Here is a 246,746-nt window from a genome sequence, read left to right as displayed (position 1 = left end):
ATACATGTATAATGAATGAATGAAGAGGAGATCTTTTGTGAACTAAGCCGTCTTCTGCATCCTTGAACATGAGCATATTCCACACAGTGCAGCTAACCATTCCGTAACAAACCTCATTAGCACTAAATAGTGCGTCCGTGCACATTAATCCGGTTAGTGCACTGGGCGCAGCTATCATGATATAGAGACTGGCTTGCGCTGGCCACTTGGCCAAGGCTCATCAATATTTAGGAGACAGTGGTGACAATTCCACGAACCACACTCACAGTAACTGCTGTATTAAAAAAGAATTGAATCTATGTTTCAAGGCACTTTAAGTGTCCTCAAAATTTCCTTTTACTTCAACATTTTGAAAATGACCAAAACTGCTGCAAACTGCTGACTGATTGACTGATTGACATGAAATATACAAATAAAAAAATAAAAACATAAAAAACGGGGTCTTAATTTCGGTCCTGGTAGGACCTTTCTTAAAGGCAAAACAGCTGGACAGTTCTAACATAATTTTATAGGAAAGTCCTTTTAAAGAAAATAGAGCAACAATCTAGATAACAAGTGCTGAAAAGTAAAACGAATTGACTCTATGTTTCAAGGCACTTTAAGTGTCCTTAAAATTTCCTTTGACTTCAACATTTTAAAAATGACTAAAACTGTATACAAATAAAAAAAACAAATACAAAAACGGGTCTAAATTTCGGTCCTGGTATTACCTTTTTTGAAGGCAAAACAGCTGGACAGTTTGAACATAATTTTATGGGAAAGTCCTTTTAAAGAAAAAAGAGCAACAATCTAGATAACAAGTGCTGAAAAGTTCTCAAAGGAGGCCACAGTATTATTTCTGTATCGTAATGTCTGCTGCTATGTGAAAAGAAACGATTCTGTGAAACAAAACAAAAAACATTTTGAAGAAGTTAATTTTTACACAATTCTAGACATAGCACTTGATAATGTCAGACCTGCTTCTTTTACCATTAAATGGAAGAAACTGGTATTTTTGTCATTGACATTGAAGACGCGATTTCCATGTTGTCTTGATACAGTGTATTATTATGAACCATAGTCGTTTCTTTTGAGTTATGGTAGAGCAAATAACTAAAGTTACTTAATTATGCATGATGTTATTTCAAGGTCTGGGATGTTTAACACTGACATAAAAAAATTAACGGCTGCACTTTGGGGGGTTAGATCGCACATGTGCCATCCATGGAGAGAAATTTGACATTAGAATTGTCAGAATCTTTGCTTTAAAATGATCAGAGGAGTGAACAATCGAAAACCCTGAAATTTGAGGCAAATCTTTCATTTTGATATAGCATAGTTCACAATGGGTTGGATGAATCTTGTACATAAATTTCATGTAATTTTTTTGGTGCGTGTGGATGATATGGGACCCTTAAGTTTGTTGAATACTGAAAATGCTGTATCCTGCTTTGTACTGCTGTAATAGTTATGATGGCTCTGTAATTACATTACATTATTATAAAGTTTTATTCTCATATTCATTTCTGCTGAAGTTTTATGACATTGCAAACAAGTGAAGGCCAATTTTTTTTTTTTTTAGAAAAGTGCCGCAAGAAAAAGAAGTTATATGATATTTAGATGAATGTTTCGTATGGCAAGATAGTTGTTCACATTGTATAAAGAAATCTTTAACATGATTAAAAGAAATTAGCAGTTTTTCAAGAGAAACCCATCAAGATGTTTCCTCTTGTCCACCATGCTGTTCATAATCACTCCTTAACTACAAAATTAACCAGCCTAGTTCACATATTGTTTGTCATCGGATGCTATAGTGCCATTAACAAATAACAGTTTCACACAACGTCACTCAAATAAACTTTTTGGTGACTATGGCCCTTTTTTATCACAAAAGGTTAAACAGTCTTCAAGCTGGTTGATTGCTAGTTAATTTTTATCAAATTTGTCAGTCCAGTTCTTGAAAAATGTATACTGAAATGAGCCTGTTATTGACAGAAACACATGAATATTCATAGTTCCATAGAGGTGTTTTCGGTTCTCCGATGTTGATGTTGTTTACTAGCATGACAGAAACAAATTTATATTCATTGGTCATAAATAGCCAAAATAAGACAAGCATAGAGTTTTCTATAAGCTTTATATTTCAAGTCTTTGTCATATTTACGTCAAATATGAAAGTGATGGATGGCCTGGTCGCTTGGCTTTTAGTTATTTATCTCCAAACTTTGTGGCGCCTCTCCTTGATCGTTGGTGAGTTTGGTAGTTAATTTCAAAACTTAATTTGGTCTACTCCACAAAAGTATTCTATGACTGTTGTTTGCTCATTCTTAATGTTGCTGCAAAATTCACCTTGAAGTGTTAAGTACAATAAAACAATGTTAAAATCAAAGAAGTTAGTGCTTAGTATAGTGGGACAGTGGAAAATACGAGAGAAGGTTTGACTTTTCATTTTCATTTTGACAGAAATTAATGTTGCCAGATTTGTTCTTTGGGGTTGTTTCTTTCATTGTTTGTGTAAAAGGGCATTAGTATTAAAAGCAGAAAAGTACTGGTGGTCATCATTCTTCATCAGTGAGTTTGAAATGAGAGTAAAGTACAATTTTATGCGCGGACAATAATCGAAAAAAGAAAAAAATCTATAAGATCTTAGCAAATATTTGATTTCTCGTTGCTTCTTGTCAAACGAAGCAAGGAACCACTTAGTGATCACTCTTGGTCAATTAAGGAGGCTTCTATCCACCAGAATGGTCACAGGCCTTTTACAGATCTTGATTTATCTTTCACATTTTAAACATGTCATTTCTATCCTGCCTTTTTTCAGGAGGGTTATAAAGAATGAATCAAGGAGGGCGTTTAGGGGACTGGTCCTCCCAGAGGAACATCCAGAACTTGGTCAGGAAATTGAAAACCCAGAGAGGTTTTGAGATTCACGAGTCCATTGTGGCGATCACTGGAGCCAAGGGCGGATCCAGGGGGGGCCAAAGGGGGCCATGGCCCCCCCCAAAACGAAACCAATTTTTTTTTTTTTTTATGTGACATCGCAATAAAGGCATTCAATGAGTACACCACCATCTTTTCCTCAAAAAACATTGGTTAAAGTGGTCAGAAATTGCCTCAGATCGCACCACAGAGCATCTAGAATCCAAAAATTTTTCGGGGCCCTTACGGGCCCCGAACCCCACGCCGTAATTTTTTTGACCCACTTTTTTGGGGGACCAAAAAATTTTTTGGCCCCCCCCAAAATTGTGTTCTGGATCCGCCCTTGACTGGAGCAAGAATTAATGTATCTTTTTATGCTCACTTGTGCACAAATGGGTCTGCTTCATGCAAGATTTGTTTCTTCTTTATCAGAAAAAAGGGCTGCAAACTGCACTTGGTCACTGAAAGGGTTTCAAGTCTGAGATCTGAAATACTAAATCTAGCTCTCTTGGTTTGTGAAAAATATTACCATATACAATGCCAAAGTACTAATGTCTAGAATTGAATTCCTGTGTTTCCAGAGGAGGCAACAAGAGTGACTGCTTTACCCCCATGGTTCTTATCCTAGGAAAACTTCCGTCCCTCCTGCTTTGATTAACTTGAATTTCCTGCGCACGATGTGTTCAGCTGGGAGCTTTTTATCCCCGCGTGTGTTTAGAACGGCATTCTGACTTGGTGGGTTGGGCAAGATATTGACTCTTCTATTAACTCTGTATACACTGCCTGACTGTCTCTTTGTGCCCTCGTAGAAACTGCACCAACTCTGAAATTGTTTAAAACACATGCATCACGGGGAGATTTCTTATTGCCCGGACGGGTTGAGCAAACAAGTGTAAACAATACCATGAAAGGGAATGAATGAAACCCGCGGGGCTGACTTGTTCTTCGCCCAGCCATGCCAGCCAAATGCATTGATGTATCTTTAGGGATTTTTTTTTTAATTCCTCCGAGACACTGTGAACGGGCTCCGTTGGGAAAGAGATGCCAGAAGGGTTTTAAGACAAAAAGAGGCCTATTGATTGTGTCGCGGGGAGCTGGAACACGAATCTAGCTGGGAAAATTGGCAAAGGCTTTCTACGAATGTCATTCACTCGTTGTTGGGGGAGGGGGGTGGGCAGCTGGGTAGAGAAAGCTTGGCGGTTGTTTGCAGAGCGTGGTGCGGACCATTTCAGTTGCTTTTCAGCCCCGTAGCCCTTAAAAAGACCAATATTTACCCAGGAAATCAGTTGGCAAAAGGCTGGGGGATTTTCCGTCACTGGTGTATATTTTGGCCAGTGTTAGGACGTGTGTGGCATTTTCATTTCCTGTCTTCCAATGGAACTTCTAGAAATCTAAATCTCATACATTTTCAAAAATAAGCATAAAACAATATACGTTATGCAAGCAAATAGTCAGTTGAGAAGAGGGTGAATTACATGTAGATGTTAAATGTTTGATTTGGCCTGACTATAACATGGCTGCCCACCACGTTTATGCAAGGGCGGATCCAGGGGGGGCCAAAGGGGGCCATGGCCCCCCCCAAAACGAAACCAAATTTTTATATTTTTATGTGACATCGCAAAAAAGGCAGGCAATGAGTACACCACCATCTTTTCCTCAAAAAAACATTGATTAAAGTGGTCAGAAATTGCCTCAGATCGCACCAGAGAGCATCTAGAATCCAAAAATTTTTTGGACCCACTTTTTTGGAGGACCAAAATTTTTTTTGGCCCCCCCCAAAATTGTGTTCTGGATCCACCCTTGCGTTTATGTAGATGTTAAAAATGAGAAAATGAAATGCATAATTAACTACAAGCTGTGTGAAAGATTGAACTATTTTTTCTAACTTAGCATGAACTTCAATTTTAACAAACCATGAATGAGGACTTTTATTTCTGTGGAAAAAATGAGCTTGAAGTTGGAAATCGCCATTGTGCAGTACAGTGGGGAAAAGCCAAATTTGAAGTGGAGGTCAATTTTTGTTTCCAGGTGAACCTTGATCTGTAAGTTCTCTATTAGCTTTTGCCATTTTTGTTGTTTTGTCAAACATCTTTAAAACCTACTTTCATCTCGTTTTATTAGTTGACTGTTCATTCACTGTAACACAATGCTCGATTATTAAATTCCATTTTGTCAAGAATCAGTTTTACAACTTCAAGTAATTGGTAAGCAATATTTCCGTTACAGAACTCAGTACCCCTAAACGTTATATACCATTGGAAAGCTCTTGTTCTGCAGAATCCAAATAAATAAATATCTCAATTCTTAAAAAGTCAGACTTTAAGCTCATTTTGTGATGATAGGTCACAAATGGTTAATAGTCGCAAAATGGCCGATGTCTGCTATTGCCGAGTCTAAAATTGCTTTGGGACTCTAGGCTCTAGTTGTTCGTGAAAATCAGAGGAGATTTGGACTCGGTTGTGGAAACCACTGGGGGGGGAGTGTGTGGCCTAGTGGTTAGGGTTCATGACTCATGATCAGAGGGTCCGGGTTCAAATCCAGCTGCTGGTCATATATTGTGTCGTCGGGCAAGCCACTTCACCCCCACTTGCCCCTCTCCACCCAGGAGTATAAATGGGTACCGGCATTAGCAGGGGAGTAACCTGGGATGGACTAGCATGCCATCCAGAGGAAGTAGAAATATTCTCAGTCATTTCATGCGGGCCTGATGAGCCACATTGGCTCGTGACAGACTTTACTTTTTTTTTACTGTGGAAACCACTAGAGCGATACTTTAATCTCTGGACGCAGTCCAGAGGTCCTGTGGGTATTTTGAGTGCTTGTCACGTAAAAGTATTGGTTTTTTCGTCACTGTTTTCCAAAACCCAATCCAGTACATGTTTAGTCTGGTGTGAAAAAAACACTTCGTCGCTCAAGCCTAACCAGAAATCTATAATTAATCAGTCTGAAATTTTTTATAAACGCTGTTAATGATGTTTGGTGCAAGAACAAGCGGTGAAAACAAAGTGAGAAAATCTTGAGCAGAAAGTCTGAGATGGAAACTAGTCACGTCTGCCAACAGGAAAGTCGATTACTTTCCGTCCGTCTCGTAAATTATGGAACGGAATCCTTGTTCCTTTTAAAAAGACGATAGCTTGGCACTTCACTATAATCAGCCCCCAGAATGTCAGACGATAAATTTTGGTCGTACCTTCAAAAGCTATGAAAGCGGCAAGTATTTTTGCATTTTCTTTGTAGAATGAGTGATAATGGAACCAGGGTGATTATCTTTCGGGGGGGCGGTTGTGGAAAATCTCTGCAAAATGCGGTGAAGGTTATTGGGAACAATCAATCACAATGTGCGGGATGCAGTAGACTATAAAGAAATATCCGTGAAATATGTTATAGGGGTGTGCATTTACACACTAATGAATTCGGCAAATGAATAGCAGATTTGGCTCTATAAATTAATATTTTATGGTTTAATTTTTTTTCGTTTAATTTTATCCTTATCCCCGATGAGAAAAAGTGAACAGAAGTTTTCAATTTACATTTTTCTATTTGTTTTTAATATGCAGAAATTTAATATTTTTGCAAATATTTGAGAGCACACATTTCTAGAAATCAAAACTAACTTTGAAAATTGGCTGCTCACAATTTTTTCCATTTGCCAATTCAAACTTGGGGGGGGGGGAGGGGAAATTAGGTGGATATTGTCTGACTTCATCATCAAGCGGATCTCAATAATCATAGCCAAGACAAATCACAAAAATGTGTATGCTCATGTGAATAATGTCCCAGCAATTGAAGTACCCAGTGAAGTGTCGGGCCATATCATTGGCCGATACTTGCCCGAGACAGGTGTGTTTGGAGTGGCTTATCACATGTATCATTTATAACCACGGCTTGGTACATATGTCACACGGATCCCCCTTGATAATTTCCAAAGTGGTTTTAGCGGAGTGCCATATCGCCTTTGACAAGTTTTTAGATGTAACAAATTATTGGCACTCCTAACTGGCTGGTATTCAAAGTAGAGGGGGGAAAAAGGACTCTGGAGAAATTGACCTTTGGATGCAGACCTCCTGAAATCATAAAACCAACACTTTTCAGGAAATAAATTCATATAGGAGGTCTGGTGATTGTGAAATATGAAGCAGGCTCTGAAGCAGTCGCTCATTTCATTGTTGAAGTTAAACATATGGTTCGACAGCATCAATCATTTTTAAAACTCTGTCTGTCTGAACTGCATGTGTCTAGATTTTTGTTCTAATTTAGAGAAACTATCTGCAGCACTACTTTTCCTCCAAGCTTTGGTGTTTTTTCCATTAAGTTTGGACATTAAATGTGATGCGATCAAGCTACATGGGTCGTTTGTCGGGAATTTTCATGTGGAGACACAGGCCAAAATAGGGCCACTTCATCACATCACTTCATCACAACTCTTGGTGTTCCGACTTACATAATTTTTGAACTAAAGATGGTATCAGCATGCAGTTTTCACAGCAGTAATGCTGAGATTGTGCTCTTTTCAAATCTGTAATAATTTTTTTCGACCGGGGTTGACAAACGACTTATTTAGCTTGATCGCACCACAAATGCTTCTCAAGCCAGAAATGAAGCTGAAACTGGAAGTGACACCGAGTTTTCCCAAATTCCTCTGTCCGAAAACCTGTTCAGCGAAGGGCTGTACTTTTTATCCAATATTTTCCTCCCCGCGTGTTCCTCCGCAATTGGCCTTGCACAAAAGACAGGTGTTAACCCGTAATTGGTTTATATTACCCACCCCTGTGACCGCTTCACTGCAAAGTGAAGTCCTTTTCATGTTTACACCGACACCGGGGAGGTGTCATCGCGATATGCTGCGTTCTTTTTCCACTTTTTATGTCTCTCTCTCTCCAATTTCCCATTCCGAATCAATTAAGTCAACAGAGCGGCAGGGTAATTGGTTGTGTTAACGTGATATAACGGCCTGCCGCTGTCCGCTTGGGCGGGCCCTTATATTGACTTGCCAATTTGATTTGTAGCGATATGCACAAAACAAATTTATTCCGTTACTGAAATGTATACACCGGCATCTGTCCGAGTCAAGGTTTTGAGACCTTCTCTGGCTTGTTTGCCAAGTAACGAGAATGCAACACTTCTTACTTTTATAACGTGCCTTCCAGGAGATGGGAAGTTATTCAGTATTTTCATTGGTGGTAAGAATTTTTACTTGTCAAATAAATTTTGTTCAGTGAATGATTATTGATCTGTTTAGTCACACACAAGTGCATCCTTTGAGTTCCAATTGAATTTGTTCACAAAAATGACAAAATGACATATTATTTTGATAAAGAGTTTACTTTCGTCAATTAATAATCAAAAGCTATAACGGTATATTTATTTGCAGAAGGCCCAACACAAGATTTTTGGGTAAAAAAAGGCCACTCTTTCTTTTCTGCTATTATACAAAAGGCTTTGCTCATAATGGAAAACATTCCTGACCAAAAAACATGAACAAAATTGGTTCACTGAAATGCAATTTTTTTTGCATATTGTACTTTTCTTCCAAAACAGTATTCTACAGTGGTTGCTACGATTTGGTTGTAAGCCTGCAAATACATGTAGTCTATTCTTTTCTTAGTTGGGGAGTTTAACAATTTTTGATCCCCCCTCCCTGAATCTTGCAAAAATCCTTCAAAGACTCCTGGTCAAATTCCAAGGGTCAAGAAGGGTTTTCTTTTTTTACCAAATGATTCAGATCATTACATCTGGTCATGATTGGTTAAAAGGTGGCAGCCAGCATTTACATACCAGCATTGTGATTGGCTGCCCTCTTTTGTTAGGTGCCATGCTATTGGTCCACAGTTGACCTACTGTACATGTATATGACCTGTTTTCCTCGTGTTGCTTTGCACAATATTCAATTGGTTCGTCTGCAATCTTCCCCTGGGCAATTCCGCAAAATGTAAATTTTTGTGCACTCTGCTTCCAAAAGTGGCCGAAATCTGATATCGCATATGTATCGGAGGAAATCACCATCCGATATGGGACTTGCAAAGCTATTTTTGAGTTGGACAAAACTAAAATTAGATTCCATAGGTGTTTCTTCATGTAGAAATGCATGGCATTACCATCTTATTTACAGCCCCATATTTGGCTAGAAAATTGATATTTAGCACTTAGTGAAATTGCCTACGTCATAACTTGTGTAGGCTGGAGTATTTCCTTGAAATCTTGTGTTTTCCAATTACAGCAGCAAAACTGGCGTATTTGCTGGCCACATGTTACGTCCAAGTTTTATTTATGGAAAGTTATCACTTGGTGATGCAGGTTTCCTGTGAAAGCACCTTAATGTATCCATTTTACACAACACGTTTTACACAACACGTCAAATTGCAAGAGCAATTTGTACATTATTTTCACGTTTTACACAACACGTCAAATTGCAAGAGCAATTTGCACATTATTTTCGTTTACCTGTAAGGGTACTGAGACTTGTTTCGGCAATCAACAATATTATTTGGTTTGAAAACGACTACTATTGTGAAAGATTGTCCTGGTTTGAACAACAGCAGATACTTCTTTTGTCTTTCTTTCCTTCTGGTTCGGGTTCAAGTCCATCCAGAGCCACCTTGTGGATTGATTTTCAGTCCCGACTTCTTCTCTTTGGTTTGTGCACGAGATTCATTTGGTTTCAGACGTTGAACATTGATGTTTAAAGCATTTAAGAAAAAGAGTCGAAATTTTGGGAGTTCAAAAAGTCATAGACCTGCTACTCAGAACTGAGCCCTCTAGTGAGTAGTGTTAATATCAATATGCATGTCTCCATTGTGCTTAAGACCCAAGAAACTATTTGGAATGACTGCCATATGTTGTCTATGTGAGATGTTGGAGAGGCTATTGCCTCAGAAAAAGACTTACAGAATTTCCTATCAGCTTAGTTAGTGGGAGTTCTCCATCTATTGGCAGATGTTCTCCAACAAGAACCGTTAAATAACAACGGAGTTTATATCGCACTGTGGCCCTTGTGACCTTTCTGTGGCTATGATTTAATGGGAATTTGAAGCGCTTTAACATGAATGTAAGGAATACGCATACCTCATTTCCCTTAGCCCGAGTAGTCATGAAATGGAAAGTGGGATGCGTTCCCACGTCTGTTCGCGCTAAATGGAATGAAAACACAGCCGAGAAAACCGGTAACGTGCTGTTCTAACTGGAGCGTATAATCACGAACAATAGAATGGCACGCAAACGTGCAACGCTGATATGGATTTTTTTCCGCACCACAAAGGCGGATCAATCTGCAACCTGGTTGTATATATAGCCTCAGGTTTGGGCCACTTCTGTCCTAGTTCCCGAGGCGCAAGCTTTTTAAAAGCGTACCTCGCTGTGTAGAATTTGAAAAAGGGATTACGCCTTTCTGAGCGAGTGTTTGGGGGCATGATTACCAACAGATAAGACATCAAAAGTGTCAAGCAAGACATGTTGTTCATCACAAGTGTAGCGTAGGCAGCAAAGCACTATCACAACTCAGCAAGTGTTTTTTTAAAGACTAGTTGCAGTCTTGCCCAATATCTTTATTGGACAAGCAAGTTCTAGATTCCAAAATGACCTTGCAAACTTGCCTCTTCACAAAAAACAAGCCTTGTGATCGGCCAGTTCAAAATGAAAAGAATTTCAACCGCGGCATGATAGTTAATAGTTCACCATGTTGTTGACTCACTGGATGCTCTCCTTGGCTGCTTGATGGACAGTTTTTATGTTTTCTGCAGGAACTAAATTGTTTCCTGTCAAATCACAGTGGGCAAACTCAGGGGAACATGCTTCCGTCTGATGGGAAAACTGTGAAAATAGGGTCATTTCAATCAGATCTTTGTTTCTTCTGGTAAGCACAGCAAGCGGGCAAGATGGACTTGCGATAGAATACAACTCTCCAACTCCCTTTCATTAATTGATTTTTCTGCAAAGCTGCAGGGATTACTGTTCAACCCGGAGGGAAAATTACCACCGAGTAGCCTCTGAATTGCCTGAATTTCAATTAAATACAAGCAACAAGATTGCCCGATGGATGACGCTTTCAAACAGTCTGCTGCCAGCTGTGTCTGTTAATTTCTCTCAAATTCTATAAATTAATCTGTTACATGCTGTGAGCATGACAGCCATGCTATTTTGTTGTAGATATTTCCTTTTGACGGAATCAAGTTTTGTTCTGCCCAAACTGTAATTGGAATTTCCAAACCAGCAACATCAATTTTAAAGCAATTGATGTTGTGTCACAGTAGATAACGAAACAGATTTTGGTTTCAGAACTCCCTTTGAGTTCCAACACTTCTAAGTAAGAGCCTTTAAGGGAGGGGGGGGGGGGGGGGGGAGGGGGACACACACACACACAATCTTGTTATAGCACCCCCTGCAGTTATTTTGACAAATTGCCTGTCCCTCCCCATTGCTAATATGACAGCATCCTGATGACACTGCTAATGATGTAGATTTCATTGCCCAGGTGGAGTTTTCAGTTTTGGAAGCCTTTTCTCCCACACATTTTACAGAGGTTAAGTATAGAGATGAACACGGGCATACAAAAGAGTTGATGATGCGGAGATGATGTTGGAAAAATTCTGAAATGTTTTGGCTGCTGCAAATGAGAAAGGGAAGGAGGGAAACATGCAAATATTTAAAAGGTTTGGGTGTTGTTTTCTGTGACTTTCAGCTATTTTCCCTTCATCTGATTTTTTTTCCCAGGAGTAAACATGTTGCATTTAGTTGTAATGCAGCCATTTATAAAGCTGGGTTTAGATTCAGACTTTAGATTTGAGGCCTCAAATTAAAAGCATTGGAAATAAAAAAAAAAAATTTACACGAAATTTACCTATACACTTCTCACGATGCCGATGCGATAAATCACCCTTTCACACCTATCCCAGAAGTCATTGCTGCTCTTACTCTCCTCATTACAGGAAGCAGGACACGTCCCCAACACTCGGTCAAGTTCTCTAACCATGCCGGCGGCGTATAATGAGACGATTCCTTAATTAGGCACTCAAGCAGCCAAGTGTTTGTCCACGGACACCAACACCGGACTAAATCGGATAATGCTTAGGATCCGCACAACGACCTCATATGTATAGCGGCTACTGACACATATTGATCTGGGCATAAACGTGTTGTCTTGTTCCCCACCCCCTTTAGCTGTTTTTTCCTGGTTTTAGTCTTTGTCAACAGAAACATCCTGGCAGTACATCCGTACTTTGTTTTTCTCGCTCATGGGATTAAGGACGTGCAGTTTTTCTAACGTCTGTTTTAAGGACATTCGTTGATTGATCGACGCGACCATGATCTATGTGTATTCTCTATTTGTCCCTCGGACACTCCAAATGCAATATGCTGATGTTACGTTGTGTTTGTGTTTGTTATACTCATCGATCTGAAAATGCTGTTAATTGTGTTTATTCAATCAATCTGTTTAATGCTATCTACGTACATGTACGTACAAGTGGCTGTCATACGTTAGGTCTCTAAGTCAGTTTTTGCCTGTTCTGGTACTGCTACTAAGAAAACTTTATGGTAAGTGCATTGCAGTCATCACGTCTTCAAGTATTATAACGGCACACTTGGAATCTTTATAGAATGGTTAACATATTAAATTCTCTGGACTGCAGCTTGGTAACTCATTGTAAAAGAAGTTGTATAATACCCAGATTATCAGAAGATTTCTAATCAACCAACTCTGTAATGTAGCACCATTTGTCAAGAGATTGTTCATATCAAAATACAAAATTGTGTTATTAATATCGCCGTGATGAAAACATCTGGCTCGTTATGCAAATTGCTTTTCGTCACCTGCTGCGTGATTAAACTTACCAAGTAATTATGAACACAATTGATATCATTTTTCTTTACTCAGTCTCTTAAATGGTCTTGCATTTTCACGAAATTGGTCATTAAAAATGTTTTTTGGACAAAAATTCATAGAAAATTCTTTCATTTATCCGAGACTCGGGATCCATGCAACACTTATCCTTGATTTTGTCACTTTTGTCACTTAGAAAAAGAATTCTTGGAAAATTTAAGAGAAAAACTGACATGCATAAGTCCCTTTTAAAAAATTGTTTTTTCAACCATGCCAGAATTTCAGAATCCTCAAGTCTGGAATGAAAAAATGAATTTGGTTAGTTCAGAGTCCAAGCAGTAGCCACATTCACATCAGATTTCATGCATTAGCCACGAGGATCAGATTCCTGGGGGGCTTTGCTGGCGCAGGCACCGAGGGATAATTGCATCAGACCGAAATTAAAACCACGGTAATCCACGGCATATTCCATGTTGTGCAAGTCCGAAGGTCTGTATCAAAAATCCGCGGAAATTCCGTTTTGTGAGAGCTAATCAAAAACCAATTGCTTACGGGTCACAAGAAGAAAGTTACATCAGGCAGTGAGTGAACTTGTGCCGCGAATGCGGCTTTAAGTTTCCTCTGCGTGCCGAACGGCCCCTTCGCATTGCGAAACCAAATTACGTCTCGTGAATTTCCGGCAAGTTTAAACCCCCCCAATTTGGCAGGTAAATTTGCCGATTGGATTACAGTAAACTGAGATTTGGGAGGGGGAATGGAGTGTTGACTGGATGTCTGGATGTTGGGATTTTCTGTCGATTACTGAGCTCAAATGCCAATTGCCATGTAGAAAGTGTGATTGCTTGGCAGTGTTGGAACAGCACGCGCAAACCCAACAGCGAAAGGAGGTGAAATTTACAATTTTGATTTGATGCGCTTGAAGTGATGGCGTTCACAACAGATTACCACCAATAACTGACTACCGGTATCATCAGGCCCAAAAGCTGGGGGATTAGAATGTTTGAACAAAATACCTACCCCCAACCCCCAACCCCCACTGTTTGCTGATGAGGCCTAGTTGTTTTTTAAACTTGTGTAGCCTTGTGATGTCAGTATTGTGACAATCCAAATTCTGACAATTTGAAAACTGGGCCCCTGTTTCTCCATGTATACTTCGCAGGAAACAGTGCTAACTAAAAACAAAAGTCTTAACAGATTTTTACACAGTGTCTTAACACATTTTCACACCATTTTTAAATCCTTGTCATTGTGCCTTTTATTAGTAAAAATTCCAGTACATGTCTGACAATCAGAAGTCAATTCCCCAAAGGAGGTGAGGCGTGCTGCAGAAAATATCTCCCCTCTTAAATCACAAAGCCGACAGGAAAATATGCTATCATGAAGCAGAAAGGAGGATTAGTCTATTTTCCTCAGGGACAGATGGGGTGTTTCAATCAGTACTTAAAGTATCGTCTACAAGATCCATCTCTATCAGGTCAAAAATCTATTCGTTTTTTTTACGAGGTGCTGTCTGTTCGCTTCATCGCAGTCATTTGATCTGCAGTCATTTTAGATAATTTTAGTAGAGAAGTTTTGTGACTGCAGTGCACGTGTGATGAGCAATTTCTTCCTTCGAATGGTGCATTATTGCATTCCAGAGAACATATGAATGTACTAATCACATTCATCATAGATGCTGTTTGTGATTATGTGTGAGAAAAAAGTATGCAGTATTTATTGAAATGAGTCATTTTTTTCCAGTAGTTTTAATGGCAAACACCAGTGTGTGCTGAGAACTGAGAACAGGTTGAATAGAGATGAAATGGTGTAATGACTACAGGCTAAAGTTTGCTCAAGCATTAGTAGCAAGCACAGGACAGTGTCAAGTCTGACTATGTTCCCAAACCAAACGTTACGTATATGTCCCACTTAAATTGACTAAGTTAAGTGATGAGCAAACATGGAAGGTACTTTTTAAATTATTGACTAACTTTTTGAACTTAGTTTATAATTTCATCAAAAGCACTTTCACATACATGTATTCACTGCAAATGGGAAATTCGCTGTAGATTCTTTGCATGTTCATAATATTTTGGCTCAAAAGCACTTCTCTTTCTGGGCAAGTCTTTGTTTTTAATAGGAACAACATACTTAAATGCATTACATTAAGCCTCCTGCTCTTTGAACAGTCACAGACAGTAAAAAAATCAATCCTCTTTCCCTGCCATGCCTTTTACACAGGCTAGTCACCAAGAGTCAGATCATATTTCAAGCAAGCACTGTGACTAGTCAAATTCAGTCAACAGACAAAAGCAGGGAAGAAGTAGGCACAGCTGGCTTATCAATCACCTACAGTAAAATCATAGCCGTATCAAGTTACATAAACAGTCACAGCCAGTCAGTCCTGCTTTATGTGGACTGGGAGCTCTTTAACCGTTGAAAACAGTCACTTGATTTTGACTGAAAGGACAATTTTGCACAGAATGTATGTTTGCATAGGAGGGTTGAGGGCAAGATAAACCCCTCCCCATCCCCCGCCAAAAAACAGTTAATAAAGAATATTATTGCCAGCATACACAAATACAAGTCTTCAAATATCCCAAAATACAAAACTCCCTTAAGAAAGATCTGACAGTGATCCAGACACAGTTCTTCATATCAACTGATGATCTTTTTCTCATGTTCTCCGTTCCCTCTTATATCAACCCCTCCAAACCACTCCCATAAAGCACTTGACCAAACCGCAGTAAGTTGACCGGTTCCCCCGGGACGAAACTCATCAGTGAGGCCCTCATCAAATGTCATGGGTATGGTTACTGCCCAAGCCTAGTGGCATGAAATTGTGGAATCTGGATTGTGTTTCCTCTCCCCCCCCCCCCCCAAAAAAAGAGGAAAATCAGTGTGACATTAGAATATATAGCCAGGATTATTTTTTTTTTGCCAATGCTGTTTTTGTTTGCTTAAGAAATTGGCAAAGTTAATGAGTGAAGTTGTGATGTATATGATTTGGAAGAGAGATGCTGGAAGAGAGATATGGAAGAGAGATGCTGTTAAGTTGATGGTATTGGGTTCAGAATTGGGTACATAAGTATACCGTACATACCAGTACTGACAACATTTCAGAAGATTCTGTCATTTCAGGAGTTCCTTCCCCCCCCCCCTTTTTTTGGTAAGAGGATGGAGGAAGAATATTGGTACTACAATTTGAATGCAGTTTCATCAATTATCGGTTGCTTTGCAGAAGTCAAGAATACTTATGACATCTTAGCCCATGTCAGTAGGTTTTGATATATCTATTTTAGAGGCAATTTGATCTGGTATCAATCATGATGATTTACACGCTAAATTTATTAGATAATTGCCCCCCGCACGTTTTGAACGTTGTCACCTTTAGTACTCATGTAATTACCTGAACTACAAATATGTATGGCAGTGAATGCCATAATGTCTTGTGTACTGAATATAAATACCTGAATAAAAAATGCACAGAGTAAACCCAAGACCACTTATCCATTATGCACTTTACACATGCATGATGTAAACTGAATACGGATTTCTGGCAGCACGCGCTTATACAGCCGCTTGACGAATTAATATTTTGTCGTGGCGCTGCCCTCTCGCAGAGATAGCTAACGTAGCACTGGACAGGTTTTGCCCGGAGAGCCAGGCACGACTTGACAGTCATTGAGCGTGACTGTTGGCGACTACACCAATACACCTACAATCAATACGCCGTGAAGGGGTTTTTGAACCGGCACCCCTTGACCGATATTTTTTTTTTCGTCGGCTATCAAGTCTACCAGCTTCTTGCATCATGAGATACGGGCAATCTGGTTTGGTGATGTCTCAGGGAATGATGTATCTTGGGAAAGACATGTGGATGTCTGTGCCAAACAGCTTCAGCAGTGATTTTGATTGATATTTTACTGCATAATGAAAAGTTTTGGACATTTGCTCATCACAACACTGCGTGTACACGCTCAGTATATGTGCGCGTGCGTTGTTGAGACACCAAAACAGGCATATCTTTAAAACCGGGCAACGTACAAATCTGTGGTGATCAGAACATGAAAGAAGACATCTTCAGCTTTCTATAGGAATGAAATTTGTCAATGACAGTGCTCAGCACATAACGACCATTTTAGTTTGAAAAAAACACATCCACGCTTTGTGCTCCTATTCAATAGTGCACATCCACGAAGCGTAAACTAGTTTTTAGCACGCATGTACGTTTTTTTACCACAGCGTCAAAACGAAAAGATCAACAACCTTGGGGTGACGACATTCATAAAGTTGATAAAATTCTCTAAATGCTGATATAAGAAACATGCTAATTGGACAATAAATTCTGACGACCATTTTGGCTTGAAAAAAATATAGCCCGTCAGTGTTTTGATTAGTTAGCCCATGGTTAGCCCACAGTTATCCACCCACACACGCGCGCGCGCGTTTTATGTACATTGTATATATATAAATGCGCCTGCCTATTGTGTAACGTGTGTTCTGTAGTGTGTGTATGCAGCGCCCCGCGTATTTGAGCTCATGTCCGCTTGCCTATATCAACTTTTCATTATGTAGAACACCAATATTCCATCCTTTGCAGTACGAGGTAACATAAATCATTTGGAAACCAGACTTGATGACTTATGATTGTCTTGCGAGGATTTTCACTACAGCATTGTTCGAAAATATGAATAATTTTGCTTAGCGTAAAATATGTGTTTTTGTGCTCAGTATGCGAAGAATATTTATCCATATGTAAATGTTATGGTTCCAACTGAACAATAACTGCGAGCCTACTTTTATGTGGGTAATTTAAATTGATTACATATTTAAAACTCTGTTACGGTCAATTTAAATTTAAAGGTTTTGAATAATACCAATTCAGTTCTGTTAAAACCTCTGGACAGAATTTCTGACACAAAAATCTTGCTTATTGTGCATCCCAAGCCAAAGTGATGTTTCAAAAAAGTGGCCTTCAGTGAGGCTTACATTTTTCCATTTGATAAAAACGTTGTAAAGTTATAAAGTTATAAACTAAATTTTCACTCGTTTAAAAGACAGTAATTATATTCTGTGAATTTATTATGTTTCACTGGCTGTCATTTTGAAGAAACACAGGAAATTACAGCTAACATTAGAACATTCTGTGCTTCAGTACAAGAATTTTTGCGATTGATATCTTCAAAATGAAACAACTACATGTTTGCATGTAAATGTCAGCCAGGATAATTTCATTGGTTGTATCAACAGCACCACACCATGCAAAAAGCAGGTGCAAGCCTTCCACATTCTCCAACCATTATCTTTCTCGGTCAGACAAGCGCTCTCCAAACACAACTGATAGTTAGAATCAGCATCATCCACTTTCCTGGCCAATTTAGCTGGTATCTGTGACAGATCAGGGTTGCCGTATCAGATTGTCTCGGGGCACCATTGAACTATATCGGCATTTCCGAGATCCACTTGTAACATTGTTTTTGAAGCGTGACTGAGGCAACAGATGTTGCAGCATGCGCAGCCATTTCGCTGTTTTCAGAGACCACAAAGATTGGAACGGATACTTCTGTCTGGATATGACCGATATACGAATTCGTGACTTGCGCGTAACGTGCCAGATAATTTGTGGTTGGTTATCTGAGGAACATTATCTGTCGCATTAGTGCATGTTGCGAAAACATTATACCTCCGGTAGTGAGTTAATTCACTGGCATGCCCAAGGATGATTTTTACAGCCTATCAAATCACCACGGTTTAGATGAGATCTTCACAGGGAGTTAGTGTCTTATTCTATGTGATTCATTTTGCATTTGATTTCTGTTTCTAAACTTCCAGTTTTAAAGTTTTCCAAACAGCATAGAGCCCGTTATCAAACTGAAATCATTTAAAAATACAAACAAACAATAAACGTACAAACAAACAGTACCTCTGCAGCAATGGCGTACTAAAGCCTGACATATATTATTTCCAACATTTTAGTTATCTGTCAGAAGGATTTGATTCCCGCCCTGGTAGGTTTTGTACGGGAGTGTGGCCTAGTGGTTGGGGTTTGTGACTCATGATCAGAGGGTCAGGGGTTCGAATCCAGCTGCTGGCCATATGTTGTGTCCTTGGGCAAGCCACTTGATCCCCACTTGCCTCTCTCCACCCAGGAGTATAAATGGGTACCAGCATTAGCTGGGGAGTAACCTGCGATGGGCTGGCATCCCATCCAGGGGGAATAGAAATATTCTCAGTCGGTTCATGCTACTGAAACTGGATACAAACGCCGGTTTTCAAAGAAAATTATAAGCTGTCTGAATGCATGACTATGCAATGCTTAGTGAAAGGCAAACCCAAATATAAAAAGAATAAAAACTACATGAAGTTTTTTTCCCTCCAAATGCAGGTTGCCCTGTGTTTTCTGGTCCATACCAACTTAAAGTCCTTTTTTATTGCAAAAAAACTTCTTAATATCATCCAATTCAGCCGAGTACTCTTCAGGGAAGTTGATCGGCAGGCAAAGTTGAATGCTGTGATCAGTCCAACCAATCCCATGGGCTGTGTATGGAGTTACTTTGGCTTTCACATGGGACACGTAAAGATGTGCAGCATGCCCCATGCATCAATTACCTTCACAACACATGCCCCGAGGCATCATGAACCACTGATTTCCAATTAATGTGAAATAGTATAGTTCCCAGTAGACTCTACCTGATGATGATCTTACCAGGCTTAGCCTTATATGCGGAATGTTGTAAAATGCCAGGTGAATTGAAAATCATGGGTTTTAAGGGGAGCTGCGAGCATTTCCCAAGCTGTAACCAAAATAAAGAATTCCTTTCAACCCAAAGTCCTTCACGAGTCAAATCACAAGTCTTTTACGAACTGACTTCATTTAACAATTGTTGACAGCTGTGACGTGGGATATGACGTTTTGAACACCCGAGGGGCGCATAGCCCCCCAGGCGATTTTAAACAAACAGCAGTAACTGTCACAACAATCATGACAATCAAACGCCAACTCACATGCATGCCGGGTGCTCGAAACAGCTGATCGCCTGCATGTGTGAAAACATAGTGAAAATAGCATGGGTACCAACGATATTTAGCGTTTCACACCGCACCGGTACGTACCGTACATACGTACAAAGTCATAGCACACTCCCTGTGGGATATGTGCCATGACTTTATATAAACTTAACACGTGATCGTTCTAGGCCAATGAAAATACAGTATTCAAGACAGAGGTACAATGTATAACAATAAAGCATATATGCAACAGACATGTACGACTCCATTATAAGTCAGTCATATGTCAAATCACAAAGGTTGGGAGTGAACATCGACACTTGATTGTCCTTGTCAGTGTTCATTTTAATTGCTCGTCACTTTGAATTGGGAATGTACCTCTTACCCAAGCCTTCAAGAGGGAATAAGGACAAATCAAAGAGGAACAAATGGATGGAACTGAGAACACTGTGTTCCTTTAAACTGAGCTGTAGTTGCCAAGTTAGTCCAACTATCAAATTGATTGTGTGATCTTGTTTTAGAAAACCTCAGTTCAATGTAAGTCTTTGGAAATCTGAATAATTTTAATTGATTAATCAGTAGGTAAAATCTTGGCATACATTTCTTTCTTTTAAAGGTGTACATGAAGATCAAACGTTCTGTGCTGGCTTGTTATAAAAAATCCTTTGCGAACGTGCTCAATTTTGGGAGTGCCATGAATTATACGGCATCTCAAAAGACGCAGGGCACGTGCTGCTCGCTATGTAATATGGAAATGACATTGATTGCGGTTGTTATATCAAGGTTGTGCATTTTAGTTTGTCATTTGATCCTTGTGGCCCGGCCGGAAATGGGATTGTTTTACAATTAGGCAGGAGCCATCGGTGATGGCAAAACAGCAACGGATAGGTCATTCACTTTCATGTTTTGTGATACCGCGAGGAACGGTGGTGGCACATTTCTTAAAAGTGAGGGCGTCTACATCTAATGTCTGCGAGTTAAAAAAGGGAAAGAGGTTTATTGCAAAAAAATGTCTTCAGAAGCAGAAATCATCAGTGTCGTGTTCGAGTAGTTTTTGGAGTGCCAAGTATGCTTTAGTACCTAGAGTGTTAACTACATGAGTACTTCTGAGTAGAAATTGTGTGTTCCTGGACTTCGACATTTTGTGGGAGGTTTTTTAATTTCAAGGAGAACCATGTCAACCATAAAGTCTGAGTCATATTGTACTTTTAGAGTACTGAACACCATCAAGAACTCTGAATGTCAAGTATGAGTACTGAATCCAAGTTTTGTAATTCAATATTTTTTAAAGTGTTTTTGATTTCAGGCAGGAGTGTTTCTGCGTAGCAGTTTGAATAAGTGAACTAACATAACTTTTTTGAGTAGTAATGGTACTCATGTCCATCTCCATACAACTAGACTTGTAATTCAAATGGTTGAAATCATATCAGGCTGTTGTTTGAAATGTTTTTTAGTGTCACTCGAATTGTCTTCAATAAATAGTCATGACCTCATTTCCATAGGGTAATGAGAAAAACAAAACACATTGTGTCTTGGAGGGACGTAATTCGTAATTCTAACGATCTTGTCTTGATAAAAGCTATCTTCCCCTTGATACATGACGGAGAATTGACGTGGATCTGCAACTCATTCCACAGCAAGCCTTAGGCCCTTCATAGCACAAATATCAAGTCTGTCGAAGAGCGGAGAAAGAATTTCTTATACAAATAAAGCTGTGAATGCTCATCGCCAATGCATATCCCTTGAAGTAAGGCGCAAATTGATGTGCCTAAGTAGTGATGCTTTGGCTGTTGCCTCGTCAATTCCTGAGAAACCACTTCTTGTCCTCATTCTAACCATCAAGATGTTGTTGTCTACTTCGTCCCCCTAGCCACTGCAAGGTGTAAGTTGGCCTTAAGTGCACATTACGTTTAATGTTAACCTAAATCATTCCATTTGTGAAAATACCCCGACCCGCAAGGCTTCTTCCGCGGATTACGTTTCCTCCAGTTGCTCCAACTGCGTAAACATTTTGTTCCATGTATTGATTTCTACGTCCAAAATTCTGTCGCCTTCAGGATCAGCTGTGCCGCGTGTTTTTCTTCAATTTTCTCGTATCATACAGTCAATTTTTTTTTTTTTAAGTCAAGGCGTATGACAATGAAAGGAGATCACAGGAAATCAAAACAATTTTGTCAGAGATGGGGTTTGCATTGCACGTATTGATCCCCGTGTATTTAGTTTACATATCTAATAACCCGCACTTAGTGTTTTGTATAAATATTTGTCCGCAGTTGGACATTTAAGTCATCAGCCAGTCACAAAGAATTGAACAATTAGGAAAAAATGTGTATTTTGAAAAAAAAAAAAAAAACGGCAAAGGGCTCTTTATAAATCTTTGTCTTGCCTACTTTCTGAAAAAGAAGAAATTTGTTATGGAACAAGTTTCTGACTTTTGAAAACAAGAAAAATTAATTTCTATTTTTAGATTGGTTATTTTTCTTAGCCTGGGAAAAGTTCATTCATTCTGAATAGGGACGGACGTTTATGGGCCAAGATACGCAAATTTGATCCCGTTTTTCCCAAGTCCCCAATAATTCATTCCCCGATGATGATGCTGAAATTGTAGAAGTCTTAATCATCCTGGGTGTGTTTTTATACACTCCCTTGTTGGGCCCAATTTCATACCTTGGAATTCTGTGCTAATAATATCACCATTGTGTGAAATTACGCCCAGCGGTCAGTTTGACAGATGTACTAATTAAAGCACAGGAATATATTTTAAGCACCGAAAGCATCTGCTTAGCTTAAAACAGGGTACCAGGCAAAATGGCATTCGCTGTACACTTCTTATGACTGGTTCCAGCAGATTTTGGCCTAGCATATGAACTTGCTTTGCAAAATGCTTAGCAACTTTTTAAATGTTGTCATGGTTTTAAGCTGAACGGACTGCCGTTTCCTCTCTGACAAACAATATCTTATGCCCATTCCTAAATCCAAACTGTACAAAGTCATAATAACTTTCTTGCGTACCCGTGACCTTCCGCCCATCCACCTCGACATGCTCGATGGGTACCCAGAATGACCGCCCATCCACCTCGACATGCTCGATGGGTACCCAGAATGACCGCCCATCCACCTCGACATGCTCGATGGGTACCCAGAATGACCGCCCATCCACCTCGACATGCTCGATGGGTACCCAGAATGACCGCCCATCCACCTCGACATGCTCGATGGGTACCCAGAATGACCGCCCATCCACCTCGACATGCTCGATGGGTACCCAGAATGACCACCCATCCACCTCGACATGCTCGATGGGTACCCAGAATGACCGCCCATCCACCTCGACATGCTCGATGGGTACCCAGAATGACCACCCATCCACCTCGACATGCTCCAAGGGTCTTCAAGATTCTCATAATGTGAAGGCATTTTATGGAGTGAAATCTAAGGTGTTTTCCTTAATGAAGAGAAAGAAAATTAAGAAAGGATGACCCAACGATTTCATATAAAGCTGCTGCAAAGATACTCATGAATGTGGAACAGTGCTTAAGTGGGCATGAACCAAAACAGGTGGCAGACAAAATCAGACACACTTTAAAAGACTTGAATGAGCAAGAATTAGCAAGTGCAAAGCCATCAGCAACAGAAGAAAGGAATATCACAGAAATTCCAGTTGCAGAGACAAAGGCAATTTGAATAATTTGTTTTGCTCAAAATTCTAGCCCATGCCATGTTTACACTGACGTTATTGACTGATTTGATTTTCCAAACATACCTTCTTTTTTGGCAACACTTGCAATTGGGGTAGAGAGGGGATGTGAAATAGAGGACATTCACTGGTTATGTCCCCTGCAGTCAATACAGGCCACCCTGCTAGGCCTGTATTCAGACGGAATCCCAAACTAAGCCAAGACTGCCAACTTCCTAGCTATCGCTGCACAATTAGCAGTCACTGGGGACATTCTCACCCCAGGGGGTAGCCAATTCCCTCCCATCAGAAAGCTTGACAGGACCGGCCACCGAACATCACAAATCAGGAATTATCCAAGCTCCTTCCCTAGCTCCCCCACGCCTTTCAGCAATGAGTATGACAGAGTTGCTTCTGATCCCTGGATTGGCACAAACCTCTTCAGAAACAGGACAAATTAATATCTTCTTTAGCCGCACACTGACAGAAGTGGAACTCGGTATGAAGTTATTATTGACGTTTTTGACGGTTCAACATCCTTATCCGAGTTTTTTTCTTCTTCTTTGTTTGATGACGTGAGGTTTTTTTTTACCATCGGGAGGAAGGGCAAGCAAGCATGTTCAGGTAATGAAGATCAATAACTGAATCCACTCAAAATGTCGGTGGTTTCTGAAAAGATTTTGTTCGGAGGTCCACTTTGAATTTTAAAATTTGTTTTGGGTTCCAAATTTTGGTCAAATCTTTCGTTTTGAGGGACAGATCTTTTTATTTACAATATGCTGTTTTGGAGTTTGAGGTACAGCAATTATTTTGCAGAGGGGCATCTGTTCACAGTGTAAAGCATATTTGAATCATATAGTGGAATTAATCATATAGTGGAATACTACTATTCTAATATACGGTGCCGAGACATGGACTATGAAAGAGCAGCTCAAACAGAGACTAGATAGTACATACACTCGCCTCCCCATGAGAGCGCAAAATATTTCCTGGAAGGAACATAAGACAGAGGCGGAAATATACGGCAGCATCCCACCTATCTCCACTACAGTAGCACAACGCAGAGCCCGCTTCGCCGGCCATTGCTATAGAGCCAAAGAGCAAGTTGTCTCCGACCTCATCTGCTGGAGATTGCCTTGCCCACAGAGAGGGAGCAGACCCCTCAACTACATTGACACTATGCAATGATGTGAGCCATTACATTGATGACATCACTATGGCCATGGTGGACAAGAGAGTCTGGAAGAGTTTGGTTGCATCCATCTCGGCTAAGGCCGCCCAATGAATGATGATGATGATATTTTAATCAATTTCTGTAACTGCCTTCGGTAAGCTTTTTCACCAAACCTTCTAATTCCCTTCAAGCAGGCATCATCTCCTATCAAATTACTGTCCTCAACATCATGTACTTGGAGGCTATTAATCTTAAAGGCGTTCTAATTCTTTTCAAGGGATAGTCTGATCCAACCAGTTTAAGATAACAAGGGGTGTGTAATCGATCTTCCTTTAATATTGTACCAGTAATATTATCTAGCTCACCGAAATACGATGTGGTGATAATCCCCAAAGCGACCAGTGGACCAATCAAATTCAGGCATCTTGTTACCAGTCACAACACACTGATATTTACTGGAGCAGTGAAGTGATACACAAAGTCGTAAATGGAGACGAGGTCCTGTCTTCCCCTACTTATTGTCTTGGGAAATCTCGCATTTTCCCAGACCACTTCTCCAATATTCAATTTAGTGCCCCACATTCGGGCAAACATCGATGGTGTTATTTTTACATTCCATGACTAAAAGGAAATTAACTAAAAGAAAGGAAAACAAATAGATGCGGGGGAGTTTTTTTTATGTATGAGCAATTCAAGAAAAACAATGCTGAAATCTCAAAAGCCACTTTTAGGTTACTAGGGAAGGACTCTATGTTAGACAAAGTTTTTGGGGCAACAACAAAATACAACTGGAACTTTTTCATGGACTTCATTTTTGGTCGTCGGCTACATTTTTTTTCACTCAGCTTTTTTTCCTGAATCTGAATAATTTTAGAACTAAAATATGAATGCTGAGATTAAAGGGACGGAGTTTGTAACATGCTTCATGGGTATAACGAGTTTCCTTTCGTGGTTTGTTGTTATCTGGATTAAATAATGTAGAATTCTTAAGAATGGAAGGCGATGTGAACTATTTTATCAGCCTCATAACTACAGATATTAGACCCATTTAGTTAAAGCGAAAATACAACATTTGCAAACATCAAAAAATAAAACTACCAAATCATTTTGAAATACCTTGCTGGACTGTTAGTGAATGACAGTGTAAAGCATCCTGTAAAATCGTGGCACCTGGTATACTGTCATTTTCAAGAAAAGTGGTATTTTTGTATCAATTTCAATCTTTTTTTCAAATACTGGCCCCAATTGACCATCGCACTTGTTTGCAATCGATTACACACCTATGAACGGGTACAAGCAAGCTAGACTGGTTCCCTGACCTTACAATTCCCCAATGTATGTAAACTGCTCTGTTTCTTCTTATATGGAGTCAGGGAGCCGGACTACAGGAAAATGATTGTTTTTCTTGGTTTTTATAGCATTTTCGAACCCAAAACCTCAAAAAAGGCATTGTAATTATATTTGCTATATATTTCCAACCCCCCAATTCCATCCATTTCTGAAAATTACAGCAAAAGCAAATGATGTATATTCCCTTTAATTAGGACAATGCTAATGGAAGCTTGTTTTGTGGTGAAATGCCTTTCACTGCAAAATTCTTTAATATACAGATATCTATTTATTTGCCTTTCTGTTAAAGATAGAGTATATCATTTGCAGCTGTCCAAGAAGTAACTGACAAAATTATTGTTGAAAAGCTGTCATTTTGAAGAAAACAAAAACGGTCATTTCCAAAGATGCATCAAGTGACACATTTTTGTAAATTTCCGTTAGCAGATGGTTTGTAATTCGTCGAATCCGTGCATGGGTGCACGCAAGCGTTGACACGATGCACATTTATGTGGTTGCTCTTATTTGTCAGTTTAGTGCGTGACATCGCGCAGCTGCAATTGACTGAATGAGAACGTGACTCGGACGCTGATTTCGGGCGCAATTTACAACATGACACTGCAACTTTTGAATTGAAACCAAGATCTTAGGATATTGTTTTCTCAGAATGTTCAGGATTCATAGAGATTTTTAGCACTTTTGTTGCTTTAAACGAAAAAAAACAACTGCACAAATGACAAATGATATACATTTCCAAACATGACACTGCAACTTTTAATTTGAAACCGAGATCTTAAGAATATTGTTTTCTCAAAATGTACAGGTTTCACAGAGATTTTTAAAAGCACTTTTGTTGCTTCAAACGAAAAAAACACTGCACAAATGACAAATGATATGCCCTACAGAAACTTTGAAAAGGGAAAAAACCTAAGCCTGTATTTTAATGAGATTAAACTATTTTGAGAACGGCAAGCTTTGTAAGAATATTGCACGTGAGGTTTGTGATGAATTGCAAGTGGACTTTCCCTTGTGAGTTGGGTGGAGCAAAAAGCGCTTGACCGAAAAAGCAGATACAACATCCTACACTGCTTGACCTGATTCTGCTTATTAGGCTGATCAGTCATTTCACTTAATTTTGAATTCTATTACTGGGTACCAAGGTAGTTTAATTCAAGCAAAGCAGTGAATTTGTTCTCTCTCCGGGAAGTCTTTTGTGATGTGTTTTGCAAAATTGATGGCTCAGGCCTCAGCTGCAGAACTGCAAAACCCATTGGAGTGGTCTTTGTTTAGTTTTCTCTATAAATCAAACGCAATCTTTATCATGTTCGAAAAAACAAGGCAGAAATTAAAGAACGACTTTGAAAATCAGATATTTTACTGTTGCAAGAAATGTTACAGTAAACAGCTCTTTTTAATCATTGAAGTGCCTGTCTGTTCATAACTTCACGATGGTATTTTCATAGCAATAGGCCTAAAAGAGATTGTTTATAAAAAAATTAATTGTGTCCATTTCAGTGTCTGCTAATAACCCATGTTGAACCCACCAGTTCCGCCTGATTTTTGCAAGGAAAACATCCCTTTCATGCTGCAGTAAGCAGTCAGTTGCGAGTTATCTGATGAAAGGGTTTGACATTGAAAAAACCTAAGACTGAATTGTCTTTTTTTTTTCTTTTTTCTTTTTACAAATCCCATGTCCATAAGTTGCCTGTATCAGTTCAAAATTCTACAAGGATGCCTTTGGCATCCTAAGAAGCTTATAAAGTAGATAAAAGCCCTCATGTAAGATGCTGAAAAAGACGAATTTATCACCCTGATATTGATGGTTTTCGAGGGACAAACGGATGTTACGCATTTCATCCGAAGAATTTCATGTTAGCAGAAAGAAAAAAACGGACAAGTCCGTATAGCGTTCACTGACCCCAACTGAATATTTGACAACATGAGTGAAGGCTCTTTTCCGGCTCAAAAAACATGATATAGACGTGACATTTGATGTAATTTTGCATGTTTGGCTTGATCTTGACTATTGTAATGTCACCAGCAATGTATGCCGAGTGCTTTCTGAGAGCACGCAAGGGGAAAATACTTCAAACACTGGGCTGTGAACCCGTGACCTCCTGCTTTCAAGAGCAGAGGATCTTGAAGTTATAAGCAGGCCATATTTTTGAAATCTATGTTTGCACTGCATATTTGTCTCTTTTGGGTAAAACTTAATGATGGAGCTCATGTTCTGGTGTACTTCCACCCTGTGACATGACTCATCTTATCTTGTGGTAATTGCAATGCATTATTCACTTACAAGTAGTGTGAAAATCGACCTGTTATGATAAACAATATCTTTGGCGCCTGAGGTCTCAACAGGATACTTGAAGTGCCCTGTTGAGTTTCAATACTGCCCACTTCATCACCTTCCATTCAGCGGCTGTCTCACTTGAAATTCCTAAAGTCAAAAGAATCCTAGTGTGAACAGAGGTAAGATTCCATACTTGTCAATTTCCCCGAAATAAAGTCCAGTGTGAACACAGTCTTAACAGGTGTCGTCACATTGATGATTAACCTCAGGTAAATGATAAATCATCTTATGTATCTGTGAAAAATGAACATGCACGAAGGTGAGAACCATTCATTTCATTTTCAGGCACAGGCCGGCAGGGTTAGGAATAGATGAATTTTCAGACATCTCAGACATGTACAAACATAAAACGATGCCTGTGGATTGCACACTTACTTGGACACCCAAGTTTTCCAACGATCCAAATATGTTTTGAGCAAGATTCATATACATGTCTTGCTGCTTGTCACTTTCAATTATTTCTGATTCATCAACCTTTTTTTGTGTGTGGCAGCATGAAATCTAGGCCACCATTCTGGCAAACTTTCAACCTCAATATTGACAGCGTGTGTTCCCGTTTTCCATGCGAACAGGTTCCCCTTAATTTCCCCGGCAGCTCTTATTAAATAACAAGGAAAATAGCTTTTGGCAAAACGATCTCCCGCCGCCCGCGCGTAATTTTTATTATACAAACTTTGCTGTAGGCTGATGTTTCCATAACGTCAAATTTCGGAATATCTATCTGGACGTTTCCTCCCTCCAGCCAACACCTCCAAACTCCATCAAAGGCAAAACAAAATATTTCGCAGTCCCGTAAAAAAAAAATTTGGGATGGGAGGAGGGAACAAAATCAATGTTGGTTTGAGGAGCTATTGATGAAATATCATGGCCTGAGCTCGGACTTTGCGTTTTCAATTCACTTAGCTGGCCATGATATGTGCATTTAGGAACGTGGGCCAAAGGGTGTGTGAGCTCTCGTTACCACTTCCTCAAGCAAAAAGAAATGCTCTCAGTATGTGAAATGTTATAAATACTAGGTCGTCATTAAGAGAATGTGTATCAAGCATGCCTTGGGTTATCTTGGATTGCATACAAGAGCAGTATCTAGATCACAATCGTTAATGCGTACACCCGGTGGCTAACAAAGAAGCGAGACGCTAGTCCACACTGCACAAAAAATGCGTCATCATCATCATGCCCTCATTTTATGCGCACATGTCGTTTCCGGCTCTCTATACCACGCCCCTGCAGCCAGCCCACAGAAGCACCGGAACAACTTCCGGCAGAAAACTGTCAAGCAACCTGATGCTGTTTTTGTTGTAGAACGCAGTTCGGTTAATTATTCATGTTTAAAAGGGTTGCTGCAGCCGATTTTGAAATATTGCCTATACATGAAAAGTCTATCACATTTACTACGAAAACAATTTTGTCACTCGTAAATAACGAAGTCAATTGAAGTATTATTGACAGAAAAAGGTAATCAATGTGCATTTACTCCTGTGGTAGCTTTGACAGTGATTTACCTTCTAACGTAAATTTCAATACAACTTTTTATTGACAGGAACCAAAGTGCAGTGTAAGTGAACTGCAACGGAAAAAAAAGAAAGAAATTGACAGATAAGGATTGTTTAGATTGCAGCCATCCTTACCCGCCTTTGATTTAGTGCTTTGTTTTTGCGAGCATCTCAATCATACTTCACTTAGGGATGCTATATAAATACCAAAGGTGGACCGTGCAGCCCAAGAATAACTCCCACACCGATCGGAACAGATATAAAGAGCAGAGTTAAAAAAAAAAAAAAAACACATGCAAAGATCAAGCAGCAACGCTTAGCAAATCCTGATATAAATCTCAATTTCGTTACAAATTTACGACCCGGGCCGGCCACCTAATTTTTCAGTGCACTTTGTACTTGAACCCGAAGATACAAATCACCTCTCTGTGGAAGAACACAAAAGACGAATTTTTTTGCGTCAGCCAATTTGTTCCCGCCAAACTTAATATCACCGGTTGGACATTCTTCAAGAGTGGTCACGCGGGACTGTGGGCTCCTCGCTGTCTGTGGAGAACCTGCGTTAATTTCACTTGTCGTCTGTTCCCTTGAGTGTGTGCTGTGTGCCACTCCGACGGTGCTAAGTTTCTGCCGGAGCTCGATTTCAGGTACTGACAAGATGAGAAATGCAAAATGCAGTGCCATGGTTTGTTGCACACCACTCCACACCTGTTTATATGACACCTGTTTTTGTTTTGCCTAGTGGAAACTGATTCCATCGAATTTCTTGAAGAGTTTCTCCCCCCTCAAAAAAAAAAACCCAAACAAGCAAACACAAAAATACTTATTGCATTATTTTGACTGATTTCATTGAGACCTGGCTGTGAAGTGCAAGGTGTGAAAGCTGGAAGGTTCACAGAAATTCCACTCATTCAGACACATGATTTGAGTTTATCATGCATCAATCTTAATATGTGCTGGAGCTAATTTTTAATCAAGGTGGGGTCTGCCTAAGATGTTGGTTTCTTGTCATTTGAATTCATTAAGCTATACGCAAGTATACATGCAAACAACAGTCACCAAGTCTTTAATTGTGTATAAACTAGGCCTATATACAGAAAACATTTTGAACTATAAAAAAGAAGAGAAAAACAAAGGAAGAAAACATCTTTAAAGTAAAGGAAATTGAGTTGATGTTTTTGTAACGGGAACCGTTTCCTTACTTGATGTTTGTATAGTGTAGTTACCAGAAATGAGCTCAAGACAGGTCAGTCCCTCTAGAAGTGAACAACCATACAGTTCCTCGCTATTGTCAGCGAACAGACAAGAACTTGGCCTAAACAACTGGACAGAATAGCTTGACTTTCTGCTGCCTCATATGAACGAAGAAGAAGAAGACCCCCAGCCAATGACTTATGCTTCTGCTAACCATAACCAGCGCAAACACTCGTCCAGCAAATTGGCTCTGATTCCCACCGCTATACAGCAACCGACATCAGCTAAAGATCATAACAGCCGATCAAACAGACCATCTAATGTATGAGCACACACCATCAATCCTAACCAGAAGCTGCCCCGATTGCTCATGGCCCCACTGTGTCTGCTGCAGACTCTCTCTTTCCTTTGACCATCTTCACCGAGATGTTTGAATTTTCCTCCCACGCCCGCAGACAGATCAAGAACTGAACCAAAAGAAAAAAAAATACATGGAACGATCAAAAAGTGGCCGATCGTATTAGTCGCCAGATTATACGGCGCATTGACACTAATTCCTGTTGGCATTTATGATTTTCGCAGTGCGAATTTAATTGTGGGGGAAATAGATTTAGCTTCCCCCCGGGGATATTTGTGAAATTCAATTCACGGATTAATTTTGATTTGCAGCAATATGCTGCGCCCGATAAGTGGACAAGCATTAATTTAGCAGCTCTAGTCTATGATATTATCCAGTAATGGGTCGGAGGGCTGAAGTAATCTAGGATCTTTCAAAAACCCATTCATTTCCATGAATATCAAGCACATTTCCTTGTCGGCTTCAGAGCAGGAAATTCCTAATTCCAATTTAGTGGGGCAGTTGCTTGCTTTCGTGGAATAATCAAGAAAATAATCCACTGTCTAGTTTCACTGCCAGCAAAGTGATATCTTGTAAACAGCGGAAAACATCAAACAGCAAAAACCAAAATAGAACCTTCAAATTGAACCATTATTGGATTAGAAGCATTGAACATTCAGCCAGCATATACGAGATTGATAATCTTAAAACACAGATTTCTTTTCCCTCGCCATCAACACTGAGCAAATCACCAATCACAATGCATGCTCCCTTCTGTCAATCGTTATTCCAATCTAGTACCGAGATGTTGAGTTAGGCCCCGGACAATATCCTGTCTGTGGGATTCACGTCACCCCAAGCGCCCGCCCAGCCCAATAATTGGCCCAGTTAAAAGTTTGCCTTCGAGCGGACAAATGTTTGTTATTAAGGTGAGATCTCGATAAATTAAGTTATGCCAGTACATTATTGCCACCGGTGGCACATTGATTCAGTTTTCCCATCAACCTTCAGGTGGTAATACAGAATCCCTATCTACATGCAGAGAACTTTTGGCTTGTCACCAAGATAAATTACCTCGGTTGTCTTACAGAAAGCGTCTGTTTTTAGTTTGGTCACAATCGGCAGAGCGAGACATTTTGTTCTCGTCTTGCATGGAAAGCTTAACAAATAGTGTAGTTTCCATGACGCCGAAATCATTCTCTAGAAGTCGGGCCTTTGACTCAGTTCCAAACCGCCCACAAAAAGGCCAAAGTCTTCCGTCATTTCACGGAGTTGTACACGTGTAGATATCACACCTGGAAGTTGCCACGGTAACGGAAGATAAACGACCAACCAAAATGTGACAACGGCATGTTGAAGTCGGTATTTGGCTATCAATGTCATCCGTTATCCTTATTACCCAAATACAGGTGCACAAAATGCCAACAGGTTGTTTAAAGCTCATGACACCGTTCTGACGACATTCATTTAGTTTTTGCTACATTTAGTTTGGAATTGAAGACTCGGTTGTGAAAACGATCTCTATTGTTTTTAACCAATTTCTCAGTCAAAATGAAGTCAGACAAAATTGAGTTACAGCTTATCATGAATACTAACATCGTAAACGTGTATATAAAATGACTCTGTGTGTGATAGTACCTCCCTGGTTTTTGCGCGTCAGGCGCATGTACGAAGACGCGGGGAAATAGTAAAAACTTTTACACGGTTGAGTTGCTAGAATAGACCAATGAAATGCCGCGGCTGCCTGATGAATATGTATGAGGTATAGTAATACCATTCTACTACTGAGTCATAGTCCTCTTAAAATGCCATATCTGCTTGCCATTGCGCTGCAAGCTGAGTACTGTAATAATAATGCATTTGTGTGCTGCGGGACATTTTAATATCATTTTCCAATGTTTATACGCACCATTTTCAGTATTTTCTTCCAGCAGAGAAAAACGTCGATTTCTGTTGTTAAAAAAGTACAGGGAATGCTCTGTTGTACTTTTTCCCCCGGTCAAGAAAGGGGGAGGTGGTTGTTAACCTGCTCTCCCCTCCCCCACCCAAGGGATTTACTCCCCTAGGGACAACATGCAATATTGGATAAATATCAGAATACCTCGCAACCATGCTTACCCTATTGTTACTGCTGCTTCAATATTTGAGGTGTGCGGCCAAAAAAGAATTTTTGTATACGGAGTAAATATTTAGGCAAAAAAGATCGGCGGGTGAACTGCACGTCATGGAGACAAAAAGACTAGAATGCTTTCCTGCTGGTCTGCCAAATTTGCCCTAAATCCCCTGTTACTTAGTAAACAAATCCGGCAAAACTCTGTAAAAAATGTGCGGGAATGTAGGATTTACGGAAGGCCTGATGTGATGCTTCTGCATCAGATCAGATGTTCAGCCCGCTAGTGAACGGCGTGGAGCACATGTTCTCTGAAACCCTAAATGTGCATCGCGCTCCCCCCTGAGCAACCTGAATGTGTACGTAATCTTGTTTCAGAAGACACTCCGGGCATTTGTGGCCTAGTTCCCTGGATATTTTTAATAACGGTTCCACCACCTAAGTCTGAGTGGTTAAAAAGGTTTTTGATGAAAGTACCCGATATAAACGCTCTATGCTCGCACGGAGTTCATTCAAATAGTTGAATATATTTTAATGTTTTGACTCTCAGTTGATTGAATATTGAAAAATTCCTCTGAAGGGGAAAGTTGGATCTTCATAGAAATATTCAGAGAAGTTACAAAGCACTGCTTGATTTTTGCAGAGAACGATTCAACAAAGGCATCATCAAATAAGAAGAACATGAAAAATCATTCAGTTATTTTAACACTTGATTCAGTCTTACTCACATCTGTGCCTTGCTGTATAGTAATTGTAACGATTTTATCATAGGGTATTGATAAATGATTGATATAAACAAGTTTGCCAAAAGCGTAAAAGTTTGAAATTTGATGCCAAGAAATTTGGCTAAATTTCTATTCAGTGCTACCTAAATTTGCACACAGATCATATCAACTGGTAATCTTGTGCTGTATATCCATCTAACATGTGCTATCTCAGTAAACCGCTTCCAACCAAATTGCTTTTCTCATTCGGAGTTGACACCAAATTGACCTAGTTCATCATCCGCCCGCTGGCGACCACGCTCTAATTGGCTTGACTTCTTGAATAAAATATGTACCAAGAAGATCTCCTTAAGCTCAAAGTAACAAAAGCGGTTCCTGTAATTTTTCAAAGCGAACAGACCCCAGGCCAAGTCAAATAAATGTTTCATTAATATTGTGCAAATCTGTCATAGCAACTCGGTTCTTTTATTTTTCAAATGCAAGTTGGTGTGATTCATTGGCGAGTTTAATGTTCAATTACGCGAGCTCGTGCTTCTGGGTAAAATGCCCCACTGAGTCGAAGTCTTTGGATTGGGTTTAGCTACTGATTAACGAACGCAGAGTTCAGCGTTATGTTTCTCTCGTCCTCAAATTCACAAAGATAGACCCGCGGGTGTTAATTGCCACCTGTAAATTGAACAATTACTCATCATCAAGTCACAGGATTATCATTGTGCTTGTCTTATTTCCTTTTTGTTTATAATGTTGGAATGAAATGGTGAAGGGCCTTCTCAGAGCTATCCGACTGGTTCGACTGTGCAGTGTCCAAATGCTGGAGTTTCTCATGATTTAAAAAAAAGGTGTACATGTATAAAAATGTTAAAGGGATTACACAAAATGTACTTCCAAACAATTTAATAAGCAGAATTAGGTTGAAATATCAAACAAAGTTCTGTTCAGATGATCAACCAGTCTTGAAAACATTTTATCACATATAAGGTTCTTATGTATGCTAGAGGGGTCTTGTTATTTGCTCACACACATAAAAAAGGGTAAATTGTAAAATGAGTCACAAAAAATGCTTGGAGAGAATGAATTAGCTCAATCAGTTTTGAGCTGTGGTATCAAATTCTATCATATTTCGCAGGCATTCCTATAAAATTTGACCGAGCACTCGGTTTTGTGTGGACAGTATCGTAAATGGTCATAAACTTATGTCTAATATGATGGTAAGTTATCTTCTTACCATTCCACAACACAGATTTTTATAAGCAGTTAACAGTTTACATCATTTTTCCCCTCAGGACTAATGGAATCCATAACTTCCCATCTCCTTAAATCCAAATTTAGTGTACATAACACCTGGCTATTTATCAAAGTTTCGTAACAGTGTTTTGTTTTATAATGTACCCAGAGGCGCACCCAATTTAGTTGCCCTCTGCCAGATAACAAGATCCAAATTGACTTACCTTGACTCTTTTCCACTCAAAGTATAAGGTCCCACTTACTTCGTCATACCAAAGAAGAGAATCACCGCCATCCCCTGTCTCTTCCCAAACACCTGGACAAACTGATCTCCTCTCTGCCCCCACCACAAAAAAGAGACTCCTCAAGACGTCAAACTGCGTTTTCTTGAGCACATCATTGGCCGAGTCCCGTCACGTAGCAGATTGCATTAAGTTGGCTCGTGTTAGCTCTGTGCTCCAGTCACTCCGGTCTTGTGTCTGGATCCCCAGTCGGCTGTACCATTTCAAGAGGCGGGGTGGAATCGCTCTCTCTCTCTCTCTCATTTTCTCTCGTCGTCCACCTGTATAGTTCAAGACTGCATCTTCAGATGGGTTTCTTCCTGTTAAAGGATGCCTCCCGTCACATTAAACACCCACCGGCCTGCATTTGTGTCCTTGTCTTTTGGGGCACTTTCCCAAATTGGTGTCTTGTGGAAGATGATATATATAGCAATCTTGGAAATGACTTCCTGTGCCGGCTGATCAAATTTTGGTGTTTTGTTTTCTGAAGGCGGCAGGCGCATAATGCACTATCTCTCTGCATTTCAAATCTGTCTCTGCGTTGGCATTGAAAATGGATTACAATTGTTGCAGACGTATCTTAGAATGGAATTATAGTCTTAGTTCATTGTCCATTTCTGACTTCAGAGTCATAAAAGTAGAAGTAATCACAAATTCACAATACTGCAATGCAGTCCAGGGCTGTGCTAGCCAAGCAAAGGTATTTTTAAATGGCGGAAAATGTTACTTTCTAAACACAGTGCGAGCAAGTGGGTAATTACATGTCACTGGTTTTGCTGTGCTACCTCTCCCTGCCACTTGTTTTCCTGGAGATTCACAGAAAGCAAACATCTATGCCCCTCCTTGAGGAAGAAATATCCAAGATATTCTGTGAAGCTAGAGGTTTGTGAGAAGTTCTTGTGATGCTCTTGACGGGTTGTGAACCTGGTACATCACAGATGGAAGGCCAAAAAACAAAAAAACAATGTCTCATAATTTTTTGTTAACCTTATCACAATTTAGAAAATAACCATCTCACCTCCAAAAACTAGAAAAGTAGAAAGTTGGAAGTTAACGGAGGTGACCGTGTTGAAAGCTGAGCATCCGTTATTTTTTTGGAACCAACGTTCATCAAAAATAATATCGTGCTGGGTTTCAAGTACGTCATGTTTTTGTGTTTACAAGTGGAGTGATGTGGAAGCGAAAGCCTTTTCTCAAATTCACAGAGTATGGGTAAATGCCAACGTGATCAGAATGCAGTGTGGTTTGTGAGAAAACTGGCATTGTGCTGCAAAACTACAGCCCGCAAAATGTCTATGGTCTCTTTAGTCATAGTGATATTTATTGTGGCTCCAGCAAAGTGGAACTTATTGTCAGTTTTTGGGCACATCAGAGGTGTGTTTTTGTACAGCGTTCGCGATTGTCAGTGGAATAGGGCCAAAATTAACCAAAACAACATAAAATACTGAATACCAAATACTAGGGTAGAATCAGAGAGGAAAACAAATCAGGAAAATTGTTTCAAAATTATTGCTTCCCGTCGTATAATGAAAATTTGGATGATTTGGATGCTGCCGTAAAGATTATGTCTGTAAAAAGTACAAGACAATCAGAAAATAAGTTGTAAACAATTGCCAATGTACCTCACTATGTATGAAATGATGTGTGGTACATTATTAGCACATGCATTGCAATTGGCCATTACAGGCAAAAAATCAATCAACTGTGTGAGACAGAGTATGAATAATTCAAGTTGTTTTCCCTCCTAATGAAAGAAATCAGTGGTGCAAAACGAAGATAAAGTTCAGACGTGCTTATCTGCCTACTCTGCAGAAGTGCTTTCACTCTCATATGTTATTTACAATCAACGTTTATCTTTTGACTCAGCCTTAATTACTGAAAAGTCTAGACAGCTTTTTATCCTGTGTTATTTGAATGTAGTGTGGGAAAAACAGGATAAAGTTATTATGATAGTAACTTGTGAAATTGGATTTAATAAAATTTTGCTCGAAAATTTAATAGTGAGTAATCATTGCTCAATTTCAGAAAATTCCCATTCAGCTAATGAAATTATTGGAAAAAAAATCTATTATAATTTTGTTTGGTGCAGAAATGAGCAAGGCAACATTATCGTTAGTATCAAAAGGGATGGGTGGCGCCAAATTACATATAATCAAATTGCAGGCATTTTCTTTAATTGACCATTTCCATTAAGTTTTATGGCACCAGTGGTTTTAGTGCTTTTTTATGATTGGCAATTGTCTGGGCTAGTTAAATTGTCTATAGAGTCTGAACATTAAGAACTGCAAGTTGAAATTGTTTGAAGGTCAAAATTGTCTTTAAGTTTAATAGTCAAATTTATAGCTTATTGGAGCCTTGCCATTATCTTGTTCCTTCCTAAAAATCCCATTGAAAATCTGCATCAGTGGATTTTTCAGACAGACATTAGCTTTCACTAAAAGCAATGCTGATTTGTAATTACACATTTAGTTTTCAAAACTTTATCAAGTAATAAATTCCCCAATGTACAATTAGGTAGAGTTACTTACTTGTCATCAGTATTGCACATTATTTTGCAAAACGTCATGGGATGTTAAGAAGTTGTTGGTGTTTACCAAGATGCCAAATTGAATGATAATGTTGAACCTTGCAAGTAAAAACTCCTCCAGTTTTTTTCATTAATTTGGTGAAGATCTCGGTTCCCAGCAGCAAAACTGAGATTCCTGAAATGCGGTTGTTATTTGCAAATGGATTCACGACACTACAGCATTGTCATCATGCAGTCAAGGGCCACTGCGAAATTTTTTTGTAAGGAGTTACTTGAGTTTGGACGCAATCTTGTACTGTCGGTCAACCGTGGCAGCCTGTCAGTGTTTAAGGATGCAGTCCAACACGTCCGTGACATCACTTTGGTTCCTGTGGGGATTTGCTGGTGCTCCTTAATGCGCCGAGTGTCGCTGAAGTCTGACGTTCAACGTGTGCTTGTGTCATGCGCTTATAATGTCCCTCTGATGATCTCTTCAGTCATGCAGCAACGTCGATCTCAAACGAGTTGAGAAGAAATTGAAGAAAAATCTAACTGAGTGTCTCTGAAATTATTTATTACTCAAAAACCAAAGATACATATTCTGAGGAAAATCCGCTGACTTAGGTTGGGACTGAAAACCATTGATTTTTTTCAATGACCAAAAAGTTTCAATTCTTATTCAAGAAGTCATCTGCTTAATTTGGTTGTCACGCTTGTGCGTAACTTGTTTCAGTTCAGTTGTTGTAGGTCAATTTCAAACGAGATTTAGAGCCTAGTTCTGCCAGTTACACCTAGTTTACTTTCATGTTTTTATAAATGGCATGTAATATTTTAACATGTAAATTGATTATTCATGATTCTGCCAGTTTTACACAGATTTTAATTCGATATGCTATTGACGTATCACGAGCCGGTATTTTCGGTGACTTTAAGAAGGTCGCGGACTGGAGAGATTGAAGGAGTGCTCTTAGGTGGATTGATGGCAGGGAATAAGGTCTCGCTTCCTGAAATCAATTACTCGCGTCTGTCTCTCTGTGCCCGAAGTCCACATTCATGATACATGCGATAATCTGCTCAACGCGGCATCATTAAGATCCACGTACATTTTTGTCCGAGACTAGGAATTTCGGGCACGCAAGGGTATAGCTCGGCACCAATTCTGGAAAGACATTAATATACCTGTGGATGGCATGCACCCAGTGTACTTTCCGAGTGCATGATGTCGGTCGAGATGAGGGATTTAGCAGAAGTCGCATGCAATCGATACGATATTGAATTACGGCAGTAGTTTGCGTCGATGCGTGCCTAAACTTCTTTGTTGTGAAATTGTTTCCATCCAAGCGTCCCCCATCCCTACTCTCGGTTGGGGGGGGGGGGGGGGGACACGACTAAAATGGGACCCTTGATAATTTTCCATCGATGCTGTGTCAAGGACCATTATTGACTGACCAACCCTCACCGTCATGCTTGGCCTGCTGAAGAGCAGATCATATTTGGATATTTGAAACTCCTTGCGATACAGCGATTCCTTGCTAATAAATGTTAATGTGGGTGCTTTTACAGAAGTCAGAGCTCTGAAAATGCATGTATTTAAAATCGGGAAGACGTTATTTGGGGGGGAGGGCTGATTTTCAGTGCCCGGCCATGCAATCTTGTTAGGAAAGATTTCAAACTTGTTTTTTTCACATAGCAAACCACCAACAATTTGGTTTTATGCCATTCTGATACACTGGAAAAACAATTAAGTACTTTTCACCAATGAAAGACTGGTAGGTTCAACAGACAAACAAATCATTGAATATGCCATTCCTGATTTTTAAAAAAAAAATCCATGACACTTATCCGTAACATCTATGATTGATTGAGAATTTGATTTTGAAACAGTTGTAACATAATAAAACAAAATCCTTTGTCTGCCTACCCAGCTGTACTAGTTGAGACATGGCTCAGTAACTTTCATTGTGAAAAAAAAAATGAGCTGTTCATTAGCTCAAATGATTTTCATTTATTTGGTAGTTGAAAGAACTGCATGGAAACACAGAGCACTCCAAATCATCTCTATTTAGACATTCGTGTTTTCTAATACGAATAAAGATCCTCCATCGATTTGCCCTGTTGACCTGGTTTAAATGCTTAGAGTGCATTAGCACTTGTATGCAACTCGGGTAAAATGCTGAGCACTCGATAATTGCATCTGTGAGTGGATTTAATCATGGATGATAACTGATGAATGGGCTGGCCCTGGCATAGAAGTGTTCGGGAATACGGAAATGCACTTAATTAGATTAAAATTTGTAGAAAGTGAACGCTTCATATATGTTATTACCCTTCTTAACACATTATTTATGGCAAGGTGCAATCATTCGGATCAGTATAACCATGCTTGACCTGTTTTCCTTTATGTGGACAAAATTTAAAGAGATTTACTTGGTAATGTTTGGTGCATCCCTTTTGTGGTATATGATCAATGGTTTTGTATGCTGTGCCAGCATGAAGTGAGTCCAATGCATGACCTGATGAGAGTGCGTTGCGCTTGTTCGTTCTCGGAATGCGTGCTTTCTGCTTTGTGCCCCCCCAAAAAGCCTAGAAAGCCGTACTTGTTTTGCTACACCGTTCACTGGCTGTAGAGTATGTGACGTGAATGTTTCACGGAGGCAACATTTCTAGTCAGATGCTTTTACTTTCTCTGCTCTTTCTCAGTTCAACCTCTTCACCCGGTTGCTAGGCAGAACTAAGATGGAGGGTCTTATTGGTTGAAGGCCCTGCCATCCCAGTAGACCTAATGTCCATTTCATCTAGCAGTATTAGTCTTCCCAACTCAAAAGATTTTGTCTCAGTTGAAAATTTCAACCAATCCCCCTCAAAAAAAGATGAAAGATTCCATATAAATGTAACCAACTCAATCAAATATTTCTGAAGGATAGTTTCTTACATGCACATGTTTGCAAAAATGTTGTGGTTATATATTTCCCTATGGAACGTCAAGGATAGGGCTACATTAAATTGTATTGTGATTTTTTGTTTTGTTGCATGCTTCTCACAAAAATCCCACCGGCAAAAATGTCAAACCTCTTTGCAAAAGATGTCTAGATGCAGATTAAATACATTTCCTCCGAGGGCCATTTCAGAAAAAAAACAACTTTTTTTTACGGAAACTGCTTTTTTGATTTGGCCCCAGGACATTTCTTACTTGTATGTACATGTTTATAAAAATGTTCAGGATTTTCTAATTCCCTTTGGCACCTCAAGGATACATTTAATTGAAATGCAATTTTTTTCTTCTTTTTTCCTTATTTTTTTCATTTGTCCTCTCAAATCATGTTTGTAAGCTGTGAGGTTCTCAACCCTGTCTCCCTGGGCATTTCACGAGAAACTTTCCAAAAGTCACCACTGTGCAGGATACTGATGAATCTATTATTAGAGTTACATCCAAAATAAAGATAAAACATGTCTTTTCCCTTCCTCTAATTTTTTGTGGTAAACAATAAATATTGTCAAATTTTGGATCTCCAAAACTGTTCCTTCCCATAAAACCTTCCTTATGTTCTGCATCTTCTGATGCGCCCCTCCTTTTCCCATTTATCAACCCCTACAGTATAAATACAACCAATTTCTTCTGAGGCCGCACTGCACGCAGAACTATCATTGTAGCCACAATCACGATTGCGCGTTGTTTGTGAAACATCCAGTTTAGAGCGAGAGCCCTAAGACACTCATTTATCTTCCAAACTCAATCAGCAATCCGACATCTCTCCAATTAGCCTGGAATTGTGACCCTAAACACTGGGAAAAAAATAATAAAATAGAAATTACGGGTTGCTCTTGTCTGCAGTTGATATATCTTTTGCTCTCTGCTCACAGGGTTTGCCTTGCCTTCAGGTGTAGTTTAATTAGATGTATCAGGCAGGAATCAATCAGTGAAATAGTGGTAGTTTGCATTACATTTTTTCAGGGAAAATGCCACTTTTTTTCCATGGCTGATGCAAAGTCTAGGTGAATGTTCAAGTGCCGAAACGCTGGCCTGCATCCCGCCAACAAAAACTAAAAGCAAATTAATATTAGGTTGTCAGTCTTCACTTGCAGATGAGTAATATTATTTGTTTCAGAAAGTACGTGCCTCTGTTAGTGTGTATAAAGCTGTTAGGTTAAACATTTTAATTTTTCGTAATGTGTGGCTCTGCACACTTTAGGCATGGATATGGACATGCGTTGATAGTCACCGAGTGTCCAAACTGAAGTCTCCTAGCCACATTATTTTTTTTTTTAGTTCGGGTCCAATAAAGGGTGGAATCAGAAGCCTGACGGAAAATCTGTGGGGAGAGGAGGATGAAAAAATAAAGGGGAAACCCACAAAATGAGGTAGAAACAGAAAAAAACCAGTCTACCGAATCACTCAGTGTTAAGTAAGATTTGAGGTAAGATTTGAGGCTTTGCATGGTGGACATACTAAATAATAAAAGTCTCCAGGACTAACACTCAGTGTTAGTCCTAGAGACTTATTGAAACTTATAATGAACAACTTCAAACTGATGTAAGATGCAACCCCTAATAAGGACATATATGTCTTACTATGTTAACCAAACAATTGTAGCAATTCCTTTAAAATTACTTGTCAGTATCGCCATGGTCGATACAAAATCCAGGGATGTTCAGTGGTAACTATGGTGATACGGAAATGCAAGCTTACAGCCATGCGGATCCGTTACTCACTGAAACAGCCAGGTGTTTTCAGAGCATCTGTGGTTCCACCAAAAGGGCCGGACACAAAATCGAATCAAACTAAACTGCAATTAAACTTGAGCCTGGCAACACTATCTGCGAAATTCCAAGGCCTGGCATTCAATCTTGGGATTAGAACCACCTTCTAGGGTATTTTTCTGGCCTAGAAAAACTTTGTAGGGAACTCTTTCATAAGTTGCAGTAATTATAGTGTTACCAGTTGCAAAGTTGCAACTCATTTGCTTCGAACAGGCACTACAAAAACTTGAAAGATGTTGGAAACCAATTGGCGTCATGTAAGATTTCATTTGCAAGATGATATCTCAACGCTAAGAAGTCAAAGGAAATCGTCGTGAGATTTTTCACTTTGGAAGTAATTTTGACAGAAAATGGCTGAACATGAAATGCCCTGTGGCGTTTGTGGACATTCTAAGCATTGCATTAATGACATCGATTAAGACAAGTAGACATGCAAATAGACATCCCACTAACAGACAGACAGGAGACAGCACTTGAAGTAGGCAAACACTATCATCCGATGATGGGGGACATTCAATACCGAGCAGCAAACAAGCTCAAGTTGCTTCTCAAGAATCCCTTCCCATCATGCTTCATCCTGGCTCGTCTCCACCATCGCTCCCAGTCCCAGTTTGTCCTTGTTGTTTTACAATTGGGTCAGGATTTACTCCCTTGACCCCTAAACTTTAGCATCCTAGTTTAATGCCTATTATTTACACTGGATTTATCATTCTTTTTGATTTTGCTTGAATTGTTTTACTTTTTTTTTCTTTAACCGTGCATCCAATAAAGCCCTTTTCCGAGCACACAAGCGTCTCAAAAGCTCCTCAAAATTTCCTCAATTTGGCCCCAAATTTCCAAAAATCGACACTTCATTAAATTATGACTTTAATCAAAAGCCTAGAGCCATGGTGCACGTACATCTGAACAGCTAATAAAACTGAGCAACCATAAAGTAGATGTGGTCAATCAGGCAGTCAGTAATTCCAATGTTAGAAAACTCATTTGGCTGGCAGGATTCCACTGGAAATTCCCTGGAGCATAATTCCGTCTGTTCATTTCTAACGTTATTTTACATTGAATAAAAAGAGTAATTTTTTTTAGAGATTGCCTCATCGTTTCGTAATTTAGCCTGATGGCTTTCTCGGACCCTCTATAATGTTGGACGGTATACTGTTTAATCAAGTTTTCTTTCTTGTCCAATCTGGAAATATGAAGCGTGTGTTGGTCATTTGGACTGAAGTAACCATACATGTAATGAGAGAGGCAGTTCTCATCAATGTAATGACGTTATTGCTTCCATAGGAAACAACATCAAGGCTACACGGTGGCAAAACTTAGAGTAGAGGGTAATTTGATACTGCTGTATCTTGACAAGATCCATCACGACCGTCATATATTACCTATCTCCTCAGTCTGGTATGATTTGTGTAAATGGCTTCACATTAACTGGTACTCCTTAACCTGTACTGGCATGCAGGGAATGATCGAGCTTGTAAGCTGTACGGCTTCATAAGTCCAGCCTATGCTCAGTTGAAAAGTTCTGCCTTTTAAGCATGGATGATGTGCTTTTTCTGACTGTATCTGGGCCCAAGGTCCCGACTCCGCTTACAGTAAGCAGAGAATCATTGCAATTATGGCAGAAAGGGTACGAGTGGTCAAGTGTATTTTAGAATTCTGCGAGGAATATCTTGGCCTGTTTGGATGTAATCACATCCCTGGAGGATTCTGTGTTTAGGCGGTAGTGGCGCAGAATATTTATACCGAACAGTAATGCTGTGAAAACAGAATGGTGATAGCAAGTGCAGCATTATGTGGTTATAAAAGAGCCATGGACTCAGGAAGGGAGGTAAATCACATTTGTATGTACTGATGGGAAAAAAATTCTAAAGTTTCTGGCATGTTTTCAGCAAATTCTCATTGAATCTATTTCTTAGTTTATCTCTCAAATACTATAGATAAGTCAGAAGAACATTTTTTGGTATGAATTTCACTTTGAGCATCAATCTTGAAACATTCTTGCCATGTACCATATGAAACGCACCATCATTCAAAGTGAATTCTCCGGCTGGGATTGCTACAAGATCTGAGAATGGCGATTTTTTTTCGCCCTGCGGACATTCTGCAAGCAGGAAACAGGTGCCCAGAGTCTGGTAACGCATTCCACTCTGAAACCCTGTTACGTGTCCGGCAATTTCTTAGAAGATTGAATGCTTTGGAAAGGAGAGATGAGGGGGGGGGGGGGATGGACTGGATATACAAGACGAGGGAGGTTGATAACGATGATAATGATGAAGATGATGATGAAATGAGCCCGCCTCAAATATAAGAGCCTTAGGGCTATTCACACCAGTGACTTAATTGGGAAGGATACGCCGGCCACACTACTTGTCCAGGAAAATGAACCTATTCAAGTTTTATCAGAATGTATACATGTATTTGTCAGAGATGCTGAAGACAGTTCTTATTCTTTTCTCCTATGTTAGCTAATGAAAGTTTGTGGAACCATTTTGAGGGAAAGGAGGTGTATTTATTTAGAGTAAAATTGAAGGAAATGATTTCCAGCATCTATAGGGCTAGATTGGTCATTAGGACTTGTAGGTGTCCCAGATGACCCAAATTCAAATCCTGCTTGAGTCAATATCATTCTTCCACCATATATTAACATTTGCTGTTGGAGAATCATTCCCTAGCTCCCACATCAAAAAATGCATTTCTCATTCCTTATATTGAGTGTGTTTTAACTTCTTTGGAATCGTACATTAATGTGGATTGTGAAAAGTTGTTATTTTTTCCAACTTGTGTTTGCTTTCTGTCACATGTGTGCTAAACAAATTATATTGTTTACAGTGCAACTTTCACATGGGACAACGGAATCTGACATGAAATCACATCCTCCCTAAACCTTCTTGATCATTATGGCTGCTGCAAAAACATGTGTATATCTGCCATCGATGTCCTTAAATCTGCCAGTTATATTGTTTAAGTTGCCAGCAGTGTTTGTTTAAGGATCCGTGGAATAAACAGACCGGTCCAATTTGCTCATTCCATGGATGCGGACCGAGTCTTCGGTTGGACAAATTGGCTTTTCGCATTGAGTGTAAATGTACTTTCCTTCGGTGTCTGGTTACCATCTCACGCAATTTCTTGCCTCCTCTCCGGTCGTGTTTGTTGTTAGCTTTCGGTGCCACTGAGAGATTTAATCCATTCTCTCGGTAGGCATTTTTTTTAGGCTATGAGGTTTTTCACAAATATGAGTCTGTTATCTCTTTGTCATCTTGTAGTATTGTGACATGGAACATCTTGTGACCTGAAAGTCGTACAAACAGCTCTGGGGATGAGTTCCTGTTTTTTGGATCCAAACATGGTTCTCTGCGTTGTTCTGATACAAACATTTTGTTGATCAATACAAGTGGAAAGTGATTTGATCACTTATAATGACAACAACACTGAACAAAGAATATAAAAAAAGACAATGACGAGTGGAAAACCGCTAATGTAAACTGTAGATGGGTCAGTTCTATTGGAGTGTCTTGGAGGTCACCAATTCAAACTTAATTCAGTATTTTACCAAATGATGCCTGTTTGTTATTCTGGTGGGTTTTTTTGAGAGGTATTTTTTTTATCTGAGATGATCAAGATCTTTGTCAAAAGTCAATGCAAAAGAGGAATTTTCCCACATTTTATAGCATCCCTCCCCTTTCGTGGCCCACTCTAACCCCACCTCACCCCACGTTTTCCTGCTGCAATAACTCTACCAAGCTCTGAATAATATTTTGTTTAGGGGCCTCAGTTCTTGTTTGCCCGCTCCTTGATTTCACAGCCTCCGATAGTATTACCCGTTGACCTGATTTGGCACCGAAGCAGGCAAATCCTGATATCCTAAAACCTGCGAAGGGAAAAAAAGAGGGCTCTAACCGACCGCAAGAACCCACTCAACTGACAGGTCCTCGCAATAGCCCGAGTTCCATCGAAATGCCGCTGGCACCATGTTGTATTGAACCCCAATTGGGATCAATACTTCTAAAGCGCCCCCGGCCCACCAGCCCAACTTGGAATTCAGCGGGACGATTGATTTTGTTGTTTTTTTCTCGTCTTTGTCTCCTCCCATGTTTCCTCCATTTTTGCATTTTGACAGTCCTGGCCGCATCCTAGGTATGCTGAGGGTATAGATTGACCCAGGAGAGCCACATGGAGTTTGTCATCTCAAATAGTCAAGCCAATTTCCTCCTATTAACAACGTCCACAGGATAGTGGGGCTTAAATTTATATTTCCATAGTTCTTCCTTAAAGATGTAGAGGGCAACAGTGGAGAGCCCATGTCAACAGTGTTGCAGATGCAACCTGGTTCTCCTTTATCATGTTTTCAGTCCTCCAGTACTTTTTGATTGTAAAATCAATTTTCCGGTGCGAGTGACATGATCGGGGCCTGGAGCGTGTACAAAGCACTCGACTCGGCCCAAGCGAAATCAGGGTAACGTGTGTTAGTACTGTTAAGAGGATCACTGCCATGCAGTGCCTGACAACTCTTCCGAAAAAAATCCGAAGCCTCACTTGTTATCAAGCTTCTGAATCAGTTTGTGATCTTATGCTTTTAAATCTGAATGTTTTGTTTTTGTTTTAAGATTGTATTGCATTTCTGATATTACCAAAGCATGTACTTTAAAAAGTCTTAATAATAATCAAACTTTATTAAAACAAAGATTGAAACAACACTCAAGCCTAGGCTACTGTCTGTGTGAGCAGAACATTACAAGGCTGACAATACAATACATTCAAGACTAGACAAGGACAAAACAAGAACAATGAGAAACAGTAAAATAAAACGGTTTCAAAACAGTTAAAAATGGTAAAAACATGGGGATTTTTTTTTCCATTTAGTCATAAGAACAATTCTGCAGATTAAGACGTCAAACATACTTTAAAAGATTCACATGATAAAAGGCAGTTCTTGCCAAGTTGGTTCTTTCCTTGAGTTGAAGATGGCATAAGAGGCTAAAATGGCTGCTTTGGATATGTTTAAAATGAGCTGCAGTTTTGGCCGATCTATTGACAGCTTATAGCAAAGCACCAATGCAGTTTTCATTGTCTTTAGTTATCAGTCCACGGGAGCCTACTTCAAAGCAGATTAGTTTACAGTCGTACCCCCTCTCCTGAATATCAGCTACAAGTGGAACATATTTTTCCAATTTTCGTTGATAGTAATTTAGTTTTGCTTTGAAAATTGTTTCCCACTTAATCTGATTTGGAGGAACATTTGAAAAATGATGTTGGATATTGGTTAACTACAGGTTTTTATAAATGGCCTTACTATTTAATTAGAAATTAAAACAAAACAGGTAGGTGTGGAAAAAATGTACATGCTGCATCCTCTTCACTCATTTCTACAAATTATAACTCCTTTGAAGACCCAAATTGCAGAATGGACTTGTTTACAGCGTTTTCCACAAAATGAACTTTGCTGAGGTAATTTCATAAATTTGCAAAGCAGCAGGAATTCATTGACCAGCTTTCTCCTTCAGTGGCCGTGCTCTGGAACGTGAAAATTGTAGCTGTAAATTCAATCAAAGGAAAAGAATCCATTTAGACACGCGTTCCCCTAGAAGATATGTAGAACGGAGGAAAACACCTCCACAAGTAAAGGGTTGAATTCTTGATGACTGCAGGCGAATGTTCCCCTCGGCGTGTTGGCAATAGCGGGTTGAGTGCATTTGTTGTGACGCCGATCACAACTGCATTTCATCAATCAGGTACATTCTCACTTCACTTTGGTTTCGTCAGAAATTTTTACTTTCGCAAGGTGACAGGAATTGGTTGATCTATATGCGCGTGTCTGGCATGTTCAGATCTGTGTTAATAGAAAACCAGGTGTACTGACAAATTACACCAACCCAACACCCCCCCCCCCCCAACTCCTCCCCCCCCCCTTAACTTTGATGGTCACAACCACTGTACCACCTTACGTGGCAAAATAAAGGGGGTGAGGGGGGTATTTACATGTATAATCTAACTTTTCAATCCCCCTGACAGACACGAATGTGCCCTCCCATTTTAAGAAATGCTCCCCTTTCACAGCTGTTTTATCTACGTCTAGGGGCGTTGTGAGAAACTTTTCAAGAGGATGAGTTTTCAGAAAAAAATCTCTAAATTTGTTGACCATCTGAAATTCAAAAAGCAGAAAAGGGGTCAAGACACTTTCTGACATTATAGAGATAAAAATCTCTATGGAAATGTCACTATCAACTTTCCATAACTTATTCCTTGGAAAAGCTTTCACTGGCTTTTCGTATCCAACCTTCCGAGTTCTCTTTCCCATTGTTGTTTTGGCCCTTTCCTTTTCTTTCCCATCCGATTTGAGCTCTATGTTATCGCAGAAACTGAGAAAACATTTCAATGTATTTAGAGATTTCGGACCATTATCACAGTCGTGCATCGCTTTGGTCATACCCAACCTCTGAGCCTTAATCAATTCTGTGTGATGTACACTTGTATCTGAAGTGACGATTCCCTGCTTGCTGTTACGCTGTAGGACGTTGGCCTGCTTGAGCCATGATCTTGTGTTTGCTGCACGGCGTATCAACTGCTACCCTAGCGCAAAAAACTGAAAACGAAATTCAATCTAATTGTGTCCTGAAAGACCACTGTGTAGGTGAAAGTGCAAGATTTTTATTGAAAGTGTTCTTATTTTTTGTTCTGTGGCTTTTCTTTAAAAAGTGCAAATGGAGTCTGGAGGATTGTGGTAGTGTTGATTTCGATCCAAATTTAATTTTTTTTCTAGGGACAGCTTAGTGCACATAAGCTGCTTGCGGGTTCGCACCGTCGAAAACTATAGAAAGTGTACTTTGAATTTACTGAATGAAAAGTTTACCCTAGTACCATTCCCAAAGTGAGTTTGTGAATTAATTTGTTTGGTGAATTAAAATTTGTTTGTGGTATTTAAGTATTTGTTTTGTTTTTCTACAACTTTCTTTGTATTTCATTTTTGGTTCTTTGTATTTAAATAAAGGAAAAAAGAAGGAAAAAAATCAAGACACATGTCGTGCAAATAGTAATAACAACATCTGTTTCATTATAAACTTTACAAAAAGAAACTTAGTTTGTAGTTGTCGAAGAGAGAAATTCTGAAATGATCCAGATTTAAATCAAACTTCAAAATTAATTTAGAGTTAAATGTCAATTGTAATTGTGTTGAAAGCTTCAATGGAACTGCTCCAAGGAGATTTCAATAAGAAAACAACACTGTAATTTCACAGTACTTTTGCTTGTCTCATGAGGATTTTCCCAATTGTTTTGGGAATTTTACTTTGATGACTTTTTTTTTTCACTTAGTCAATTTTGACACCTGACATTAAGAGCATTGCAGTGTTTGTAGCAACCCTAATTTGAGACTTTGGTACAGAATAGTCCAAGCTTTCTTTGTGCGCTTGCCAACCTCAATGAATGTCGTTCCCCGTCGCCAAGGGATGGGAATGCATGAAATGGGGACAAGAGAGAAAGCGAAATTATGCCACCGGCAAAATCAAGGTGTAAATGTCTTGAGTAAACTCGTCAGCATCTTAAGTGGGAAAAGCAGGGCCTGGCCCGAGCAGCGGAGCGCGTAACGTAATTAAATCCGCAGTGTAGCTGTCTGAAGGACACTTTGGTTAAGTTTGTTGTCGCTGCGAGTGTTGCTTTGCGGAAGGGAGCTGACATTGCGGGATGTGGAATGATTATTGAAGTTTGGGGGAATCGAGATGGGGATGAGTATGTGATATGAAGGAAGGAGAATGTTCTAGTTATGGGTATGCACCTAAAGGTCATGGGTAACTAGGCCAAATATTGCCTCAATATCTCACTCAGATATGGGAATCCTTGTCCTTATGAACTTTGACATGGGGTAGACTTAATTTGAATATTTACACCCTCAAAAATTAGTGCTGTGTTTTCTGTGTACACATATTTGAGATCTAGCCAATAGGTTACTTCAGTAGAAATGTCATGATGTCAAGCAACTATTATAATTTCAAAAGCCTTTAAATCAGTTTGCAATTATTTTGACATTGACCGGACCCAGGCGCGGGATTGTTTTTCGCAAACCTCAGTGCCAGACGGGTTCAGGCCCTCATCTGCGGGTAGCACACCCTGATATTTCCAGCCTCGCTCGCTGCGAGCAAGTCGCTGACAGATATTTCCGGCCTCCCTTATTGCGTGTTTATCCGTCATCCGTTGCAAATACCGCAAAACCTTTGCGTGTATACATGTCATCCGACATGAACTGGTTAAGAGGGTGGTAACTGTACCAAATTGTACCAATTACTAGAAAGTCTGTACAGAAGCCTCAAGTATTAAAACAAATACTTGAAACCGCAAAACACTTAAGTATTTAAAAACAAAAATGACACAATATACATAGGGGTGTGCATTTAGGGGTAGTGCGGGAAGCGGTACCCGATTGAAAAAAAACACAGGTACCCTGGTACCCGTTAGAGAAACCCAACCCCAAAATTCAAATCTCGGAAGTTGCTGTTTAGATTGTTCATAAAGGTCTGCACGATAATACTACTACTGTAGTAATACTACATCAGTACACCAAGATACTTAAGTGTGTACACTTTACAGTGAGCTTTATAGCTTTATGGTGTAAACTGCAACTTTCGCGAGTGTCATAAAAGTGAAATATGCTCTGTTTTCCCATGTAGACCGGTTTTCATGGGGTTTTCATTTTAAAAATTCCCACAAATGACATTCAAAACCTTTCTTTGTCATTGTCTGAGAAGTTACTAAGTAATATGAAAAGTTGGTTGCTGGTACCCAATCCCATAATCTGTAACCGGTTCCTGACATCAGCAGTCGGGTACCCGGGTACCGGTTCTGATGCACGCCCTTATACACTTCACCGTGCCCAATCAAGCGTAGGTGATAAGTCACACGTGCCGCATAGTTTTGCTCTGTACCTGTACACAGTGTTGAGTTGGCTCATTGAGCTACAATCCCGGCCAAAATGGTTGGGACACTTGGAAATAACCTCAGCCTCCAACGGTCACCAACTCCCCCGCTCCCCCGGTCAATGTTGTTCTCTCCAGCGGATGGAGCACACACCGCACAATGAGAGACAACATTGAGCGGGGACTGGGGGGTTGGGGGCCCAGCGAGATTTGGCCAGGATTGTAGGTCCTTACAGCTCTATGCTTGGCTCAAGCTGTATGACATCATTACGATGCCATTAAGCCTTTAGATATAATTGTATTAGGCACAGGGAAATATGTAGAGTGTGCACGGCGACAATTTCAAATTCATGCATGTTATCAGACAACCTTGACAATTTGAAAAATGAATTAAATATGTGTCTGCTGCAAGACTGGCTACTGAGGCTGTATGTGTGGGTGTAGCGTAATTTAATTTTTAAAAATTCAGCACATATGACTTGAGAGGCTTTGCTTGTTCTAATACAGTATGTGGCTGGTACACTATCTTATGATGTATAGTTTTGCCTGTCTGTCTTAGATAATTGACTTGAATTCTAATGTCTGTGTGTTTGTCTGTCCTTCTGTTTGGCTGTTTTGTGTTAGCTTTTTTTTCTTTTCTGAAGACCGGACAATTTGTAGGATTTGGTAAAGAGGTTGTGCATGAGACAACTTCTCCCTGTTTCACTAGATACCAGCTAGAAGATATCAGCATTCAATGTTTTCTTACTTTTGTAAATTTCAACATTTTTCTGATATCAGATTGTCTTATATTTCACAATTTGTTTGAAGCCTCTAATTTTTTTTGCAAATTCCTGTTTTGGGACTACTGATTTCAGGAATGTTTATATATTCACAAAAACAATAACTCATGATCAGATTACTGAAACAAATCTATAGCCTTATTTCCATGACCTCTTGAAAAGCAAACAGTCTTTATCATTATCCTCGACAAGGAGGAAAGAGAAGAATCCATGGATGATGAACGCAGTTAAACCCAGGAAGTCCTCATCGATTAATACTGGATAAATGGCACGGCAAACTTCCGCGCAGACTCCGCGTTGGCGACGGGGCCAAGAAAAAATTCCGGAAACCCTGGTCCCCCAATGGGCAGTGAACACTAAGCGCTTCCCTAATGCTCCACACAGCAACTCCCAGTTGTTGACAAATTATCCTCAGACCATTGATTTATCTAAGTCTCCAAGTAGCGCGAGCGAGCGTAGGACCCAGACCTGAGTTCAGTCTGTCATCCTACCAACTCAGTGACAAGGTTAATTTTTTTTTTCTTGAGGAGGAGGAAGATGTTGACCCAGTGAGAACACAAAGAGCATTGACCGTTGACGTCACGCACTTTCCATCAGGATCTGATAAGGCAACGCTTCTGGGCCCTCAAAAACTATTTCTCAGACTCAATTGTCCTAGATATATAAGAGAAAAATGTAAAGAAAAGGTGAAGGGGGGGGGGATTTGAATCAAGGAGGACAAATCTGCAGGAGTATCGAAGTGGTTGGGAAAATTAAATACTTCCATGCTGTCATCAGTTCTAGCTGTTTGACGTGCGCAGTATTACGACCTTTCAGAGCATTTGTGTAACCGTTATGTTTTTATTCGGAGAATTTTTTTTTAATAGGTGACCCGATGAAAAAGTGGCATTTCGTAAAAGGATTTGTGTAAACCAGATCACGACGATAAAAATTGGGTTATTACGGTTGTGTTCCTGTTTTTTTTTTTTTCACCGTGCAGGATAAATTGTATTACGAGCAGCTGAGAAGCTACGTGTTCCAGCACGACTTGCTGGTGGATAGTCTACTGTACAAGGTAATGAGGGAAAGGGCAGGGACTAAATTCCACGAGGCAGTAGAATGAAATTGAGCTGTACTAATTGATATGATTTACACAGTTTTTGAGAACCGTGGAATTCTAGATTTAACCCACGAGAGCAGTGAAGGACATTGTTGCACGTGGGTGTGAGGTAGAGCATGTGCGACCACGTGTTTAATCGAATATGCAATATCATGGCTGAAAGAAATGCATTTGAGTGTGAGCGTATGGAATAAATGGGGCCCGAATGTCCTTCAATTATAGCTTGGAGCATAGAGGTGCTTGGAGGAATAAAGCACAAAGCCTATACAGGGTGAAACCCCCCCCCCCCCCCCCCAAAAAAGTTGTGCAAGCACCAAGCAGACATCTTTAAATTTCTCAAAAAGTATCCAACATCAGCATTTCATGTTGATGGAGTATATTGTTTGTACTCTTGTGTATAATTACATTGAAAATTTGATGAAAATCCATTCATGCAAAACAGAGATACAACAGATTATAAATGGCAATGTGTTTTTCATCCGTTCCAAAGTGATTTACACAGTTAATGAAAAGTCCTATTGCAGAGCGCCGGTTGAGCGATTTACATTGCAATGTGTAATTCCCATTGGAATGCTTGAAAAACACATATCCTTTAACAATCTGTTACAGCTCTGGTTTGCATGAATGGGTTTCTGTGGCATTTTCACTGATTATACACAATAGTATAAGTAATATGCTCCATCAAGATGAAATACTCATGTTAGGTACGTTTTGAGAAATTCAACGATATCTGCTTGCACAACTTTTTTGGGGTCACCCTGTACTTTAAAGTTATACATCACAGGATATTTTGGCATTACTTGAAATGTTCTCCTAAATCTTTGTCATCTTAACCTCCATTGTTCCCATTGACTTTATTTTTGTAAAAACTTCCACACAGTTCTTAATATTCTGTTTTAAAAACCTCAGTGGTAAAAACAAACATGCCAATTGTTCCTGCTAGACTCCTGGGTTTTAAAGTGCCGCTTCAACTCCTTAGGGGAAATTTTAGGATTTTCAAAAGTAAAAGAACTGTAGGCCATAGTGTAATACTTCTCCATATTTTTTCTCATAATGAGAACAATTTTTTTAGACCAAGCAGAGTGCGGAGTGTAGTGGTTTGTGGTTCCAAAAACAATAATTCCACATAACTGATATGATCAAACCCTTTCAATTTACATCACAAAAAAATCCACTGTGTCACTGTGATAGTCCTGCGAGAACATTAAAGGATTTGAAGTGTACTGCATACCACATGGAATATTGAATTGACAGTTTGAGGGTTGATCTTTGCACCCAGGATGTTAAGTTGACAGCAACCAACGACGACCAGTATTTTGTCTTTGAGGACTTCCTGTATCAAGTCTTGCTGGTCTTCTCTCGAGACACGAAGGTCCTGAGTCACTTCTCCAATAGCTCAGCCACTCCAGCCAAGTCCTACATCAGAGGTAAGATGCTGAGAATTGTTGGGAAGACCCTCAAAAAGTCAATCACAATTCAGTCAATCACAAGCAACAGGGCATGAACAGTAATAAAGGAATATAGTGTGAATTGTCCCCTGACTTGTTAGGACTTCACTTCGAAATGGCACAATATAATGCAATTGCTAAGAAGACAATATTGCCGCAATATTGCCCCGCAGAATGTGGTCTCGAGTCCAACACAAGTCCTTTAATACCATGAACATCTGATCCCTTAAATTTTCATTAAAAGTCCATTTCTCTGTGAAAAGAATCTTTAAGAAATGTTTCACGGACATTTACATACCTGTAAGGGTATTTTCACATTTTTTTTAATGACCCTGGCCACTGAGGATTATCATTGGTTATACACAACGGTACACTGTGTCTATCTCCATGGGTAGACAAAGGACTTTCTTAAGGGTGTTTTCACAGACTCCTAATCTGGCTTAAAGCTATAGTCCATCATTTGCAGCCATCAGCCGACATCTGAAGCAAAAAAATCAGGTAAAAAAAAAAAAATAGCCGCGTCGCCGCACCACTTTTTGGGCAAGCTCCATACCAGAAACCGGAGATTTTTTTTTTTGGCCTAAAATGTGCCGTTTTGGTGTAAGCGCCAGTATACATATTGATATACATCTATATCCTGAAGAGCGCCCCCTAGTGTTGTCCGCCCCTTAAAATTTCCACGGCCGGGCAATTTTTGGATTTTGGTCATCCCCATCCCCCCCCCCCACTCGCCGTCACAGCTTTACGCCACTGACAAGGAACTATAAATAAGTCGCTCTAAAACATCCACAGTTTGGCTCTTAGAAGTTTTTGCCAACAGAACCCAAAAGCACTAAATAGCCAATTGTATTCTCTTTAGGGTAGTAGCCCCAGAGCAATCGATCGTGAGAAGAATGCGGGGGGAAAATCCCCACTTAATCCTGGGATTACAAGTCAGTGCAGTGGGAAATCATTCCGTGTCCATTGGCTTTCCAAATTAACGAAGCCCAAGTTGAAGCAACAAGCGTCTGGTCAATGACCATTTGAACCAGTTGACCTTAACCGACAAACCGATATCCCCCCACTTTTTGACTAGGGGGGATGGGCTATTGAATCATCCCCCCCCCCCCACTTGTTCATGCTTTTAAAATGTGCCGTTTTGGTGTAAGCGCGAGTATACTTGTTGATATACATCTATATCCTGAAGAGCGCCCCCTAGTGTTGTCCGCCCCTTAAAATTTCCACGGCCGGGCAATTTTTGGATTTTGGTTATCCCCATCCCCCCCCCCCCCACTCGCTGGCTCAGCTTTACGCCACTGACAAAGAACTATAAATTGGACATAGGTGTTGCTCTAAAACATACACAGTTTGGCTCTTAGTAGTTTTTGCCAACAGAACCCAAAAGCACTATATATCCAATTGTATTCTCTTTAGCGTAGTAGCCCTGGAGCAATCGATCGTGAGAAGAATGCGGGGGAAAATCCCCACTTGATCGTGGAATTACAAGTCAGTGCAGTGGGAAATATTCCGTGTCCATTGGCTTTCCAAATTAACGAAGCCCAAGTTGAAGCAATAAGCGTCTGGTCAATGACCATTTGAACCAGTTTACCGTAACCGACAAACTTGAATGGATTCTAAACTCAGAAAATTTAATTTCGGAAAGCTTTGTCTTTCATCATGTTAACAAAAATTGAAAGAGAAATAGTTTGCTGTTGAATGTGATGTCAGTTGTGAGATTAGAGAAGTCACGCAAAATTGCTTCAACATGCTTCAAGGGGAGTCAGGTTGGCGCAGCGGTTCTTTCATCGCCTTCCACCGTTGTGACCCGGGTTCGAATCCCGCCCTGGCCACATGTGGATTGGGTTTGCAGTCCCTACCTGATTCCGTGGGTTTTCCCCAGAATAATATTCTGGGGTTTTCCTCCCACCTCTTAAACTGTAATTTCTTCTCATTGTCTTCTCTCTGCAGGTTTCTTGCGAGCTATGTGGGCGCTTTTGAGGAATCCTTGGTTTCATTATCAGAGATAAATAATAATAATAATAATAATATTTACCCTGGATTGGACATTTGGGAGACATCCCCATAGATTTGTGCACAAAATTTTTCAAACTTAAATGTGCTCTAACCCAATATTCCCTTGTCCTTTTTCCATGAATTTCGGTATGTTTACTAATTAGACCACGAGCAACAAATATAATCTAATTGTGACGGTAAAATTTTGCCTCTAAAGGGCGGCTGTGACATTAGGGAGACATGAAAATGTCTCCCTAATGACCGATGTCTCCCATTGTGCGAAGAAAGTACAATAACGTGTCTCTAAAGGGCGGCTGTGACATTAGGGAGACATGAAAATGTCTCCCTAATGACCGATGTCTCCCATTGTGCGAAGAAATTACAATAACGTGTCTCCTTAATGGTACCATTACGCGTATAATTGTCATCAACCCAGCCTCAACAGTTTATTAGAGGCTTCTAAACATCCAAACTCAATTTATTTACGAGCATCTTTTAGTAAAGTACATGTTTGTACGGTTCCTCTATCAAACTACTGTATAGGATCATTTGAACTCAGCTTACAAAACAATGTCAGATCCCATCAATTGTAATTCATTATTCACCCGCAACTTGCAGCTGTACACGGGCAAAAGCAATGAATTCCTACATATTATGTGTAAGAAATTGTTCAATCAGTGGAACTCCTATCAAAGTAATTCACAATAAGCATTCCAATTGATGCTATCTTGTCAATCATTTGTTTTGTTCCTTTCTGATTTCAGGAATGCTAGGCGTGGAAGAGTACGCAGTCATCTACCCACCCAATGGCATCATTCCTTTCCATGGATTCTCAATGTATGGTAAGTCAGAAATGGATTAGCTGGACTGACGATGTTGAATGATTAACAATAGGATTTGGCCAAGAGTCTAAGTCTGAATCCATTTGTAAAATGCGTCAAACTGAAAATTTGTTGAATACAAGTTACATTTCAAAGCACTAATTTATATTCTTAATCAAAAGTACCTAGAGAACACAGCCATGCAGAAGGCTTCATTTGTTTTGTACCACGCTGCATTTCAGTATACTTGGGGACTCAAAAAAGGACTCAACTACACAACTGAAAATTCCTCTTATTGGCAAGTAAAAGAATCGTTTCCAGACAATTTCTTCCTCAAATCGATCCCCAAAACCACCCTATGAAGAGGTACAAAAGAAAGGTTTATATTACAATTCGTAATACTATCTTCCAAAAAAAGGACACGATTTAAAAAAAAAAAAAAAGTGGAAATGCCATAATCTCAGCGTCTCGGCAATACCGTGGAGGATTCTGGAAATAAGCCAGAGGCATAGTGGGAGACAGCTGGGCTTGCTGGCTAGGTGTGGTATTAACGAGTTAAATCTAGTTAGCTAGATAATAGCCGGACCGTCCTGCCGGCCGCGCCTATTATGTTCACGTCAGCGATACAAGCCTCTGAGGATTTTGTAACAGCCATCTTGGCACCTGCCCGCTGCATTGATTTTTCCCTTTTTTTCTCAAATCGCCCGGATACTTCCGTTCTTAACTCCCTCCCTCCCACCGAATTTAGCTGATATTTTTTATTTGCAGTTTATTGCCAATTTGCCGTGCTCATATTTACAGCCCAGGGGCAAGTATCACAGCTTTGGTGTACGTGCTTGTATCCTTTTTGCCGAATTGGCAGACTGAGACCTTTTTTGATCAAACGTATGCACCAGCTTTGTTCCCTAACATGTAAACACAGAAGCTTCATTTTCACGTGAGCAGATAACGTTGTGCAATCTCTTTCTATGGATGATCATGGACATTAGAGGGGGCTATACAAATTCATTTATGACATGTTGGGGGTGCAGCCAAGGAAATAAATTCCCAAAGAGACCGGTGATTAATTCCCCATACTTCCAAATTCTTTTGAAAATACTCAAAACTCTCACAGGTGTTCAGGCTGCACAGAAAAATGATGATAACATGTCGTCTTCATTTTCCGTTCAATTTTTGGCGGGTTGACTAATGACTTTTTGAGATATTCTCATCCAGAGAAGACCACCCCTAAAACGAATTTTATTTCCCAAACTGGAATCCCTCCACAACATGGCTAAATAGCGCCACTTTCGGACCCGATTGCATCCGAAATGCTCAGAATTGGAAGCCCTAAATCCAGACCAGAGGTGCAATGCTATATGTCTTCAATCCCCCAATTCCATGGCTCTCAAAACTCTCTACTATAGAGTAATTTGAATGTCTAACTTTTATTCATGAGCTTGGCGGATGGATTTTTGCCTCTTTACTGGGGTGTACCCTTTAATATACCAAGATGACAATTTTTTAATCTTGGCTTCATTTTGGTCTCCCGTAGTTGTTGTACGATTGAGCTGAATGAAAAAGCTTTTCTTTTTTCTTCTTTTCTTTACACAAGTTGCCCCCTTGTGCTTTGTGTACGGTGACCCCTACAAGTTGTACTACATATTCCGGGAGATGTACATGCGACACTTGTTCAGACTTCACACAATATCGTCACACCCAGAGGTAAGGAGAAAAACAAATGGAATTAGGAAGCAGAGAGTAGAGTTTAGGCCTTTTCTGAAAGCATGGCTCTGTCTCCAGCTTTGGCTGAAGTAGCTTCTTGATTTTGTGCCCAGAAGTTATACAGTGCTTAGAATCACATTCGCAAAGCAAAAAGCCTGATACTAAATCTTAACTAAGTAGTATTTGATGACTCCTAATGTGTCCTGTTTGTTTGTTTTTCTGTTTAATGACAGGGTATCGTGTCTCTGTGCATCCTCTTTGAGAGTCTACTCCAGGCCAACCAACCACAGCTCTTCTACCATCTCAGGGAGATTGGTGCCCAGCCGTAAGTCTCACCAGAATTCATTGCTGATGCATACCTTTTAGGCATCATGGGTCAGGAATCCAGAAAAGATGCATCCTCACACAAACAATTGTGAAAAGTTTGGTGTACATTCTTCCAGCTAGTTTAGAAAAAACACATAAGAATGAATCAGGTTCTTTACAATAAGCTGAGAAAAGGGAAATCCCAGTTTAAAACTGTTACACGTTTCTGTATCATATTCAGATCCTCCAGCCAACTCCTGCAAGCTTGTTCGTTGAGTGGTGAGACATCTGAGTAGGAGGTCGTGAGTTTTGAGTCCCACCTGAGTTAATCTTGGTTGCTTTTTTTCACAAGTTCTCAAAAAGCATTGAGCCAACTGTACTTATAACATTTTTCCAGGCTGAGGGACCCTCTATAAAAATGTCTTCACCGTTTATTGCACCTTGGATTCTTTTTTCCCTTCCTCCTAGGTTGAGGATAGCCTTCAAGTGGTTGATGCGTGCCTTCTCAGGCTACCTAGCCAGTGACCAGCTGCTACTCCTCTGGGATCGCATCTTAGCCTATGGCTCTCAACAGATTCTTGCTGGTATGAAGAATTTTGGATTTTTTTTTTCTCTCATGAAAATCCATAGCTTAGTAGCATATCTTAGTAGCGTATATCAGAAGAGTATTGCTATGTGCAGGGAGCCAGAGGTAGGTTTCATGCAGACTGGGACCTGGACTGCTCAAAACGATGCAAAAGAAGACCAGGCCAACTGTACTCACTCTTTAACCAGCAAATTTCTCCAAAACTGTTACTGGGTAAAAGAAAAGTTCCTCAGTATTTCACCAACCAAGTTTGAAGACTCAATTCAATTTTTAAAGGAGACTTTTCTTCAATATTTGGCAGTGGCTTGCACAAGAGAGGGAAGTCAAATGATTTCAAAATGAGGCTAAAGACTAGACTTGTACATGTCCATCCATGGTCCAACTGTTTGACAAGACTGACTTCTTCATTCATTGTCACTAGTCTGGTGCCTGACTAAGGAGAAATGTGTAGAAATAGTGACCTAGTACCCGACATCCTAAATATTTCTTTTGGCACAGTCAGCTGACAGTTGATAGATGCAGTACTAAAGAGTTGTTGGACTGGTTGTTTAATGTGCCAGTCTGTTTTCTTGTATTGCATGTTTTCAGTACCTTAAGTTTTGGGACTCTCATACACAGTATTGAGAGTCCCAAATTTTCGGACTAGGTTTCATGATGACTTTTGACAATAGTTGGATGAGGGATTCCCACTTTGCTGTTGGGCATAATTTGCGTCACTCAGCTGCTGATTAACTCATTTTCCTTGATTAAAATTGCTCTCTGCTGTTCAGAAGAGCGGCTTCTACCGAAAGAAACTGTTAAAGACCACTAGCTTGCGAATTTGCTATATTGTATTATTTTTTTTATACTACAGTGGCAGCAGCAGCTATCTTTGCATTCCGACGCGTCAATCTGCTGGAGACGTCATCCTTCGCCTCAGCAGATGCTGTCATGGCAGACATCTCAACACTTCAGATTATCCCAATCACACAGATCTTCATGTTCCCAACGTGATGTTCCTTTCCCCATCTTCTTATTGGCCAAATTTCTCCAGAAATCAGAAGGTGAGGGTTATGTTGCAAACTTTACAAAAGTGACAAAGTTGCCAAAGCTAAGGCCTTCTTGTCAATTTTTTGTCAAGGAAATTCTAGTCAAATTCTTTGTCTGGTTTGTAGCAGATAACCGCCAGCCAAATGTTTCGGGAATAATTCCAGCAATAAACCAGAATTGAATAGCAGGGAAAGGATACATTCAGCAATTGTTGAGTTTCTTAACTTCAGCGCTGCATTTAAACAAAAATGGTCTTTTTTGCCAAACTCTTTGCATGCACACACTTCAAAATATTTGGTTAAATTTCCGACTATTCATAAGATCAAATTTTTTGTCGGGGTGATGTAAATCAAATCAGTTTTTTGCCCTTCCTCGACGTTATAAACACTGTATTTTCAGTGTGTTACCTCCCGAGCGAAAGTTGGAAAAACATCTAGTTTTCAAATTTAAAATGGTGAACCTCAAAAGAAAATGTAAGCGTCTCAAAGGCCAGTCCAAACTACTCATTAAAACTGAGGAAACAAGTAAACTTTTCGTGCAAAATGATTTAATACTCTTTGGTTTTTTGGAATATTTTGATATTTTGATACAACTTTAAGTTAACACATATTGCAAATTCTTATTTACACATTTTTTTTTTACATAACAGCCTCATAATAAGTGTCTGCATTAAAAAATCTATTGCAAGCTGCATAATACTGTATGTAAATGCTTTTGTAATTTCTTTCCGTTTAAATAAATATTTAATTTACACATATTATGGATTCTGATTCACTCAGTGCTGTTCACAACTTAATTAGTGTACTCAAAAATTCATTTGTACATATGTATGTAAATAGTTCATAAATAAAACCTCACTTTACATAAATCATCAGATTATTTGGCATATTGTGCTTGATTCAATGAAATTAACCTAGATTGCTTTAAAAAGTCTGAATACATATTTATAAAGTTATTTTTATCAGGCTTTTGCTACTTAGCAGCAAAGTGAATGGTTTATTTTCAGAATGAAGGCACTTTCTCCATAAGCACCTTCAGATTTTGTTGTCTGTTGTTGATTAAGGTGTATGTATGCATCAAGTGCTGAACTAAGTTTGCAACATACTCAAAAAAGGCAGAAAACAGGTCATCATGGAAAGGTAGCTTAATGGACTAAACAATCTTTAAAATTATCTGTGAATTTTAATGGTAAGACAGCAATTACAGGAGGATTTCAGCAAACTGTGTTGGTGTGGATCAAATGGTATGTCACACTGTAAGCAGCTTTGTGAAACTGCACCCGACTAACTCCACGGAGGTCATCTTGGTGCTGAGGCTATTCGGTGTAGTGTCTTCTCCACCTCCACTACCTTGAATCGTTCCCACTGCGAGGTCACGTCAAGGTCATCCAAGCACTCATCCTGGGTTGGGTACGGCTCATACTGAAATTCAAGGAGGAAACATTGTTTTCACCCTTCTTGAGTTAACCTCAAATAAAAGAGTTGGTTATGTAACTGCTGGGGAATTCTGTTTCCCTCGCCCCTTCAGCCATTGCATGAAAAGTTTGTAAATATTTGTACAGCAATTGGTAATTATGTTAATAATGATTTCTGTTTCTTGTCAGTAGTAAGACAAGAACATGACACAGTTCACTGTGGCCTTTGAATGGGTATTTTGCCTGTGTATGGCCATTTACATCAATCTCGAAGTTTCACAAGAAATATATCACCGTTCTTGATATTTCACAAGAATGGTACGTCTTAATGTTATAAAATTGGTGGCTTAAAATTTTTTTATGACATCATTGGCTACGGAATTAATTTCCTTTGTTGGACAGAATTAAAAAGAGTGTACCATTAACGTTGAGCTGATATCAGCTTGCTGTATGCAAAAAGCGTGAAAATAATTATTCAAGTGCAGTGGTTAAAAAGACAACATCTTTGCCGTGAATACAATGTGTCTCTATCATCGTAGCATGTTTGGGGGTACTTACCCTCATCTCAATCTGTGTGAATACTCTCTCATCCGTGTACTTGAGGAAGAACGCCTTGTTGATTCGGATGGCTTCAGCCCCCTGGCTCACCTAGATAATTACACAACATTCCCATTTTAAAATGTAAAACAGTTTGCAGGTAGACATCTTAACCTAAATTTTTAGGGACTTAAAAACCCTTCAGAAGGACTGCTTGTTTGGCTGTAATGTTAGGAAGTAGATCTCGTTATTTTAATGAACGTCAAACTTAATAATTACCCAAGGGATTACTGAAGGTTATTATGTGTAGTTTTGTAATGCAAATGAGAGCACTATGTATAGGTAAGTCATTCTATTCAAGACTTTTCTAGCTACATAAGTTAACCACGCCTGCAGGAGGTTTGTCACTTGAAGGAGAAACAAAAGCGTCTAAGAACTGTTTCAAGAAATTGTTTACATTTAAAAAGTAGGAAAATCACCGGAAACTTACCAGGCTCACACTTGTTTCCTTAAACGAGGGCAAGATTGAAAGTAACCCCTGAAATGAAATAAATAGATAAATATAAAAAAAATCAGGCGATTCTGTTAACTGAAGAATAAATGAAAAGTATATTAAGCTGTTGTGATTCAGTGCCAATTGTAAAACCTGTGGCCATTCTAGTCCCAGTTTAAAACAGATAAACTTTGTGAAATGTGCAGATTCAGATTTTAATACTCATCTATAAGCACAAATCCATGTTTATAGAACATCCTACAGTCTACTCACAAAGACATCTCCTCCCTCTAGCTCAGCAACACGCACACAGTACGGAATGTCCAGCTCACTACCACGCTTGATGCAGCCGTTTAATCCACTGCTCTCAAGCATCTTCCGTGGCTTCTACAAATCAACAGAAATGGTACTCAATAATGAGGAAGAAATGGTGGGTTAAAATTTGCTCCACACAATGAGTGTCATGCTTTCCCTTTGAGACGTACAGAGCACACTCTTAAAGTGATTAAACTGGTTCTCCAAACAGCACATGACTGATAAAAGAAATGTGTATGGTGTACTGCAAAAAAAAAACATGTTAGAACTTTTGCTCATCACATGCAATGTAGTGGTAGATGGTAAGATGTGGCACACTTTGTGAAGTTACCCGCTGAAGTCATAGATGCAACAAACCAATGCAGTGTGAGATCCAATATTGAGAAATAAAAGACTGCAGCACAGAAATATAACACTCTGCACAAACTTCGCAAGTTTGAGTACACTTTGGAAATTCCATACTAGTAACTCTGGTTGCTGCATGCATATCTTGTATTCCCGCAAAAAAAACAACACATGAACTGATGATGAGTGAGTGAAGCCTGATGGATGATTTGATGAAGTGGAATCATGCAAATGAATGCACAAACCGGGTGATGCAAAACAAGTTAGTGCTGAAAGAAATCGAAAGAAAACTAACTGGTACCTTGTCCAGAGACTACAAGAGTTGAAGGGATAGAAAAATGAGAAGAAAAACAAGAACTACAAGTTAGTCTATGTTTATCAAAATAGAACAAACTACAAGTGAAAATCTATTCTACTCTCTACTGGAAGTTGTGAACTCCAGAAATTCCAATGATTAAGAAATAAAAGACTGTAACACAGAAGTACAACACTCTGCACAAATTTCGCAAGTTTGAGTACACATTGCAAACTCCATACTGTACTAGCAACTCTGGTTGCCGCATGCATGTCTTGTGGTGTCTCCACAAAAAAAAGAGAGAACACACAGATTCTAAAGACAGTTAAAGAGAATGTCGCATTCTACAGACAGTTGAGATTATTTGTGGAAGACTAAAAGATGATATTTAACTGGAGGGGAGGGGACAAAAAGGGCCTAGAGATAAACTCCAGGAAATATCACTTTTTAAAATCAAATTATTTCAATTTTCTCCCGAAATTGTTTGATATTCCTTAATGTTAGTTTGAACTTGGACCTACCTCCGTCCACATGCCGGGTTTCAGGTTGTGTCTTCTTTCCATGACGCTGTCTGTGATGCCTGATATTGGCTGCCTCTGCTTGAAGCTAGTGCTGTCGGCACTGTGTGGTTTGGGTGTCGTCAAGAAAGTTGCTGTAAAGGAACACAGAAATAGTAGTTTAATTTGGGTTCATATATCCCATTTTAGACAAAGTGCACAGCAGAGCGCATGTGGTTTTTGGAGTTTGTTGTTTAACAGGGATGTAAGACAGGTACTAAGTGACAGAAATGGACAGGTTAGGAGAAAGCTGACAACATTGTAATGTTTTTGCTATGAGAGGACAGTGCAAACAAAGGAAGATTGGGTAAGTTTCTTCAATATTAAAATATCTTAATATTTTGAAGTTATTAAATGTGTAAACTACCTCAACCCCAACAGTCCTGAATCTTCGAATTTTATTTTTTCACACACCCTAGGGGGTTAGAGTTAAAGATTTCTGCCTTTCAAATGCACACATGCTCCCTAGGGACCGATCGGAGTGGGGGGGGGGGGACAAAGGGTCCCAAACATTCCCAATTGTTGCCATTTTTGTTGAAACTAAAATTATAATGCTTGTCTCTATCCATGACACTGAAGCAGAAAGTCGAAAATTAATAGAAGTAAAATATAATCCAGCAAAACTGGCTCAAATTATAAGCCAGTACAGTATCAACACTGACATTTTTCTTTTGATGTGACTTTACTCTGATCTGTCTAGATTGATTTAGCTACCTTTCCCAGCCTTGAGTGAGCCGGCAGAATCCTGAGGCGTCCTGATCTGTGGTATAACCTTGGTGTTGGCCCCTGGTCTCATGCTGTGATGTATCTTGCTCATCTCTACAGCTCCCAGTGCCTTCTTGTATTCCTTGTAGTTTCTCCTAGTGGGATCCATGGCACAGACTCCGGGAACCAGACGCTTCAGGACATCACAGGTACCCTGAACATAGACCATCAATTTGTTTTTCTTGATTTTTTTTTTTAAACATTTGTCATGTTTTGGGGGTACTCAAAATCAAATTTACATTTGAGGGGTTTTTTTTCGATGGGAAATTTACTTACAAAAATCTCAAAGGGTCTGAAAGAGTTTGCCTGAGAAAAAGCCAACAAATACTTAAAACTGTTCTCAGAAGCCATTCTGCAGGGTCAGCTTTTGCAAAGCCATGATCAATTACTTTGCTTTCTGTGGTAAAGATTATAACACTTTTAAAACTTGTGACTTTGAAACAGACAAAAACTTATCCAATAGAAAATTCACCCTGACTATAAAGTAAATAAACCGCTTTACTTACCGACTTCACAACATATATCCAATCATTTGTGTTACTGTCGGGGACAATCACCTGGCCTGGTCTGGAAAGAAAAGCATACAACAAATTTCAATCATCAAACCTAATTACTCCATTTTGTCAAACACATGAACTGGTCATGGGAGAAGATTACTCTGATGGACAGAACCATAACTTTCAGAAGATGTAGGGTTCTTATTCTATGCTATTATGGAGCTAAGAAAAAGAATCTTACCTATAGTTCTGTATGCCCCAGTTGACAGGGGAGTCAAGGAGGTTGCTGAGACCTCCCCACATCTGGAAGACTGGAATAGTGCTGCATTAAACATCAAGAGGAGGGAGAAACATCAAGAAACTAATAAGATATTTAGGTGAGTAATGCTAGATTCACAAATCATATCCAAAATGTTCACCTACAGCCCCTACATCCCACAATGGGAGTTTGTTTGTAGTATTGGTCCAGATCCAGAATGTGGTGGAAGTTACAAGATTTGCATAAGGAAGTCTAAAACTAAACATTTCATCTTAAGGTTTTCTTCAGTTTTTGTCTACAGTGGCTGTAGACTTTTTTGAGAAACCAATGGTTTCATTTACAGAAGATTTCAAATGCTTAAAATAAACAAAAGAAATAATTTTTGTCATTTTACACCTACCTGAGATATTCCATGCAGTCCTCCGGTTTGATGTTTAATTTGGTATCGAAGACCTCAGCATAGTCCTTGAAAGATAAAACAAATAATCAACTTAACCAACCAAGAAATTGTTAGCAAGCATAGTAAATAAAAACTGTTTACATACTGAAATTAAAATTTAGATACAACTTCTTTAATTATACCAGTGTCGTTAATTATGTTGATTATGGAAATGCCAAATACCAACTTAGGTAATACTTCAATCTATTTTTTATAGTACAGATTCTTCAAAATATGTAAAGAAAATGACAAGGGAAGAACATCTGATGTCAAATTTGTACTTTTTGGAACAAGAAATAACCCACCCAAAAATGTTGGTGATTGACTATTACATGTATTTGTGTACCACCATAATATCAGACACCCCCCAATATCAGCAGTCTAAAATCCCCATGTATCCCAAGATCAAGTTGGTCACCTTGGGTGAGGGGGGGGGGGGGGGGGAGAGGGCAACAGTTGATGGGGGAGTTACCTCAGAGTGCAGACAGAACATTTCCACTTTGTTCTTGGTCATGACTGAGCTGGTCCTCTTACTCCCTCGGATAAGGTCATTCTCCTACATAGGGGATACAGTTTGTGAAAGAGACCATTAAAAAAAAGTGAAGATACATTGGATTAAAACAAAATCTTGCAAGTTTCTAAAGTTGTGCACAAGGTGTTGAAGCTGACAATTGAAATTATATTTTTCAACTGTTGGAAATGGTGTCAACGAAAAAGGAATAGGCCCACTTACTCCAAACTTGTCACCCTTCTTCAACAGATATGTCTGTCCAGCTAAGGTTTCCGTCACTGTTGAAAATCAAATTGTTAAAATTAAAACACACATATTTTCACATCATCTGTTCACAATCTTTGTCAAACCATGGAGCTATTGTTGCTCCATGGTCAAACTGACAAAGCAGACCCCCAAAATGGAAAATAACAGCCCTTCTGGGAAAAGTGTATAGAAGCCTAAATTTGTTGATAACCTGTTTAGCTAGCTTTTAAAGAAACCACAAATTAGTTTAAAAACTCTCTACATAACTTACGGTTTCCGGACAGGATAATGTAGAGTCCTTCTGCCTCCTGCCCCTCTTTGATGACTAAACGGTTGGGTCCATATCTAATATGAAACACAGACAATGACACACTCTTCCTATACGGTATATCCTTAAATTTGTCTCAAATTAAAATCTTAGTCAACTGGTGGAAAACGTTGGTGCAGCGAAACTAAATAATTAACTTGCCACAGGTCAAAATACGTAAACTCCTTTTGAATGCGAGTAAAGCTCATGCAGCAACTTTGTGTGTGGCAATATAATAAAAACATTAATTGTTTCTTTAGATACTCGAAGAACAATAATTTTCTCTAACATGATGTGAGACGCCTTTTTCTCTGCCAAACCATAAATCCCTTCTCAATATTTCTGGAAATAACATTAGGGGGAAAACAAAGATGTTCTCACTTACTCATCATACCAGGCATATTCGCACATTTTCTTCTGAACTTCAGGGGGATATTTGGCAAATTCCTCAACGTGCTGCATACTCCTTACAATCTGTGATTTGAGAGAGAATAAAAGAGGTAGAAAACTTTCTCAGTTTCTTCTCACTCAAAAACTGCTTCAAGTCTTGAAAAAAATGCACAAGAATGATTTTCTTTTACGAATGATTAATTCAAAATGGCAATTACTGTTTTATTACTTACATTGTCAATTTGATCCTGCGTCCTTTCCTCTTCTGGCACCCTCAGCAAATCCTTGATCCTCTTCGGGATTCCCTCCTGCAAAGTTTTGGACAAATGTGAATCAAATTTCTGAGTCTCGCATTAATAACCACAAAACGTACAGTTACCTGTGAATTAAAAATTTTACAAGAACTAGAACTTTTCGAAAATTCGAAAACCAACCCCTCTCTTTGAGAATCGTTGGAACTCCGAAGCATCAAATGTCATATCCGGGTAGGCAGAGCTGATGATGCCACGGGGTAGCGAGCCATCGTTCCCCGTCCGTCGAGCCTCTGCCTCTGCCTGAGTCATTATGTTCTGAACCACCTCCAAGAGACTTCCTTTCAGGGCCTTCTCAGATGCAGCCCTGGGGGTAAAAGATAGAATTTTACATCAGGGAAAAAAATAATGTGAAGATATATAATGAGGTCTGTAATGACAAAGTTGAATACAACAGATGTCAGAAATAACGGGATTTAACTCGTCATCCTGAGTAGATAGAGAATACTGTCTTGTCATATATGTTTTTGTTTATCTTTATATCATCATCGTCAAATCTTCTCGGGCTCTTCCCAACCGAGAATCCCCATTTTGTTTCTTGTGATAAGAGGCCCTTCTTAAGCCTCGTTTGATGGTAGAGGATGTCCTTCCTCCGTAATCGGATTGGATGAAAGAAGATTAAGAGACCATTTGCAAACATGGATAAAAAAAATCTAAGGATTTATTCCTTTGCCCCTTTAAATCTGAAAGCCTTGTTGAATTCCTTCAAACCTTAAAGTGGTAAGCGCCTTAAAGTGGTTAACACAGTAATAACACACTAACTTAAATACAGATAGATTGAACGAAGAAATTGACTGGAGCAGGGTTTGAACATGTGACCTCTTGAACATCATGCTGGTGCTGTACCAACTTTACCACCAAGTTTTAGTTGGAGATTCCAGATTTTGATTGTACTTAATTATCATCTTTTCATTATAAAATGGTTTGTCACAGACACTCACCTCATGTAGCTAAGGCAAGCCATGCACAGCCACCGAACAGCATTGGCCTTCAATTTAAATCGTTGGTACGGCTGTTAAGAGAAAACATGGTAGATGTATTTAAATTTATGAATATTTGTTTCTATGATATTGTAAAGTTATAACAAGATTCATTGCTTCAACCTGTATGAATAGTATGTAGAATCGTCATAAACAATTGTTTCTGTAATGACTGAGTCTTCAAAAGTTTGGTTCGTAAAATATAACCCCTCAGTCTGTTTTCATTTTTGCTAGGTAAAATAACTCTTTTACCATTCTCAGTCTTACTTCCAGTCAGTATAGTTTTTGAGTAACAAAAAGGAGAGGCCTTTCTGGAAAATGTTGTACTGTGATACAAGTCTATTTCTTCCTCCATGGTGATACCCCCCCCCCCTTTGAAGATTGGAGAGCAACCTATCTTCTAAACAAAAAAACATCTTGTTTGACAAGTTGCAGAGCAAGATTTGGTCATGCTCTATTCTTTAGTTAGAATATGTCCCCAGTTCTATGACTATGGGCCAAATTTATTTGACTCACCGTGGGTCCGGCCGGTTTCTCCGGTTTGAGTAGCTCCTCCTCGATCAGCGCCGTAGTCCTCCGCCTGCCCAGACTCGGCCTACTACCCGCTGATGAGCCTCCGTGCTTGCGGTCATACTGAGACACAACCGCTACCCTCCTGTACATCACACACAAATCATCAACTTCAAACAGTGACAAAATGAGGAAATTGGGGGAAAGTGAGATTTACAGACGATATTTTAGATTCGATCCTGTCGATAGTCCACAGGGAAACGTCTTGCGGATGTTCCACATGAAGTGATTCTCTGGTTCTGAGAACCACAGGCGTTTACTCGATGTTTTAGTCGAGTTATACTTTCCATGCTTGTCACTTCTCTTCAAAGAAAACGGAACAGTGATGATCGTAACAAACAAGTTGTATCCGTGGCATCATAAACTCACTTCATTTTAGTCTGTTACATTCCGTAAAATTCTTGCTATCATCAGTCAGCTGGTTACGTGCAATACGTCATGTACGTAGACACCACTCAGTCACATGTCCCGCCTGCCGTAAATTTCAGAGTATTCCAGATGAGGTCATCATGCTTCACAGAACCACCACGGTCACCAAAAAAGCCTGCACTGACTGTAAATCATCTCATTTTCCAATATCGAAGAACTTCTGCCAAACTTCAAGAGCAGACCCTCCGTTTGACCCAACATTACAGCACGTTCCTCATCTTGTAATGTGGTCAACTTGCAGAGAGAGGTTGTGTTCCCCTCAACAGTCCCCTATGCCCCAAAAGAAATTTATAGGATCCCTACAAAGGATGATAGTCCTTCAAAGTTTCCGCATGATCTAACTAAACCGACAACTGTATAGACACAATTAAATTCCCTCTAATGAAAGCGCCTGTGGTAAAGTCTCGTTTGTGTCCCCTTCACGGGATCCAAAAGAGGCTTAGGACACCATGGGACACCCAAGGCAACAAAGCACACAATGGGAGATTTACTGCCAAATCAACGTGAACGATGTGCCATCATCATTGCTTATGTCGTGCTTATGTTGAGTATAGTTAACGAAGTCATTCAGAATAACAGTGGACCTATGTGATTAACTTAAATTTAGTTTATCCAGTTTTCATTTTGGATAGATTATTATCTATACTTCAACACTATACTTAAATTCTGCATTTATCTTACTAAATAACAGTTGCAAGGCTCTAGACTTGATGGACTAACAAAAGATTACCTTTAAGAGAGATCATCCCGATTACTTAAAGAAATAAACAAAACGTTTCCCAGAATGTTTGAAAACTCCATATATGCCTACTGTGGTAAATTTTGTTGCAAAGTATTTTAAAGTCGCCAGTTTTCTTGAAGACAGCACTTCGATAGTATAATTTTTCACTCAGTTGTCTGATGCTTATCCAGTTATCAGAAAAGATAATCAGGTCGTACACCAATTTTGTACTACAATTGAGGAAATAATAGACAAGTAAAGTCTTTAGTGGTAAAACAACGCTGTCGTTAAACCGGCTCTTCGCATGTGCCCATCTCTTCTCAAGGAAATTCCTTTGCAAATGAATGTCTAGACGAGATTACCTGTTTCGGAGTCGATCGTGTGCTGTTTGTTTATCCTCCATCTTAAGACTGAGATGGGATGTCTTGAAAAATGAGCATAATTTATAGTTCAGTGAAGAATGAACACACAAACTTGAACGTAAGACCACCACTCCTCACTCAAATGTCGACGTCCCAGCGGACATGATGTGCATCTAACTGTTCCTAGGATATTGGGCTCCCGCGAAGTCAGTACACAATTTGTTCAAAATATTGATCTTAGAGCGGCTTAGTTGTCTCCAAATACTCAATGTTTCATTGCTCTATTCTTCTGGATTCGATATGCTAATGTTTGGAGGCAAAGTTTGCTTTGTGCAAGCCGTTCAAATCGATCTGATAGGTGCTTGGAAGAAAGGAAAATCTAAAGAAGATCCCTGCAGGGGAAATTTCTTGGACTATGTTGCGATGGGGAAGGGGCACTCCGCAACAGGCAACTTTGGAAAGCTTTCTACTGGGTCGATGAGGTGCTAGACCCAGACCTCGACTCAATTAAGTGATTGAAGGGAAAAGTGGACGGAACTTTCAGTCGATTGAAAGAATATGACAGTTTGTTCTGGGCAGTTGGTGAACATGTAAAGGTGCATGGGCGCCACAACTGAGTTGCTTTGAGATGTAGCCCTATATTGACACCCTGGCTTATTTGATAATCTAATGAAAAGGACTGATCCGTTTGTAAAATAGAAATTAATAACTTTGACTTTTATTTGATTTATGAATCTGACTTCTTTCACCATAACACAATCCTTATACTTATTTGACCAGTGGTCTGTGACTCTTGGACTCTCGTGAGAACGTCATCATTCATATTCATTGGCATTATACGATATCAGGTCCTTTCAAACCGGTCTTAGTGAATGAGAACTATGTATTGTCATCTATTATGGACTCAACTTTTTTGCAAAAAGACAACGCTTCACTGGATTTCAAAACGGTGTTTACCTCCATTTCGTGTGCCGGAAATACGCAAGAGGCCGGGCGCCATTGTTTGACTCACGTAGGCATATTGTCATAAAATCGTGACAAGAGAAAGAAAAAAATGGTTCAGAGAGTTTTGAAACGTCAGAACGACACAGGGGTTACCATGGCGGTGAAGCGTGGGAGAATTTTCTCCCGGACCTCGGACGAAAAGTTCGCGTTGTCAAAGCAAAAGTGACGGTTTAATTAGTTCGCCTGAATTTAGAGCACCAACAGTGAAAGGCTGGGCCATAATTGTTGCAAAATCGAGTAAAAGCCATCTAGTTAATATTTTTAGCCGAATTGATTAACTGATCAATCATTCTCATTTGCACGTACAACCTGCAACGCCCTTGAACGAAAAAGAAAGAACATATCACGTCTGTCGCTTGCCCCAGAGTTTTACGATGTAAACTGATATATGTAATATCTGGACTGCATTCGTGATAACTTATACCGCAACTGCAAGGCGGCATCAAAGGTGAAAGTTGTTAAAAGACATCTCGGTGTTGTGTCGCGGTGTTGCCTTGGTTTAGGGGGAAATGTAAATAATCGCTATGGCTCTCTGACTGTACAACACAGACTTCAGCCATCCCTGACGTAATTTCCTATACGCTTGTGGATTCTACATAAAATCTGTGGCACAGAACCGGCAGTGAATAGATGACTGTCAGTTAATACATTGCCGTGCTTCTCATTTGAGAAACATTATATCAGTGGATCTCCTGTAGACAAGGAACTTAATAGTATAACTTTTTCCCAGTTGTAGAGCATGCATGCTATAGATGACAGACTTTTCAAGCTTTGTTTAGCTGAACCCAATCGTACATTATGATTCAAACAGAATTCAAACAGAAGATCGGAATAACCTGGATGAAGAGCTTTGACAGCCACCGATGAGAGAATGTCCTCCAAAGATTCCAACAACTCTAACATCAGACGAGAACACACCACGGTCTTGCCGGGCCGAACACACCGTGGCCGGTCAGCGAGACCGGAGCGTCCGCCGGCTACAGCGGAGGGTCTCTGGGCCGGTGAAGGATTCACGGATCTCTGCTTCCGACTCGGCCAACTCGGGGAGGGAAGCAACTTCGCCAATGAAGATCAGTCACCGAGAGGAACCAGACATCGAGGCGGAGGTTGTCATTCAAAAAGGTAAGGTTTGGGGAGTGACTCGTGATCAGAGGGGGAAGGGTTTGAAACAAGATGGTCATGTATCCTTATAGGCACGATATACCAACTTGCCTCTCTCTCTATACAGGAGTGTGAATGGGTACCGGCAATAACCCCGGGGTATACGGGCGATGGACTGACAAATTCTCAGTCAAGTTCATGCCAAAGTAATCTGAACACCAGCGCGCAACCCTTAACACTCTGAACACTTAAAACCTTGTTCAATATTTATTCCATGAAATTCTCATTTATCGCCATCATGGTTTCTTTGGGTAAATTCTTGGTCATGCTTAATTGCAGTGTTCGACCTTAATCATGTTTATAATTTAACACTAAACAGTTAATAAAATTAGACACAAATTGATACATTGTGGCTTCCTGAATTTGATGATATATTTCTTCCTGTCCTTTCATCTTTGCCATAGCCCAATAATGTTTGACTAGCCCGCCGCTGTTTTGACTAGCATTTGGCAAGCGGGCTACCGCTAAAGTCGAACCCTGTAAATTGTCGCGTATCTTGTCTTCACTATACGACCACACTTCGGAGAAAATGAATCGGATGATTGGAAGCAATCAGCTGGAGTAGATCGCCATTTTTATTTCATCTTGGCTCGGCAATCGCACAGAAAGACATAACAATTTGTAGATCGGGAGCAACTTTTTACCAACATACTCACTGATCGACTGCCAGATTCCCTTCGGATACGCGTAGGCGTACATGCAAAACACACTATAGTACTACTTCCACGAAACCGAGTGTGTCACGGCAGACAAAGCATTGGCATTTTGGACACTATTTTGGACAATACGCGACCAATCAGCCACGAAATCCTATCATCAAAACTTGACCAGATGATTACGAACAACAAATCAATCAAAATTAACTCGACACCCTACCTGTTGTTCAAATACTTCGGCTGTTTCCGAACTGTAGCCATTTTCACCACGGAACTCCAGAATCGGTCCTCTTCAAGTTCAGTCTTCTCTCGAAAATATCCAGAATGTGATTTTCCAGAAATTGCCTGCGGTCTTTGTTAAGTTGTTCACCCTTGTGTCATTTCTTGCGGTATCCTTGAAGGGTTGTTAGGTCGTCATTCCGTTGTGGTTTCATTGACCCGGAGATGCGTGCCAACGCACGGCGCTTGAGAATCAATGCCAAGTCTCAAGGACTTGACTTTGGCAACACAACAGTACAGTTGAACGTGATTCAACTATCGTATATGCTGTGTAAAGGTCGCTTTTTACGACACTTATCTGTTGTTTTCTTCTAAGGAATTATACGGCCCGTTTGTTCACAGTGACCTTATTGAACCAATGGGTGATCTTCACGGGTTCTTCGCACAAAAAGTCGAACAAATAGAAGGCAATAAAAATGTCAAAGAGTACGAAAAATTGGTTTTACGATAAGATTGGATGTTTCGGGAACAACAACAGAAACTTCACAAACTATTTAGAGCATATTTTCCAACTGTTGGTGGTGATAAAACCGTGATGAGTTACACAAGAAGTCATCTATTCTGTTAAGACTGCTTTTCTCGAATAGCGCCCTCTACTGATTTCAAGACATCGACACTTCACAGTATTTTGTCTTCGTTTCACACGACTTTTTTTAAGAGATGTTTTTTTAAACTGTTTAATTGTTTTTATCGTTTAAAAATTCAAAAAGGTGCTGCACACGCACCCGACTTTTTTTGACTAAACTTGTAAAAATCAGTGACTGAAGTTTCGAATCCAACACAAAAAGCCTTCTGAAAGTCGAAAGAGAAGAGCACATGCATTTTCTAAAGTAATTTGTTAAGTATGATTGGAAACTGGAAAGTAACTCAAAGTGCCTCAAAGGCATAACAGCCTAGGCCTACATACCTCGGCACGGTGCTATGTCGACGCCCGAAATCTTTCCGGCTATTCGAATCTTCACGGATCGATGCAAGAGTGTTGGTGCGTACGAGGCCCCGGCCGGGCGGCGTGCGTTGAGGCGACCCGTCCCCGGGCCTTTGACCGGTACTGTTCTGGCTCGCGACGCTGGTCAAAGCCCCGCTGAGGGATTGAGATCGAGACCTGTGGGCCATTGAGTTCATCACAGGTGAAGCTACTTTTAAGTAAAACAAAGTAGCTTCAAATTTTCACTGTGAGTTCACGTTTTGCAGACACAAGCGCTTAGAAGGGGGTTGTAGTTTTATCATTTGGTGAGATGCATTTTCAAACCGGCGTAGAATACACTCAATAATGTTGAAGCCTCGGAAGCTACTTCGGAATAACCATCTATATAGTATCTCCTCATGAGATGGGTGTCAAAATAAACCTTGGAGCAAATTTTCTGATTTCATCCAGCAGGTAGACTGTCCCATTTTTAAATCTCTTGTAGTGACGGGACATTAATGAGACAGATTACAAAATCTTTTAGGTCTCAACTCCCAAAGATTAGGACAATTACAAGCACTAGTGTCGCTTTATTAATGATGTAATCGGTTCCTGTGATGAGACGAGTTGGCCAAACCAGTAATTAAAGTCCTTGAAGTATGCTAATTTCGGAATCATTGATTGTCTGTGTCTGGAAACCGTCATCCCGATTGAGAACACGGATACTGATGCTAGACGATCTTGGTGATGTGCTGACAGCAGTAAGTTGAGCATCTCCCGGGTCTCCTCGAAGTCTTATATCCGAAGTTGTGCTGAGATGCTTTGCGACATGTTTACGATGTAAGCCACCTCCTCGACGAAAAGCACACTCAAGACGTGACGAAAATGGCGAAATTCTGCCTCCGTGACTCCAGATCTTGCAGACATCTTACACGATCTGTAAGGTAAAACCTGTAGACCCCTGATCTCTCTATCATTCACACCTATCTGTTTGCATTGTCGATGTGCTGAATTATAAATGTATTGGTAAACACGCCCATTGTCATCTTCAGAAGCAAGCAATTAATGCAGGTGAAAGAGAAGCTGTCGTAATCCTCTAAGCCGCTTTACCCATCCGTGGCTATTTTGAGAGAGGATCGATCTAGACATATCCACTGCCAGTGTTGTGCAATGGTGGACAGTGGGTGGCAACCTCCCTTCCATTCACAAAAACAGAGACAACCTAATTGATCATTGAGAAGGTGAAGACTGTCTTTAAACTGACGGGGCTTCAACTTCAATCTGAAAGTTTTGTCGAAGATTTCTTAATGTAAATTCCTTAATTAGGCCTGTATTTTGTTACTCATGTCCTTACGCCATCTCCTGGCTAAAGTCAGAAACTACGCGGGTTCATCATAAAAGAGGCTCGTAGTTGAGTATCTTAATCCTCAACCAGCATATTGCCAATTGGCTTTGACATATATACATTGGATGGCTGTTTAAACTCGGTTCTTACGATTTTGGTTAAACTGTTCACTAATTAAAAGGTTTTAATTAGTAAATCAGCCTTAAAGAATGGAAAACTGTTAAGAAGTCGCTTAGGAGAAATGTCGACTCAAGAATGCGTATAATATTTGGGGGAAGGTTTTGAATCTTAAAGTAGCTCCAGAAAACGACCCATCCCACGATAAAAGTTTTTCAATTATTCTCAATTGCAAGTACAAATGCTACAGTATACAATCATATTATAGGCCTACGTTAAATATCTTTACGAGCAAAATGAAACACAAGATGAAACACATATGTCGTAGACCCGAGTGGGACTATAGTTCCTGGTCTGGTGTAACTCATTTCGTACCTGTCACGTGATCATCAGAGTGTGTCTACAAAGGTGAACGTTCTTGATCTCCCTATGCCCGTCGTCGTGGCAACGCGTTCCCCGGAGTGTAAGTGGAACATTGGTTTTATATAAATTTGGGAAATAGTACATCACTCGGAAAAAGGTAATTCGCACCTGTTTTGGCATCGTCAACGTTGCATGGATCTTCATGGGATACGGTCGGATCACATTTCTACACCTTTTTTTATTCGATACCGTGTGAGCTTAAACGGATCACTAACGTCGTGCACGTGCTCAAGACATATGATCAGATATTCTGTATTCAACACTTTTGCTCAAACATACCTACCATACAATATTAAATTGTTTGATGGTATTGCTATCATTATTCTGCAAACCCAAAGGAAGTTACAAAATTATGCAAAATGAACTCCACAATATCACACAAACTAATAACAACTTAACCTTCTCTTATAAATACTGGGTCAAGTGTTACCCTGGCAACACCAACGCAAATACAGCGTGGTCCTTATAAGTTATGACTCTTCTCAATCCCAAGTGATTTCTGGCAGTAAATCACTGAGTTCTGTAAATATAGCCGCTACGGTCGCCCCAGCTGCCAAATTTTTCTGAACACCTTACGAGACCCTCTTTGGTCCACCTCTTGCCCTTTGCGCGTTGTGTGGGACCTACAGCAAGAGCTCCGACTGAGTTCGTACTCATTCGAATATGTGGAGTTGGCATTGTTTTATAAAAGCCATAGGTTCTGTAAATGCCAGTAAGCTTTGGATAAACTTGACCTTCGTCGTCAAAGTCGGAGTACTTCTTCAGCAGCTTGCACAGAGCAACACGGCTTTTCAGCGAGTTTCCTGGGAAGTTACACAGAAGCCCTCTTCAAGTTCAAGAGTATTACTTCCGTCTCGCTAAGCTTAGTAGATTTACAAGTCTTATCGCTCCTGTGCTTGGAAGTCAACTTAATCGCATCACTGCATGCAATCACGATTCCATCGTCTTGAAAACTGAGCCGTTGTAACTTTTCTTTTGCTGGCCGTGTGCCGAATCTGAGGTCATGTCCGAGCCAGTCGATACCCGAGCAGCGGTGACATTGGTGGAGGGTTCTCCGCGGTGTGTCCCCGCCAATCTTCGTCGCTCGCGGGCCATCAAGCGGTGGCAGCACGTGAGGACACTCATCAAGTAAGCTGGAGGGATATTCTGTCAAATTTATGAGGAGATCTACCCAACAAGCAGCTCTTGGATTCGGAATTTAAAAAACACATCGTACAAGTGACATCGCAAGACCCGATGGTTATTAAAATGGATAGATATGTACACAAACATCGCCACCACCTTCGGTAACTTTTAGTCACAGAATTGATAAAAAGGGACACTTTACGTGATAATGTTATTATCTTTCCAACACCAAGGAACAAAGATTGACAGATGACTTCTTGGTTGTTTACACGAAAGAATCTTACGAAGGTTTCTTGCCCGTGTGGAAAACACTAATTGTTGCTCACTTTCAATTTCTATGTTTTCAACCCATTTAAAAAGTTTCGAGTACCGACACTATCGCCTAATTCAGGCAGATTTTGAGATTTGTTTTATTTATTTTTGGCTTATGGTAAATAACCCTTTTCCACTTTCAGGATCAGCAAGAGGAAGCGAGTTGGCGCGCAGACATCATCACCGGTCTTGCTCACGCGTGACGGGGGCACACCGACCACTCGGCTGCAGCCACCGTTCGGCCGCTACCTGTTCCGGGAGAAGTCACCGCCCGTTCGCAAACCTAGCAAAAACCTCGAGGAAGTCATCACAGTAAGTCCAACGATACAAGGGTTTCCCCCTTTTCTAAACTGATTATCAAGACATTCTATATGTTCAAAGACAATGTCAAATGTTGGATCGATTTTAAAGATTGTTTTCCCCGTTAAAATTCTGTGAAAATAATTTTATAGTTTTCCAGACATCATCTACAAATAATCCTACAACTGAAAAACTGTTTAAAAAAAACTTTCTTTGGTTTAGAGTGCTTAAAATGGAATTTGAAATGGGAACGCCGTGAGACTTGGCATGAGATTTAAACTTCATTCCTACATTTTATGTTGAATTTAAGTTGACTGCACAAAGCTGGCTTTCGGATACAGCTTCTTGCTAAACTACCGCAGGACCACTCACAATTTTTGACATGCTTGCCGATTTCATTTTGATTTTTACTATTTTTATCGATCCTCACAAAAACCCTGAGTAAATATACATCGAGATATTCCAAACCATACGGTCGACCTGATTGACTGCATGTATTGAATTTTACACCCCAAAGAGTGCACGGATGAATTGTTAGTGGGGGCGGTTGTTTGGTGTTGCCATGGTAACTTACACCGTTTGCGTAAGCATTGCAGAAAATTCGCACTGCTGTATACAAACAGAGTGGTTTTGAGAATGTGAAGGGTTGGTGAATGTTACTCTATTTGAAGAATACCTAGTGTGTTTTATTTTTATTTTTTCCCCAGCCTTTAAAGAGATTTCGCCGAGCCGCAAGATTGCTCCAAATTTTGCAGCGAGTATCGAGGAGCATAATAAGGTTCTAAATTATTTTTAAACCATTCTTTAAAAATCATCAAAAACCCAATTATTTCTTTAGATGTCAAGCACAATCATTCACGTCAAATCCACCATTTTATGGCTCACATAGGGCCAAGCTATCGTACATAAAGATAATAAGTTCTTTTCAATCCTGGCAATAAAATAAAACCGCCCAGGGCCTTAATTTCGACGCTAATAAGTTCTTTTTCAATATTTTTTTTCTCTGTTGTGAAACTCTTTCCCATAAAGTTAAACCATCATCTTGTTGAAGGGATCAATTCAACTACGTTTCCTGTCTCCCCTTGCTTGAATAGACTCAGTCGTGATACTCACCGACCGGAGCTGAGTTCCTTAGGCGGGCTTCAGGATGACCTGGACGGGGCTGGAGCTCTTAAAAACTCGGGCCTGGTCTTTGATCCGGCTGTCTTCAAGGTCAAAAAAGAGGTGAAATTCTGATCAATCAAAAATGTTATTTTTCCTTTTTATTTGGACTCAAAGAAGCGTACGTCTAGTCTAAAATGACATGTTTCCTTCGTAAGGAATTTTAGTCAATTTTCCATGTAAACAATCTTCATGAATGTAGAAAATGAATGTTGCTTTATTAATGAATTACCGGTACCTGGTCATTTTTATGGTGTTTCTTGTAGGGCCAGCTAAGCACAGAAGTCAAGCGAATTCTCACTAAGTACCCAAGCGAGCGCACCGCTGAAGAGGTGCATTTGGTAAGCAAAAGATATCTCGAAACTATTGCCACTAAGTATGACAATTTATACAATTTAAATTTGATAATGCTAACGTGACCACGCGCCAATATTCGGATGATTTTTACAGATCGCATTTCTTTCTTTCAAACATTCGCGGTGCTTATAACAGAGGAGTCTTAGCAATAACCACGAAAAACATGCGCCCAACAAAATAACAGGTTACAGGTTACCAATCAAAACATCATGCAATGCATGCAATGTATAGGCCTACTGCTTGCTACTGGTGCCCAGCAGTTTTTGTTAATAACAATAATAATAATGGCTTCTTGTATAGCTCTAATGTCCGTCACAATTGAAGCGCCTGGCGCTCCAATATTGCCCTGGCGTTACCACGGCTGCCATAACGGCGCTCAAACATTGAAGGAATTTCTTCCTATCAGGTACCCATTTACTACACTGGTTGGAGAGAGGCAATCGTAGTTAAGTGCCTTGCTCAAGAGCACAAGCACCATGTTCCCCATCAGGATTGGAACCCATGTACCACGGCACACGAGTAGAACGCCGTAACCACTGGACCACAACACCCCATTGTTGATGATGCTTTTGTTCCTTAAATTTGACCCTTGACGCCACAGGCTGAAATGCCGTTAAAAGGATTACTTGTACAAAAGATATTTTTTATCTTCATATAACACGGCAATTATGGCAATTGAAGTCTGCGCTCTGTGTGGTCATTCGCTACGATCCACGCGTTTTTCTGAGTGAGGCGTATAGGTAATATTTCGCAATGCTTTGTGTCCAGCATTTTGGTATGTGAATCGCATTGTACCTAGTTATTTTAGTGTCATTGTTTTTAAAAGAAATGACAGACTTTGTGGAGCCGTGGAACAAATCTTGACACGAAAAAAGTCTAAAAATAACCTTTGCTAGATGGAGTCAAGGTCATGACTGTATAGCATTGCAATATTTTGAAAACACAAGCTGCATTGATTAAATCGTTACGATGATGCATAATTCCAAACATGTCATTATACATTTGGAGAATTAAAACATTGTTATTGTATAATCATAGATTGATTTAAAATGATTTGAGTAATCTCCAGAGAAGACACTTTGAAAAGTGTGACTTTAAATTTCCCATTTTCCCTATTATATTGTTCGTATCACCAGAACTCGTCTGCATTTTATTCTTTAAACCCGTTAATCTGCTGTGCCTCAGTTTTACCTATAATGTTTTTTTTTTCATGTTTCATAATCTGTCTTCAGTTGTTTTTCTGGCTTTGTAATATTACGTTTCATTTGGTAATAAATTGGGATTGTGTAATATCTTTTAGGCATTGGTTGCTCTGAAGAATGCCGTGCAGGCCTTCGGTGAGTTCCCGATTAAGATGCAGGAGTCTCTCGCAATGGTTGGTTGGTACGAGAGGTACGTGTAGCTAGCAGGCCTAAAATATTCAAACAGTCAAATAGATTCACACGTAAAATGTGGGAACAACCATAAGAAGTAGTCCTGACTTCCAAATTCTAAGCATTTTTTTTATTGAAAAGAAATATCTTTCAAACTGTAGTGTGACATTTTTTTTGTTTGCTTCATACTCATTGATCCTCACTTACGTGTGAATTTTGTGACAGTTTACCAAAGTTATATTTTCTATATTTATATGCCTGAATCCGCAGTATTATGATATACATATATCTCGTTTATTGTGCAATCTGTTTTCAGTTTCGACGCCAAGCGTATCATCATCCGTCAGGGTCACAAGGCAGAGAGTTTCTACCTGATGCTATCTGGCACCTCAGTGGTCACTATCTCGTCACCTGACCCAGTGACGTCAGAGCCTAATGTCCGGACAGTGGCGTTTTTGAAACGCGGGAACAGCTTTGGGGTGAGACATTAGTCATGCTCCCTTTTTTCGCATCATGTATGGTTCTACTGTTTAAAGTGACACGTTTTTCTTTTTAAATATCCGATCAAATATGACAGATTTATGATTTGTTTGACAGGAATTGGCACTTATGCATCACTCTACCAGACAAGCAACAGTGTTCTGCAAAGATACGGTTGAGCTTCTCTCAATAGGCAGAGAGGTAGGCGACCCCGTTAAAAAAAAATAATCAGCTTTTCAATTTCCTCAGCATTGTGCACACGATTTTATTTTTCCCATTTCTACATCATTTTAACGGGACTCGACCTAAGAGCATTTCATACAAGTTTAGTCGGGTTAGAATAGGTTTTTGAAAATATGAAAAATATGTAAGCTTATCTATAAAGTTGTGTTGCTTATAAGTACGGGAAGACAATAAAAAATAAACAATGTCGGTTATTATTATTCTCATGAATAATGTAGGATTTCACGGAGATCTTCATGCATCGTAGCGAAGGCGTGGAACCAGACTTCATCCGTTATCTCAGGACTATAGAGGAATTGAAGGGATGGCCAGTACACAGACTACCTCACGATAAACCCAGCGTGTGCTTGTTTACCTACTTCCGGCGCGGCGTGGTGATATGTAAAGATAGTAACAAGTCTGACTGGATCTATGTTGTGAAAACGGTGAGTCGGTCTCGATTTAAAAATGTAGTTCTTCAGGTAATTGGAAGTGTTTTGAATGAATGTCTTTGTTAGAAGTGAACAGGAGCGGGTCAAAATTTGTTTAAGATGTAAATCACAGCTCTTGTCCTAAGTCGGAGTTGTGACTCACTTAGTTAAGTTAATCCAAGCACAACATTTGTAATAGGGTGGAACCACAAAATATGTTAGTACTTTCCAGTAATTCATCACTCAAATTTGATTTTCACCTGCTGTTAGACCATACTTACTCTTATTGAACTTAATTCAGAGCTCTCACATTTACTTGTATGCTTTCAATGTTTATTCTTCATCTTCAGGGTACATGCCGTGTGCTCAAGAAACTGAAGGCGCCCAAACGATTGTTCAAAGCTCGGGCCGATCTCATGAATATGTTTGAATTAACTACTCCGGATAAACAACATAGCGCTAAAGGTATTTTACGTTTGTCCCTAAATGATCTTTATAATAAGGACAAGATTTTAGTAGATAGGACGATTTTAGTAAAATGATCCACGTACGAAATCACTTATCGTATTGTTGACAACAATTGAGTAGTTACTAGTTACCATCTGTTAAAAGAATGTCCCGAGATAATACATATGTTGTTGTATGTGAATGTGTCAGTTTTTTTGTAGACATTTTGATGCCACAGGAGTAAGGACATTTACATGGAATCTCAACCTTTCTCAAAAATTTAAACAATAAAAATTGTCCATTTTCTCTTTCTGTTATAATGTCTTAACACAGAGAGACGATCGACATTTAATAAAAAATGTTTGTGAACCCTTCAGTCAGGAGAGCCCCTCGACAGAGACTTTTGTTGGGGGCAATCCTTCGGGAGCTGTTAAGTTCTTTTTGTTTTCTGTTGTTGTCCTTTAATTTTTTGTCTTGGTTTTACTGTCTGTCCCGATAAACAAAGTAAATGTAAATGTAAATGCTTTGTTTCATCACCAGAAAGATACGCCGGATCCCGTAAGGAGTCTAGCCAGTCCACCAAGCACACCAGACTACCAAACATTAGACAACACGCACAGACAACGAGTAAGCTCAATGCTTTCTTATCTTAAGCTTCATGGTATCATTAACATACTTGATTCTTTTGAGTCAATATCGTATGATTATTTTTTGTGAAATTGTATAATGAATCATTAATAAATACTACAGTCATTATTTTATTCATGTAATTATGTATGAATTGTTTCACAGGTCCGGCTGTGTTTTCGACGCCACTGGCACAGGAAGTTTCAACAACTTACACAAACGAAGTGGTAAAGTTCCGATTTTTTTTCTCAATTTTATTTACGTAAAATGTATCTGTGTTATGTAATTTTAAACGGTACAAGTGACAATTGTCTATTTTACCATCTACTTTTTTTCCAGTCGTGTAAAGACATTTCCAAGGGTTTGTGAAGGCCAGTTCAAATGTTAGGCTCATACGATTTCTATTTTAACGAGCATAACAGTGATTTCATCATAGGCGCAAACTTACTGTTCACTAGTCTTACTTATCAGTCAGTTTATCGAAGTCGACGTTCTTGTCATAATCTCCACACAGCAAGTACATCTCAGTCTAATTGAAGACAAGATAGATCAGTTGCACTTGGAGCCCCAGGAGTGTGCGTCCCCGTCTGGAGAGAAGGCTATCTTTATCCAGGTTCAGAAACTCACGGAGCGAGACACCTTTGTAAGTTAACTTTTTTTCTCAATTTTATAAAAAGAACTTTTATGATTTCTTTTTAAAAGGGAGACAAGAGCAAGATAATTCATCCATTGTTTATTTAAGCCCAACAACCACAAAGATACTTTTACTTGGTACCAACAGCAATTGCTTGGCCTGGTTACCGAACAAAACTTGTTCTTATTTTAAATTCACAGGGTTTAAATCCGCTCGTGTTCGGCGAGACGGAGGGCGCCCCCAGCGTCACGCTGGTATCTGAAGGAGCCGAGTGCGTTCTGGTATCCAAGAGATTCTTTCTGCATCACCTCAGTGAAGATCACAAGAAATCACTCAGACGAACGGTATGTCCAAATAATTGTGTGTTTTTTATCACAATAATTTTTTGTTTAGGCCTACCGTTGCAGCGCTTAATTTATTTTTGCAGAGTCGTTGGACTCAATAATTGGTCTAGCTAACTTGATCCTTTTAGTATTTCAATAACTTGAAAAAAATTAAGGGAGTGAAGAGCAGAAAATATATAAAAAGTAAATATAGTTTTAAATCAAGCTTATTGTGTGCTTAAGAACACATCTCACCCGAAGTCTCATTCAACAGAGGGCGCTATGTCTGAACGGCCATATTTTAAAGTAACTCTCTGATTGGTCCACAGTTGAGGCCGTACCCATCGGAGGCGAGGCTTCAGCAGAAGTTGCAGGAACAGACAGACTGGGACGAGTTCAAATGCCACACCATGCAGAGACTGATTGATAAATACGGCCAGAAGATACCACTGCCTCACTTCTCTGTGTAAGTAGATAGCATCATCAGCATCAAGGCGATAGCATCAGGTCAAAAGTCTACCCTTGAACACCCACCGTGAAAACCTAATGGTCCGGATATGCCAGTGAGAAAATAAAAAATGTATGGTGGAGAAAGTTCAGAGAGGGACGAAACAATACTTTTTCAAGAGAATTTGTAAACACCTACTTTCAGTATACAATAGTGTCAACATCGGTGTTTGTATGATATGAAGAGCAACTAGGATTTCATATTAGAGTGCTGCAAAAAACTTGAGCATTACCTTAAAATGAGATTTAAAACTTTGTTTGGGTTTTGAATGTTTACTGGCCACTGATTTTGAAGTGAGTGTTATTTGATGTATATATATCTCTGGCTGCAGGAAGTCTATTAGAAGGGACTTTGGAAAGGGACGATGTATTTAAGGACAACTCAGTTATTTAGAATCTATCACGCACAACTCAGCTGAATTGTTATTTTAATGTGAAAATAGTATATATATATTACATTTATATGTAAGAGTTGCATTTGTAAAATCTTTATTACATATTGCACTTTTTATAATAATCTAGATTTAAAATCAAATAAAACATAGCCGTGACAAACTATATAACTCAACTTCGTTTTTTTTTTCTTTCGGATTGAGCTAAAAGTGAGAAGTTGCAGAACACACTGTGTAGTGTGTTCTATGCAACCGAACTTCGGCCTTTCGATTGTCATTTGGTTATACATAATTTGTCGTCAAATTGTGTAACATTCCATCATTATTATTAATCTGTACTCTGTTAGGCAGAGATGGATCCAGCAACATAGAAATGGTGCAGTCATATTCCTTGATCAAACCATAGTCGACTTTTCAGCCTTCGAGTTACTGGGCAATATTTCACACCGTGTGCATACAGCTTGCGACTGGTTTATATCAGATCGTTTCGGGCTCTTCAACTTTCCAAGCGATACTTAGTAGCTCAATGACATAGGGTCCAGTTCAGAGTAACTAGTGCCCCTTTATTAGAGTCTCAACTCTTTAGTCTTGGATCTGTCTCTCAGTATACTAGCCACAGCCTCTTGCTTGTAGTTGGTCCAGTTGGAGTGGTTCTGGAGATTGTGTTGGAGCAGCTCCGGAGGCGGGTAAGGCTTGATGAGAGAGCGGATATGATGCTTGACTTCCTCCGTGCAATACTTGGCGAAGAAGTCCTTCTGTATCATGATGCATTCGGCACCCCTGCTCACCTGAAGAGTCGGGAATCGACAAAAAAAGTTCAGTCATTTCAGATCTTCGAATCAAATCTTTCCCATCAAATTCACTAAAATTGATCGGTTTGACAAGATGTATACTAGAAAGGTATTAGGTTGGCCCAATTACTTTTGAGACAATGGCATATTATGGATTGATGATGGTAGACTTACCAGATTGACACTTGACTGTTCATGGTCGATTCCCAGATCGACACCCAGAGTTGAAAGACCCTATAAGTATAAGAACAAAATTGGATAGATAACACATGAGTATCACTGGAATGATATATATTCACAGAATAATTAGTGGAATTTGGCATTTATGAAAGGTGTGTATATTCTTTCAATTGCTTGCAGCATTATGTCGTGAACATGTACTGTGTATCTGTATCAAATATCAATCAGTATCATGGACCCCTCCTTAAAATCACGCTTTTAGGTATTGTCAGTTATTTCTTTGGACTTACAAAGACATCTTTTGGAAGGAGGAGTTCAATCTGGACGAAGACGGATCCTCGAGACTCGGTTGATGAGGAGGAGTCGCTGCTTGTGTGATCGTCTGTTACCGTCACTTGGGGTGCGAAGGGCTGGAGGAGAGAAAACAAATGGAGAAAAGGTTTTCAGCATTATAAAACTATTAAATCCAAGACTCATGGCTCTCAAGGCTCCACATTTTCTGCACCAGATACCACGACTTTTTCCATCTTCAAAGACTCGTACCATTCTTTCAGCAGGAGGCTGTGGGTTCCTCCTGGCGATCTCCCTGAACTTGCTCCTGGAGAAGCTCTCCCTGGAGGGCGTGGCTCCCCGCCTACCGTTGATCCTTGGCAGACTTATCACAGAGGAGTCCTCGAAAGTGACCTGGCTGAAGTTGGACTCTGAGGGCGCGCTCCTGTAATCCATGGCGGTCCTCTGGCGAGTCAGGAAGGTGTCTGGTAGAGATCGAGTGCCTTCAAACGGATCGTTCTCTAACTAGGATATCAAAAGTTAGATCAACACCAATTAGTCGTCTCTTTCCTTTACAGAAAGATACTTGGGAGTCAGGTTGGTGCAATGAAAACCCACTCAGGCCGAGATGTGGATTCGGTTTTCAGTCCCATGCCATTGCTTTGTTCCGTGGAATTCTCATCAGTATGATTCTTGGGTGTCTCTTACTCCCATCTATAGCTCTCAAACGTAACATTTTGTCATCATATTCAGATTTTCTTCAGACTTTTGAGCTAAAGTGTCTCTGCAATTTTGAGGAACCATGGTGGTTTCATTGCAGACAGTATTCAATCGTACGGAACATTGTGAATAAAATAGCATTTTCTCCAACATCAATCTTTTAACTGAACACGAAATTTATAAACCTGTAACTTTATATTTGTAGATGCCTTACAAAAACATAATATTCTCATGCAGAATAAGCGACCTGCCTATCAAAAGGCAAGTGTTGTAATTCAAATCTCATCAAAATGATCTCAGCTTACTAGGTTGTGGTCCATGTCCATGGCCGTTGACACATTGACCGAGGACATTGTTGGTACAGTGATGAACTGCAGGTAAGACGCCGTGGCACTGTGGTTACGTATCCGCGTCCTCATCGGTCGCTTCGTGGGCAACTCGGGCGCTGAAAAGGGTCAAAGAACAAAGGTCAAGATTGAAGGAGAAGTATTGATGGTCAAGTTTGTGTGATCAGCATTAAAATCAAGAGGGGTTTACCATACCATGGCTCTGTCTGTGGCTTCGGCTACATCACCGGTTTTAGAATCATTCGGAAACTCTCTATACCCTTTAGTGTCATAATCACATTATATGTTCTTGAAGCTGAACCTATACTGCCTGATTCCCTTGAACCAGGCTTCTATATCAAGGATTTAGAGCTTAATGGCGAGGCTGGCGATAAAGCCATGCTTTGGTAAATGACATGAAGTATGGCCACTCACCTGATAAGTGTCTTGCGTGTAGCTTGGGTAGTCTGATGGAACTGAGTGAGCTGGCTCGGTGGGGCTGGGTAGGTTTGACTGCATTCAGCTGCTTCAGGACTTGACATGAACCCTATACAAGTGTACAAAAGTAAATTATCAAACAAAATGTAATTTAACAATAGTGAGAAATTACCTGGTGTGCAGGTGCATAAATGCACGAAGCCTTAAGTGCTGTGGCCCAATGGTTTAATCAAGGCGTCAACGCCTGCATGTATATGTATTATCAAACCGATGTCTCTGTTATGCTAATATGATTATGACAGGGGCGAAAGGTTCATCCGTTTTACTCACCGATTTGACGATGTATATCCAATCCGACTTATTGCTGTCCTTGACAATGACTTGCCCACGTCTATGCGACAGAAAAAAACCCAGATTCATCAATAAAATTACTTTAATCATTGAGGATGTAAAATGGCGGATTAGATTGTAAAGATTGCAATATAAGGGACATGGAAGAAAGCCGTATAGCTGAACTAAAAACTTACTTGTAGAAATGGAAGAGACACATCTCTGGATGCTCAATCAGCCGCTCCACTGGCCAATGCTTCATGAAACTGAGTTGCCTGCGCAAAGTAAAATCAATCAAATGGATTAAAATTAGCAAGAATAAATTTGCCGTAGTTTATTTTACCGACAAATTTTTTATTTTGCAATATGTTTGTAGAGTTTGAAATGGGCCCGCTTGATCTCTCATTATTTTGACCACCAGCTGGGGTTCCTGAAAAAGGCAAGAGGCACTAAAGTCGTACACACCTCAAGTACTTGACATGTTCAGGCTCCTCCCCCGGCTGTTGCCCTCTCATGAAGATGTCGAAGAAGTCTTCCCTACCGATGGCAAGCAGTTGTACCTCCCCCTGGCTGGACACGGTAGCAGTCCGCTTGGAATGATGTAGGAGAGCTAGCTCACCGAAGCTGCTTCCCTTGCGTAGGACGGCTGCCGTGCGGATGTGAGGCTCGCCCGTGTCGGCCTTGGTCTCCATGATGGTTACGACCACTGGACGGGGGTAAAAAAAATTGCTGAACATTATAGAGTTGCTGAAAATGTTATCTTAGAATTGTTCTACTTGCAACTTTTCAGAGATTTACCCCTCTTTTATCTTCAAGCCAACCAGAAAGGGGAACCGCTTTGTTAATATTTGGTTGTAAGGATTGTGGCAGTGTACTTATCCAGTCAATTTACTATAAATTTGGTCAGATTTTTCCTCACCTGAACCTGAGATGACAAAGTAGAAGTTTTCAGCGTAGTGTCCCTGGCGAATGATCACTCGTTTGGGAGGAACACTGAAAGAAAATGAAAGGTTGAAGTTGACTCGATTAATTAAAGGCACCGATACAAATTTCATTAAAAAATATGACAGTTGAAAGATTGCTATAGAAAATGATGGTGACATGATGAGTTACCATTCGAACCAGGCGACTTTGACTAGTTTCTCTTGCATGTGTAGAGGATATTCAGCGAAGGACTTCATAGTCTGTAAGCCGTAAAGTGCCTATAGAAAGAAGTACACATAATAATCAAAGTAACTTAAATTTATTAAAATCATAATTGAACAAAAAATTACATAGCTGCACAGTGATCACCGTGTACAGAATTTGAAAATAATGTCAAGTATGCTTTTTGGATAGACATGTGAAAACACAGAACAACAGATTTACAGAGCAAGATTTTATTACACTTTAACAAAGTCTTGGAAAACAATTCTACGTGACATTGTATGAAATTAGCCCAATAGTCGGTTATAGTTGGAGTAAATTTAACGATATTTGGGGAAGATTTTATTACCTAAATGTGTATTTCAGCAACGTTGGGCTAGACATTGAAAACTGGTCAATATTCCTTCAGGTTGTGAGTTTTTAATAACTTTCCCCGGTATTTGACGGCTTGTTGCTATATACCGACCGTCAACAATCTACCAATTGTTAACAAGCGCGTACCGCCTCAAGACGAGACTGATGTTTACGGGAGGAATTACCCGCATCGGTCAAATATTTACTCAGTGACAGAGAGTTGCGGCAACAAGTCTTATTGTTAGGAGATATTAACTGAGGAAAAGTGGAAAATATGTAGTTCCTCTTTAACATTTATAGATATGTCATGGATGTGCATGAATTGTGAGAAATTATTGGAGACAGCAAGATAAAAAGCCGCTTATTTACAACTATTAGACATCAGCCCCCAATACAGAATCTGCCAGAAAAAAAATGATTGCATGCCCTTGCTTTTTATAGATGTCCTTGTCGGCAATTTGTATGAATACAATGTATAACCTTCTCTTATAAAGTGATGTTTGAAAACACAATAATAATTGTTGGAAAGAGAAGAAAAGCTACGTACGGTTTGCAGTTGCTCCGTCGTTCTGCTACAGCTGGGCATGTTCAATATGTTTTTCGCCTCGTTGCTTATATTGATCTGGATGCAAAAGCAAGCAAAAGATACCAATGGTTATTCATTGGAAAATGTCTCCAAGCGAACAACTTATTATATTTCTTTCAATGGGGAAATATTGCAGTTTCTATCTCCTCTGATATATAAAGATATTAACGTGTACGTTAATCTTGGTAGATTTTGTTTGGACTTAATGTCATGGTAAATTTTCAGGCAAGTTTAGAGTCCTTTTTGTTTAATCTAGCTGCTTTCCCGCCAAGGACCCTTGTTATAAACTCGTTCTCACCTCTCGTTTTGCCTTGAAATCTCGTGGGTCAAACGAGAGTCCAGAGCTCTTCATCTCCGAAGACTCAAACTGCTCTGCAATTTCCGTGAAGGTCATGGACTCCTTGTTGTTATTTTCGTGTTTGCGCCGCCTGGAAGAGCCGAAGCAAAATGAAATACTTTCATAAGTAATTTATCTCGTTGAAATTGATTAGCAATCGTTTTCTATTTGAAAATACAAACGACACAACATACATCTTCTTATAGGAAACCGATATCTTTATAACTGAAATAATAAGGACATTAAAAAAAACGGAGACCATCACGAAAATATGTTTTATTTATCAGAACCACTTTTTGGGGAAATCTTTTACACATCGCGCAATAAGTGTTGGTTTGTATAATTATTAATTTTAGTTTTGATATTTGTTGCTTAATTTTAATTCAAATTAAGTATTAATTTTCTGGTTACCCACCGTGTGTTCCCAAGCCCAGTACACAAGATTAATGACCACCCCTTGTTTACCCAAGGTCAACTAGTCAGTCAATATTTGGCCGAAGGGGGATGACCAATGGGCTCCCGTCAGATACGCCCAACGCGCCCGCTTTATCTCATCACGCGCTCAGCAGAAAATGCTTCAAAGCCTGACGCCGCCACCGTTTGTCATGATTATCAGGACAGATAACCAGTCGAGTGGAGCGAGGGCGCGCTTGTTATGCGGTCGCCATGACGACGGCTATGAAGGATTCTTTATCATTTTCAAGTGCTTTTGAAATTAATGACCTCTATTGTTAAAATTCAGTCGAAGTTCTTTTGTGGCCAAAAAAGTACCAGGTTTTTCAAGGACCTTTAAAGGTAAATTTTGGTCGAGTTTTCACGCGGCATGTTGAATTGATGACAACTCGTGATGCAAATGAACTCTTATTTGGAATCCTCATACATGTTGGTTAACAAGGCTCAGTTTAATGAAAAGCAAATATGGGCGCGAAGGCAGGAAATGAAGACGGAGTGGCGAGACAGCCTCCCAGAATAACTGCGCAGGAAGACAGACAATGACTTCATTTGCACGCTTGTTTTGTCACGACAAAATGTATTGCGAGAAAAATATTGGCTGGCACGCCTGCATGCATGTCATTGTTGTCGAGTGTTCTGAAGTGTTACCGTATATAAAGCCCGTAAAATGTATTTTGTTTTCGAAGTTTTTTCCCTGGTAAAATCGCAATGAAAATGGACCGCTCGTCGTATGTATTTTTTAGAAGATGTGCCAATTCGATGCACCCACCACCTGGAAAAAAATCCCCAGGAATTTCAAAATATATGCTAGGTTTTTTTGTGCGGAAAGAACACAAAAACAGTTTCCGTAAATGTTTTCAAAAATAAATTGAAGATACCTGATGTGATATTTAGCTAATTCAAGTTTCGCAGCAGTTGCTTGCAGAAAATACTTAATTGTTGCTCCTCATGTTTACTCATCCCATCAGTTTCAACAGAGACTTTTACAAAATAATAATAATGGCTTCTTGTATAGCGCTCATGTCCGTCACGAAGTGACGCTCCTGGCGCTCTATTATTACCCTGGCTTTAGCACGGCTGCCATTACAGCGCTCAAGCATTGAAGGAATTTCTTCCTACCAGGTACCCATTTACTACACCTATAGGCCTACTCTGATCTCCTACGAAAATAAATGACGGGAAATTCCCACCGAAGTTGTCTGCTCTTAAATTAAAATAATTGGTGGGAATGTGATCCCAGAAAAGGACGGGAGATAATTCATGACAAGACTCTTGCGTAGAATTAGTTGATTTGGATTGTCGGCTGTATTTATCACCGTCTGATCTCGTTCCGTCCCATTAACCTGCTAGGTCTTCCTCATCTGACCTCACAAATTGTGAAAAACAACTTATCAGGTGAAACGCGCATTATCTTCCCATTTAGCTGATTGCGGTGATATTTATGAGTTTGTCAAGTCAAAGACACCGTGTTTGAAGGAAGATTTATTGATGTCGTGATGCAACTTTGCAGACTTACTTTTGGAAGACCATGGAATGTATACGGAGCAGGATTATCACCATTTTGATGGCGTGAGCAAACCTCTGACGAGCCTGTAACAGACAAAAATGACCAAAAATTAATAAAATTGTTTGGTAAATAAACAAACCAACAAAAACCAAAAAGTGAAATGTTTCGGTGAGTTTCTAAAAACAAAGGTGATAGAAACACTTTTCAACAACTTTTAATTTGCCGTCAAATATCTGCCACGCCAAGATCTAGAAAAATCCACAAGTATTGTGGTGGTTATCTCCAGTTTTGTTTTCCTTTGAAAAACTGGAATCCGTCCACAAATAAATGTTAAACATTTACGTTTTTAAATTGTGTTGCTTCACACTTCGAAAATAATGCGAGGAAAATACAGTGATAGAAACCGCTCTGATAAAATACAACCTAGTGATAAGTTGATTGCGCATGTGCATCAAGTAATAATAAGCATTAGCGTCAATAAGTCTAGAAACCAGACGCTATTGTGTGTATCACGAATGACAATTTCTCTCGTACGAGGGTGCCAGTCTAATCTTTAACATGTTTACACTTTGGAAATTTGCACGTGCTTGGAAATTTGCTCGTTGTTGACTTCGTTACTTTTGCCAACTACGACATCAGAACTTCGCCTTCTTCATTCACAGGGATTCTCGTAAGTTTATAGACATCTCTCGTTGTTAGTGCGTGTCACATCTTACTCATTTTGGCTGAAGTTTTGCAGAGACTCTCCCGAGGAAATGCTATCGTTGGATTTGTTTACATTCAAGACATTGACGTTGTGTCGTTTACTTGAAACCAAAGCAGTCATTTTAGCATGGAGCAGTTCTGTTGAGTTTCAATTCATTCCACGAGCAGTTTTGCCAACAAACATGTCCTTCGCACACAAGTGGTGAAAAACCTGAAGTGGACTATGGATGAGTTGTCAACGTTCAAAAACTCGACCGAACTTTCGACGTCGTGAATGCCGCCATTTTTGATTTCGGCCCAACTTGGACGGCTGTTTCATGCTGCAGAGCTCCAGTCACCTTTACATTGCCACAGCTTTGGTAAGTTGATAAAAACAAAATCACTTGACGTGAAAAGAATATATGGAGCATCAAGCCGGAACTTTCTCCACGCTTTTATAACCTCATAGGATTTCAATGGATTTTGGACAAAGATTCAGATTTGGCCAAACAAAAAAAATGGTGTGTTTACGGTAACGGTCTGAAAAAAATCCAGATAGGTAGGTAGGGAAATAATTTTATTTTGTAATTTTTTATTTTATTTCAGTTCTGCAGGCTCATGCGTGTTCTTTCGCAAAATATTTGTATAAAAACATTATTCAAGCATTCAAGATACTCAATCGATACAATTCATTCCAAATTAATTCGTACCGTCCCAGGGTTCTCCCCAGGATTTTTTCAAACCTGGTGGGGAAGTTTTGCTGTGATTCAACAACCTGTGAAGCCATGGCGTGGGGTTTGGGGCCCGCTTTTTAAGGGCCCCGAACATTTTTGAGAGAAGATCTTGTAGGCCCCTATTTTTGTAATTAAAGATTAAAAATTAGAAATTAAGGTGAAGAAAAAAATCCTTTTGCTTCCGATTACATGCCTTTCAAAAAAGCGTCAATAGGTCGGAAAAATTATTTCGCCAATTTTTTTGGGGTGCTGATTAACATTCATTTTAAATGTGAACGACTCCCGGTAGTTTGATATAAATAAACAAAAAATAGAAATTGCAATCTGAATAATACTCCATTCTTTACTTCTTCGTCTGTAAATATTTACGTTTTTCCATAAACTACCAATTTTATAAAACATGCATATAAATGAAAATTGTAACTTGTTGGAAATGATTAATTCCCAGCAACAGCTAGCAGAAGGTTAATCAGATTTCACTGCGGAGTACTAATTGCCTCTCATAGTCTCATTAAAACATGATGAACAGAGTGCATAACAAACAGTCAAGTCATTTAGGCAATATACATGTAAACGTTGAACGGTGACTGCAATATTATTAATGTGATTGGCATTCTGGGAAAACCCTTGCAGTGTTGACTATCGATTGATCACAAGTACATGAAGTGGCATGCTATGCAACTGCCAAAATGGTTGAGGATGTACCTTAACCTGGGAATTGTTCAATATAGCAAAATTGTTGAATGGTTAAGAAGCAGCAGATTTGTGTACTGACCACTTTTAATTTGTTTCACATTTATACATTTATAAGGTGACTTAATTTTGAAATCTTTTTAATTGTAAAATGCATGTAATCCGCCCTATAGAAGTGTAATTCAATTCTGACTTTATTTTCTCACTGCATTTTTGCAGTGGGACAATAGAAATCGTTGCCAGTATTCTGAGCAGTGTACAGTGGAATTGTACACTGCCATTGAACAACTGCATGTATACATGACAAGGTTTCTTATCATTTCCAAGCCACTATGCCACTATTTGCTGACATTAGGGTAAATAGTTAAAATTGAACAATAGAGATAGCTGATGCACAACTCGCAGGCGTAATCTCACTCAGGCATGATGCCTGGCAACAATATAGTTACGGCTTTGTTGACTGTACTTAGACTAAGGGTGTACATCAATTACATAAATCCATTTTGTTCCCTGAGGTTCAAAAAATATAGAACTGACACAGACAGGAGCTTTCCCTTTAACCATGTTGTGCATCATTGGCCGTGTGCGGGACGGTGTCTCATGAAAATCCGACTCCTATGAAAATCGGACCCCTTTTTCCCTTTTATTGGTTAATCCCTCGCACGTGACAGGTCACTCGCCCCAAACGATCCTAAAAATAGCGTAGTATCGTACTCGCGCGTGCGCACCACTACCAATGAGTCCACATTTCACGGAGTCGGATATTCACGCTACACCGGAACCATATACGGACTAAGTTGATCAGAATTATTGAGGTTTTTTTTTCATGTGTGTAGGCCTAATTCTAAAGCACTTTGTTGATTAATGTAATTAATGTAAGTGCTTTATTCTTTCTCTGATGCTCTTGGAGAAAAAAAAATGATTTACTAATGAACACTGTTAAGTATACAAGACTTGATATTTTGCAAACCTACGATATAGGCCCTATTTGACTTTAAAAAAAGAGAGAGAACTTGCTGGAAACACCTGCAAGAGGTGCTGATCCGTGGGAAGAATGGATGGATCAAAGGCAATCAAACTGTCTTTTAATTGGACCATGCTTGCTTCCACTTAGAGAAGATTAGGCCATGTATTAGAGAGATTAACAGGATATAGATTATTGCGAGGATCGCCGTGTTGTTCGTAGATGAGTGGTGGGTCTTCCTACCACAGAGTTTTGTATCCAAGATCATCCATAGTAGAAATAAGATATCAAAATGGCCGACATCGTCTCTCCATTTGTGAAATCCATTGCTAAACACGAATTATGTTTTACGGAATCATATTCCGAAATTCCTACGACACATGCAGACGTACCGTGCAAGGCCCCTCGACTTAAAACAATTGCATCCACTTTTGTTACTCGTCAACAACGAATTGACACATCCTTTACCTGGAAACACTCGCAGAAGCCTCCATCCTCTGCCAGTAGGTCCGCGTCCGAGAGTTGCTGTCCGATAAGGCCTAGGACAGGCGTACCTCGCCGGGATATGGCCGGGAAGGCACCCATCTTGCCAAGGCTGAACCGCGCCCGCCGTACCTTGGCCCAGGTTGCTCGTGGTACCTCGGCCATCGAGAATCAAAACAAGACGACTATCTGATTATTAAGCTTAACAATTGTACCGAAGGAACTATGAGAACAGCATCCACTTTTCACCGAAGAAATGTAAAATGCCTCGGTGTACAGTTCACTTTGAATCAAGATCATCTTCACATCCTCAGAGTTTCTTGGAAGAGTGGACTGAATATAACGGTCTCCTTGCACAATTATTTGTCCATTTGGTTTCGATGTGAACTCCAACCAGTGGCAAACTGATAAAACTACATGCCAAATCCGTTGCTTTTTATTGTACCAACGTCGGTTTGCAAACATCACAAGAGATTTATTATCTTAGAATTGTTGACCCAGTCAATGATATGGTGACTGTGAGATTGATCTAATGAATACAGCACCCCCATAACTAACTGTTCGCAATATGACATGCCTAATAACTGGTGTATTGATCGTGCTGTGTTTTTGTTTGATTTGTCAGTAAGCCGATTGCAACCACTAGAAACAGTGTGAAGAGTAACGTAATAAACTGGGCTGATAGCTAATGAATAAATAGGCCTACCATGAAAATGAGAAATTAAGTGACCCCTTTACTACATTTTAAGGACATAAAAACAAAATTTAAAATGTTAAATGTATGCACAAAACACAGGTGATTTTTTTTCCACGCCAATCGCCTCATTATTGTTCCAATTTCCATCTCCGAACCTGACAGCGCAGGTAGCCAGTAGAGCCGGCAAATGCGTCGGCTTCCTTTCCGGAGATTGCCCTCCGAGGCGTCACCGGTGGAGAGTGTCTCTCGAGTCTCGATAGTATTGATTCTGTGCGAAATTCCGAATCGAAGCTCGCTACGATGATATTGGTTGGAACTCATGAAATGTCTAAAGGCTCTTCGTCCAAAATGTTGTTTTTTCGAGGCAAAATTTTGTTTCCCGAGCCACTCAATTCGAAAAGGGCGATTTTGTGTGTGTCAGGCACAATATTTAGAGAATATTTATCCGAATTATGTGATGTGCAGTCTTGTTTGTTTGATGTGACGTCTTTGCACTGGCAAATAATTCAATCCGCCTATACACCAACCCGCTTTCAAAATCACACAAGGCTGGGGACCAAGCTCCAATTTGTTCATCTTGGAGGAGTCTTTCATTTTAACAAATGACTTTCACAAGAATGTAATGATCGATAAATCAATGCGACTTTTCATCTGATCTTTCTCCGAATCTTCTATCGCGTCTATAAATAGCCCCCGCCACTGGATATTTGCTTCATCCAATCGGCTGATGAACAAATCCCAGAAAGAGTAATTTCGAAATATAATACCGAAATGAAGAAAACATTATTGAAAACGTTTCAACTTTTTTCTACAAATATTTTCTGTAGAAGAGACCGCCTTAAGTTTAATTTTAGAATTTTCACAATGGAGGCACTTCCACGTCATGAATGTAATATGTGTAGTCATCCCCGTTATCAATGATGTTTAAACCGTTAGAGTTGCAGTAGGCGTATGGGTTTACAGAACATTGGTGTACAGGAAATAGACCGTAACGCCCTGTAAACCTGCCTAGTTTTCATAGTTGCCATGCAGCTTCAAAACGTCTCTTTGTATACATTGATTACATTCACCGACTTCTTTTGGAACCGAAACATTTTTGATTAAATGAAAACACAGTGTGGTGTGCACTTTCTCGAACATGAATGAAATATACCTCTTATAGCTTTTGGAGAGACACGAATTCGGATTTCACAAACAAACGGCACATTGTTGCCAGGGTAACCAATACGTCATCTTCTATTATCCATAAAACCAAGGCAAGGATACACGATGTAGTCTGAGTCGATTTCCTTGATTCAAAAAAAGTGCGCGGGGTGCACTTTTCTCGAACATGAATGAAATATACCTTTAAGTTATAGCTTATGGAGAGACATGAATTCAGATTTCACAAACAAACGGCACATCGTTGCCAGGGTAACCAATACGTCATCTTCTATTGTCCAGTAATACCCAGGCAAGGATACACGATGTAGTCTGAGTCGATTTCCGGGAACACCCACTTTTAACTTCAGAGATCAATAAGCATTCACGCTGTGCTTAAGAATCTTGCAGACACGCCGGCTGAGATGCCGTTCGCAATCAAAAAAAGGGTTTGAGTTTTCTTTGTGGATACAAGGCCCAATTAAGCGGATTGTTAGGTTTGACAATAGTAAATTAATTAATGTAAAGCTCAGCGAATAAACATCCAGACCTCACCGTCAGGCCCTGACTAACTTTTACGATTCAAAAGAAGTTAATAAAATCTACAGGTAGGATTGTCTAGTTATGCAAAAAAATCTAGCTTTTGATAGTAACAATGAAATCGCCGATACACCGTAAAATGATGTTACTTGATAGTTATCGAAAGCCTTGATCTGTAAATTATAATGTACACACTTTCTACTCAGGAAGTTTAATCCTTCAGAAGTTTAATAAACGAACTAAAATGGTTGAAACGAGGTAACAGTGCAACTGTGAAATCCTTCAGACGATACAACTCACTGTTGAAGATTGCATTTTGTTAGTTTCACATTTTACGATGACTCTGACCTAATGCTTACCACCGTTGAATACGACTAAAAATGGCATGCCTGATACAAACTATGCTTTCAAGGTTTTGCCAGCTCTAGTGGCCTTTATATCTTGTTAAACACTTATATCATTTTTCATTTCTGTCATGAAGAGGAATAATTTTTTTTTTTATTGATGAAAGAAAGAGTAGGTAAGTGTTCCTAGAAATAGAACCCCTATTTAAAAAAATCATTCGACTGCAGGTTGACTTTGCTCGATTGTACATTTGGTTAATTCTATCATCAAAGTTAAATTTCTAAACGCACCTCATCAGCCATCAGCGGTGGTTCCTGTACAATGTCCGTTCCATCAGTAAAGCAGCAGATACATCGTGTACCCATCTCCAAACAGAAACGCTCAATGAAACTGCATCAGCGAGCCCAAACCACTCTATATTTCCAAGAGGTATTATATAAACGGGTACAAGTACGACCCTGTACCTTGTTCGGTTATTGCAAGCAATGAATTGTTCAGTATTGAAGAGGTGTCCTATAAAGTGGGCCGTGCTTCGCTGAACATGGGTCCCCAATGGTTACTATAGTACTAATGAGGAGAAAATCCTATCACTACATTCACCTGAATAACTGATTTATCGACGACTGTTTTGTGACGTTAGATGTTGTGATGGCAAATTAAAATCGATCAGTGAAGCATGGCTAGAGGACACGGCTAGATGTTAGCTTTAAAAAAAGCCGTTGTACCTTAATAAAGCCTGCCCTAAAGAAAGTCCTCCATTCAAAAAGTTATATGTTTGGTACCATCCAACCCGTTTTTATCGTTAATGGTGATCAAAGCAATCTAGTATCTTCAAACAATAATTGAAAGTTAACTGACGAATCAATGTCTGTACTAAGACAATTTTCATACACATAACAGCCGTTAATACGTCATTAGAAAGTGCAACGAGCCGCAGGCAGGTACAAGGAACCACGTTGAGGCTATTTTTGGAGAACCTTTTGTTGATATCAAACAAGTCCCCCCCCCCAACCCCGGAACCCAGCCAAGTGTTTACGGACCGAATTATTCAGAAACCTATATTTAGGGATTAGCCCGAAAAAGCCAATTCATATCGATCGCAAGACACACTAGAAAAAAGTTTGAAGAGTAATAGTGTTTGACAACTCGGTAGCAACATTTGACAAACTGATTAGAGAGAAGAGATCCGGATAACGCACTCCTATGGATTTTATATGTGCCTTGGCTCTTGATGTTAGTGGGTAATCCTGCAAACTTCAAGAGCAAAGTCGTTAAGGGCAACACCGAGTGCAAAACACTTTATTTCCAAGAGGGTAGGCCTATACAATTACAAACGGGTACAACAACCCTGAATGCTCGGTTTTTGCAAGCAATGATAATTGATTCATACATTTGTATTCATGCTGCACACCATCATGCCCTACTTTGCACTGAACAAAAAAAACCTTGCAAGTGCAAAAGAGGCTACACTTAAAAGGTTTACTGATTGGAGGGGCGTTGAGTATTACTAATACCTCTGATCCCTAGAACTTTTAGAAGGGCGCGTGTGCATGCATGCATACATGTACTAGTGAATGTTGCAAGCTTATGCCCGTTGTAGGAAACAGCTCTCGGGACATAACATGCATGTATATGTACCCACCGATTGCACTGGGTAAAATCAGATAGAGTTTACTGCAATCATCGTGAAACCCAAGGGTGATGACTCAAAGTCTCAATGACGTTACCTTGTAACGCGCCACATCCATGGTGACAGAGTACCAATGAATTTCAGTTCATTTTATTCTGTGCAGTATTCCTCAAAGAAAAAAAAAATCGCACCAGATAAGACCAGCTGCCCAAACACTGACTTATTTGGATGCAATATAGGCTCTATGATACTATGGGGTATATTGTATAGGCCTTCGCAGAAATGATATAGGTCAGTTAATTAACAAAGAAAACAGTATGACTGGGCATTTTGTAATAGCTTCGTGTCAGGAGAGGTACTCTTTATCAATAAATTATTATTAAAGCCAGAATGAATCTAAAATAGAAGTGAGTCAAATCACTGCATTTGAAGATGTCAGATTGAATCATTCGTTTCTTAAAAAATAACTCAAATCGTCAAAACACGCGTCAGTTTTCTCATTGTTCGTTATGGCAAAATTTGACCAATTCGAGCATTTTTAAACACGATTTTGATATAAACAGTACTGATATTGCAGTACCAAACGTTTATTGGAATAAGTCTGATGTCAACTTGAAACGTGAAACGCGAAAATTGTAGTGAAGCCTTATCGTGGTGATTATGGGAATATTGTGATAATAAAATTGGATGTGCATGTAATTACACTTTTAGAAGTTGTGGAAAAGAGTAGTATTTTGGCGTAATTTTATGTTTGCATAAAGAGGGTGTCTGGTTTGGTTATAGCTTAGAGCATGCTTACTTGTTCACGTCGCTTCTTCTGTATAATCTCCCGAATGGCCCTGGTCATGGGCCCACACGACCCCTGTCCTCCCTCGGCAGCTTTGCCCGGTACAAACAGCGAGAATCTCCGGTAGTTCCTCGGCACAGTTGCCCCCAAACCCAAAAGTCCGCGGTCTCCCCCTCCCCTGTCCGCAGTTTGGCTTCTTTTCGTCATTCGGTTGGCCCGTTCTCTGCCGAGCGTGCTTCGGCGCTGCGAGGAACTGCCCCCGCTCTTCCACTCATTCTGAACCCGGAGCTCCTCTTGTTCGGACAGCGTATCGTCGTATGACACAGACCTGTCCAGTTTAGAGGGTGTGTGTTGAGGTGGTCTTAGGCTGGGAGAGCGGCTCGTCCTGTCCCATGGTTTTCTCAAGTCGCTTGCTTGCTCCAAAACTGGGCATCGCTGGCTTGTTGGAACGTACGGTACTGAAGTCCGTCTCCCTACAAACTTTGACATTTTGCTGGAAGTTTCAGTTGACAGTTATTAACAGGATTACCAAGTTTCACAGTGTTCCAAATCGCACAGTGCAGCATCCAAGACAAAGCTTATGCCGTACGCCAATCGAGCTAAGAATCTGGAAAACCACGCAGTTTTCTGCGGTCGTTCAACTCGATCAATTTGATGAAATTGCCTCTGGGACTCCTGTTGATTAAAAGGTGAGCCAGGTCAAACCTCAAACGTTCACTTCAGCCTGTTCCTGCCTTTAGGACGATGGACATAAGGATTTCATGCTGTGGAACACTGACCACATACAGAGTTGTAAATTCAATCTTACTTGTTGGGCAGCAGTGGATACACCTGTCGCATGCAGAGTCCATACGTTGGGATGACAAAAAAAAATAATTGAACGATTTTTCTGTCAATTGAATCCTTACTTGAAATTTGCTGTCAATTCAACTCGTTCCTGGACTCTTGTAGAATGTTTTAGGTTGTCCTTTAAAGTCACCTAAAGATCAGCTCTGTTACTCTAGATACTGACATGGAAGTCACTGGTGCCATCTTCTGTATTTGTGGCAAATAATTTTTTTTAATAACTAACTGCGGTTAAAAGTTGCACACTATTGCGCTATTGCGTACTCTAGTCCTTTGTCGAAATCCTCCGTGCATGAATAACAACTTCAAGTGCTCCCAACTATTTTGTCCACACTGCAGGAATGATACTCGTATCCTATCGCAAGTTGCAACAATTATTGTTTGATCTCCATCCAAAAAAAATTCAAAGTCCAAGTGGAGAGAATACTTCTTTGATAAAGACTCCCGATAGCATTCGTTGGCCGGGCGCCGACACAAGTGTTGGTGGCTGATATACCCTCAGCCGCATGCAAATTCACAAACTCATAGCCGTTATAATTTTATCAACACTTTACTCGTTGATACCTGCAAGGCTGCGATATATACAAACATCTCAGTCTCCCCTAAAATCCTTGGCCTTGGCCTTGGCTTCGGTTTCCCGTGTCGAAAATCTCCCTGGGTTTCTCCCGCCGAGATTTGATCTGAATACCAAGATGAATTCAAGATAGGACTCGTATTCCAGCCTTATCGAAGAATCACCGCAATTTGGTCCTTTAACTATAATCCATCTACGTAGGTGCCGCTGCTTGAAGCTATAAATAAGCTCCAACAAGATGAATTTTACCCGCTGAATTTCCAAGGTGTAATCAAGTGATGACTCAATATTCGGCAGATTGAATAAGTTGCTCATATCCTAGTGTAGCAGATTAGTCCCGGCATATTGATCCTTCCACCAAACTCAAACGATGCTATCTATCCATTATCCACCATTTTTACTGCAACGAACTTGAAACAAAAGTGATGGACGCCCTACACACAAAGGAACGGCCACACGTAAATACAATCAGCGCAGGCGAATTTCATCCACTTGATCTTGCTACAACTACCTACAAAGTCAATCCATCGCAGCAGAGATAACATAATCCTTCCAGCATAGAAAGGCGACTGGAACTCAAATCTCAGTCTGTAAACCTGTTCTGTAGATCCTCCATTAGGTTCTGCCGATGACGGTCAGAGAACACTGGCTGAAATGTCAAGTAAATACCTTTGCTCTTTCTCAAAACCGCCTAAGTTTTTCAATACATGCACCTGACGCGTGGTGTATCCTAAACCTCTCCCAAGTAGCAAACCCTTTGTTAAAATACATGTAGCCAGCTGCTATTAAACTCAAACCGCCCAACACAATCCTAACCAACAGTTCTTGGGAATCTCGACATCAATACATCACCGACAGGACACCCTATCCACCTTCTTGATTTCACATCATTTGCATTAGCCGGCATCAATGGTTTCTTCTTTCTGTACGCGCCGGCAAATCACAAGCGCTTCTCAACTAACCTTCAACTTGTTGTGAACGTGCTAAACATCACAACTGCATAGGTGATACTGCTTGCAATGGAACGAGTTCTTACATAAATTGCAGGTGTATTCTCTCGTTCCAGACTAAAGGTGTCAATCTAATTTCAAATTACTTATACCTTTACTTAGTAATGGCTCATGTTAAAGGAAATGATGAAAATAGGATTGCAAAAGACGCTTTATCTAATTTGGAAATGATGAAAATGGCATTGAAAAAGATGTTTTATTTAATTTTACATGTATTTGTAAATCTGTGAGAGTTTGATCATCAAACACAGTTCGTGGCTATTGGAATTTTAGTTTTTCCAGAACATATTTTGCTCGTAAGTTAATTATTTAACGAGTCATCTCATGTAAAGTTAAACCAATTTAATGTAGGCCTAGGTATTAAACTTTCTGCCATTGTACTCGGTTTTTTATTCGCCCAACAAAGGTTCAATATCTTGAAATGTCTTTTATATTTAAAGCAGGCAACTTATGACAAAATTATAAATTGCTGTACCGTTAGTTGCACGCTTTGCAATGTAGACCCCCAAAATACATCCAGGCCCTTCCTTGAAACGTATTCCTTTCTGGTGCGCAGGTTTCCAAAAATCATTATTATTTTGCAAATCGATACCGAAATATTCGAAACTATTGCGAATTTTGGTATCAAATGTTCAGCCGTCCCCGTCTTGTCTGAAATTGATCCTTGCAGTTGTGTGTATGTACAAGAACTAACGCCTTAAGTGCATGAAAAACATACAAGAACAAGTGTCTTTTATATTTTGCATTTACTAAAGAATCGACCCTGAGGTGGTGATTACAAGTATCGATTTTTTGTTCTAACTCCAAACTTTATCGACTGGGAGTTATTTCAATACCAGATTATAGTAGTCTACCCCTTTGTATTGTAGGCCATTAACCGTTAGTTCTCGCCATACCTGTGATTATTCGATATTTAGATGTTACTGAGAGGTAGTCAGGCGAGGTGTAATGTGCATATTTTATGGAAGAAGGCAAATGCCGCCGTTTAACGTCTTTGGAGATTGTAATTTTTTTCAGTTATCGCCCTGTTAACGTTAACAACCAATAACTTTCATTCTAGTAAACAAAGCAGTATACATAGCTATGGTTGGTCTATCGACACGCACCTATTTTTTTAATAGGCCTACATAGACAACTCACCACCCATTTAGAAAGTTCAAATCTTGACTTTTGCCATGAAATAAAAATGTCAAGCTCAAAGAAAAGCGGTATACATAATTATTGAAAAATGTCCTTGCATTGCGCCCCCTATTGCTGATTTGAAATCGAGAGGACGTTTCCAGTAATCTCTTCCCGAACAGTAGCATCCTTAACCCATTGTCAGGTATATTATCAGAATTTTTTGTACTTTTAAACAAATTTTGACTTACCATTTGTGCGCGTATCAACCGCTGTTGCGAGTTAATGGAGAGCCTTCTAGCAGCAGGAGCCTTCACTGGGGTCTTGTCAGTAAAAGATATATCTGTATAGGCCCTGCGTCTCTTGGGAATGTTCAAGACGTCCTTAAAGCCTTGCTTAAAACGTAGGGTGAGTGCCCCGGGGTTGACGGCGCACGTGTCTCGTCGAGGGCGGACGCGTTGAAACGTGTCGTCCAAAACGGTCGCGTTACGATCCCCGCGGAACGAGTCGGATCCGGAACGCGAGCGTTCGGTAAAACTGTCCATGATGTGCGTGATGGCGTTGCGACGATGTTGCCGCGCTGCGTTATGCAGTTGATGACTTGTTCTGTCTTCGAGGTGGTTCTTGAACGGTTCAGTAGTAGATCTGAGAATGTGAACGTGCCTTGCGAAGTGGTCAGCCTCCTTGGAGTGGTGTTTGTTCAATTTATGATGACTTTTACCGTGTTCGTGCTCCTCCGAAAGAGGGTAAAGCGTATCGTTGGATTTACTCGTTCCATCCTGGAGAGAAAAGTTAAACTCGAGATCGTTGAACCGATGAGCATTGCTGTGCTGGTCATGTTTGGGTTTGTGTACTGGTGACGGGACTAATCGATACGACTGTGCGTCAATCTCACCATTATCGAGCACTGGTAAGGCATCGTACCTAACATCAGAACGACTACGTCTTCGATTGCCTTGGGCTTCATCCCAGACGTCTTTGGGCGAGAGATGGTTCACTAGAGGCGGACTGATGAGGCTACGTACCGTTTGCCGTTCCTTGCGAGTCAGTACTCCGTCTAAAATGCCCCGATCTCTCCTCGGACTGAACCCACGATGCCTGGTCCTTAGCGACTCCGGGGCTTTTAGCAATCGGGACCTACCCAAAGATTCCTCTTCTCTGGATAATCTCGAAGAACTACGCCTCTCCTTGCCTGTCGAAGACGTAGAGTTTGCCCTTGATTTCACCGGTGTCGTTGATTCAATAGTTCCTAGTAAAGTCGAGCTTTCCGCACCAAAGAAGTTAGGCGATTTGAAGTGGTGACTCGCTACTTCATCAGCAGTAAATGTATCTGCATATCTTACAGCAGGTCCATTGCTTGCGTATTTTAATTCGAGTGAATCATTAATGGGAGCTGTCACATCAATTTGTGTTTTATTGACAAAATTGTCCCGTTCGCGACCCCCCTGATCCCCATGCCTGGCAACTATGGGTTTCCGTATTTCCGACGACCCGTTTTTAGGCTTATCGGACAAGTCCAAGTGTAGCGGTGATAACACAGATGCTGTGTATGGCTGGTTGTCGGACTTGTTGTTCCGGCCCACTACCGGTTCTCCGCGGTCGGGTTGACGGTAGTTCGCTTCGACGCCTTGGGCGATGTTCCGCTGACGCCGGCCCGGGGGATTAATATTTGGCAGCGATTCCATGCCGATACGCTACAATGATGCCTTTATCAAGAGAGTTCTTTATCTGCGAGAAAAAAAAGAGAATAACAAAAAAAATGCATTGTGTCATTTTTGTGCGTTGCTAACCAAACAACTCTGATGAATGACATTGGTAGCAACAACGCCGGCCCGTGAATGGAAATCCATACCGTGAGATGTTTCAATAGTCAATCGAGAGTACAGATATACATTAGTTCCGTATCGTAAATTCCTTTTGACTTGGAGGCCTAGGTCATGCATACTACAAGTACAAAAGTAAGAAGAAGGTCAACAACTGCAACCCTCCCGAAGCCTAGGTCATGCATACTACAAGTACAAAAGTAAGAAGAAGGTCAACAACTGCAACCTCCCGAAACCGATGGAGCTTGAACATTATTTTCAGTGGTCATTGCCGTGGAACACTGGTGAAGCTTCCTTGGAAACAAACAAAAAAAACCCCTAAAAGTAAAGAACATACGGATATCATAAAACAAATCTAATTTTGGTTGATATAAATATAGAAATAAAGGGATTGTTTAGAAGACAGGGGCGTCCAAAGGTGAGGGAAAGTAGGGGAGGTCCTTGGTAAAATGTGAAGGTATTTAAAGGTCATGCTAGGGCAACTTTCCCTCGTGTTCAGACTCGTAAAGTACATGTAGGTAGCGAGACCTGTCTCAGTTTCAGTATCGACATCGATTTGCAGAGTCTCGTTGGTTTCGAAGGTATCGGTATCGGTTCAAAGCAGTGACGTCTCCAGACCGATCTCGGTATCGACACCGGTCTCGATATCGATAGTTCAAGGTTTTGTCTCTTAAGACTATGTTTTGTTCGTGGGGTCTTGGTCCTTCTCTTGATGTCTAACTATGAGGTCTCAACTGCAACACTGATGTGCTCTTCTGATTTTCAACAGTCCTATATATTTTTTGATTTATTTATTTAAACGCATGCCAACTTCAAACCCCCGACCAGGAGGTTCGGTTGTGTTATTTTAAGGCTCTTATCAAGTTGAACCGTCTTGACCTGACCTGTCTTGACCGTCTTGACTTGACACTCTGCCGTGTCAAAAACGAAATTATTTTGAGCGAATATGACACCTTAAAGTCTTGGTCAAAATGACAATTTTCCCCTTGTCAAGATATCACTTTTTGGTGGGAAAGTGATCCAGAGAACTGTAATTTTGATCCGGAAAGTGTCAGATGAAATCGGACCCAGATTTGGGGCCGAATATGACCTGGGACGTTTTAGAGTTTAAATGGGAACATAATGACTGCGACTACCCCAGTGACGTTTTGGACTTTTTTATAGTGTGGAAGTTAAATAAGTAATTTCTGTTGCACGTTCGGAGTTTCAGGCTGTTATCTTTTTACTATTAATCTTTCCATGCCGAAACGTCACCCAGTGACAAACGGACTTTTGTCAGACGGGATTATCTAATCGGACAGACTTTCTGTCCTCGTTAATGTATTGATTAATTGGAGTAAAACGGAAAAAATGAACTGTTTGGAGTATTATCGGATTCTATGTAATCATGTACCCATGGTTCCCCGCGTCGTCGTGTTTGCATTTCGTGTAACGATGAATGAACGGTGAGAGTATAACATCTACGGGAGAAATGCAACGGTAATGATACTGACGTTCACGCACAGTGACTCCATCAATTTCTGACGAAACTGAAGCTGCATTATTCGGATGAAGGTTGGAGGCTTTATTCCGATGGGGGTCAAAATATGTGCAGTCAAACAGATTAAAACTGAATGCAGAAGTTTAGTAGGCCAGTCTTGCAGAAAAATCTCCCCAAATTGCACAAAATAAGTTAAACGCATTTTATGTTATTCTTTGGTATGTGACACGCAGTGCTCATGATTTGTGTACCCGCGAATCTCCCAAATATAAACAGATAAATTGTTTGTCCGATCTGAAGTGAAAGCTTCAATCTTCCAATAAATACAAACATGCATGCGTATTCGATCAGTACCGAGAAAAACACCAATTAAAAGGAACGGTTTAACTCACTCGTGCATCTTAGCCGACGTCTTACCTCTCCGTATGAATGCATTACAATCCTGCTTCAACTTGGTATCCGTACCATTTTAAGTTTTGGTTGAACAAAATAGGGCACTGCTTCCGCAGATGTACATCATAAAGTTAAGAAAAACTTACCAGTAGTTGTATTTAAACAATCCGTCTGTGACAATACACATATACTCCTTTGTTATATCACGAAGAATGCTTCATTTTCATGAATTTCATGAGTACAATTCCGAGAGCTTTTCAGAGGATATCTGGAAGCACACTATATGCTTGCATGCCAGTCCCATTTGAGACAGTGCATATACCTGGAACATCACAGAAAATGTTCCGGAGCCTTTTGTATCTGTATGCGGACTGACAAGAACATCGGCGTCAAGTTTACATGAAACGGCACCAAGAGTGGCGCGCCGGCGACCCCCTGCCGATGAATGTAGCCACGAGACCCTTGGATGATCTGATCATCCGTCATCAAAACTCGGTGATTATGTGATGGATTAATCTGCACCCTGAACTTGGGGGAAAAGGCCAAAAGGATCATGATTGTACAGCCATATAAAGGTCTGGCCTACAGACTCATGCTAAGTGAGATACTGTTGTGCCGATGGCCACATCATTAACCCCACCCCCTGGATCCTAGGTTTTGGAGAGTTCTACAAGATTGAGGCAGGCATGAACGGCTATAGCCACTCTTCCTTCACATGAATTCCTATTGAAAGTAAAATACCAAAAAAGTGGCACTGTTTTTCTACACAACGGGTGATGGATACTCGAAGTTACAAAACGTTAAGGAAACATGATATTTTAGAGATAAATTTGTCAAACTATATTGTGTTTGATATGCACCGCATTGCGTGCTTAGTACACTGTATACTTCTACCATACTTAATTGGACCACCTGAATTGAGTACGAATCTGTATAGGCCTAAACCTCTTTCACCTGCCGATGTACACTTTTGAAAAGAATTTTGGGTACAGCCACGTTTCGGAAGTTACTCATCATACAATTGCAGTAGTGAACTTCACCCAAACGAGAGGGCGGTGATTTCAAAGAATGCAAGCGTCGGCTTTACATCCTAAAAAGGCAACGTAATTATGGAATATATCTCCTCATTAAGTGAAGTGACATGGAATAAATTTAAAGACGAAATTCCACTCAGTTTCAGTCAATTGCTTTGGTTGAACGGTTATCATGCAGCGAAATATAAGAATACCCTTTTTTGCAAAGTATCTTTGTCATTCGTCATGGTTGCCTGCCTAATAGTTCACCGAACGCAAACAAAGTAATGAAGATTAAACAAAAGCTCTAGCATATCCGCTTGGGTAAAAAAAATGACGATCACATTACAACGTAGTAATTATGTGTGATTAGCATGTTCGGCGCAGTATATGGACAGTGGGCATCTCGAGCTATAGGATCATGCCGTTATGGTGAAATATCATATCACGATGACGTCGTAACAACTTTTTTTTCCAATCCGCATCTATACACTCTCCCGTACTCGCACCATTTCTCGTGATTCCTACAAAGAAAGCATGAACAAACGCAAACTTATAGTAAGATAAATATAAATGTGTTGCAAAATAGTGCAACATTGTTACCTGACACCTGTTGAATGGGGCTGTCAATCTCAGAGTGATGGTCGGTGGCATTGGTGTGATCAATACATGTTTCCAGGGGCATTTCTCTGCAGATATTAAGTCAATAAACTTCGGTCTGCGGCGGCTGACCTAGTGCCATCTAGCCCCATCGTATCCATTCATTACTCAAGTGGCAACCCATTCAGACTTCCTAATGGGTAAAAAAGGCCGTAAGAACTTCTGGCAAACATGCGGTAAATCCAAAATGAATTGTGGCTCTTTTGATTTAAGTCTCCAGAAAAAAAAGTTAGGTTTGAAGGTTTCTTCGAAATCCTTTTTGTTTAAAAGAGTTTGAACAAAAAATGTATAGGACAGTGACATGTTAAAGGTCAAGAAAATGGTATTTTGGAAGAAAACAAAATTAGGGGTTTTTTTTTTTACCATTAACAGTCTCATTGTAGCTGCGCTCCCTTACGGTGTGCATAAGAGCTACGGGCTAATTAACTGTACATTAGCTAATGACATGATTAAAGTCCTTGAAACGCTTGTGAAAGTAATGATGTTCGACGAACATGTATATGGTACAAATATTGGCTTACTTGAAATTTTCCCAAAGCAAATGCTTTTCATACACAGGTAGATAAAAAGTGAACCGTGCCTCGTTTTTTGTGCCCAAGAAACACGATTTTTTTTCTATTGTGGCCGGAACGCAGAATGTGTGGTTGCTTAGGTGACCAATGAGAGAGAGCACGTTTTTGACACCTGGTGACAATGACATTGAATGAAACTCAGTGGATTTTTCCCCGTTATTTTGCAACCAATAACTATACTGACGTTTTACAACCGTGTATACAAAGAAGTTGAATATTTATCGAATGATAAGAATCTTGGCAGAGTCGTTAGATGCAAGTGTTACCATCCCATCACTAGTTTCATGGAAACGCGCTTTGTATTCGGGGATCAGCGTTATAATACCTGAACAATAAAGAGGTCAGCATATTACTATCAGGCGTAATTATGTTTTGCAAGAAATGACACCGGTCATTTCAGGCGACGTTGGATATATAGAAAATAATAGAAATTGTTTAGATAAGGCTGCAATGCAATGGTTAATCTCATATTTTCATTTTTATTTTGTAAATGAATGTGGATCGAACAAACATCAAAATTACACTCCGAACCCATTTAAACAACAATGCTGACCAATTTAAAATAGTGCATCCGTTTTAAAACCGTGGTCTACACTATCACAAAGGCATTGGTTGTCATGGTTACCCGGGAGCATTGTTCTCACCAATAAGGATAATCATTTTAGTGTGACTTTTTTCGTAATTATAAAATACTGATGATAATGAATAACGGAGGCAATTATATTTAACTGTGATAATTTAATAACCGAAGTGTAACATCTCTCTTGGAAAATATAGGGATCCTTCATCACCGCAGATTGAAATCAGATACTGAGGAAATAATGCGAACTTGGTGTTTGTTCCAAGAATGAGGCCTGAGAAAGGACCCCCAAAGAGTAAATTAGGTAATTTTTAAAATAATTATATGACAATTATATGACAATAAGTATATGGATAATACAAAAAAAGAAGATAATAATGCGATATTACTTAGTCAACATTGTGAAACACGGAGGCGATACGAGAGGTCGAACGCTCAGATATGGCTTGCAAAGTATGACTTAGAAACTGGAAAAACACAAACATTTAACTTGGCACTATTACGAAGAGAGACAAAACAAAACAAATGATGCAGCTGAGCAGAAAACAAAGAAAGACAAGGACCAATAGAACAGATTAAATTCTAGATAAACAGTTTTATGCGGATGCCTCATCATAAAAAATCTTCAAAGGGCTCGTATTTTTATAGTGACCCAATATTACGTTGGAAATAATTATTTCATATCATGCTTCCTACTGGGGAAAAATATGCAGGTTTCAGGATGTTATAAAAAAAAACTAGGACAGCGCAATTCGGTCGCCAATGGCGACCATTAAAAATTAAACTAAATGGGAGCACTTCAGATGTGATGATTCTCATGTTTGATGAAATATGCATGGTTTTACATGCATGAAAGTGACTATTAATTATGATGTATAATAGCCTAGGTTGTTTGTGTTCATTTTTAATCATCTAGGGCCTTAAAATGAAATCTCTCATAATCCGAAATGCCAATTTGGATGGTATACTTTTATGAAGCTGTGAATTTACAATATCTAGTGGAAAGCAGCCATTTTTAGGCTGTATAAACCTGCCCTACCGAACCCCCCCCCCCCCAAAAAAAGAAATAACAAACAATCCGACCAAAGTTGAGTTTAAAAGAGTATGTTATTATTTGATAATGGCGTTCAGAGTTGGCTTTGGGTGTAAGTTTCTGGTCCTGTCTTTTCCCATTTGACCTTATGACCACGTAGTCACGTGGTACGGCCGTGGAAACCTTTACTGAACTCTGTTGTGATTTTCACAAATTTTCGTAATATTCTTAAAACTGTATTCTGGTCGGAATAACCGGTATTTGAACCAGGATGTTCTATTGTCATGGTATAGAAACGAATTCTTGGTAGCTCCTTGGCCTTGTCCAAGCTATTCAAATAAGACCGGGGGCTGCCTTGCACAATGTACATCTCTTTATTTTGGTTCCTGTGCCAAGTTGATAAAAACTGTTGCTATGGTAACTGCAGTATCCTCAACCTGGCATCACAATGAGCAATTATACGCTACAATGACAGCAATCGATCTATTGCTTGCGTCGTTCATTGGCATCGCCTTGCAGAAAACCTACTTGTTTAAAAGCCTCTACGGTCATTATGACCCAAACAAAAATGGTGACGTTGGCATGGTGATCTACATATTTTATCGAGAGGCAATGTTGAGAATTACATGTATACTCTAGAATGTCATGTTCTGAATATTGTACATTGTATTCAAATTTGAAGAATGAAGACTCAACTCTCAGAGGATTTCATTACAATTTATACTCTTCAAAGCTTAATGATGTAGTATAAGGATAACATTGAAACACGTCGTGAAACCGAAGCTTGACGTCGTGTACACTGATGTTATTTAAATGTCCTTCAGCTTTCGAGTAAATTAATTGCAAATTCAGATTTTCTTTGGTTATCTTAGGAGCTCAAGTACCAGAGCCATATGATTATGCAGTTTCCATACTTCAGAAACCTTTGCTTATTTATTCAATGGGATAGTCATTAGAGTTTTCTCGTGTACCATTCGGGCCTATAATTGCTTTGTACCGATAATGTAAGCATTGCAAGCATTAAAATCCACAATGTAAAATACCTTTGGTTACAGAAGGAACAAATTGAGTCTTTTTTGCGAAGAAAACGAAAATGTGGTTATCCTATAGGCCTACACATCCACTGAAGTTCGTGTGGTGCACTTATTCATAACTGTTCCATGCAGTTAATCACATAAAAACGCGTGAATGTTTTCTGTACAAGTGATGATAAAAACCACCAAATGCACTTTAGTCATTTTGTGTTCCACTTTTTCTTGTCCCGCCCTGCACGAGTTTTCCCTCTGTCAACGGTACACATCCAGCTCTTGTGCCCCGGTCGATAACAGTTGTGGCATATTAGCGGGGCTTCGAATTTACATCGGCTGGCAGAATGGTTCTTTTCTCCGCAGTATTGGCAGGAGCTTGCCCCACTGACAGACCCGGAGTGTGGTCTGCGTCCGTTGTGACTGCCATGGCGGGGCCCATCGATCTTTCTCTCGATATGAGTTCTCTTCTTCAGACGGGACTTCTTGTTCTTGGTTTTGTCACCGGCACGCATGATGTTCGGCACGGCAACTTGGAAGTTCCTCAGGAGGCGTAGCGTACCGGCCTGCGTGAGATGTAGCCCGCCCTTGTCCAGGAGAGACGGGTCGATTGAGTCATCCTTCATCTTGAAGTTGTTGTCGTTGTCCACGATGCTGCACCCGTGTTCCCGGGCGAGCTCCTTGATGGCCAGGTTGAAGGTATCCACCCTGGCCTGGTTCTCCGGGGAGTCTTTCCTTGGACAGACGGTCGATATGACCGGTGCGGTGCCCGGTGCCAGCTCGCCGATGACTCCAAGTAAACTGCGGTATGCCTCGACAGCGCGCTCCGGTCCGCTGGTCTCCTTGCAGTCATTGCTCCCGATGTGCAGAATGATCGTCTTGAAGGCTTTCAAATCAATTCCTTTAGAACTGATTTCGTGCCTGACATCTCCCACACTGGCTGTGGGCATCATTTTCACGGTGACACTGCACAGCCCACGTTCGCTGACATCTCTTATCACAGAGTCTCCGATAATTAAGACTTCCGAGGCACTGTCGTTAGCAACAGTTGCTTGCATTGTAACCTCGGAATTGCTCATCATCCTTCACAAACGCTTCGTGCAAGTATATGCCTTGCCGACACTCGTGATGTATATTATATGAGAATGTTCGTTGACTCTGTTTGAACCTCATACCTGTCATGCATCCGACCTGTGTTTGTTTGTCCTTTCACGCCCACTTCACCCTTGATCAATTATTGGCCATGAGACATGGCATTGTCGTGTTTTCTTCCTGTTTACTATTTCTTCATCGCTCGCGCAGTATCGATTCCCCGATGCATGCTGGAAGGGCATGGAAAACTCTCTACACTCTGGTATGAGCACTTGCCTCTGCGCCACATTCGAACGAAGCTGCAACTTAAAACCAAATAGCTTTCTTGTCGTTACTTATGTCGCTTACTGAGCTAGTAGGTAAATAATCCATTTCTACTGCAGCTGCTCACTCAAGCAAGGACAGCCGTGTAAATTTAAAAGCCCATTTACATGATTGAGGAATCATTCGATGATGCGTTGCTATGGTGATGTATCTCGTGCCGATGTAGGATTACACAGCAAATTGAATATGCGCCAAACATCCCCTTGTCTGGCAGGAGAAGCACGACCCTTTATATTGTTTGGCTTGATTTAAAACGGAAATTGCATTTCAAAGTCCAACTCACTACCAGACATAACGTCCTTTTTTTACTTATTGTATTGGCGTACCAGAAAAAGTCTGGAAACATATTTTGATGAGCGCTTGGTGGCGCTATCACAAGAACAATCAAGGTATACTTTTCTAACCTTGTTAGTTTTCTCATTATTTTAATTGAAGTGCACAAGCTTCCTCAGTTCGTTGGCGATGTAGGGAAGACGGGACCTTCTGTCTAAGTAGGCGCATGCGTGCATAATCTTGAATTTATTTAATAGAAGAATCACGGCAGTGACAACGGCTTCACGTGACCACGTATCATCCAATCAGTGCTCCGAAATGGCTGTATAGCTACACGATAGAGCTATTAATGTATCCTGCCTTAATGGTGATATTTCAAGAGAAAACGTCGGTATAAAGGCAAGGACCTGTTGCTTATAATTGAGAAATCCATATATTTCATTGACGGTCATTCCACTCTCTAGCGTTACTCTCAACCTTGGTTAAATCCATATCAATTTCAGAGCCATGACGGGAAGGTTGAGATTGCTATATTGATTTAGCGTTTGCGACGCTGTATGGCCGTATATAGAGTGGATTATACCGAAACTAATGCCTTAACGGGCAAACTGACCAATTGATAAGAAAACAAAAATGAACTTAAGATTCAGAAATGATTTATGAGATTATATAGGTTGTTCGCTATCTTACATTTCTTGTAGAATAGATGCTGATTTTGATATCAACATTCCCTTGTTAAAGGAAAAATACATCAAAGCCATTTTTCCCCCCAACAGTCATCATTTGAAGGATTTCATTCAAGAGCACCATCGATTTTGATTCGTTCGTGTAATCACTTCGAAGAATCTTTAGTCAAGGGAATCTTCGATTTCTACTGGCCCTATACTTCAAGTGTCATATCGGTGAAGAACATTTTAGCTTGTTTTATTGCGCCACGCTAGTCCAGTGAAAGTTTCGATACGTCCTCACATGCGACTGTATTGGTATAGAGTCGGTAGTTACTTCAGGATGTCTCCTACCTCGGACATTTTTCTGTTGTGTTTTATAACCGGTAAGTCAAATAAAACATACTTGCAAACTCTTGAGGTATGTTATAACGAATTCTAACCACAATATCAAAATTAAAGAATTAATGACTACAAATTAATTACATGCACTTTTAAAGTTAATTCTTAATGTTATTTGTACATGACGTGACATTATTGTGACTGGTCTTTTACTTTTATTCTCGGTTGTATTCATGCAGTGGTTTCATTGCAAGCAGTCGCGGGATGCGTCTGTTATGTTGGCCAGCAATCAAACCAACGCAAATTAACCAGTTCATGGGTAGTTCTCAGCCGCGATCCCTGCGGCTGCAGCGGCTTTGTTCCTGGGGGCTTCAATGCCAAACGCTCCCGGCCGGTCTGGAGACATTACCCGCAAGCACATACTCGTACTCCCGGGCCAATCTTCACTACGGGAGAGACCGATGACAGCGTGAAAGTGAAGTTGAGACTAGGGTGCCCAGACGCCATCGCCCCGAACACAGAAGAGGCACCGACCGCTGCTGGTATCGGAACGACTCCAGATATCGATGAGAATAGCAATACCGAACCAATCCCGAATGATGCGACAAAGACTATTTCGCAAGGTGTGACCGAGTCGACTCTGAATATTATGACGAAGTCTATTCCAAATATTACTACCGAGTTGACTCCAAATATTGCGACGAAGTCTATTCCAAATATTGCCACAGAGTCGACTCCGAATATTTTGACGAAGTCTGTTCCAAATATTGCCACCGAGTCGACTCCGAATATTGTGACGAAGTCTATTCCAAATATTGCCACAGAGTCGACTCCGAATATTTTGACGAAGTCTGTTCCAAATATTGCCACCGAGTCGACTCCGAATATTGTGACGAAGTCTATTCCAAATATTGCCACCGAGTCGACTCCGAATATTGTGACGAAGTCTGTTCCAAATATTGCCACCGAGTCGACTCCGAATATTGGGACGAAGTCTATTCCAAATATTGCCACCGAGTCGACTCCGAATATTGGGACGAAGTCTGTTCCAAATGTTGCTACCGAGTCGACTCCGAATCTTGCGACTAAGTTTATTCCGAACAGTGCGACGGAGTTTGACCTGAAACTTGCGACGGAGATATTTCCAAACCTCTCTGCAACCGAGCCAAATATTGTGACGAAGTCTGTTCCAAATGTCAGCGCCACCGAGTCGACTCCGAATCTTGCGACAAAGTCTATTCCGAATATTGCGACTGAAGAGTCTGATCCGAGAATGGCCACTTCTGCAAGCAAAGCTACAAATGAGCCACCTTTTGATCCAGGTAAGCTTTAGGGCTTCTTCCTAAGATTTTTGCAATTAATAAGGTTAACACGATTAAAACAGTCTAAACCTCGGCTCAATTAATAATTTTATAATTAAAGAGAAAAGTGCAAACCCAATTAAACTTGGCTCGTGTGCGAAAACCAATTGGGCTGATAGTAAGCATTAAATTGTGTGTTCACTCTTGGCAAACACTTTTAGTACTACCAGTAATTTCGATTAAAATATTCTCACCAACATTTAAACAATGTAAACATCATGATTCTAGCTCCGTCAGACCTTGCTTAATTAGCACGAAAAACTGTCAACCTTTCTTTCTTTTCTTTCTTTTTCAATTTCTCCACAAACTACAGAGGCCCCTTGTGAATCGTGGGTATATCACACAACGCTTAACACCTACACATACGTGTTTCCCTTCGCTGCCTTCGATCCCGATCAGGAGTTTTTCGTCAAGTTTGGTGTCCGTACCGGCACCACGGCCCTGCTGGCCCTGACTGTGACCGATAAAAACCCGCAAGGGCTTGAGGAGGAGTTGTATGAAATCGGTAGGTTTCATCAATCGTTAAGCATGAACAAATTATTGCCTCAATGTTGTTCATTTGTGTTGATTATAATAAATAGATAGATAAGGAACGTTATTTTGTAAGATCTCAAAGCCCAAAAATTATCATACAATCCCCTGAATTTTTGATTCGTTTATATCAGTATCCGTACACTTCCCGTGGCGTTTTAACTTAAAAAAATGCGTTACTTTATGGGCCACTTATTATGAAAATTATTACTAGTGGCTGTGTCTTCAAAATGATAGCTTTGTTGTTCAAAATAATTATTACCATTACACGTATGCGTTTTTTTTTCGTAAAAGGTTTCATTTTGTTTCGTCCACCAAGCCGTTAAATACTATAGTCCAAATAATCCCCGGTTTTTTTAAATCGATTTTCTGATATCCTTTTTCGAGTGCAGTGATCGACTACGAGTTCTCAGGCACCAGCGGCATCCGCCGGTGCAAAGACTGCGAGAGCCTGGTCTCCGCGACCGATGCCAAAGACCGACTGGATGAGGACGCGTACAAGTACTACTGGCTGCGCTACCGGGGCGGCTTGGTGCAGGTGGGCCGTCGAGGAGAGACGGAGTCCTTCATGACTTGGCAGGATGATGCTCCGCTCAGCGTGCGGTACTTGGGTCTGGCATCCAACGGATGGGACAGCGGATGGAAAATGTGTGAGGGGATGGTCGGCACAAAGTGACGGGCTTCATCACACGCAGCAGAGTTTAATCCATATGCGTCTATGTTGTAGAATTCAACCACGAAGTTGAAGAGTGACCCTTTTTTTAGGCAGAGCGGAGGTTTGGTGCGGTACCGTAGTGTATCATGTGTATTGTGTGCCTTAGTCCGTTTTGAAAAACATCGCATCAAAGCTGTTGAGGGTTTTAATGTTTCTTGCCTTACATTTGTTGGGACGTGGAAAATAGCCTCCATGACTGCCGCAAATAAAGCACTCAGACATTTGCCGAAACTTTGCATATATTATTTACTTCATTTTATTTTATGATGTGATAAACTCAGTTAAATCCAAAAGCAGTTGAGTCAGTTTGAAGATGATTCAGTCAAAGACAAGCTGTCTAGTGCCACTATTTCCAGCCAGTTTCAGATTTGGACAGTTTCATAAAAATGTTTCTTGTAGGGCCTACTAGGTATACATTTCGGTTTTGACAAATCCTAGCAAAGTAGGCATTAGATATGCATAGTCGTACAGACGGACTGTCTAAATACGAGTGCAATTCTCACACATCAATTCAAAACCGTGATGTAGCTTAAGTTGGCCTATACATATAATAATAACAATTTAAATGTCATTATTTTTGTCATTGAGTTAGTTCGGTCATCATTATTACGACAATAGGAAGGAACTTCTACATTTGGTTTTTAAGTCTGTATTATTAAATAGGCTTATTAAATGAAACAAATAAAATTGTTCAAATATTTCACTGTTTACCTTACCTAATATAGTCACCGTTGTATTTTTGTAGCCTAAATTCTATGCGCCATTAAATAAAACTGAACTAAACACGACCATTGTTGTCCTGCACCAACCCTCAACAGAGGGCGCAGTCAAACATGTTGTCTGAACAATAATAGAGGGACCGGAAGCCAGTCTAATCAAACCACGTGCAATAGTGGAGGAATGAAATTTATCGTCAGTGACTTTGAGTTTGTCAAGTGCTCGAACTAACGAACGGCCAATTTCCACTGCGCCATTTTGTTGGAAATTTAGCGGTAGATTTGGACAGAAGATTTTTCAACGTGTTTTAACGAGACTGGATGTATTCCCCCATTACTTCGTCTCAACAGCCATAAAGGTATGAGCCTTGCGATACCATTGATTGTAATTTCTAGTTTTAGTCAGCCTTATTTGTTTCGTTCTTTTTCACGTTGTAAAAAAGAAAAGAAAATTAGGCAGCTCGCCCGTAAAAAGACACGTCAATAGAGGGCGCTGTGGCGTGACCGTAGCGCATTTTATTTTATCTTGATAAAAACCTTGCAAAGGACCTTGACGAATATTGGATTTTCATTCATAAAAATTATCTGGAGGTTTTTCCATATCCGGACATCACACATTCGCCACCAAACTTCCAAAATTTCACCTCACTTTCTTTGGGTCTTCATCTTTCATGGAAAACAAAACCATCGAGTAGCTGAGTAGGTACCGTATACTTCTGGAATCAGAAGGCTTCTCTCCGTCAGCCTTCTGGCATGCTCTTTTTTCGGGGGTCAGCACTCTCTAATGGCTTTTGGAAATGCTCTTAGATAGACGAAAAACATTTGTCTGAAATTCCACTTTCTGAAACACAAATCCACCCAAAAAGTTGAACTGGTTATCTATAACTCTGAAATGTTTTAGAACGATTGACATTTGGATCATGGGAAAAAAATTTTGGGGTGGAAAATCTGAGTTTTTACTCACCAGCCTCGCGTCTCCGATCTGACGAATGCACGGTTATGTTCAAGTGTGTGTTTACGTACGTTGTGCGTGCGCTGATCTTCGCGTGACCTTGGCAGGTCAACTCTACATTCGGCTCGACCATTTGGGATGGGGGGGGGATTGTATGCTTTGCATCGTGCAACAGTGCATATGTACATCATTTTGGCGCGCTGAATACGCTGCGCTGTGTCATTTTAAGTTGTCAGTTTTGGTGGACTTTGATGGATTCAGGATCTCAACAGTTTAACTCTTGTGCAATGTTTGTGGTCAAGTAAATACTGCTGGCACTAGCCCTGCGAAGTCTGTCTCATACTGTACAAACATGTACATGTACACACATGTACGGGTCCTACTAAAGCGCGTCAACAAGCGTCAACAAGCCTCAACGGTCGTCAACGAACATTAAAAACAGCTTTATATGGTAGAAAAAGCAATAAAGAACATCTTCTGCATATCAATTAAAGTTAAAATTATTTTAAAACTTGGTTTTTTGAACGCGAAATGTATGACGAATTTGTCGGTAAAAGTTGGCCGCCATCTTGTTTATGTGTAGCTAGCCGTACTACGCATGCGTGAAGTATACAGAGCCATACTACGCATGCGCGAAGTCTACAGAGCCATCCAAACACCGTTTGACGACCGTTGAGGCTTGTTGACGCTTGTTGACGCTTGTTGACGCGCTTTAGTAGGACCGCACATGTACTGGGTGAATGGGAGCTACATGTGACTGGGGCTATAGGCCTCAGCATATAAACAATGGATTATGTAAACAACATATCCAGGCAATGCGAATTTAATTGGTCAATTCGAAAGCAGTGCTTTGTAATACAACAACAACCGGCCCCATATCATGTAACATGATACAGAGCGCGTGACACGTTTTCTTTTAATCCATTGTCTATGTGACGCGCAACGGGTGAATGACCGAAGACTCGATATAGAAAGCGCCCGCTGATTGGTCAAAATCTAGGAGGTTGAGAGGCGGGGTCTTGCCTAATTAATCAGCAAATCTGTTCACGCGATGTAGACTACGGCATTCGCCGGGGTCTATTTCATAGACTACATGCCCCCATGCCTACATGTACATTTAAGCTTGGGAAAGTGAAATCCTCCGTGCTGTGGAAAAAGGTGTTTTAGGCTATATTTTGAGTACACATAACGTACAGATGACACATCATGAAGGCAGCCATATTGAAGCATCATCATATACGTTAGTGGCTATCATTATGACAGCTGTAATGCAACTTTCAAATGCAGTATCGTTACAGTATTGTAAAAACAATATCAGATTTACAACTAGAGGTTCGCGTTTGTTGTTACAAACGCAGAGTGGTCGGGTAAACAATTTCATTAGACATTGTCCAGTTAAGTTATGTATGTATGTTTATGTCAGAAAAAAAGGATCAAGAGCTTTAACATTTCCATTACCAATTATTTTGTTCAAAAAGAATACGTCTTTTAGGATATATTTTAGTAAAGATTAAGGTACACGTACAAGTTATTTCCAGTTTGCTGACGTCATCAGTCAAAGAAGGGAAGGGGGATACTTGTTTATCATTAAGCAAAGATAACGCATGGAAATATGAAAATTAAGTGTATGTAATAATAACAGCAAACTTCCGGTTTGATGACGTCAGAGTATTTGGAAGCAAAAGGCCAATATTAAGTGTAACAGATGTCATTTTGGGGGAACAAAAAACAAAGTCACGAGACAGGGATCAAATGATGGATTTAAAATAAAAATAAAATGATCATTGTTGAATTCTCCCCACAGTAACTTCCGGTCTGATGACGTCATGATTATGAAATCTTGCAAATTCATTTGTGGTTGCTCACGTGATATATAGGGGCAATTTAATAAAAATTTGATTGAGAGTTTTAACATTTCAAAGGATTAAACTGTTTTTGATGTGCCGCTAGAGGGCGCCCTTTTGTGGGATGACGTCAAAATTATGTTTTTGTGTTTGGCATACCTCATTTAACACTTCCATAATGTATTTGTCTGTAGTAAAATGCTTCCATTTTAGATTAGAATTCAATTTCTATTGCACTTCCGGTAACACCGGAAGTGAAGGTCAAGCAGTTTTGTGCCCGGGCATAAGAAATGTTTCCCACGGCATAGTCTACAACCTCACGAAAAAATGAATACGATACTCTATTTAGTTCAAAAGATATAACGCAAACTATTTTGTCAAATCGTGCCATCAAATCGCTTGTAATTTTATACCTGATGACGTCATGATGACGTTACAAATTTTTTAACATCTTCGTAACATGGTACAAGTTCACACTAGGTTTTATGATCATACCGTAAACCGTTCAGAAGAAACGGTGCTTTGTTTTGATTTCAGGCTAATGTCTACATTTTGAATTCACCTAAATTTGACCTTCCGGTAGAACCGGAAGACAAGGTCAAGCGAGTTCACGTAGAGGACATAAAATGTTTATCAATTTATGGTCTATCTGATTACAAGGTTGGAACATGATTGATCATTTTGTTCAAGAGTTATAGGTGACAGAAGATCGTCTTTTTTTTTGACGAAAATCGCTTGTAATTTGATACCCGATGACGTCATAATGACGTCAGAGTAATATTCACCACTTAGGATGAGGGTCGATATATGTTGAAAGTTACAAGTTCATATCATAAACCGTTTAGTAGAAAAACGCGCGGAAACGTGCTGTACAGAAAAAAAAGAAAGATTAATCGTAACAATAATAGAGAGTGGTCGGGTTGTGCCCGACCACTCAACTACCCAATCAACCTGAATGCTGGGGTAGCTCGATTGGTTTCATGTTGTTATGTTGTGGGTAGGCCATATGGTTCTGAAACTTGCTCACAAAAGAAAACTAAGGGTCCGCAGTGTGGGCGATAAAGATTGTAAAAAGTATTAGCCATCACTTTGGCTGCCAGGGAGGAAAAAGTTGAGTAAAATTCTCCCTAGCGCAAATCTACTCTTATACTGCTTTGAATAAAGCATGAGAATGATATGTTAACTTTCATTGCAACCGATGAACTTAAACTAAGTTGGTCATGCAAGAGTTTGGTCGTGTTTAAAAATTACATGTACGTGAAGGTACATGTACGATTGACCCATTCATGGATATTGGAGGTTCCCAATTATGTTATGTTTGTTACATGTACATGTACTGCACATTGTGGGACAATTGGCACTAAATTATGTACACAAAATTCCTTCCTCTATAGTTAAATCTTGTCACGAGAACAAATCCATCATCATAATCAGACAACAGAATTATTGCTAAATCTGAGTGTTAAAAGTGATAAACGTGTGTTAAATCTTGTACCGAAATTTTCATATTTCCTATACATAGATTGACCACTTCAAAGATGATCAAGAACTCTGAAAAAGATGTTAGATGTACCCACCACCCAGGCCAAACCTTCAATATGTCACGGATGATCACACCAGTCACAGGAACCACACTCACCAGGTTAGTGTTCCAATTTTTGGTATGAAAGAGGTCAGCTTGTGTGCGAGTTGGGCATTTGCCAAAATGTCTCAAAGTCAGGTTTTGATATCAGAATGGTTGTTGAGTGGTCGGGCACAACCCGACCACTCTCTGTTATTGTTCTGGTAAATCTTTCTTCTTTTTTTCCGGACAATACTTCTCCGCGGCTTTTCTCCTAAACGGTACATGGTATGAACTTGTAACTTTCAACCAATATCCACCCTCATCCCTAGTGGTGCATATTACTCTGACGTCATGATGACGTCATCGGGTGTCAAATTACAAGCGATTTTAGCTGAAAAAAAAGACCAATTACTTTCACCTATAACTCTTGCACAAAATAATCAATAGTGTTTGTATTCTGTAATCAGATAGACCATGAAATGATAAACATTTTTTGTCGTGTACGTGAACTCGCTTAACCTTTACTTCCGGGTCTACCGGAAGGTCAAAGTTAGGTGAATTTAAAATGAAAACTTTAGCCTGAAATCAAAACAAAGCAGAATTTCTTCCAAACGGTTTACGGTATGACCCAGAAACCTAATGTGAACTTGTATCATGATACGAAGATGTTATAAATTTTGTTACGTCATCATGACGTCACCAGGGATCAAATTACATGCGATTTCAGGGCAAATTTTGACAAAATAGTTTGCGAGATATCTTTTGAACTAAATAGAGTATCGTGTTCGTTTTTCGTGAGGTTGTTGATTATGCCGTGAGAAACATTTCTTGTTCCCGGACACAAAACCGCTTGACCTTCACTTCCGGTGTTACCAGAAGTGCAATGAAAACCGAATGTAATTCAAAAGCTGAAGCATTTTACTACACACATATAAATTATGATAGTGTTTATTGAGGAATGCCGGACAAAAAAAAAGTGATGACGTCATCTTTCGAAAGGGCGCCCCCTAGCGGCACATAACACAGTGTTTGCTCTTTCTAATTTGAAAACCATCGGTTCAAATTTTACCAAATCGCTCCTTGATACTCTTTGATTAACCAAAAATAACTTGACAAGGTTTCAAATTCATGACGTCATCAGACCGGAAGTTACTTCTGTGAGAATTTGAAAACGACCATATTCTAAAATTCGATTCATGTCGTATATCTTCGAAGCCCAAGTTATGATATCCATTACAATGTTCACTTTTTGCTGCCATATACTGTGACGTCATCAAACTACTGCGCTCCTCGACTGTCTCGAAGGAGCGCAAAAAATAGCGCTCCTCAGAAATCCAAAAGAGGGCTCATCAAACACGGGAAGTTTAAATATAAGATTTGATAAAAACGCCAAGGATTTTAAGTCTTTAGCTACACGTATTATTCATTTGTATTAATGCCCAAACTCACGTTTATTCAGTCTGCGGAATTTTGCTATAAATGAACGAACACTGAGCTCGTACATACCGTCAAAGATCGTGCGTGTACAGCGGTTGTATACTGTACGTGAACTATCTACATACATGTATATCACATTGAGCTATGAACGGCATTGATGTATGAAAACACGTTGGCCCGTACGTGCTAGTGCAGCAGTGACTGGTTCCCGCTGCGCCGCGCACTATGGGCCAAAGAAGGCATAATGGAAATGCGGTAACCAGCCAATGCCAACGCGGCACGCTCTCGTACCAAGCGAAGTTCAGACATTGTTAGCCAGTTTCTCGTTGTGACTAGCATTGTGCATACTTGACCTGCATTTTCCATTATTTTTAAGATTATCGACGGCAAATATTTCGATAATACTTCAGGCTTGTTTTTGTCATTTTGAGGCCCTTTTCATGTAGCATTCGTAGTGCAATGGAAATAGTTCAGGCTGAAAATTTTCATATAATTTTAAAGAATCTGAATACAAGTATTCAGTTGCTTTATGTGCCGTTTATTAACTCCATTTTCCAAGTACAATTAAGTGATGAACCAACTGACAACTGTATTAAAAAATGAAAGCGTAAGCAGTAGTCAAACCTTTTATTAATCTCCATTTAGTTATCTTTTTAAAAATTAATTTTAACTTGTCTTACTTTTTACAGTTACAAAAACGAAAGAAGTAACACCACTTGAGCATAAACAAATAATAATGCAGCCCCTTGAATAAATCCTGATATTCCAAACAAAACAAAAACAATGTTAATCCGTCGTTTCACCTTTTGTTTATCCATGGATTTTAAAGAGAGGGATTTGCTCTCCTCAAATATTTGAGGAGAGCGATTTATAGCTCTCCTGGATTTTCTTTTAATGAAGGACTGACGTATATTTTCCATACTTTCATACGTCATAACCCTAACCCACCTCACTCCTCCAAAATCCTCCTGGCGGTTTTGGAGGATTCTAGAGGATTGAGGATGAATGGTGATTGAATCAAATGAGGATTCTGGAGGATTGAGGATGAATGGTGATTGAAGCACATGAGGATTTTGGAGGATTGAGGATGAATGGTGATTGAAGCACAAGAGGATTTTGGAGGATTGAGGATGAATGCATCCTGAGGCAGGACTGTCTGATGATTTTGAAGGATTTGGCGTTGGTTTATCCTTCATTTAAACACGAGTGCAAAGTTTTGGGATGAGGAGGATTTTGGAGGATTGAGGATGAATGCATTTTGAGGCAGGACTGTCTGACAATTTTGAAAAATTTAGGCGGAGTTGAAAAATTTTGGAGGATTTTGGAGGATTGAGGATGGTTGTAAGCAACAAGGGCCTAGGGGGTTAGGGTTAAACTTCACAATGAACATTTATCCACTCCAAACTAAATCAGTATTCGCTTCCCGTTTTTGAATAATGACGTCATCAAGCCAGAAATAACTTGTGTACATAGAATGTTTACTGAATTTTACCAGAAAATAATTGATTGTTCCTGACAGGATTTAATTTCGTGATCCTTTGTTCTTTAACATAAAAATATTCATAACTTAACACGGCAGTGTTTTTTTGAAAAGAAATGTCTGCCCGACCACTCTGCATTTGTAACAACAAACGCGAACCTCTAGTCTTTATTTCTTTCTTTCTTTCTTTTTTTCCGTACAGCACGTTTCCGCGGGTTTTCTCCTAAACGGTTTATGATAGGAACTCGTAACTTTCATTCATAAATACCTCAGACAGTTTAGCTATTCCTATTGGTCGAGAGCCCGTCACGTGGCCGGTCTTAAACGGATGATAAAGACATGGCTAGCTGGTCTTAAACACTTTTCCAGTGTCACAATAAAATGTGGACTCCTAAAAATCCAGTGCCTCTTACCGTTTCATTGGTTGAACGTTCACAATCCTCACGTAGACATGCGCAACACTACCAGTGAGTCATATTTTTATAGTTCAAAATTCCAAATGCAACGCCCCAGGTGCGTTCTACGCGACATCGCACAGAACATGCCACGCGCGCGTCAATCGCCATAAAAGGGTTGTTTACATCTTACTCGCCAGCTGAACACTCCATTATTTTGCCAGAGGGATGTTTCAAAAAGCATGAAGTGAACTTGTTGAACAAAATCGGGATTTTTTGAACGAATTATTTCATATTTTTTAACCGAAAAGGTATTTATGAATGGGAATAAATATGTGCTCGGTCGGTATTTATCACTCCGTTTAAGACTGCTTAGAGTCTGGGTGCTGATAATTACCCTCGCCTCCGGCTCGGGTAATTATCAGCACCCAGACTCTAAGCGGTCTTAAACGGAGTGATAAAAACCTCTCGAGCACACATTTATTCCCTTATTCATAAATACCTAAGACAGTTTACGCATTCCTATTGGTCGAGAGCCCGTCACGTGGCCGGTCTTAAATGGATGATAAAGACATGGCTAGCTGGTCTTAAACACTTTTCCAGTGTCACAATATAATGTGGACTCCTAAAAATCCAGTGCCTCTTATCGTTTCATTGGTTGAACGTTCACAATCCTCACGTAGGCATGCGCAACACTACCAGGGAGTCAGAATTTTATAGTTCTAAATTCAAAACGCAACGCGCCAGGTGCGTTCTGCGCGACATCGCGCAGAACATGATACGCACGCGTCAATCTCCATAAAAGGGTTGTTTACATCTTACTCGCCAGCTGAACACTCCATTATTTTGCAAGAGGGATGTTTCAAAAAGCATAAAGTGAATTTGTTGAACAAAATCGGGATGTTTTGAACGAATTATATGATTTTTTTTTACCGAAAAGGTATTTATGAATGGGAATAAATATGTGCTCCGTCGGTATTTATCACTCTGTTTAAGACCACTTAGAGTCTGGGTGCTGATAATTACCCTCGCCTTCGGCTCGGGTAATTATCAGCACCCAGACTCTAAGTGGTCTTAAACAGAGTGATAAAAACCTCCGCAACACACATTTATTCCCTTAATATATACTAATTAAACCACTAATTAATTTGCAAGATTTCATATTCATGACGTCATCGACCGGAAGTTACTGTAGGGAGCATTCAACAATGATCATTTTATTTTAAATTTAAATCCATCATATGATCCCTGTCTCATGACTTTGTTTTTTGCCGAACAAAATGACATCTGTTACACTTTATATTGACCTTTTGCTTCCAAATACTGTGACGTCATCAAACCGGAAGTTAGGTGTTATTATTACATACACTTAACCCTAACCCCCTAGGCCCTTGTTGCTTACAACCATCCTCAATCCTCCAAAATCCTCCAAATTTTTTCAAAATTTTGCAACTCCGCCTAAATTTTTCAAAATTGTCAGACAGTCCTGCCTCAAAATGCCTTCATCCTCAATCCTCCAAAATCCTCTTCATCCCAAAACTTTGCACTCGTGTTTAAATGAAGGATAACCAACGCCAAATCCTTCAAAATCATAAGACAGTCCTGCCTCAAAATGCATTCATCCTCAATCCTCCAAAATCCTCTTGTGCTTCAATCACCATTCATCCTCAATCCTCCAAAATCCTCATGTGCTTCAATCACCATTCATCCTCAATCTTCCAGAATCCTCATTTGATTCAATCACCATTCATCCTCAATCCTCTAGAATCCTCCAAAACCGCCAGGAGGATTTTGGAGGAGTGAGGTGGGTTAGGGTTAATGTCCATATTCCAATCCGTTATTTCTACTTAATGATAAAGTGTCCTCCCTTCTTTTTTTGTCTGATTACGTCTTCAAACCGGAAATGACTTGAACTTGTACCTAAATGTTTACTGAAATTTAACATACCCTAAAAGACGTATTCCTTTTGTACAAAATAATTGGTACTGGAAATGTTAAAGTCCTTTTTTTGTGCCAAAAACATATTCATAACTTAACTGGACAATATCTAATGAAATAGTTGTCTACCCGACCACTCTGCGTTTGTAACAACAAACGCGAACCTCTAGTTGAGTGGTCGGGCACAACCCGACCACTGTCTAGAATTGTTCTGATTAATCTTTCTTTCTTTCTTTTTCCGGACAATACTTCTCCGCCGGTTTACTCCTTAACCGTTCAAGATGTAAACTTGTAACTTTGAACACATATCGACCCTGATCCCGAGTAGTGCATATTGTCCTGATGTCATGATGACGTACGTCATCAGATATCAAATTACAAGCAATTTAGTGTTTCTATTTTTTTAATCATTACGAATCGATATAAAATCAACCGTGAGAGACCGGAACTTGCTTTTAACGGCAGTCAATAGGATAATACTGCAGTGTTCTCCAACATGTAGAACAAACCTGGCGCCCCGCCATGCTTTCTGCGGCGCCCGCCATGTTTAAGAAGTCCCCGCCAAGCTTTAAAATCCTGCCGCCAGGTTTAATTTTTTTGACTCTACAGTGTACATTTACAACTAAAATAATTGATTTCAGTTGTTTTTCCACACATTAACAATGTATTTCGATGTCATCCCAGCCCGATCGGGGTTGTCTTAAAATCTCGCTGAATCAATCACACGCACGGCCGGCCGTGCAAACACCAGCGATTCCCCATGCACTGTATGTACTACATGTATACTATTACATGTAGGTACGCGCAATGTACACACACTGACAACTGAATCCCCAGTTCCGGAGTGTGCCGATACTTCAAGTAGCGACAACCCCGCCGCAAAAATATATATCTGTATTAGTACACACACACACACCAGCAGGAGTACGTACGGCAGATCTTACGTGCAGCCAACCGACTTTCTTTTTCTCAGTGCTTGCACGTGCGGTACACAATATACATTTGTAATACGCATTGATGTTTTTGTACGAGGCAAACGAGCTCGAGGCCAAAACACGCGTGCACATGGTGTTCCGATCATGCCGATTGTCAAAAGTTATAAATGGCGATCGTGTATGGGCCCGGTTCCCTAAGAGAACAAAATCCACTTTTAATTTATTTGACTTACCAAACTAGTTGGCGACATTTAAGAACATACAGGTAGGTCATAAATAGAGGGAAATTTGGGGGGGAAATGACGATGACAACGACAAAACGCAACATGAAAATAAAGATGACGATCGCACGGCACCGGCACCACCCATAAAATAGCGTTAAAAAAAAAGTGATTTGTATCCCATTTTGTTTTTCAAAATTACAAAAAGGTGTCATTTGATCTGAGAGAAGTCTGCTTTAGGTTGAAAAGGAAATTTTTGAAAGCTAAAAAAATCGGGGGAACTGGCCTGGAGAATCGCCTCAGATTGCACCACAGAGCATCTAGAATCCAATATTTTTCCGGGGCCCTTAAGCGGGCCCCGGACCCCACGCCGTAAGGGCTTCGCGCTCCGCGCTCGCAGGAGTCCCCGCCGACCCCAGCGCCAACCTTTAATTTTCAAAGTTGGAGAACACTGATACTGGGTCTTCAATTTACTTCGTGGGTGTCAAATCATACGACCCTTACTTCCGGTCGAAACCAGTCGAACCCGGAAGTGCCTTGTAATTTAAAAATGGTAAAAGATATGAACGTGCTTTCAACGATGTTAGTCTTCGGCAAGAAAGTACTTTTCAAAAACTGTAACCAATGACGTCATGAAATATTAGACCGTCCTCTAGCAGCAGGTTAAAAATGTCCAAAATGCATTTTGAATAGATGTCCGTGGCGAAGTTTGCTATAATCTCTTGAAAATTGGTATATGATGACCTTCATGCAAACAACACATGTGCGAAGTTTGAAGCCGATGACGTCATCAGACCGGAAGTTACAACGAAAAGACTTTTTATTCTTCAAAAATCGCTAAAAAATCAATCGTGAGAGATATAATCTTAAATTGTCCACTAAATGATAGATTAAACATTGGCGTCAATTGTGCCAGGCGCGTGGCTTGTCAAATTGTTCACACACGTGACCCGCCGCCGACAAACATACCCTAACGGTAGTCCGTCGCTCAAAAATTCAATGAAAGCGTAGAGCTGGGTGTGCGTGAGTACACTGCATGTACAGGACATTGTACATGTACATGCATTTAGTGCAGATCCATTATTTCATCATCGTCATGCTTGTTGGAACGGGGCCAAACACTTGGGCGCGTAGTCTTGTGCTCAAGACGCTTGTGCACGATTTTTCTCGTCAGCATTCTAGTTATAAAGCACACTCATTATGACATTGAACCTTAACATAGTCAAAGAGCATATAGCAAAGGTCGTTGGCGAAGATGGACGCAATGATGATGTCATCATGTGATTTTTTATGAAATATCGATAGACTTTGTACACAGTTTTTTTCACTTTGTGCCCTTCTTTTTCAAGGGACCTTTTTGGCCACTTTTCAATGGGGCATCTTCATCAAAGTAACACCAAGCAAAGACCTTAATGCTAAGATTGTGCCAGAACAATGATGGCATGATGACGTCATCAGGTGTCACGTGACAAGCAATTAAACTTTGATATTTTTTTTATCTTTAAAAATCTATATAAAATCAATAATGAGATCTGTCGTCTTGCTGTTTGCGGCAAGTGATAGAGTAAATTACGGTCTTTATTTTTTAACGTGTACGTAAAATCACATGACCCTTGCTTCCGGTTGAAACCGGAAGTGGCTTATTATTGGCTTATTATTTAAAATTGGTAATAGATATGAACTTGCTTTCAACGGTGTTAGTCTCTGGCCAGACGATATTCTTCAAAACTTGTACCGGTGACGTCATGAAATTCTCGACCGCCCTCTAGCTGCAGGTTTAAGAATGTCCAAAATGCATTTTGAATAGATGTCTGTGGCGAAGTGCTTTGTAATCGCCTGAAAACTGGTATATATAATGACCTTCATACAAACAACACATGTGTGAAGTTTAAAGTTGATGACGTCATCAGACCGGAAGTTACAACGAAAAGACCTACTATTCTTCAAAAATAAATCAATTGTGAGAGATATAATCGTGAATTGTCCATTGAATGACAGCTTAAACATTGGCGTCAATTGTGCCAGGTTCGTGGCTTGTCTAATTGTTCACACAGGTGACCCGCCGCCGACAAAAATACCCTAATAGTAGTCTGTCGCTCAAAAATTCAATGAAAGCATAGCGCGTCGCCACGGCATACGGCGCTCATGCCCGCTGAACGTAGCCTGGCTTTTCGTTTGCTTTTCGCGGGCGTACATGTACATGTACATGTCCAGTTATTAGTACGTAGACTCTAAGAAAGACATAAATCTTCGACTAAAATAGATCGCTGCGCACGTCTTCGTCTTGAAAAAAGGCAAGACAGAAAAGCGCGCATGTGCAGTTAATGTGTCATAACCGAGGTTAAGCTTGTACACTGCATGCACACTGTGATTCGGAAAGTAGAATCAGACTGATTCTACTTTCCTCGAGTCGAGTCGAGTCATTCTGATGAGGGACTCGAGTCAAGTCGAGTCATTCTGATGAGGGACTTCAGTCGAGTTGAGTCATTTGCTCGCAGTGACTCGAGTTGAGTCGAGTCATTTACCCGTCGGGACTCGAGTCGAGTCGAGTCGCCAAAAAATGTGACTCGAGTCGGACTCGAGTCGAGTCATTGACTCGAGTCATTACAACTCTGGAATCAGTGCACTTATTACGCTGTTCATTTTGTTATTCTTTACATAAAAAATATTCATAACTTAACTGGACAGTGTTTCATCAAATAGTTGTCTACCCGACCACTCTGCGTTTGTAACAACAAACGCCAAGCTCTAGTCTTCTTTGTTGAGTGGTCGGGCACAACCCGACCACTCTCTGTTTTTGTTCTGAAAAATCTATATTTTTTTTCAGACAATACTTCTCCGCGGCTTTTCTCCTAAACGGTTCATGATATGAACTTGTAACTTTCAATATATATCGACCCTCATCCCTAGTGGTGCATATTACTCTGATGTCATGATGACGTCATCGGGTGTCAAATTACAAGCGATTTCAGCTGAAAAAGAGATCAATTACTTTCACCTACATGTATAACTCTCGAACAAAATAACCAATGATGTTTGTATTCCGTAATCAGATAGACCATGAATTGATAAACATTTTTTGTCATGTACGTGAACTCGTTTGACCTTTACTTCCGGGTCTACCGGAAGGTCAAAGTTAGGTGAACTTACAATGAAAACTCAAGCCTGAAATCAAAACAAAGCAGAATTTCTTCCAAACGGTTTACGGTATGACCCAGAAACCTATTGTGAACTTGTACCATGCTACGAAGATGCTACATGTATAGATTTTGTTACGTCATCATGACGTCATCAGGGATCAAATTACAAGTGATTTTAGGGCAAATTTTGACAAAATAGTTTGCGTTATATCTTTTGAACTAAATGGAGTATCGTGTTCGTTTTTTCGTGATGTTGTTGACTATGCTGTCAGGAATAATTCTTGTCCCCGGACGCAAAACCGATTGACCTTTACTTCCGGTGTTACCGGAAGTGCAATAAAAACGTCATATAACTCAAAAGTTTGAGCTTTTTACTACACACATATAAATTATGAAAGTGTTCAGTGAGGAATGTTAGACGCAAAAAACAGTGTGATGACGTCATCATTCGAAAGGGCGCCCCCTAGCGGCACATAAAATAATGTTTGCTTTTTTTAATTTGAAAACAATAGGCTCAAATTTTTCCAAATCGCCTCTTGATATTCTTTGATTAGCCATAGGGCAATTCCACACCAAAGTGGACATGACACCAAAAAATTCAAATACATTTGACTTTAACAAATTTGGCATCAAATGAAAGCTAAAAGTCTATATTTTCAAGATTTGAAGTCGGAATTTTATTTTTTATACATTTCGGTACCAAAAACTAGGATTATGTAATAATCCTGTTTTAATCCTAAAAATGTGATTAATAGTGATATGAAAGTATTCTACCAATAGACACACAAAAATATGTACTAATGCCATCAGTTTCTGTCATGAGAAAGTATTGGTCTTGAAAAACCGACTAAAACTTGTTTTTAACATTTTGCGTAATTTGTTTCGCTTCAGTGACTTCTAATATTTCAGCCTTCGAAAATGTCCTTCCGTTACCGAAAAAATACATATTTTTAATTTATTTTTAAAACTTGCAGTATGAATGCATTGAAAGTTATTGTGCAAAGTAAGTTTAGGTAGGCCTTCAATATGACATTATAACTGACACTGCTGTACTTCTCGTTTTTTAATTACAATTAATTAAATCACGTCCTTCCGTCACCAAATTGGTAACGGAAGGACGGTAACGGAAGGACAAATCGTATCTTTATCAAATGTTACGACATTTGCGCTCATGTTTGAAAAATGAAAATCACTGCAAATACATGCATGTATAATGAGCATTGAAAGGACATTCATGTGACCCACCTTCACAAAAGCGGTATAAGCAGGGCAAGGTGTTTATTACAAAGGAAGGCACAGGCATGTACAACATGTACAATGTACATGTACATATATGCCGATGTACCAGTACTTGTATATGTATGGAGTTGTTGCAGAAAATCAAATCATAAAGTTGCTGCCATCAGCATTCATGGACAATAGAGAAAGATACGAATTCTGTGAAGCCATTCCAGAAGCAAATTAAGTCAAAAATGAGATGGCAGAAAGTACCGGTACTTTGGGGCACTTTCATTCAATTTACATGTGTAAGACATGTGAGGTGCAGTCTTTGACAAATTATGCCCAAGTTAACAACTTCAGTTTGGATGTTTATAAATTAATTGTTACTACTCTAAATCATTGTAATTTGATTTCAAACATTGATTTTAGAGTTCAATTAAAAGCAACACCTAACTGAAGCCATCAGTTCTACCGGTAGATGTTTTTACCTTAAATGTACATGTAGGCTGGTCGCCCCCCCCCCACCCTTTAGGTAAACCTTTGAACCTACCGGTATTATTATTAAAAGTTGTTGGTGAACATGTAACCAATATACTCAAGTGTTCAAAACCTGTGTATTTAAACTTTTAAGGATTGAGGTGATGGGTTTGAAGTCTATTTCTGTAGTAGTCCTGTGTTCGTGAATTATGTGTTTTGGGTTGTTTTCGTTTTTCTTTTGTTATCATTAATTAGCAGGCTTCTATCTTTATCTCAATAGTTTCTTGGGTATAATTATTTATGCCAGGTCTGCATATTGTTGATTTCACATTCAGTTACACATTTAAGCAATTTGTTTCACTTGTATAATTAGTGTAAATTCACATTTTGTTCATGCTATAATTGAGTAAACCTTGTGTCCTTCCGTTACTGTCCTTCCGTTACCAAATTATAATCTGCTTAAAACGTTGTAATTATATAACCGAAACACTTAAAGTCAAATGAAAGGTGGTATAGTATAGATAAAGCTTCAGGGATTCCATTTCCTACCTTTAAAATATAATTGCCCCATAAAATTCACAGAGTTTTTGCAAAACGCGAGTAAGTTGGAAAACCCTTGTCCGTTTTACCGTCCTTCCGTTACCGACCTCATTAATATTCATAATTCATAAACAGGAGGCATTCATGCCCCCCAAAAGTGTGGAAAATGAAAGTAGCATTATAGCAATACAAATGTGACATATGTTTGCAGTAACTATGAACAGTGTCTGTGATACACACATTTGAAATTTTGTTTAATGAGTGAAAACGTCCTTCCGTTACCGTGGAATTGCCCCATAGATACTTTGGCAAGGTTCCAAATTGATGACGTCATTGGCCCGGAAGTTACTTCTATGAGAATTTGAAAACGATAATATTTTAAATTTAATTCTATCATTTGATTCATGTTGTATATCTTCGTAGCCCAAATAACGATATCCCTTACAATGTTCACGTTTTGCTTCCAAATACTGTGACGTCATCAAACCGGACGTCAGGTGTTACGAATACATACAATTATATTTTCCATAATTCCATACGTTATTTAGCTTCACAATGAACATTTATCCACTCCGAACTAAATCGGTATCCACTTCCCCGCGTTTTTGAATAATGACATCATCAAGCCAGAAATAACTTGTACATGTATGAGTACAGAGAATGTTTACTAAAATTAATCACACCGTTAAAGATGCATTTTTTGAAAGAAAATAATGGATTGAACTGGAAAGGATTTACTTCTTGATTCTTTGTTCTTACATAAACATATTCGTAACTCAACTCGGCAGTGTTTAATGAACAGATTGCCTGCCCGACCTCTCTGCGTTTGTAACAACAAATGCAAACCTCTAGTCTTTCTTTCTTTCTTTTTCCGTACGGCACATTTCCGCGGGTTTTCTCCTAAACGGTGTACGGTATGAACTTTCAATATATATCGACCCTCATCCGAAGTGGTGCATATTAGTCTGACGTCATGATGACGTCACCGGGTGTCAAATTACAAGCGATTTTAGCTGAAAAAGGGTCAAATTACCTTCACCTATAACTCTTGAACAAAATAATCAGTGATGTTTAAATTCTGTAATAAGATAAACCATGAATTGATGAACATTTCTTTTTGTGTACGTAAACTCACTTGACCCCTTCTTCCGGGTCAACCGGAAGGTTAAAGTTAGGTGAATTCAAAATGAAGACTTTAGCCTGAAATCAAAACAAAGCTAAATTTCTTCCATACAGTTTACGGTATGATCATAAAACCTAGTGTGAATTTGTACCACGTTACGAAGATACTATATATTTTGTTACGTCATCATGACGTCATCAGGTATCAAATTACAAGTGATTTAAGGGCAAATTTTGACGAGATAGTTTGCGCTATATCTTTTGAACTAAATATAGTATCGTGTTTGTTTTTTCGTGAGGTTGTAGACTATGCTGTGAGAAACAATTCTTGTCCACAAAACCGCTTGACCTTCACTTCCGGTGTTACCGGAAGTGCAATAAAAACTGAGTACAACTCAAAAGGGGAAGCATTTTACTACACACATATCTTGAAAGTGTTTATTGAGGAATGCCAGACACAAAACAGTGTGATGACGTCATCTTTCGAAAGGGCGCCCCCTAGCGGCATATTAAATAGTGTTTGCTTTCTTTAATTTGAAAACCATCCGTTAAAATTTCACAAAACCGCCCCTTGATATTCTTTGATTAACCACAGATAATTTGGCAAGGTTTCAAATTCATGACGTCATGAGACCGGAAGTTACTTCTATGAGAATTTGAAAACGATAATATTTTAAATTTAATTCTATCATTTGATTCATGTCGTATATCTTCGTAGCCCAAATAACGATATCCCTTACAATGTTCACGTTTTGCTTCCAAATACTGTGACGTCATCAAACCGGACGTCAGGTGTTACGAATACATACAATTATATTTTCCATAATTCCATACGATATTTAGCTTCACAATGAACATTTATCCACTCCGAACTAAATCGGTATCCACTTTTCAGACTTGAGCCTGAAATCAAAACAAAGCTAAATTTCTTCCATACAGTTTCAGTATGATCATAAAACCTAGTGTGAATTTGTACCACGTTACGAAGATACTATATATTTTGTTACGTCATCATGACGTCATCAGGTATCAAATTACAAGTGATTTTAGGGCAAATTTTGACGAAATAGTTTGCGCTATATCTTTTGAACTAAATTTAGTATCGTGTTTGTTTTTTTTCGTGAGGTTGTAGACTATGCTGTGAGAAACAATTCTTGTCCCCGGACACAAAACCGCTTGACCTTCACTTCTGGTGTTACCAGAAGTGCAATAAAAACTGAGTATAACTCAAAAGGGGAAGCATTTTACTATACACATATATATGTTGAAAGTGTTTATTGAGGAATGCCAGACACAAAACAGTGTGATGACGTCATCTTTCGAAAGGGCGCCCCCTAGCGGCATATTAAATAGTGTTTGCTTTCTTTAATTTGAAACCCATCCGTTAAAATTTCACAAAACCGCCCCTTGATATTCTTTGATTAACCACAGATAATTTGGCAAGGTTTCAAATTCATGATGTTATGAGACCGGAAGTTACTTCTATGAGAATTTGAAAACGATAATATTTTAAATTTAATTACATTATTTGATTCACGTCGTATATCTTCGTAGCCCAAATAACGATATTCCTTACAATGTTTACCTTTTGCTTCCAAATACTGTGACGTCATCAAACCGGAGTTAGGTGTTATGAATGCATACAGTTATATTTTCCATATTTTCATACGTTATTTAACTTCACAACGAACATTTATCCACTCCGAACTAAACAGTATTCACTTCCCGTTTTTGAATAATGACGTCATTAAGCCAGAAATAACTTGTATGTGTACATAGAATGTTCACTAAAATTTATCACACCGTTAATTTTTTTAAACAAAATAATTGATTGTACTGGAAAGGATTTAATTTCGTGATCCTTCTTCTTACATAAACATATTCATAACTTAACTTGGCAGTGTTTAATGAACAAATTGCCTGCCCGACCACTCTGCGTTTGTAACAACAAACGCGAACCTCTAGTTTACCTTATTTTTAAAGACTTAATAGATGTACAAATTGTATATGCACAAGTGGATTTCTTGTTTCAATCCATAAAGTTGTGTTTTTGAAATTGTCCTGTCTGGAGATATATTGTGCTTATCCTTTAACATTGTCAGATACCAGTTTTCTATGTTTGTCATGGCCATAGCGATAGAAATTCATTGCAAAACCAGTGGTATCCAAACAGTCTCCAAAGTCAAAATCATTCTCCTAAATATCTGTCCGTTTCGTTTCACACACAGATTCCGTGACCCAACACCACCTTGGCAGCTCAGACCGGCCTGATTTTCAGAGCAGCAAGCTGCCCACAGGCCCAGCCATGTACCTCCAGACACTCTTCTCCAATCAATAGAAGTTCTACATGTACTCTCTTGAAACCTGCTGTTGCCACTTCAGCAAGCTGCCCAGTGAACTACCAGCTACTGAAAATCTACATTGGATCTGATGAGCCATCCAGCAACACCGATGTCACTTCAAAGACACTCCCCTTTACAAGTTTGATCTCGGCTGACTTCATGGAATTCTTGAGCTACACCATCACCATCAGGACTCACATGCACAAATTCACTTCCTACAAAACAATTATCCGAAGTCTTCAACTCTCCATCTATCTGTGCCATGAGATGTTTTCGTTTTTCGCTTGGCACACAAAGGACTTCAGCTACTGCCTAAAGAACCTTGGTTTTCTCCACATGGACTGAGACGAACCTTACACTTGAGCCATGTGCCTTCCGCAGTCACACCAAATGTTTGAAAACCTGCTAAGAATTATTGACAGGAGAGATACATGAACATGAACAATTTATACATCAGAGGTCATGTCACCATCAGACCCGTCATGAGATCACATCTCAGCTCTGAACTGATCGGCAGAGGACTTCAATGAAGAGCTGTCCTCTGCCATCCTCAAAAACACTGGATGATTCACATCGACTGTTGCAATCTGTCAGAGACTTTTGGAAGAGAACTCTAAGTTTGAAATTGAAACCGACCTCTTTTGAAACAGAACTCTTTCGAAACGGAACTCTTTTGAAACAGAATTCTTTTGAAGCGGAACTCTTTTGAAACGGAACTCTCTTGAAACGGAACTCTTTGGAAACGGAACTCTCTTGAAACGGAACTCTCTTGAAACGGAACTCTCTTGAAACGGAACTCTCTTGAAACGGAACTCTTTGGAAACGGAACTCTTTGGAAACGGAACCCTGGAACTCTTTGGAAACGGAACTCTTTGGAAACGGAACTGTTTTGAAACGGAACTTTTTTGAAACGGAACTCTCTTGAAACCGGACCCTCTTGAAAAGGATCGCTTTTGAAAGAAGAGTTTATATTGAAGAAGTAGAGGTCTCTCTTTCCCCAAGGTCACTGCAGGTCATTAGAGGTTACCTCTGTGACCCTGTATGCAGAATGGGTTGCCAATCTTCAAAGTCTTGAGTCTTGAAAAAGCAGACACAAAAATCTTTGATCACAGTATTTGATGATGAATAAGTTATCACCTTGTGCAACAGCTTTGAACAAGTTCTCGAAAATGTTGTCTCCAAAAGAATGTTATCCACAATCCGTCAACACTAACTATTGTTTCTTTGTGGATCCACAATTGATGCCATTGGTTTAGACAAATTGAACCAAACCAGCACCAAATTGAACCAAATCACGTAAAAATGGAGGAGAGACCTCTACACACTTGCACGTAACCAGCTTCTCTGTGCGAACTTCTTCAGGCACTGAATAGATTTTTCCTTAAATCGATTTCACTGACTTTATTCAGTGGCCCAAATTACTTGCATAAACCTGCAACTGTTCACAGGACTTTAGTCACAGCGCTGCATTTCATTTTCCTAATTTCTTGTTCTTCCAAGTGCATTTGCACAAAAAACAGAAATGTCATTCTGTTTAGAGACAGATTCACTCAACATTTACTCAAGCGAAGGGCTGTTCAATAATTGCAGAAAGATATTCCCTCAAATATTTTGATGATGCAACTTTCAGTGCTTAAAATAGAGAGAGCTAGTTACGTTAAATTGCTATTTTAAACTGAAATTTTTCTTAATGGCATTGCCTGATTGGTAATAGCTGGGTGCAAGATTGGTTTTCCAGGAACAAATTTGTTAAAAACTCTGTCAACTTACAATGCTATCCTTCTTCTTTGAACTAAATGTTTCCAGTTACCAAATTCAGCCCAAAATCTCTCATTTGGTGAAAATGAATAGCTTTTTGAGACATCCAAATTTGTAAATTCCTTACAAATCTACATCGATCAAATGAAAAACATTATTTGCTTTTAAATTTGAGAAACGGCTTGTAAAAAAAAAAAAAAATGGAAAATGATACACTTTTAAAGCTATCATAAGTTTAGCTGTCAATTACCACTCCTACCAATCTTGCAGCCAGCTTTTGTTTTCAAGTATAGTCAGCACTGGCACAGTTTTTTGAAACAAAATTTTGAAATCGAAACATTCCATAGGATTTTGGTTTTAGTCACATATTTTCCAAAATGAACAAGTCTTTCATCCCTAATTTATATTTCAAAGTTAAAACATTTGCAAAAATGCTATTCAAATTTTTTGCGTGAAATAACAATTTACCTGGTGTTACTGTGAACACACCTCTTAATTAGTTCATGTTTAATACCTCGAAAATTGGAATCTTTTGAAGTTCATTTACTAAGCAATATCGACAAAGAAAACCAAACAGATATGAGTCTGAACCACATTCCGAATGCAAATTGGAAAAAAATCCTCGAACTCAAAAGAAAAGAACCAAAGTTTTAGTTCCAGTGCTGGCTATCCACGTACATGTAAATTCTTTTATGATAATTTGTTGAGTAACCCATCTATACTTGACATTTGACCAACAGGCAATGTTCTGATACACTTGAGCCCAACGCATGCAAGTCCCCCCGGGGCGTGCACGTGTGGTGTTCCCCGCCCGCAGATGCCGGCTCGTCTGGTTGGTCGTCCCTATCTGCATTGACGATTGGTCTTTTGTTCAAGGTGTGTGCTAGCTTCCTGATCTTGTGGTCTGGGTGATCGTGGATGACTTGGTCGACTTCAACATGGTAAGGATCCTTTTGAACTTTGACAATTAGTTTGCCTTTCTGCAAAGGAGATGTTGTTTTGGCCGTTTCTTACCGAGTGTTGCTGTGGAAATTATGTACCATCTATCACTCTGGAGATTGCAAATCTAGAGATCAATCGAGCATCTACTCTTGATGTCTTACTTGCATTTCGTTAGTTCCATGGCATCATGTTGATCCAAATGATCTGCTAACAAATGGATACTGTTGTTGGTACCTCTGATGTTCTTCAATGTGATAGGATTTTTGGACAGGTGTTTCAGCCGCTATTTATTTGAATAACTTCCATGGTATAACTCTGAAATCTCATTGCCTTTTATTGTGTTGACATGTTCATTCAGTTCTCTCATAGAGTGTGGTCAAATCTCAGACATGCACAGATAAACATCATGTGGAAATCATCTGATAAGGAAATCAATCCAAATTTAATGAAATCATGCCAATTAAAAGTAAAAATCAAAATTAAAAATTGCGCAAGTCATAAATAAAATGTAAATTTGCTCGTAAATCAGCATCTAATGCATAACTAACTCTGGTTTTTACCAAAAGAAAAATAAAACTTTAAAAAAATGAAATGAAGTCCTGAATTCAAAGCAACTTAAATTAATTTTCAAAAATCACTTTGATCTTCAGAAAACAAAGCAGAAAAAAATATCTTGAATGGGCCAGTGCCATCATTTTTATCATCAGAAAAGCTGTAAAAAACTAAAACTGAAATGAAAGTTTGAAGTTGAGAAAAAGGATAGAAGGCCAACTCTTAAAACTGTAGGGGAGAAGTCCTGGTGTGCAGAGGGGGAGAACCATGCTGCTTCCTGGCCAGATGGAAGATGTGGTGGACAAAAAAGGCCCTCTGCATCCTAAAGACAGAAGCTGTGGTGTGTCAGGCACAGGGAACCAGTCCTGCCAGATGGATCCATGGTAAGTTTAATTGAAGTTTTCTAGAATGAATTCATGCACTATGTACATCCTCATTGCTTGCTAAACCTAATGGTAAAATGTGTATCTCATGGCTAGGAGTAAACGCTATCTGTCTACATTACAAGAAAACAGTATTGTGCATTATAGTCTTCAATCTGTGGCAATACCAATTAGCGTTAATCTGACACACAGAAGTGAAAGTTAAGAGTAATGTGGGTCCGTTATTTGTCATTCAGAATTAAAATTTGATCAAGGCAATTGATCAAATGAATCCTACAGTAATACAGAGATGCAACCAGTGCACTGGTGTGCAAACATCTCACTCACACTTTATGGACTGGACACTCACTGCAAGTACTCAAAGTGCTGCTACCCAAATCATGGTCGAATGTCGTGACCTCTGCACTCCAATCCTATGATTGGATAAAACCTTGAGCTTAAGCAGTCACTGCAGCCTCCTATAGATTCATCACCTACCTGATAGGTGGTTGCATGGGGGAATCCCCTGCCAAGTCTCTGTTTAACAGGACCCTTTTGTGATCATAAATTTGTGATCTGATATTTCAAATGCATTCATTTGCCAGCAGTGAAACCCTAGCATCCATGTGTGTTGTGAGCAATCCTAAATTGCAATTCACTTTTAGTGAAGTCTAAACTCTAGGTAGCAAAAGCAGTCTTTCTGTTTACAACAGAAAGTTGAGTTATTGATCTAGTTTTCTAGATTCAAGCGAGAAACTTTTTATGCAAAGTTCCCATTAGTAATTTGAGCAGCATAGTTTTGCTGCGTTCTTTCAGTGTGTTACTGAAACATTCATTTTCATATGTAAAAAGTTGAATATTACTGCCAAGGTGCAGTTTCAAGTGAGATATGTGCACAGTTCTCATAAAGAAGCCAACACAAATGTCATTGCCTTCTACCAACCAAAAAATCCAAACTGTTTCTCTTTTGTATACAAAGAAATAGCCTTTTACAAAAACAAAAAAAGACATTCAACTTTGAAAGTGATCTTGAGAGTCCTGAAAGTTCTTCACCTTAGCTCTAAATGTTCAGATCGTCAATATTATTTCAGTTGATGTATGTGGACATTTGTCCCCTGCCTTGTGGAAGAAAAAAATGTAAATATAGCAGCTGAAAACTCAGTTCAAAGAGAAGTTCACCTGGACTTCATCTGACTAGTCTCACCAATTAAGTTAGTACATACTCTGAAATTGAGCATACATTTTGTACATGTCAATATTCATGTACAACATGGCCTCAGACAGCTATAACTGAATCTTAATCAGATGTCGGACCATTTGATTATTTCCTGCTAAGAAGTCAAATCGATGAGTAGATTTTACAAAACTAAAAAAGGTTTGCTCTGAGTTGGACGAGTTTGGTTTCATTTCTCATGCAACCAAATCTGCAAACTGTTCACAAATCCTTCAAAGATTGCTGAAACCGAAAGTGATATGCAAACAATTGTTTTGTATTGCCAGCAAAAGGAATGCAATTGTTCTTTCTGGTATGACTCACAACTTTACAAAGTGAAAATTGCCAAGCCATTGATTGTAGCAAGATGGCTGTCTTAAGTACTGCAAGTAAGAACGATTGTGAAAGTAACTTCTAACACAGTTTCCAAAAGCATTTGTTTACAAACTATGATAACCTGATTCAGTTTTGACCCCAGCCAGACCGGCAATGTTAGTAATATTGCATGTTGGCATGACGGTGTAACCGTTGTGTTTCATTTTGTCAAATAAGGTGAAGATCTTTCAGGACACATGTTGGTATTGCCATAGACTGAAGACTAGCTATGCTCCATGCTTTAACCCTTTAGTGACCACATTTCTCTCAGTGTGCATTGCTCTTTGCAAAGTGCATTTTATGCAGCAAATATTGTGAGTTAATTGTCACTTTCCAAATTCAAACTTTCAAATTCTCAACTTGTATCTCAATGACACTCTGTACCTGTAGTGTTGTAAAATCAGATTTTGTAACCAATCAATTTTCATGTGATGCTGAAAAAAACTCTGCTGGTTGAAAATGTTTGTCCTGTGTGGCTACTGCGGACAATTCAGTTCTGGTCACCTCAGGCCACTGTGGTCACTAAAGGGTTCAAAACGTCCAAGGTTCTTTAATTAATTATTCAGGTCAGTTTAAGATCAGTTTTGTCTCAAGAGGGTCGCTAAAATGTACATGTACATGTAGGATAGTTTGTTGTGTTGGGACAGTTAATGTCTTTAAGAATGCAGGTATTCTTGGTGCTTTTGGTTATTGACAGAAATCAGTAATTTCAAAAATTTATCGAAAATGTAAACTCTAGCAAATTTTATTGTTTCATGTAAACTAACCTGAAGACTGTTTCTCAGAAAATCATCAAATTTTTGTGAAGAATTAATAGTCAATAAAACCAGGAGGACAAAAATCGAACATGAATGTGATTAAACTCTGACAACCAGGTTAAAATTAGGTCCTCAACAAATTTGCAAAATTCTATTCTTCTAAAAAGTCAACGTTTTTTTAACATTCAACACTTTATAATTAACAGAACAAAAACTACTTAGCAAAGTTGATAATAAGCAGGACAAGTTCTTTTCAGAACTAATATCTTGTAAGCAGTAGTTATTACCACATGGTGTTACCGCAAACCGAAACGATACCGATACTCCACCATGCAAAGCCTCAAATCTTATAACACTTTATGTTTCCCGTAAACAAGCCGGAAGACCTTTTCTCAGAAAATCATTGACTAGTTGTGCAGAGCGAATAGTCAATAAAACCAGGAGGACATAAATTGCACATGAATGTGATAAATGACAAATCATTGTAGCGTCAAACACTGATAACCAGGTTAAATTAGGTACTAAACAAATGTGCAAAAATTATAACCAGAAAAATGTTCAACTTAAACTGTAAGACACTACACCTAAACCTTTGTGAGAAACCTGCGACACTGACAGAAGTACAAATGCCAGGCACTTTGACTTAAATCTCAGACTTGATTCACATCTTATCGTGACTAAATCAGCGAAAGGACTAAAATCAGGATATGTTAATAACGTGATTAAATGAAATCAAGTGACTCGCATACTCGGAAAATATCAGTGAGCATGTGAAATTGAACTTAGTGCTAAATTTTAGTAGTATAAATTGTCCTTAGGAATATCGTCAGATACTTGTATTCTCCAAATAAATTAACCTTACTTCTAGAAAAGTTTGATAGGCAAAAGTCATGTTTTTATGGACATGTTTGCAAACAGAAGAAGTTGCAAATTTAATTATTTCTCTAGGGTAGAGTTATTTAAAACTCTCAAGTCATGAAAGTCCCCTGGATTCCTCTGCATATTAAATACACTTTATAATGTTAAGAGAGAGGATGGGTTTAGCCTAAAGAATTAGTTGTTAAACACGTGTACATGTAGGTTGTTCAGCAAATTGCATAGATGTCAAAGGTTGAAAAGTTCACATTCTGTCTCGTATGAAAAGGTCGTTATAGGCAGGCCCCAGAATAAATCTTGAATAATAAATTGGCAGTTTCGGTGATTGGATATCTAGAATAACAGATAATTAGGAAGAACGTTGTTTTGCAGTTCTGCATATCCATTGGAGTAAGTTCAGACCGTAAATGCAATTTACAAAGATAGCAATATGCAGTGAGGCACTGCAATTCTGTGCCACATATTCAAGGTGTCATACCTTTGTTGAATGTTTGACTTGTAAAATAAAGTCAGACTTTACAGGAAAGAAGGCAAAAAGAACAGTGAAAAAAAAACTGTGGAGAAAAAAAAGGCAATTCACTACTTAATGTTTCAAAGAAAACAGGGAAAAAAAGCTGAGAGATATGTAGATACCGGTAGCCTGCACAATGTATACAGGCCGGCCCATTGAAATACACTCATATTGAGTTTATACATGTACATGTAGACAATGTCCCGTGTACATGTACAGTCTCTGCGAATGCTGCAGGTACATGCAAATGATTTACAAGTAAGAAATTGTATGATTGATCTTTTTGAAACTGAAAACTAAGATTGGAGTAATATGATCCACTCCTTCATGGTAATGAAACCAAGAAAATATCTTGTACAGTATAAAATAATGTACATGTAGGTTTACACTTAAAAACGGTGAGGAAACTCAGGCTTTTTTTAACAAGGTAGGGTCTGACAATGTCGTGTTTCAGAATCCATTATCATCTAAGAAACTGCCATTTATTCATTTGTCCTGGGGCCTGCCTAGGTTTGCATGTGAGCATAAATATGCAATATCTGTTGTAATGTAGGCATTTAGTAATATGTTTACTCCGCAATGCCATGATACACATTTAGGTTTAGCGAGCAAAACTGATGAGGATGTATGTTGTCATTGTACAGTGCATGAATTAATGAAAACTTCAATTAAACTTGACCATGGATGGCGGGACAAGACTGTCCCTGTGTCATGATGCCACAGCTTCTGAGGATGCTGAGGGGCAGATTGCCACCACATCAACAGTGGCGTAGCTAGAATGAAGGAGGGGCCACAAGAAAACAGGAGGGGACAAATGGAAATCCCAGAAATGTTCATGTTGGGCAAACTAGAGAACATGTCTGTAATTTTGACCATTTGGATGCACATGTTCACTATACATGTTCTCAGCTACATGTATTTTTATACATGTCGGCCCCAAAAGGCCGAGTACGGAATATTGAAATCTTTTTGTCCAATCGGACAGACAGCCCCCTTCCTGTATCACATGGAAGGCCCCTCCCATCCCCATTTGCTACGCCACTGCAACATTGGCCACGGAACAGCATGGTTCTTCAAAAAAGATGCACGTCAACCTCCCAAAAAAAAAAAAGAGATAGAAATATTACAAAAATGTCCAAAACTCTTGAACACAAAATCTTGTGTCACATGTTTGTTTACAATATTGCAAAAATTGTGCCATATTTCAAATAATTACAAACACATGTATGGCTAACGTCAGTTTTGAAAAAACTGATTCGCTAAGAGTTTGGCCAGAAATCTTGAAAAAAAGAAGCATGTACTCAGTAACAAGAAAATCATCTGCACATTTTTTGAAAAGTTGGTTTTCTTTTTCAATCTAATTAACGTTGTAGCTCTTAAAATTCCCAATCAAACTATGTTGGTCAAATTCAAATTGTAATATTTGAATTCAGTCCACTAATTTAAAATGAAGTTAGTTTTCTTGAAGATCGATGATGGCACAATGAAAAGTTACTTGGACCACTTACTCTTTCCTAAGAGAAAAATCTAGTAAGATACCGACCGGTATTTGCTCATTTAAAATAAAGACTTCATACAAATGTCGGAACTTAGTACATCTCAAAGTGTGTGTATACTTGGCAAAATGGCCAAAAGTACAATATTTATCCAAAAAACTCAGTTTGAACAAATCAAGTTACTGCAGTGAACTGTTGCTTTGAATTTGGACTAGTTTGACTAAAATATGTTTGAAATTTTGCAATAATTCCCACTTCCTAATTAGAAAAAGACTAGTTACCGGTACGTGAAAATTCCAATAAATTTTCAATCGCTTATTGTAACATTGACTTTCAGGCAACCATTAAATAGTGCAATTTTGAGTTTGCACTAAATGTCTTGCAAAAAGTAGACGTTCTTAGAACTAGAAATAGTGCTGCCAAAAGTCATCAAAGTACTCGGAATAACTTTTGTTACTCCTCGTGATCATTCTAACATACATTTGTGAATCTGATGAAAAGTTTGATGCGCAACAATACATAAGAAACAACCTGCCAAATGTGGTCATGTTTGAACGTATAAATTAGTGAAACCTACTTGCAAAAATTATTTATGCATTTTGCAATTGACATTTACTGAATTGGTGTCAGCCTTTGCCAATTCACCTTTAATTGTGCATGTCTGTCTAAAGCTAAAATAAACTTACAATTACTTGTATAAATCTGACGACACACTCATGAGATGAACTGATTACTGTACATGTTGATGCGATAAACGGCAGGGAGATTTCAGAGTTATATCGTGGAGTTATTTATATAAATGGTGGTTGAGATAAATGCCCTAAAATCTTATTGCATTGGAAATATCGGAGAAAGCTGGCAAATTGTAATCTGTTTGTATTGCATTTCATTCAAAGGGATCAGAACCATGATGCAACAGTGAACAACGGAAATGTTGAGTGAGACAATCATAAGTAGATGTGAGAGAGATCTCTACTTTGGCAATTTTTGGAATGATTGTTGGTATACAATTTCCATTGCAATACTTAGTAATTGAAATGGTTAATACGGCATTGACTTTGTCAGAAAAGTAAACTGATTGTTAAAGTTCATAAGGATCCTTATCATGTTGGAGTTAACCAAGTCATTTGTGATTATTTGGACTTGCAAGTTTGGGGAGTTAGTGTGCACTAAGATCAACTGATCACGAGTTGATGTAGATAGAGGGCGACTCGCTGGACTTGTCGGTGTCTGTGGGCGGGGAACACCATGCGTGCACGCCTCGGGGGACTTGTATGCGTTGGGCTTTTTTTTTGGCCGGGCCAAGTTCAAGGCCAAGTTCAAAGCCAAGGTCAAGTTCAAGTTCAAGGTCTCACTTGTATTTTATTCCAATAGCAAATAAGTTTTTATTTCAAATTAAATAACCAGAGGGCGCCCTTTACATTAGAATATTTTTTCAAGTTCCACTTGGCACAAGAGGGCGCCCCCAATATTTTACAATTTTAACTTATTTAAAAAAAACAAGTTAAAATATGCGAAGGGCGCCCTCTTGTGACGGTTTTCATTTTAAAATTTAGTTTGTCCCAAGTGGGCAACCCACACATTGCCGTCTAAAAAATAAAGATAAATAGATCACAAGAGGGCGCCCTTCAAAAAGTTTTTAAGTTAAACCCCACTCAAGAGAGCCCTTCAGTTGGAACCCCCGCCCCCCCCCCCCCCCACTCTCCGACATCCAAAGGACATATCTGCTGTCTACTTAGATCAAATTTGCAGCAAGTCTTAGATAATGCGTTTGTTTCTTCTCGCAAACATAATTATTGCAAACGAAAAACGTGCCTTGAGAAAAAAATCTTAAAAATACAACTTAAATTATTCTAGTTTTCAAATTTCAAATTGCCAAATTTGTAATTTTTCCTTGAAATACTGAAATCCACGAATAGCTGGAAATTTTTCCGCTGTTTCCGCAGTAAATTGTGTCAAATTAGCCCTTCTTGTATACTAGTATAACCAATTTGTTTTGAATCGTAGCATAGAAAATATGGAATTTATCCAACAGGATGATAGCAATGTTCTGTGCTGCAAACTTGTACAAACTGACAGCAGATATGTCCAAAAGAAAAACACCATCACACCAAAGAAACCTCATTTTAATTAAAGTAGCAAATGAATCTACAATGGCACATTATAATATATTACCTTACCAATAAATATTACCTTGCCAAATACATTCAATTTGTGACTAAAGGCATGATATAAAAATAAAACATGTTACATTCTTTACCTCAATAAAAATTGGTCATGCGTTGTTTTTTTTTCTTCTCATTAATTGAACTCTTTTCTCTGATATGTCGGAAACAGATTCATTAATAGTTTATGTTGATATTTCATGATTTCAAAGTATGTACAGTCAACTCTCGTTAGTACAAACTCTGTTAATACAAAATTCTGGTTATAACAAACATAAAGCCTTGGTCCCGACTGTGCATTTATGTGCACAATGAATGGGACTGATGTTCCTCTTAATACAAAATTCTGATATAACAAACAATTTGGCTAGGTCCAAACGAGTTTGTTATAACGAGATTCGAACTGTATTTGAACTAATGGTATCACTGCCATCCAAAATTATCAACACTCCAGCAGTAAAAAGGATACAATGGCAGAGCTCAAACAGAACATCATCATATCAGAATTTAAATATTAATGTGTTATTAATATAATCTGCATTTATACCTCTGTTTACAATTTAACATTTATAAAACTGCCATATTGATAAATATTTATTGATCAATCATTATAATGTGCCATTGTAGATCTTTACAATTATTAAATTATTTTCAGCTTAACTTTTTTTTTCAGTTAAAGACAACTGTCCAGGCACATGTCCACAAATTTGTCTGGGAAAAAAAAGGTTTGCACAATTAATCTTATCTAACTTTCTGTTACGTGTCTAATTTTGTGAAAATTAAAAAAAGTTCCTTTTTTTAAGGGAATTAGTTTAACCAGTTTTAGACCTTCATTTTGAGTTACAAACACTGGGAATCAAAAATGAAATGTCTAGAGAGCATCACAGTTAACGCAATTCATAAGGTTTGTAATTTTGCACGAGTTCAAACTTTACGTCTTAACAAAAACGTTATAAGGAGTGGAGGGTTTTTTTTGGAGGGGTGGGGTTGTAATGTGCTTATCCTTATTAATTTTGAAAACATTTTAGACTTTTGTGACATGTGCCTGGACAACTAATTCAAATTAATCAATCATAAGAGCAAACCCTTGGCAATGGAAGTACATGTGCTGCCTCACAATAGTTGGGAAAAACATGAGACAAGATTTGAAGGAATGCATGGTGCAAAACCTCACAAACTCACAAAAGAGTTTTGTTACATGGTTCTAACTGCGAACTTTTCTTATTGGAAAAAGGTATATATTTTTGTCTGCTATTTCTCTTTTGTTGCTTAACTTTTTAGACTCGGAATATTATCTTGTATGATTGGATTGGAACCTCTCATTGCCAAGGATTTGCTCAAAGTTTATAAATATTGCTCCAACAGCAGCCACTTGATCCAGTCCAGCCAAGTCCTGTCAGCAGTCTTCCAAATGAGACCAAGGAAACCTCCACCAGGACTCAGCATCTCAGTCATGTGATCAGTCACCTGATGAGGGAAAAACAAATTATGAGCCATCAGAGTGTCCTGAACATTGAAATCAGGTTTAGATCAAGTTACAATACTTGCACGTCAAACGGCTGGTTTCAACACTGTCTAATCCTGGCAAAGATTTTTTTAATTTACTTGCACGAGAACTATTGCGGGAACAAAATGCATGTCTGCAGGAAATTGTGACTACTTGATATTAAAATAATCATAATATCAAGCTTCAGATTTTGAGTTAACGATGAAGTCAAGAAAATTATGATATTCATTTTTCTTAGCAAAAGCCATAATTATTCTTAGCACCACATCTGATTTCTTGGAATTTCTTTTAAATAGATATTCAGTAAAAGATACCCATTTTATGAATTTCAAATAAAGTTTTGAAACTTCTAATTAGCTGATGAAAGAAACTTTCAATCAAACAGTTAAAAAATAAGGGTCAAAACCAGCCGTTTGAAGACACCCTCTCTAATGTCACTAGCAATTGGGCTAAAGACATTATAAACACAAAAGATACACACATAGCTCACTTTGGTTGCAATCCCCACAGTTCAGATTGTTACTTTCAAACAGGGAAACTGAACCCAGGATTTAAAAATGAAAATTTCAATGAAAAAAATGTGTGCTTGTTTTGTAAAAACATTAAACAATCAATTTACTGACAGCGTGATACAAACTACCTTGAGAAGCCAAAATTCAACGTCTAGAAACTTTTTTCTCGAGTCGTTCAGGAAACCTTGCTAATTTAGTTGTAGTGTGCCAGGCTTGGATCTCAGGAATAACTTGAGCAAGGGGAAAGGGGGAGGGCAAGGGACAGGACATGATAGGTCTTTGATGATGGTAGTTACAATCAAGCAAGTCTTTAGACAGACGCAGTTGGGACAGGACATGATGGGTCTTTGATGATGGTAGTTATAATCAAGCAAGTCTTTAGACAGACACAGTTGGGACAGGACATGATTGGTCTTTATGATGGTAGTTACAATCGAGCAAGTCTTTAGACAGACACAGTTGGGACAGGACACGATGGTCTTTGATGATGGTAGTTATAATCAAGCAAGTCTTTAGACAGACACAGTTGGGACAGGACATGATGGATTTTTATGATGGTAGTTACAATCAAGCAAGTTTTTAGACAGACGCAGTTGGGACAGGACACGATGGGTCTTTGATGATGGTAGTTGCAATCAAGCAAGTTTTTAGACAGACACAGTTGGGACAGGACATGATGGGTCTTTGATGATGGTAGTTGCAATCAAGCAAGTTTTTAGACAGACACAGTTTGGACAGGACATGATGGGTCTTTGATGATGGTAGTTACAATTAATTAAGTCTTTAGACAGAAACAGTTTGAGGTATTTCGCCATCAACCGGGACGCAAAAATATTCCTGATATGGCAAGGAAGCCATGTGGAGTACCGTTCAAGACTGATAGCCATGCATCATTAAGTTGACAGAGTTAAAGACTGCATCAAAATTATCTTCTTAGCGATGACTCACCATAATTTTAACCCCCCCCCCCAAAAAAAAATGTTTAAAAAAATGTTCTTTTCACAAAATCTTACATGGCAGCCATGTGGATTTACCAGTATCGTTGAAGACCGATAGACGGCATCATTAAGTTGACAGAGTTAAGGACTGCATCAAAATTATCTTCCTAGTGATGACTTACCATAAACGGATAACACCCCCCCCCAAAAGAAATGTTCTTTTCACAAAATCTTACAGTTAATGCTAATGATTTATATTCTCTCAACGAATGCTTTCAAAATCCAGACATCAATGTATTGCAAAATAGGCCAAATTAGTATGTTCTAAATTTGGTTTGAAGAAATAAAACATTAACAGCCATCCACACTGAATTTGGGCAGCCAGTTGAGGCAGGATTCCATAAGGTAAAAAAATGGCATTTTTCACATTTTGAAAACAAACACTTCAAATCTGTTTCACTTTAACCCTAACCCCCTAGAGTGAATTTTGGGAACCTTCCTCACACCGGCAAATTCCAACACCATATGGTGAACACAAAAACTGTTGGACTCTGTTTATATCGGTGGTATTCCTAACCCCATGTACAGCATAATCAGTTTAATGGTACAGTACTCATCACTGTAACATATATATTCCAACAAACCCTGGTGTTGGAGTTTGGGCTGGATGGGGATTGTTAGGGTTCAAGAAAATAATTAACAATTGTTGACTGCTGTGGTGTGGGATATGACGTTTTGAACACCCGAGGGGCGCATAGCACCTGAGGCGAAGCCGAGGGGCGCATAGCACCCGAGGCGAAGCCGAGGGTGCTATGCGCCCCTCGGGTGTTCAAAACGTCATATCCCACATCACAGCAGTCAATAATTGTTTTGTTATACCTCTGTCTTGGATTCTTTGGACTTTGAAAACACGAAAACAACCGAATGTTAACTCACATGCATGTCGCGTACCGTGCTCGAAACAGCTGATGGTCAGCTAGTTCGCTGCTCCCACTCATGAGTGAAAACACGGTGAAAATAGCGTGGGTACCAACGATACAAGCATTTCACACTGTACGTACTGTACGTACATAATCATAGCACACTCCCTGTGGGAAATCACGTATGTGATATCCCACAGGGAGTGTGCCATGACTTTTTTAAAAACTTAACACGTGATCGTTCAAGGCCAATGAAAATACAGTATTCAAAACAGAGGTATAACAATACAAATTGACAAATGTTCACGTTAATATAAAACGTTTTAGCTGATGGCAATGTTTTCTTGCCATCAGCTAAGTTACAATTAAATACTATATAGGTAGTTGTTTTTATCATTGTGTGAAAAGTGAAGTGTTACACAATTGCATTTTATAATACTTCTAATCTAACGGTCCAAAATGATCAAATTTTAATGATTTTTCACACCCTAGAGGGTTTAGGGTTAATATAAAATAGAGGTACCCTAGCATAAAAAATACCGTATATTAAATCAAACATCAGCACATGTTCAAGAGGAACAAATAGCTCCTAAAAAATTTCAACTTTAGACTTTTTGACCACTCAAAAACAAACCTCAAATTGTAATGTTACAATTATAGCAGCGTTTTAATTTCAATACTGGCCCTACCACTGTGACTATGCCAACTGGGCTCCCAAACCGCAGTATGGGGTTACGCCATCTCCAGTTACCAAGGCAATAATTACCTAGGCAACACCCTGATGTGAGGTTTTTCCAAGGATCAGGCGCCTCCTATAATGAAATACTCAAAACGGCCAAGAACCATCTTTCACCTCTGTTAAAATACCAGAAACACAACATTATACCATGAACCAGCTTCAGAATATCCTTCTGGAATATCTTCGCAGATTTTTCTTTAATATTCTAATGGTAGATTTTGAGCAATGCAAGATCAACAACACTGATTGGCAGTCTCTTCTCAATGGTCGACACAGAGTACACATTGTACACAGCTGCCCCTCATGACCACTTTGTTTCTAACAACTTCTAGAATCCGGAATATCAAATTCTCCAGATATGAATCTTTCTTGTAACTGATCAGCTTTGACCATTCTGCAGCACCTGAAATCAGTTTCATCTTCAATGACAAACTTTTCTGGTAATCATCAAGACCAGTAACAATGATTCCAAACAGCAATCCACCTTCTTCACAACCAATCAACTTTATCTGCTATTGGTCAGTCCACTGTTGACTTCTAGCTGTTGTGACGTTCTCCTACTTTTCATCGCAATAGCAATGATTCAATGAACGATCCTTACTTTCATATTGTCGAAGGTACAAACATTTTCAATAGCAACATCTATGATCTGCGATGTTCCAAAATGATGAAGTGATTTTCCACAAATGTGATGGATAATCTAATCAACTATTGTTTGACCAGTCACAGACAGTCAAAATTCAATCCTCTTCCCCTGCCATGCCTTTTACACAGGCTAGTCACCAACAGTCAGATCATTATTTCTTATAGGCACTGAGACCATCAAATTCACTCAACAGACAAAATCAGGTAATCAGCTGGCTGATCAATCGCCTTCAGTCAAGGCACAGCTGTATCAAATTTCATAGCAATCACAGCCAGTCAACCCTGCTTTAGAGAAGGGAGCACTCAACTGTTAAAACAGTCACTTGGTTTATTTTGACTGCTGGGCTGGCCTTGTTGAAATTGCCAGCCAGAGAGGGAGGCTTAACATCTCATCAGATTCCTCCAGCAATTACATCTGCCACTTCAAATGACAGCCATCAACATTTATCAAAGCTGTCAGCTGATGTTTCAAACAGTGTTCCACTGCCATGAACTATATCAGCTTTTTTGGGGGTGTAATTCAAGAACTTTACGGATATACGCCATGTGAAGTAATGAACTCAAAAAAGGGAAGCATGGTTTAGACAACCAGAGCCATAACTCAGTGTTTAGTCGGTATTAAAAATAATAAGTTCTGTTTAAGTCATGCTCCTAGTCACCACTGGTGATGACAACATTTTGGCACTGGCTTCTATGATCAGTAAAGTTTCAAAACTGTGATTCCAAAACAATGCTCTTGACAAAGCATCACCCTTATCAGTGGTCATGATCAGGTAATTTGAAATTCAGTGATCATCCTCTTTATCAGTTACCAAGCACTGCTTTTCCACAACTGAGTCATATTCTAATCACTGCTATAATTATCAAATACTTAATTTCATTTGCAAGTTTCGCATCTTATCTCACCAATCACATATTAAATCAGTGAAAACTTCCATCAGTGAAACATATTCTCCATTAGTGACAACACTTGATCCTTTCTCATAACTGACCGAGTGACACTATAGCAATTAGTTGTCACTAAAACTGACCCATTGTCTTTACATAAACTTTCAATAGTGGAGGTCAATAAATAGATCAATTTTCTAACTTCACTTAAAGTTGCATTCCACGTAATCTTCACCAAATTTGTTTGTTTTACTTTTTGGTGTTTTTTATTTTTTTTAATATTGTATTAATAAATTTTCATCTTGTGTGTTTTATTCCAACAAAATATCTCCTTTTTTCCTTTTTTAGGGACGTCTTCAAGCCTCTGGGAAAAAAAAGGGTTTTGTTTTTGGGCACTTTGCAAGCACACCAGCTCCCGGTCCATACACTATCAACACTGATTGTGGGGCGGGAACCAGCTTACCCCACGAGAATGGAATTATTGTCCTACAGCCAATAATTCAAAATTGTAATAAATCAATTTCTAAACATGGGCCGTAAATCAAATTAGTTTTGCCCTTCACCGACCTATAAACACTGTATACTCAGTGTGTAAACATGGGTCGATTTTTTTCGGTCAGTGTTTCATTCAAAATATTTGTATTGCTAGAAAAAACACAGGGAATGCATCTTTAGGTTTAAAGGGAATGTACAACATTTGCTTTTGCTGCAATTTTCAGAAATAAATGGATTTGGAGGATTAGTATGTTATAGCAAATATTGTTAAACTGACTTGTTTCACGTTTTGTGCTTGAAGATGCTGGAAAAACAAAGAAAACCAATCATGTTCTTGTAGTCTGGTTCCTTGACCCCACTTAACATGAAACGAAGCAGTTTATAGACTGTAAGGTCAGAGAATCAGTCTAGCAGGCTTGTACCCTTTCACAGATGTGTGATCAATTACAAAAAACTAGGAGCAGTTTTTGAGGGAAAAAAAACAGTTTTCTCCAACGCTGGTCAGCCGACCAGCGTTGGAAAATACCATTTTTCTTACAAAATTTCAGCACACCAGGAGCCACAACTTTACAGGTTGCTTTAGACTGTCTTTCCCTAACAGCCCAGTAAGGTTTTTCGTGATAATTTGATCATTTCGTTTTGTCATGTTTGCAAATGTTGTATCTTCCCTTTAAAAATGTATTTTTAATGTCGTTACTGTTAAACGCACTAAACTATTATTTTTGCTACTACAGTAGCAGAATAAACATCACAACGACACTTTAATTAAAATAAATGTCATCAGGCCAAAACAAAATTGTGTGTTCACTGTAACGCCTTAAAAACTATCCAGGTTGGTAGGTAGGAAACCAATTAATTTTGTAACGGTCATTTATACTTCATTGGTTTCCTCTTGGATATACTTTTAATGGGATTCGGTTTAATTTACCTGTTTTATTGTTCAATCCACAGGTAACATACAAAACTTGTTTACGTTCCAAACATACTTCATTTTTAGTGTTTGACCAATGAGGTCAGTAACTTGACTATAAAAAAATCCAGGGAGGTGGGGTTACTGTAAACACACACTTTGTTGTTAACCTTAACATTGCACTTTCTCTTATTTGTTCGTGCAAATTTGTTCGTGCAAACAATTTTTTGAAAATTACAAATCATTCCAAATCGGGTTGTTTTCCACTTTTGGGGAATTGTTTGTGGCTATATGCCACCAAATTTAGGAAACATTTTGGATATAAATATATGGGTGTTGCTATTTAAGTAGCAATTAATAAGTCCTACATGTACACGTACCACGGTTAATTTTTAGAGAAGATAAGTTATTTTGACTCAGATTTGTTTAATCACACTATAGGTTTTTGCTGAACGATAATTGATGTCTGGAGATTGTTGTTTGTTTCCACATTAAGAGTTGCATTCCCTGTGCTCTTCAATAAATTTGATTTCTTTTTCGTGATACATTTTCATCTTGTATGTTTTGTTCCAACCACAAAACTCTGTTTTCTTTCTTTTTGGGAATCCAGTGTGATCCTCTGAAAATGGCATTATTTTAGGCACAAACAGATCCTGGTCCATCCGAACTGATTGTGGGGGCCAGAATCAGCCTCTACATTCCCCATGAGAATGGAATTATTTTCGGGTCAAAAGTAATTTAAAATCTGTCAAGTAACAACTGATTCAATAACTAAACATGAGCTGATTTTGTTTGGTTAATGTCTCATTCACAAGTGAAAAAAACGTTTGTATTGCTAGAAAAATAGCAATTAAGAAAAAGAATCTATGGGTGAGGGGGGGGGATGAAATTTGGAAAAAGCACAGAGAATGCAACTCTAATTTAATGTACGACAAAATACCACAGCCAAACATTAATGGCCAGAATTTGTCAATAAAATTAAGATAAGAAATTGAAAATATTCACTCGATCTAACACAGCAAAGAAAAAAAAACTAAAGCGTTTGTTAAATATATTTATACATGTTGTACGTTTCTAGATTTTCATCAAGAACTAAGCAAAGCATGGCAATAATTGAAAACAATAAGGGGGTATCTACCCCCTCCCCCTCCAATATTTTATAAATGACTGCCCTTTTCTATTTCAATGCCCTTTTTTCACCAGCGCTTACCCCCCCCCCCACCCAATAATTTGCAAAGAGTGCCTTTTTTTTTAAGAAGTGTCTTTTTTTCTGAACAATTGCCCTTTTCAAAAAGAAGTGGTGCCCTTTTTTGTGCCTACTTCCGTCAACATTTCACCATGGATGTGCAAGTTCCCTTTTCAAAAAATGTTTAACCCCCCCCCCCAAATAAAAATGACCGTGCTACGCCACTGTCATGTATGAAGCTGTGACAACTGACAAGGAAACAAAAGTTCCTCAAGCTGAGCAATCAACAACAAAATATCACTAGCTAAACTAATTTTGATGCAAGTCCAATCAGTTATAACTAACTACAATTTCTTTTGAATTTCAACAATTCAAATCATCAGTCTTCAAAGCTTTGATAAACCACATTTCTCTGATCCATGTGTGATTCGTTTACGTTTGCCTTAAATTTCACATAGGAAACAACTAGAGAAAAGGTTGATAAATCTTTATCTCCCTAAATTGCCCATTGATTTTTTTGTTTCAATTAAAGAGTTAGATCGTGAGTGGAGACCTCAATCCACAGTTTTGTTCAAAATGGTATGATACTTTCAAAATTGTTTGTTTTTCGGAGGGGGAAGGAAAACAGGATGAGGAAATAATTATGATAGGACAGTAATTGCAAGGTGTAGAGGTTGGCTTCTATTTAGTCCAAGAAAAGACTAGAGAAGCTATAATAGCAACCTAGGGTACACCCAAGGCAGAAGAACAAAGATGAATGTGTATGGATATACAAGGAGCTGCAAGAAGCTCAGTCAAAGTTCCCCAGAAATTACAGCACTTATTGCAAAAAGAGGGAAATCGTAATAACTGCAATACTTCGATCAATTTGCCTCAAATTTCATATAGGAAACAACTTTTAAAAATTAAATGAGAATTTCTGGCAGGGTTGATATATCATTATCTCCCTAATTGCCCGTCAATTTTCAAAAAATTATTGATTTTTTCACTTAAAGAGTTGGATCGTAAGTGGAGACCTCAGTCCACAGATTTGTTCCAAATGGTATGACACATTCAAGTTTGTTTGTTTTTGGAGGGGGTGGGAAACAGGATGAGTAATTGCATGGTATAGGGGTTGGCTTCTATTTAGTTCAAGAAAAGACTAAAGAAGCTAGATAATAGCAACCTAGGGTACACCCAAGCCAGAAGAACAAAGATGAATGTGTATGGAGACATACAAGGAGCTGCAAGAAGCTCAGTCAAAGTTTCCCCGGATATTAAAATTACAGCACTTATTGTAAAAAGAGGGAATCGTAATAACTGCAATACTTCGATCAATTTGCCTCAAATTTCACATAGGAAACAACTTTTAAATGAGAATTTCTGGCACGGTTGATAAATCTTTTTCTCCCTAATTGCCCGTCAATTTTGAAAAAATTATTGATTTCTTCACTTAAAGAGTTGGATCGTAAGTGGAGACCTCAATCCACAGTTTTGTTCAAAATGGTATGATACTATCAAGTTTGTTTGGTTTTTGGAGGAGGTGAGAAACAGGATGAGTAATTGCAAGGTCATTTGTATGGGTTGGCTTCTATTTAGTCCAAGAAAAGACTAGAGAAGCTAGATAATAGCAACCTAGGGTACACCCAAGGCAGAAGAACAAAGAGAAATGTGTATGGATATATACAAGTAGCGGCAAGAAGCTCCGTCAAAGTTCCCCAGATATAATTTTTTATTCCAGCACTTACTGCAAAAAGTAATTATTGGGATATTTCAGTCAGAAACATAGAGACAGAAAATCATTAAAATATCGTATTTTTTTTACAATAAAAAAAATAAAAGAAGCTTATATACATTGGTAACCAATGCATTTATAATGTAAGGTGTGCCCCTACATTTGTTTAAGCTTTGGATTTTAAAATAATGCCTCTCTATATATAGAAACTTTATGATTCTTTTACTCTGCCCTACATGGAAATAAATGTCACTGAATTGAATTGAAACAAGATCAGACAAGAATGGGAAAAGAAAGATGAAGTAAAGATGGAGATGAATAAAGAATAAATACTGAGGGCGGAGTACCAAAGAAATGGTTGCCCAAAAGGAAGGGAGGGGATGACTCTCAGAGATGACTAGCAAGCAGCTTACATGACCATGTCTGCCACAATGTGACTGACCATCGACATTAAGTAATACAATTATGTGCACAAGACCGACAATCTACATGAATGACCCTAGCAATGGACTTGCCATGAGTCAGAGGGACTTTGTTATCAACTGTATGCACCAACTACTCACTTTAATCAGGACTTTTGACACATGATGAAGCAAATGCAGACTTTGGCCGTACATCATTTGGGTTTTTGTATTCTAAAAGGGATTATTTATGTTATACTTTATTCATTCATATTTTGCGATCCACGAGACTGACAAAGCCCCTTCATGACCACAGAAGTGCTAAAAGTTTTTTTTTTTTTTACAAACCACCATTAATTAACCGTAGGAAAATAATGACCAATGATTGTGCTTGAATTGCTTTTAATTTTCTTTCTGAGAGCTCCCCAAGACACCCTTTGGTTAGACAATACACACTGCAAGTGCAAAGTTCTGCACAGGAATAGTTGCATGTGATTAAAGCTGAGTTTTTGGTTGTTGTGTTGAAATATGATGAAAAAGTACTACAGTTTAGCAGAGGAAATTAAGGGCTAAAAGGTCTAGCAAATTTGGCAGAAGAAAATGCAAGGACTTGTAAACAGGATGAGGAATTGATGAAATTATTTTTGAGTATTTAGAAAAGAAGCCAAAAGTGTCCATAGATTAAAAGGGAAAGCAACAAGTTTTGAACTAATTGTCAGCTACATGTTATCCTGATCCAGACTGGCACCTACAATTCGCTAACACAAACAGCATACATCTATAGCTTGCTGAAATTTATCATCATTCTGACTCAATATTGTTCTCAAACATTTACAGAAACAAGAAACATTTTCACTTCATTATCTGTCAGCAAATGATTATCAATATCAAAGTTAATGGATAAGATGATTTTTTTTCTTTTACCAAAATCTTCAACCTTCATCAAAACAGGTAGCTCAGAGATTTAAAGTGTCTGAACTTTTCCAATCAATGATTTAAGAATGTTTAAATTTTGTTATCAACAAGGGCAGAATTGTTCGGAACAATGGCATATTATGCAGTGACAGAAACTACATTTTGACATGTTCAGAAAAGAATCTGTTCACATAGTTCAGTTTTCAGAATCAAATGATATCAGGTAAATAAACTCATCCATTTTGAAGACAAAATGAAATCTATATGAAATGAAACAAATGAAAACCAATCTTTTCTAGCAACCAAAGATATAGAGTATGTGTGTACAATATGCCGCCGAAAATTGTTTAAAATATATATCGCAACAGTTCATATTAAAGGCATATAGGATCATTTGCTGTTCATGCATATTCTTTGTTTCCAATAATAAGATCACGCAAAATTAAAAAGAGTGTTCAAAAACTAATCTGTTGACGTTTCAGATATTACACTTTTTAATTAATTTAAGAACATATTGAAAAACCAAGCATGACCTCAGTTTTGATCACTACACACTGTGACCATTTCGTCAATGGTACTTTTTACTAAAAAAAACCACCCAGTAAATTGATCGTTGAAAATCATGTACATGTACATTTCTTGATTTCTTTGAAATGACAGCAAGCCAGACAGAATAATTTCATGGCGTGTTTAGTACCAGTATGATCTTTAATTTACTCGAAGTAAGCATTTGTATAATAGTATAGGAGGTTAATTTTGGGATAAATACAAATGATCCTATATGCCACTAAAAACGTTGGGAGAAAAATGCTTTAATTCATAGTTACTTTTCACTTAAATCTCTCCTATGAAACATAAAACCTGCTCCATCAAATTAAGAACATGTGTACCATACTGTAAGAGGTTTGCAGCAAAAGAAAACTTGAATGTATAAGTGCAATGTGACAGTTTTATCTGCTTGCCAGCAAGTAGGACAATAATTGGACACTTAATGCAAATAATTCAATCTTATTGCATTTGTCTTTGACAGTCCACACAAATGAAATTTCTTGTTATGTGTTTATAGATCAAATCACACATAATTCATTAAATGGAAATTTTCAATTCTTCCGTCTTTCAGAAATGATTATCATGATCCTTGCTGAAAAATTGTTTTCATTTCTCTTTCTTCTCCAAATTACAATATACTGTCCAGGATGCTGTCGGGAAAAAGTATCAAAGTTTGTTTCAATCAGAATGTTGAGGACAACAATCTTATTCACAAGAATCAAGTTAGAGAATTATGGTCTTGTGCAGACAAAATTTCATTTGCAGGGGAAATCTGAGGTTCTTTGGTGCACATTGAGATGGGTTTTGATGGAGCAGGTTGCATTCTTGGTTGGACTCACCCTTAAGGTCATCCCAGTCAGCATGGTGATGGTCATCCAGCCTGTCCTGCCTACCGGTAGTCTAGGCACTTCTTCTTTCGTATGGCGTGCACAGCCTACAGTTGTAGGCCAAGGGTAGACATCCAGGCCAGGGTAGACATCCAGGCCAGGGCATCATCGGCTACGGTGTGGATGGCTTCAATGTCACCGGGGAAAGGCCTCAGCAGGCAGTCATTCACGATAGTCTAGGCACTGGTCGAGTCCAATCCAGCCTCAGCATGGTTTACAAAGGTCAGTCTCTTCTGAGGAAAGATTTAAAAACCAACTGTCAAACCTTAATTTGCTAATTTCCCTTTCAATTTCCCAGTCAGCAATGAAAAGAAAATCTGAAACTGAAACTGGGAGTGATTTGTCCTTTGAAAATTCAAAAGGGATCACAGATTCGGTTTTGATTGAATGTTATCTCATATTATGCATCTGTGGGCAATGGTGAAAATATGGACAAAAGAGGAAGACAATGATTCCTTGGTCCAACAAGTTTCCTGATAAAGTGATATTCTGTCTTATTGACACATTTTAATCCGAAGAATTAATTGAGAACACTCACCAGTTTGGAGAACTCAATCATCCTGAGAGAAGCCAGAGAAGATGTGTTGATGACCTCAGGATGGTGCCTCATCCATCACAGACATCCTGAGCGGCCTGTCTGCACCTTGGTTCCCATGGCAGAAGATCAATAGGTACCACCTATGTACACAGCATCTGTCCAGATACAGCCTCCCATAAAGACGCGCTACATGGCAGATATGAGATTGAAGATGGAGTGAACCGCAAGCAACTCATGGAGCAACTAAGTTTGAGTTATGAAAGTAAAGACCAGTCAAATCTCGGTTCACTGGTTTTCCCGTGCATGTAACACTTGAGCGCAGTTAATGCCTTGGTCATGAAGGTGCGGTCATGGCAGTTGATTTTCAAAACAGCCGTCTCATTCTCACCAGGCTCGACAACTTCAAGTACTCCGCTGGTCCTGGCCCGCGATGAATCCTTGCTGAGTCGTTGGTCGGCGATGAGGCCTCTGTTCCTGGAGTCAAAATTCTTATGAGAGAAGATTATTTTGCATGGGCTTTTTGCAGTGCAGTGCACTCGCCAGGCTGGTGGAAAACTCAGTAACACTTATGTGGCACGTGTACTGTACTGGTTGGGCCTTGATAGATAGAGGGCACTCGTGAATGTGTGTATGGTAAATACGGTAGATAAAATTGGTTTGGGGTAAAAAAAAAACCTTCCCAAAAAAAATGACATCATAATTATCTTTTATGTCCGCGGCCGCCCTCCATAGCCAGTGCGGGTAAGGGGGTATTTGTTCACTATTGTGCGATATACAGGGTTAGCCAGAAAGAAAGCTACCCAAATTAATGATTTTGTATCTTTAAAAAAAAAATTTGAAACTTCAATGAACTATGTCTGTAAAGAACATCTTCCACTCATTTAAAAAAAAAAGACTGATTGATCCATGCTATCTGGAGTTACCATTGACTCGTTTACATTTCATTGTACTCAATAGGCATTAATCGGTTCGTAGAACGGTATATGATACATGGTTGGCAGCCCAGTTTTGTGATCTTTTCAATGAAATAGACATAACTTAGGAATAAGTGTGCAAAACTAGAGCATGCAAATTACGTGAAATTTTCAGATAAAAATCAATCAGATGTAACTTTATCCCTACATTTTGTGTGTGTGAAATGGAGCAAGATTATTTCAAATTTGAAACTTTCTTTTGACTCAATACGAAATTGCATAACACAACATGAAATTATCATCATGATCTCCATGATAAAAACTTAATAAAGATTAAAGTTGATCACCGTTCAAAATGATCCAGTGTACAAGCATTTCCTATTTGACAGCTTTAGTTCAGGAAACTTCCCTTTATCAGGAAAGCTTCCCTTAACAGGATCACCACCGGGAAGGTAGCTGTCATGATCCCATGTTAGTAGAGAGCAGCAGAAGGATGGTGCGTGCGAAAGATGAGAATGGAAGGTAGGGGTAGAAAAGAGAAGAAAGGCAGTAATGAAACAGTGCGTGCAAGTGACAGAAGAAAAAAAAAAGGTGGGGAAAGAGGATGAAGAACAGAAGACATGGACCAGTGCGTGCGAATGATGATAGAAAGGGGATGGAGGAAGGGGATGGAGGGTTGGGACGGAGGGTAGGGATGCAGGGTAGAGGGAAGGGTGGAGGAATAAACGGTGATGAGCCGGTCAGGAATCACCAGGGGGAGTAAGGGAAAGTCTTGTCTCAACTGTGGCTGCAGTGCAATGACCAGCTCCAGCGTTTCACAGTGAGATGCAACTTTACAACTTGAAGGTCCATGTACTCAAGCAAATGGTTACTACAGAAAAGTCACTGTAAGCTTACCAATAGTCAGTTGGCTTGTGGTATAAATCAAGAGTACACAGTTGAATAGCCATTTGCCCCTACCTTTTTGTGGGTGGGGTTTTCCATGGGGAAATGGCAAAATAAACACAAAAGCAGAGTCCTTTAGGCTAAAAAAAAAAGTCTCCGGTTTCTGGTATGGAGCTTGCCCCAAAAGTGGTGCGGTGACGCGGCTTTTTTTTTTTTTTAACCTGTTTTTTTTTTTTTTTGGCTTCAAATGTCAGCTGATGACTGCAAATGGTGCCCGACTAAACTTAGTGCAAATATATGGGAGTCCAGAAAGGCCACATAAATCTTATTCTCGATCATAACCCCTTCTAAAAACACGTTAAAATTGTGCAGCAGCAGAATTCCAGTCAAACCAGTGAGTTTGGCGGTTTTGAAACATCATCTTGTATTGAAAAAAAAACTTTTTCATTTTGCCGACGCGCATGGCTACGGCGACGCGCGCGCATACCAGAAACCGGAGACTTTTTTTTTGTGGCCTTATCAAGACTTCTTGCAGTTAGCTAAAAAATTTAAGTTCAAATTACATAAAAACCACAACATTTGGGCAAACTACCTCTTTTGGGGGCGGGACACTATTCATAATTAGGGGGGGTGGGGAAATTAAAAATAACAAAATTACAATATCAATCCAAACCCATGTCATTTTTTTTCTGATTTTGGCCTTAGCAGTAAGCAGTAAATAAAAAAACACATTTCAATTACATTTCAATTTGATGAAAGAGTAAGTGCAGTTTTTCAGTTAAAAAAATTGTACAATTTTTGATAAAAACATTAGTTTTGATATGGACGAGCACTTTTAAGGGAATAACAGTGTGAAGAGCCAGTCTTCACTGCGTGATAATGAACGGGATGGGGGTGACCGCTGTTAATGGACTCAGACGAAGTCGAGGTCCATTAACAGCGGTCACCCCCACACCCGGTCATTATCACGCAGTGAAGAGCGGATCCTCACACTGTTATTCCCATTAATAAATACCTTTTTAACGAAATAAACAGTTAAAATGCTCCAATTTTGTGACTTTCTTTTGGCGATATTTCCAGACTTTTTTGTGTTCATGGGCCATATTTTAACTTATGCGTGGTACCCTGTCTCTTCAATAAGCATTGTTATGTAGTAATTCGTGTTTTCTCCCGAAATGAGTTCTACTACTGTTTATCAAGCCTCGTGTCTGTTCTTACAAGTTGTGAAAAACGGCACACAAAATGTTGGTTGTTTACAAGTTTTAATGCCTTCCAAACTCACAAGTTCGTCATGCAACTGCTATCCAATGATTAACAAAGTTCTGGAAAGTCAGTAGGTATAAGCACACATCAATTGACTGAATAAAACTTGGTTGAGGAAACTTTCAACGTTGGAATAAGACTTGCACAAAGCAGAATGAAAACGATAAGTAAAAGGTCACCAACACGTCACACTGCGCAAACGCAGCACAGCGAGAGTGAACTCCGGTGCCAATGGCAACCAAAACTTATTAACATACTTATTTGTATGGAACGCCTGTTGGAGCTAAAAGAACAAACACTTAATTATATACACATGTACATGTCACTACAGTTATATACACCACAGCCGGGCCCAGGCTGCGCTGGACAACGTCTTCATTGCGTACGCGTACGCCGTCCAGGGTTTGGAATGCTGCCGTAGCGAAACAAATTACAACAATGTTTTCATATTTTTACCCGATGGAGGAACCTGAAATTTCGTTTACATATTCCTTGTGTCCAGAATTACAAAGATGCTTGGTATAAAGTGTTTAAAGAAAATAAATCGTAGATCTACGCTTTCGTTGAAACATCCCCAGTATACTGCACGATGTCGTTTTCAAACTTCCTTATGCGCGCGCACCCATAGCATCTGTGTTGCGTACGCGCGCGTCAGTCTCACGCGAAGGTGGTTGAGCGCATATGCAGTGCTGTATTGTTACAAGCTGCCATATGACAAAATTTCTATTGTTTCAGCCACTGTGACCTTGACCCTTGACCTTTCGGCCCCAAATGCAATAGGCTTCTTAGGATTACCAAGAACAATACACAAACCAAATTTGAAGTTCATATGTAAAGTATTTCTCAAGTTATTGCGCTGACAAGATTTGTCCGGACACACACACCCACCCACCCACGGAAGGACAAGGCGGAAACAGTATGCCCCTTCGGCTTCGCCGCGGAGCATAAAAATATTTTAGATGTCGTTACATATAACAATAATAACCTTAAACTGAGGAATGCAATGAATATCTGTATTCTGTGATTTCACCTTCTCTAGAATAGAACATTCAAAAGGTATTACAGATGCAATGAAGTTTAATATATCAGATATCCTTTTGAGGCAATAGGAAAAGGATTATTATGTGAATAAAAAGAGAAACCAATGATTCTTCCAACATCACTTTCATTGAATTCATTTAGATATACTCACCGATTTAAACGCAGTCACTGTCATGACGAGAGAGTCCAGAAGAGCCATGGCCAAGACGTCAGAATCGATCCTCATGCCCCACAGGCATCCTGAGCCAGTTGTCAGTAGTTTGTGGAATAGGAAACACTCCAATGGCAAGTGATCAACAGGCAGAATTACACAGGTGTAGACAGCATTCGTCAAGACAAGGTTTTCTTATGGGAAAAACTCCAAGCAGCGATGGGTCGGAGACAAGGACCTACAACAAAGAGCCATTCTCTTGTAGAATCTGTTGACAAAAGAAATTAATTATTGTAATAAGGAAATGATTGTGAAATGAATATAATTTGCAGAGAATTTGGCAAAATTACCATATGCGAAGTTCACTAATTTTCCTCTGTATTGACTAACATGCCCCCAGATAGCAATTTCATGTCATCAAAGTCAATTTGAGCAGTGAGAAAATACAAGCATTTTCTTAGAAAACACGGAAAGATTTCCATATACGAAGTTCACTCAACACCCTGTGTACAAACCCTATGAGATTGGACTGAAAAATTCTAAGTGTTTTCTAAGAAAATGTTTGTATTTTCTCACTGCTCAAATTGACTTTGATGACATGAAATTGCTATCTGGGGGCTTGTTAGTCAATACAGAGGAAAATTAGTGAACTTTGTATATGGAAATCTTTCCGGAAATCTTTCCAATAATTTATTTTCTTGAATAAAAACCCCATACTAATTCCCTGAATGAATCAACTTCAAAAGATATACAACCTGTAATAATAATGAAACACCAAGATTGTTTCAATGCTTCAGCTCCTTATGTAATAGAAAGGCAGGTCAACGGAAGGAATTGACTTGAGAAAATATGCGTCCATGGCAACATTTTTTTAAGATAGTGGATATTTTGCCGGAGGTAATGACGGCAAACTAACGATTACTAAAGGTTTGCCAGCGGCAATCCATATCAACAGAGGGCGCTGTACTCTTTAAAATAGGGCTGAATTATAAGATGTATTAAATTCCCACCAAAAGTTGTGTAGCACGTTTGGTGTAATGGTTAAGCAAAGGCTCTAGTAAACGAGATGACTCGCATTCGATTCCGACCGCACCACATTTTTAAGTTTTTTTTTCTCATCCCCAAATAAATAAGAATATTCTTCTTTTATTATTTTAACATGTCTCAAACATATTTTGCAGAGTATTACATTTTCTTTTTCAGATTTGTGGCTCTGGAGGATTTTTTTTAAAAGGGAAATAAAGTCCGAAATTATAAAATGGTCTGAATCCCATCTTGTGAATACGAGGTAACAACGATAATTTTGGCATGGAGCCAGACTAAAACTTGTCACCGGAAAATGTTTAAGTACAAAAAAACAGTAACTGCGCATGTTCAGTGCATATCCGGCAAACTAACGTTTACTAAAGGTTTGCCGTCTCCGGCAAAATATACACTGCCTTTTTTTAAAGAGAAGATTATTCAGAAGTTATCATTTTGTTATTTTGTGCAATATCAAAAGGGAGTCACATACATATATTTCCACAACCACTCTTTGGACGCAATTTGTTTTTAGTTCACACGTACTTGAATTTGCAACAAAGGACCATATAATGATTTTACTGACATTACAAATGTTGAAAAAATATATCAACAGTTATATAATATTAAAAAAAAATCAGCTGTGCAAGTGCAACATTTTGCTGCTTTTTGTAAAAAAAAAAATTAATACAAAAATCTAAAAACATACATTGCGCAGTGTCATATTGATTGGGAAGTGCGAGGGGGAAACAAAAGTTACAGGGAGAAGAGCACAACTACAGTACATGCCCCCCTCAACTTGCTCCATGCCCCGCCCACCTCTCCAACGTGACCCCTCACCACAACCCAACCAGTGACAACTCCACTTACCATGACGTTCGATTTTTACACCTTTATTTACAAATCATTTCCAACTAACTAAGGCCCACTACTACACTCACCTAGTTTGCAAGCCATTAATTCATCAAACTATCAGTATTTGAAGGCTCAAAAACGTCATTTTCGGCATAAAATTGTCACTCAAAAGTGAAGACGAAACGTTTCAAATCTCCCTGCGTCGTCGAAAATTTAAATATGGCGGACACGGAACGAAATTCCACCTGGTTCCTGGCATGGCGCAAAGACACATAAATATACCAGCAGGTTCACGTATACCAGCGAAACACGTGCTTTTTACAAATTCAAAAGACTTCGGCGCGCGCACAGTCCTTGCTGGTAGACTTGCTTAAAGCCTTCGGAGACCGCTGCATTGCCGTGTTTGCAACGCGTCACATGGTAGATAATTATGACAGGGATGGAAAAGAGACTAAACAGACTTGAATAAATACAAAAACTTGATAATTATGCAAAATTCTTTTAAAATATATTTTTATAAAATGTTGGTGGAGACTAGCTGTGGTAAGCGATCGACGAGCAAGTTTATAATATTGCCATGTAAATTAAGCAAGGTTTTCCACAATATAAGTAAATTTTATTATCAAAAAATATCGTCTCTTTGTGGTTAATTTTGAACAATTTAATGTCTCTAACTTACAGCATTCCTATCGATACGGGAGAAATCTGAAGGGGGGGGGGCACATGTCGTTCAACCGATTTGGTTGCAGTAAAAAAAACCTTTACCGTTTCGTATTTCTTTGATTTCCATTCAAATACATCTTAGATTGGCATATTCTCTGAGTACATTACAGTCGACTCTCGTTAATACGAGCTCGGCGAGGACGTGATTCCTGTTAAAGCTGAGCACATTGTGCCAGTCCCGACCTAAGCATGAACATTCCTAATAGGAATAATTTATTTAATACGAGCCTTGGTAATACAAGATTTAAGTCATAACGAGCGTTTTTTTTTTGGCCCGGTTGCGTGAAAATGCATTATCAATTCATTTACAAAGAGCATTGTTTTTTTTTTAAAATAATGTCAATTCAAGGGCACCCATGGGGCACTTAATTTATTTATTAGAAACGCACTTTCGTCCCAATAATTTGAATATTTGTCAACCAATAATTTTCGGCCGAAATGAAGTTATTTTGGTTAGATGTTGCTGGTTTGCTTTGTCTTATTCAAGAACTGCAAAAAGTAAATCGCAAGAATTCAACCCCACCTCCAAAAAAAGGACTGAATTGCACTTATTCATATGACCATATTATTTGCCTACATACACGATACTTGGTGGAACAGAGGACATGCTATTTTTTTAATTCTAAATATAATATTTCACCCCAATTTCAAAACTGGTCAAGATAAAACTAAAATATATAAAACAGCAGTAAGTCATAAAGAACAAGATTGACAACAAATAAACACTATTTATAATTAATATAAAAACAGGCAATTTTCATTGCTTCTCATTTATTGCATTGGTGGCTTTTCATTCCAAATTTGCTTTTTTCTTCTCAAACACCTGCCCAAATTGCCCAACATCCATCATGCAGTACTTATCTGTGAAAAACCAAAAAATTTAAATGATTCAGGTTTAACATCAAACAGGACAATTTTCCAGTGCCAATCGACTCGACAGAGTCCTTCCCATTAAGGATTATTACATGTCTGAAATAGGTTGTTATTTCTGCTCAGTTATTTAGTCTGCAAATTTACACAGTTTAGGCATAATTCAAAACAAATAACATCCACTCTTTCACCACTGTCTTTATCAAGCATTAATTTGATCCAATCTGTGGTGAATTAAGGTCCTGTGTCTTTTCAGGTTTGTTTTGTTCCACACTAGTAGGTTTCAGTGGGAAAGAGGGTTCTGATGAAGAACAGTGAAATCTCAATAAGTCAAAACCTGTTAACTCAAAAACCCTTCTAACTCAAAGTAAAAACTTATTCCTGCCAATTGTTGTTAAATAGAAAATCCATTGGATAACTCAAAACTCTGCTTAAAGGGAATATACAACATTTGCAAACATCGAAAAATAAAACTACCAAGTTTTTACGAAATACCTTACTAGGATGTTGGTAAATGACAGTCTAAAGCATCCTGTAAAATTATGGCACCTGGTGTGAAGTCATTTTCAAGAAAATGGTATTTTTGTATACGTTTCCAACGGTGGTCGGCCGACCACCGTTGGAAAAACCTAACTATTTTTCAACTACTGCTCCAACTTTACTTTTTTCAGTCCAAATTTTGTTTGCTATTGGTTACATGTTCATGAATGGGTGCAGGCCAGCTAGACTGGTTCCCTTACCTTAAAATTTTCCGGCATCTATAAATTGATCCATTTTATCTTTAGTGGAGTCAAGGAACCAGACTACTTGAACGTTTTTGTTTTTCTTGGTTTCTCCAGCATTTTCGAACACAAAACTTCAAACATGTCAGTGTAACAACATTTGATCTATTATACTTACCCCACAAATCGTTCATTTCTGAAAATTACAGCAAAAGCCAATGATGTACATTCCCTTTAACTCAACATTTGAGCCAATTCCCCTGAGGTTTGACTTATCGAGATTCCACTGGGTTCGAGTCCAGCCTGTGGGTTGCTATGCATGTGTCCTTGGGCATGACACTTTGCCACAATTTCCTCCACCCCACTTTGGAATAAATGGACAATGTTGAGGGCAGCGGTTACTGCAATTTAAATTCAAAAATTAAGTTTAAAGATTGCTGTTTGACCTAAAATGGCAACATCTTGCTGTGCACACCTCAGGGAGTCATGATAATCTAAGAACTGTATATTTAATTTGATGAGGAGGATAACAACAATGTAAAGCTCTTGGATATTAGTAAACACATGATATAAATACCTCTTATTATTATACAAATATAACATGGTTTGAGGGTGGACAGTCGATATTCGCTCCCCGAGGTATTGGAAGTTGACAAACTAGTTCCCGAGGCGAAGCCGAGGGAACTAGTTTGTCAACTTCCAATACCGAGGGGAGCTAATATCGACTGTCCACCCGAAATAAACCATGTTATATTTGTTTTACTATACCTCATACATATTCAGTTGCCGAATTTTGTTTTGTTATTATGCACCTAAAACAAAATTCGGGGGAACTTGTACAGCTCACCAAAAGATTCAACTTCAATTACTAGTTCGGTTCGTTTGCAATATAATACAGTTACTACAGTTGTAAATACAGTTGTTTGCAATGTGTACAACTTTCTTTTGTACAGGAGACATCTTTACACGGTCTATACATTTTCTCCAGTACGGCATCATTGAGCTCTGGAAATTAACATTTACGCGAACCGTGCAACCATGCATCTCTCCTGTGCGATGTTCGCGCGTGCGTACTGCACCCGTGCGACAGTTCCTCGATTGCTCTGTAAAGCGCATGCGTAGTAGACTGTCGCACGGGTAACCCATGCGACAGTCTACTACGCATGCATATTTACAATGTGCGTGAATCCTCGTGCGCGCGTTTGGTAAACAGCAAGAATAACATCTGGCACGTGATGGTGAATTGACCAGTGAACGTTCGGCTCTCGATCATGAATATGTATGAGGTATAGTAATATTTATTATTCACCAAAGGGGAAGACGGCTGCCTAGAAACCATCAAGGGATGCAAGGGTGCAGTACATCCCTTTACTTTCCAGCAATGACAACATTTAAAACTGTGAGCAGATCTCACATTGTTGACAGCAGTCAAGTTTCACAGCATAAAAAGAGTCTACTGTCTGATTCAGTTAATGTTGTTATCACTTTAAGAGCACTCTTATCTTGAAGGGCATCTTGGCTTGAAAGAGTCACCTCCTTGTGATGTTGGTTGTATAATTAACCTCGCTGTGGCCTCAAGGTCATCATATCTTAAGAGGCACTCTCACTCTGAAGAGGATCTCAGCATGAAAAGTCTGCTGTCTGTTGAGGCATATTTGAGGTAACAGGACGTCATCTCCTTGTGAGACTGATAGTTGTTTAAGAACCTCACAATAGTCCCTTGAGGATTGACAAAAAAGCCTACTTGGTTTCCTCCACATCCATGAATGCCTCAATTTGTCTCCTTTAAAAGACACGCTCTCACACTGATAAGGTTCCTGGCTTGAATAGAGTCGGCTCTCCGGTGAGGCATATTATAGGCAACAGAAACCCTTTGCCTTGTGATGTTAGCTGGTTGTATAAGAACCTCGCAATTGTCACGCAGTCGTCACCTCTTGAGGACTGACAGGAAGGCCTCCTTGGGTACCTCCACATTACCAAACATCTTCATCCTCTTCTTGCCTTCTGACTGTCTCTTTAGGAGTTTCATTTTCCTGCTGATGTCACCGCCATACTAGAAAGCAAAATCAAAGAACTGTAAATTGTAAAATTCAATGTTTGGTTTTGCCTTTCTCTGAATAGTTTTACAAACACTGTATACTCATTAATGTTTAACAGCTTGCAAAAAGAAATGCGGTCATCAATGTCTTTTATCAAACAAACATGTGACCTTCAAGGACAAAACCAGTTGGTAGTCGCACAGCCTTATTTTGAGAAATAGCCTAAAATACAGCCTATAAAAGAATATTGATGAAAATTGAGAACTGAAAATAACTATAACTCCATCAGATTTTGTCCAATTCCCATATTCTATACATCATTGGAAAGCTTGTTCGGTGTCCTTTCAAACGAGTCCATAATCCCAGTTTTCAAAAATTGGTCCAAGTGACTGGTTTTGTGCAGGAGGGTCACATATGAACATGGGGCTTGCACTATAAAACCAGAGGATTTCTTTGTGGATACAACTTCTGTGGAAAAAAATGTTGTTTTTGTTGCTCCTTTTCCACTGCACTTGCTTCTCTACATAGTTTTAACCTTTTAACAGTGAGGTAACTTCAGTCAAATTTAAGGGGGCCTCATTGTTCAGTGGTCATCGTCTTCAAACAATAGACAAATTATGTTTTTCCCTAAACTCTGAGCCCAGGGAGGAGAGGGAGAACAGGCCAGGAGTGAAGAGGGGGGGGGGGGGGGGTAATTCCAATGTTCAGTCTTTGTAGTACGTTTTATTCAATTTATTTTAAATACTCATTGACGTTTTGATGTAATGACTCAATGTAAATTAACTTGTAATTCACCTTTTTGGCATGAGAGTCTAATGAAATACACCACAAAAAACAATACAGTCACTCACACATTTGGCCAGCACGTTCTTCTTCAGCGCTCTGATGTTCTCTCTAGCCACTATCTTGTTACTGACAGCAGCCTGTATAGCCACCTCATACAGCTGCCTGGGTATGGTATCAGCCAGCTTGGCACAGACCGCCTTGCCAACCTCTCGACCTTTGTCTCGGTGTATGATGGTGGCTAGTTCCTCAACTTCTCGGCCATTGAGGAGGATGCTGAGCTTGACTAGGTCGGCTGACTGGTAGCCACAGTCTTCGTAATCAAAGCTGAAAATGTCCAAATAGAAGGGATTCAATGTACAGAGCAACATAACGCATTTATCTCAATAAGCAGGAGAGCTTTTGAAAAAAAATGTAGTTGAGTCCATGGGAAGTCAAATCACATATATCCATTTAAAGTCAAATGTCATGTCAAATGTTCACAAATCACATGTCAAATGTTCACAAATCACATGTCAAATGTTCACAAATCCATTACGAATCAAATGACGCAATCAAAATCACAAACAAGGTTGCGAGAAACAAGGCATGAAGACTGATGAAGGAATGTCTTTGCGTCAGAAAATAGTTTGTGACTTTCTTTGACACTGCAGGACTTGTGATTGACTTGTGAGGACTTGTGAGCATTCAGTACAAATCTGACTTTTTCTCTTTAAAGTCAACTTCCTGCACATACTGTCCTGCAGATAATAATGAATCCTTCAACGTCTATCGGCAGTATCACAACGACATATACAAAAGTCATTTGGGAGCCCCGAAAACAAAAATTGTCATTGTTTACAAAATGTTACCAACCATAATGTCACACAATTTACTTTGCTGATGACAGGTTTTCAGCAGATTTTTGCTCAGAACATAAATTTGCTAAGCGTCATTTACTGCTAGCAGCTGCACGACAATCAGGCCAAGTCTCTTGATCTTTTACTGAATATTTAAACCAGTTTGCTCTCACCTTGCATATCCCGATGTTATTGACTTGAGTTGATCAAAGAAATCCACTACGATCTCATTCAGGGGCAGTTTGTACTTCAGCAGAACACGCTTGGTGTCAATGTACACGTACTCAACCTGCTCACCCCTCTTATTCTGAAAAGAAATGCAAACAATGTCAAACGCGGTTAAGTAATGAAAGTTATGATCACCGCTCTACTATAAAGCACAAAGGGTGTATGTGTGTGCTAACCAGTTGCTCATTTGCCAATAGCGTGTGATCCCCTGCAAAGTCGGGTGGGGGGCGGTGGGGGGGGGGGGGGGGATCTCACGCAAAAAAAAAAAAATTGGATAACACACTCACGAAGAGGGGGACAGGTGATGAAATAGCCTCCCTTGCATAGCAGACAAGGCAAAGTCTTACCAGAGTTCCAATCTGCTTTAATTTAGACTGAAGAAAAGTGATTGCAGCATATTATTCTGCTGAACGTCGCATGCATTACAAAACTGTGGTGACCACCCCCACGCGAACTTTGACCTGTCAACATTTCGCGTGTCGCTGGTACCTGTACATACTATGTTTTCCACCATAGACTTTTCGTTGGTTTACGAGCATGTGCGAAGGATGTCCCCTTCTTTCTAACGTCTTATCGTCGAGTTTACCTATTTTAGAAGTGCCAAGTTTTGCCAGTTTACATCATCGTCGTTCTTCATCAATTTCAAGTTTTTCAGTAGTTATTTAGTACTCGTCGTCTTAGTCCGTCCGTCAGTAACTTTGTGAATGTTTGTACATACACATTTGTGGAACTATCACCCGTTCTGTCTCGCGGTAGTCGAGGCAACATCGGCCAGCCGCCGTGCGGGAGAACAGTCCGACAGTGCAGGACACACGCATCGAAACAAGTTGGGGTGAGTGACACTTAAGTTAAACGATCGTGCATTCCCTAAAGTGGTGATCCAAAAACGTGCGATGACTACCACAAAAGCCGCAAAACCCAGATTCTGGAGCATCACCAGTCAGTGCAGTAGACTTGAAACTCCCACCGTACTGGCCCAACGACCCGGTGATATGGTTCGCACAAGTTGAGGCGCAGTTTCTTACCCGGGGTATCAAGTCGGAACTCACGAAATACTCGTACGTAATTGCGTCTCTACAACCATCCATTGCGCAGGAAGTAAGGGACTTGTTTAGTCAACCCACCGACTGATAACCCATATGTCAAACTGAAGAAGGGGCTCATCAAACGCACTAGCGAGTCGGAGCGAAAGCGCCTCCAGAAACTGTTGACAACAGGAGAGCTTGGGGATAAGAAGCCCTCGCAGTTACTTCGCACCATGGAACAACTCCTCGGCAATAACACACTGGAGCCTGCAATCCTGAAGCAGTTGTTCATGCAATGCCTGCCAACAAACATCCAACTGATCTTGGCCTCGACAAGCGAGGTCGACATCGCACAACTCGCTAAGCTCGCGGACAAAATCGTTGAAGTTTCCCCGTCATTAGCTCAGGCCTGTGCTGCCGTTCCAGCACCAGCACTTGTTGCTGCAGTCAAGCCATCCGCTGCATCGGAAATACAGTTGCTTCAAGCTCAAGTCGAAAAGCTCACGGCCCAAATGGAGTTGTTGGTGCACCAGAACCAGTATCAACACGGTCGGTCGAGGAGCCGCAGTCGCGACCAAAGCCAGCACAGACGCGATCGCAGTTCTTCCGCGTCGGGGGACAACCCTACTGATTCCTGCTGGTACCATTGGAAATACGGGGACAAAGCTCGTAACTGCAAGGAACCATGCAACTACACACGCAACCACAGTTCCAACACGGCCCAGGGAAACCAGCAGGCCAGCGGATAGGGGCGACTTCATCCACTGGCACACCCAATCAATGTCGCCTTTTCCATGTGTTTGACAAAATCACAGGCTCCAAGTTCCTCGTGGACACCGGTGCTGAGGTCAGCATCCTCCCTCCAATGCCACGAGACAAGCAGTGCTGCAGGAGTGATTTTGTGCTCGAGGCAGTCAACAAGACACAGATTCACACATATGACAATTGATTTGGGCGTACATGCAGGTGGATTTTCACAATTGCTGATGTACCAGTTGCAATTTTGGGAGCAGATTTTCTACACCATTTCGGGTTATTGGTTGACATGAAAGACAGAAAACTCATAGATTCCATGACTAGTCTTAGCATCCAAGGCATTGCAACAAGCACCAATGTTCTCAGCCCTGTTTTTGCTGGCCTATCCCCGAACACTTGATACACAGCCATTTTGGGTCAGTTCCCTGCCATTACCCGACCTTGCTTCAAGGATGCAATACCCAAACATGATGTCATCCATCACATCACAACGAAAGGCCCTCCTGTATCCGCCAGGCCACGGCGCCTTGCTCCGGACAAATTCGCCAAGGCTGAGTTCGACCACATGCTACAATTGGGCATCATCCGTCCCTCCGATAGTAGTTGGTCATCGCCATTGCATATGGTGCCGAAAGGAACACTGGGTGTTTGGAGACCATGCGGGGATTACCGCGCTCTGAACAATGCATCCGTCCCTGATCGCTATCCAATCCCTCATGTACATGACATCACTTCGTCTTAGCATGGCCAGACTGTTTTCTCGAAGGTGGATTTAGTCCGAGCATACCATCAAATCCCCGTGGAGCTGAGTGACCACTCCATTTGGCATGTTCGAATTCTTGCGCATGCCTTTTGGATTGCGGAACGCAGCCCAGACGTTTCAGCGTTTCATTGACAAAGTGTTGCATGGGTTGAATTTCGTATACGCCTACATCGACGATTTACTCATTGCCAGCCATAGCGACGAGGAGCACGAGTCGCATCTTTGGACGCTTTTCGAGCGACTTGATCAGTACGGTGTTGTGGTGAATCCCGCCAAGTGCGAATTTGGCGTGCCGTCACTACACTTCCTAGGCCACCAGATCGACCAGGACGGTATTCGGCCACTGGACACGAAGGTTGACGCGATCAAACGGTTCCCAGTCCCCAATTCAACCAAGAAATTGTACAAATTTCTTGGACTGGTCAACTTCTATCGCCGCTTCATACCCCACTGTGCTGCCTTGGCACGACCTCTGACCGACCTACTCGCTGGAAAACCCAAGAAGACAATCGAACTGACCCACACGGCAATCGATGCCTTCGAAGCAGTCAAGTTGGCTTTGATCAATGCAACTCGTTTGTCCCATCCTCGACCCGATGCTGAGTTAAGCTTGATGGTCGATGCCTCCGATTTCACCGTGGGGGAGTCCTGCAACAGCTGGAACATGGCATCTGGCGTCCCATTGCTTTCTTCTCGCGAAAGCTGCAACCTGCGGAGACCAAGTACAGCACGTTCGGCCGGGAGCTGATAGCGGCTTACCTTGCCATCCGCCACTTCCGCCATGTTGTCGAGGGTCGTGCATTCTCCATCTTAACAGATCATAAACCGCTGACACATGCACTCGCTGCAAGCTCGGATAGATACTCCCCCAGCGAGATCTGACAACTTGACTATGTGTCGCAGTACACAACTGACATCAGACATGTTCAGGGTAAACACAACGATGTCGCTGACGCGTTGTCATGCATTAGCCTGAACACATTCTCTGCCATGTCATCATCTCCCATCGATTTCCAGGTTATGGCCTAACATCAGCGCAATGATGAGGGCTTACTCCGTCACAAGCAGCAGTCGGTTCTTCAGCTACAGGACGTTCCGCTGGTTGCAAGCAAGGACACCCTAGCTTGTGACATGGCTTCCGGAACCCCTCGACCCTTCGTTCCCAAGGTGATGCGAAGAGCAGTGTTCGACTCCTTGCATTCCCAGTCGCATCCCGGAATTAGAGCCACTCTCAAGCTGGTCAGTGCACGCTTTATATGGCCCAACATGAACCATGATGTTCGTTCGTGGGCTAAAACCTGCATCCGTTGTCAGAAATCCAAGGTGCACAAGCATACCATCACACCACTAGGAACCTTCATCACCCCTGATGCCCGTTTCGACCACGTGCATATTGACATTGTCGGCCCACTTCCACCGTCCAACGGTCAGTCATACCTACTCACGTGCATTGACTGTTTCACAAGGTGGACGGAAACCATTCCGATCCCAGACATCACTGCCGAAACTGTCGCCAGAGCATTTGTGAGCGATTGGATAACAAAATATGGCACACCATCGACAATCACCACCGACCGCGGCCGACAATTCGAATCAGCCCTGTTCATCACCTTGACAACATTACTTGGCAGTCGACGCATCCGCACTACTTCGTACCATCCTATCGCAAACGGACTAGTGGAGCGCTTCCACAGACAGTTGAAAGCTTCACTCAAAGCACAGGATGAGCCCAACAGGTGGACGGAAACGCTCCCTCTTGTTCTGCTGGGCATACGAACAGTCGTCAAACGGGACATTGGGTGTTCGACAGCGGAACTCATCTTTGGAACTACATTGCGCCTCCCTGGACAGTTTGTCGCACCCGTCAATGATGCTGGGTTAGACCCAGGAGATTATTTTCATTGCCTCAAACGCGTCATGCGTCAGATAGCACCAGCACCTACACGACCGCACACTCGCACCACACAGCTTCACAAGGACTTGTTGTCTTGCACACACATTTTCGTCCGATGTGATCACGTGCGCAAACCACTCGAACCTCCGTACAAGGGCCCTTATCGTGTACTTGAGCGAGCAGATAAATACTATACACTGGACTTGAACGGCAAGAGCGACGCTGTGAGTTTGGATAGACTGAAAGTCGCATATCACCCGTTCTGTCTCGCGGTAGTCGAGGCAACATCGGCCAGCCGCCGTGCGGGAGAACAGTCCGACAGTGCAGGACACACGCATCGAAACAAGTTGGGGTGAGTGACACTTAAGTTAAACGATCGTGCATGCCCTAAAAAACCATTGCAAAAGAATGAGCAGCAATGAGTTGTAATTAAATGTATAATCATACAAGGATATAAATGGAAACATACCATGCACAAGCTGAAGACTTTGCCGATGTATTCATCTGGTGTGATGATCGTTCCAAGAACCAATGGTTCCATGTACTCTTCAACATGTTGTCTGTCTGGAAACTGCAACAAAATTGAAAGTTAAAAATCCCAAATGTTAATCGTTTAATTTCATAGGACACTCCATAGAAAGCTTACGTAGCTAGTTCACACCATACGTAATACAATTGTTAGGTTTATTCTGTGTACATTTGTTCTGTTACTGCTTACTACAGAATGAACAAGTGATCACACAGTGCATTTTACTATTCATACACTGAGGTGCCAAGTTCTAAATCCAACACAAAACTACAAACCAGGTGTTGCACTGCAGGAACTAAAGAATTCGAGTAGACCAGGGGCAGATTGCAATAACGTGGTCTTAGGGAGCGTCTCTTAGGGAGCGTCGGGAAAGTTTGCGGTCCCGTAAAACATTCCGTTGGAATGCCAGGCGTTCCAACGGAAACGTGCCATGTTCCCAATGCAACACGGGTGCGTTCCGCGCATTGAATGAGACGCACCGAGCTGCGGTCCAGCTAGAACGGGGAGGGAACACCGTGTTCCCGGCGGAACGCTGCACGGATGGGTATTTGCGGTCGGGTATACGTACGTACATCTTTGCGTAACTGCAGGACTTGGCGTCTGTGTTTATTCAAATGCTAGATTTTCTGACAAAGTGTGTATCGTCAATGGTAAGCTCCGCTTTTATCGTTTTCTTATTTTAGTTAGTAAAAGTATAAAATGGTACAGGTATTAAAAGTATTGTTCTTGCACCAGCATAATTTAACGTGAATACACAATCACCGCAGCGATTGCATGTGATGTGAGGTCGGGGCTACTGAAATTTCACCACAGAAACGACATTTACATCTGATTACCAAGATTCCATCAACGTTCACTCGTAACTTTTGTTGAACTATTTACCCAAACCTTCATAGGAATTTCACAATTACGTCCAAATATTACATATAAATCCTCAAAAACAAGAAAAATCTACCGTTCAGTGACGCACGGGTTGCCGGGGACCAGAGATCGGGACGCCATTTTTCCTGACGCAATATGGGCAAATATTCTAAACTGGGCCATCGTATGCATGATATGCTGGGAACGTTCCCCTGGAACACGCAATAGTACGCGTGTTCACGGCCGTTCAAGGTCGTTCCGCAAAGGGATTGTGCCGTTCCGATGGAACAGTCCCCTGTTCCCGATGGAACACCAGAACGTTCCAGTCCGGGAACGCACCGTTCCAATGAGAACATTCCGAGTGTTCCGACTTATGAGACGCTCCCTTAGTCAGCCAACTTAACTTGTCCAATTTTAGCGATAAGACACCCAACTTAGCCCAGTGCAGTAAGCCAGTCTTTACTGAGCTAGCTTAGAGTAATGATTCCACAAACAAACATTCCATTGTAAAGGGCTGCTGTGGCGATGCTCACTTAACTGCAATGCCAGAGAAACTGCACGATTCTTGTTTGTCTGGTTCAAATCACATGATATCAACTTTGTCAAATACAGTATTTGACAAAGTTTTTCTTGACATGCAATCCAGTATTCAACACTGGATTGCATGTCAGGAAAAATTGTAATTGCAGTGCAACTCAGTGTCATTATATTTCTCTTGACGATTCAGTCTATCCTGGAAAATCCTCAATCCAAGCAGTGCTCTTCTATTTCAATCATTAAATATTTTATGAACTGAAAAAAAATATTCTTGTAACAAATATTTCAACACACACAAAAAATCCCAATTATGCATTGACCATTTAACCACTTGACAACGGGATTATTTTTGGCCTAAATACACCATTTTTGGAAAAGGCAAAATACATCGGCCAAACTTTAAAATCAAGTCAAACACCACAAATGTTGACTCTCGAGAGTCATTTGTACAATATTTGTAGGATACTTCTCACAGTAACTTCATATTTTGAAACACTCCAAGGCCCCCTGCATGGAGCGATATTGGCTACGATGGCCAAGTTCAAGCTCAAAACCAATTGGAACCACGGACATGTATACACGTCCACTGCCGGAGACTCGGGGAAAGCTAAATGATTTAGCCCGTCACCCGCCCCTGCAAATAAACATTGCCAGATCGTGTTTACACATTTTCTGGCATTAACTGGTTAAGCCAGCCCAAGCGCAGGCTAAGTATTTTAACACCTTGACCATGTCATTGCCATGGTCAAACTTTAACAATGGACAGTCACAGCTTTCAGACTGTCTAATACGCACAGACAGCTTTAGGATCATTCATTGGAATCCACCCCAGGTCAATAAAACTTTTTTTTCAATCTTGCAATCCAGAGTCTGCCAAACAATTTAGTATAATATGACTCAGGTTGACTCAAAACAATTTTGGGTTCAGACAGTGTCATGGCCTAGCGGTTAAGAACACCGGACTCATGTTCTGGTGTTTCAGGGGCAACAGTGACGTGGGTTCGAGCCCCGGCGCAGACACTTGTGCCCTTAAGCAAGGCACTTAACCATTATTGATCCGTCCTTCGGATGGGACGTCAAGCCGGAGGTCCCGTGTGTTGTATAATGTCTAATGCACGTTAAAGAACCCAGTACACTTATCGCTAAGAGAAGGGGTTCGCCACAGTGTTTCTGGCAGTGCGATTATCTTCAGCCATGAAGTCTGCACTTGTAAGGAAGGAAGGAAGGAAGGAAGGCAAACTTTACATGTTTGTGACAATTTGTCAATATTGAGTCTTGAGTTATTCCAAACGACTGCAACAGTTTCTCTTTTGACATAGTTGCTCCTAACAGTTTCAAACATCTACATTTTATGTATTTCAATTCTTCAAAATAAATTTGGTTTCGCATGACTCTGGAACACCATTCTGAAATCAGTGAAAGACAAATTGCATAAAAGCAGTATCTCCACAAAGGTATCGTCCACATAGCGGTACCATCGGTTTGCAAGGTACATACGAGTGATGGGTTGTATATCGTAATCTCCTCATTGTCTCCATACTGCTGTCTGTTAGCCTTTGTGTCCTTCATTTTAGCCTTGTACGGCACGCTGGGGACGGTGACGATGACGTTGGCGTTGAACTCTTGCTCCAGTCTCTGATTGAAGACATCCATGTGCAGGAGACCTAGAAAGCCCAGACGCCAACCTTGGCCCAGGGCTGGGCTGCAAGAGAAACATGAAGCAACATACAGTTATGCGTAGCTCAAGTGGAGGAAACACTAAGCCAAGTTCGCGCAAGGACTATTGTTGACCAATGGTTAACCATAGTTTGACTAACGCTTGCCTGAACTCTGTCTAGTCAACGGTGATTGACTACGCTAGTCGACTATTTGGAACCAGCCTACTGGGGCTGGTTGCATCGCTGGTAACCAATAGCCGCGCGCATTCATAACGCTAGCAGAGAGCCAGGATCCAGAAGTTTTGCGATGACATTTTGACCAGCGTTTGACTAGAGACATTCGCACGTTGCTATCAGTGCGCAGGCGTAAGGTACGTCACAAATCAACCCCTAGTCGACTAATGGTCCTTGCCCGAACTTGGCCCTAGCAACAAAAGATGAATCAATGTATGTGCTCCGTGCACAAGTACCCCTTTAATGGCTACAAATGGAGAGTTGGGGGAGACCACTGGGAGAGACTGTTGAACACATTGCTGATAGCGCCTGACACTCATGTGGATATGCTACAGGTTTGTGAACATTAAAGCCAGCCTCAGGTCGACCTTGCGACAACACAGATCAGTCGACGACTGACTTTTCAGGATTAAGCTGTGCCTGAGCTACGACCGTCGGGAACATTTCAGGCCAAGTTCGGGCAAGGACCATTAGTCGACTAGTGGTTGATTTCTGACGTACCTTATGCCTGCGCACTAATAGCAACGTGCGAACGTCTCTAGTCAAACGCTGGTCAAAATGTCATCGCGAAACTTCTGGATCCTGGCTCTCTGCTAGCGTTATGAATGCGCGCGGCTATTGGTTACCAGTGAAGCAACCAACCCCAGTAGGCTGGTTCCAAATAGTCGACTAGCGTTGTCAACCACCGTTGACTAGACAGAGTTCGGGCAAACGTTAGTTAACCATTGGTCAACTATAGTCCTTGCGCGAACTTGGCCTCAGTTGCCAATTTTGTGAGACCTGAGTGTAACTGGGACAATATTAAGAGGATCGGAATTAGTCGGCGCTAAAAAAAAGTCGGCGCTCAACAGTCGCAAGAGTAGAAAAATTTCAACTTCCACGACGACGTTGCGATGGTGTGCACATCAAGACATCCTTTTTCAATTGTGTAGCCAATCAGCACACTACACACTGGTTGCGTTACGAGCAACATCACGCAGTACGCACCACGTGCGCGTCAATCACCACATAAGGAGATTGTTTACTGCTACTCGCGAGAGGATATTCCATACCATAGCTAGAGGGGTGTTTAAAAAAAGCAATGAAGTAAAACTGTTCAACAAAATCGTTGGAAATGTATAATTTTTGACTTGTGTCGACGTTTTGACTCAAAAAGTATTCGTGAATGGGAATACAAGTACATTTAAGACCGTATCAGGAGAATGCGCCCTGATAATGACTCGAGCCGAACAGGCCAAGCACATAATTATTCCCTTGTTGTCAAAGAAGCCACATGACTGTCTATGCTGTGGAATCGTTGTGGATTGTCGCGTCTTGGGTGACATGAGCATGGTTGAGAATATTTTGCGTGGGGATGCCGCTTGTTTCAAGAGAATAACACAATTTCTCAGTTTTGTGACCTGAGTATTACTTTTCTGCTTGATGCCGATGGTTCCGTCGTGACGCAAGCAAATCGCAGTTCGACCTGAGGCCGGCTTAAGAATAAAATGAATACTTCACGCCGTAAGCACGCGAATCAGTGCACACGCCACATGTCCTCCCCAATGCAACTCTTATCAGTGGTGACAAAGTGCCATACACTGTTCAAACACAGTCCAAAGCGAACACAAGTTTTTTTTTACATAAAAAACCTTCCAAGGCAAAATTCACTACAGTTTGAAATTTGCTTTGTGAAGACTTGCCATGCTGTCACAATTTTTAAAAATATGTTTGCTTTCACATCGAGTTTCAACTAGCGGTAAAGCCCAGTTCATACTCGGCGCGAATGCGAATGCGAAGCGAATTTGCCGTTATGAAACATTCGTTGCGAAATTTGCCCAAGTTGAAATATGTTCAACTTTTACGAATTCGCAGCGCGAATACTTGTCACGACGTCACAAGTTCGAGTTCGCTTTCGCGCAGAGTATGAACCGGGCTAAACACAGTGGAATTTGGTAATATTGACAGCAGACAACTGTAAAATTAGCAGGGCCTGACACTTTGATCCCAAGAGAATCTTTTCCCAATGCAAATTTGATCGATTTTCCTGGGATACAAATATCTGGCCCTCCAAACTTGAAGTCCTTTTCAATCATCAATGAAAAACCTGACATATCAATCAACTGGAAATTATTATACAAATATAACATGGTTTGAGGGTCACGGACAGTCGATATTCGCTCCCCGAGGTATTGGAAGTTGACAAACTAGTATCCCGAGGCGAAGCCGAGGGAACTAGTTTGTCAACTTCCAATACCGAGTGGAGCTAATATATCGACTGTCCACCCAAAATAAACCATGTTATATTTGTTTTACTATACCTCATACATATTCAGTTGCCGATTTTTTTTAATATATAATTATGCACCTAAAACAAAATTTTCGGAGAAACTTGTACAGCTCACTAAAAGAATATTGTTGCTCAACTTCAATAGTTCGGTTCGTTTGCAATACAGTAACTACAGTTGTAAATACAGTTGTTTGTGTACAACTTTCTTTTGTACAGAAGGCATCTTTATTGTCCATAAATTTTCTCCAGTCCGGCAATTATATAATTTACACGAACCGTGCAGCCAAGCATCTCTCTTGGGCGATGTTCGCGCGTGCGTACTACACCCGTGCGACAGTTCCTCGATTGCTTTGTAAGGCGCATGCGTAGTAGACTGTCTAGCCCGTGCGACAGTCTACTACGCATGCGTATTTAGCCTGCATGTGAATCCTCGCGCGCGCGTTTGGTAAACAGCAAGAATAACATCTGGCACGTGATGGTGAATTGACCAGTGAGAGTTCGGCTCTCGATCATGAATATGTATGAGGCATAGTAACATCTCATATCATCTCCGTATCTGTATACGTACCTGCTATCACGGCTCAATGTCACGCTACTGTCATTCAGTGTCAGTCTCTCTATAGCTGACCTTAGGCCCAGATACTCTGATTGGTCAATTGGGTACAGACCGGCAAACACCTGCAATGCAGCAAACGATAATACATGCTACAGTTACTGATGAGAATGCTCACAGTCTACATGTAATGCCTTCATTCATGACAAACTCAACATTTCTTGAACATTTTACAAACAAATTGGTCTGTAGGGAAATTTCAAAATATAATTCATATGTTGTTTTTGTTAACAAAAAAAAAAGTTTAGTCCAGAACGTTCAGTCTTAGGCTTATATCCACAGTAAGTCTATTCAGCATTAAGTCATTCTGGTGTCAGGTCATGGTTTTTCAATCAACAGTTTGGTCTGGGGACAATTACACAGAGCTGCAACACAAAACTTTGATAGAGAAAAAAAAATACTTTGTTTAGGACAACACGTTACCTGCCAAAATGCCATACGATTTGCAATTACTTTTACTGGTACTGATGAGAAACTGCGGAAGGCAATTGAAGCCATATTGGGAAGACTGTGTCGGTGTTCTATAAAGGACAACTTGCTATCTTGTGTTTCACATGTCTTGGTTCACTTTTTATAAAGTTTGTAAAAAAAAAACATCGAAAATCATAGCAGAAAACTTGTTCTTGTTTAGAACATCGTAATACATGTATGTGCGCAAAAAGTGCGATGAATCTTAAAGGTATAGTCCATCATTTGTTATTTGTGCATTTTATTCGTTTGAAGCAACAAAAGTATTAAACATCTAAAGAAGGGTGCTGAACAACTAACCTGATGAAGTTTCAGCTCAGCTTCAGCTGTATATTTTGAGATAAACAGCATTCTAGGATCTCGATTTCAAATCAAAAGTTGCTGAATCATGTTTTGAATTGGGTCTGAATTCAGCGTCCGAGACAAGTTCTCACTGAGCCGATTGTAGCTATGCGATGTCGCGCACCGATCCGACGAATTGTAGCAGCCACACGTGTGTGTGCGTCGTGCCAACGCCCTCGCGCGCTTTGCCGAATAAAAAAACGAACTACTTACGGAAATTTCCAACGGTGCGCCTTAAGACGCACCGTTGGAAAGGCCTTCTTTCGTTGATTTCTTCAAAATGACAGCTTGCCAGAGAGAATAATTTCACAGGGAGTTTAGTTCCCCTACTATCTTTCAACCAAGTATGTTTGTCAACAATAATTACGTCAGTTACTTTTTGGATAGTTGCAAATGATGGACTATAGCTTTAATACAGAGTGTACTGTAAAACATACATACACGTAAAACATCGGTATATCAGTGGCCATATTAATTTTGAGGACCAGGGCGAACTGGTCAAAAAGCGACAAACATCAGGCATGCAACTTGGAAGAAACAAAACACCAGGAAACTCCAATCTTTACAAGACTTTGTACAGTGTGTTAAAATTTTTAATGACAAACGTGTGAATTGAAAAACGAGGAAATCAGCTGATCCAAGGAAAAGTTGAATGCCTGTAATGTACGGCATAATGGGCATATGCTTTCCAATCAGTATGTAGAGATCAGTGCTCTGTGCTCAATTTTTGTTTTATTCAGTCCCCATTACGATCAAATATATTACCATGGGCCTAGCAGCCTTGAAGCCTGGTAGGGGCTCCACTGCGTTGTTCTGGTGATAGATGGTGTCACCAATCCTGGCCTCATGGAGGTTGTGCATGCCTGCGATCATGTAGCCAACCTGTCCGGCAAACCTACAAGCAGATAAAGACAATGTAGATAAAGATTATGCATTACATGATTCCACGCAGTTGGCAAGATGGCAAGACATTCACTGATGCGGTGCAAGCATCAATCAATTCAGTGGTTGCGTCACATGATTTTCCATCAAATAATTTGATGCAGACTTCATAGGATTCAAAGCCGACATCATTTGATTTGATGCAGACACATTTCATACCATGCTTGGTCATCTATGGCTATGTCAAACAATGCAACAATTCAGTGCTTGATTGATTGGTATTGGACTTGATACCTCCGTCCTTTATGGTGGTGCCCCTATTTGAGTCTGAGACTCATTGATTTGAGTGTCTGTCCAACTGCTTGAGTAAGAACTTGACAGCATTTCCTTAACCCTTTATGTAAGTGCAACTTACGGATAATTGGGGTAAAACCATAGAGCTATATTAAATTACTAGAGCGCTAACTCGATGTACAAAATAATGCCTGATGGGTGCATCCATGTTTGTGCACAAACCTATGGAAAACTCGAAATTTTGTACGGCTTTTGTACAGCTATTTGCATATCTGCGTTTGTATTCCATACCGATGTGTCATCGAAGCCGATAAGCCCAAAACCGAAAACGCACGATCAGCAAATGAGCGTGTTATTTTGCTCTATGCAAACAGCGCAACGTGTGCGCGTCCCTCCGCTGCAGATTCTTTACGCCGTGACATTTTTTGAACTGTCATGACGAGCTTAAGTTGTTTGCGTATCTTCTTCTTGCGCGTTGCATTTAGAGTACACTTTTAAAATTCAATCCATCTATTTTGATTGTGTTCTACAAACACGCACATAAATTCAAAATGTCTGCGCCCAGAGCGGCTTCAAAGCGTCTCCGCGCGCAGAATGAGGAGTTAGCACTCTAGTAATTTAATATAGCTCTATGGGTAAAACAAGTCCCAATTGGGATCTAACATGGAGCACGAGGCTTTCTTCTCCTTTACAAGTTGGGGAATGAAACGTGCCCAAGAAATTACCATGCACAGATTATGAACAAATTTCCTTTACAAAATTATGCAAAGTAATGGAGTTTTTCTAAAATGTGAAAAAGCTGGAATTCTGGCCATTGCAGGAAAACCGGCATCCCTGACTTGGGCATTGCATTTTGCTCCAATATAATAATAAATAATAATAATTGTGCTTATATAGCACTTTCCATCGTATCAACAATCTCAAAGCGCTTTACAATTATTACCCTGTTCATCAGGCCATGAGACCATGCGGCAGCCAATATCAGCGCTCAATCGGTCCTCGACCCTCACAGGTACCCATTAATACTCCTGGGTGGAGAGAGGCAATTGTAGCTAAGTGTCTTGCCCAAGGGCACAAACACCATGTTCCTGGCAGGGTTCGAACCCAGCACCTTCGTACATGAGTCAAACACCATAAACCACTGGACCATGGCATTCTACGACCATTGACCTGTGTCCCCTAAACACAAATCATTTTGATATTTAAGCGTTTCCACTCACAATTCTCTGCAGGCCACTTGCTCTGGATGCATAATCCCTATCTCCTGCACCTCATACGTCTTGCCTGAGTGGGCCGCAGTGATCTTGTCTCCTTTCCTCAGTTTGCCGTCAATGAGGGCGATGTTGGTGATGGCTCCACGGTACTGGTCATACCAGGAGTCAAAGATGAGGGCCTTGAGGGGTAATTCAAGGTCACTCTGTGGTCTGGAGGGAAACAAAATTGGGCATAATTTTAACATGTGTGAAGGAAGAACAGATTGTGCTGACTAACTACCAGAATTGTAATGACTCGAGTCAATGACTCGACTCGAGTCCGACTCGAGTCATATTTTTTGGTGACTCTATTCGACTCGAGTCCCGATGGGTAAATGACTCGACTCGACTCGAGTCACTGCGAGCAAATGACTCGACTCGACTTGAGTCCCTCATCAGAATGACTCGACTCGACTCGAGGAAGGCTAATAAGACTCAAGTCCCAAATATAAAAGTAAAACTTACTTGCGAAAAATATTTGCAATGACTTACGCCGCGCCGTTCGCGTTGACAGTTTTTGTTCACGTCACGTTATGTTCGCGAATAATGTACGTTCATATAAAGCGGCCATCTGTTTTCCTTCCTCCATAATGATATAACAAACATACACCGTGTCGCGGAGTCCCACCTTGTGGTTCTATAGCATTTAATGCTAAACCCGGAACCAGACTTAAAACGCATTTCTCAATCCGTGGTTTCATCATTGGTTTCAGGCGATTTCTTATAAAGCTCTTGGTGGAACGCTGGCTAAATTTATGTCCCGATTTCACCCAAAAAAATGGATACGGACGGGACCACCTTTAAATAATCAAAAACAGTTTTGTATAATGTAATTAGGTTTTGACGTTGTCAGCGATCAGCGAACAACAAAATCTAGACCCGAAGCCAAACCAGTTATAAGACCGAAGTTTCACATCTTCTTATCTGTGACGTGAGCTAGCAATGGAAACTGTTGGTCGGGTACCATACAGCATACTTTAAGTCTAATTTGGATTTTTGGTAATAGACTGGTGCCTTGTATTCTTTCTCTCTTGTGTTTGTTGCTTTTTATTGTAATTTATTATATGGTGTTCAAATATTTTGACTCGAGCTAAATACTCGACTCGACTCGACCACACACTGTGACTCGACTCGACTCGACTCGACCTTGTTGACCTAATGACTCGACTCGACTTGAGTCACTTCTTTAAAATGACTCGACTCGACTCGAGTCACAAAAATCAGTGACTCGTTACAACTCTGCTAACTACACAGGATAACTCCAGGGCATGATACACACTACATTCGTATACACTACATCCATACACTGGTTCCCACTTTTATAGTGTGAATACACAACCATTCAGGTTTTATCTAAAAACAACACAGACTCTAGCATCTTTGTGAAGGGATTAAGTGCATAGAGGCATTACATGTCGCATCTCTCTCTTTTTCCCAATTGAAGGGATGCTTGGTGAAAAGCCGCACAACGTTTTTCTATTGTCATCATCAACTCATTAATACTGCAAGGACTTTGGCTACATGCATGGCACGCAAGGCAATTCACTGGTAAGCCGTTTTGAGCAATCTCCAAGAAGAAAATGTCGGGCAATTTTAATTCATTGTTGTAATATTGTAATTGAGGGATTCTCAAATATTGTTGGAAATATACTTTGTTCTTCCCCGAGTTCCTTTAACTCGCAATGCATTTCGTTCACTCTGTGAACATTGCTCGACCCTGATAGTTGTTGATATCAACTTACGGTGGTATTCTGTCGATGACTGCAGGTAACACTTCATCCACTCCTGTCCCAAGTTTGGCAGATATGGACAAGACGTCCTCTCTCTCAATGTCAAACAGCGTCTTGATCTGATTGGCTACTGCCTCAGGGTCAGCAAACTTCAAATCAATCTGAAAGGTAATTGAATAATGCTGATTACACCTTCAATCATAGAAATTGCCATAGAAATTATGTTTGTGAAACATTATAAAGAAATTCTGGTAGGGTTCTACCTTCCTGAACCCTGTTCATTCCTCAAAGCCTCCTGAGTAAATCAAAGATCTAGCAGGAGTCACACAGGGTTAATCAAAATTGAATTGGTACATACTCTCATTTTTTTCTTCTCCCCATGAATCAACTGGTGGGGGGAACTTACTTTATTCAAGACAGGAATGATGCACAGATCTGACTCAAATGCCAGGTAGAAGTTGGCCACTGTCTGAGCTTGGACTCCTTGGTTTGCGTCCACTAGGAGTAGCACCCCCTCGCAGGCTTTGAGAGAGCGAGACACCTCATAGTTGAAATCAACATGGCCCTGGATAAAAAGAAGACCAGACAACAACAGAAGCTCAGAAGCTTAAGCTCAAAAGTTATGAACAAGGAGGTCGGTTCATACTCAGCACAAATGCAAATTGTGATGTCATGGCAAGTATTTGTGCTTCAAGTCTGCAAAACTTGAACACATTTCAACTCTGGCAAAATGTGCTGCAATAGGCCTGAGACGTAAGGACGTCACGCTTTGTGTATTAGACTGTCCCCACTTTATCTGGTGTCCCGACTTCGCTCCCATAGGAAAGCGCATATGTAAACAAAGCCATTATGTCATTACGTCTCAGGTCTATTGTTTTGTGACAATTTGCAGTTGTGTGAAGTATGAATCTATCAGTCCATAGGGAGCATCTTACCTGGGTCCTACTAAAGCGCGTCAACAAGCGTCAACAAGCCTCAACAAGCCTCAACGGTCGTCAACGAGCGTCAACAAATTTTGTATCATAGGCTTTTGAACATTAAAAATAGCTTTATATGGTAGAAAAAGCAATAACGAACATATTCTGCATATCAATTAAAGTTAAAATTATTTTAAACCTGTTTTTTTGAACGCGAAATGTACGACGAATTTGTCGATAAATGTTGGCCGCCATCTTGTTTATGTGTAGCTTGCCGTACTACGCATGCGTGAAGTGTACAGAGCCATACTACGCATGCGCAAAGTCTACAGCGCCATCCAAACAAGATGGCGGCCAACTTTATCGACAAATTCGGCGTACATTTTGCGTTCAAAAAACCAAGTTTTAAAATAATTTTTACTTTAATTGATATGCAGAAGATGTTCTTTATTGCTTTTTCTACCATATAAAGCTGTTTTTAATGTTCAAAAGCCTATACAAAATTTGTTGACGCTCGTTGACGACCATTGAGGCTTGTTGACGCTTGTTGACGCTTGTTGACGCTTGTTGACGTGCTTTAGTAGGACCGTCTTACCTTAATGCCTCAAGGTTTCCACAACAAATACTGGGTTTTTTTCAAATCTGGCGTACATGCTGTTCTGTAATGCTGGGTGTATGTGAAAAAAATTGAGATCTCTTTCAATGCTGAGAACTTGTCTAGAACATAATATGTTAGCATTGGAAAAGGCTGGGCTCTTGAAAAAAAAAAGAGTTATCCAAATTGAATATCTTCAGATACTCTCTTATGATAAGTGCTTAAGAGAAGACGACACGCAGTATATGATGATGTATTGCCATTTGAGTAAATGTAACCAACATTGGCAAAAGTGTGCATTTTTGCATGAGTGGAACGCGCCCCTGTTCAACACCCACAACCAAACCCCTGACTGTGCGTGTCAAAGAAATTCGCATCCACATGAAGTACAATTCTCAAACCTACGGGTGTGTCGATGAGATTCAGTAGGTATTTCTTTCCCTTGTGTGAGTAGAACATTGACGCTGTGACAGCCTTGACAGTGATGCCACGTTCCCTCTCCACCTGTAACTTGTCCAAAACCTGCTTGTTGTCAGATGTCTTAGAGATTGTACCTGAACAAAAAAATTATCCCAACGTTATTTTGTTAATTATGCTTGAAGTTTTTTTCCCAGGGAAAATTTAGTGTTATTTTAATAGTACACTCAGTGTTTAAGGCACTGCAGCTTTAACAGCTACAAAGTTCAAGAATAGTGGTCAAAGATCAAGAATATCCATTTCCCGCGGTTCGAAGTATAGCGGGAAATAATTGTCTTTGGAATTCAGGCAACGCATGTAATGCGTACCAGGTGATTAGTAGAAAAGGAGTTACGTAATGAGATCAGTGAGTAGTATAAATAAGGAGGAGGGATAAAAGAAAGCCAGTTCTAGCAAAGCACTTCACAAGATCCACCTCGTTAGTTTCTTTTTCCGCCATGGATGCACAAGCGCAAGCAGCCTTTATCGATTGTAACCGTGTTAAACACGCAGTTGCAGGATCGCAGGCAGCCCTATTATTAGACAAGATGGATGGCTTGATATCTACCAAATTTGCAAGCTTTGTGAGCAAAGTAAGCGACACGCAGAGACAGATCTCGGACACTCCGTTGTCAAAAATCGAACACAACATTCTAAGTAATGATAGTTACAGATTTAAACGCAAAAGCTGCGAAGATCAATAAGGGAATAAATGTGTGCTCCGGAGGTTTTTATCACTCGTTTAATACCGCTTAGAGTCTGGGTGCTGATAATTACCCGAGCCGGAGGCGAGGGTAATTATCAGCACCCAGACTTTAAGCGGTATTAAACAGAGTGATAAATACCGACAGAGCACATATTTATTCCCATTCATAAATACCTTATCCGTAAAAAAATATCAAATAATCCGTTCAAAAAATCCCGATTTTGTTCAACAAGTTCACTTCATGCTTTTTGAAACATCCCTCTAGCAAAATAATGGAGTGTTCAGCTGGCGAGTAAGATGTAAACAACCCTTTTATGGAGATTGACGCGCACGTAACATGTTCTGCGCGATGTCACGCAGAACGCACCTGGAGCGTTGCGTTTTGAATTTAGAACTATAAAATTCTGACTCGCTTGTAGTGTTGCGCATGCCTACGTGAGGATTGTGAACGTTCAACCAATGAAACGGTAAGAGGCACTGGATTTTTAGGAGTCCACATTTTATTGTGACACTGGAAAAGTGTTTAAGACCAGCTAGCCATGTCTTTATCATCCGTTTAAGACCGGCCACGTGACGGGCTCTCGACCAATAGGAATAGCTAAACTGTCTGAGGTATTTATAAATACAAGTTTAACGCAAAGGTTGCCACCAAGCTGAAAGATGCCAAGTCTAACCTGGACAGCATGAGGGATTTACCTCAAGCATCCAAGGATGTCACTGAAGGTATTGAACTTTTAAGTCGCCGTCAAAAATTGATTAAGATGGCGGATGCTTCCGAATCCGGGTGGCGAGTTGTCACCGAATACGAAACCAATCCGCTTGCATCAGATTCGGATGACGAAAAGCGTATAAATCGTGCCGAATCCAGAGCATCCATTTGAGAGTATATATGAAGCTTGAACAAGCCAAAAGAGTCAAGAAAACAAGCCGATTCTCATCATGGCCTAACTCGGCACGTGCTGATCCAGTCCTCCCACCTGCTCATCGTACCAGCAGCACGGCATCGTACAGCAAGCCAGGAGTGTGCTTCAGCTGCGGACAGCCAGGCCACTGGAGACATGAGTGCCTCAAGACGAGACAGCCGGCAAAGGCCGCTAATAAGATAAGTGATCGTTTGGTTTTCTCTGAATGTAAAACCTCTGGTGATCATAAGGTTTTCAGGCAAGACTTAGCCGATGATAAAAGTGGTGAGCATCATGGACAAGGATCAACGATTGGTCGATTAAAATTCACTGAATCATTGGGAAAAAGCCAGTGTTAATGCTCACATCAGATCAGTTATAAAGAATGGGTCTATTATTCCTTTCAAAACGCTTCCAGATGCATTTCATTTGAAAAACAACCGGTCAGCATTGGATAACAGTTCGTTTGTTGCAGACGAAATCAAAAAGCTCAAGGACAAAGGTTGTATTTCGGAGCTTGGTCAAACACCAACTTGTGTGAATCCTTTGACGGTTGCCTTTGGAAAAAACAATAAGGCGAGATTAGATTTGGATTGCAGGGATTTGAATCCTCATCTTGCACAGTTCAAGTTTAAATATGAAGACATTTCAGTAGCTAAACAGATGTTTCAACAAGGAGATTTTCTATTCACATTTGACCTCAAATCCGCCTACTACCATATTGAAATATTTCCTAGTCACAAAACATATATCTGGGTTTTTCTTGGACCAACGCTGACAAAACGTGTTTTTACCAATTCAATGTTTTGCCCTTTGGATTAGCCATCGCACCATTCATTTTCACCAAGATGATGAAAGTAGTCATTTCCTGGTGGAGGTCAAAAGGTCACAAAGTCGTCATGTTTTTAGACGACGGCCTTTGCGGTTGCAACTTTAAAGATGCAGCAAATTCAAGCAAAGAAATTCAAACTTAATTGCAAGATTAAAGACCAGAGCTTTATATCGATGCATAGATACCAGAGCCAGTTGGAATGCACCTGTTCTGATAGATGATGAGGCATACAAAGAAATCAAATTTTGGAATAATGAAGTCAAGAACCTGAATGATGAAGGGTTTAATATAGAGTACAAAGATGAGTAGGAAATTGAAGCATTTAGTGACGCATCCGGAGACGGATACGGCGGGTATGTTTCCCTGTGTGCGGGAGCCTTAGCTGAAGGAACGGAAGTGATTGGTTCATGGAACCATGATGAGGCTCAGCAAAGCTCCAGTTGGAGAGAGGCTGAAGCAGTACATAGAGTTCTTAAGAGCAATGTTCAAATTTTGCAAAATAAGAAGGTTAGATGGTTCACTGACAATAAAAATGTGAAGATAATCGTCAAGTCTGGCAGCAAGAAACCGGACTTGCAACATATTGCTTTGAGCATCCATGATACATGTAAAAAGGAAGGGATTAATATTCAGCCTGAGTGGATTAAAAGAACGGATAATGTGAAAGCTGATACACTTAGCCGAATTAAGGATAGTGATGATTGGCAAATCGATGTAAAGATTTTCAACCATTTGGACACAGTATGGGGCCCCCATACAATAGACAGATTTGCAACGAATTTAACCACGCATTGTAAACTATTTGACTCCAGGTTTTGGTGCCCTGGAACAGAAGGAGTTGATGCATTTAGCCAGAATTGGTCAGATGACTGTAGCTGGATTGTTCCCCCACCTAGGCTTATTCTTAGAGCTTTGAAAAAGATGCAAAAAGAAAAAGCTAGTGGTACCATGATTGTTCCACAGTGGAGATCAGCTCCATTCTGGTCGGAATTAGTTTCCGGGAATGGAATGTTCAAGGATTTTGTCAAAGAAAGCAAAATATTGCCACAGCAGAATGTTATTACTCAAAGTTGCAGCAAGTTTGGGATTTTCTCAGAGAACCCATTGCAGTTCACTTTGATAGGTTTTGCACATTTTGTTTTGAACGTAATCTGACAGATAGGAGAGTATTTCACTAAAGAACAGAAGTAATCCATGAGGGAAGTAGAATATATTGGTGATGACTACCGGTATTCATTTTTATTCAGGTATCCAACTGAAAAGCAGCGTTGGAGATGCTTTGAGAAAAGCAGGGGTTACTGATGAGAGTATAGGAGAGAGGATGTGTGTTCATCTACTAGCAGCCAGGAGCGACAATACTGTCGCCAAGTACTACGGAGCCTTTCAAACGACGGACAAGCTTTTGTCACCAGAACAGCTTCCAAGAGATCCCAGCAGAGCCTATTCATGTAGCAGTTTACTTGACAAAACTTCTAGAAGGAGGCTCGTCTCATAACGTCATCTCATCTGCAGTTTACGCAATCAAATGGGTACACGACATGAATGGCTTACCGGATCCTACGGACAACGCCTTCGTCCGGAATCTGCACGAGTCAGCGAAACGGACCACTGGCCACAAAGTCATCAAAAAGGATGCAGTTACAGCTGATATAATCATTGAACTATGCAACAAATATGTAGATAGTAATGATCCAATTGAAATCAGAACATTGTGTTTGATTACACAATAGTCATTTCCTGGTGGAGGTCAAAAGGTCACAAAGTCGTCATGTTTTTAGACGACGGCCTTTGCGGTTGCAGTCACTTTAAAGATGCAGCCAATTCAAGCAAAGAAATTCAAACATCACTCCAAAACCTAAGGTTTTTGATAGCTCATGACAAGTGTGTTTGGGAACCTTTGCAGGTTGCACAGTGGTTGGGGTTCAAGTGGTCTATGTCCACAGGCATGTTGCATGCAACGGATACACGAATAGAAAGAGTGGAAACTGCTCTGGTTTCCCTGATTGAACAAATAGATATGAGTAAGAGTAGTCTGGTCGCAGCCAGATTTTTGGCCTCTGTTGTTGGCCAGATAATATCTTTGATACATGCAGTTGGTAAAATTGCAAGATTAAAGACCAGAGCTTTATATCGATGCATAGATACTAGAGCCAGTTGGAATGCACCTGTTCTGATAGATGATGAGGCATACAAAGAAATCAAATTTTAGGATAATGAAGTCAAGAACCTGAATGATGAAGGGTTTAATATAGAGTACAAAGATGAGTATGAAATTGAAGCATTTAGTGATGCATCCGGAGACGGATACGGCGGGTATGTTTCCCTGTGTGCGGGAGCCTTAGCTGAAGGAACGGAAGTGATTGGTTCATGGAACCATGATGAGGCTCAGCAAAGCTCCAGTTGGAGAGAGGCTGAAGCAGTACATAGAGTTCTTAAGAGCAATGTTCAAATTTTGCAAAATAAGAAGGTTAGATGGTTCACTGACAATAAAAATGTGAAGATAATCGTAAAGTCTGGCAGCAAGAAACCGGACCTGCAACATATTGCTTTGAGCATCCATGATACATGTAACAAAGGAAGGGATTAATATTCAGCCTGAGTGGATTAAAAGAACGGATAATGTGAAAGCTGATACACTTAGCTTAATTAAGGATAGTGATGATTGGCTAATCGATGTAAAGATTTTCAACCATTTGGACACAGTATGGGGCCCCCATACAATAGACAGATTTGCAACGAATTTAACCACGCATTGTAAACGATTTGACTCCAGGTTTTGGTGCCCGGGAACAGAAGGAGTTGATGCATTTAGCCAGAATTGGTCAGATGACTGTAACTGGATTGTTCCCCCACCTAGGCTTATTCTTAGAGCTTTGAAAAAGATGCAAAAAGAAAAAGCTAGTGGTACCATGATTTTTCCACAGTGGAGATCAGCTCCATTCTGGTCGGAATTAGTTTCCGGGAATGGTATGTTCAAGGATTTTGTCAAAGAAAGCAAAATATTGCCACAGCAGAATGTTATTACTCAAAGTTGCAGCAAGTTTGGGATTTTCTCAGAAAACCCATTGAAGTTCACTTTGATAGGTTTGCACATTTTGTTTTGAACGTAATCTGACAGATAGGAGAGTATTTCACTAAAGAACAGAAGTAATCCATGAGTGAAGTAGAATATATTGGTGATTGACTACCGGTATTTATTTTTATTCAGATATCCAACTGAAAAGCAGCGTTGGAGATGCTTTGAGAAAAGCAGGGGTTACTGATGAGAGTATAGGAGAGAGGATATGTGTTCATCTACTAGCAGCCAGGAGCGACAATACTGTCGCCAAGTACTACGGAGCTTTCAAACGACGGACAAGCTTTTGTCACCAGAACAGCTTCCAAGAGATCCCAGCAGAGCCTATTCATGTAGCAGTTTACTTGACAAAACTTCTAGAAGGAGGCTCGTCTCATAACGTCATCTCATCTGCAGTTTACGCAATCAAATGGGCACACGACATGAATGGCTTACCAGATCCTACGGACAACGCCTTCGTCCGGAATCTGCACGAGTCAGCGAAACGGACCACTGGCCACAAAGTCATCAAAAAGGATGCAGTTACAGCTGATATAATCATTGAAGTATGCAACAAATATGTAGATAGTAATGATCCAATTGAAATCAGAACATTGTGTATGATTACACAATAGTCATTTCCTGGTGGAGGTCAAAAGGTCACAAAGTCGTCATGTTTTTAGACGACGGCCTTTGTGGTTGCAGTAACTTTAAAGATGCAGCAAATTCAAGCAAAGAAATTCAAACATCACTCCAAAATCTTGGTTTTTTTGATAGCTCATGACAAGTGTGTTTGGGAACCTTTGCAGGTTGCACAGTGGTTGGGGTTCAAGTGGTCTATGTCCACAGGCATGTTGCATGCAACGGATACACAAATAGAAAGAGTGGAAACTGTTCTGGTTTCCCTGATTGAACAAATAGATATGAGTAAGAGTAGTCTGGTCGCAGCCAGATTTTTGGCCTCTGTTGTTGGCCAGATAATATCTTTGATACATGCAGTTGGTAAAATTGCAAGATTAAAGACCAGAGCTTTATATCGATGCATAGATACTAGAGCCAGTTGGAATGCACCTGTTCTGATAGATGATGAGGCATACAAAGAAATCAAATTTTGGAATAATGAAGTCAAGAACCTGAATGATGAAGGGTTTAATATAGAGTAAAAAGATGAGTATGAAATTGAAGCATTTAGTGACGCATCCGGAGACGGATACGGCGGGTATGTTTCCCTGTGTGCGGGAGCCTTAGCTGAAGGAACGGAAGTGATTGGTTCATGGAACCATGATGAGGCTCAGCAAAGCTCCAGTTGGAAAGAGGCTGAAGCAGTACATAGAGTTCTTAAGAGCAATGTTCAAATTTTGCAAATTAAGAAGGTTAGATGGTTCACTGACAATCAAAATGTGAAGATAATCGTAAAGTCTGGCAGCAAGAAACCGGACTTGCAACATATTGCTTTGAGCATCCATGATACATGTAAAAAGGAAGGGATTAATATTCAGCCTGAGTGGATTAAAAGAATGGATAATGTGAAAGCTGATACACTTAGCCGAATTAAGGATAGTGATGATTGGCAAATCGATGTAAAGATTTTCAACCATTTGGACACAGTATGGGGCCCCCATACAATAGACAGATTTGCAACGAATTTAACCACGCATTGTAAACGATTTGACTCCAGGTTTTGGTGCCCTGGAACAGAAGGAGTTGATGCATTGAGCCAGAATTGGTCAGATGACTGTAACTGGATTGTTCCCCCACCTAGGCTTATTCTTAGAGCTTTGAAAAAGATGCAAAAAGAAAAAGCTAGTGGTACCATGATTGTTCCACAGTGGAGATCAGCTCCATTCTGGTCGGAATTAGTTTCCGGGAATGGTATATGTTCAAGGATTTTGTCAAAGAAAGCAAAATATTGCCACAGCAGAATGTTATTACTCAAAGTTGCAGCAAGTTTGGGATTTTCTCAGAAAACCCATTGAAGTTCACTTTGATAGGTTTGCACATTTTGTTTTGAACGTAATCTGACAGATAGGAGAGTATTTCACTAAAGAACAGAAGTAATCCATGAGTGAAGTAGAATATATTGGTGATTGACTACCGGTATTTATTTTTATTCAGGTATCCAACTGAAAAGCAGCGTTGGAGATGCTTTGAGAAAAGCAGGGGTTACTGATGAGAGTATAGGAGAGAGGATATGTGTTCATCTACTAGCAGCCAGGAGCGACAATACTGTCGCCAAGTACTACGGAGCTTTCAAACGACGGACAAGCTTTTGTCACCAGAACAGCTTCCAAGAGATCCCAGCAGAGCCTATTCATGTAGCAGTTTACTTGACAAAACTTCTAGAAGGAGGCTCGTCTCATAACGTCATCTCATCTGCAGTTTACGCAATCAAATGGGCACACGACATGAATGGCTTACCGGATCCTACGGACAACGCCTTCGTCCGGAATCTGCACGAGTCAGCGAAACGGACCACTGGCCACAAAGTCATCAAAAAGGATGCAGTTACAGCTGATGTAATCATTGAACTATGCAACAAATATGTAGATAGTAATGATCCAATTGAAATCAGAACATTGTGTATGATTACACAATAGTCATTTCCTGGTGGAGGTCAAAAGGTCACAAAGTCGTCATATTTTTAGACGACGGCCTTTGCGGTTGCAGTAACTTTAAAGATGCAGCAAATTCAAGCAAAGAAATTCAAACATCACTCCAAAATCTAGGTTTTTTGATAGCTCATGACAAGTGTGTTTGGGAACCTTCGCAGGTTGCACAGTGGTTGGGGTTCAAGTGGTCTATGTCCACAGGCATGTTGCATGCAACGGATACACAAATAGAAAGAGTGGAAACTGCTCTGGTTTCCCTGATTGAACAAATAGATATGAGTAAGAGTAGTCTGGTCGCAGCCAGATTTTTGGCCTCTGTTATTGGCCAGATAATATCTTTGATACATGCAGTTGGTAAAATTGCAAGATTAAAGACCAGAGCTTTATATCGATGCATAGATACTAGAGCCAGTTGGAATGCACCTGTTCTGATAGATGATGAGGCATACAAAGAAATCAAATTTTGGAATAATGAAGTCAAGAACCTGAATGATGAAGGGTTTAATATAGAGTACAAAGATGAGTATGAAATTGAAGCATTTAGTGACGCATCCGGAGACGGATACGGTGGGTATGTTTCCCTGTGTGCGGAAGCCTTAGCTGAAGGAACGGAAGTGATTGGTTCATGGAACCATGATGAGGCTCAGCCAAGCTCCAGTTGGAGAGAGGCTGAAGCTGTACATAGAGTTCTTAAGAGCAATGTTCAAATTTTGCAAAATAAGAAGGTTTAATAGATGGTTCACTGACAATAAAAATGTGAAGATAATCGTAAAGTCTGGCAGCAAGAAACCGGACTTGCAACATATCGCTTTGAGCATCCATGATACATGTAAAAAGGAAGGGATTAATATTCAGCCTGAGTGGATTAAAAGAACGGATAATGTGAAAGCTGATACACTTAGCTGAATTAAGGATAGTGATGATTGGCAAGTCGATGTAAAGATTTTCAACCATTTGGACACAGTATGGGGCCCCCATACAATAGACAGATTTGCAACGAATTTAACCACGCATTGTAAACGATTTGACTCCAGGTTTTGGTGCCCTGGAACAGAAGGAGTTGATGCATTTAGCCAGAATTGGTCAGATGACTGTAGCTGGATTGTTCCCCCACCTAGGCTTATTCTTAGAGCTTTGAAAAAGATGCAAAAAGAAAAAGCTAGTGGTACCATGATTGTTCCACAGTGGAGATCAGCTCCATTCTGGTCGGAATTAGTTTCCGGAAATGGAATGTTCAAGGATTTTGTCAAAGATAGCAAAATATTGCCACAGCAGAAAGTTATTACTCAAAGTTGCAGCAAGTTTGGGATTTTCTCAGAAAACCCATTGAAGTTCACTTTGATAGATTTGCACATTTTGTTTTGAACGTAATCTGACAGATAGGAGACTGTTTCACTAAAGAACAGAGGTAATCCGTGAGTGAAGTAGAATATATTGGTGATTGACTACCGGTATTTTTTTTTTTTTCAGGTATCCAACTGAAAAGCAGCGTTGGAGATGCTTTGAGAAAAGCAGGGGTTACTGATGAGAGTATAGGAGAGAGGATGTGTGTTCATCTACTAGCAGCCAGGAGCGACAATACTGTCGCCAAGTACTACGGAGCTTTCAAACGACGGACAAGCTTTTGTCACCAGAACAGCTTCCAAGAGATCCCAGCAGAGCCTATTCATGTAGCAGTTTACTTGACAAAACTTCTAGACGGAGGCTCGTCTCATAACGTCATCTCATCTGCAGTTTACGCAATCAAATGGGTACACGACATGAATGGCTTACCGGATCCTACAGACAACGCCTTCGTCCGGAATCTGCACGAGTCAGTGAAACGGACCACTGGCCACAAAGTCATCAAAAAGGATGCAGTTACAGCTGATATAACCATTGAACTATGCAACAAATATGTAGATGGTAATGATCCAATTGAAATCAGAACATTGTGTATGATTACAACAGCTTTTGCGGGGTTTTTGCAATATGATGAACTAAGTTCAATTCGATGTAATGAAGTGGTTATTCATCCTGATTACCTTATCATCAATATTAAGAAAAGTAAAACAGATCAACTTAGGCAAGGCAACAAAGTTATTACTGCCAAGGGTTCTACTTCGGCATGTCCTCACCATATGTTGTTGAGATACATATCAGTTACAGGTATTACTACTGATTCATATCATTTCTTGTTTAAACCTGCTAACAGATCCAAGAATGTCACTAAACTTATTTCTAAAGATAAGCCTTTAAGTTATACTAGAGCCAGAGAGACAATCCTCAAAATGCTTACGGCCGTTGCACCCGGTATGAATCTTGGCCTACATTCACTCAGGTCGGGGGGTGCTACAGCAGCAGCCAGTAACCAAATAAGCGATAGGTGTCTAAAAAGACACGGGAGATGGCAGAGGGATGAAAGTAAGGATGGTTACATAGCTGATTCGCTCCAGAAGCGTTTGGAAGTTACTCAAAGTCTTGGTTTGTAACTGTCAAAATATGATAACGCAAATTTCATATAATGCATTTATATCTGTAATGAAATGCTTTATCCATAGTAACACTTGCTTTGGGATGATCTTTTGGTCTATTAGGCGGCTCTTGACGTGCTTCGCTACCGCCCAATATATAAGTTGTTGTACTGTGTTTAATATGATTGAGTATAACTAAGACTATCCATTTCCCGCAGTTCAAAGTATAGCGGGAAATAATTGTCTTTGGAATTCGGGCGACGCATGTAATGCATACCAGGTGATTAGTAGAAAAGGTGTTACGTAATGAGATCAGTGAGTAGTATAAATAAGGAGGAGGGATAAAAGAAAGCCAGTTCTAGCAAAGCACTTCACAAGATCCACCTCGTTAGTTTCTAAAATTTGCTATTAATTTATAATTTGACATTCAGGTGAAGTCCAACACCTTCATGGAGGAGAGCGTTGAATGTTTTTGGGCACAGGTTTTCAGAGCATTTTAAAAATGTTATCTCTGTTTTTTCCTGGACGTCGCGTTTCTCCGAGGAAGTGAATTTATATTAGTTTTCTAAGTTCATTTATTTTATAAATGATACACATTGTAAGTAACGGTATAAAGCGACATTTTCACAAAGATTTCAGAATGGCTCAGTATGCAACAACAGTTTGCGGTTGTTGAATGAGGTGATTCTTATTGCAGGCCTTGATTGCATGTTGCAAACAGTTGCGTTAATACAAACACTGTACAAATGATAATAAACATAATTAACCCCTGGACCTGTATTTATTGGTAAGGGAATCGACGTTCCTTTTAATACAAGTGTGTAATATAACAAACAATTTTGGCTAGGTCCGGTTTAGTTTGTATATTTTGTGGGCGTAATTTTCGATTACACACTCCCAAAATGATACAGCATAAAATAACTTTATGAGAATAAAAGCTACGAGTTATTTTTTGCAAATAATTAATACAATTGTTTTATATTTAAATTGTAATGTGAAAGTTCATATAGTTGTGAAGAATAAATGGCGGGAAAAGCCGACGGCTCTTGACGTGCTTCGCTACCGCCCAATATATTTATAGTTGTTGTACTGTGTTTAATATGATTGAGTATAACTAAGACTTATTTCTTTTAATCGCCCAATATGCCTGCATGTGCAGTGTCATTTGCAGCTCATTATTTTGGGCCTGAGGATTTCACAGGAACATACCTGTAAGCTCCAGTAGTCTGTCTGCCAGTGTACTCTTTCCATGGTCAACATGAGCAATGATGCTGAAGTTCCGAATGTTCTCCACTGGAAACATTGACATATCAATTGCATCCTGGATTGGAAATGATCATTTATTTGTTAATAAACAGGTCCCACATCTTAAAAGAGATGTAGGAGGGATGTTTATTTCACTCATTGACACAGGGCAGGGGCATTGGTTTTTGAAACTGCCCAAATCACTCTGCACAATGCTGAATTGATTAATTGCTTCTATACTTTTACAGACTTGAAATGCTCATTTGCTGTGAAGCGTTAACATTTTACTGCCTTAACAGTATTGAGAGTCCCATAAGGCGCGGTTCAAGAGCCAATATTTGTTTTTTTTGGGGGGGGGGGGGCTAGCAGGGTGGATCCAGAATTTTTTTGAGGGAGGCGTGCTGAAATGTAGACCGGTTATTTTCTCCAGACACTTAGGCCTCCGAAAATCAATAGGTGAGGGGGGGGGGGGGCCAATAAAATCCTAAAATCATTCACACTATATTAACTTAAAGTGTACAAATGCACCTTTTTCACGACTATTTATTTAGGGAAACCGTTTGCATGTACCTCACATTCTTACATTTTGCTAGTGCAATTTTAATTTTTTTTATGGATTTTTTTTCAGGTGGGGGGGGGGGGGGCTAGACAACTGAGTCCCACATTTTTGGACTACATGTACCCTTACATTACTGAATTCCCGACAATGAAGCCATTTATTTTCAAGGGAGTAACTTTATGTGGAGGGGTGTTCTGCAATTATTTCAAATAACAAACTCGTTTTGAGCACAGCACACACTAAAATCTTTCTCAGTCCATGAGTTATGCAAGTACAATTTGGTGGGAAAATGTGTCTAACACAGATTGTGTACATCATTGTATGACCGTTCACTCTGTACAGTAACTTTACATTGATGACATAAGAAATGTGTTTTCCCATCAGTTTGCTGACATATGTGTTTTACGAAAAGGAATGGAGGGTTAGGCCTATTTGGTCGCATTTTGTTAAACAATTATTCATCACAAATCTGTTCCTCAAAAACAAACAACCAAACAAACAAACAAACAAACAACCAATGAACAATGACATTTAGAATTTATTGACAAAACCAAACAAATTGAAAAAAGTTGCATTTGGAGGAATTAATACAAACAGGCAAACAGGCAAACACACTTACCCCTGATTTCCTTTGATCTGATGCTGATCTTCCAGGTCCAGATGTAAGAAAAGTTTTTCGGCTCTGGCGATCACTTCGAAGGAGACCTACGCTTGATCTTGCTTTCAAAAATACAGCAGTCGACGCCATCGACATGCCATTGTTGCCCATGTTGCCGGTCATACCGGTCGATACACTTCGACTCGTGCCATCACTTAAACCACATCTAGTCCTAATAACTTTCAAACAGTGACAAAGATGACATCTGTACAGCTTCAATAGTAACATGATGATGTCTTTTCCGACTAAATGAGGGCTCAAATAATTAATCTAAATCAACTTTTGGATTCAAAGTTTGACGAAAACCTTGGCCATGGAGGCCGCCATCTTTATCATGTTTATGTTGTAACTATTGAGGGCGCTATTTAGAATTTTTTGGGGTAAAAGCATGTCTATGGGTAAAAGCGTCTATGGGTAAAAAGTAAGCACGGATCGAGGGCTGCCACATTGACATTATAAATTAACTTCCGTTTCAGTCAAAATAAAAGTTCACAGATAATTATAATAAATGTATTTTCATTATGATATTTATCTCTAGCGCGGTAAACCTCGTCATGTTAACATAGTGGATAAGTTGGGTTCCTCCCCCCCCCCCCCCAAGAAAAAAAACCTTCGGCTCGCGCATACTGTCGGTTTCGAAAAAATAAAATAAAACCAAAATGAACTTTGCTCAGCAGAAGGAAATGGGGCGATACTTTGATCTGAATTGAGTCTCCCAATTGTCACTGGAGACAAAATGAAAGTCATGAAACAAGCGCCTGATGAAGCCGAAGCTGACAGGAAAAAAAGCCAAGGTTTGACAAATATGGCCACCTGGCTCGTGCTTGGTCCCGGGAAATTTAAATGATAAAAGAATGTTAAAGAAATCTGCATATTTTTGCATGTGTTGTCAGTATTCAAGTCGATCATTGAAACAATCAATGTTGACTGTAGCATGCAAAGTGCACAACACGGCAATGCGCAAAAAGGCTAAGGCTTTAATCAAGGCTATAAACCCTGTGCGCGCGCCGAAACTTTAAATTAATTTCGTGAACCACGTGTCTCGCTGGTGCACATTAACCTGATAGCTTTTACGTGCATCTGCCAGGTGCCAGATAAGTTTTTGTTCGGTCGGCCATTTTTAAAAAAGAAATTTGGGACTAGACGGGAGGTTCGACACGTTTGGTCTTCGAATTTGGAAGAAAATATTACGCTGTACCTGACTTTTATGAGGCTTCAAAAAACAAGAATGTGATGAGTCCGTGGTCCGCCAACTTGGTGAGTGTAAAACTGAGCCTTATTTGCAATTAATTTTGTCAAATTATATGATTACAAAATTGTGCTGTTTGATTCAGTGGAGTGGTGTGTACATGTATGCGTGGTTTCGCCTGCATGATAAAGGTGCGTGGCGAGGAGGGGCGGAAGGGGGGGGGGGGGTGTGACGTGGCTTTTTATTTTTTGAGGGGGAGGGGGGTTCGTGACATGGCGTTTGGGTGGGTGGGGGGGGGGGGGAGAACGAATTACTTGTACTCTTCTTAATAAAGCTTTCATTACCCCCTACATTAGTATAAAGACACGGGAAAATAACTATTTTGTTTTAATTAACGCCTGAAAAAACAACGAAGTGGCTATCGTTACGGCAGTCGTTGTTTAGCGCCCTCTACTATTCTTTTTTGGATACGCACGCAGGTATATAATTATTGGTTTCCCCATGTTTTGGCGAGCAGTGCGACAGCTCAGTCGATAGAAGGTAGGATTTTGCACCACGAGGTTGCGGGTTCGAATCTCAGTTTTGCACTCGAATTTTTTTCCTTTTCTAACCTGAGGCTTTGGAGGATTTTTTTTAAAAGGGAAATAAAGTCCGAATTTCATAACGTTCAAATTCACTTTTTTCCTTCTAATTTTATATTTTCTTGTCATGTTTTTATAAAAGTTGCAGTCTACCGTAACGATAGAAAATGGGAAATGCGTTACGGCTGCCGTAATAATAGCCACTGCGAAAAAAAAATAGATCTGTTTTCGGTTTCCCTACCTACCCTACTCTGACAGCCCCTACCCTAATTTTTTTATGGGAAAATGAGAAAAAATTCCAAAACCATCATTTTTTTACCTTTTCCCTTGATTAGTCCTAGCTTGAGTAACTCCAGCTGACATGTTCCATATTCATTCACATGTAACGCTGGAGGCAAAACCTGTTCGTTAGAATGTGGTAGCAAGACTACGGGACTCTGAGCAACCTGCGAGAACATTCGTTACCAGAGAAATCAATGACTCTTCCCTTCATGAATTCAGATCTGCTCTTGACCACGCGGATTGGAGTGACGTGTATATAAAAGAGGAAGCTGACGCTGCTTATGACTCTTTTCTATCTATCTTTTTATCCTATTTTAATCACCATTTTCCTCCCATTACCAAGACGATTAGCCATAACAAGAAAAGAAATCAGCCTTGGATTACCCAGTCTATAATCAATTCTTGCCTTTTCAAAAACTCCATCGGCGCTTTCTACGCAGCCCTTCTGAAGCCAATGAACGTCAGTATAAAACTTATCGCAATCGACTAACTGCTACTATTCGCCAAGCCAAGAGAAACTACTACGCCCATAAGCTAGATCTTCAAAAAAGCCATCTGAAGCATCTTTGGCGTGAGATTAATGGTATTCTAGGAAAGCAGAAGCTCCCAGATGATTTCCCAACCGACGGTGTACAATTTTCCTCTCAACCTGATACAGTTTCCAACTCGTTTAATCAATTCTTTACAAACATCGGTTCCTCCTTGGCTAGCAGAAGTCCCCCTTCCCATTAACACTTTTCTGACACGCTCCTTCATCCCAACGCCTCTTCTTTTTTCCTCAATCAAACTGACATCTCTGAACTTATACAGGTAGGAAGGAAAATGAAGAACGGGAGTAGCTGTGGCTTCGATGGTATAAGTTGCACGGTGATTAAACATGTCCTGCCTTCCATTGCTGCGCCTCTTGTCTATATCTTCAACCTCTCTTTCATTTCTGGATCTGTCCGTCTTAATCTCAAGGTCGCTAAAATCGTTCCTGTTTTCAAAAACGGCGATAAACATCACATCAATAATTACCGACCTATTTCTATTCTTCCCTGCTTTTCTAAACTCCTTGAGAGGCTTGTATATAATCGACTTTCTCATTTCATCTCTCATTTTCATATCCTCTCCGATCATCAATTTGGCTTTAGGTCTAAACATTCCACTGATATGGCGCTTATTGAACTGGTCGATAATATTACCAATGCTCTTGAAAAGAAACTTTACACTATTGGCATCTTCATCGATCTTTCAAAAGCGTTTGATACCATCGACCACTCTTTTCTCTTATCGAAGCTGGATCATTATGGTATTAGGGGTATTCCACATCAATGGTTTGCTGACTATCTATCCAATAGATGCCAGTTCACTTCCATCAAAGGGTGCAATTCTGATCGCCTTGGTATAGACTGTGGTGTCCCTCAGGGATCAATTCTTGGTCCTCTACTGTTTCTACTATACATCAACGACATACATTACTCTTCATCTCTATTATCTTTTACGCTATTTGCCGATGATACAACGATTTTCTATTCTCATGCAGACATCACTTCTCTTATTGACACTCTTAATGCAGAACTCATCAAAATCTCTTCCTGGTTCAAGGCTAACAAGCTTTCCCTAAACCTGTCTAAAAACGAACTTCATTTTCTTCAGCAAACTCAACAACCCTCAAAATACCGATCTCCCTCCTATTGTCATGGATGGCAAGCCCATAACTAGGGTTCTCTCTACAAAATTCTTAGGCGTTCTCATCGATCACAAACTCTCCTGGTCCAACCACATCTCTCTTATTACTAAAACCATTTCTCGCAACTCTGGCGTCATCTCTAGGATTCGTCATTTTCTCCCCACGTCCTCTACATGTATGTCCCTCCTCTATAATACTCTCATCTTACCCTATTTGAACTATTGCAACATTGTCTGGGCTCATGCCAGTAATACCAAGTTATATCCACTAAATATTGCACAAAAAAGGGCTGTTCGGATTTGCACTTTTTCATCGCCAAGAGAACATTGTTCACATCTTTTTGCACAGTTAAGCACTCTTACTCTTGCTGATATTAATAAATGTCACACTGCTATATTCATGTACAAATTCACCAACAGTCTTCTCCCCAGCACATTTTCGTCTTTCTTTTCTTCAGTACACAACACCCATAGTCACTTTACTAGATCAAGCAGTAGCCTGTACATTCCATTCACTCGCACTCTTTATTCCCTTAACACTCTTCGGTACCATGGTCCCCGATTATGGAATACTATTAATCCCAGCATTAGAACACTGTCTTCCGTGGGGCGATTTAAATCACGGTACAAGTAGGGCTAGTGAACTTTTTTTTAAATGGTTGTATTAGTTTAAGAGATTGCTTTCATTGTAAAGCCCACCCAAAAAGAAAACAAATGATGGTAAAATTGCAAAAATTGACCCATGCAATCCAAAGTTATGGTCAAATATATGTCGATCAAATGACGTTATTTTGTATAGGAAATGTGTACGAAAATGGTGAATTTTTGTGAAATTGAATAAAAAGGCATATTTGAACATCTGTTATGGTGTAAATAAACACTTTGGTAAACTTTAACTTGTTTTTGTCCATTGTTTATCACAAATACTATTGGTTTCACTTGGTTTTGAGTTGATAAAAAACTTGATATGCAATAAAATGAATGTTAAAAATGTACTTTTACACTAAAAATCATGAACGGCAAGGTTGAAAAATGACTAAGTCCTACCCAAAAAGCACTAAAAGTAACAAAACTTCCATTCACTAGAACTTATTTTTACCAAATTTGGATGACACAAGGATTGTGTGTAGATAAAGCATGTGGACCCCAAAAAGACCACACAAAAATCTAAAATCTAAAAAAAAACCTACTTTTTTTGGCAAATGTTTGGCCAAAATGGAGAAATTTCAGTCTGGCATGCGTAAACAAGCTGGCCCAAGCCGAAGTCCAATTGTCAATGCCCAAAATCCCAAAATTTGACAAAAATTTAAACAAAGATAAAAACTTGGGTATCCCATTAAGGTTATAAAACGAAGTTTCTCTCATATTTGGGTTATTTTATCCCATTTTGGTGCAAATCTCATAAGCCTAGTAATTTAGTAAAAAAAAGTATGCGCTGTGCGTAATGATTTTCCTGCGTAATTCCAATGGCCTAACGTAACATCAGTGCCCATTTTGTACACAAAAATCGTACATGCTATAGCCACCCAACAAACTTTAAAAACATCAGATTTCACTCTCAAAAACGGCCACAAAGTTATTAGATATGCTACCTGAGATACAAGGAGAGATCGATTATTAAGATCGAGGAACTACGATGTGGGCAAAAAGTGAAATGATCGCCGGTACTGCGGTAGCAAAAACACTCCGAGTTCCATTTCGTTTACACCACGTGCAATGGAGTCTGGACGGTTTCCGAAAACGAAGGACTTACACTGGTATCCACTAATATATTCTGACCGTACGGGCCATGAAGGGAACCAGTGTAGAATATGCATTACGCGACAATAATACGCATCACGTGACAATGTTTTGGCTGCACTCGATCTCAAACGTGATAATTTTCTGTTGCGATTACATTATCGCGTGCCGGGAACGAAATAGTGATGCTTACACGACGCGCGCTGTCAAACAGAAGGCGCCATGATGAAAATCCATCGCGACACAAATGTGTCTATAACTCTAAAATACAATCATATTTTGAAGGCTTTTAAAAAAGCAATTCAAGCTTCGATATCACTAATTACAATTTTCAAGGTTCCATTATTATTTTCAATGTATTTCGTGATGAAAAAGTTTTGGGAAAAACTAAAAGAATCGTAACTTTGCAACGCATAGGCCGATTATCATGGAACGTGGATGGTTGAATCACATTTTCAATAAGCTTTCGACTGACGTATGGTTTCTTGACGTCTGCTATGCTACACTACCGTCGAGACCGAGTTAAACACAGTCACCAGGGCCGACAATTCTTGCCGTGGATCTTGAACGCATGGACCGGTCTGTGCGTGCCGCATGGCCCGTGAACGTAACATGTCATGCGCGAAGCATTTTTCGTACTCGGAGTTGAAATGAGACTTTTCAAACAGCAAAAACAAGTGTAATTTCGACTCAAATCACAATCACAATGGGAAAATATGTAAGTTTATTACATCATTGAACTATCTTTATAAATTACGAGGAATATTTCAAAATTTTAACTTATAAATGGGGAATGAAAACATCCGACTTTTTGAAGCAAAATCACCGGGCGTGTGTATGTTGCGCGCATTCGTTTTGTACACAAAATGATCACCGGCAGCAAACAGCGAGTGCGCGAGCCCTAGTACAAGAAATTCCTTCTGTCCTCGTATGTAGCATAGCTTCCCAACCTGATTTCTATGCATTCTCATCGTTTTTATTATTTTCATCATGTTAATTGTAGCTCCTTCAAATTCATTGCTTTTCCAATTATTTACTCATTTTGTACTTTCATATCATGTCAGGTTAAGTAGTGTCACTTTTGTCTTGTCTGTATTGTCTGTGTCTCGTTATAGTTTTGTTTTTCTGTTGTTATTGTTGTCTGTAAAGGCTGTTTCTTACAAGCCTCGGCTTACTCAAACAGCCCCATACTCCTATTTTCTCCTGTACATAAACCAAACTTAATTTTACACTTGTTAATTAATTAATAGCGCAGTTTACTTTTATTAAATTTTTTTGTGTGACACATTTATCGAATTTGTTATTTTGCTATGTACCAAATACCTTTTGTTTATTGATGTATTTCTCTAAAGGAGTATGAAATAAATGTTTCTTGAATTGAATTGAAGAGACCCTAAAAAAATGGCCTCTCAAAATTGTTCATTTTCACCTTTAATATCCCACCCCAGAGTTCATTTACATACCTCATACATTAAACAGTCATTTACGAAGCCTAATGATCGACTTGAAACAGACCACAAAAAAAAGTGAAAAATCTTGACGATTTCAGTGGCTTGTCCGTAAAAATACGCCAGTTCCAACGGCTGTCTTCCATTTTGTTTTACTAATTATATAAATGTATGCATCACGTGATGACATCAAAAAACATCTGCGCGCGCGATGTATGTGGGTACCACACCGCTTTCAGGCGCCGCAAGTGAGTTCAATTTTCGTCTGGTGCGTTGTCGCGAAAAGCAAGACAACGAGAATGCCCTCCACGGCAATGCACCAGACGAAAATTGAACTCACTTGCGGCGCCTGAAAGCGTGTGGTACCCACATACCCGTGCGCGCAGATTTTTTTTGATGTCATCACGTGATGCATACATTTACATAATTAGTAAAACAAAATGGAAGACAGCCGTTGGAACTGGAGTATTTTTATGGACAAGCCACCGAATTCGTCAAGATTTTTCACTTCACTTCACTGGTCTGTTTCAAGTCGATCATTAGGCTTCGTTAATGACTGCTGAATGTATTAGGTATGTAAATGAACTCTGGGGTGGGATATTAGAGGTGAAAATGAACAATTTTTGAGAGGCCATTTTTTTAGGGTCTCTTGCTACCACATTCTAACGAACAGGTTTTGCCTCCAGCGTTACATGTGAATGAATATGGAGCATGTCAGCTGGAGTTACTCAAGCTAGATTAGTCCCATAAATGTGACTGAAGTACTGGACTTCCTCCGTATATCAGTCACAGAGCCACGTACAGCCTGTGAGCGGAGCGTCCCGTTGCTAGGGGAGCCGAAAATTAATTAAAGATCAAAATTCAAATTTGCAGAAAATCAACCCAGCTATAGTATGACTGCTAAGGCCAAAAAAAAGAATAGTTCTGCTTCCGGTTACCCGACCGACCCTATTTTTAGGCTGCGACCCTAAACATTTTATCGACAATTCAAAAAAATAAAAAAAATATAAAAAATATTGAATAAATAAAAATAAAATCTTATTGTCTTTCTGTCGTCACAAAATACCTCTCAACAACCCTTTTGCATCAAGAAATGCTTGTATTTATTTGTTTTCTTACTTACATTCCCTTTTTTTCAAAAGAAACCTCCGTTATTTTTACAAATTCGCTTCGCGATATAACTACTTCGCAATTTGATGTCACGGTGACTAGTATAATCACGTGGCGACGACTGGTTCCTGCCGCGCCGCGCAGCGCAGGGGCCAATTTAGAAGACATCATGAAAATACGGTAACCAGTCCACAGTACAGCTATGCGACCGATAGCGCGCTAGCAGTGCAGGCCACTGTCAACTGGTCGGATTCGACACCGTAAAAATGCCAAAAAAACACCGATGGAGAAAGAACATTTTTGCAAGTTAATTTACAGAATTGATCTAGCTTGTCTGTGTATGTATTTTCTGTGTTCAAGAGTTCATTTTGAGATCGCACTACTCGTATTTGGAGTGATACATGCCGCGTGTTTTCCGAAATTTTTGCCCGTAAAAACAGGTCTGTCGGCCCATGGTGGGCCGCTTGCTCGGAGTTTTGGCCAGCTCCCCGCGTCTTGACTAGCGTTATGCATATGGTGCGAACGACCTGAATTTTCCATTATTTTTTGAAATTATCGAACGTAAATATATTGACAATAATTAAAGGTAGGTTTTATTCACTTTTTGTTGCTATTTCGTGTATAGCTTTCGTAGTGCAATGGAAATAGTTCAGGCTAAAACTTCGCATATAATTGAATACCCCATTAAATCTGCATAAAAAAAATTGGCCAAAAAAAACCAATTCCGACCGACCGACCCTATTGTTGAAAGGCATGTAATCGGAAGCAGAATTATTATTTTTTTTGGCCTAAATAGAACAGGCCGTACGTAGGTCTGTGACTGATATACGGAGGTAGTCCAGTATTTCGGTCACATTTATGGGACTAACCCTTGATTACATGCAGACGCCTCCATATGATCGTTAGAGTTATCCAGCCCTAAATTTTATCATTGGGTTGTCATTTAGGGCTGGAGGAAGTTTTTCACTTGAACCAGCAGCATTGGCAGGTCCCAAAAAAATTTCTCGAAAATGTGCACTTTTGTCCCCGTAAGACACTAATTTCACACTGGAACTCACCCAAACCTTGCCTGGCATAACCACTAAACAAGTCCTTGAAGTAAAAAACAATCCACGATGAAGATTCAGCCTACAATTGCAGTGAAAAAGGAGGCATAACCGACAACCGTGCGGCCATGATGATGCCCGTAGCTACATTTACGCGGAAGCGTAACACCCGACGACTGTTTCATGCACTAATATGAGGTTTACCACTTGCATCACAGCTGCGGTACTGGAACAGCAGCCGAAGTTGGCTGGTTATCGTGCATTCATAGTGCAGTGTTATTTATGTTCATTTAAAGACAGGGACAATAAAAAGTTAGTTCCATGATAAAAAAAAGGGGGGGGGGGAGACAGAGTCGTGATAAATGATACATGAGATTATGGAACTAACTTTTTACTGTCCCTCTCTTTAAATGAACGTAAATAACACTACTGCACTATGAATGCACAATAACCAGGGGCGTCAATCGCTTCTCAAAAGGGGGGGGGGGGGGAGGGGACATACCTTGATCAGAAATAATGCGAGCGCGAAGTGCGAAGCCCTTACAGTGTGGGGTTCGGATTCTAGATGCTCATGTGGTGCGATCTGAGGCAATTTCTGACCACTTTAACCAATATTTTCTAAGCAAAAGATAATGATTTAATCATCATTTTCGAGGTTGAAGTCATTGAATAAGCTATTATATTCTCAGCTAAAGGCGTTGGGTTCGGGGCCCGCTTAATTAAGGGCCCCAACAAAAATTGATTCTAGATGCTCTGTGGTGCGATCTGAGGCAATTTCTGACCACTTTAACCAATATTTTCCCAGCAAAAGATAATAATTTGAAAATCATTTTTGAGGTTGAAGTCATTGAATAAGCTATTAAATTCTAAGTTAAAGGCGTGGGGAAAAATTTTGGATTCTAAATGCTCTGTGGTGCGATTTGAGGCAATTTCTGACCACTTTAACCAATATTTTCTTAGCAAAAGATACATTGTAGTACATAATAGGGCCCTGTTAATGAGGCACAAGTTCAAAAATCTGGGGGGGGGGGGACATTTGATATTGTGGTTCCCACCCTTCAAAAAGTGGGGGGGGGGGGGGGGGAGACATGTCCCCCTGTCCCCCCCAGGATTGACGCCCATGACGATAACCGGCCAACTTCGGCTGCTGTTCCAGTACCGCAGCTGTGATGCGAGTGGTAAACCTCATATTAGTGCACGAAACAGTCGTCGGGTGTTACGCTTCCACGTGATGTCATGCACCAGCAGCCAGCTAGCAAGAGGGACTGGTTCGCGCGCTGTGCGACGTGCATGGTAATCGACCGCGTATTGTACACGCAGTTTGTGCACAAATCTAGCTACGGGCATTATCATGACCGCATGGTTGTCGGTTATGCCTCCTTTTTTCACTGCAATGTAGGCTGAATCTTCATCGTGGATCATTTTTTACTTCAAGGACCTGTGTAGTGGTTATGCCAGGCAAGGTTTGGGTGAGTTCCAGTGTGAAATTAGTGTCTTACGGGGACAAAATTGCACATTTTCAATTTTTTTTGTGTGGACCTGCCAATGCTGCTGGTTCAAGTGAAAAACTTCCCTCCAGCCCTAAATGACAACCCAATGATAAAATGTAGGGCTGGATAACTCCAGCTATATATGATCGTACACAAAAACAATTGGCCAAACAAAAAAATTCCCTACCTACCTACCCTGTTTGCAACTTATACCTTAAAGTAGGGCCTAGTAAGGTTTTACACATTTCTTTAATTCATATTTTTTTTTACTCAAATATCTTTTTATTGTTTAAAAATGTTTTATCCTTTGTTTTGCAGGGGGAAATTTGGTTCTCTGATGAGGCCTTTTCATTACAAAAGTGGGAAAAATATGCAGTCTAAACAAATAAGCTTTCGCTAATACTGCTTGAGTGAATTTGCACAGAAGTATCATACATGTAGTTGTGGGAAGAGAAACGGCACAGATATTGCCCCTTTTTTCTTCCCACAGTGCTTGGCATTGTATTTTGCAAAAATCATTCAACTGATATTAATTGCAATAAGGTCTAGGGCTGCTGTTATTATTTATCGGTATCAGAGAATTCGTTCTGATATTAAATGGCTGATTGATAAATATTCTGTTCTTTTACAATTTGTAAATCATTTTTCTTTGACTGCAGCCAAGCGAAGGGAAGTTGATCTCATCTCAAAGTTTGGTGGAACATGGCTTTCTACTGGTTCCCGTCTCCCATATCTGCCATGTACATGTAGCCCTTGCTCTTGGGAAACCAACTCGACAGATGCTGTCTACATAGTGATACGTAGCCTACCTGTTCATCATCCGCCATGTAGGAACCAAGGTGCAGACAGGCAGTTCAGGATGTCTGTGAGAGATGAGGCAACATCCTGAGGTCTATTCTGGCTTCTCTCAGGATGATTGAGAGCTCCAAATTGGTGAGTGTCTTAAACATTTTGCTCAAATAACTCAGGGGAAGAGGGGCCAGGAAACACCTCAGATTGCACCACAGAGCATCTGGAATCTAAAACTTCCTGGGCTTCTTTAGCTGGCCCTGGACCCCACGCCGTAGACATTCGTCCTCGGAAAAACTGTCCCAATGCATCATTGCAACAGTTTAATACAAAGTAAACTTGTCAACACAATTCTTTTCTCAAAATATAATGCAAGAAAATATGAAGATGAAAATACTTGGTTTTCAACTTTGAAGTACACAGTAAGTTAAAATGTGTAAAAGCAAGAGTTATTTTTAAAAAATCCTTATAATCTCAAAAACTTTTGCTCAAGTAATTCAGGGCGAAAGGAGCCAAATGACCTAAACAATCAGTTCTAGATAAAAAATAACCTATTTTCTGTTCGCAAAGCCCAGAGCCGAGAATCGGCTCCACAGGAATTCAATCATGTGAAGGCCTAGGACATTCACTATGACTAGTGAAAACAACAAAGAAAATTGAAGCTAAGGAAATCAAACAGACTTCCACACATCACGGAGAGTTGGTGACAAACCGCTCTTGAAACAGAGCCCTTTGCGGCAACAAGGCATATCAAGAATAATTGAACTCTGGTCCTGTACCATGGATAATAAACATTTTGAACTATACAATTGCATTAGCAAGGTCAAACCAAACAGGGTTACTTGGACAAGAAATGCAGTGTGAATGTACGTGTTTTGAAATACAGACTCATTGCTGTTTTGGGCATGCTCATGCATAGATAATTTGGAGGTCCAAATGAACAGTGAGTTTGAATTGTGCAGTCAAGGTCGGATTCAGGTAGATTCAGTAGATTAAATTAGGAAAATTTACTAGTTTGGACAATTGTTTTGCTTCTGTTATTGGAAATGCACAGTTTTGAATGCGTTGTTTTTGGTTTGTTTTTAATTCCTCTGTGATGACAACATTTGTTTGTCTTGACAACTCTATGTGCTTGTTTGACCAGTCATGGTTAAGCACTAGGCGTAATACGAGAACTGTATACCTGTAGGCATATATATCTCAATTTGCTACACCTCTATTGGACAACTGAAAGTCACTTAGAATTTGAATATGACGTGAAATTTAACGATTTTTAAATCCTTCAAACGTTTTCTTCAATCCGTCCTCAAGTGTCCCATTTTTGAGATGGATTTGATTCAGAGAATAGACAGTCAAACTTTGGCATCTACTGTAATTGATACAAAATGGATTTAAAGGACAAAAGTGCTCATCCATATCAAAATTACTTTGTTTATCAAAAATTGTAAAAAAAAATTTTAACTAAAAAACTGCACTTACTCTTTCATCAAATTGAAATGCAATTGAAATGTGCCAAAATCAGAAAAAAATGACATGGGTTGATATTGTATTATTTTGTTATTTTTAATTTGCCCACCCCCCTAATTATGAATAGTGTCCCACCCCCAAAAGAGGGAGTTTGCCCAAATGTTGTGGTTTTCATGTAATTTGAACTTTAATTTTTTAGCTTACTGCAAGATGTCTTGATAAATGACTCTGCTTCTGTGTTTATTTTGCCATTTCCAATAGAAAACTCCACCCACAAAGAGGTAGGAGAAAATGACTATTCAATTGTGTACTCTTGATTTATACCACAAGCCAACTGACTATTGATAAGCTTACAGTGACTTTTCTGTAGTAACCATTTGCTTGAGTATATGGTCCCTCCATTTGCTGAGTTGCATCTCACCTGTGAAACGCTGGAGCTGGTCATTGCACTGCAGCCACAGTTGAGACAAGACTTTCCCTTACCCCCCCTGGTGATTCCTGACCGGCTCATCACCGTACATTCCTCCACCCTTCCCTGTACCCTTTATCCCCATCCTCCATCCCCACCCTCCATCCCTAACCTCAGTCCCTGCCGTCCATCCCCTTTCTATCATCATTTGCACGCACTGGTCCATGTCTACTTTTCCTCCTTTTCATTTTTTCTGTCACTTGCACGCACCATTTCATTTCTATCTTTTCTCTTCCCTGTTTCCTCTCTTCTCCACCCCTACCTTCCCTTTCCATTTTGCACGCACCATCTAATTTCTACTCCCCATGGGATCATGACAGCTACCTTCCCGGTGGTGATCCTGTTAAGGGAAGCTTTCCTGATAAAGGGAAATTTCCTGAACTAAAGCTGTCAAATAGGGGATGTTTGTTCGCTGGATCATATTGAATGGTGATCAACTTTAATCTCCATTAAGTCTTTATAATGGAGAACAATAGGATAATTTCATGTTGTGTTATGCAATTTCGTATCGAGTCAAAAGAAAATTTCAAATTTGAAATAATCTTGCTCCATTTCACACACAAAATGTAGGGATAAAGTTACATCTTATTTACTTTTATCTGAAAATTTCACGTAATTTGCATACTCTAGTTTAGCATGGATCAATCAGTCATTTTTTTTTAAATGAGTGGAAGATGTTCTTTACAGACATAGTTCATTGAAGTTTAAATTTTTTTTTTAAAGATACAAAATGATTAATTTGGGTAGCTTTCTTTCTGGCTAACCCTGTATATCGCACAATAGTGAACAAATACCCCCTTACCCGCACTGGCTATGGACGGGCGGCCGCGGACATAAAAAATAATTATGATGTCATTTTTTTTGGGAAGTTTTTTTTTTTTGACCCCAAACCAATTTTATCTACCGTACTTACCATGCACACATTCACGAGTGCCCTCTATCTAGCGAGCCAAACCAGTACAGTACATGTGCTACGTAAGTGTTACTGACTTTTCCACCAGCCTGGCGAGTGCACTGCACTGCAAAAAGCCTGCTAAATAATCATCTCATAAGGATTTTGACTCCAGGAACAGAGGCCTCATCGCCTACCAACTACTCAGCAAGGATTCATCGCGGGCCAGGACCAGCAGAGTACTTGAAGTTGCCAAGCCTAGTGAGACTGAGACGGCTCTTTTGAAAACTAACCGCCATGACCACAACTCCATTTCCAAGGAGTTCACCATGCACAGGAAAACCAGTGAACCGAGATTTGACTGGTCTTTACTTTCATAACTCGAACTTAGTTGCTCCAAGAGTTGCTTGCGGTTCACTCCATCTTCAATCTCATATCTGCCATGTAACGCGTCTTTATGGGAGGCTGTATCTGGACAGATGCTGTGTACATAGATGGTACCTATTGATCTGCTGCCATGGGAACCAAGGTGCAGACAGGCCGCTCAGGATGTCTGTGAGGGATGAGGCACCATCCTGAGGTCATCAACACATCTTCTCTGGCTTCTCTCAGGATGATTGAGTGCTCCAAACTGGTGAGTGTTCTCAATGAATTCTTCGTATTGAAATGTGTCAATAAGACAGAATATCACTTTATCAGAAAACTTGTTGGACCAAGGAATCATTGTCTTCCCCTTTTGTCCATATTTTTTACCATTGTCCACAAATGGATAATATGAGATAACATTCAATCAAAACCGAATCTGTGATCCCTTTTGAATTTTCAAAGGACAAATCACTTTCAGTTTCAGTTTCAGATTTTCTTTTCATTGCTGACTGGGGAATTGAAAGGGAAATTAGCAAATGAAGGTTTATGACTGTTGGTTTTTAAATCTTTCTTCAGAAGAGACTGACCTTTGCAAACCATGCTGAGGCTGGATTGGATGGACCAGACCAGACCAGACCAGTGCCTAGACTATCCTGAATGACTGCCCGCTAAGGCTTTTCCCCAGCGACATCAAAGCCATCCACACCGTAGCCGGTGATGCCCTGGCCTGGATGTCTACCTTGGCCTACACGCCATATGAAAGAAGTGCCTAGACTAGGCAGGACAGGCTGGATGATCATCACCATGATGACTGAGATGACCTTAAGGGTGAGTCAAACCAAGAATACAACCTGCTCCATCAAAACTCATCACAATGTGCACCAAAGAACCTCAGATTTCATTTGTAAATGAAATTGTGTCCGCACAAGACCATAATTCTCGAACTTGATTCTTGTGAATAAGATTGTTGTCCTCAACATTCTGATTGAAACAAACTTTGATACTTTTCCCCAACAGCATCCTGGACAGTATATTGTAATTTGGAGAAGAAAGAGAAATGAAAACAATTTCTCAGCAACGATCATGACAATCATTTCTGAAAGACAGAGGAATTGAAAATCTCCCTCAAAAGAATTATGTGTGATTTGATTTATATAAACATAACAAGAAATTTCATTTGTGTGGACTGTCAAAGACAAATGCAATAAAATTGAATTATTTGCATTAAGTGTCCAGTGACTTTCATAATTGTTTGCAAGCAGATAAAACTGTCACATTGCAATTGTACATTCAAGTTCTCTTTTGCTGCCAACCTCTTATAGTACAGCTAGTGCACATGTTCTTAACTTGATGGAGCAGGTTTTGCGTATCATAGGAGAGATCTGAGTGATAAACAACTATTAATTGAAGAGTTCTTCTCCAAACTATTTAAAGGCATATAGGATCATTTGTAGTTGCCCCAAAATTAACCTCACATACTATTATACAAATGCTTACTTGGATTAAATTAAAGATCGTACTGGTACTAAACACGCCATGAAATTATTTTGTATAGCTTGCTGTCATTTCAAAGAAATCAAGAAATGTACATGATTTTCAACGATCAATTCACTGGGTTTTTTTTTTGATAAAGAGTACTATTGACGAAATGGTGTTTAGTGATCAAAAGGTCATGCTTGGTTTTTCAATATTTTCTTAAATTAATTAAAAAGTGTAATATCTGAAACTTCAACAGATTAGGTTTTGAACACTTTTCTTTTGTATTTTGAGTGATCTTATTATTGGAAACAAAGAATATGCATGAAAATCAAATGATCCTATATGCCTATGAACTGTTGCTACATATTTTCTAAAATTTTCAGCGGCAAATTGTACACACATGCTCTATCTTTGGTTGCTAGAACAGATTGGTTTTTAGTTGTTTCATTTCATATTGATTTCATTTAGTCTTCAAAATTATTGAGTTAATTTACCTGATATCTTTTGATTCTGAAAACTGAAATATGTGAACAGATTTTTTTTCTTAACATGTAAAAATGTAGTTTCTGTCACTGCATAATATGCAATTTTCTCGAACAATTCTGCCCTTGTTGATAACAAAATTTAAACATTCTTAAATCATTGATTAGAAAAGTTTTGACACTTTAAATCTCTGAGCTACCTGAGGGTTGAAGATTTTGGTAAAAGAAAAAACTCATCTTAACCATTAACTTTGATATTGACAATCATTTGCTGACAGATAATGAAGTGAAAATGGTTCTTGTTTCTGTAAACGTTTGAGAACAATATTGAGCCAGCATGATGATAGATTTAAGCAAGCTACAGATGTATTATTGATGTACCCTAACGTGGCACGGCCCCCAACGTGGCGCACTTTGATTTTTCGCCTGTAGCGCCTACCTAGAGCAAAAGTTTTAACTGAAATTTCACAGAAAGAGAAATTTCATCAAGTTCTAAACACTCCTGTTCATAAATTGCGAGTTTATTTACCCGTAACAAAGTTAGAAGAAAAATTGCTTTTGGCATGATTTTCCGATTTTATTTTCAAGTGCGAAGTGAACCCTTTGAGAATGCCCCGAAAAATAAGAAAAACATTTTCTGACAAACATCTGGCTGGGTATGTAAGTAGAGATAATAATTATTTAAATTCGTAAATGTTAATTTGGAATTTTCCGAGATTTATTCAAGTGTGCCACGTTAGGGAACACTCCGCCAATTTGTGCCCAATTTGCGGACGCCACCGTTTTTGAATTTCGGATTAAATTTTATGAAACCGAAATTGTTCACAGAGGGTTAAATAGCAAGCATAATAATAAGGTAAAAGTACTTGTATTTTACTGCATGAATTTGAGGTTTGTCAACAAAGAAGTTTGGCAACACTACACGAGGAAAGTCGGGTAGGCTTCGAAGTGCGCCATGTAATAGGGAACAGGACTATATGCTGTTAGTGAATTGTAGGTGCCAGTCTGGATCAGGATAACATGTAGCTGACAATTAGTTCAATACTTGTTGCTTTCCCTTTCAATCTATGGCAAATGTTTGGCTTCTTTTCCAAATACACAAAAATAATTTCATCAATTCCTCATCCTATGTGCATCCGCCAAGTTTGCTAGATCTTTTAGTCCTTAATTTCCTCTGCTAAACTGTAGTACATGTACTTTTTCATCATATTGCAACACAACAACCAAAAGCCCAACTTTTATCACATGTAACTATTCATGTGCACAACTTTGCACTTACACTGTATATTGTCTAATCAAAGGGTGTCCTAAATTTTCATAAGGTTAATTAGAGATGGGTCATAAAAATCTTTTTGCACTTCTCTGGTCATGAAGGGGCTATGTCAGTCTCGTGGATCACAAAATAGGAATGAATAAAGTTTGAAAATGATCCCTTTTAGAATACAAAACCCAAATGATGTACAACCAAAGTCTTAACTATTTGCTTCATCATGTGTCCAAAGTCTTGGTTAATGTGAGTTGGTGCGTACCATTGATTACAAAGTCCCTCTGACTCATGGCAAGTCCATTGCTAGGGTCATTCATGTAGTTTGTCGGTCTTGTGCACATAATTTTAATGTGGATGGTCAGTCACATTGTAGCAGACATGGTCATGTAAGCTGCTTGCTAGTCATCTTTGAGAGTCATCCCCTCCCTTCCTTTTGGGCAACCATTTTTTGGTACTCAGCCCTCAGTATTTATTCTTTATTCATCTCCATCTTTACTTCATCTTTCTTTTCCCATTCTTGTCTGATCTTGTTTCAATTCAATTCATTGACATTTATTTCCATCTAGAGCAGAGTAAAAGAACCATAAAGTTTCTATATAAAGATGGAGGCAATATTTTAAAATCCAAAGCTTATACAAATGTAGGGGCACACCTTACATTATAAATGCATTGGTTACCAATGTATATAAGCTTCTTTTATTTATTTTATTGTAAAAAAATACGATATTTTAATGATTTTCTGTCTCTATGTTTCCGACTGAAATATCCCAATAATTACTTTTTGCAATAAGTGCTGGAAAACAATTATATCTGGGGAACTTTGACGGAGCTTCTTGCAGCTCCTTGTTCTTCTGCCTTGGGTGTACCCTAGGTTGCTATTATCTAGCTTCTCTAGTCTTTTCTTGGACTAAATAGAAGCCAACCTCTACACCTTGCAATTACTCATCCTTGAATGTGTCATACCATTTTGAACAAAACTGTGGTTTGAGGTCTCCACTCAAGATCCATTTTTTTAAGTGAATAATCAATAATTTTTTAAAAATTGATGGGCAATTTAGGGAGAAAAAGATTATCAACCGTGCCAGAAATTCTCATTTAAAAGTTGTTTCCTATGTGAAATTTGAGGCAAATTGATCGAAGTATTGCAGTTATTACAATTTCCCTCTTTTTGCAATAAGTGCTGTCATTTTAATATCTGGGGAACTTTGACTGAGCTTCTTTCAGCTCCTTGTATATCCATACACATTCCTCTTTGTTCTTCTGGCTTGGGTGTACCCTAGGTTGCTATTATAGCTTCTCTAGTCTTTTCTTGGACTAAATAGAAGCCAACCTCTACACCTTGCAATTACCGTCCTATCATAATTATTTCCTCAACCTGTTACCACCCCCCTCCAAAAAACAAACAATTTTGAAAGTATCATACCATTTTGAACAAAACTGTGGATTGAGGTCTCCATTCACGATCCAACTCTTTAAGTGAAAAAAAAAAATCAATGGGCACTTCGGGGAGATAAAGATTTATCGACCATGCCAGAAATTCTCATTTAAAAGTTGTTTCCTATGTGAAATTTAAGGCAAACGTAAACGAATCACACATGGATCAGAGAAATGTGGTTTAATCAAAGCTTTGAAGACTGATGATTTGAATTGTTGAAATTCAAAAGAAATTGTAGTTAGTTGCTGATAGGACTTGCATCAAAATTAGTTTAAGCTAGTGATACTTTGTTGTTGATGGCTCAGCTTGAGGAACTTTTGTTTCGTTGTCAGTTGTCACAGCTTCATACATGACAGTGGCGTAGCACGGTCATTTTTATTTGGGGGGGTTAAACATTTTTTGAAAAGGGAACTTGCACATCCGTGGTGAAATGTCGACAGAAGGGGGCACATAAAAGGGCACCACTTCTTTTTGAAAGGGAAACTTGTTCAGAAAAAAGGGCACTTCTTAAAAAAAAAGGCACTCTTTGCAAATTATTGGGGGGGGGGTCAAGCGCTGGTGAAAAAAAGGGCATTGAAATGGAAAAGGGCAGTCATTTATAAAATATTGGGGGGGAGGGGGTAAATACCCCCTTATTTTTTTCAATAATTGCCATGCTTTGCTTAGTTCCTGATAAAAATCTAGAAATGTACAACATGTAAAAGTTTCTAACAAACACTTTAGTTTTTTTTCTTTGCTGTGTTAGATCGAGTGAATATTTTCAATTTCTTATCTTAATTTTATTGACAAATTCTGTTCATGAATGTTTGACTATGGTATTTGGTCAAACATTTAATTGAAGTTGCATTCTCTGTGCTTTTGTTCAAATTTCATCCCCCACCCATAGATTTCTTTTCGAAATTGCTATTTTTCTAGCAATACGAACGTTTTTTCACTTGTGAATGAGACATTAACCAAACAAAATCGGCTCATGATTAGTTATTGAATCAGTTGTTACTTAACAGATTTTAAATTACTTTTGACCCGAAAATAATTCCATTCTCATGGGGAATGTAGAGGCTGATTCTGGCCCCCCACTATCAGTTCTGATGGACCAGGATCTGTTTGTGCCTAAAATAATGCCATTTTCAGAGGATCACACTGGATTCCCCAAAAAGAAAGAAAACAGAGTTTTGTGGTTGGAACAAAACATACAAGATGAAAATGTATCACGAAAAAGGAATCAAATTTATTGAAGAGCATAGGGAATGTAACTCTTAATGTGGATACAAACAAGTTCTCAATCTCCAGACATCAATTATCGCAAAATTATAGTGTGATTAAACAAATCTGAGTCAAAATAACTCTCTTCTTTAAAAATTAACCGTGGTACATGTAGGACTGATTAATTACTACTTAAATAGCAACACCCATATATATCCAAAACGTTTCCTAACTTTGGTTGCATATAGCCACAAACAATTCCCCAAGAGTGGAAAACGACCCGATTTGGAATGATTTGTAAATTTCAAAAAATTGTTTGCATGAACAAATTTGTTAACCAGTTTGCGCCGGGATTATTTTGACATTGACCGGACCCAGGTGCAGGATTGTTTTCATGAACCTTGATGCCAGATGGGTTCAGGCCATTATCTGCGGGTAGTACACCCTGATATTTCTGGCCTCACTCGCTGCAAGTGGGTCGCAGACCGATATTTCCTGCCTCGCTCGTTACGTGTTTATCCGTCATCCGTTCAGAATACCGCAAAACCTTTGCGTGTATACACGCCATCCGACGTGAACTGGTTAACACACCTTTGAAAATGTTTTTAAAATATGTTGGTGGAGAATTGTTGGTTTCCGGGGTGCTTTGGAAAGAACTTGATTTTTTTTTTTTTAAAGGTTTGGTGTAAGCCTATAGTGGTAGTAAGAGGTTTTAGTTCGTAACTAATTAGCCCAGTTATTTATAATCTTGCATAATGTCGCTTTTGACAGAAAACAAACATGAAGAGTTCATTTCCAAAAGACGATATACAGGGTGGTTAAAAAAGGACACCCACTTTGACAGCAATTTTTCACCTACTTAATGAACTTATTTTAAATATTTTTTTTCACATAGTTAGGCCTTTAACCATGCATGGTGAAAAAAGCTTAGTAAAAGTCGCCAAAACAGTGATATTATGCTAATTTGAATACAAGTCACCAAAATCAGTCTTGTCCACGGGTTATTCCATGTAATTTGGAGGTTTTCGTAGTTCATAAAAATTAGAAAAACCTTCGCACCAAAATATATTTTGCCCTGGTAACAATTATTCATGTCAGTGTTAAGATCATCTACTCAATGAGCTGTCGGCTTAAGTTCATTGTTGAATAAAATTACATAACATAACAATCAAATGTCATGCCCTTTGAAATAAAGCTCCAATAGCTGAGCTCAGTCAGTCAAGCGAAGGGAATGTATACCTCCGTGGACAAACAGGTTTCGCATATGAAATGTTCAAATTAGCATAGCTCAACGACAAAATGTGCAATGCAATGATTTTTTTGTCATATTTGCTTAAAGGCCAGTACTTTAATAGCTACTAATCGACAGTTAAAAATATTTTTTTAAATAGGTGAAAATTGTTGTCAAAATGTGGGTGTCCTTTTTTTTAACCACCCTGTACACCATTTTGTTATCTTTTAGAATCCTGCCTTCTCATGGCTGCCCAAAGTCAATTTCGACGACTGTTATAATGCAAGAAATATAGTTTAGAAACAGTGCTCATATGTTCTATATGGTTTCATAACCATCAAATTATTTCACTTGGAAATATCACATTTTGGAAATAAACTCTTCAACATGGGCGTCGTGGGGGGGGGGGGGGGAGGAGGGCAAGGGGCACTTCCCCCTTAGGGGTGGGGGGGGGGGGGCTAATGTCCCTGCCCACCCTCGAAAAAAGATAAATTGAGAAAATGCTTGAAAACTTAGGGATTTTTTTGGGAAAGTGTGTTTTGCCCCCCTCTAGAAAAAATCCTGGGGACGCCCATGCTCTTCAATAAATTTAAAATATTTAGCTCATTTGAAAATCTTTACATATTACTTGAAATTCAATTGAGCAAATTGTGCCAAAGATCAGAAAGGATCCCCCCATAAAAAAAGAAAAAGTGCAATGGTTAAGGTTAATAACAAATTGTGTGTTTACAGTCACCCGACCTCCCTCTATTTTTTTTACGTCAAGTTACTGACCTCATTGGCCAAAAATTAAAAACGAAGTATATTTGGAACATAAACAAGTTTTGTATGTTTCCTGTTGATTGAACAATAAAACAGGTAAATTAAACCAAATTCCAATAGTTAAAAGTGGGTATCTAAGAGGAAACCAATGAAGTATAAATGACGGATGGACAAATGTAAACAAATAACAAAATTAATTGGTTTCCTTCCTACCAACCTGGATAATTTTTAAGGCGTTACAGTGAACACACAATTTTGTTTTGGCCTGATGACATTGATTTTAATCAAAGTGTCATTGTGATGTTTATTCTGCCTCCAGTAGAATGAACTGTAGTAAATAGTAGAATAAAGTAGTTTCGTACGTTTAACGGTAACAACATTAAAAATATATTTTTAAACCTAAAGATGCATTTTCTGTGTTTTTCCTAGCAATACAAACATTTTGAATGAGACACTGACCGGGCAAAACTGGGCAAAACTAATTTGATTTACAGCCCATGTTTAGAAATTGATTTATTACAATTTTGAATTATTGGCTGTTGGACAATAATTCCATTCTTGGTGGGTAAGCTGGTTCCCGCCCCACAATCAGTGTTGATAGTGTATGGACCGGGAGCTGGTGTGTTTGCAAAGTGCCCAAAAACAAAACCCTTTTTTCCAGAGGCTTGAAGACGTCCCTAAAAAAAGGAAAAAAGGAGATACTTGGTTGGAATAAAACACACCAGATGAAAATTTATTAATACAATATTACAAAAAAAAGCACACCAAAAAGTAAAACAAACAAATTTGGTGAAGATCATGCGGAATGCAACTTTAAAGTGAAGTTAGAAAATTGATCTATTTATTGACCTCCACTATTGGAAGTTTATGTAAAGACAATGGGTCAGTTTTAGTGACAACTAATTGCTATAGTGTCACTCGGTCAGTTATGAGAAAGGATCAAGTGTTGTCACTAATTGAGAATTCACTGACGGAAGTTTTCATTGATTTAATATGTGATTGGTGAGATAAGATGCAAAAGTTGTTAACGAAATTCAGTATTTAATCATTACAGATCAAGATCATTGTTGAGCAGTGATTAGAATATGGATCAGTTGTGGAAAAGCAGTGCTTGGTAACTAATTAAGAGGATGATCACTGAATTTCAAATTAACTGATCATGACCACTGATAAGGGTGATGGTTTGTGGAGAGCATTGTTATTGGAATCACAGTTTTTAAACTTTACTGATCATAGAAGCCAGTGCCAGAATGTTGTTATCACCAGTGGTGACTAGGAGCATGAGTTAAACAGAACTTGTTTTTTAATACCGACTAAACACTGAGTTATAGCTCTGGTCGTGTAAACCATGCTTCCCTTTTTTTGAGTTCATTACTTCACATGGCGTATATCCGTAAAGTTCTTGATTTACACCCAAAAAAGCCGATATAGTTCATGGCAGTGGAACACTGTTTGAAACATCAGCTGACAGCTTTGATAAATGTTGATGGCTGTCATTTGAAGTGGCAGATGTAATTGCTGGAGGAATCTGATGAGTTGTTAACCCTCCCTCTCTGGCTGGCAATTTCAACAAGGCCAGCCCAGCAGTCAAAATAAATCAAGTGACTGTTTGAACAGTTGAGTGCTCCCTGCTCTAAAGCAGGGTTGACTGGCTGTGATTGTTATGAAACCTGATACAGCTATGCCTTGACTGAAGGAGATTGATCAGCCAGCTGATTACCTGATTTTGTCTGTTGAGTGAATTTGATGGTCTCAGTGCCTATAAGAAATAATGATCTGACTGTTGGTGACTAGCCTGTGTAAAAGGCATGGCAGGGGAAGAGGATTGAATTTTGACTGTCTGTGACTGGTCAAACAATAGTTGATTAGATTATCCATCACATTTGTGGAAAAATCACTTCATCATTTTCGAACATCGCAGATCAAGGCATTGACTGGCTGTGATTGCTATGAAATTTGATACAGCTATGCTTTGACTGTAGGAGATTGATCAGCCAGCTGTGCCTATTCAGTTACCTGATTTTGTCTGTTGAGTGAATTTGATGGTCTCAGTGCCTATGAGAAATAATGATCTGACTGTTGGTGACTAGCCTGTGTAAAAGGCATGGCAGGGGAAGAGGATTGAATTTTGACTGTCTGTGACTGGTCAAACAATAGTTGATTAGATTATCCATCACATTTGTGGAAAAATCACTTCATCATTTTGGAACATCGCAGATCATAGATGTTGCTATTGAAAATGTTTGTACCTTCGACAATATGAAAGCAAGGATCGTTCATTGAATCATTGCTATTGCGATGAAAAGTAGGAGAACGTTACAACAGCTAGCTAGAAGTCAACAGTGGACTGACCAGTAGCAGATGAAGTTGATTGGTTGTGAAGAAGGTGGATTGCTGTTTGTAATCATTGTTACTGGTCTTGATGATTACCAGAAAAAGTTTGTCATTGAAGATGAAACTGATTTCAGGTGCTGCAGAATTGTCAAAGCTGATCAGTTACAAGAAAGGTTCATATCTGGAGAATTTGACATTCCAAATTCCAGAAATTGTTAAAACCAAAGTGGTCATTATAGTAGCAGCTGAATACAATCTGTTCGCTGTGTCGACCATTGAGGAGAGAAAAATCTGCAAAGATATTCCAGAAGGATATTCTGAAGCTGGTTCATGGTACTTGTTGTGTTTCTGGTAATTTAAAAGAGGTGAAAGATGGTTCTTGGCCGTTCTGAGTATTTCATTATAGGAGGCGCCTGATCCTTGGAAAAACCTCACATCAGGGTGTTGCCTAGGTAATTATTGCCTTGGTAACTGGAGATGGCGTAACCCCATACTGCGGTTTGGGAGCCCAGTTGGCATAGTGGTAGGGCCAGTATAGAAATTAAAATGCTGCTATAATTGTAACATTACAATTTGAGGTTTGTGTATGAGTGGTCAGAAAGTCGAAAGTTGAAAATTTTTAGGAGCTATTTGTTCCTCTTAAACATGTGCTGATGTTTGATTTAATATACGGTATTTTTTATGCTGGGGTACCTGTATTTTATATTAACCCTAAAACCCCTAGGCTGTGAAAAATCATTAAAATTTGATCATTTTGGACTGTTAGATTAGAAGTATTAAAAATGCAATTGTGTAGGCTAACACTTCACTTTTCACACAATGATAAAAACAACTGCCTACATGTACAGTCGACTCTCGTTATAACAAACTCGTTCGGACCTAGCCAAATTGGTTGTTATATCAGAATTTTGTATTAAGAGGAACATCAGTCCCATTCATTGTGCACATAAATGCACAGTCGGGACCAAGGCTTTGTTTGTTATAACCAGAATTTTGTATTAACAGAGTTTGTACTAACGAGAGTCGACTGTATAGTATTTTATTGTAACTTAAAGGTTGATAAGCTAACTAATTAAGCTTTACTTTACACTTGCAAAGTTATACAAACTGGAGGTGTTATAATTTTTCATGTACATGTTTGGAATTGATGGGGGAGGAGTCTTGCGAAAACATTGCCATCAGCTAAAACGTTTTATATTAACGTGAACATTTATCAATTTGTATTGTTATACCTCTGTCTTGAATACTGTATTTTCATTGGCCTTGAACGATCACGTGTTAAGTTTATAAAAAGTCATGGCACACTCCCTGTGGGATATCACGTATGTGATTTCCCACAGGGAGTGTGCTATGATTATGTACGTACCGTACGTACGATGTGAAATGCTTGTATCGTTGCTACCCACGCTATTTTCACCATGTTTTCACACATGAGTGGGGGCAGCGAACTAGCTGACCATCAGCTGTTTCGAGCACGGTACGCCACGTGTGAGTTGACATTCGATTGTTTTTGTTTTTTCAAAGTCCAAAGAATCCAAGACAGAGGTATAACAAAACAATTGTTGACTGCTGTGATGTGGGATATGACGTTTTGAACACCCGAGGGGCGCATAGCACCCTCAGCTTCGCCTCGGGTGCTATGCGCTCCCTCGGCTTTGCCTCAGGTGCTATGCACCCCTCGGGTGTTCAAAACGTCATATCCCACACCACAGCAGTCAACAATTATTAATTATTTTCTTGAACCCCAACAATCCCCATCCAGCCCAAACTCCAACACCAGAGTTTGTTGGAATATGTTAGAGTGAGTACTGTACCAGTAAACTGTTTATGCTGTACATGGGGTTAGGAATACCACCAATATAAACAGAGTCCAACAGTTTTTGTGTTTACCATATGGTGTTGGAATTTGCAGGAGTGAGGGAAGGTTTCTAATATTCACTCTAGGGGGTTAGGGTTAAAGTGAAACGGATTTGAAGTGTTTGTTTTCAAAATGTGAAAAACTCCAATTTTTTACCTTATGGAATCCTGCCTCAACTGGCTGCCCAAATTCAGTGTGGATGGCTGTTAATGTTTTATTTCTTCAAACCAAATTTAGAACACACTAATTTGGCCTATTTTGCAATACATTGATGTCTGGATTTTGAAAGCATTCGTTGAGAGAATATAAATCATTAGCATTAACTGTAAGATTTTGTGAAAAGAACATTTCTTTTTTTTAATAACAGTATTTTTTTTGGGGGGGGGGAGGTAACCGTTTATGGTAAGTCATCACTAGGACGATAATTTTGATGCAGTCCTTGACTCTGTCAACTTAATGATGCATGGCTATCAGTCTTCAACGATACTGGTAAATCCACATGGCTTCCATGTAAGATTTTGTGCAAAGAACATTAAAAACAAAAACAAAATTGGGGTGGGGGGGGGGGAATTATGGTAATTAAGTCATCGCTAAGAAGATAATTTTGATGCCGTCTTTAACTCTGTCAACTTAATAATGCACGTCCATCAGTCTTGAACGGTACTGGTAAATCCACATGGCTTCCTTGCCATATCAGGAATATTTTTGCGTACCGATTGATGACGAAATACCTCAAACTGTTTCTGTCTAAAGACTTACTTCAGTGTAACTACCATCATCAAAGACCCATCGTGTCCTGTCCCAACTGTGTCTGTCTAAAGACTTGCTTGATTGTAACTACCATCATCAAAGACCCATCGTGTCCTGTCCCAACTGCGTCTGTCTAAAGACTTGCTTGATTGCAACTACCATCATCAAAGACCCATCATGTCCTGTCCCAACTGTGTCTGTCTAAAGACTTGCTTGATTGCAACTACCATCATCAAAGACCCATCATGTCCTGTCCCAACTGCGTCTGTCTAAAGACTTGCTTGATTGCAACTACCATCATCAAAGACCCATCATGTCCTGTCCCAACTGTGTCTGTCTAAAGACTTGCTTGATTGTAACTACCATCATCAAAGACCCATCATGTCCTGTCCCTTGCCCTCCCCCTTTCCCTTTGCTCAAGTTATTCCTGAGATCCAAGCCTGGCACACTACAACTAAATCAGCAAGGTTTCCTGAACGACTCGAAGAAAAAATTTCTAGACGTTGAATTTTGGCTTCTCAAAGTAGTTTGTATCACGCTGTCAGTAAATTGATTGTTTAATGTTTTTACAAAACAAGCACACTTTTTTTTCATTTTAATTTTCTTTTGAATCCTGGGTTCAGTTTCCCTGTTTGAAAACGTACTGTGGGGATTGCAACCAAAGTGAGCTATGTGTGTACTTTTTGTGTTTATAATGTCTTTAGTCCAATTGCTAGTGACATTAGAGAGGGCGTCTTCAAACGGCTGGTTTTGACCCTTAACATTGTAACTTTTTGTTTGAAAGTCCTACTTCTCTCATCAGCTACTTAGAATGAAATTTCAAAACTTTATTTCAAATTCATAAAATGGATATCTTTTACTGAATATTTATTTAAAATAAATTCCAAAAAAAATCAGATGTGGTGCTAAGAATAATTATGGCTCTAAAGAAAAATTGAATGTCATTATTCCCTTGACTTCATCCTTAAAAACTCACACTCTGAAGCTTAATATTATGATTATTTTAATATCAATTTCGTCACAATTTCATGCAGCCATGCATTGTTTTCCTGCAATAGTTCACGTGCAATTAAATTATAAAAAATCTTCGGGCACGATAAGACAGTGTTAAAACCAGCCGTTTGACGTGCAAGTATTGTAACTTGATCTAAACCTAATTTGAATGTTCAGGACACTCTGATGGCTCATAATTTGTTTTTCCCTCATCAGGTGACTGATCACATGACTGAGATGCTGAGTCCTGGTGGAGGTTTCCTTGGTCTCATTTGGAAGACTGCTGACAGGACTTGGCTGGACTGGATCAAGTGGCTGCTGTTGGAGCAAACTTTGAGCAAATCCTTGGCAATGAGAGGTCCCAATCCAATCATGCAAGATAATATTCCGAGTCTAAAAATTTAAGCAACAAAAGAGAAATAGCAGACAAGAATAAACCACTCTTTTCCAATAAGAAAAGTTTGCAGTAGAACCATGTAACAAAACTCTTTTGTGAGTTTGTGAGGTTCTTCGCCATGCAATCCTTCAATTGTTATCTCATGTTTTTCCCAACTCTTGTGAGGCAGCACATGTACTTTCATTGCCAAGGGTTTGCTCTTATGATTGATTAATTTGAATTAGTTGTCCAGGCACATGTCACAAAAGTCTGAAATGTTTGCAAAATTAATAAGGATAAGCACATTACAACCCCCCCCCCCCTAAAAAAACAAACCTCCACTCCTTATAACGTTTTTGTTAAGACGTAAAATTTTAACTCGTGCAAAAGTACAAACCTTATGAATTGCATTAACTGTGATGCTCTCTAGACTTTTCCTTTTTGATTCCGAGTGTTTGTAACTCAAAATGAAGGTCTAAAACTGGTTAAACTAATTTCCGTTAAAATAGTAACTTTTTTAATTTTCACAAAATTAGACACGTAACAGAAAGTTAGGTAAGGTTAATTGTGCAAACCTTTTTTTTTCCAGACAAATTTGTTGACATGTGCCTGGGCAGTTGTCTTTAACTGAAAAAAAATAAATTTAGCTGAAAAACAATGCGAGCAATTTTATATTTGTATAGATCTACAATGGCACATTATAATGATTGATCAATATAAATTGATCAATATGGCAGTTTTATGAATGTTAAATTGTAAACAGAGGTATGCAGATTATATTAATAACACATTAATAGTTGAATTCTGATGTGATGATGTTCTGTTTGATCTCTGCCATTGTATCCTTTTTACTGCTGGAGTTTTGATAATTTTGGATGGCAGTGATACCATTAGTTAAAATATTGGTTACTTTGAAATCGTGAAATATTTTATCAACATAACCCTTTTAATGAATCTGTTTCCGACATTTCAGAGAAAAGAGTTCTATTAATGAGAAGAAAAAAAACAACGTATGAACAATTTTTATTGAGTTAAAGAATGTAACATTTTTTATTTTTATATCATGCCTTTAGTCACAAATTGAATGTATTTGGCAAGGTAATATTTATTGGTAAGGTAATATATTATAATGTGCCATTGTAGATTCATTTGCTACTTTAATTAAAATGAGATTTCTTTGGTGTGATGGTGTTTTTCTTTTGGACATATCTGCTGTCTGTTGGTACAAGTTTGCAGCACAGAACATTGCTATCATCCTGTTGGATAAATTCCCTATTTTCTATGCTACGATTCAAAACAAATTGGTTATACTAGTATACAAGAAGGGCTAATTTGACACAATTTACTGCGGAAACAGCGGAAAAATTTCCAGCTATTCGTGGATTTCAGTATTTCAAGGAAAAATTACAAATTTGGCAATTTGAAATTTGAAAACTAGAATAATTTAAGTTGTATTTTTAAGATTTTTTTCTCAAGGCACGTTTTTCGTTTGCAATAATTATGTTTGCGAGAAGAAACAAACGTATTATCTAAGACTTGCTGCAAATTTGATCTAAGTAGACAGCAGATATGTCCTTTGGATGTCGGAGAGTGCGGGGGGGGGGGGTTCCAACTGAAGGGCTCTCTTGAGTGGGGTTTAACTTAAACACTTTTTGAAGGGCGCCCTCTTGTGATCTATTTATCTTTATTTTTTAGACAGCAATGTGTGGGTTGCCCACTTGGGACAAACTAAATTTTAAAATGAAAACTGTCGCAAGAGGGCGTCCTTCAAAAAAATTAATTGAAAATTTTTCTTGGCACAAGAGGGCGCCCTTTATAGTACTGAACAGTTTAAGTTGAACTTTGTCAAAGAGGGCGCCCTTCGCGTATTTTAACTTGTTTTTTTTATATAAGTTAAAATTGTAAAATATTGGGGGCGCCCTCTTGTGCCAAGTGGAACTTGAAAAAATATTCTAATGTAAAGGGCGCCCTCTGGTTATTTAATTTGAAATAAAATATTGGAATAAAATACAAGTGAGACATGGTAATTTGTATTTTTTTTTATTTGACCTTGAACTTGAACTTGACATTGGCTTTGAACTTGGCCTTGAACTTGAACTGGCCAAAAAAAAAGCCCAACGCATACAAGTCCCCCGAGGCGTGCACGCATGGTGTTCCCCGCCCACAGACACCGACAAGTCCAGCGAGTCGCCCTCTATCTACATCAACTCATGATCAGTTGATCTTAGTGCACACTAACTCCCCAAACTTGCAAGTCCAAATAATCACAAATGACTTGGTTAACTCCAACATGATAAGGATCCTTATGAACTTTAACAATCAGTTTACTTTCCTGACAAAGTCAATGCCGTATTAACCATTTCAATTACTAAGTATTGCAATGGAAATTGTATACCAACAATCACTCCAAAAATTGCCAAAGTAGAGATCTCTCTCACATCTACTTATGATTGTCTCACTCAACATTTCCGTTGTTCACTGTTGCATCATGGTTCTGATCCCTTTGAATGAAATGCAATACAAACAGATTACAATTTGCCAGCTTTCTCCGATATTTCCAATGCAATAAGATTTTAGGGCATTTATCTCAACCACCATTTATATAAATAACTCCATGATATAACTCTGAAATCTCCCTGCCGTTTATCGCATCAACATGTACAGTAATCAGTTCATCTCATGAGTGTGTCGTCAGATTTTTACAAGTAATTGTAAGTTTATTTTAGCTTTAGACAGACATGCACAATTAAAGGTGAATTGGCAAAGGCTGACACCAATTCAGTAAACGTCAATTGCAAAATGCATAAATAATTTTTGCAAGTAGGTTTCACTAATTTATACGTTCAAACATGACCACATTTGGCAGGTTGTTTCTTAAGTATTGTTGCGCATCAAACTTTTCATCAGATTCACAAATGTATGTTAGAATGATCACGAGGAGTAACAAAAGATATTCCGAGTACTTTGATGACTTTTGGCAGCACTATTTCTAGTTCTAAGAACGTCTACTTTTTGCAAGACATTTAGTGCAAACTCAAAATTGCACTATTTAATGGTTGCCTGAAAGTCAATGTTACAATAAGCGATTGAAAATTTATTGGAATTTTCACGTACCGGTAACTAGTCTTTTTCTAATTAGGAAGTGGGAATTATTGCAAAATTTCAAACATATTTTAGTCAAACTAGTCCAAATTCAAAGCAACAGTTCACTGCAGTAACTTGATTTGTTCAAACTGAGTTTTTTGGATAAATATTGTACTTTTGGCCATTTTGCCAAGTATACACACACTTTGAGATGTACTAAGTTCCGACATTTGTATGAAGTCTTTATTTTGAATGAGCAAATACCGGTCGGTATCTTACTAGATTTTTCTCTTAGGAAAGAGTAAGTGGTCCAAGTAACTTTTCATTGTGCCATCATCGATCTTCAAGAAAACTAAATTCATTTTAAATTAGTGGATTGAATTCAAATATTACAAGTTGAATTTGACCAACATACATTTGATTGGGAATTTTGAGAGTGACAAAGTTAATTCGATTGAAAAAAAAAACCTTTTTATAAAATTTGCAGATAATTTTCTCGTTACTGAGTACATGCTTCTTTTCTCAAGATTTCTGGCCAAACTCTTAGCGAATCAGTTTTTTTCAAAACTGACGGTAGCCATAATTAACTGAAATATGGCACAATTTTTTACATTATTGCCAACAAACATGTGACACAAGATTTTGTGTGCAAGAATTTTGGACATTTTTGTAATAAGTTGTTGGTTTTTTAATTTGGGAGGTTGATGTGCATCTTTTTTGAAGAACCATGCTGTTCCGTGGCCAATGTTGCAGTGGCGTAGCAAATGGGGATGGGAGGGGCCTTCCATCAGATACAGGAAGGGGGCTGTCTGTCCAATTGGACAAAAAGATTTCTATATTCCATGCTCAGCCCTTTTGGGCGGACATGTATGAAAATACACAAGTGGCCGAGAACATGTATGGCGAACATGTGCAACCAAATGGTCAAAATTAAATACAATGTTCTCTCATTTGCCCAACATGAACATTTCTGGGATTTCAATTTGTCCCCTCCTGTTTTTTTTTTGAGGCCCCTCCTTCATTCTAGCTACGCCACTGTTGATGTGGTGGCAATCTGCCCCTCAGCATCCTCAGAAGCTGTGGCATCATGACACAGGGACAGTCTTGTCCCGCCATCCATGGTCAAGTTTAATTGAAGTTTTCATTAATTCATGCACTGTACAATGACAACATACATCCTCATCAGTTTTGCTCGCTAAACCTAAATGTGTATCATGGCATTTCGGAGTAAACATACTGCTACATGCCTACATTACAACAGATATTGCACATTTATGCTCACATGCAAACCTAGGCAGGCCCCAGGACAAATGAATAAATGACAGTTTCTTAGATGATAATGGATTCCGAAACACGACATAGTCAGACCCTACCTTGTTAAAAAAGCCTGAGTTTCCACACCGTTTTTAAGTGTAGGCCTACATGTACATTATTTTATACTGTACAAGACATTTTCTTGGTTTCATTACCACCAAGGAGTGGATCATATTACTCCAATCTTAGTTTTCAGTTTCAAAAAGATCAATCATACAATTTCTTACTTGTAAATCATTTGCATGTACCTGCAGCATTTGCAGAGACTGTACATGTACACGGGACATTGTCTACATGTACATACATGTATAAACTCAATATGAGTGTATTTCAATGGGCCGGCCTGTACACATTGTGCAGGCCATCTACATATCTCTCAGCTTTTCCCTGCTTTCTTTGAAACATTAAGTAGTGAATTGCCTTTTTTTCTCGACAGTTTTTTTTCACTGTTCTTTTTGCCTTCTTTCCTGTAAAGTCTGACTTTATTTTACAAGTCAATCATTCAACAAAGGTATGACACCTTGAATATGTGGCACAGAATTGCAGTGCCTCACTGCATATTGCTATCTTTGTAAATTGCATTTACGGTCTGAACTTACTCCAATGGATATGCAGAACTGCAAAACAACGTTCTTCCTAATTATCTGTTTTTCTAGATATCCAATCACCGAAACTGCCAATTTATTATTCAAGATTTATTCTGGGGCCTGCCTATAACGACCTTTTCATACGAGACAGAATGTGAACTTTTCCACCTTTGACATCTATGCAATTTGCTGAACAACCTACATGTACATGTACACGTGTTTAACAACTAATTCTTTAGGCTAAACCCATCCTCTCTCTTAACATTATAAAGTGTAATTAATATGCAGAGGAAACCAGGGGACTTTCATGACTTGAGAGTTTTTAAATAACTCTACCCTAGAGAAATAATTAAATTTGCAACTTCTTCTGTTTGCAAACACGTCCATAAAAACACGACTTTTGCCTGTCCGACTTTTCTAGAAGTAAGGTTAATTTATTTGGAGAATACAAGTATCTGAATATATTCCTAAGGACAATTTATACTACTAAAATTTAGTGCTAAGTTCAATTTCATTCTCACTGATATTTTCCGAGTATGCGAGTCACTTGATTTCATTTAATCACGTTATTAACATATCCTGATTTTAGTCCTTTCAATGATTGAGTCACGATAAGATGTGAGTCAAGTCTGAGATTTAAGTCAAAGTGCCTGGCATTTGTTCTTCTGTCAGTGTCGCAGGTTTCTCACAAAGGCTTAGGTGTAGTGTCTTACAGTTTAAGTTGAACATTTTTCTGGTTATAATTTTTGCAAATTTGTTTAGTACCTAATTTAACCTGGTTATCAGTGTTTGACGCTACAATGATTTGTCATTTATCACATTCATGTGCAATTTATGTCCTCCTGGTTTTTATTGACTATTCGCTCTGCACAACTAGTCATTGATTTTCTGAGAAAAGGTCTTCAGGCTTGTTTACGGGAAACATTATAAAGTGTTATAAGATTTGAGGCTTTGCACGGTGGGGTATCGGTATCGTTTCGGTTTGCGGTAACACCATGTGGTAATAACTACTGCTTAGAAGATATTTAGTTCTGAAAAGAACTTGTCCTGCTTATTATCAACTTTGCTAAGTAGTTTTTGTTCTGTTAATTATAAAGTGTTGAATGTTAAAAAACGTTGACTTTTTAGAAGAATAGAATTTTGCAAATTTGTTGAGGACCTAATTTTAACCTGGTTGTCAGAGTTAATTACATTCATGTTCGATTTTTTTCCTCCTGGTTTTATTGACTATTCACTCTGCACAACTTTTTGATGATTTTCTAAAAAACAGTCTTCAGGTAAGTTTACATGAAACAACAAAATTTGCTAGAGTTTACATTTTCCATAAATTTTTGAAATTACTGATTTCTGTCAATAACCAAAAGCACTAAGTATACCTGCATTCCTAAAGACATTAACTGTCCCAACACAAGAAACTATCCTACATGTACATGTACATTTTATCGACCCTCTTGAGACTAAACTGATCTTAAACTGACCTGAATAATTAATTATTGAACCTTGGACGTTTTTAACCCTTTAGTGACCACAGTGGCCAGAGGTGACCAGAACTGAATTGTCCGCAGTAGCCACACAGGACAAACATTTTCAACCAGCTGAATTTTTTTTGCAGCATTACATGAAAATTGATTGGTTATAAAATCTGATTTTACAACACTACAGGTACAGAGTGTCATTGAGATACAAGTTGAGAATTTGAATGTTTGAATTTGGAAAGTGACGCCTCACAATATTTGCATCATAAAATGCACATTGCAAAGTGCAATGCACACTGAGAGAAGTGTGGTCACTAAAGGGTTCAAGCATGGAGCGTAGCTAGTCTTCAGTCTGTGGCAATACCAACATGTGTCCTGAAAGATCTTCACCTTATTTGACAAAATGAAACACAACGGTTACACCGTCATGCCAAAATGCAATATTCCTAACATTGCCGGTTTGGCTGGGGTCAAAACTGAATCAGGTTATCATAGTTTGTAAACAAATGCTTTTGGAAACTGTGTAAGAAGTTACTTTCACAATCGTTCTTACTTACAGTACTTAAGACAGCCATCTTGCTACAATCAATGGCTTGGCAATTTTTACTTTGTAAAGTTGTGAGTCATACCTGATAGAACAATTCCTTTTGCTGGCAATACAAAACAATTGTTTGCATATCACTTTCGGTTTCAGCAATCTTTGAAGGATTTGTGAACAGTTCGCGGATTTGGTTGCATGAGAAATGAAACCAAACTCGTCCAACTCAGAGCAAACCTTGTTTAGTTTTGTAAAATCTACTCATCGATTTGACTTCTTAGCAGGAAATGCTTAAATGGTCCGACATCTGTTTAAGATTCAGTTACAGCTGTTTACTACCTTGTTGTACATGAACATTGACATGTACAAAATGTACGCCCATTTTTAGAGCGTGTACTAACTTGGTACGACTAGTCAGATGAAGTCCAAGTGAACTTTACTTTGAACTGAGTTCTCAGCTGCTATATTTACATTTTTTCTTCCACAAGGCAGCGGACATATGTCCACATACATCAACTGAAATAACATTGATGATTTGATCATGTAAAGCTAAGGTGAAGATCTTTCAGGACTCTCAAGATCACGTTGTGATTAAATGTCTTTTTTGTTTTTGAAAAAGGCTATTTCTTTGTACATTGTATACAAAAAAGAAACAGTTAGGATTTTTTGGTTGGTAGAAGGCAATGATATTCGTTTTAGCTTCTTTATGAGAACTGTGCACATATCTCACTTGCAACTGCACCTTGGCAGTAATATTCAACTTTTTACATACATGAAAATGAATGTTTCAGTAACACACTGAAAGAACGCAGCAAAACTATGCTGCTCAAATTACTCATGGGAGCTTTGCATACAAAGTTTCTCGCTAGAATCTAGAAAACTTGATCCATAACTCAACTTTCTGTTGTAAACAGAAAGACTGCTTTTGCTGCCTAGAGTTAAGACTTCACTAAAAGTGAATTGCAATTTAGGATCACTCACAACACACATGGATGCCAGGGTTTCACTGCTGGCAAATGAATGCATTTGAAATATAAGATCACAAATTTATGATCACAAAAGGTCCTGTTATAAACAGAGACTTGGCAGGGGATTCCCCCATGCAACCACCTATCAGGTAGGTGATGAATCTATGGGAGGCTGCAGTGATTGCTCAAACCCAAGGTTTTATCCAATCATAGGATTGGAGTGCAGAGGTCACGACATTCGACCATGATTTGGGTAGCAGCACTTTGAGTACTTGCAGTGAGTGTCGAGTCCAGAAAGATTGAGTGAGATGTTTGCACACCAGTACACTGGTTGCATCTCTGTATTACTGTAGGACTCATTTGATCGATTGCCTTGATCAAATTTTAATTCTGAATGACAAATAACGGACCCCTATTACTCTTAACTTTCACTTCTGTGTGTCAGATTAACGCTAATTGGTATTGCCACAGACTGAAGACTATAATGCACAAGACTGTTTTCCTGTAATGCAGACAGATAGCGTTTACTCCTAGCCATGAGATACACATTCTACTGTAGGTTTAGCAAGCAATGAGGATGTACACAGTGCATGAATTCATTCTAGAAAACTTCAATTAAACTTACCATGGATCCATCTGGCAGGACTGGTTCCCTGTGCCTGACACACCACAGCTTCTGTCTTTAGGATGCAGGGGGCCTTTTTGTCCACCACATCTTCCATCTGGCCAGGAAGCAGCATGGTTCTCCCCCTCTGCACACCAGGACTTCTCCCCTACAATTTCAAGAGTTTGGCCTTCTATCCTTTTTCTTCTAACTTTATAATGTCTTTTCATTTCTATTTTTTTTTTCAACTGCTCTTCTGATAATAATGATGGCACTGGCCCATTCACCAATTTATTTATGCGACAAAATTTTTCTCATTTGTTTTCTGAAGTGCAAAGTGATTTTTAAAAATGAGTTTAAGTTGCTTTGAATTCAGGACTTTAATTTTTTTATTTCATTTCGTTTTTGGTTCAAACCAGAACTAGAAATTTGAATGATTTTATTTAGAAAAGTATTATACTTGATATGGCAAAAACTTCCTTTTTTCATCAAATTTAGAATACTTGTTGCCAAAAAAATGACAAACTTTTTAAATTATGG

The 246,746-nt window shown here is 39.5% G+C and overlaps 6 protein-coding genes and 2 long non-coding RNA genes across 16 annotated transcripts; 4 read left to right on the top strand and 4 right to left on the bottom strand.

Moving 5' to 3' along the window:
- Window positions 1-53,484: 53,484 nt before the first annotated feature.
- Window positions 53,485-62,408, top strand: LOC119727870 (TBC1 domain family member 19-like; the record flags this gene model as incomplete). Its single annotated transcript, XM_038199945.1, has 7 exons — window positions 53,485-53,601; window positions 54,926-55,073; window positions 57,851-57,928; window positions 59,502-59,611; window positions 59,845-59,936; window positions 60,386-60,501; window positions 61,357-62,408. Coding segments are annotated over 7 exons (801 nt in total), but the record flags the coding sequence as incomplete, so codon positions are not given.
- Window positions 62,063-77,272, bottom strand: LOC119727547. Of its 6 annotated transcripts, none has more exons than XM_038199463.1 (19): window positions 76,284-77,272; window positions 70,710-70,848; window positions 70,155-70,225; window positions 69,337-69,520; window positions 69,136-69,210; window positions 68,898-68,986; window positions 68,477-68,550; window positions 68,182-68,237; window positions 67,921-68,004; window positions 67,410-67,462; window positions 66,992-67,072; window positions 66,760-66,820; window positions 66,203-66,407; window positions 65,453-65,583; window positions 64,938-64,949; window positions 64,250-64,363; window positions 63,974-64,021; window positions 63,505-63,594; window positions 62,063-62,953 (listed from the first exon to the last, which is right to left on the bottom strand). In XM_038199463.1, the coding sequence occupies exons 1-19, from the start codon at window positions 76,496-76,498 to the stop codon at window positions 62,831-62,833; spliced, it is 1,905 nt and encodes a 634-aa protein (XP_038055391.1). In that variant the 5' UTR covers window positions 76,499-77,272; the 3' UTR covers window positions 62,063-62,830. The 6 variants fall into 6 exon arrangements, with proteins under 6 accessions (XP_038055391.1, XP_038055389.1, XP_038055393.1 ...); XM_038199461.1 differs by having other exon boundaries at window positions 67,410-67,474; window positions 76,284-77,271; XM_038199465.1 differs by lacking the exon at window positions 76,284-77,272 and adding an exon at window positions 75,318-75,881 and having other exon boundaries at window positions 67,410-67,474.
- Window positions 67,069-86,724, top strand: LOC119727546 (cyclic nucleotide-binding domain-containing protein 2-like). The gene is made up of 16 exons (XM_038199460.1): window positions 67,069-67,127; window positions 74,092-74,402; window positions 79,746-79,914; window positions 80,610-80,680; window positions 80,997-81,126; window positions 81,330-81,404; window positions 82,721-82,812; window positions 83,110-83,272; window positions 83,391-83,474; window positions 83,735-83,941; window positions 84,277-84,391; window positions 84,914-85,000; window positions 85,166-85,227; window positions 85,515-85,643; window positions 85,835-85,978; window positions 86,287-86,724. The coding sequence occupies exons 2-16, from the start codon at window positions 74,152-74,154 to the stop codon at window positions 86,425-86,427; spliced, it is 1,920 nt and encodes a 639-aa protein (XP_038055388.1). The 5' UTR covers window positions 67,069-67,127; window positions 74,092-74,151; the 3' UTR covers window positions 86,428-86,724.
- Window positions 86,725-86,875: 151 nt separating this feature from the next.
- On the bottom strand, window positions 86,876-108,240 carry LOC119727545 (cyclic nucleotide-binding domain-containing protein 2-like). Of its 4 annotated transcripts, XM_038199456.1 has the most exons (16): window positions 100,865-101,147; window positions 97,838-98,008; window positions 94,304-94,377; window positions 92,296-92,425; window positions 91,959-92,033; window positions 91,025-91,113; window positions 90,831-90,904; window positions 90,377-90,617; window positions 90,109-90,186; window positions 89,912-89,972; window positions 89,579-89,690; window positions 89,123-89,262; window positions 88,371-88,622; window positions 88,118-88,237; window positions 87,822-87,881; window positions 86,876-87,644 (listed from the first exon to the last, which is right to left on the bottom strand). In XM_038199456.1, the coding sequence occupies exons 1-16, from the start codon at window positions 100,937-100,939 to the stop codon at window positions 87,423-87,425; spliced, it is 1,974 nt and encodes a 657-aa protein (XP_038055384.1). In that variant the 5' UTR covers window positions 100,940-101,147; the 3' UTR covers window positions 86,876-87,422. The 4 variants fall into 4 exon arrangements, with proteins under 4 accessions (XP_038055384.1, XP_038055383.1, XP_038055385.1 ...); XM_038199455.1 differs by lacking the exons at window positions 97,838-98,008; window positions 100,865-101,147 and adding an exon at window positions 106,792-108,240; XM_038199457.1 differs by lacking the exon at window positions 97,838-98,008 and having other exon boundaries at window positions 100,865-101,146.
- A 9,315-nt stretch (window positions 108,241-117,555) lies between these two features.
- On the top strand, window positions 117,556-121,191 carry LOC119727543. Its single transcript, XM_038199454.1, has 4 exons — window positions 117,556-117,859; window positions 118,055-119,137; window positions 119,490-119,681; window positions 120,100-121,191. Exons 1-4 carry the CDS (start codon window positions 117,778-117,780, stop codon window positions 120,381-120,383), a joined length of 1,641 nt encoding a protein of 546 aa, XP_038055382.1. The 5' UTR covers window positions 117,556-117,777; the 3' UTR covers window positions 120,384-121,191.
- Window positions 121,192-121,326: 135 nt separating this feature from the next.
- LOC119727544 lies at window positions 121,327-150,940 on the top strand. Its single transcript, XR_005270983.1, has 3 exons — window positions 121,327-121,497; window positions 125,457-125,576; window positions 140,633-150,940. It is a non-coding gene; the product is annotated as an uncharacterized LOC119727544 (long non-coding RNA).
- A 2,055-nt stretch (window positions 150,941-152,995) lies between these two features.
- LOC119727681 lies at window positions 152,996-166,995 on the bottom strand. The gene is made up of 3 exons (XR_005270997.1): window positions 165,499-166,995; window positions 164,913-165,193; window positions 152,996-153,221 (listed from the first exon to the last, which is right to left on the bottom strand). It is a non-coding gene; the product is annotated as an uncharacterized LOC119727681 (long non-coding RNA).
- An 8,153-nt stretch (window positions 166,996-175,148) lies between these two features.
- On the bottom strand, window positions 175,149-209,271 carry LOC119728307 (translation factor Guf1, mitochondrial-like). Its single transcript, XM_038200497.1, has 13 exons — window positions 208,888-209,271; window positions 207,674-207,785; window positions 195,857-196,005; window positions 194,346-194,504; window positions 193,952-194,100; window positions 192,177-192,380; window positions 190,546-190,675; window positions 188,926-189,035; window positions 185,694-185,898; window positions 182,739-182,840; window positions 177,777-177,910; window positions 176,833-177,091; window positions 175,149-175,995 (listed from the first exon to the last, which is right to left on the bottom strand). The coding sequence occupies exons 1-13, from the start codon at window positions 209,152-209,154 to the stop codon at window positions 175,870-175,872; spliced, it is 2,106 nt and encodes a 701-aa protein (XP_038056425.1). The 5' UTR covers window positions 209,155-209,271; the 3' UTR covers window positions 175,149-175,869.
- Window positions 209,272-246,746: the final 37,475 nt, after the last annotated feature.

Source organism: Patiria miniata, unplaced genomic scaffold (genome assembly GCF_015706575.1).
Source record: "Patiria miniata isolate m_02_andy unplaced genomic scaffold, ASM1570657v1 HiC_scaffold_20, whole genome shotgun sequence".
Taxonomy (NCBI): Eukaryota; Metazoa; Echinodermata; class Asteroidea; order Valvatida; family Asterinidae; genus Patiria; species Patiria miniata.
This window is presented reverse-complemented; position numbering and strand designations above follow the sequence as displayed.

Coding starts and splice junctions, on each gene's coding strand:
- LOC119727546 (XM_038199460.1), top strand. CDS start 74,152: ATGTCCTCCAAAGATTCCAACAACTCTAACATCAGACGAGAACACACC. Junction 74,403..79,745: donor GGAGGTTGTCATTCAAAAAG/GTAAGGTTTGGG, acceptor TTCCACTTTCAG/GATCAGCAAGAGGAAGCGAG. Junction 83,942..84,276: donor GGATCTATGTTGTGAAAACG/GTGAGTCGGTCT, acceptor CTTCATCTTCAG/GGTACATGCCGTGTGCTCAA.
- LOC119727547 (XM_038199461.1), bottom strand. CDS start 76,498: ATGAACTCAATGGCCCACAGGTCTCGATCTCAATCCCTCAGCGGGGCT. Junction 68,238..68,476: donor CATTATCCTGTCCGGAAACC/GTAAGTTATGTA, acceptor GATTTTCAACAG/TGACGGAAACCTTAGCTGGA. Junction 67,475..67,920: donor TGTTCTGTCTGCACTCTGAG/GTAACTCCCCCA, acceptor TTATCTTTCAAG/GACTATGCTGAGGTCTTCGA.
- LOC119727545 (XM_038199455.1), bottom strand. CDS start 108,225: ATGGAATCGCTGCCAAATATTAATCCCCCGGGCCGGCGTCAGCGGAAC. Junction 88,623..89,122: donor TGGACATGGACCACAACCTA/GTAAGCTGAGAT, acceptor TTGATATCCTAG/TTAGAGAACGATCCGTTTGA. Junction 88,238..88,370: donor AGCCTCCTGCTGAAAGAATG/GTACGAGTCTTT, acceptor TCTCTCCTCCAG/CCCTTCGCACCCCAAGTGAC.
- LOC119727543 (XM_038199454.1), top strand. CDS start 117,778: ATGCGACTGTATTGGTATAGAGTCGGTAGTTACTTCAGGATGTCTCCT. Junction 117,860..118,054: donor TCTGTTGTGTTTTATAACCG/GTAAGTCAAATA, acceptor GTATTCATGCAG/TGGTTTCATTGCAAGCAGTC. Junction 119,682..120,099: donor GGAGGAGTTGTATGAAATCG/GTAGGTTTCATC, acceptor TTTCGAGTGCAG/TGATCGACTACGAGTTCTCA.
- LOC119728307 (XM_038200497.1), bottom strand. CDS start 209,154: ATGTTACTATTGAAGCTGTACAGATGTCATCTTTGTCACTGTTTGAAA. Junction 177,911..182,738: donor AAGTCTTCAGCTTGTGCATG/GTATGTTTCCAT, acceptor ATTTCTTTTCAG/AATAAGAGGGGTGAGCAGGT. Junction 175,996..176,832: donor AGAACGTGCTGGCCAAATGT/GTGAGTGACTGT, acceptor TTTGCTTTCTAG/TATGGCGGTGACATCAGCAG.